We start from the raw sequence: 278,441 nt of genomic DNA, 5'->3' as shown, positions 1-278,441 counted from the left end.
GCCAACGCTCACGGATTCCCGCTTTTTAACCGACTTCAAAAAAAAGCAGGAGGTTCTCAATTCATTGGGATCTTTTTTTTATCTGTGGTAGAATGGTGAAACAGAAAGTTCACTCACTAAACTATATCCGATAGAAGATATTATGGGCCGGCGACATTGCGTCGGTGTAGTAAGCTATAGAAAGGCAAACGACGGACGTGGATAGAAACTCCCTTAGGGATAAGTGCTATGAGTTTATCATCCTCCCTTACAATAGGAAGGAATTTTTTCCGGGATTTACATGGATATAATATGAGCAACGCTTACACGATGCGACCCTCGCGAGAAAAGTCTTTTTACTTCGCCACACAAGGGACTTGGGGTCACTACCAAATTTGAACTTGTAGGACAAAGATAAAAGGTGTGATTTCTACCTTATCTTCTAGATATATAACAGAAAAAGGTGACTGACTGACTGATCTATCAACGGGCAGCTCAAATCGGGCGGATCGGGCTGTTTGGCATGCAGATAGCTATTATGACTGAGACATCTCCCCTACAACGTATTTCATAATGAGATCTTAAAAAGACGACGTCACGAAATATAGCTAGTTCGCACAGTTCTGAGAGCTGGTAACGGTGTACCTTTCATACTAAAAGCTATTCTGTATTATTTACGCTGGATATGATGTCACCGTATGTTATGGAACAGCGTACTTAGTGCTTAGTATGAGATTTTGCATCTCACCAACGTTGATAGAATTCGAGAGTCGAAACAAAATAACGTCAAATTAATATAAACCTAAAGTCCCTTTATTTAAAGTAAAATATTCAGTACCACCAATTTTAATTTCACGGCGTTTCCGAGTGTTGACTGTAACAAGTTTTTAATCATTTCATTCGAATCGGTTAGCGGGACCAACGGGTCTACACCATTAAAACAAAGCAGTTAAGGTACATTTTACTTTAACGCTAAAATGTTTCGATGCCCATTCGAGCATTACTGTCAACATTGGTGAGTCGAAAAATCTCATACTAAGCATACAGTCCAGCAAATTTGAATAAACCGAAGCTGCAGAGCAAGTATTCCTGTGTTGTTTGGATCCATTTGGATCGTTATTCCCTGATGGCCGACATTCTCCAATTGTTAGAGAAAATATGGATGCCATAATATTTTTGCAGAAACTTTGTCGCGTGGATTTAGGTTTTTTTAAGATCCCCTTGCTTAAAACCCTTACTTTGGCTAGAGGCTACTTAAAGGAAATAAAGGTTGTGAAAATGGGAAGGAATAGATTGGATTGGTGGATTTTTTTGTGTTCCTGGTGTTCCTCAGACGGTGTGTGTAGGACTGGCCAAAAGGTCGCTCAGGAAGGTCTACTATGCCAAGCGCCGCTGGCTGGGTCACGCAATGGAGTCGCTCCGTAACCTCGCCACAAGGCGATGCGTAGAATACCGTGAGGTTTTAGTCGAGGAATCAGACATAACCTCCGTGGGTGCGATGGTGTCTATGACGGATTTCGGTGGGACGGAAGGGTTCCTTCCGTTAAGGCGCCGTACCATCGCACAAGAAATAATACCTTTTAATTATATTTTGTGATATAACCAGTGCTATAATATTGCCTTTAATGACTCTAGGTTAAAGGGAAGGAAGTACCCTACAGGTTTTCATTCTCTTGACGCGACAGACAGACAACGGAGTGATTCTATAAGGATAGGTGTTCTTTTTTCTCTGCAGATACGGAACCGAATAGAATATGTAGACTTTTATTCGAGTAGACTTTTAAAAGTGCTTTTGAATCGTCAAAACAAACTGATTCGGAAAGTTGTTAATATCGAGAAGAACCAACAAGAAACTCGCCGGTTGCTCTTTTCAACTGTTCAGTTTACAATAATATGCCATACTATACAAGCAATTGCAGCCCCGCGCATTGCTGGAGCGAGTCAAATCCATGCTGTTTTCCTAAAACAGGTACCGTAGAAATAGAGCGATTGTCACTATTTTGTGCGCGGTCATTCATGCTCTGCCATTCAGCGTATAATGAGGTATATCGGCTGAAGAGTGGTGGAAGGAAGCAATTTGCGGATGTCAGCGGCTATCGAGGCCAAAATGATTTATTGAGCCTCTCGAAGTTGATCCCTTAACCTCATGTTGTTTCTAAGGATAATATTAATAGGCGAATCGTGAGCGTTCGTGCCATTCGTTGATTTATCATCATAACACTATAATACTTTAGAACTTACACTACAGTTTAAAATTGATTTGTGATTTGACTGAATTTTAACCACTAGATGATGCTCGCGACTTCGTTCGCGTGGATTTGGTTTTTAAAAATCCCGTGGGAACTGTTTGATTTTCCGGAATAAAAAGTTGCCTATGACAATAACAGGGACGCAAGCTACCTCGCATACAAATCGGTTAAGTGGATGAGTTTTTGAAATCCCGTGGGAACTCTTTGATTTTCTGGGATAAAAAATTCATAAAATATCATAAAATAAATTAATCTTTTTTTTCTTTTTGTCAGCCCTAGCACAGACTACGGTCTATTTGGGCTGCAAAATTCCAAACACCAGTCTGTTTTTTATCTAGTGCTTTGGTCTATAAAAAATGGTGAAAAATGTTTCTCTTTAAATTAAGTCTATTACTAAATAAATAAAAATAAATAAAATAAATATGCCCGTCCCCGGGATATAAGCTAACACTGTACCAAATTTCGTCAGAATCGGTTAAACTGTTAGGCCGTGAAAAGGTAGCAGACAGACAGACAGACACACTTCCGCATTTATAATATTAGGATTAAAGGAGAATATTTTCTAGTTAATTCTAAATCCTCTTGAATTCAGTATGATGCCAATATATAGATATCGTAAAGTAAGAACATCCCCAATAAGCCCAGCGATTTGTTGCCAATTGATGCAAAATTCTAACGAGAATTTTGTGCTGAAAATGCTGAACGAATATTGGTATCTAAGTATATAACTCTCTAAAAAATTACGTTCCTAGCTTGCAAAATCCCTTTGACTAGATGGCGTGAAAATTGCAAAGGATTTAAATCAAATCAAATTTCTTTATTGCGAATATGCTTAAAAAGTGATGTTACAAAAATACAAGGGTACAGCCAAATTCTGCCTACAAGCATGCAATATGTTATTAACTTTTTGATTTAACTTATTGTAACTGCTGATTAGCCTGAAAACTTGAGAACATGATTCTAAGATTTCTTATGGGACCCATATTTAGCGATCATGTCTCGGTTCCATATACAGAAACTGGTAACACGCGCTGTTCGAAGATTTTGGTCTTCAGTCTTCAAGCACTAAAGAACTTTGGACGAGAAGACTTCTTGAAGCGTCCTGAATTTTTATTTAGTAGTAGGTAGGTACTATAGAATTTACTACACATTTAACACGGTTGCAAAATATAATAAGCGTGGATACTGGATAGTTGTTTTTTATTATATTTCGGTTATTCGTTTTTCGATAACGGTACCAAACAATAAAAATAGTATGGCGCCTATGAGAGAGCTGAATAATTCAACACCTCTCTGTAAAGGTTGAAACAAATAGAACGCGTAACTTCTTTTTCGTGGCACTAGATGTAGATATACAACAAACTATAATATTATGAAGGCATTTATTGATACGCGCGTTGAAACCGCTCCTTTGCAGTCGTGCGCTGCATTTTGGGGTCAGTATGGAACGGTCCCTTATAGCAACCGGACACAGTTCATTCCACATGTCATTACGAAAATTGAACCCTGACCTTGAACCTACACAGGTAGCGATTTAGCAATCTATTATTATTTCAACGTCATCTATCAAAATATTGTGAATGGTTTGCTAAACACGTCTCTGTTGACTGCTTTTCTCTGCTTTAGTGGACAGGTTCCCTAACTTAAATGCCGTGTAGATGGCATCGCGCCGCGCTGTATATGGTTCAGGCTTACTCGTAAGCACCAACATTACTACATTATTATTCATACGCTACCTGGCAACTTTATTTGGGTATTTGCATTTTATTGAGTGTCGGAAAAAATATTCTCAATACGCCCCGGATGTTTGATCCTTACCCAGTTATAGAGGATGTGTGAAGAACCAATCAATTGGAAACTTTTGGGGCGTTTTGTACGCAAGAATAGTTTTATTTTATTTATTTGTATCAAACTTACAAAGGATTTAATGTTGTACTTACAACCTTTACGAAAATAATAATAATAGGCAAGTATACATGGACTTCACTTCACATATACCGTGGTTTTTGAATGTAGATTAAAAAGAGGTTGATTTATTAATTATTATTATTTATTGCTCACAGACTAAGATCTGGACACCATTTGAATAAGTTCAAATATTTGATAAAAATTCCGGAACAATGGATGTTGAACACTTATTAAATTAATTGTCTCCGGTTTCGGTCTGGTAGAAATGAAATTGAGGTGGACAGACGGACCTCAAACGAGTCCAAAAAAGCCGCTCGATTCAGGCGGTGAAAGCTCGTAGCGTGTTTTAGACCCTACACGAGACCTATAATAATATAGGACCTATACAGCAGCTGACATCTATCAGTTGATGCTGATGATGAAAAGTAATAAAAAATACGTTTGAATCACCTTTATAATTATAATTTATTTCTCGAATATATTTTCGACTGCAAAATGTTTCTCAATCAATCTTTTCTACGCAATAAACGTCAGCTGGAGCCTGGAAAAGGGGTTTTGGGTCGTAATTCGTTAATCAATGGGGAAATGCAAAAAGAATCTTGATAAATTACTGTTTTGTACCTATGGGGCGAGCTCGTTAATTACCTAAGTTTAAAAAATTAGGAGCTGTTACGAGGTACTCCGACTAGCGAAAGCTTACTTGCAATAAAAATTGTAGCTTAATATATGCCGGTGACGAGAACTTAAGCAAAAGTTGTAACCATAAAGCCTAAAGAAGTTTTCAAAATATGGGGCTAAGGCTGTGGCTAAGGTCCAGCCAGTTGCATGACATGCGGTGTTAAAGTTATACTATGGTTACGTTTAAAAGTACATCGTTTAAAAAAATCACGAAGATTTATCGAAAACAAGTAATTTATCTTTAAATCTACAAGTCCAATCTCGGGTTTTCAATTTAAGCCAATCGGACAGCAATCGAAAAAAAACTACTTACACGAGTCCCGGGCATTCAATCCTGTTCTAAATAAATGTAGCGAGACAATGTTCGCTTGTTCCTTTAAATTGATAAGGATTTCTAGAAATCTCTTTTTTTATCCCTTGTTTTGCTTTCGTATTTTCAATGTTCAAGTTGAATTATTTATTGGGCAAGATAAATAGCTACTTTTATTGTGTACAAAAACACAATGGAGATCTAGGATATTCGAAAGTGTTCGAACATAAGAAATGATTTTAGTATTTTATGTGTTAAAATTTCTTATTTTTGTTTTACTGAACAGACTAAGAAAATGTGTTATTTTCTTAGTCTGTTCGCTTACTTACGGTCGCCTTTGTTTCGCGCCGCTCAGCACGTGCCGTAAATTTATCAAAGGCGCCGCCGCTACTTCTAAGGAGGCCACGTGGGGTGTACACCAGCAGGGGAATTTGGCATTTAGCCACTCATATTTTTCATGAAAATTCTCTTTGCTACTTAACTTGTGCTTATTAATTACTAGATGATACCCACGTCTTTGTCCACGTAGATATAGGTTTTTAATCCCTCGGGAACTCTTTGACTTTCAGGGATAAAATGTATATATACATATGTATTAAATCAGGGCTATCTCTATTCCAAATTTCAACCAAAACCGTCCAATAGTTTTTGTGTGAACAACAAACACACAGTTACAAACATACACACATAGACATACCTATAAACACACACACACACAAACAAAGTTTCACCTTCATAATATTAGTGTGTAAAATATACTTAGATATAAAATATAATTGAAATTGTATGTAAGGAAATTGCTCCCAATTTCCAATTTCAATCTGTACTAATCTGTCTACAATCGATTTATTGAAGTGAGCTGTCCTCGCCTCTGGCGTTCAATTATTGTGGCTCTGTACTGAAATATATAGTGACACTTGTTCACTTGTCTCTGTCTTGTAATATTGGATTATAAGGCCTTATTCACACGAAAGCTTTTTTAACGTCCGTTAAAAGCGTTCAAACAGAACAAATGCATTCCCAAGTATCTGTTTACACGTCAACGCTTTTTTGACGCGCACTTTGTATTATCAGCACGCTTTTTTAACGCTCGTGCGAATTAGGGCTTAGGCCTATTCACACGAGAGCTTTTTTGAAGTCTGTTAAAGAAGCTGAAATAGAACAAATGCATTCCCAAATATATGTTCACACGTCAACGCTTTTTTAACGCGCGCTTTGTATTTTCAGCGCAACGCCGGGTTTTAACGCAACGCTTTTTTAATGCTCATGCGAATTAGGGCTAAGGAACTGGGTGATACCCGCGACCTCATCTGCGTGGATTCAAGTTTTCCATAAAACCCCGTAGAAACTCTTTGATTTTTGGAATAATAATACCTAGGTGGTGTATTATACAACCAAAACCTTCCTGAATGTATTTTAATTTTTAAGTATGGTAGGAAAAAATATTGAAAACCGTGTAGAATTAATAATAATCGAATAAAATTACCATACTTACCACTTTCAAGTAAGCCCACTTTCATGTTAGACTGGTATCATCACTTACCACCAGTGAGGCTGCAGTCAAAGGAAATTGGTATTGGTACAGGTCTACCCTACCTTCAAGCGATTCAGCATTCAAAAACAGCGCTGCGTTGAAACTGTTTGATAAAATTAATTGAATAGAATAGAATGGATTTTTATTCAAATAAACTTTTACAAGTGCTTTTGAATCGTCAAATAATTTACTACTGGTTCGGAATGCCGTTCCTATTGAGAAGAACTAGCAAGAAACTCGGCGGTTGCTCTTTTCATTTGATCAATTTACAATAATATTCCATATATTTTGTTGATTGTGTAATTTAATTTAATTAGTGTAATTGGACTTAAAAGGTCCGTTCTAATTAAATAATTAATTAAATAAATGAATAAATATAGAATCCCGCAAAATGCACTCGACTTTTATGTGGATTTAAATAAAACTCAAGGAAATAGTGGCAGCAATTTTCAGTTTCAATCAATATCAATGTCACTATGGTCTAGAATCAAAGCGAGCTTTTAATCCCCGCTGGAATTTCATTTTGTCTCTATAAATGTACAGCGATACTTGTTGATAATTACTTCTGACTGCTGTTATCGTCGATTTTACTGAAGGTCGTGTTTTGCCGCAATGTTGGAAATAAAAGCAAGCAGGATCTTACGAGCTCTATCTAATGAGCTTAATGTAATAATCATCATACATGTCAACGAATCACCGACTCAGTATTCTGTATATCTCCTCTCATGTTGCGGCCACATTAATGTTAACGTCAATGCCCAACACCACCATAATTACTATCGGGATAATCAACGCGGTAAACTGAGTCTTGAACGTCTAATGTCAATTGAATTGGGGTTAAATTCATCTAACGCCAAATGGCATTGTGAATGCCGTTGTACGTTGACCATAGCTACATCTAAGAAAATATGATTAAGATAGTAACTTTAGTTGATTTTGCTATTTTAATGTTATAAGACCGTGCTATAATAGTAGAAATTAGAGCAAAGTGAACCTAAATTGAAGAAATAAAATGAATAAAACCATCATTATGCTTTATTACATTTATTTACTGAGCTTATTAAAAATACCCTAATTAACAGCTATTATAAAAGTAGATACATCCGAATACATAAATAAATAAATAATAGTACAGTCAAAGGTCTTTGAAAATCGGATGGGACGACATAAAGTGGACTAATAGATTAGAGATTAACTTAGTCGGTTAACTTAGATTAACTTAGTCGATAAACTTAGATAACTAAGTTCCTTAATTATCTAAATTCGCATGTGTTAAGGTCGTTTTACGCCAGAACAAAACAGTTCAACATTGAGGCATGCCATGGGGCTGCATGGTACAATGATAATTTAAAATATAGCAAGACTCATCAGCAGACTGCCGTATCGTAACATCCCAGTTCTGCAGCACAACCTTGTCTGGGTATTCAATAGATTACCGCATGCTATTAAATAAATGTTTCCATTTGTAGCATGCCGTATTGTTGCATATCTTGTTGCTCCGGCATAAAACAGCCTTTTGACGATAAATATAATAAATTAAACCAAATGACAAGAGTTTGACTCCAAAACTTTTTTGGCACCATTAATTTTATTTTATACCCTTATCTACATTTTTAAGGTTCCGTAGTAAAACAAGGAATCTTCATAGTACTGTCCAGTTTGTATGTCTGTGTGTTTTAAACAGTCATTATATAAAGTGAAAATAAACCATCGAGACTATCGTAACATGTTTCCGCTCCATAGACACATGCTTTTTGAGAAAATCAAATTTTCTAGGTTTTTTAGTTTAATCCCTTGTTGGATAGGTATATCTACGGAACCCTATTTTATGCGTGTTCTGACACGCACTTGACAATTATTATTTTCTAACAACGACGAATAAGAATATTTACCTAACAATGGAAAAATTTCGTATAACACTAGAACTACCTGATAATAAAAAAAATCACAGATTTAAAATGTTCACAGTACAAACATATTATAGTAATAATCATTTAAAAAATAATATAATTTTAATCATACAATTTCAATATTAGGAGTGTACAATATTCCACTGAACTTGTACCTAATTGTGGATTTTACGAATGCCAAATACTTTTAACTAGATATATATTTTTAAATAAATACATATTCCCTGTATTTTTTTCGTTACTTATTTAGGTATATCAAAACTCCTAAATTATGTAGAATTACACTCTAAACTTATATTATTAGTTATTTATATAGTAAAGGTCAAAAAATAAGTATTTTAATCTAACATTCGTATGTTAAAATTATTGAAATTAATCTCGTTATATTACAGTTGGTCACACTATTTGTGAAAAATTACCCATAACTACGATAGAAACTAAAAAAAACCCTCTAAAAACGCGTAAAGTAAAAGATAGTCGGCCGAATACTGATAATACTGAAACAATACACCACAAATTCATTACTTAGCAAAAAAATGAGCTTATTCAGAATTCGATACTTAACAGGTATGCAGTTTATAAAACTTAAATCGAGTATCCTCAATATCCATAAAGATATCAAAATATTGTTGACATGACGTTTCGTTATTCCTAGCGTAATAGTGTGTCCACATTCTACACATTTATTCATATACTTATTAATAACAAAACAACTTCAATAAAATCGTTAAATTACTTAAAGTAAAAAAGTATGTGATTGTACATAATATTTTAAAAATGATAAATTACTTTTCAAGCGTTCGTCGTTAGATTTTTAAGGTTGTATGAAATAATATTAATCATGTTTGCTCCGTTTGTTATTAAGTTCTTAACTATGAACACATACATCGATAACAATTATTAAATCTTAATAAAGATTACACAGAAGTGGGCAGAGCTTATTAAAAAGGATGAACAGTAGATAAGTAACATTATTTCAGATATACATTTTTACAGGTACTTGTTTTTCAATTAAAGTGAGTGTTGTTAGTTCAGAATAACTGAAGTATTTCGGCACATACCATTTATTTAATGTATCATTTGTTTCAAATTATACACTTTACTGGATTTCTGTTAAAATAAAATAGTTTCAAAGTTACTCGGGCTCAAATACTTTTTGGCTGTATCTTTTTGTTTTTGTAATAAATAATAAATACATCAAATAAAAGCTTTCAAAGTAGTTTATTTACGAAACATCAATTATTCATTGACATTGATACTGAGAAGTTCAGCAGGGCGACCATAAAACATGTTTTTTTGGTCTCCTGTAAAATTTTGTCAATCACACTTACTAGGTTTTGAAATGGGGCAGCCGATCTGCATTGTTTAACTAACCATATGCGCAATAAATTTTGAATTTAAATTTAAATTATTTACATACAAATCTTTGAGCCCGTGCACTTAGGTGCAATCAAATGCATGACACCAATGAATTTATAGATTGGAAAAATAAAGAAATAAGTAGGTATTATTTTTTATCTTAGGTTTCCTAAATTAGGTCGGATGATTTTATTCTACAGTCAAGTCACAAGCTTCAATTTACGACATCATAAACTCATTGAAACGTTTTTTAGATATCCTGAGGCAACTGATTTACGATTCTGAAGGAAGGATTTTGCTCACTCCGAGTTTAAGTACAATGAAGCAATTATGAAATTTGAATGGGCCATTCTAGACATATTACATAAGTGCCTACTAACTACTTCATCGATCACCACCATCATCATTTTAACCTGCGGATTGCTTGCTAAACATATGTTCTTTCCCAACGCGAGCTATTACAATCGTACGTAATCGAAATCCCACGGACACGTACGAAACAATCTGCTTTCTCATTTCTTTTTCGAACTGGGATTCTTATGGTTATTCTTATGGAACACTCTTCTAGTATTAGTTTTCGCTGCACTTTCAATATTGGTATCTTCACGTCAAGAGTCAATAGGCATTTTCTAGGCAAGCGCATCTTAGGCCGCATCATCACTTGCCAACGGGTCTGATTGTAGCCAAGCGCTAGTCTAAAAATGAATAAAAGTCAACCCTCTTCATCCAGCCACAACCCACCTATCTCTTTATATCATCGGTCCAACAAGCTGGAGAGATTGATTATAGCCCAAGCTTTCAGCAAGTTGGAGTGCCAATGGGCAGGGTATGTTTTTCGTAGGAGCAATGCCCGTTGGAGCCGAAAAGTTTTATAATGGAGTAGTGTGTGGCGCTCTCCAGCAAAAACTAAGCAGTGAGTCCATTCAATACCTTACTTAGCCACATAGTACTAAACACGGAAACAAAGAAATTTTGAGACTCTACTAGATGATGGTACGACTGCACGCGGATTTAGTTGATTTGATAAAAAAGTAACCATTGCAATCTTGGTTCGCAAGCGAACTCTTGTTATGCTTGGCCGTGAAAAGGAAACAGATAGATAGACACACTGTTGCATTTATATTAGTAGTAGAGACCGGATAGAAATTATTCGTCTTTCTAAAAAGATCATTCATTTCTTGGCAACCATCACTTAATTTACATTAAAAAAGTCGTATATTTGGATATTTAATAAATTGTTTTCTTGATAAGTGCTGTTCACAAAAAGGTATCGGCAGGTCTTCGGTGCGCGTCCGGATGGCAGTTGTTGTTTGTTTGCATCTGGTTCTTGGGCAGGTTCATGCGAACTTTACGCGAACTTCCGTTGTACTGGTGTAAACGCTGCCTTTGGGTCTTGACGCTGCTGTCTTTCATCTGTTAACAAAATACACAAAATAAGGCAACAGTTCGAAGAATCTATAGGCATTGGGGTTCCATATTATGCTAGAATGGCAACCTCGCAACGGGGAGTGCAGCGTTTGCAGACAAGACCAGATTTAATTTCGGGGGGGTTCATAAGGGTCAAATTTCTAACCAAGGAAAAAAATAAAAGACTGGCCAAGTGCGAGTCAGACTCCTGCACCGAGGATTCCGCACTCGGGTATTTTTTCCGACATTTTGGACGATAAAGTAAAAATTATTATGCATAAAAATAAACAAAAACTATTTTAGAATGTATATGTAAAGCCCTTTCATAATATTATGATACCCCACTTGGTATAGTTATCTTACTTTGAAAATTGAAACACATTTTAAATTTTTTAAATGATGTAGCCACAAATTCGCAGTTTTTCAGATTCATTCCTTTACTTGTGCTATAAGAGCTACCTACCTGCCAAACATGATTCTAGGTCAACGGGAAGAACCTACCCTATAGGTGTTCTTGACAGACACGACGGACGGACGGATAGACAGACAGACAGACAGATAGACAGACAGACAGACAAACAGACAGACAGACAACAAAGTGATCCTATAAGGGTTCCGTTTTTTCTTTTGAGATACGGAACCCTAAAAAATTTGAAAGAGCCCTTCTCTAGGTTAAGAATGCGGAAGGAAAACTTCTCCATGAGGATAATAACGCTAGGTGACCAGACGACTTCAAACGAGTCGCAGGTATTCTGAAGACGAGACTTATTTATGTCTATTGGTTGACGACGACGATATTAATGATAATGACGAGAGTAACGCTAATAATAGGTGGTACTTCAGTTTAATTACAGTACGTCACAACTGGAGTTAAAAGTTAGTTTTCAAGTTACGCGTATAAATCTACCAAAATTGTATGCAGATATATCAAATAAATAGGTCGAAGTTTGGTACAGTATAAATAGAGTATCCAGTATTAATAAACCTTGTAATAAACTTGAAGTTTAGGGGCGAATCTCTATTAAATAATTGTTATGCTGTATTGTAAAGTAAGTAAGTAGTAATCTCTGGTCTATTTCCAGTCCATTCTATTGTTCCGTGAAGTTTCCTCGAGTTTAGAGCTATTGTGCACTAAATTAGCGTCCGGGTAAGATTTAGGTATATATTATACCAGTGTCAGTTCAAGTAGGCACATCTGGCTTGACGCTTAGGGCCCTCTTTTGTCAAGGACAATTATAAAGGACCCTAGAACGACGACACTTGAGACTCATTCAAAACTCATTTCTACTAACTCACTCGCTGCGACTTCTTTAGGGTGGGTTTTTTGGAAAATCCTTTCTAGGCTGCTGCCTATACGATATTGAAGAACCGTCAGCAAAATCTCAAGTATCTACACCCAGTGGATCGAGCTGTATAATGCTATTTGATATTAATATGTCAGTCAGTCAGTTTCGACTTTTAAATTATACTAAATCTATACCCGTGGCTGTGCCCGCAAAAAATTTAGGGTTTTTGAAAAATCTCTAGGAATTCTTTGATGTTCATATCCGAAATGCAACCTATCTCTGTACCAAACGACGTGTCAAAATCGGTGTAGCGAATGGGTCGTAAAAAGGTAATAGATAGATAGACCGACATATTTAGACAGACAGACACATTTTCGTATTCGATTCGAGTAATAGTATGGATAAGTATAACATTACTCGCGATTATGTCTCCTTAGAATTTAATATAACCTATACATAATTTTATTCACCTAATCGTTTTTTAATGTGCATTAAAGAAGGACTCGTAAGAACTACAATTTCTATATTTTTCTTATTAAACTCCACTCCGCGAGTTCCCAAAGCCATCATAGTTGTACGCCCGTTTTCAATATTCAATCTATCTGTAATCGGCAGATAAGTTACTTAACAACGCTGTTATTTGTCAGTTTGTAAAGTTGCTAAGTAAGTTATCTCCAGATTATAGATAAATTAAATATATTTAAATATTAACAACGGACGTTAGTTTGCTTAAGTTAGCAAAAATATTTTTTCCACAATTTTATGGGCTGTATAACATGTTTATACTTTATACCTACCTAAATACTTTAACACAATAGTTGTTTATGGAGCCTACGTGTGTGCTCCAAATATAGACACCTCAATAAATTCAACCATTTGGGATTTGCGTTGAAGGATCAGTCAATCAGTTAGGGTAGCAGAAACCTTTTACAGGTATAAATATAGACATTTATTTTGAGGCTTACATTGTGTACAGTTCGAATACATGCCATACTATCACTACCCATATTATTACTAGCCATACTATAAATGCGAAAGTGTTTGTTTGGTTTGTTCTTCAATCACGTCACAACGGAGCAACGGATAGACTTGGTTTTTTACATGGGCGTAGTTAAAGACCTGGAGAGTAACATAGGCTATTTTTTATCCCGGAAAATCAAACAGTTCTCACGGGATTTACGCGGACCAAATCCACGCGGACGAAGTCGCGGGCATCAGCTACTTTTGTATAAATGAATAAAATATACCTAAAAGATATTCAGACTAAAACGAAAATCTAGTACTAGTAATATTGAGTAATGTCGATATAATGAAACGAAAACGGCCATGAATATAAAAATAGGCCCATAGTAAATATTCATTAGCGTTTGTAATTTTGGGCCTTATCCTGGCATTCTACCAACGTTTTATGGCCTCGCGGGGAAGAATGGGAGGAATTTTTTTGAATAAGAAATGTGCATGTCTACCTTCATTAGCTGTTGTAATAAAAATAAAAGATTGTTTTTTAGATTGAAGTCTTGTAACCGGCGACAGCGGCGATAGTCTAGATAGATAGGTGATTTCTCATCCGCCTCCTAATCGGGGGGTCCAGGGTTTGATCCCCGGCTCGCACCTCCATAGTACACGACATGTCGAGATGGCAATTGGGGTTGGGACGGCCCGCACACCCTCATAGCCCCCGCGCTAACCCGGTGCAGGCGCGGGCGCCGTGCGGGTGTGCAGGGCGTCCGTCCCCCGCTTCATACCCCGATTGCTATTTCGACCTGTCGCAAACTATGCATACTTTAAAGATGAAGGAATAACATCGTGGGGAAACCTGCATGCATGAGAGTTCTCCATAATGTTCTCAAAAGTGTCTGAACTCTGCACTTGGAGAGCGTAGTGAACTACGGCCAAACCCTTTTCCCGTTCGAGAAAGAGAACCGTGCTCAGTAGTGACCCAGCGATGGGCTGATCATGATGAAATCAATTAGCTTGTATGGAGTGTCGGAGATGAGGTAATATTATCATCTTCATCATCATCATTTTGGTTGCCTGGAAGAGATCGCTAGGTAGCGATAAGGCCGCCAAATTGTACCTATATTTTGTTGAGCTTTTTATGTGTTTTTCTGTACTAATTTTGTGGTGTACAATAAAAGTATATTCATTCATTCATTCATTCATTATCTATGTAATAAATATTGATCGCTGGACATAAATCTCTTGTAGGAGCTTCCACACGCCATGGTCTTGGGCCGCCTGAATCCAGCGGCTCCCTGCGACTCGTTTATTTGTCTGTCCACCTAGTGGACGTCGTCCAACGCTGCGCTTTCCGGTGTGAAGTAACAATTCTTTTTTTTTTTAAAGAATATTAGCCACGATGCTAATCATGACTAATAATCCCCTTTCCCCTCCAATTAAGCGTAAAGCTTGTGCTAGGAGTGGGTACGACAATAGTGCAACGGGTGTGGTTTAAACCGCCAACCTCTCGAAATTCAGGCCGCTCCTCAACCTCAACCGTTGAGCTATCGAGGCTATAAATTCTAACACCTTGGGTCCCCAACGTCTAACAATGTCTAGGTTTTTCGAACTGCGTGCCCGCTGTCCATTGCCACTTCAGCTTCGCAACCCGTTGAGCTTTTTGTTGAATATTCCGGCGAATCGTAAATATTACCAAAATGGAGTTACTGTCACATAAGTAGGGCTGATGAATCGTTGTGAGTTATAACTAAATTACTGTCTCTCCCCACTTTGACCTTTCCCAAACTTTCGGAGCCTTTGCGACGAAAGTTTTTCCGGTACGTGGGCTGACAAAATTATGATGCCCTCGCAATATGACTTTCCCATTCAATTATCAGTTTTAGAGTTCCGTACCCCAAGGGTGCTAACGGTATAGGAGACCTACCCTGGTCTCGGGCCGCATTTTAAAAGCAATTAAATATTACTGGCTTTAACGGTGAAGGAAAATATTGTGAGGAAACCTGCATGACGGAGAGTTTATTCGTAATGTTCTCAAATGTGTGTGAAGTCTGTTAATCTGCCCTTGGTCAGTACCCTTATCATTCCAAAAGCAGACAACTCTTGCTCAGTAATGAACCGGCTTTAAGTTGAGATGATGATGATGAAACAGCAAGCTCATTTCATTTTATACAAATGGTCCGCTGACCTTATACTTGCGCAATAGGCGTCTTATCGATATATTTGGCATTACGAAGTGTAGAACGATGGCACACCATCCATCAGTCGAAAAGAGACTCAGTGGTGGCTGTTGAGGTTCCCTCAACAGCCACCACTGAGTCCATGGGTCTATGGGTGGAGCCACCACAGAGTCTATGAATCTATGAGTCTATGGCCACCCATAGACTCATAGAACCCATCCACCACTGCATCTTGAAGGTGAAGATGGCAACGATGTGGACGATGCGACCATTACCGGACTTGACAACACTTCCGCACACGGTGGTGGGCGGCCCACCACCGTGTGCGGAAGTGTTGTCAATAGGTTGTCAAGGGTTATCAAAGTTGTGGTCACATCGTGAAGGCCCTGGACCCAACACCCGACCACGCGACCCTAAGCCAAGACGGCAGACCTTAGCCGACACAAGGCTTCCGTACCGGGGAAGCATTCTTCCCCGCACCACACCCGGGCAAGAAGGCTACGCCTCGAGGCTCATATCCTGGACTTAACCAAAGCCAAACGGAAAAGACTTTGCTGCTGCTAGGTATGGGTTAATGATGATGCGTTTACCCTTATAGTGAGTTCGTGTCTGGTGCGCCGGTGCGATGACGTCAGCATCTCTGTATGCGCTCGCGACTCGTTGGCTGCTATGCTGTCTTCCGTCTTTATGCACCACAGCCATTTGTATGGCGGAATGTTCCTATTAGACAAACAAATTACAGACATTTCAGTTTCATTTTATAGCTAAATTTACAGGTAGCAGTTTCTAATTACTCAAATCATGCCCGCGTGATTTATGTACCAAGAATCCTAGCAGCGTTTCCGCGTTTGACAGCCCGGTTGATGCTTTTCGCAAAAAATAGCTAGCCTTTCTGTCACCAGATGAGGCTCTATAATTAACCACGATGAAATATTTTATAGTACTGCTGGTCGATTGCTGAATCGCTGCGTCCTCCTTGCTATACAATTTCAATTGTTTGATTGGCTGAATGTACCTATGCTATTCTTGCTGCAACAATGCATTTCAGTCAATAGTCAGAGAATGACGGCCAGTTAGAGGCAATTGCGATTGTTAAAAACTCATGGAATGGCACGAGATACTTACCTAAATAAATAAATATTTTTTTTATTCAATTAGACTTTTACAAGTACTCAGTAGATACAATACGTGTATGTAGCACAGACCTGCTGTTAAACTATTATTTCTTGGGCGATGTTACGGAACCCTTTATGTGCGAGTCCAACTCGCACTTGTCTGGTTTTTATTTGTCAGCAAAACCTAGTCACCGAACCAGGAGTTACCGAAATTCTGTTTCAGCTTACAGATCTAATAAATTTAAAAACACTTCCTAATTATAATGATAAAGAACTATAATTCAAGTAAAAACTCGTTAATTCTTCACAAGTTAACGGTTAATCGTAAATCATTAACAGTGTACAAGCTGGAACTTCGCTGAGAGGGTAACGGGGAAGTATTGTAATTAAGAGGCATCTAGAAGATATACGGCTGTCCCACGTTGACGTGTAATTGGTTTAGTTATTAATGGCTGACGTGCTAAATTCGGCTGCTTGTTTAGTTTACGATAACATTGTGCATAATACTTGTACATGAGGTTATTGCACAAGCTTTATAGTCATGAAGGCACATAAATAAATCAAAATAACAACTAATAAGACAATCACCGCGCGCTAACCTGAACTTCTACTTATCCTGTGTAGGTATTAGTTTTAGAGAAAACAAAATACATTTAGGAGATTTTTAGCTAGCCTTCAGTTGAGACAAGGAATCGTTAAATGTTCCGTTAGATAGGCTATGTTATCACACTATCACATCACACTAATATTTTAAAGGAGAAAGTTTGTATGTGTGTGTGTGTGTGTGTGTGTGTGTGAATGTTTGTTACTCCTTCACGCAAAAACTACTGGACGGATTTGGCTGAAATTTAGAATGGAGATAGATTATACCCTGGATTAGCACATAGGCTACTTTTTATCCCGTAAAATCAAAGAGTTCCCACGGGAATTTTAAGAAACCTACATCCACGCGAACGAAGTCGCGGCATCAGCTAGTAGGTAAATAAACAAGATTCTTTTTTTTTATTCACTATAGGCAAGCGCTTGACCACAATCACACCTGATGGAAAGTGATGAGAAGAAGATTCAACATAAATGATATATCTAGGGATGACTTGTTTTACAAAATATGCTATACAATTATACATACATACATATGGTTATACAATATTAATTTCTCCCCTTCATGATGTACCTATAGATGATACTAATCAGAAGGTACCTACTTTGATTTAATGGAAACGTTTTTTCACAGAATTTAAGAAAGAATTATCTGAAAAAAATATTGTTTGGACACTTTATTTTTATCTACTTAGCTTATAATTCTGGTATGAGTACTTACCGTAGACTGATAAATATCCTGTTAGAGAAGATGAAGTATATGACAGGGTTCGCAGCGGAGTTCAAAGGTGCAAGGCTCTGTATGAGAGAGGCGATGGCTATGTTGACTTGCGTGTTGGGCACGTAGCCATAAACTTGGAGTAGGTCGAAGATCATGTAGGGCGACCAGCAGAGGACGAAAACTGTAACAAAGGTGGTGTTATTGCATAAGGAACATCAATCATAGGATTCGCCAGTGCAAGTCGAACTCGCACACGATGGGTTCCGTAGCATCATACAAGGTATTTGTGTAGAAAACTGCAAGCTAATAACGAACTGCGCTATCAATATGTATTATTTAGTAAATTAATATTTTCGTGAACACATTTTAATTTTTTTTGTGATATAACCACAAATTCACAATTTTCGGATTTTTCCCTTTACTTGTGCTATAAGACCTACCTAGCTGCCAAACATGATTCCAAGTTAACGGGAAGTAGGTACCCTATATAGGTTTTCTTGACAGACACGACAGATGGACAGACAATCAGACAGGCAGGCAACAAAGTGATCCTATAAGGATTCCATTTTTCCTTTTGAGGTACGGAACCCTAAAAACAAAACAAAAAAATCTATATATGATGAACTGATAAACGAAAATATTAGTACCCAATACAAGAAAGAGTGATACAAGTTGTGAAAGAATATGTTAGTAGTTAGCGCTTCAATTAGCTAATATCAAACATGTTATTGGATGGATTGGACCTTCAAAATTTCTATCCATAGCAAATTACATTTACGACGATAATATGGTGGTGTTACTTGCTTCCGTAGTTTGTCAAAACCGACAAACTAATAATTATCATGATGATACGATGAGTTTCACTTAGGTGAAATTAATATCTGCATTCCACACGTTAGCGGTTAGCGGTTTGTGATAATTGTGGGTGATTTAATGTTAAGAGGGCTCTCTCCGTCACTCGTTTCATACAATCGTAGTTCCAATTTCATTTGAATACTAAGCAACCAAAGTCCATGGAATTTTGCAGACATATTCTAGAAACTAATATCTATGTCTGTGGTTTTCTAGATTTCTGTTAAAATATTCGGTTTCAAAGTTACGCGGTCTTAAAAATTTTTCATACAAATCTTTGAGACCCTGTAATTTTAAACCTACATATTTTTATAAAAATCTAAAACACCACAGATACACATATTAGTTTCTAGAATATGTCTGCAAAATTTCATGGACTTTGGTTGCTTAATATTCAAATGAAATTGGAACTACTATTGTATGAAACGAGTGACGGAGAGAGCCCTGTTAATTGAGGGTAATTACATACACGCTAAAGCTTAATTTTGAATATCCTTTGATAGGTTATCACACTCACACTAATATTATAAAGGTGAAAGTTTGTGTGTATGTATGTGTGTATGTTTGTTACTCTTTCACGCAAAATCTACTGAACGGATTTGGCTGAAATTCAGAATGGAGATCGATTGTACCCTGGATTAACACACAGGCTATTTTTTATCCCGGAAAATCAAAGAATTCCTATAGGGTTTTGAAAACCTAAATCCACGCGCACGAAGTCGCCGGCGTCGACTAGTAAATTTAATATGAAAAATAAATCTAGTATAATTTATAATATATATCTTATTAGTTAAAGTTAATCAGTACCCATCAAGACGACCTGGGAGTTCATGAGGCATTTTGAATACTAAATATACGTGTGACGTGAGCAGCAAGATTCGGCCGCATAGTTTGCACTGAAGAAATACTGGTGACGTCACAGAGGTCAGCACTGCTGACCTCTGCTCATGTATATCAAGTCACGCTTGATGCTGCTAATGCCACTGGCATTTCCAGAACTGAAAAATCTTTCACACCTCCTCTAATCTTAAATTGTTCTGATTATTATATTATGTAAGAAATGTATTATTTCCGCTTCTAGGTACAAGTTTGCAACGTAAAAGCAATAACATCTTCTCTCAGACTTCATTTAGACGTGCCACAGTCCACAACCTCAACCAAACCACAATATTATGCAGTATTACGAGTACCTTCGATCACAGTTCTGTGATCGTAGAGTATTACAGAAGTTAGGATTTTTATACTTTTTTTTAATTTGCGCGAAAGGGTTGCGACGATTGAGGATTATAGTAAACAAAAGCGGTCACGACTTGATTTACTGTCTGACTGAATTTGTCAATGCAACAGCTCAAACTACTGGACAGATCGGGCTGTGGTATGCCGATTATGACGTGGACATTCGCTAAGGAAGGATTTTTGAAAATTCACCCGTTAAGGGGCCGAAATAGAGGTTTGAAAATGTTGTTTTATATTCGTTAAAGGTATATTAGCAGACAAAAAATTAAGTTAGCGGATTAATTTTTAAGTGCTTATTATGAGGGAGCTAGTGTAACTTTTAAGTTAATTAGAATTTGAATAACAATAATTGCAAAATGTACCGATCCTGTACCTGACTAACATGCATATAATATATCTTCACGATTGATATGTTAATATTTTTAGGCTAACTTACGTAGGCATCTACGTCGTATAGTTAACAATAGGTAGAAAAATTACAGTGAAGAGTCTGTCTTATGTTATTGTAAACATAATAGCTACTGTATTTTTATTTTGTAGTGTGGTCCGTCTGAATAGACCGTAAGTTTAAATACCACGCGATGTGGTTATGAGTCGAGTCACGTATCAAATTGTGAATTTATAAGATTCCGAGAGGACTGCCCCACTATGTGGGGATGTTTGTACGTGAGAGACCCAGATTATTGTAAAATGTAAAATCGTATGAGATAAGTTTAGATTTTCTTGGCTGTGTTTGCTCCAAATAGGTTTTAGAATCTTTTATTGGTTTTGAGTTACAAACTTCTTACGTGCTATCCGTATTTGTTTCAAATAGGTCATAAAAAGTACATCGTTTAATTTTTCTTTAGGCTTTCTTTACGATTTATCAAAAAGGTTGAAACTAATTTTACTGCAAAAAACTAATCAAATGTATTCTTGACTACCTTTGGTGAAGAACTGTTTAGACTACAATACCAGTTTAAACTGTTTGCTGAAATAAATCATCTTTTTACTACGGAATCCTAAAAAGATAACTATAATGGACGGTATATCTTTATAAAGTTAAAATTCTTATGGGAGCCAAAAGGCAGTGAGGGGCGTGGTTATAAGGAAAATTAAATTTTCGTTTATGCAGAGTTTTCCTCGGAAAATTAAAACCCCGAACTGCGGGAAATCCTCGTAAAAGTAATATTATCGCCGCTTCAACGTTGCGCGGTATTTTGTACAGAGGCAAGAACTATTTAAATGGAGAATGTAATAGAGAGAGAGAACCCGCGAGTGCCAGACCTTCGTTATTTTATAAAAGCTGAAAGTTTCGCTTTGTCCCCGACGCAAAGAGGAACGATCAGCGACTACGAAGTTTGGATCATGGTGACTTTGGGAGATACCAGGTAACAAAGGAGTAAAAAATCTTACGTCAAAAATTAGAGTTCATTCGTTGACGTAAGATTTTTTATACCTTTGTTATATCTGTTATCTCCCAAAGCGACCATGATCCAAATTTCATAGTCACTGATCGTTCCTCCCAGTGTTCAGGACAATACGCAGATAAACTTTCGAAATTTTCGAAAATAGCGCAGGTCTGGCCCACGCTGGCTCTTAGTCCATAAAACCTAATGGACTATTTTAATGTTCACTTTTTATGTTTTCAACAAGTTTAATATTATGGGGTAACAAGCAATACCCCACAAGTAATATTTTGCTACTTTTCAGGAGGGTTGAAAAACTATTTTTATTTTGGAAAACTTTTAATTTGGTAGCTTCTAAACCGGGAATCACATTAGGTGGATTGACGACTTGTGCGATATAATTGTCCAGTAAAATTGAGTAAATTCTGTGTTATAATTTTCTGATTTCAGGTCAGGCTGCTGATTGGTCGAAATGCTTGAATCTGATAGGTACCACAAAGGAAGACTGAAACTGCATTCAATGGCATGAATTAATATGTCAGGACCCTCAAATGATTTGATGGACTCACGCCACGGCCTCGGGGGCTACGGACTAATCAAGTTCAACCAACCCTCGATAGCGCAACTGTTGAGGAGCGGACTGAATCCCGAAAGGTCGGCGGTTCAAACCCCACCCGTTGCACTATTGTCGTACCCACTCCTGGCACAAGCTTTAAGCTTAATTTGAGGGGAAAGGGGAGCATTAGTCATGATTAGCATGGCTAATATTCAAAAAAAACCATCCCTCCCAACGCTATCATAAGACGACATCAAACGAGTCGTAGCGAGTGGCTTGGTTCAGGCCTTCAGGCGGCACAGGATCGTGGCGTGTGGAAGCCCCTACAAGAAACCCATATCCAGCAGTGGACGTCTAAATCGGTTGATAAAGATGAGGAGTATTAGAAGCACGAGTACTCTTTATCGGTTTTAAAATAAATGTTCTAAAATCGTCCGAAATAAACGTACTACGAACATGAGTGACATACATAGAAGACCATTAAAATCCTTTCCTTGAATCTCGGAAAATATGTGGACAGACGTAGCGTTTTACCTAAATTTAAAGATTATATAAATAATGTTTAAACATTTTATGTAAGAAGCTATTAGAGTGGCAGTTTTGTCCACTTAGAACATAATGGAGGGGATCATAAAAATGTTTTTATCGCCGGTTCTAGCTATCATGTAGCATGTTTCTTTCAGAAAACTCTTTTAATGTAAATTTTTCAGCATTAATTTTTCAGGTCGTTACTCTATTGAGTATGATGCGTTATTTATGTAGTAGGTACGATAAAATTGCTGTATGTGGTCAAAATGATGTAGGTATCTATGTATGAAAGTGGTTAAAATATACTTGCATTTATACACAGAACATTTTTATAGGAAGAATAAATAATTTTTGTTTTGATTTGTGTGTTTTTCTGTAGGTAATGATTGTGTGGTGTACTTTTAACTTGGGAAAGATAACGCAATACACAGTGTTGTCACAAATAGGTATAGTCTATTTTCCTACTATCACACTAATATTATAAAGGAGAAAGTTTGTATGTGTGTGTGTGTGTGTGTGTGTGTGTGTGTTGTGTGTGTGTGTGTATGTTTGTTACTCCTTCACGCAAAAACTACTGGACGGATTGGGCTGAAATTTAGAATGGAGATAGATTATACTCTGGATTAGCACATAGGCTACTTTTTATCCCGGAAAATCAAAGAGTTCCCACGGGATTTTTGAAAAACTACATCTACGCGAACGAAGTCGCGGGCATCAGCTAGTAATAATAATAATAATAATAATAAGCCTTTTATTTTCTCTCTTCATTTCACATTTGGTTATTTTACAATATAATTATATACTAGTCATTATGAACAACATCATATTAAACAATTATAACTTATCTTACAGTAGTTTATATTTTTAGATAAACAAAAAAAAAAAAAATCACACATCAGCTAGTACGTAATAATTATTGCAGGTTTTTCCACGTTAGCGGATTTGCTTATTTAAATTGCTTCTTCGGCAAAGAATCATTGAGTGGCAAAGTTGGCTAGTTTGACGGTACATAAAAGAATATTTCATTTATTCATTCATTCATATAACTGGAACAATTAAAATTGGTAGCCAGTGGGGACTGCTGACCGAAGTGAAAACTTAAAAGTAACAAAATTAGAAGCTGTTAATTAAGAAGAACACTCCAACTAACTAAGCATACTTGGCACGTCCATTAAAAATTTAACTTTAATAGCTTGTTCCTTGCATTTTAAAAGCTAATAAAACTTACATATTGGTGACCCGAGTTTGAAATTTTTACCTATCCCAAAATCGCCTGACGCGCCTAAAAATGTTTTCACTTAACTATAAACGGTAACTATGTCGATAAAAATGCTTATTCATCCAGTTAGGTAGGTACTAGGTACCGTTTTATTATGAGTAAGTAGGTACCTAGATATAAATTGAAAGTAAAAATATAAAATACATAGCATATTTAATTTATTCAATGAACACACTAAGTTTGTATCAGTTTTGATATCTTTGAGATAAAGACGTTTACAAAAAAATAAGGTCATGTTCAGTGAAGACAAAAAGTTTTAAAACTTTTAAATTTATCGGTATCAGGGAGCTACATCTTCCGAGGCGAACTTTTTAAACTTTTTCCTCGACACGTTTAATCAGTGATTATGAGGTCAGGTGAGGTTAGACTCAAAATTTCATTTTTAAGATCCCGTACCCGAAGGATGCCAATGGGCTGCTATTATTAAGCCTCCGCTATCTGTTCGTCCGTCCGTCCGTCCATCCGTCTGTCTGTCAGCGTGAACTCGTGACCATAACAGGTAAAGAGTTTTTTTTCATAGAATGTGTATTTCATTGTTTTACAAGAAAAATAATAAGAATTTAAAAATGGTCGCCATGTAAATTAAAAAAAACTGAACCGCAAGACGTCGGGTGAGTTTCCATCCTTATGTCGTTGACATTCCATCTACACGCACGAAACGTTTTGCGTCTTCATTCCTCATACGCATGGCTAAGGTTTGGAATACTCTTCCTCGATCTGTGTTTCCTACCAATTACAATCCGGGTATCTTTAAAACAAGAGTGAATAGGCACCTTCTAGGTAAACGCGTCTTCTTAGACCACATCATCACTTTCCATCAGGTGTGATTGTGGTCAAGCGCTTACCTATAGTGAATAAAAAAATTTAAAAAAAAATTAAAAAGTGTTATTTCTTGTGCGATGATTGTACGGAACCCTCCTTGTGCGATACCGACTTGCACTACACGTAATAATTATACCTATGGTTCTATGGGAATCTAGGTATAAAATTACACTCAAATTAACATCCAGCAATGCTAAATCTCGTTTTACGACCGCATCTAAATCTTTAGAGTAATAAGGTCATGCATGTATTTTAAAAAGTATAAAAATACGATCGCGTGTAAAACTATAGACGCGTAGTTGTGACCTAATAAAATGTTTACTACGCTAATAAAGTTTTCTGAACTTTGATAGTAAATTTTTGTGACTTTTTGAAAAAATTCTAACTAGATTCATAAATGTGAAACAGATCTCATTGGTCAGTTACAGTATCTAAATAAATTTTTGTGTCTTTTTGAAAAAATTCTAACTAGAATCATAAATGTGAAACAGATCTCATTGGTTAATTACAGTATCTAAGTTCAAGGTTTCAGAACTAGAAATGAATGCCTTAGGGGCAAGCTACTCGTTACAATAATTCGCATAGAGCTATTAAAATTAGTGCGAAATTGGGAACACCATTATAAACGAATTGTAAAAATCCTCACTCCTCATCGATCCCACATTTGCAAAAACATATTCAAGTCCAAAGTTCACAAAAATGAGTTTTTTGCTTTTTCCAGCTAATAGGTAAGTTTCATTATAAAAATAGGTCAGACAAAAATCGTAGATCATGCAGTTATCTGTGAATGTAGCTGGAAAATGCGAAAACACATTTTTAAAAACTTTGACCTTGAATATTATTTTTTACAAATGCGGGATCGACGGGAACTTTTAACCATTCATTTATAATGACGTTCCCAACATTCGTACCAATTTTTAGCTCTATGCAAATTATTGTAACCTTGAACATATATATTTAGTCCGGACTAAAATATCTCGATCGACAAATGCAGGAAAAATGTGCCCTCTAATTGAAAAACAAATGTGAAATATCGTGAATTTCGCATTAATTCCAATGATCAATTGGAAATTGTTTCCGTTTCATTAAACTCTTGCAGATTGTATATTGTTTTCGAGTCAATCATTCGAAATCAAAAAGTACTTAAAAGTGTTCGAAATTGGATTGTATTGTAATGATTTTAATGAAATATTTCGAATGCTTATAAACTGACTGTAAATAAAATTGCTTACTAATTAAAATACACTTAGTTAATACTGGAAGGACGTTTAATAAGAAACTCTAATTTAATAAAGTTTAAAATTGATTCAAGTTTAAATGTTTACTTCAATATTAATTCTTCTTTTGTTTTAAAGTTGTTACTCCACTCTAAGAATAAAATGTCATACTTATAGAAGTACTTTAGTGAATGTTTGTCTGTAACCCATAAAATTACATGCACATTAATTATATTACTCTAAAAATATTTGAATAAAATTAACACACTTAAGAATACGGTATCATAATATATTTACTTACGGTTTCAGTGTAGGAGTTAAGGACAAGGGTTTTTATTCGTCGATTGTTGCTGTTCAGTGTTCATGCAAGGAAAACTTGTTCGATCTTTTCTGAGAGATGACAAAATTTCTAAGAAAAAACAGTTCACTTACCGAATACGATAACGAAAGTCATCTTGACCGTTTTAATCTTCGCCTTCGGTATTATTCCTCGGCTGCTCGCTCTGCGGCTATCCAAATCATCGCTGCCTGCGAAAAAAGTTTCTTAATTTATTTTCGCACTAGCTTTTTCTCGTGGCCTTGTACACAAATTCAAAGTTGCTCAGCGAGCTATGGAGGAGCATTGTTAGGAGTTTTCCTAAGTAATAAATGAGGAGATCCGCAGGAGAACCAAGGTCACTGGCGTAGCCCAAACTATTAGCCACCTGAAGTGGCTATGGGCAGGCCACGCCTGTCGTAGAGGCGGTGGCCGTTGGAGCCGGAAAGTCCTTGAGAGGAGACCACGTATAAGCAAGCGTAGTGTGGGACGCCCTCCAGCATGATGGTCTGACGATGTAAAGCGGCTGGCGGGAAGTGGCTGGATGAGGAAGGCTGAGGACCGGGTGTGGTGGCGCTCTTTAGGGAAGGCCTGATAATGATGATGATTTTTCTTGCGGCTTATTCTGTGTGACTTTTTGTCATAAATCACTCAGAGATAATTTAAATAACCTATCTTTAAAAGGAAAGGGTGACTGACTGTGATTGGTTGGTGTTACGTAACAAAGAGAGGGTCATACTAACTTCTTTCCGTGAATAGAGCATACCACGAAATACTCACTCTGTCTAGCAGCTGCTCTCTTGCTGAGCACTCTTCGACTCTTCTGCTGTATCTTGACCAGGATGACTCCGTAGCATGCTGCTATCGTGAGCGCGGGCGCAACGAACAGCGACACGAACACCGTCGTCATCCATACCTGCCACTGCAGCTGGTTCATGCTTGACCAGCATTGAGGAGTGCCTGTTAAAGGTACAAGATAAAGTTAAACAGCACTAAACCCGACTACTACCCGCGAACTGCCGATATATAGCGATAGATATATTAAAATTGTTTTTCTGCCTCTCAGTGTATTTTAATATTGTATTATATTTATATTTATGAACTATTTTTTTTTCCTTTTTCATTTTTTTTTTTTTTTCCCATTTGAATCCCACGTCATTCATCAATGTCGGCTCAGTAGTTTAGGCGCTACGATGGAGCATCCATAAATACAAACCTACATACATACATACATACATAGACTGCTAAATTCATAACCCTTCCTTTTGGAAGAAAAATTGTTCTTACACTTATTTACCTAAAATTTTATGATCTACAATTTGTGCTATAACTATTTTACGATAGAATTTAGCTGGAAAATGCAAAACACCCGTTTTTGTGAACTTTGATTTTGAATATATAATTTTTGGAAATGTGGGATCGAAGGGGACTTTTCACAGTTCTTTTATATTCCAACATTCGTACAAACTTTTAGCTCTATGCGAATTATTGTCCTATCCTTGAATGTTTATTTTGACCGGACTAAAATATATTACATATCCCATAGTGTAAAATGAGCTCGAGAGCGAAATTTTTTTTGCCTTTTACTAGCTGTCCACTTTTATTTGATACCTATTATGGGTAGGTAGGGTAAGCGGGCGAGGATACCAAAATAAAGTGAGGTCTTCTATCTTAGAATGAAGTAGTTTGATATCTGAGCACCCGTCATATTGGATTTATGATGATAAACTTCGCGGATAAGCTTACTTCCATTTAGACTACCTAGTTTTTGTATTCTACTTAGGTACTATATCAAAAAGGACGCATTGTTTGGATCTCTTTTTAGGGTTGCGTAGCAAAAAACGAGGAACCTTTGTAATCTACCAGACCTATCTATCATACCTGACACTTCGTCCGCGTGGATTTTGGTTTTTGAAAATCCCGTGGGAACTTTTTGCTTTTCCGGGATAAGGAGCGGCGGAGAATTTTCAGGATCTTCCGGGATAAAAAGTAGTCTATGTCCGTCCCTACCATAGATATGTAGTCCCTACCTAACGGGAGCTAACTGTACCAAATTTCATCAAAATTGGTTATACTATTGGGCCGTGAAAAGCTAGAAGACAGACAGACACATTTATAACATTAGTATAGAATATGGATGTTATGATAGGTTAGCCCGGTTTCATCTCAGAATGCATTATCACTTACCTCTAAGTGAGGTTAACTTGCCTGCCCGTCCATCAACTTTTAAAACAAAACATTGGCACTTTTCTCAAACACCAATGATGAGTGTTCACGCAATAATTTACACCCCAAAGCTCTGGAGACGTAAGTAATTTGTCTGACGGAACCTTCAAACTTTAATGAAATTACTTGAATAGTTGTGCCCACAAATACGTAGACGTAAGCAGAAGGCAAAGTTCTAGGCCTCAATAGCTCAAAGGACCGAGTGAAATCCGAAAGGTCGTAGAACCTAAGGTCTCATTCGCACGAGAGCTTTTTTAACATCCGTTAAAAAAGCGTTTCAAATAGAACAAATGCATTCCCAATTATCTGTTTACACGTCAACGCTTTTTTAACGCGCACTTTGTATGTTCAGCGTAAGCGTTATCCAATTACGTTGTCGATCAATGGCGGATATTGGTCATACCTATATTTTAGCATAACCAAAATTGTACTTAAAATCAAAAATAAAATATTTTTTTTTATGATGCTGATTTTGTCCGACTGGATTCATTGTTGTTTATAGGTAGTGGTGTTTATAAATCTCGTGGAAACTCTTTAACCAGTATAAAAAGTAGTCTGCCTGTCTTTTTAAAATTTATATTAGAGCCTCGATAGCTCAACGGTTGAAGAGCGGACTGAATTCCGAAAGGTCGGCGGTTCAAACCCCACCCGTTGCACTATTGTCGTACCCACTCCTGGCACAAGCTTTACGCTTAATTGGAGGGGAAAGGGGAGTATTAGTCATGATCAGCATGGCTAATATTCTTTAAAAAAAAACATACCTACTAGCGCTTGGCTGCAATCGGACCTGGAGGTAAGCGATGATGCATCCTAAGATAAAGCGCGCTTGCCTAAATACCTAGACGAGAGTGAATAGGCATCTTCTAGGTTAGTATGTTACATCCAAGACCTTCTCATTGTTTTTGAGCTTCACTATCGTCCAGCTCAAGTCTGAAGCATGATAAAAAAAATCTGGATTGATTCTAGTGTAAAAATCTAATTAAAATCTAAGTGCTTTGTAATTTATTGCAGATCGCTAGTTCTATTTAAATACAATTAAGAAGTTGGCTAGTTCGAACGTACCTTGTATGTTGGCTTCGTCAAACAAAATTAACATCGGCATACAAAAAAGGAAGCTCAGTATCCAAGCGCCCAGTATTAGTGCGCGCGCGCGTCGCCCTGGGAACAATGACCAACAGAGTAAGAATGATTGAACTGATTGCATTAACGTGCGTTTATCTATATAAGGTAAGTAAAAAGGGAGTTCTCTACTCCCAAAAGAGGAGCCCCCTTTCGGCGTAAAGCTCCCTTGTACTCATTATTGTAAACAATTTTTAATATGGGCCCTAAAATTAAATTGTAAAAAATCACAAGTGTAATTTAAAAATTTATAACAAATGAAGGTTACAGTAACTAGAAAAGAGCTGATAGCTTTCAAACGGCTGAACCGATTTTCTTGATTAAGATGCCACAGACAGATAGGTGCACAGATACACACGTCAAACTTATGGGTCAGGGGTTAATCAACTCAAAGTCAAATTTGCACTGACGTTTTTATGTAAATGTATTACATTAAACATGCTGAAAATTATAATATGCTAATTATAATATATGAAAATATGGGTGTTATAAATTTTTAATTTACACTTGTTTACTAATCAAATACATAGATATGGAAAAAAATACTTACAACTTCCAGTGAACCGCATCGGATGTGTGATAGCGTCGCATCGGTCGACGCTCAGCGCAACCAGCACGTATGTAGAGGAATATGTAACTACACCCTAAAACAATAACACTAGGTATAAAAATACGGTTAAAGAAACTTTATTCTCATTAAGAATTAAAGAAACATGAGAAATTTAACATAAAACATTGGGTATCTTATCCATAAATAAGGTACGTACAGCAATTTTGTACAACAAAAATATTCCGACGAATTGAGAACCTCCTCCTTTTTTTGAAGTCGGTTAAAAACAAAGTGGGTGAAATAATTGTAAAGTTTGTCAGAGTAACCGAGTGCGCCGATAGCACAACAAAACATGGATTATTACGATTATAAGCTACTAGAAAATACGGCTTGGCACTTCAGAATACAGTTACTGAACAGTTAGTATTTTATTTCTTACATATAAACTTTCATCCCAGATTTAACCGCCTCGGGGATTAAATTTCCGAACACATGAAACACGTAAATATACCTTTATTTTTAACCGAAAGCATAAATACCAATTTTCATAGGATGACAGATTTTTATAAGAATTTCGAACCCCTAATTTTTGAACTTTCAAATGCATCATAATAGCTATCTGTATGCCGAATCTCAGCCCGATCCTTCCAGTGTTTTGGGACCAGACACTAACTTTATGCTATTTTTATACTCCAAATATTATTATCCTAGCTCCTAAGTGATAATAACAAAACATACTAAAAACCCTTACATATACGACCTCTCACTGAAAGTGCACATAGAATGCAGTCTTTAGTCAGCTCTTTTTAAAATATCGCAGATAACTGACGCGACCAATCAGAGGTCGCGTCTTCAGCTTTTTTCTATCCTCCAGATTGTAATCCATACTATAATTATTATAAATGCGAAAGTGTGTCTGTCTGTCTGTCTGCTACGTTTTCACGGCCCAACAGTTTAACCGATTCTGACGAAAACTACAGGGTCAGCTTATATCCTGGGGACGGACATAGGCTACTTTTTATCCCGGAAAATCAAAGCGTTCCCACGGGATTTCATACAAATCGCATAACATAATAAAACAAAATCATAAAAATGTACCTACTGAGTTTACTATGGTTGCCACTAGACAATAAAAAATATAAAATTGATGGTAAGAAAACCGGATTTTCGTGTATGTTTTCGTTCCAATTCGTGTTCTTAGATCGAAGCAATTAATTACAGTCTGGTGATTGAAAGCCCGGTAATGTATTTGACTACAAAGTTAAGCTCTCGTTAGAGAGCAGTAGGTACTTATATTACTTGAAGTTAAGTCAAAGAAACAAGGCTTTGTCTAAGTTACAACAGAGAAAACCAATAAAGGGCATTCGGGTCGATTTAGTTCAAAGCACCTGTAAATATTTCATTAATTTGCGCATCACAGTCTGAAAACCAAAAAGGTTTAGTTGTTTGTAACAAGAGAACAAAAAATTTTGCACGGTGTGACTTGTTCGGAATAAAAACTTAAAACCAAAAAATAAGTAGTAACACCACAACTTTTCACCTCACTAGCGAGAAAATAAAAAATGTCAGAAAAATATTGTTATTTACCTTGATTGAACAATATACTGCATTACATTTGACTATAATAGTGTTAAAAATCTCTTTTAGAAGATATCTTGTGAAAATACAGCTTCGTAGTGCCAAGGGTTTGGGAACTACTGGACGGATTTGGCTGACATTTGGAATGGAGATAGATAATATCCTGGATTACATAGGATACTTTTTATCCCGGAAAATCAAAGGGTTCCCACGGGATTTCGAAAAACCTAAATCCATGCGGGCGAAGTCGCGGGCATCGGCTAGTTGGCTTATATAAAAAAGTTACCTGTAAGTATTTCATCAATTTGCACATGACTGCGCCGGCGTACCATGCTATCGTTATCCGGTGGATTAGATCCGGCAGGACACTTATTAACCCCACCCATAAATCTATAAGAAAGATACGAATTTAAAACTAAATTGTATATTAATTGTTTACCAATTTAACATAGTAATATGTTTATGGAATAAGCTAATTCATGTATTGTGCAAAGGATACAATTTGCCGGATTTTTATGTGATGAGTAGATAGAGGTATGATAGTTCAATGGTTAAGATCTCGGCATTATATTCGAGAGGTCGGGAGTTCGATCCCGGGCGCGCATATCTAACTTTTCGGAGCTATGTGCGTTTGAAGCACTTAAACACGTCTTGTTTTACCCGTATAGGAAAACATCGAGAGGGAACCGGCATGCCTGAGAGTTCTCCATAATGTTATCAAAAGTCAAAGGTGTGTGAAGTCTGCCAATCAGCATTGGGACTATGGCCTAAGTGCTGCTCATTCCGAGGAGGTCCGTGCTCAGTAGTGGGCCGGTGATGGGTTGATCATGATGATGATGGGTAGAATCTGTTACCTGCTATCGCAAGATGCATGATGAAGAAGTTCATCCGGCTCTTCCTGGACTTGGTGAGGAAGAGGGCCAGCACCACCGTCGCGTTGCCAGCCACGATCGCCGCCAGCAGTACCCACAGTATTGCCAGCTGGGTACTCTGTGCCAAATTAAAAAAAAAATAAAAAAACATAATTATTACTACTAGAATCAGAACTACTTTCACATTTATATATCGCATTATAATATTAGTATGGTTGTACACCAGAGTAGGTAATTAATTAGTGCATAACTCAAAATTTAAAAAACCCCCGACACAAAACCTCTATAAGAAAACTAGAAAAGAGCTAATAACTTTCAAACGGCTGAACCGATTTTCTTCGATTATAGCTAAGAACACTCTCGATCAAGCCACCTTTCAAACAAAAAAAACTAAATTTAAATCGGTTCATTCGTTTAGGAGCTACGATGCCACAGACAGATACACAGATACACACGTCAAACTTATAACACAGGGGTGTTATATAACTAATAACTTCTTGGGTCGGGGGTTAAAAATAGTAGGTAAGTAGGTAGTATGATGGTATCTTGAGGAAGTGATAGTTGTTTTCTTTTCCCGACGCGAAGTTTCATTTCAGACAATCCATTTTTTCAGATTTCATAGTCATGCACTCTATAAACTTTCAACCACAACAAAGCTCATTTAATAGAGCGAGGTCATTCATGTTTTCATGCGATTTACAAAGAACTTAAGAGACCAGTGCCGCTAATGGGTTTCCGTTGTAAATTAAACGAGGGAAGCGCTTCGCATAAGAAATTAACCACTTTAAGATGAAAAAATAAAGCTCTAATCAAATTCTAGGAGCTTTATTATGAAAAAAATATTTTAGAGACCCGCAAGACCCACAAAACAACAAGAAGCCTAGGTTACACAAAATGCGAATGGTGTCAGTAGCATCGAGCGCCCCCAAAGAAACATAGTCTGTAATTTGCCAGATTTCCGTAAAATATCTAGTTTTAAATTTTAAAGATTTGTGTGTAAATCCTTGAACCCGTGTAACTTTGTAACTAGGTAATATACATTGATTTATCTAATATATTATGTTTTAATGCAAATCTGACAAACTACAGACTTATATTATTACTTCCTAGAAAGCATACTTATCTACAAACACTGAGCTTAATTAGTTACTATTCAATTAATGAGACCTAAATTAATACGCGACAGGTCGAGATGGTAATTGTGGTGGGGACGCCCTCGCGCTAACCCATTGCGAGATTGTACGGGTGTGCACGGCGTCCCCCCGCCACATACCCCGATGGCCATTCCGACCTAGTCGCGTACTATTATAACATTTGTATGGAGAGCACTGGGAATACAGTACGGAAACTTCTCGTGAGTAAAAGCCATATTTCCTGGTCTTCATTCGTGCTGCGACAGTCCGCAAACATCGCGAAATATCAGTGTGGATGTTTGTGGCATTCCTTATTTGCGGACAATAAAACCGACATCGGATGGAGAATGTCGGGAACCACGAACGCGCAGACGCAACGCCATACACACTATTGTAGCCCCCTCCTACCTTTGCCCACGATTCTATATCGCTAAAGTTGCAATTATTCAGAATCATGTAGATTGATGTATTAAGATACGCGCAGCTATACACTCGTAGTTAGTTCACTCTGGTATCATTATAAAAAGTCGCCGTGGGTGATGTCCCTAAAAATACCTGTCATCATACATAAATAATTCCATAAAAGGTTCCTGTAACTTAATTGCACTTTTATTTAACAATTAAATAGTGATTTAAAGCAGAATGTATGTCTAGACCAATATATCAGCAAAACGACTTTCTTCTACGACTTGGCACTAAGATCAAACGTTTAGGTTGTGCGCACATATAGCAATTAGGGTCCAAGGAATATTTTACCTGTAACAGCTTAATTAGTGCTGAGAAAGACCTCTTAATGACCTTTATTAGATACTTAGGTACGTTGTCGTTGTAAAGTGTCTAGTTCAAATTGTATGGAAGTTAAGCACATTTTTGTTAAGAGATATTTTTATGTAAATGTAAATATCTTTTGTTACAATTTTATCTTGAAAACAAGTATAAAAGTAGAAATATAAGAGATATTATATACAGCGTAATTCCGCCACAAGTACCAACGAAATTTTTATCAGATTTGTCATCTGAGCAGCATTTCGATGTTGATCAAGAAGCGCTTAGGACAATTTCCAAAATTTCTGTTGAAAGCCCGCGCCAACAGCGATTTGCTTAAGATTTAGCTATAGAATTCCACTCTAAAGTGTCGTGTTGCAATTTTTTATTTATTTATTTATTTATTGTATTTACAATTTACATAATTCTTACAACTCTTTACATTGTATTCTTAGCCTATTATTTCTGGCCCTATTCTAACACTTTGTCTCCATTTATATTCCGCTCTAAAAAGGTCGTGTTTCAGTGTCTGGCTTTCTTCTGACACTTTAGTTTTCCATATATTATATTATCGGCGTGAATAAAACGCGGAAGAAAACTTTGGCGTGCATTTTATCTCGCGTGGAATTCCGATAAAGTCAACCGCCTGATTCATTTATTTTGTGATCTTAGAAACAGTAAGAGAATATGAAATCTGAAGAGTAACGAGGAATAATAAGATAGAATATAATATATTAGTATATGAAAGTTACCATAAAAATTACTCTTCTAAGCTTTTAGAAGTTTTTTAATAAGACAAAATAGCGCGCTTCTTGCTAGTTATAAATAAGTAAGTAATGTGCGCGCATCCTTATAAAGGTTTATTTATTAAGACCATACCTACTATGTTCTAACTTCTAGTCTGTTTCGCTGCAAAATGGGTTTAGTGAGCGAAATTAATTGAAAATTGCCCCTTTCTTAACCTTCTTAGCATCCATTTACTTGACTTACGGCGCTCAATTTAGAAACTGTATTAACTTTAATATCCATTTAAACAGAATATTTATGTTAAATTCTTGTTTAAATAATTCTGTTCTTGAAACAAAAAAGCTTTAAATCTTAGCTTTTTCTCGTGCTCGTGTTGTTTAACGATTTCATAATTAACATAATTTCATTTTCACCAACACATTTTCATTCACCATCACAATTTAGAGCACGTGTTATTTAATTGCTTAAAACAGATATATCTCCAAAAAGCTAAGAGCTGGGCCTGGGCACACGGCCTGTGTGCCCAGGATCGTACGCCGAACCCCTCAAAATCTTTAACCATTAGACTATCACTGTGATTTCCACACAGTTATCTTCAAGACTTGTCTTTAAGGTTTAAGTTGTGATTAATATTTTTTAGGATGGACCATTATTTCTGTTAACAGAACCATACTTAGCTAAATAACCAACAACAAGATAATTTCCGATAGTTTCATAGTCTCTCAAAACATTAAACATAGTCCACCAGTATGCTAATTTACAATAATGAAGTATAGAAGCAGGCGTTATTTTGTGGAAGTCCATGACATACAAGGAACCAAAAGGTTAATTTGCTATAATCCGCCAAACCAAAAAAATCTGTATGGTGCAACATGCAGCATGCGACATGCACCGCCCGCCCTCCCACTGATAAACACGCAGGAAAAGCCAGACACCAAGCAAACCACACGCACCACCACCACGCAGCACCACCACGCAGCACCTCACAAATCCCAACACCACTCAACACATTTTTGGCGAATTATGCTTTTGGTTCCTAATACGTTAACAATGAAATATCCAAGTGCAAACAAAGTGAGCTAGCAATTTCTCACCTGATAAAAATAAAACTTGTTGATGCGTGTGACATTTTTGGTATCGTTCGCATACAAGGTCGCGTTCAGCTGCGAGTAGATGCCGCAGTCGTCACACGCCTCTTCCATGACGTGTGTTCACATCTTGCACTGCCTCCAGCTGTGGACAAGAGGCCCCTGTTACTTACGAATATAATTAACAAGATTCTGAGGTTCGTATGAGAATTCCAGCTACGGGGGTCAATCTCACTGATCAGACACTGTCTTTCACTATAAAATATATATACCCCGTATAGTAATTGCGACTTCCCGTCTTATAAGTTCCTCCTTATAAGATGGGGCGCGTCAATATATATATTAAGTTCCCCAGTTCTATAAGTTCTTAAGTATGGATTGCCTGGAAGAGATCACTTTAGTGATAAGGTCGCCCTTTGTTTTTTAAATGTATCCTGTATTTTTACTCTTTGTTATATTGTTAACAATAAAGATGTTTAAATAAATAAACAAATAATACAAATATAAGCGGCTCAATTCACGTTTTGTCAGAGTTATTTGTGATCATCCAAAATAATTCAGTAAAAAACATTTTTTATTTTTTATTCGCTGACAAATGGATTATAGGTATTATGGTAAAATTTTCCAATAAATCCTGACTACTGAACCGAATACTCGACCATTAGTAATTTGTTGAGTCAAGCGATTGTAGGTTACCAATACATCTCTCACGGTCTGAATAACAGCTAACTACGGATATTTTGTCTTTTGGTGAACTAAAACAACTTCGAATTAGATAAGAACCTATCTAACTAAATAAATGTTGCGCGAGACTTCGTTTGCGTGGATAGTGATAACTCTTATGGTTTTCCGGGATAAAAGTAGCCTATATCCGTATACGGGAGGCATCATCCACGCGGAATTAGGTTTTATCAAAGTTTCCATGGAAACTAGGTGGAAACTCTTTTTTTACTGGGATCAAAGTACTTAGTTCGTAATTTCGTCAAAATCGGTTAAGCGGATGGACCGTGAAAAACTAGCAGACAGACAGACTTTCCATCTGTAATAATATTAAGCGTGAATAGAAAATCTATTGATATTGTTGGTTTGTTGTTTCATATTAAATAAACAAATATTATGCTGACTCCGTAACCTTAGCTCAAATAAACATGTTATAATATTCAAATAATGTCCCGAAATAAATGGCCTACCCGATCCTGAAAACACATTAGATTCCATCAAGGGAATCTCGAATTACAAGTCGGTCGGACAGACAACCTATGCAATTTATATCTTTATCCGACCACGCTGTTCTGTACACATATATCTAACTAAACTAGATTCCTAGATTTAGGATCGCGACTTCGTCCGCTAGGATTTAGGATTGTAAGAATCCCGTTGGAACTCATTGATTTTCCGGGATAAAAAGTATATCCTTCCTCGGGATGCAACAAGCTATCTCTGTACTAAACATCAAAATCGATTGAACGGATGGGCCGTGAAAGGCTAGCAGACAGACAAATAGACTGACAGACAGAAAGGCACACTTAAGCATTTAAATTATTAAGAATGGATAAATATTATTTTCTAACATAGTCTCATTTTCATCATCATCATCATCATCATTATCAACTCGTCATCGTTTCACTTTTGAGAACAGATCTCCTGTCATTATGAGAAAAATCTACCACGCTGGTCAAGTGCTGATTGGAAGACTTCATATACCTTTGAGAATATTATTAAAACCTATGCTTGAAATATGGTACCTACATCAAAGTGTTAGGAAGGAATTATAACGCTAAACCCAAACGTGCAAAGACATAATAAGCTTTCTAGGCTGTACAATAAATCGCACAAGTAAAATAATAAAAATTTCCATATGATGTCAAAAGCAAAAACGACTGTGGATAAACCAAAAATATTTTTGCTGTACCATATTTCGAGCGTATACCATACGCAAAATATAAATCATTTCTTATAACTCGGGAGTCTTTTAAAAGAAACAGACACCTTACATGGTTTTGTTATTTCACAAAAACCTTAAATGAATTGGTGTATATTATTCATAATATTTTTCTATTATTTAAAGATATAAAAACGGCAGATACCTACTATGAGTAGTGTTATTCTGTAATATTCATATTATATTCGTCGATGAGTTCACTGTAGAAAAATATTTCGTGAGTCATGACGCTTCCGATTCTTTTAAAATCTCTTAAATTATTTTAAAAAAGTCGCTTTAAGTAATAACAAGCGTTTTGTGTCTATTCGCCTAGAATTTGTATACTCCTGTAATTTCGTGTGGTTTTCATAATCATTGAACATTTCACAAATACCAACGCGGTAAGTTTATTTGTATTGTTCTACAACTCCACCTGTATATACTTTAAAGAAGAAACGGATTGACTGACATAAATTAATATTATAAACGTTAATTAATTAAGAGCTCAAACCAATGGGTCTAGAAACGTATTGGCACGAAAGTTCTATCTCGTCAACCCTAGATTGCCCTAGATTATGAAAAATTTCGACGAGATCATTAATAGACCTGAATGACCTAAATCTGCTCATGAAGTTGCGCGAAAAGGCTAGTTTTTATCAATAAATGAATCAATTGATATTTAGTAACATAAGAATATTTTATATTGATTAAGAAAGATTTTCAACAAAGCAAGCTATTTTACCCAAATTGTATAATGTAGCTGTTAACAATTCTGTTTGTGCCACGAGATTAATTTGGGGCATAAATCTGGACCACATTGTGCCATAAAGCACTTCGCATCCGGTTTGTAATTATACCTACCAAACAATGGATAAACCACATAACTTAACAGAGATTTTAGTGCAAATAAGTGTTTGATTACAGAATATGTAGCATGTAATATTATTATGCTAAAAGCCAATTAATAAATTTCTGCATATGACTGCACTAGCTATGGCAACTGAAAAAATGCTGATCGTGAATTTATTTATGACTTACACTAAACAGCTTAAAATAAAAATTCTTTTTAAAAAACCGACTTCCAAAACCACAAAGTAAAAAAAATATTTTTTGCTCTACACGTACGAGTAGGTATATACTCGTACGTACCTACGTGTAGAAACAAAAAATTATTTTTTTCAAAAAAATTTTTCAGTCAGACGAGCAAGAAACTTGAAATCGACGCGTGATTGCTCTACCGACTTCAACGTAGATAATTGTACGTGTAGGAATAAAAATTGTTATTATTTCGGTTTTTTGAAGAATTTTTTGCTTGTGTCTCCATCCATGCCAATTCATTTTCCCAATGAAAACAATTTCCAGTTTTTTTTCTCGTATTAGGTAAATACTACCTCTTCTTTATTTTAAACAGTCTTCGAGAATAACAATAAAAATACAACCGACGGAATTAACAAATCTGCATATTTTGTAGCTTCAAAATTAAACACACGCGGTGAAATGCTACGATTTAAGCGCGTTATACAGTGTGCTCCGAAAATGTTCCTGACAAGTGATACAGTCTGAATTACACGCAAGCTAATATAGACCTTAGTGTTAAATAATAGAGTTAAATATGGTTTCATGAAATGTTTAACGCAGTTTCTTGCTTCTGATTAAATCACACCTGTCACTCTTCGTTAAAGCGGGTGTATTGCACCGCTTTCATGGACGTGAGTTATTAGCGAGTGCAGTATATGAAATTGCAACAATGAAGCTCTTAGGTTGGGAATAATGTCTAGCAGCTTCTAGCGTTGATTTTGGGGATATATTATTAGTGAGGATTATTATTTCGTTTAATTATATGCAAGAGAATGCTCACTTTGTTTGGAGTAACGAGCTTATTGTGACTTTATAATCAACTAGATTATACCTGCGACTTTTATTCTCATGGATTTAGGTTTTTGCAACTTCTGTTTGTTTTTTCGGGATCAAAGTAGCCTTCTCTGGGATGCAAGCTACATTTTTGTACCAAATTTTGTCAAGTGCCGTGAGAAGCTAGCAGAGAGATAGACTCACTTTCGCATTTATTAGGGAGTAGGCAGTTGTATGGAAGTATGGATTTTTATGAGTGCCTAATCTGCTTTCTTTTATTTAGAAAAGGAGAAACTGAGATGGTAGTCAGACATCATCGTAGATTCAGTTTGAACAGCTTAGTGTAGAATTTGGTATTTACGGAAATTCACCCAAATTAAGCCAAGGTGGGTTAGCTCGTTGGAATGAAATCAATAAAAGTTATTGATAGGCATCACCGAAAGAGCCTTTCTATTAAATTTGATGTGCCTACTGCCAATCGCTGAGCCTGAATATCTATTATTATTATATCAATAAACTTATAACAGGATCGACCAAAATTTATTACTTCTTAGTTAACAAGCTGGATATATATAGAAAAATAAAAATCCACTGCTATACTAATAAATCGCGAAGGTTTCTCTGTTTGTTAACTTTTCACGGCCGATCTGACTAACAGATTTTAACAAAAGGTACAGAAATAGCTTCATTCATTCACACATATTTATGCTATTTTTTATCACGGGAATTCAATGAGTTCCGACGGGATATCTATATACTTTAATAAATAAAATTGGAGTGGCTGTCTGTAATTTCGAAATAACTAACGCATATTAAGGTCATATGGTTATTTGAAAGATACTATAACTGAATCACACGTTTTTAAAATTTTTGTCTGTCTGTCTGTCTGTTTGAAAAGGCTAATCTTGGGAACGGCTGAACCGATTTTGACGGGATTTTCACAGACAAGTAGAGAATTGACCAGGGAGTAACATAGGCTACTTTTTTAACCGACTTTCAAAAAGGGAGTTGTGTTTTTCTACCTATGTACACCGAAATCTCCGAGATTTCTGAACCGATTTGCGTCATTTCTTTTTTAATCGATGGAGGAACTTTGCGAGATTGTTTCATAAAAAATTTGGAGTCCAACTCCTCAATCCTGATGCTGCAGGGGATCTGACCAATCCACGCGGGCGAAGCTGCGGGCATCAACTAGTTTTTAACAATATAGTCGCAAGCATCATCATAATTAACTCTACTTTTGCAAGTATTGTATTTTATGCTTTAATTATGTGTGCACGACGAACCGCGCTCCGATGCAAGACCGGTGAAATAGCTACAGGAGCGAGCAGAAAGGCGCTCTTGACCAATCAGGAGCGAGCATTCTAAGATTGAAAATTATGTGCACGACGGAGCCGCGTTCCGCTGCAAGACTGGCGAAGTAACTACATGAGCGAGCAGAAAAGCGCTCTCGACCAATCAGGAGCGAGCATTCTAGGGTGAAAATTAGTTTTAACTTATGTTTTTATCTTATAAGAATTTGGCAAATTAATAAAGAATACATTGATTTAAAGTATAAGTATAGGTAGATAACTAAGAAAACTATGTAAAACCAATAATAAATAGAATCTAGGTCTAGTATTTGCGGAAATATAACTCGATATAGTTATTAAGGAAAAATGTAAATAACTTAGAAAGTATTGAATAATTGTAAATGTTTTTTGTTTATACGAATAAAGATTAGCGCGATCCCTAATCTGGGAAAAAACAGTACACCTAGGTTTTAGGCAAAAGGCTAAAACCTAGGACTTAAGGTTGTATAATTTCTTTAATCCATTACCCGTAGATTAAATAGAAAACAGGAAAATAATATGTTGTAAACGATTCATTTGATCAAGATCTAGCCTTTTAAAACCAAAGACTGCAAATATAAGAAGTAAAGACCTAGGAAATCTAGATTCAAACACTAGAATTAATTTATGTAATTATTTAGTAAAGTAACGTATGTAGAACATTTATTATAGGTAGTCTAGATAAATCTAGACGTCTAGCATACCAAATTGTACTTGTAACATGCATACTTTCGCTGCAACCGCGTCTCGCGAAATGAATGCGGGGACCTGGCGCGGGTGATATTTATAGCCTCGGTGGTGCGGGGCAGGGTCATATAAATATGCAAAATCCGAAATTCCGCCGTTATTCGGAAAATAGATGTCGCAGAGTAAGCATGCATGATTCTAGGTATTGTAAATAAACTAGACTAAGTATTAGTTAAGGAATCAACATAATATGTAAATAGAAAATGGGAAAAATAAAGGCTTAACCACAGAGGGGGTGAGGCAGCGAATATTCTAGATAATTGGGCAAAAATATATATAAACGCGGGGGTGTCTCGACTGGACATTCCACTGATCACCGAACAAGAGTCAGCGACAAGAAAATCGGAAAACTGGGAAAATCGCTGCCTCACTACGCCTGGCTGGAGACTGCAGACCGACATAACGCATTTTCAATGCACCCGCGCACATTTTCTGGTCCTTCACTGCCGGATTAAGGAAAATTCTACAGAACCAAGTGCGGGTCATCGAAAATCAAGAAAATGCCTACAACGCGGTCTCAAGCCAACGCGTCGGAAAATATTGTTCCAGTCAGTGAGAATCATCCCGGCGGTGTGAGAAGTACCGCTTCAAGACCTACTGCCACCAGCGGTGTGAGGGACTCCGTCTCAAGACCTACTGCTGCATCAAGCCGCGACACGTCAGCGGCCACATCGGAGAGTGCAGAACGCACCACAACCTCCGAAGGTACAGATCGTACCACCACAAGTGGATCAACCACGTCCACGGAAAATTCCACGGAAAACACGACATCTTCTAACGTCACGGCAAAACCAACGAGAGACTCCGGGCGCGCCAAGCCGACGAAGTCACATCGCTCCGGGTCAAGAAAGCTGAAAGAAGCTGAATTGAAGGAAAAACTGGCCGCCCTGAAGTTAGAAGAGATCCGAGCATCTATCGCTCTCGCTCAAGCACAATTGGAAAAGCATCACGCTGCCGCTATGGACGAAGAGGACCTGGCGTCAGCATCGGAAAATGAAGATGAAGGAAAAGAGGAACGTTCTAGCCACGTTCAAGAATGGCTGGAGGGAAAATCAGAAAAGGTGAACAATGAAGGACGAGGACAGGGCGCTCGCAGTCGACACGACGACGGGAAATGCGAACACCGGGAAGAAGAAAACCGGCCTGCGCGTCAGCCACTCAACGTGGATGTTACCTCACTGGCAACAGCTCTCAGTCAAGCAGTACGGACGACGAGAGACACACCGAAGTACCTCCAGGAGCTGCCGGTGTTCAATGGGCAATCCGGTAGTTGGCTAACGTTTCGCGCTGCTTATGAAGAAACCAAGGGGTTATTTTCAAAAACGGAAAATGTATCAAGACTGCGCCGCAGCGTCAAGGGGGCGGCGCATGAAGCTATCAGCAGTCTACTCATCAGCTCACCAGATCCCAAGAATATCATGGAAGCTCTGGAAAGAAGATTTGGGAGACCTGATGCATTGGCAATAAGCGAAATACAGAAAATAAAATCGCTTGGAAAATTAAGTGATAGCCCACGTGACCTATGTATATTTGCAAACAAAGTATCGAATATAATAGCTACATTGGAAGCCTTGAAGAAAATTCAATATATGTACAATCCAGAGTTGGTGAAGGCCACGATAGAAAAATTAACGCCGATTTTACGAAAAGCGTGGTATGACTATGCTGCGAAGGAAAAGGAGGACATTCCTGATTTGAAGAAACTCGCAACATTTTTAAATGAAGAGGCGGACAAGTGCGGAGCGTACGCGCAACCTGAAGACATCTCAGGGTATAATGAGAGGTATACGAAGAAGAGGATCGAGCACACCTACTCCACGAAAGAGCAGAATACCAAGAAGGAACAATGTCCTGTTTGCAGATTAGACCACCAGTTATCCGAGTGCAAATGCTTCCGTGACGTCAACACGAACGAACGCTGGGAAATTGTAAAGAAGCATCGTATATGTTTCCAGTGTTTAAGAAGCCCGCATCGTCGGTCTACGTGCAGGGCCAAGAAGTGTGGGCACGACGGCTGCAGTATGTCGCATCATCGACTTCTCCATCACAAGAAAAGAGAGGCTTCACCGTCGCCGTCATCGCCGGTCGTCGCTGAAGTCACGTCTACGGTGGAAATCGTGAAAAACGCCAGCAATAGAAGCCGACAAGCATACTTGAAGATTGCACCGGTCACGCTGACGGGACCCACCGGTGCCCGCGTCGATACCTACGCCCTTATGGACGACGGCAGCACTATCACGTTGTTCGACGAAAACCTGGCGGAAATATTGGAGCTCGATGGGCCGCGGGATCCTATGTGGGTACAAGGCCTTAATGAAACAGTGAGGCACGAAAACAGCCGACGCGTCGACGTCAAGATACGAGGACGGTTCAATGAAGAAGAGTTTACGTTACGAAACGCCCGCACAGTACAACGCCTTATGTTTACGAAACAGAATATCGAACAAAGAGAACTAAGGGACTGCGTCCACCTACAGGAAATTGAAGATAAATTGATATACAAGAACGCGAGCCCGAAGATACTTATCGGTCAAGATAACTGGGAGTTATTGTTGGCATTGGAGATCCGTACCGGTCGTCGAGATCAACCAGTGGCTTCAAATACACGACTAGGATGGGTTCTACACGGATGTCGCACGTCATATCACGAGAATGTCGCCTTCTGTGGTCACATTATACTCAAGGAACAAGATAACAAAATGGAAAATATGAGGAAGGAGTTCTTCGACATGGAAGCTCTCGGTATCAGTCCCAGAAGACAGAAGAGTGATCCAGAAGAACGCGCGATGAAAATCCTAAAGGAAAATAGTAGAAGATTGCCCGATGGCCGCTTCGAAATTTCGTTGCTATGGAAACAAGATGACTTTGTTGTACCTAACAACTACGATGACGCCTTCAAGCGATTGAAGACTTTAGAAAAAAAGTTAGACCGCGATCCGGTTCTCAAGGAAAAATACGACGCAACGAAAAGAAAACGTACGAAACCGAATCCCATAGAAGATCCTAGCTGGACAAGGGGCCGAAAAATTGAAAAGGACTCAAGTACGAGTGTGATGAGAAGGGAAAAAAGAAAATTCGTGCATTTGGAATCAGATTACGTTCTAAAAGCGGAAAAACTATGGGTGCGAGAAGTGCAAGCACAATCATACGCGAGTGAAAGAGAACGCATCATACGGGGAAACGCCCCCGGCCCACGTGACAAGCTCGCAAGTCTGAGTGTTTACCTGGAAAATGATGGGCTAATTCGTCTACGGGGAAGAATCAAAGCGACTACAGAAATCACCATGGAAACGGTCAACCCTGCTCTGCTAGATGGAAAACATAAATATACGAAAATGTATATACAATATGTACACGAAAAAATGCATCACGGCGGCGTCGAGTTGACTGTGAACGAGTTACGACAACGATACTGGATCACGCGAATACGACCTACGGTGAAAAGTGTTATAAGGAGCTGTCCGATATGCAAATTAAGAAAAGCGAAGCCGATGACACCGTCGACGGGGGACCTACCACCGGCGCGACTCACAGCATCTGGCGGACGAGTTTTGGAGACGTTGGGTGAAGGAGTACCTTCCCCAGCTACAACAGCGGCGGGAGCCCTACCATACCGGCTCTCACCCCAAAGTCGGCGATCTAGTCATCATCTGCGATCCAAACCTACCCAGGAACGTATGGCCACGAGGACGAGTATCTCGAGTATATCCAGGGCCGGACGACGAAGTACGCGTCGTGGACGTGACGACGAGCAACGGGCACGTGCTGAAAAGACCAAGCAAGAGGATCGTCGTGCTACCAGTATTAGAGCCGCATGCTGCGACCGGCGGGAGAAATGTGCACGACGAACCGCGCTCCGATGCAAGACCGGTGAAATAGCTACAGGAGCGAGCAGAAAGGCGCTCTTGACCAATCAGGAGCGAGCATTCTAAGATTGAAAATTATGTGCACGACGGAGCCGCGTTCCGCTGCAAGACTGGCGAAGTAACTACATGAGCGAGCAGAAAAGCGCTCTCGACCAATCAGGAGCGAGCATTCTAGGGTGAAAATTAGTTTTAACTTATGTTTTTATCTTATAAGAATTTGGCAAATTAATAAAGAATACATTGATTTAAAGTATAAGTATAGGTAGATAACTAAGAAAACTATGTAAAACCAATAATAAATAGAATCTAGGTCTAGTATTTGCGGAAATATAACTCGATATAGTTATTAAGGAAAAATGTAAATAACTTAGAAAGTATTGAATAATTGTAAATGTTTTTTGTTTATACGAATAAAGATTAGCGCGATCCCTAATCTGGGAAAAAACAGTACACCTAGGTTTTAGGCAAAAGGCTAAAACCTAGGACTTAAGGTTGTATAATTTCTTTAATCCATTACCCGTAGATTAAATAGAAAACAGGAAAATAATATGTTGTAAACGATTCATTTGATCAAGATCTAGCCTTTTAAAACCAAAGACTGCAAATATAAGAAGTAAAGACCTAGGAAATCTAGATTCAAACACTAGAATTAATTTATGTAATTATTTAGTAAAGTAACGTATGTAGAACATTTATTATAGGTAGTCTAGATAAATCTAGACGTCTAGCATACCAAATTGTACTTGTAACATGCATACTTTCGCTGCAACCGCGTCTCGCGAAATGAATGCGGGGACCTGGCGCGGGTGATATTTATAGCCTCGGTGGTGCGGGGCAGGGTCATATAAATATGCAAAATCCGAAATTCCGCCGTTATTCGGAAAATAGATGTCGCAGAGTAAGCATGCATGATTCTAGGTATTGTAAATAAACTAGACTAAGTATTAGTTAAGGAATCAACATAATATGTAAATAGAAAATGGGAAAAATAAAGGCTTAACCACAGAGGGGGTGAGGCAGCGAATATTCTAGATAATTGGGCAAAAATATATATAAACGCGGGGGTGTCTCGACTGGACATTCCACTGATCACCGAACAAGAGTCAGCGACAAGAAAATCGGAAAACTGGGAAAATCGCTGCCTCACTACGCCTGGCTGGAGACTGCAGAACGACATAACGCATTTTTATTGCACCTCGGGGTTGGGGGCGAGGTTCGATACCCGGGGAAAGCTACCCCCCACATTATGTATTAAATGTAGTTGACAGAAAATACAAATATTATGCTGTAGGTATCTTCATTGCTCTCATGTAGGGTTCACGGACAAAGCGTCTCTATTTCAGGCAAACGTTCAGAGTAATAGATACGGAGTTTCCCTTCGGCGGTGTATTATGTTTTAGCACTTACGCTTGTAAGGGATTTCCTTGAACAACATGCGTATCAAAATGCCTACTAAATAATAACATCCCTCTCCGCGTGAGCGTTGATATTCTTACCAACTCGACATCCAATCTACGTACACGAAACGTTTCTATTTACTGAGTGTTTGTGAAATGCCCTTCTTAAGTCCGTGTTTCCTGCCACGCATAACCTAAACACCTTTAAAGCAAGGGTGAACAGGCATCTCCTAGACGACCCTAGAACAAAAATTAAAAATAGCCTTTAAAATAATCTTTTCGGGTATATACTTAGTTTTTTTTCGTTTGTTTCATCATAATCATCATCTTTATCATCTCAACCCACTTCTAAGCACGGCTTTAAGGTAGAAGGGGTTAGAAATAAGGTCCATCGCGTTGGCCAAGTGGGGATTGGCAGAAGGAATAATTTAAAAGGTTTTTATATAGGTACACTTACAGCATTTATGACTTCGGTCACGGCTCACAAATAATCGGTTTTATTGACATTTTAACAGGGCTCTCTCCGTCACTCGTTTCCACTCGTTTCATACAATCGTAGTTCCAATTTCATTTGAATATTAAGCAACCAAAGTCCATGAAATTTTGCAGACATATTCTAGAAACTAATATCTGTGTCTGTGGTGTTTTAGATTTTTCTAAAAATATGTAGTTTTAAAATTACAGGGGCTCAAAGATTTGTATGAAATTTTTAAGACCGCGTAACTTTGAAACCGAATATTTTAACAGAAATCTGGAAAACCACAGACATAGATGTTAGTTTCTAGAATATATGTGCAAAATTTCATGGACTTTGGTTGCTTAATATTCAAATGAAATTGGAACTACGATTGTATGAAACGAGTGGAAACGAGTGACGGAGAGAGCCCTCTTAATACATGAGCATTGTAAGGATAAAATCCAAATATAGGCACTTTGTCATATGCAAAACAGACTTTATTCACTAGAGAATTTGAGTTATTTTCCCGTGTTTTGTACAGAACAATCGCGGCCGATGTGATCCATCAATTTGACAGCTATTCAATCGGCAATTTACAAAGCGATGTTATCAGATTTCGTCCTCGAAACCCTTAATTGACAGAGCCAGTGAGGGCCAGGCTTTCGTTGTTTTATAAACGCTGTCTTTAATATTTTTTATAAACACTTTAAATAAATTGTAAAAGTTTAAGGGTGTCTTTCAAGGGGTTGCAACGATACTAAGGCTCCATCTCTACGGGAAAGGGAATCGCAAAGAATCTGCCCTACAATCGTCGGCAATAGTATCGCCCTGTATAGATTGGTATAAGAGTTGTATCGAATTTTGTGCCACAGCAAGACTATCGCCACAATTATTCTCTCGTCATAGAGATGGCGCCTTAATATCTACTAATGCGTGACGTGATTTTGAATAGGTACTATTTCGACGAAAATATAAAAAATTAGCTATACTTTATTTGGCGAAAGATTTTAAGACGAGGTTATTTGTTATCTGCCAAAGCCAGGCTGTTTCATAGTCACGTAATCGTTCCTCCCTGTGTTGGGGGCAATGCGCATAGAAACTTTCAGCTTTAATAAAACAACGAAGGTCTGGCCCTCACGGGCTCTTAGTTCATAAGTTGGGGAACAGGTGCTTACATTGCCTATGATTTATTTTAACGTTGAATTGATTAATGAAAGAATAAAAGTCGTCCTGTAATTATAAACAATTTCATTAGGTAGACTTTTTATTTTGTGGTGTTATAGATTACGTGTTTTATCCGGATTAAGTACCTACTAGTAAGGCAGCAAGGTTACAAAAATCATGTGATGTGATGACGAACGAATTTTTTTTTCCAATTAGTAGGATTCAACCTTCAAACAAAAAAGTATTTTGACGTACAAGCCGCCGAGAAAAATCTTTTTAAATTCCCCCAGACTTCATTTTCAGAAAAATGCAAGGATCATGAACTTTACATATTCCGTAAAAATTCAGTAACATTTTAAATATAGTGTAATAGCCGGCACTATCCAGTATTTTGTCCTGTCTGGTATTCTATTGCGGACAGGACTGAGTGCTGCGAGAGATGAATTTGGAACTGTCACGGACAGTATCAAACTACCCTCTTTGTTGTTGTTTTCGCTGGAACTTCGCGTACTGTCCGGCACAATACACTCACAACTACACCAAATATTAACTTTGGATATCGTGCGATGCTGTCGATTTGCCAATGACCAAATTTCTTGTCATTTAAAATTCTGTTTAAGTTTGAATTTTTAACCCCCGACCCAAAAAGAGGGGTGTTATAAGTTTGACATGTGTATCTGTGTATCTGTCTGTGGCATCGTAGCTTCTAAACTAATGAACCGATTATAATTTAGTTTTTTTTTTGTTTGAAAGGTGGCTTGATCGAGAGTGTTCTTAGCTATAATCCAAGAAAATCGGTTCAGCTGTTTGAAAGTTATCAGGTCTTTTCTAGTTTTCTTATACAGATTTGTGTGTGTGTGTGTGTGGGGGGTTATTTTCCATTCATTTTAAACATTGTCTTATTTTTAACTTTTATTTTGATTGCTAAAATTTAATTTACTTACGTAGGTACTGAAACTTCTACATATTGTGTTTTTAGGGTTCCGTACCTCAATAGGAAAAACGTAACCCTTAATGGATCACTTTGTTGTCAATCTGTCTGTCTGTCTGTTTGTCTGTCTGTCCATCTGTCGTTTCTGTCAAAAAACCTATAGGGTACTTCCCGTTGACCTAGAAACATGAAATTTGGCAGGTAATCTTTTAGAACAAAGGGTGAAAAATGGAGCTAACAATTTTTAAAAGTAATTTAAGTAAAAGTGTTGTTGTCGCACCGATTCAGGTTGGACCAATGTTTTGTAAAAGGATTAATTAGATCTTCGATAGCTGCACACAGGATATTTTTAGATTATGATGACTTATATCCCCCCTTCTACTCCAACTAAGCGCAAAGATAGCTTGTACGACAATAGTGCAACGGTGGGGTTCGAATCGCTGGCCTTCCGGATCGTAGTCCGCTCCAAACCGTTGAGCTATTGAGGCTAATTCCACACGTGTGAGCTCTTAATGACCCAATTCCATCACCTATTGGGCGAACAAATACGGCTTAGGAAACGGTATTTAGGTATAACGTAACGGTATTTGCACAGGAATAAATGCCTCGTTGTTCTAATGGTTAACATGTTCGACTGCAGATGAGGTCCTGAGTTCGATTCTCGGATCGGGCCAAAAAATTGTTAAGTATTGGATTTATCTGTTAAGAAATTCCTACTTGCTGCGAGTATGATTTAAATAATCCTTTACATTTTATCATAATATGAATGCAGTGAAAATCTGAAGCACATTATTAAATTTCTCCATTCACCACAATATGTTCTATCTACAATTAAGCCATAATTACATTTGATTCCATATTAATTAATTGCAGTATTGCCTCTTCAATTAAACGATTTATTAATTACAGTGTCCCTTATCTATTAATTAAGTTTTAAATTATGTTAGGTAGGTATTCATTAGTAATAGTAGTAGGTAAAAATATCGTAAGTTAAAACTAAATAAAATATCACCATCACTAAAAACATTAATATCTGAGTAGGTATATTAAAAAGAAAATACTAAATAACTAAATAGAAAATACTCATTAAAACCTCCATAAGAAAACTAGAAAAGAGCTGATAACTTTCAAACGGCTGAACCGATTTTTTGGATTATTGCTAAGAACACTCTCGATCAAGCCACCTTTCAAACAAAAAAAAAAAAACTAAATTAAAATCAGTTCATTAGATTAGGAGCTATGATGCCACAGACAGATACACACATCAAACTTATAACACCCCTCTTTTTGGGTCGGGGGTTAAAAATACTAAACATAAGTCAAAGTTCTAAATATAAAAATGATTTGTGCAAAGCAGACGCATAAAAGAAATGAGGTCCCCAAATTGAATTAGATCAGAGATGATTCGGGGACCAAAGTTGGGACTTATGACCTTCTTGTGGATCTCAGACATGGCTGCTTTCTTAATTTGCCGATAAAGTTCCATATTAATTTGGAACAAGTTTATTTTTATATAATATGTATAATTTAGTAGACTATCTGATGCCCGCGACTTTGTCCGAGTGGATTTAGGATTAAAAATATCTTTGAAACTCTATGATTTTCCGGGATATAAATAAGCCTATACCACTGACCATCAGAAAGTATAACTGTATTCGTGCCAAAAATTATGTGAATACGTTTTAAGGACAGACAATATGTGATGAGATTAAGGAAAAAAATAGTGCGTCAAAAACTAAAAGCAGTGATTTTAGTGAAAAAAAATATATTAGGTACTTAGCACTCTTAGCACCTTATGTATTTCTATCGGAGCTGAATTAAAATGGCGACCCCAAAGAAATATAGGTATTATTTGGTATAGGTAGGTCAAAAACTTAGAGCTTACAGCGATTTCTTACTTGTAACTATCCTAATTCAATTTGCCTTCACGGCCGTTTTGAGGCGGACTGGGCCTGATGTGGGAACTAATTGAGAGTTATTACAACTACCTTTGTGTAAATATACTCGTACCTGTATTTAACACATCCTATATTTTTATGACCTAAATTCTTTTTTTTTATTATCCAAGTTTATCATGCTGACTAATATTCCCCTTTCCTCTTCAACTAAGCGTAAAGCTTGTGCTAGAAGTAGGTACGACAATAGTGCAACGGATGGGGTTTGAACCGGCGATCTTCGGATTTCAGTCAGCTCATTTAACGGTTGAGCTATCGAGGCTTTTAGTGGGAATGGAACGGACTTTACTCTAAAAATTTTACAAATGACCGAAAAAATTTAATAACCATTTTAGTTTTTGTCTGTTGTATTATATTTAAAAAAAGGAATGAATTCTGATTTGCGATTTATTTTTAAATTACATATTTATTAATTTATAAGGCTAGCATTATTTATCAATTTTAGGCATCATTATTATATTTTCATAATTTCGATGAATCATCATCCCTTAGATAATTGAGAAAAATTCAGAGTAGCAGCTATATCTGTAAAGGAATAGTGTGATAAGTACAAAAACGCTTCTATTTTCAAAGTTAATATATTATGTTTGTTAGAATCTTAAGCTTTGCTTCCTGAATACTTGTTTCTTTAATCGAGCTGAATGTGATTAAAACTTTTACCTACGAAGTTTATAAAGAATTCGTAAATCGCAAGTCTCTAAGTTTAAGCTGTGGGTTAGATTCGTGCCTATATCCTATTTATTGCGGCTTCGAAATAAGAAGGAACAACGACAAATGTGAAATACTATGAAGAAGATTCACCTATATTATATGCTGCTAGAAAATGTCTGTAACATCCCGACAAGCTGAGATTAGGACCGATGTGTGGATGTACCAAAAAAATAATGAACTTCATAGCGTGATACCCGTGGGAGATAATATAAGGGCTTAAAGCATTTGTCTAAAATGAGACAACCCTGCAAACAGCTGATCGTAGAAAAGAACTCGTAAAAAACTTTTGTGAACTCGAAGGACCCTTTGAACGTTTGTCAAATAGCAAAGTCAGCGAAAGAATCATGGCACCAAGGCGCAATCTCACGGGCGAGAGTATCGCGGCCACAGTCTCGTCTGTCTCGCCGATCCGATACAAACTCTAGGGCCTATCTACTATCTCGGCGATACAACGAGTAACTCTGGACGAGTATTATGTAACATCGCGGACTCATGGCTCGTTACGCCACATGTTTTGAGAGGCGCGACGAGGCAATTTTTACAAACTTCAACAAAATTTCTCTACCTAGTATTGTTCTGGGGTGGTTTCAAAATCAACGATTCCATTGATAAAATGTAATTTTGTGTGCCTTTAATTTTTTATTTTACCTACATTTTAGGTAATAGTTCGTCTACGTCAGTCATCAACGTGCTTGTCTACAGTTACATAAGTATCTCTGTTATTATGAAGTAGCAATATTCACGAAATGTTTGTAATGTTCTTGGCTCCGTGGAGGGATGTTAATTTTCTCATTTAGAAAGTTAATTTATATTATTGCTGGCACTTAATGCGGTTTCTCGTGAAAACTATTTTCATATTATTACTGCGACCTTTCTAAATAGGTACCTACATGTCGCATTGTCGCTGGCTACGTAGCCATGGATGGCTACCTCCCAATATTTTATTTTTAGAATTTCAGATGCGTGGCTACGCTTCCAAACTGGCGACGTGGCCGGACCGTAGCCAAGTGAGTTAGGTAACTGTCATACATTTCAACACGAATTGCTTGGATACATTATAAGTAGCTGGTGACGTCGCCATGATGTCCCAGTGTGTTAGCGCTCTAAACCTGGGCTTCAGGGTGAAGGACGGAGTCGAAATAATGCTGTGAAAACTTTGCTCTTGATAAGAAGATTAAAAATCTGATTTAATACGACAAAGTTATCCCCAAACATAATTAACGAATGACAACTGCTGGAGTTTCGGAGAAGGGACGGGCACAAACAAAGAGAACTGTTTGTTGCGAAAACACATTCCTTTTTATTTCTATTTCAGTCAAATCGTAGCTCGTTACTCGTACTCGTATTAGCAGAGATAACGTGCATTAGATGAGCAGTTTGTTTTATTGTTTGTGCCCTTTAAGTTTGAAGACAACCGATTTTGAAAAGGGAATTTCTTTTAGAACTTAAACTACAAAACAGGTATTTAGTACTACCCAGTTATTACAGAAGCATATAGATTCTGTAGAGCCAACCTTAATTATTATTATGTATTTATGTTCGTATGTCAGTATAGTGTGCGCACATTATGCTTAAACTACTGAAGGGATTTAAATGCAACTTGAAATACTTATAGCTAATATTTGGGGTTATTTTAAATCATTTTTTTCTTTAACGATTCGGGGAAAAAAATTGCTACTGTTATTCCATAACTGATAAATCTACTAAACCGATTTTGACAATGCATGCTGATCTGATCTGATCCAATCCTGATAAAAATCGATTTGTGGACGACTGAAAAATTCATGATAGTGATCATACCCACCAATTCATCATCCATCCAGTCATCCATCCAAAAATACGCAATCAATATAATGTAAAAATTCCTCAACAGAATAAGCTCATCTCTATCATAACAGGGCTAAATAAAACAGAAGAGGGTGTGATTATCTAAAAAATGTTCAGTATCTGTTTGTATTGGACCCTTCTTTTGAAGACGGGCAGTTGTCATTGATAAATTAGATTTGGGAGCAAGTTTTTGTAATTTACGGGCTCTGTTTTATTTTTAATTTGTACAAGGAAAACTTGCAGCCATAGATAGATGATTAGTATAGATGCCGCATAAATATTATAAAGAAAATTAAAAGCTCGCGTAAAATATTGGATAAAATATACCTATACCTACACCTATTAAAGTTACCAAATATCACTCTGGTTTCGCATTCAGGTTATCTTGTGACTCTATTCTTTTCTTTATTTATACGAAAAAAATTATTCCATCGTATAATTTTGCTACTTTTACAAGACTTAATTAATTATTTTCATGTTTTATTCTTATTTACTCTTTTAAGCTTATTTCAGACTATGGAATATAATATATATTACAGTACGGTCAAATAGACACGGATACAATAATTCGCATAGAGGTAAAAATTTGTACGAATGTTGGGAAATGTCTGAAATGAGTTTTATGATCTCCGATAGAGCACTTTACATGATCTATTAATTCATTTATTTAAGTTTTTTTGCCAGTGACGTTTAGAAATACAAGGTGGCTACTGAGAATCAGCGTTGGGGTATCTGGAAGGTCCCTCAGATGTTAGCCATAGAGGTTTGTGCCTAAGGGGCCAGACAGACGTCTCAACAGTGAGTGACCTAACTATACGAGGTGTTGCATTGCTGGATAGACCATATTATTATGTTAAAATCGAATAAATATTTTTCTTTCTTTCTTCAACAATATTTAAAATAGAAAATAATTTTACTGATCCTTTTCACGGGCAAACACTAAAAATGAATTCTAAAAGTCAGTAGGTGGTAGCGTAGATGGAAAACGTTGAAAAGAGCACGTTCGAAGCGAGAAATGTTTATTTTTTTATCTGCATCGTTGGTTTCCCGCATCCATCTCCACAATTTCAAAGATAGGACAAAACTATAGGTAGGTATGACTAAAGCCGTTATTGCTTACTTAAACTGCAGTAACTGCATATTTTGTATGGCATCTAAAAAATCTAATCAACTCCCATACATGCATGATGTGACCGTTGTTGTATTGTTACAGACCGTAAGTCGACTTATTTATTACCCCCCCGACCCAAAAAGAGGGGTGTTATAAGTTTGACGTGTGTATCTGTGTATCTGTCTGTGGCATCGTAGCTCCTAAACTAATGAACCGATTTTAATTTAGTATTTTTGTTTAAAAAGGTGGCTTGATCGAAAATGTTCTTAGCTATAATCCAAGAAAATCGGTTCAGCTGTTTGAAAGTTATCAGCTGTTTTCTAGTTACTGTAATCTTCACTTGTCGGGGGTGTTATAAATTTTTAATTTACACTTGTAAGCTAATTCATCCAATTGACTTAGTCGTGGAATATTCTGATTGACAACATTTTTTTTTACAAAAGTCAAACCTGTTACTTTTAAGGATGAAATCAAAATGAGCGTATTTATAATTATTATGTTAAGTATTTACAGGACGTATGACTAAAAGTCTACTTTTTACTTAGCCTACGCTTTTCCACTGAATTGGAGTTCCGTTCGCAATCTTCGAAATCATACTTCATTATTTATAAATTATTATTTCACCTGAATTTCATACAAAACTAAACCTTCAAAACTTTTCATCAAGTGATATAATGCAGATTTAATTAATATTAATAATTTATCATAATAATTTAGGTAACAGAAACTAGTATACATAAAGTTCATTTAACGTCTATTAAGACTGACTGTTCTAAGGACCTTTATGCATGGCATTGTAGTATTCTGAACTTGTACGGAAGTTTCTTAAATTTATTATTATTAGTTTTTGCCTCAGAAATGTAACTAAATTAACCCAGCACCTTCACTAAAAACTAGTCACTAAAAATAGCAGTAAAAGTCTGTTATGTACTGAACAGAAGCAAGAATTAGCATAAGTGATAGTTGTTCTTGGTATTTATCAAATTAACCAAATACTCCTACATGTAATTAATCAACGACAAGCAGGACATTCGGAAAAAGGGACGCTGTACAAATAAAAATTCTTTGTTGATGGATCAGGCGCCTTTTTCTCTTTTATTTTACCCATGTTTGTGGGGCGTTTGGAGTTTGTTTTGATGAGGACTTTTGGTCACTCATCGTGTTACTATAGCTTCGAATGACTTGTTCGATATATTATTGAATTTAAACAAATGCAACAATGTAAAAACATGTGATGGTCTGATTGCAGCCAAGCGTTAGTCTGTAAATTAAAAAAAAATATAAGAAAAAATATTTTATTTACGTTTTTTAATGAGTAATTGAAATTATTGATGAATCAAATAATATAGCATGTTAATGCTTACATGAAGAGGTTGGTTTAGCGTAGTTGCAACAACACAATACTATAAATTATTATATGATTATTATCAATCAATTTGGATGGGTGACCGATTTTGGCCAAATTCAAATATGGCCAAAGGTCCGAATTTGTCCTTCTTCCTTTATCATAATATTATGATAGTAACCGTTAAACCTAAGAGTTTAAATCCTACCCTTAGGCGAGTCGTTTGCGAATGAATTTGAGAGCATTAGAACTGCATTATTATTTAAAAAAAACGTATAAAAACTTAAAATGAACCCTCACCAAAAAGAATGCAATTGAAGATAGAATGCGCTAGCGTTAAGTAGTTATGGCAATTGAAAAATTCTCTCGTAGGTACACGTCCCACATCATGAAGGAATGAGCATTATACATGAAAGTATTCAAGTTTACAAGAAATGTGAAAATTGGAATGAAATAAGACATGAGTGTTTGACATACCTATACTTACCTATGTATGAGAAATATTTTAGCAGTAGAAGGAAAAAGATAGGTAAGAAAATTCACCTGGTGGTTACCAGGCCTTACCCTCTCCTCTATACCACATAATTTCGTAGCTTAGCTTTGCCTTCCTCACAACACAGCTGCATAGCACATCTCTGGTGGAAAAGAAGCCTAGCTCACACCTTAGCTATATCGCACATCTTTTTTTAAAGAAAAATAGCGAGCAAACGAGCTGGTGGGTCACCGGATGTTAAGTGATTATTGCCGCCCATGGACAGTTTCAGCACCAGAGGAACCGCCAATGCACTGCCTTTCAGGAATTTGTCATCTCTGGTGGAAAGCCAGCCTTAATAGGCGCTGCGCTTCGATTTCAATTTTCTGCATGTGTGCGTCGCGCTTAACAGTTATGTTTATATCAAATTAATCATATTTTTAATACTTATATCTATTCCTATAGTCCTCTAGAGCAAAGTTTATTATTTTCTACCGTTATTTTCGGTGTTAAACTATGCGGTTTGTTTAATATTCTAGGCTATATTTCACAGGCTGCCAGTTTTGATACGGAGTGGGTGATGATTACGCAACCCTTCGGGGCCATAAACCACATTACGGTTTCAAGATTATTGTTTCTTGTAGCTCAAAGTAACCATGAAAATTTAATATTCCTCGTGCAAAATTAGAATCTAGATGAAAGGGTAAAGGCTTGGTCATATAAGCTCGACGACAACGAAGCGTGGAGCGAAAATTAGATGGATTCTACCATTGCGCATTGATGTGGGAGGAATCTACCTATTTAGATTCTACCGTCATAACCAGATACCTTACCGACACACCAACATACTTGCCGTAAACAATATAAAGTTCAAAATTAAAACACGCCTAGGTAGGTACACCTACACTTATGTAACTTAGGTATGTCACCCAGACTCATGGAAATATAAATAACTAGAGGATGCCCGCGACTTCGACCGCGTGGATTTAGGTTTTTAAAGATCCCGTGGGAACTGTTTGATATGTCAATTACAGGGACGCAAGCTACCTCGGTACCAAATTTCATACAAATCAGTTAAGCGGCTGAGTTTTTGGGAATCCCGTGGGAACTCGTTGATTATCCGGGATAAAAAGCCTATGTCCGTCCCCAGGATATAAGCTGCTAGCCCTGTACCAAATTTCGTTAGAATCGGTTAAACTGTTGGGCCGTGAAAAGGTAGCAGACTGACAGACAGACAGACAGATACACTTTCGCATTTATAATATTAGTATGGATTAGGTATATTTTGATGCCCAGATCATAAAAACGAATCAACTGATATTTCATTCATCAAAATCAGCACAGTACTTTACTTTAGGCGTAAGTTCAAAATATACATAGATTTGTAAAGTCCTAATACATCCTTTTGGCATTGCTGTAGTCTGATAAAAATGCAACTTAGCTTAACATAACTTTTACATGTTAAAATAAGAAAATTGAAATGGACTGTGGAAGGAAGGGCGAGATTAAAGTTTTTCAATTATCTTCGATCAATTTTTCTTTGAGAGACTAATAAATAACCTCAAATGATAGGGACAAACTTTTTCAATCGTTCCTTATTTATTACCAACTTAATATATTGTCTTCAATGAACTAAAAGTTTGGTACGAAGCGACGAGGAGATAAAATCAGAAATATCTATCAACCAATGACTAAGTTGAAATTACTCAGAAATTGCTTTAATTATATTTGTAAACATCGGAACTTTCAAACCCAATATCGAAAATAATTTAGTGACGATTTAGATGGACCACATAACAACCACATTACAGCGACAAAAATTTCGCTAGGCAGCTTTGAATTATTATGTACCTACTTACCTACCTTTTTCTCATTTAAGGGCAGTGATTAATTTTTATTGATAGTATTTTTACTCACTCTTACAGTGATTAATACTATTGCAATCATTACCTACCATTTTGTATTTTGTTGTATTTTACGTTATTAGCTACGATATTTATTTATGCTGTATACCTATAGCAAGTTTTCTAGGAATGCCGAAAATTGTGCTTTCTGTTCAAGGTACGCTTTCTGGATATCCACCAACTACATCCGGCAAAATTTAATTTAAAAGCTTCTGCGTAGTTTTGTACATTTTCTTGTTAACATGAAATTAATGTAAGATGAGCGAGTGAGGAAAGTTTAAGATGATAGATTACTTTTGTATAAAATTAACCCGAAAACACAAATTTTCTATACAATAGATTAACTCTCGTGTAATAAACAGGTACAAGTGTATATTAAAAATTTATAACACCCCCGACAGGTGAAGGTTACAGTAACAAGAAAAGAGCTGATAACTTTCAAACGGCTGAACCGATTTTCTTGGATTATAGCTAAGAACACTCTCGATCAAGCCACCTTTCACACAAAAAAAAAAACTAAATTAAAATCGGTTCATTAGTTTAGGAGCTACGATGCCACAGACAGATACACAGATACACACGTCAAACTTATAACACCCCTCTTTTTGGGTCGGGGGTTGAAAATAATAATTAGAATTAGAATTAATTCTATAGTACGAGTAATAGTGTTTTTAATTTAAACCAGTGTTAGATTCAACGCATTGATTTTTAAAAATTCATATTAGATTTTGTAGAAATTCTGTTTGGAGGTAGGTACGATAGACTCGCCACAAGGAATCTTCTCAAGACATAAAATTATACCAAATGTAGCAAGAATATCATATTATACTAATTGGCTTTTAGCCGAAGTCACTCTCAGTTCGGCTACTTAGGGGATAGAAGCTTATTTATTTTGTTTCCAAGTTACACTTAAGCTACTTTAATGTTATCATTTGGTATGAAATATCTCATCTTGTTCGGATAAGTTACGATGAAGATTTCAATCATTAAGGTAATTTAATCTTCAATATAAAAACTGAAATGTTACAATAAAACATAAAGCTACCTAGCCTTAAGAGGGCTCTCTCCGTCACTCGTTTCATACAATCGTAGTTCCAATTTCATTTGAATATTAAGCAACCAAAGTCCATGAAATTTTGCAGACATATTCTAGAAACTAATATCTATGTCTGTGGTTTTACAGATTTCTGTTAAAATATTCGGTTTCAAAGTTACGCGGTCTTAAAAAATTTCATACAAATCTTTGAGCCCCTGTAATTTTAAAACTACATATTTTTAGAAAAATCTAAAACACCACAGACACAGATATTAGTTTCTAGAATATATCTGCAAAATTTCATGGACTTTGGTTGCTTAGTATTCAAATGAAATTGGAACTACGATTGTATGAAACGAGTGACGGAGAGAGCCCTGTTAAGGCTCAACCGGTAAAGGAGTGGACTGAAAACCGAAAGGTCGACGGTTCAAACCCCGCCCGTTGCACTATTGTCGTACCTACTCCTAGCACAAGCCTGACGCTTAGTTGGAGAGGAAAGGGGAATATTAGTCATTTAAACATGGCTAATATTCTTTATTAAAAAAAAAAACTCTACCTTTACCACTGTTTAGATAATGGAAGGGGTTACACTACTCAGCAAAATGACGTAACAGAGAATCAGGGAACACAGCGATTGGAGTTATTTACCCAAAAATATCCATTCATTTGCCGAAATAGCCCACGCGTCATTTAGCCACACAACCCCTCTGTACCCATTTCCTGTAGCTCAAAGGCTTAGATCAAACAATCAAATATACAGATAGGTGTATTACTATTACTGTACATATTAACCTTATCTAGCTTGTTGCTTTTATGTTCTAATCCATTTCATATATTATTTTATTTCTAGTAAGAATATGACAAGGTAAGGCGTTTTTCTATACTAAGCTGGCGTATTCTAACCGGTGACAAACAAATTTTTGAAGTCGGTTTACTTAATAAAAGTAACTCACTTTAATACAAAAAGGACTAAACAGACAATATAATAGTACATATATATCAATCCCCAAATATAACGAAATATGTTTCCCAGTCCAATAATAAAGTACCTGAAAAGCCATTTATAAAGTCTTTAACCTATTTAACATGAGTATACCTACTAGTTATTACCTACTAGGTACGGAGTAGGTAAGTAAATCATAATCCTACGCTTTGATGTGCGTGAAAGATGATGAAATTATCAATACCAATTCGTATGAAAACGAGGTTCAAAAAGAAATCATAATATTACTTATTTGAGATTGAAGAAGAAACGCATGAGACATATTATTTACTAGCTAGTGCTCGCGACTTCATCCGCATGGAAATTAAAAAACGATGGATTTTATAAACTTTTGGAAATTCCAGAATAAACACGGGCTGAATTATTGAAAATCTCCGCCTTTTTACACACACACACACACACACACACACACACACACAAACACACATACACGCTTTCACTTTTATAATATAAGTGTGATGCCTAAAACCATCATAAGTATAGTACAGGCATTATTTACCTATCTACATACCTACAGGATACGAATATCGATTGTTGCCATCCTGTGTAACTTGTGTTACTTAGAGCTGGAAACTTCAATCTGTAGTATCCGGTATTACAAAAGCTTCCGTTACAAAAAGTTTACAAAATATATTACAAAGACAAACTTACTGTCGTGTTCTAGTTACATTTTATCCCTGTGATATCAATTTCGTTTAAGCGTGCTCTTCACTCGCGTGAGAATCCCGGTGCGAAATAAAAGTGTAGGTATGTGAAGCCTTGATGTTTTGTTAGAGTTCCCTTAACTGCTAAGTGGTACCGCTGTTTCGCGATCGCAGTGCATTTAGTTGCATCTGACGTAAGAAAATGTCGTTAGAGTGAGCTAGAGTGAGGAAACTCTGGGTTTGGTCCTGAAACGACATCTGTCAATTAATATAAGGCTAGGAGAGGCTAGGGTTGACGTGTAATCAAAGATACATAGACGTTTCATAGCTTACCTAGGTGAAAATCTAGGTAACATTTGACGCCTACCAATGCAAGTGAAGCCTCGACGTTTGTTATAAGTTTCAATGGTTGTGAACTGTGCTAAAAGACAAATCAGCAACTCCTTATCAAACGTCAAAACGCTCGCTTAGTATGAAAGACATAAATATCGTCGTGAGGAATTCACTCGACGTTCACCCGTCGATTGCCTGAATATGATATTATTTTTATCCCTATCCGTCTTGGTTCGTACTTTCTCAGTGGTACTAGATAACCACGTTTCCTACAATTCAAATTGTTCTGATTGGCTGAATTTATGGTGTTCTTGCTGCGACAGTGAATTTTGGCCTTTTACATCGAAAAATATAAATATTTGAGCCCGTGTAACTTTAAAACTGCATATTTTTAGAGAAATCTAGAAAACCACAGGCACAGATATTAGTTTTAAGAGTGTGTCTGCAAAATTTCAGAGATTTTGGTTACTTAATATTCAAATGAGAATAAAACTACGATTGTATGGAGCAAGTGACGGAGAGGCCCCTGTTAATTGTTGGTATATATTTCATATTATGAAACGGCGGAGTTAATTATGCGAAGCGCTTTCAAGTAGTGCCTACTCCGCAGAAATTGTAACGTATTTTGTCTCACATTAGAATGAATTCAATTTGCCAAAGGAAGCCACCTTAATGATCAAATTCTTAACTTTATGTCTAATTTCGAGTTCATCCGCCAATATATTAAAATTTTGTTTATTATTTCATATGTATTTGATATGGTTTCATAAAATATTAAATAACTTTTTGGCTTTACACATGTTACTTCAACAAATAAAATGGGTACAATCCTCAACTTTCTTGTTGTATTTTCGCATACATTCTTTATCAGAAAAATCAAGACAATTATTTCTATTGTTACCTTTGTTATTTTCTTTCATACTTCGCTTTTTTCCTAGAACTCTGTGAGTACTATATCGCAGATAACACCATGCCAAGAGCGTAACTCGTATACTTAGCTGATTCCATATTATCCAACTTTTATGTCTGTTCCGTTTAGTTTGCTTATTTGTCGTTTATTTGCATTGTCCAAAATAACAGAGTATCTAGGTACATTCTGTTTTACTAGCTTATGCCTCTGGTTCTGTTATATTCGTTTATTATAGGGATTGAGAGAAGGGCTGAGAGATAAGCTGACATGATGTAGGGTCAGTTGATTGTAGTGTGTTTCTTGGTAATAGAAAATACTGCCGGAATTTTTGGCGGGCTTTTCTTTATAGAATCTGCCTTCCGAACCAAAATTACCTACCGTCTCGATTCAAAATCACTTAAATCACCAAACACTTTTCGTTGATTGATAATAATGAATTATGAAGATTACTAATACTGAATTATTACTGAAAGAAATTCAAGAACTAGAAGGGTCGAAGAGCAACCTGTATATAAGTGGGCCTACATATACGAAAAGAAAGAACATGTCTTTTATATTACATCTATTCTTCTAAACAACTATTCTTCTATGCAGTGAGTAGTGAGCCATTATATTTTAGATTGGAAAATTGCATAGGACAATACAGAGTGAGACCAGCTAAATCTTGGGGTCGTGGGGCGTGGAAGCTAAATCCTTTTGTAGAAGTTCTGTCGTCCTGTTTCATTGAGTTTACAGGTAACCAGAAGGCAAGTTATATTGGTCAGCATAATTAGCCTAGAAATTCAAAGAGGTTACGCTTTCGATAGTCTGGGTACCTACCATGCCGCGGAGGTGAAAAAGTTATATGGCTTATTATATTTAAGTATAGATGTACGAGTATATGACTCACGGTAACTCAAAGTTAGATGAGTAATGGCATCCAATTAGTGAGTTTGTTTTTGTATTATTGATATTGTTTTGCTTTGTATACATATGTTTTCATGAGTCGTTACATTCTTCTATTCATATATGGTATATATTATATTCATTCATTCATATTCTTTTAATATTCAATTCCGTTATAAAGTCGGCTTTGAACCATAAACATCTAAACAACAGAACATTAATAGCTGTCGGAGTCAGTCGGTCCGTCGATTTGTATCCGTAATTTGCTTCAAACGGCGCGCTTCCCACTGAATGCCTAGGTCGAGGAGCCGTAAGCGACTCATTATGGGATTCCGACCCCCTGGCCTTACAAATGCACGAGACTATGAAATAGGACATTTGACGTTATTGAAAATAATAGCTGGATGAAAATGACTTCTCCCCGGCATCTGTAGGGGGAAAATGTCCACTCTACTACACCTTTATTAATTCATTGACATTACACATACACACATACATTCATAGCAAACATAAAGAAAGATAAATTAAGGAGTTTGCGAACAAAACGGTGTAATTGCGAGAAATTCAATTTTACAGAAGGACAGAAAATTTAATAAATCTGTTGAAACTTCACTGTAATTGTACCGTTTTTAAAAACCACGAACTTTGTACTCAATGTTAGCTCAGTTTTAAGCCATTTTGTTAAGATATAAGTTCGGATTTGTGTGTAGTGGGCCAAAAACGTTCAGATTAAAAGAAAACCAGTCAAGTGGAGTCGGACTCACACAAGAAGAGATCCGTGCCATCGTAGTTTTAATTTTTTTTTAATTTGAGTGGCGGCCTTTTTGAAATTTTTTGCCAGCGGAAAAATTGGAATTTTTAACAGTAAAGGTTTAGTAATAGCTCTTCAGGTAGACAAGAAACCCAAAAAAGTATTTCAATCAGAAGTAGGTACAATTACACAGTTCCATTATTAATTAATAGGCAAGCAACACAAAAACCAACAGTTTACGCACTCGAGTTGATTGGAACGTAACAAATTGGCTTCGGTGACCTTTTTGGTCACGTGTGGAGATTTTTTCACCATCCGAAACGTTTGGGAGGTTTGATTAAAAAGATTCGGTTCAGGTATTTGAAAAATCAACTTCGGCTGGCCTTTTTTCTTTGCAAGCTATTCGGACAATTTGCTTTTTTTGTTCAGTACGGTCTATCAAGTATTTATTTTTAGAGACGCAATTTTCGCGTAGTCCTCCTCCTACCCTTAAAATTTATTTCTCGATTCTTGATCTGGTATTTTTGAAGTATAGTATTACTTAGATTTCATCTGTATACCTACTGGCTATACTTTGGATCAATGCTCTGTTACCACAAGGGAATTACTTTTTAGTTAAAAGCAAATGCATGTAAAAAGATCATACGTATACCTACGTAAGGTATGGTATGCAGTACAGAACAAAGAAAAAGTCTGGTGTCTTGCAATTGAGTGATGTGGTTTATACATTTAACCTACATGTACACATAATAACCACAACAGAGCCTGTTAAAAATAATTAGGCTTCTTTTAACACTTCACATACACAAAACCAAGTAAAAAAATTTAAGCAGTATATAAATTCATGGCAATAAAGCTTCGGGATCAAAAAATCAAATTAATTAAGTATAGCTTTTAAAAAAAGTTGAGGATAAACAAAAACAGTTAAGGCATATTATACCTATTTATCTACATTTTTTTTGGAAATTATAACTAAGTATCTACATATATTAAAAAACTACAGAAAAATAATAACTGTTTTTGATTAAAAATCTTGAAATATATAAATATTGGAGCAGTTTTCGCAATTAATTTTTATCAAGAAAATTGTATCCTATCGTATTTCCATTTCATGAGAAAAGATTAAAGTCCCAAAAAGAAAAACCAGTAAGAAACTCTCAAAAGAAAACCTTAATATGTATTACATGGATACAAGGATACGATCAAAGAAGCTTTGTAATAGAGTATTTACGAGTATTGATGAGATCTGATGAACTCATTATTATTTCCGAGCAGGAAAACGTAACCAAAATAATTGTATGTACGATAAAATCTTCGTATCCCAATCTATCTAAAGGAAATTAACATAGGATAATCTTTGTTCCGTCATAAAAAAGGGGGTTTTAAAACCCCATTGTTTACTCCACCTGAAATCCTGAACCCAACCGTTAAAAACCAATTTTTCATGAACACAGAAACGGAAAAAAGTACACGGAAACACAAAACCACATGCACGAAGTTGCGTTTAAAAGTTCTTCCATACAATGTAAAAGCTGATACCATATTACTATATCGATTTACTTCCAACTCAAACTTCTTTCGCCTTCACCGTAAAATATAGCTGCCAATTAAAAAATTAAACGTAAATAATAAGAATTTTTACAATAGGTACTCGACACTCGTACAGTTTTCAATTTTGCTATTAGTATTTAATATTTTCAAACTTACCTTAGAAAAACTTTAAACTTTTAAGCACTTTTAACAGTTTTTAAGTTCATACAACTATTAATTACATTCTTAATAATTAGCACACGTTATTTTAAAATTTATATGAATAAAATTGATTTCACACACTTTTACAGTAAAAATACAACAGCACTCTTTAAATTTAAAATACTCAGTCAAATTTTCTTTTCAAATAGTTTCCTTATTAATTTTAATATGAAAGAGTTACCACACAATATACGGGAAATCTTAGTAAAAGTTTACACGAAACTATTCTTTAATACAACTCCGTAAAACTTAAATTCGCGATGTCTCTCCGACACAGTGCATGCGTGCGTCGTCTACGAAAGCTGTATTTAGAATCGCTTCACGCTGAAAACTGAAGTGAATAAGGGTTGTCACCAGGGAGAAAAACTTAAGTAATAAAGGTTGCCAATTATAGGCTAAAAGGCAGAGTTAGTGTGACTACTTTTATGCCATTCATGCCAATCAATGTTAATTATTGTAAACTACGATTTGTTTTTAACCGACTTCAAAAAGGAAGAGGTTCTCAATTCGTCGAAATATTTTTTTATTTGTCGTTGTGCGCCATTTTCTAGTAAAAAGTAAAATTAGGTTAGCATAGTTTATTTGTAATTGTAAAATTAAAAAAAAATTGCGTTTCAGCTGTAAGAAAAAGCGGCCATGGTTTTCTTTTCTTCAATCATGCCATATGAATTCCTTGAATTGACTAGTAAATTCATAATTTTTTGCTTGCCACCATATACTCGTAAAGTACACTAATGTTTTTGGTGATAATATTAAAATGAATCACGTTTCAACATATAAAAAGTAAATCGTGTTCCTTCCAAATTAAATAGTATGTATAATCATGCTTCATTTTAAAGTATAGGTGACAACCCTAACTATTTACACAGACTACGCACAGCTTCCCTTTTATTCATACTGATAACGTCTTTATGCTTGCTGATGTTAAAGTTCATAATTGTTTGCTCCGATAAGATAATAATGCTCTTAAGTAGTGCTTGAAAGTTAAAACACTTGCTTAGAGATAAACTTGGAAGTGTCGAAGTGAATCATATAAATGTGTCTATGATGTGTAAATTGTTACCGTTTGTGTTTTATAGTTTTACTGTTCTTATTAAATATATTTTGTTTTTATAAGAATTTCATCTCTAGAGCTTTCTTATAGAACAGGTACATTATTTTTATAGACGAGTACTATACCTGCCTATCCATACCTATGTTATACGATTCAGCTAGGTAAGTAGGTCCAATTTCGAGAAAGAGGCTAGCTGCCGATTCCAACTCAACAGGACAACGATCGGGGAGCTTCAATATGTGTTCTTGTCCAAAATGTCTGAAGATCAAACCTTCGAAAAGTACGTAGGTAATGCCAGTGATGACTGATGGCATGGATCCGAAACATAGTCGCTATCTATGGACCTATGGATAGATCAAAGAACCGATAATCGTTGAGATCTAGACCCCCACTAGGTCATCAGAAAATAAACCGCAGGGAACCGCTGCTGCATTGAATTCAGGCGGCGCGGCGCAAGACTATAGCATGTGGAAATTCTTATAAGAAACCTATTTCTAGCAGTATATGTCTGTGATTGATGGCAACGGCAAAATATTATATTCTTTAAGAAAATAATGATGATGTATAGGTACTACTTAGATGTTCTAGGCTTATTAAGTACATCTCCACAAGCAAAAAGCAAAACTTATATCTTTAAACGCCTTACCTGCTAACTTGTGCTCAAACAGAACAGAGAATGGTAAATAGTTTTTTCCTTTTGTAAGAAAGTGGAGCAAACAAGCAAAAATCTGACGCATAGGAATTTAGAATAATATTTGTTACAAACCTCTCTTTACTTCAGGGTTAAGAGTTCACGAGGGCCAGACCTTCGTTATTTTGTAAAAACTGGAAGTTTCTCTGCGTAGTGTCTCCAAGATAGGGTAGAGCGATCAGCGACTATGAAGTTTTGATCATGTTGGCTTTGGATGATAACATAGGTAACTGTTATCCCCCAAAGCTCCAAAAGGTTTTTTTTGATAAAAACCACCTTTTTACATCCGTTCCATTAAACCTTTAACGCACTTCTAAAATTAATATCACACTAATATTATAAAGGCGAAAGGTTGTTTGTATGTGTGTGTGTGTGTGTGTGTGTATGTGTGTGTGTGTGTGTGTATGTTTGTTACTCCTTCACGCTAAAACTACTGGACGGATTGGGCTGAAATTTAGAATGGAGATAGATTATACTCTGGATTAGCACATAGGCTACTTTTTATCTCGGAAAATCAAAGAGTTCCCACGGGATTTTAAAAAAACTACATCCACGCGAACGAAGTGGCGGGCATCAGCTAGTATTTTATAAGATTATAATACAGAGGGAAATAAATTAATAAAAGGTATGCTATTAAATTTAGCTTATTTAGAAAACCTTATTAATTTCATTAAATTATGCGTAAGCACCAAGTTAGTACGAAAATATGTTTCTGGTAAGAACTGGCTTAATGATTAAGGGGCAAAGCAATAACCATAACCCTTTAGTAAAAGGGCACATTAAAAACCCGTTAGAAGCACTTTGGAGAGTTAAACTTTTAAATACTTGGGTATCGATTTTGATCTAAAATTGAAGAGATTGTATGAAATGAGTGACGGAGAGAGCCCTCTTAATTAAGTACACTCGACTCATTTCTATTTTCTTTTGTTTGAGAAATGTCTAAAAACATTTTTGAACTCCAAATAATTTTTATTGATAATTCTGAGCTAACAATAAAGTTTCATAAAATCAGCTGTTGTTAGGGTTCGTATTATTTATTTATAAACTATGATAACTATGCATGCCTAAATATGAAAAAGACAAGTTTGATTGTCCGGCTGACTGACCCGCTGGAATATTTTAGCGTAACTACAATATTTTACATAAACTTCAAATGTCAATCTTGGAATACTTAAACGAGTTTTTTTCTTGAAAAGTTAAGTGATAAATCACTTTATATCGCTGTTTACAGCGATTTATCACAGACTAATAAAATTACCATTTCGCACTTTCTCAGAGTTCTAAATAGGGAAGTACCAAAACGCCATGAAAACAAGATCGGTCAATGCGCCAATAAACTACCAACTACCAAGACGCCACCAGTAAAACTTTCTATTACAGACAATAGTCTATAATGCCGCGGAGTTATGGAGGTGAATACCATTGAGTTAAAAACTATAGAGAAACAAATCTCATATAAGACGCAAAAAAAAGCTCTCATCTAATTTTAGATGCATTAACGATTCAAAAGTACGTCTTATAAAAGTTTACGGGAATGAAAAATCTTTCTATTTCTAAAAAGAAATATTACAAAGGTCAGAAAGCCATTATATGAATAATAGAATGGAAGCACGACTCGGCACGAAGAAATGATGTTCAGAGAATGGAATTAATAAATATTTTAAAGAAACCCTATTTAATGCTCTCCTTTATACTATAATATTACTAGCTGATCCGCCGAGATTCATTAAGTTTAGTGAAATAAGCGTGGTGATTATTACGTTGCTATAATCACAATTATTATTATTTTGGGTGTCTGAATTTATGGTATTTTTGCAGCAACTGTGCATTTTAAACGCTTGAAGTCAGCACTCACTACTGGCTACAATGTATTGTTGCAACAATAATACCATAAAGTCAATCACAACAATTCAGATTTAGATAACAATGATTGATGCAGTTTTTTCGGAATCGACCAGCACAGCTGATTGTGATCGTCATACTGTAACTCTAATACTATGGCGTTAGACCTTCTAACGCCAATCCTATTATGTGAATGTCAAAAAGTAGGGTTGGTCTTTTATCACCAGTCAGGTTGCAGCCGTTTTGTTGAACATTAGTGCCTCTAGAGCACGACATCTCTCTGATGAACATAAAAATACATAGAGTTCATCTTGTCAAACCAAGATCAACTTGTTTTATGGCCATTTTATAACTTGCAGTGGTTTACACTTTGAAACCGCAGTAGTTCTTTTTAAGTACCGTTTTTGGTAAAATGGCTGTAACTAGTGTAAAGTGAGTACTTAAAAAACGTTTGAATGGTTTAGATCAGTCAATTTAGTTCATTTTAGAGATTGTGTATTTTATATAAAATGTGTATACTATATAAATATATGTACTATCAAATTAGCATCATTAAATGATCGCTTAAAATATGGTAGGTATTACTGATGAACAATAAAAACATTTTTGTGTGCAAAACTGAAACACAATATGGACACGCTCTATTTGCATAACATTAGCAATTTTTTTTGCTAAAAATAATTTGACCAACTATAATAGTTACTAGAACAAGGAATTTAGCCTAAAAAACCATGGTGTGGGCACTGATTTTAAAGAAAATAGAAAAACGCAGAAAGATTTTTAATTAATTTGACACTGATTTTTTTAACTTGACAGGTTTTTTTTTAAGTTTGTTGTCTCTATCTACCACCTACCTACCCATTGTTCTATCATCCTATCCCCACTACTAAAGGTTAACTGAAAAAATACAATCTCTTATATTATGTGCAAATAAAACAAATGAACTTTTTTCGAAGAATTTAATAATTAATAATAATTCGATAGAGTAGGTATATACATATATTATTATCTTAACATTCTATCCTGCATAACATACTGCATATATGACAGTGAATCATAACATGATATATGTATAAATGCAATCACTTGCTAATTTCCAGGCTTGTTTACAGAGATGTCATAATATTATAGCCTGCGAAGTGAAAATACATTACTGGAATACTAATAACTTGTATTATGGTTATTTATAAGTTCGTTAGTTAACCCTGCTATGATATAACAAAGTTAATTAATCATCAACGCCAAAGAATTTAGAATAGGTATAGAAATAGTAAAGGAGTGCGATACTGTCGCAGATGAAGGCTGCAGTGCGTGTTACTGAAAAAGGTGGTGTATTTGTAAGAAATCATAATATTAAGAGTACCAAATTATAGATCCACACGGGAATAAAATCAATAAATAGAAAAAAAAAACATATTGAAATGTATTGTATGTAATGTAATGTATTTATGCATTTAGTGAGTAGCTAGACAGGAGTCTTGATACGTTGTCCCGGTATTAAAGAATAGCAGATAACTGAGATTCTTCCGCTTCCATTCAAACGGAGGTAATGTTTTTCCTTCATCGATTACTCACCGAATTTCTACCAAATTGGTAAAAGTAAAATTCTCCTCTTTTTTAAAAAAAAAACGGTTTTTGATAGAAAAATCTTAGGGAATTAAAGACTCTCAGATAATTAAATTCTGAGAAAACAACATATTTTATGTATTCAAGGAAGCAGGAATGTTACATAGCCAGTACAAAAAAAAAAGTAATTAGTCTTAAAATATTTATTTGTCTACCGACAGCAACATTTAATTCGTTCTTCTAATGAAGAAAGAAATATATTATAGCAAATAAAATGAAATAGCCTACTTACAAACTACTTATTCAAACATCAGTCATGCGAGCCACGTTTTCACAGAATAATAAAATGGCGCTAAAATGAACTTTCATTTGCTTGACCATTTTATATGCGACGGATCAGCGAACTTTCTGGAACATACTCGGCCACATCCCTTAGTACAGCGCTACAATAATTAATATGACTACAGACTGGCAAAATTCATACAGTTATTGTATTTTAAAAATTGAAGGCAAACTCTTATGGTTGTGTGTGTGTCACATTCGCGTAGTGACACAGACTACACACTACTACACAGGTATTAGCACGGGGTTTACTTACGAGTGTGCTTCAAAAAATGGCAGCTTTATGCACCTTTTGCTATTCACCAACATGCTTCAAAAAAAAAAAAAAGATTCCGACGAATTGAGAACCTCCTTCTTTTTTGGAAGTCGGTTAAAATGGCAGTCCGTTATCTGAAAAAAATCTTAATAGTTTTTTAATGGAAATGTCAGAATAAATATTTTATTCCTACCAGTTGATTTTATTATTAGTGATTGAAAAATGGACCTTAAAATGTAAATCAAGATTGGGTTATTATCAGGTCATTGAATATAATGAAATGGAATTACGCTCCCCACTCCTAAATTCTGCATAATTATTTACAACATCGTTACACAATTTACGTGTCTGAAGGTCATAGTCTTTGAAAACTGCGGGATATCAATTATGACATACAAACCCCTGGTTGCCTACTATGGGCCTCTTATGGAAGCTCAGAGTTACTCCGTGGGCGATAGAGACTAGCTATGTTTAAGTTTTTCTCGAGTCTGTAATGAAGAGAGCCGTAAAAGGACAAAGTAATCGACATACCTAGCCCAACAGGTTGCAATAGGACCTAAAGTAGCAATGGGCATAGACTAATCTATCTGGACTATCTGAATAAAAATCTGTTTTAGGATGTACAGGTAAAGCCCTGTCATACCCCACGTGGTATAGTTACCTTATTTTGAAAATTGAAACACATTTTAGTTTTTTTTTAATGATGTAACCACAAATTCACGGTTTTCAGATTTATTCCTTCCTGTACTTGTGCTATAAGACCTACCTACCTACCAAATTTCATGATTCTAGGTCAACGGGAAGTAGCCTATAGGTTTCTTGACAGACACGACGGACGGACAGACGGATAACAAAGTGATCCTATAAGGGTTCCGTTTTTCCTTTTGAGGTACGGAAACCTAAAAAAGACACGCCATAGTTAAAACTGATATAATATACGTTAGGGTCCTAAGGTGTTGGAATGGCGACATTAATCGAGTCCCAAGGAGCCGCTGGATCCAGATGGAGCAAAGACTGGTGCGTGTGGAAGTCTCTGTAAGAGAATTATGTGCGGTGGTTGTCTATCAGTTGAAGAGGACGACGCGTTAAGAGAATTTTGAATACGTATTTAAGTTTTAAATTGAAATATCTCTAAATTAAATATGGTTCATAATATAATTATTACATTTTCTGATCTTAGATCAAGGAATGCGTAATGTTTTTCACTCAATGAAAACCAACAAAGCAATGTAGTCTCAAATTCATACCGCGCAAACCAAAAGGGACTATTTCACTCAAATAACTTTCTATAGGTCCCATTTGTAACTTGTTTCTTACAGCGAGTGATTTCAAATGATTGCTTTTGTGCGAATAATATTATCAGCTGTTGCTTCTGAATTTCAGAATTCAGAATGGAGTCATTTACATTTTGAGCTTGAAGTATCATGGTTGGATTTATTGGAATGTGTAAATTGAAGGGAAAGCTAAAGGATAGGTAAATAATTTCCTTGTAATGTATATGAATAATTTTTTTATAGGTGTAATATCTATTACATAGTATAATTATCTACTTATGACCTAGATAGTATATTATAAGATTTACGCTCAGTAAGTTAGATAGGCATTAAATTCAGAGATTATTTCAACTATTTATCATAGGTTATACTTATATTGAAAATATATTTAATGAAGATACAACTTAAACCTTTGGAAAGAATTTTATATGAGATAAGGCTAACGAATAATGCACGAGGCATTCTAGAAAATTAACTATTTGTCTTTGACCGAAAAATAACTCTATCGGTCTTTTAGTTACTGATTGATCAAAGAAAATAGGAAAATATTTATTTTTATTCCATTAAACATAGATTGGTCAATTGTTATAACGGCTACTCGTGCAAAGGCAAAGGTAGTAAATAAATATTTAGTAGCTGCTAGAACAGAATTGATGATCAAACTAACTTACCTGTGAGTAATGTTCAATCAATATTTCATTCATTCTCTGTTCTCAAAAGATGGTGTAATTGCAACGCTTGACATTACCTTACCATTGACCTGATGGAAATAATTAATATTACATTAGAAAATTCTCAAAAAAAATTAAATTAATAATTTGTTTGTGGATAAATAAAAACATTCATCGGCTTTATCATCTTCATATCAACTAATCGCCGGTCCACCGAAGATGGATCTTCTTAGAATGAGTGCTAAGCCCATAGGCCAAGTGCGAATTGGCAGACTTCGCACGCTTTTGAGAACATTATAGAAAATTCTCGGGCATGCATGTTTCCTCACAACGATTTCCATAAAAGAGTGAAAGCTGTGATATTTAGTCACTTAAAACGCTCATAACTCCGATATAAATATATATAATAGTTTGGAACCTCGAACCCCCAAAAACAGGAGCCTGCAAGTGATTACTTAAAACGCACGCCTCAAAATGTTAAAGACACCTGCCCGAAATTGAACCTCGGATCCCTTGAATAAGAGGCTATAGGCTACAAAGTCATCACCGCTTCTATTATTATTAAAATATATTATTTTCTCAGTATAATAACCGAGAGATAAAAACGAACTCCATGAAAAAACCCAAGCCAGGCCAAGTAAAGCCAAGACGGCAATCTCCACTAATTCTAAGCTTATTAAAAAGGGCCGTTTCAGCTAAATAACCGGCCACGATAAGCCCCATAGGGACTCCAGAATTGCTTTCCCTGTAATAATAAGTGCGTTCACTCCAATGTTGTTCGCTCTCCTATGGGGGCTGTTACACTATCAATACTGTAAAGTTGCCTTCAAACTACGGAAATATAATGTAATATATAATAAATATCACTCACCCTACTTTTAAATGTCACTGTTCTTAGATGGAATATTATGACATCTAACGATCTACATTGCGATACTGTCAATACCATCAATATGTCAATACCTAATCACCGATATCAATTTTAGGGCTCAGTCCTTGAAAAAAATCTCTCCAAACTCAATCAACTCAAATAATTTATTAAAGTTGGGTACCATTGTACACATTTCGATTCAATCAGCCTGTTTGATTGTCAATTATTATGGAATTTGTAAGAAATGTTATGGTGATAATTAAGTAATCACGAAAAATTAAAACTAAAGTTACGAGGGTTTCAAACGCGCCCTGGTCTGAGAAGAAGCCCACAAAACCCATATAATATGTTTTAGTTTTAGCTTTAAATTATTAATAAATGAGCAATTTTTAACTACCTTTTATACTAGATTCAATAATCGTGCAGCTATCGCGCGAAAATAATTGATAGTGTGACAGGCCTCTATTGAATGTTGAACTATACCCGGGTGGAAAAGTACCTGTAGGTACTGTATCTAGGTTTAGTTTTCTGTAAGCCACTAGTCTTGAACTTTGCCCTAATAAGCTATAACTTTTATGTTCGGCTGAAATTGTCTTTATTGGCACAAAGTTTTGTGGATCATTAAACTTTTTTTTTTATTACAAGATATAATAAGTAGGTTTGCGTTTGACGATAATTATTAAGGAAAGATATGCTGAGGTCTAGGTTGGAGTACACTTAAATTAGAAGACGCCTTTTCACTCTTGCCATGTATTTAAGTTTAGGTTAAGTAGTAAGGCGCTGACGGTCGTACAAATTAATTACTCAGTAAATAAAAATTTTACTAATCATAAAACAACAAGCTCGCAGGACTTTGATCATTTTTTCAGTCAAAGATTAATTATTTTGAAAAGAAAATGTAAGTAGGTAGGTACACACAAATATCCGTAAGTACCTATACATATTATTTTACAAGTTTGAGTAACTATATAATACTTAGTACTTACTTACTAAGCGCAATTTTACGTATAATAACAATTAATATATCTAATAGGTTAATTTTGTATAAGTAACAAATTGGTATATTCCAATAATGAAGAAACCGAACCCACATGTTCCACGATGCGTTAAAATAGATACCGAAAAAAATATCTCAGACCCCAATTTCCTTTGTAACTTGCCGACAGGACATGCTATGTGGAAACATTAAGAAGGTCAGTCAAGGGCGGGGTCAGACATTATCCGTAGATAAAAGTTCCTATGTGACCATAAAGAGGCCACATAAGTATAAAAAGACCCGGGTACTGGCCATATTATAAATCGTTACAGTGGCTGGCTTTATGATGATAACTCAGATTTCGTGTTAGGTATATCTTTCTTTTTCTACCAAGCATGATGACACTAAATTAATCATTTACAGGTTATTTTTTAAGAACTAGGTACCTAAGTAAACTTAAATCTATAGTAGGTATAGTCGTTTGGAATGTGTGTTCTTGCGAGATTTTTCTATTTATACATTTATATAAGAAACTAGAAGAATGTTAAATATACATGTGGAAAGAGAAAAGAGGAGTGGAAGACCAAACAAATGGTGGATGGATCGCGTGAAAAAGAGGTGGAAAATGGGGACAGACTGACAGGCAGACAGCGAAAGCTTCCCGCTATAGGACCCATCGGCTCTTTTCGGGTGTTTTTCTTGTTTTTAATAATGGAACTCTAAATATAGGAAACACGACTGTCAGCAATGTGTAGCATGACAAAGAGAGACTTGCCTTGATATCCACTGGGTATGTGGTGAACTGAGGGCTGGCTGACTGGCGCAAAGAATCAACCTGGCTGTCCAACGCGGAAAATACAGGCAGTAAGTATTCTTGGCAACATTCCACGCGGACATGATTTGTACAATAAAATAATACACAAGTGTAAATTAAAAATTTATAACACCCCCGACAAGTGAAGGTTACAGTAATAACTAGAAAAGAGCTGATAACTTTCAAACTCGTACCCTCTCTTGGCACAAGTTTTACGCTTAATTGGAGGGGAAAGGGGAATATTAGTCTTGTTTAGCGTGGCTAATATTCTTTTAAAAAAAACAACACGAAACTGCTGAACCGATTTTCTTGGCTTATAGTTATACGTAAGAACACTCTCGATCAAGCCACCTTTCAAACAAAAAGAAACAAAACTAAAATCGGTTCATTAGTTTAGGAGCTACGATGCCACAGACAGATACACAGATACATACGTCAAACTTATAACACCCCTCTTTTTGGGTCGGGGGGGCCCTAGCTTTTAGTTTTTATTGTAACGTTTTCAATAAACTGGATGGACTATTTCAAACCCCTATTCATACTCATAGGGGTTAAATTTTCAACAAGCCTTTCTTAGTGGATGTCTATCAGCTATTCCTTTAGATTTAGATGTAGGTACTATTGCCTACTTATTCGTCAAAGAAGGAAAGATCAAACGGATCATCTTTCAGGCTTATTACTTGTATTATATTTTATATTTCATGATAGTCGCCGAAGGAAAACGAATTGGTTCACTTTGTTGTATGTATGAATAAATAAATAACACGTTATAGACTGCCAGGCTGAGACATTTGCAATCAATTGTTACTCTCAAGAGACTACGCCATTTTAGGGTTCTGTAGTCTGTACCTAGTAGGTACGACAAGGAACACTTAAGGCCTATCCGCACACAACAGTGCCGACACGTGACCGACAGTTCCGTACCGTACAGTTCCGTGACGTGCTATTCATATATGTCAGTACCGTGTCGACAGGTGCAGTAATTTTTCCCTTGTACCACAGCAGTTTCGCGTCAAAATGCCTCGATATTCAAAATCACAATTAGCAGCGATTGCTTTAATATTAGATGAAGATGAAGAAATTTACGTGAGAAGAAGGCAATGGGTTCATAAAGCGTGGAGGAAAAGAGAAGAAAAAGGAGAGTTTGTCACTCTATATAAACATAAATATTATCATAAATTGCCGGATTTACACGGACCAATTCAATCAACTTTTCGTCGTCCATCTTGGAATACTGCGACCGTGTCAGGTAAAATATTGTCCGCCAGAAATTCACGTCGGATCACGGCGAGCGTCGGCGCAGTACTGACATCACTGAACGTCACTGTCACTGACGGTACGGATAGCGTCGAACAAAATGTATGCTACAATATAATTTTTCACTGACACTGATAGATACGTTACTGATCGCCACGTGTCGGCACTGTGCCGGCACTGTTGTGTGCGGATAGACCTTTATAGTTTCGTCCAGTCCGTCTGCGTGCGTCACAAACATTTTAAAATCAGCTAAGTGCGAGTCAGACTCGCGCACTGAGTGTTCCGTACTCGGGTATTTTTTCCAACATTTTGCACGATAAATCAAAAACTATTATACCTACACAAAAATAAATTAATTAATCACTGCTGACAGAAGGGTATGCTCATTTTTGCGCAAAGGATATGCCTGGCTATCCATGTGGAAATGCAGCCAGTATTCTTAGCACCATTCCACTTGGCATGATTTGTACAGTAATTAAAATAAATAAAAAATATCATAAATTGAAATGCCTAACAATTCTGGGTACCTACCTCCTGAAAAGCGCGAGTAAAAACCTTACGAGTGTCACACGTCTTGGTTAAATAAATATTTTAAAATAATTATAGACTTCTTAGATAGTTTTTGGAAAAAAGACGTAAGTAGCTACTGAATAATAGATCCCTACACCAGATGGTAAAAGAGCTAATGCTCCTGAAAAGGCTGACCAGATTATCATCAAATACAGCTGAAATCGAACTCAATGAAATAATCCTTCAAATAAAAAAACCATAGTATCAAATCGGTCCATTCATTTGAGAGCTACGATGCCACAGACAGACACAGGCGAAATGGTCAAACTTAAAACACTCCTTCCTCTTTTTGTTTCGGAGGTTATTAACATTAAAATCACGCTAATCGCGTGACTATTGTTGTTTTCCCATTAAACATGTAATAATTTCCCTTTTTTATATCAAAGTGAGTTTAACATAAAAGTTATTATAAAAGGGCTCATTATTTTTTAATTAAAAGGAAATTAAGAAATATTTCTTACGTTTAGGGTTCACCTTGGTTTTTAATCGTCTCGGATATTACGAGCATAATGCCTCTGTTAAAAATAGAGATAAGAAAGTACCTAATGTGTTTAAAAATCATGCTCTGTCAAAAAGGTTTTACTTTTATATATTACTAGAGGACTAGAGGATGCTCGCGGCTTCGCTTGCGTGGGATTCGGTTTCTTTTAAATCTCGTAGGAACTCTTTGATTTTCCGGGATAAAAAGTAGCCTATGTCCTTCCTCGGGATTTATCCCAAGTCGGTACCAAATTTCATTAAAATCGGTTCAGCGGTTGGGCCGTGAAAACGTAGCAGACAAACAGACAGACACATTTTCGCATTTATAATATTATAGTATATAGATAATAGTTATGGGCTGTGATAAGTATTTTTATACTAGGTACATAAAATTAATAAAATTGATTCGTTAACTATGCCTTAGCTATAATTTTGATGAAATGGTAATAACACTATCATGATCTTCTCACAGGTTGTTGAGAAATCATAATAATTATTTTATAGAACCAGGCGTATCCCAGCCCGTAATAACCTGATTAGTTTCACAAAACATGCCAGAACTGAGAGGAAAATGAATTAATTTGTCCAATTATCTAGATAAACATCTAAATAATAGACGGAATCTAAAAGTATCTCAGACAAGACAACTAAGTATAATTTGTTGTTCTTGAGAAGAAAATCAAAACACGACGCGCAGGATGATTAATTTTGTCGGCTTCATTGCAGAGAGGTGCCATATTCTAGAGTCAGCAATGTCCTGAAAAATGATCCTTAATTTGACTAGTGAATAAGGTGACTGGTTGTGCTTTTTGTAATTTAGTAAATGAACACTAATGGACCGGTTTCTACTTTGTCTGTCAAGTCTAGCGTATGCTGTAATGCAGCTGGCGTAGCACAGCACAGCATAGATTTTGCAGGGCAGGGCAGTTGAGTCAGACAAAGGCCACGAGCATATGCCTCGCACAGCTGAGTGACAGAGACTCGTTCTAGTTAGTACAAAGAATATATGACTCTGATTTGACTTGCAGAAATCTATACTAATATTATGAATACGAAAGTGTGTCTGTCTCTCTGTCTGCCTGCTACCTTTTCACGGCCCAACAGTTTAACTGATTCTGACGAAAGGTACAGGGTTAGCTTATATCCCGGGGACGGACATAGGCTACTTTTTATCCCGGAAAATCAGGAGGAGTGTGAAGTCTACCAATCTGCACTTTGCCAGCGTGATAGAGTATGGTCAAACCCTTTTCATTTTGAGAGGAGTCGCGTGCTCAGTAGTGAGTCGGCAATGGGTAAGTAAGTATATGATGATGAAAAAACAAAACAAATGCTGATGTATGAGAACTGCATCTCTACGCTTCGCTGTCTAGAACTCAATGGTTCATCGTGTAAATTTACTGCGCCACATTTTGGCGGCAATCCAGCTGAACTGTGTGCTTACAACAAGGATTTACTGCAATACACCTCGTAAAGCGACTTCATTTGTCAAGCAATTTGATAACTCGTGCATTTCACGCGTAATGATTTGTATTTCGCTGTCTATGCAATTTTGTTTTCGAAAACTACTTGATATTTGCGACTTCATTTGAGAACATGTTATGATTTTCTTAGGCTTACTGCATGTGAAACACGGGCGAGCTGATCTTACACCACGTTTCGCATTCAACGTGATTAACCGTCGCATAAGTCAAGGTTATTATCATTAACATCTGATGATTACTGTAAATTATAGTCGAAATCTCGTTCTCTTAGTCAAGTTATATCCACCGACATGAAAGGATCTGGGAACCCACCCTATTATTATCCCAAGAGAACTCCTACCAATATGGTCACGATCTTCAGCAATGAGGAATTAGACAAAAGAAAAAGAAAGAAAACATCTAAAATTCCTATCCTATACTTAATATTAATAATATCCTATAGTTATATCGAATGGTGTTGCCTAAATTAACAAGGTTAACCAAACCTTTTACATATTTCACTGCTCTTTAGGCGTTACATGATAATATCATAGACTTCTGCAAAGTAACGCCCGCTGCTATGTATACTATATTTCCTGCATGCAATTATTATATTTCTTGCATGTTCAGCAGTGGGAGGGCGGGCGGTGCATATCACATACTGTATGTTGCACTATACATACTTAGTCCGTTTCAGCAGAATTTAGCAATTTTTTTTATTTAAAAAAGAATATTAGCCATGTTAAATGACTAATATTCCCCTTTCCTCTCCAACTAAGCGTCAGGCTTGTGCTAAGAGTAGGTACGACAATAGTGCAACGGGCGGGGTTCGAACCGTCGACCTTTCGGTTTTCAGTCCACTCCTTTACCGGTTGAGCTATTGAGGCTCTAATTAAGCTTTTGGTTCCTTGTATATATTGCAATCCACTAAACAAAGTCTAATAATACTTATCGAAAACTTGATACCACTTGCCACTATAGTTTGTTAGTTTAGGCCCCGTATTAGTTAAGTTTACTAATAGAAGGGCTTAAACAGGATAGTTAATGCATAACTACTTGCAATTTGACTGAAGGACAATGTGCGGCTTTTATAATATAAAGTTATCAACTCAAAGGATTATTGATTGTCGATTTCCAAATCATAATAACCAGCTTCGAGTGCAAATTGAACGCATACCTATGTGTTTTCTTTTAATAAAAAATCGTGGAATTTTGTTAGACCCTGACAGAAACAAAGCGATGAGGTATTTCATAGTTTATTTAATTTTTCCCAATTAGCCTCAATAGCTGAGGGTACTGACATTTTCCATTAATCACATAATGGTAGGTTTTCTGGGATTGCGGTGGGTTCCCAAATCCTTCCGCATACCACTCGACTTTTATGGGTCCCATTTAGTTTTCAACAGTCAGAAATATTCCTTTAAAAATACTTTTGCGAAAAAAGTTCCCTTTACTAAGTATAGCAGTTATTCATTCCTCTTTGTGCCCTAACATATTATGGAGATATTGCTATCGGAAACTGTTCTGACAACAAGGAAGGGATCCCGGAAAGCGCAAATGAAATTGCCCGTAAAAGCCCCTGGCATTGCTGGGTCTCGGAAAGTCAAGGTCGGCCAAGGTCGGAGTTGTTTTCTCGGTAGGGGAACATCCCTTATTTGTAGAGGGAACGGCGTTTTTGCATTGTGTTCAAGGTTTTACTTGATACACTGTATGTACCTATATGGTGTTCCTTTACCTACTTACCTGAAGTACAGTGTGGTTATTATAAGCACAGAAAACAACTTGAACAAATGCACAGTATCGATTTTTAAATCTCTTTGGTAGACCGATACAATGAAGGCTCCAGAAGATTTTTAGCGCGCGGAAGTACCTACTCGTAGGCAGGCAGGTATGTGATAGGTTGATAAGTCGCCCCTCGCTTCCCAAGATGCGCTAATTTCATTTGCTAGTGACTACTTTGATTTTATTTACTACTGGCTACCCGGCTTCGCACGGATCTAATTTTTTTTTTAAATAAAATGTAGCCTGTATCACTCAGGAATTTTTCTAATGGTGAAAGAATTTTCAAAATCGGTCCAGTAGTTCCAGAGATTACCCCCAACAAAACGACTTATAAAATTACCTCTTTATAATATTAGTCTGTCTGTCTGTGTGTAATATGAGAAAGTCTGGCTGCAAAGTAGGTATGTGATCTATTTTTCAGTATTGAGTGGTGATTTTTCAATTTATCAATAGAATCTGACGGGCCATAAAATGCGTAAACACTCACAAATCAGTTTAGAGACCTCGATTGTCGTTATTAGAATTGTTTCGTTACGCCCGATTCAGAAGAATCTTGCTGCTGACGTCACGCGCTTTTCAAAATCAAACATGTGTAAGTAGCATTTCTTGCAGATCTGACGCCTGTTGCGGCTCTTGTACCGCTTCTTTATACTCCAAGTTACCCTTGACTGCAATTTTTTTCTTACACTTCTTGTACCGTGTTTTTTTTTTGGAAAATATGGATACAGTTAGTGTCACGTGAAACCCTAAGGCCTTAAACCTGCACAATGGATTTATCGATCTATTTGGTGGTAGCTACAAAGCTAGTTTCGCAAGTACATAAGTATATACCCATGCGCATAGGCCGCATACGCATCCGTGTCATTGTCATGTGAGTGTGACACCTATCATAGGTAGGTACCTAGCGGGTTTATTTACCATGGTGGTGCTTGGGCTTTAATGTCTCGTAAACGGGCTATAAAAATTGTTTTTGCTGACAATTTATAGTATGTTACAGCCCAGCAATAAAAATTAATGTTTTGAAAAAAGAAGGATACTAGACAAACCAATAAACAAACAAACAAACACACTTTCGCATTTATAATATGGGTAGTGACTAGTGAGGTAGCGCTTGCTTTACTAAATCTAAACCTATCAACATTTTGTATTCAACGTAAAGGTCAAGTGCTTTTATGTCAATAAAATCTTATTTTATGACTTAATGACTCACTTATGATATAAAGTACATTAACCAATAACTATGAAGGCATAGACTCATAAAGGAGTTACTTATATTATATTAGATTGATGTCTATAGTATACCTACTACCGACGTACGGAAATATACATTTCCGTACGTCGTGTCTTCGGTAGGTTTACTAGGTAAGGTAGGTAGATTAGGTAGGTAGATTACAGCCCCATAAAAACTTTAGGCGCAGTTTAAACTGGCGTTAAACATACTGTAGGTTATATGAGAAACACAGGTTTAACGTCTGTTACTGCGTCTTAATTTTTTGTTGTAAGACAGATAACTTTATGGGTTTATTCGATGGGCTGCGATGTCATTGGTATTCTGTTGATAATACATATTAGCAACATCCTTTGAACGCAATTGCAAATTGTGGACGATACGAGGGAGTCGAACTTCGCGTTTATATACTAATTTAAGGGTTTCATACAATTTTGCGCTCAGCAACATTTTTGGCGATGTCGTGTTAGTACCTACTAAGTATATGATCAATATGAATGAAAACTAAATGAAGCGCTGGTCAATTCTAGGCTTCAAAGTTTGGAGCATTAGCGCAAAGTTCTTCGCTTTTCTACTATCGCACCGCAAGGCATCGTCAAGGTAACCCGTAAGTAATCTTTTAATTCCACGAACACGTAAAAAACGATTTGCTTCTCCGCTTGTAAATTGTACCGTTAGGGTATAAAATGTCCTTCCGGCATAAGATTTCCCCTCCATTTTTAATGTATCTAAGCACCTTCAAATTAAGAGTGAATAGGCATCTTATAGCTATTTAAGACAGCATCATCACTTGCCAGCAGGTCTGATGGCAGCCAAGTGCTAGTCTATAAATTAAAAAAAAAACACACTAAGGGGAAACTCTAAACTTGGTCATAACAATAAATCACACTCACTTTCAATTTCCCAGCAGTATTTTCTTAATTGTTATGAAAATAACGATTCATACTGTTACGTAGCTAGAGCATAAGACCAATAAAGTCAAAAACGAGATGTAAAGTCCATAAAATTGTGCGAATTACACCCAGTGCGATGAACTTCGACAATTTATTTACGAGGGAACTTTTACGACTCAATAAAAATTTATACTTTATTTCCTCGAAATTAGGCGGAAATTAACCGACGAGAATTATTTGTAGGCAGCCCGAGTGACGGCCTGGTCTTAACAAAGAGTGTGATTTCACTTTGTTGGTTTTATGGTTATACTTAAACCAAAATCATTCAGAGCATCTAGTATTCATGCGTCAAGAATATGCTCCTTACAGTAGTGCCTACCACTATAGTTGAGCCATTGCAAACATGCGAACTGACTCGTAAATCATTACGATCATAGGGTTGTGAGAATGCTGCAATAGTTGTTATCGATAAAGGGATGCCGATTGGAAGCAGATGGCTAGGGCTTTATAACTTGTTGTCGACTATCGACAAATCCTTTTTTTAGTGTGACACAAAACACCCGAGCATCATATTTCAGTTCCATGAGGTCTGTAAGAATCGGGTATACGATGTGATCGGTGCGATGCACACTGTGTGTAATTTGTACACAATTCCTGACTTAACTAAATTGGCACAACTAATATCTAATGCTATCCTTTTCTGCAAGGAGCATTTGAAAAGGATAGCTATATATTTCGACCTGTCATTATAGTTTATAGCTTACAGCCGAGATATCATAAGTGCCAAAAATAGTTCTGCGAAAAATATTGAGCAACCTTTGGGAAAAGTGTTCTTACGAAAAACTACAAATTACAAGTACTGGCCTATTGAAATAAAGTAATTTCTACTCTTGATTAAACAAACTGTGGGCCATGACAAAGTAACAGACAGACAGAGAAACAGACAGTATAATTAATTATAACCCACGTTTAACCCACGACCGTCCAGATTTTAATCCACTCCCTAAACCATTGAAATATGGAGCTTTAACTTTAACAAGTTAATTGCTGATTAATGCTACTTTGTTTACTCCGAAACTTATAACTGAGGCGAGCGAGCGTATAACTGCTATTTGACCTAATCTTAAAGGCTTGGGTAAACACAACATGTACGCTGAAATATCCGACGTAGTTTCTAGAAGTTGTACTTAATACAATGCAAGCACTTTTGTGAAGAGTTTCAGATGGAAAAACGTACGTAGGTATAGAGTCGTGCTGATAGTTTTCCACTATCTCCCTGTTACACGTTACAATGACGGACAGTACTTACCTACCTGACAGGAAAGATTACACGTCAAACTTTAGAAAAAAAATCACAGCTTTGGCTTCGTGGGGTATCGTCTCTGCCACTCATTAGCACACATATATATGAAGATTTATCTATCTAAACGACAGAATTAATGCTTTACGTAAAGCAAGCTGTCGATTTTATCTCTTTCTAAAGTTTGATGTGTTATCTTTTTGCCGGTACTATACCTATCTTACGTTGAAAGAACTAAGTACACCACGGGATACATAAAAGTCAGGTTTGACACCTGTTTGCAAAAATATGTCCCCTTTTTTCATTACTTCTTTGCTTTGTATTTGAAATATAATTTTCACGTCCTGTCGTATAATTTCCGTCGAACATTTTATATGTCCAGCCCTTTACGAATATTTTGTTTACGCAATTAGGTCAAAACAACCTCAAGTGGGTCCCAAAGCATTTAAGAGGGCTCTCTCCGTCACTCGTTTCATACCATTTCATACAATCGTAGTTCCAATTTCATTTGAATATTAAGCAACCAAAGTCCATGAAATTTTGCAGACATATTCTAGAAACTAATATCTATGTCTGTGGTTTTCCAGATTTCTGTTAAAATATTCGGTTTCAAAGTTACGTGGTCTTAAAATTTTCATACAAATTTTTGAGCCCCTGTAATTTTAAAACTACATATTTTTAGAAAAATCTAAAACACCACAGACACAGATATTAGTTTCTAGAATATGTCTGCAAAATTTCATGGACTTTGGTTGCTTAGTATTCAAATGAAATTGGAACTACGATTGTATGAAATGGTGTGAAACGAGTGACGGAGAGAGCCCTGTTAAGACATCGAGTGATATAATCCTAATATCCCCAATGTGACAACAACTCGTTCACAGCGGACTTTCCAGTTATTTCATGTCACATTACTTCCTTTATATCCGGCTTTAACCGCTTGAAAATGTGCCAATTTTTCTACAATATCCTTCTGCAGTTTCGTTTATGATGCCTCAGATTAGGGAAATATTTTTCATACATTTCTAATATCGAATTTGAAATAGGTAAGCTATTCATTGTGTTACTCTCTTACCTTTTTACGGCCCAAGCGCTAAACTGATTTTGATAAAATTTGGTAGGTACTTGCACTGATAGCTTGCACCTTGGAGACAGAGATATCCCGGAAAATTAGTCTCCCCACGGAATTTTCAAAAACCTGACAAAATCGCGGGTATCAGAATATTATTATATATTTCTAGTTTTAAATACAATCAGGTGACTCAGGTACACAACATGGTAACATGGAAATATGTTATATACCATATATATATACACCTAAATACTTTACTATAGGTATAGGTACTGAACGTTAAAAAATACCTTTTAATTTTCCATTTATTGGCGCCGTACCGAAGTTGACCTGTCTGTAGGTAGTACAACTCATCAATTACATTCTTTTAAACAATCACTCTTTCTGACGTGAACGTTAAAAGCTTCTGCATTCGAATGCATTTTAGTCAACATCTGTTTATTTAAAAAATCAATTTCTCTTTTGTGCTAAATAAACATTTTTGTGTATTTATCAATCACACGTATTTGGGAACGCAGCCTAATTTAATATCAGTGCAAAAGCCAAAAATTGTCACTTGCCTTTTTATGACTTGCTATCTGCTGACGCCCGCGGTTTCGTCGGTATGGATTTTCTCAAGTTTCTAGAACTATATAGTCTATATAATATAGTATAGTAGTTTGAGTTGTCAATCAATCAGTTTCTCCTATTGTATGAATAATTATAATAATCCAAACTAATACTTGTTATAAACTGTCGTAAAACTTGTATGTAAACTTTATCGTAGTCTGGTCGTAATCTTATTGCTGTTTTGTCGTAGACTTGTCGTACTCTTGTCGTTCTCTTTTTTAATTATAAAGGCATGCGCTTGACTGCATTCACACCAAATAGTAAGTGATTAAGTCTTATTCGTTGTCTTGTTTGTGAATAAGTCTTATTCGTTGTCTTGTTGTAAACTTGTCCTAAGTCTTGCTGTAGTCTTGTGGTATTGTTGTCGAAAAATGTAAAATATTCCGAATCTCATAAACTGTTAAAGTCATAATATTTTAACACTGAGAATTTCTGCATTTAAATCATCTATGAAAATGTAGGTATGTTGCCTCAGTTGACCTTGTAGTTTTTGTATAGTGTCTGTAGAGTTTTTTTGGCGCCCCTAATACTGTAACTAAAATGCTGACCTGTGACTCCAAAGCCCAAACTACTGTATGATAGTGCAAGGATAGCGACCCTAAAAAAAAGCTATCACAACGGAAATTGGCGAGATTTCAGAACTGGCAACATACCAAGATCTTAAACTTCCGAAGTATGAAGGAAGTTAGCCAAATTCAGTTCCTTCCTTGAATAAGGCCGACAAATCTTGTCACAATGCACTCTTGAGACTACATTCTGAACTATTTTACGTTAAATTTATATTCACATGCATGTGTTTACACTTTAACTAAGTATTCTGATTTACGCCATGGCATGATTAGTTTCTTACGGTAGTAAATAAAACTAAATAAAAACAAAAATCATTTATTTCGACAACTCAAAACTAATGTTATTAATCTTAAAACTATATTATATCTAATCCTAAAACTATATCTAAGACAGGCCTGATAAGTTAGCACATGCACCATATGACAATGGTTCAGATACTCACAATCAAACCTGTCAGAGAATGCCCTCAGGATGCAATTGGAACTAGCCCATACCTTGCGCAAAAGAGATGTGCATCGTTTACGCATGGTACTGTGGGAATAATCCACATAATCCGCCAACATACCCGACGCGCTAGAGCAACGGGGCAGAGCCATTTAGCATCCTGAATGCAAATGTAGTTGAGTGGTGAAAAAAGGATGTGATGAGTGACGCGAATTCTCAGTGATTTGTCAACTCGCGACAACTTACACCTCTCCCGCTCCGCTCCACTACCGCTCACTACCGCAGGAGCCTCCTCAGTTATGCGCTAGGTATATCTATCCATACTAATATTATAAATGCGAAAGTGTGTCTGTCTGTCTGTGTGTTACCTTTTCACGGCCCAACAGTTTAACTGATTCTGACGAAATTTGGTACAGGGTTAGCTTATATCCCGGGGACGGACATAGGCTATTTTTTATCCCGGAAAATCAAAGAGTTCCCACGGGATTCCCAAAAATCCACCCGCTTAACCGATTTGTATGAAATTTGGTACCGAGGTAGCTTGCGTCCCTGTAATTCATATAGGCACCTTTTTATCCCGAAAAATCAATCAGTTCCCACGGGATCTTTAAAAATCTAAATCCACGCGGACAAAGTCGCGGGCATTCTCTAGTAAGTAATATTTTTTTACATTTTGGTGTAACGGATTAATTACTAAAATTCCTTACTTAAGTTAAACTTAATAATACTTAACAATTCATTGATTTTCTTTTGTGCGTAGGTATTAATGGTTTTTTTCTGTCGTAATAGCCTGACCACACGCTCGTAAAATCGACCACTTGGATACAGAACTATCTCACAAACATGTTACCTAATGGCTTCTTTTAACGGCGTTGTTATACGTTTATTACCTTATTGACGCATACTAAAATATTATATTTTTTCATATTTTGTTTTGGCAACAGTTCTTTCTTCTAGTCAATTCTTGTCTACGGACTTACGGAGTAGGTACGGACGCAGTTCGACGCGATCGTTGATCGTTCATTGGAATGGGAGCGGTCTTACTGCAACAACCGATGCTGCATGAGCCACACAGCTCGCAAGTGTGGATCATCATTTACGTTATGTTCTACGGTCTACGGTACATCCTTAGCTCAACGAACATGTAAGAACCCCAATCACACAAAGTAATATTTTCATAGGAACAATAACGAATAACAAATTTACCCACTACCCACCGCAAACTATGTTTATTGTTACAATATCAGCTATCTCCATACCACAGCATTAGCATATAATTGGGCAGGATCCCCCGTAGCCATATTTTACGGAGACCATTACGGGCCATTCATACGTGCGTATTAAGAAGATCTATTACTATGAACATGTAGGCCGCAAACATAATAATTGATAGTTGTCCAACAAACAACTTCGAACGAACCCTATGGTCACACTAACGACATATTGTTAGTTGTTACAGAGCAAAAGTTACTAAAATCCTTCTCACGAAAAACGTGTACTTACTCATACTGTGTCGTGCTTGTGGTTCAAACTTGTGCTGTAAATATTCGTCCTTTAAACTTATGTGACATGTTAAACACTAGTATTATAATTTTGCGAGTTATTAACGATGTGGTCATAGGATAAAATGACGTGTCATCTGTATTATAAATGACCGACAATCTCACGTTGAAGTAGCATTAACATGTGGAGTGAAATATTGAGAGAGGATTGATTAGGTTGTTAATAATAATATAATGTTACAAAACTTACAGTTAACCTGATAGCTAGCCTTACTAAGTACCTACTGTGCATATAAATACACCCTATGTGGAATGGTGATATTTGAACACTGCTTGCATTTCACGCTGAATAGCTAGGTTGATTCTTTGCAGATAAAAAGAGTCACCATAACAACTATAAAATTACCCTGTGTATCAAATGTTGGATATTATGTCCGTTTAGAGGATTGACAGCTATTGAGATAAAGCGCGCTAAGTATATCCATTTTGAAAGTACGACCTATCCTCGTTTTATCCTAGTTTACAGTAAAAACAAAAAGTCTTCAGTACGCTCCTGTCCTAAAAAGCGTGGGTTGTATTGATATTTGTACAAACAAGCCCTAAGATTAATATTTCTTTGCCCTGATATTTATATAGGGTAAGCAGGAAGTGCTGTGGTTACTTTGCGCTTTTTTATTTAGGAAATATTGGTACTTGACCACGGGTATATTATTAGTAAAATAAGTTGAGACACGGTAACCTGGATTTAGTAAATAATATGGTTTGGCTGTAACTTGATGTATGGACCCGAGAAAAACAGTTAACTTCTGCACACATAATTTAATCATCAAAATTATCCGCTCGCTTGCTTCCATTGATATAGAATCACAATAAAAAATATACATTTTCTTAATTATTGTGAGTGAAGTGAATCTGATGCCAGCGATTTTGTCCGCGTGAGATTTGCTTTAACTGTGCCTAAGATAAAAATATGTATACTTTATTGCTAACATTTGATGCATAGTATTATAATATAGATACTGGGTACATACCACGATTTCATAATTTTGTACTATCGATATTTCGAACCAGTTGCATGAGTCGTGGTCATGATATTATACCTAATGTTTTATGCCGTTAAACCCCGAAATAAGCTTAGGGTCATCTTGATACATTCATACTTTTCATACTAATATTATAAATGCGAAAGTGTGTCTGTCTGTCTGTCTGTCTGCTACGTTTTCACGGCCCAACCGCTGAACCGATTTTGATGAAATTTGGTACAGACATGGGCTACATCCCGGGGAAGGACATAGGCTACTTTTTATCCCGGAAAATCAAAGAGTTCCTGCGGGATTTAAAAAACCGAAATCCAGGCGGGCGAAGCCGCGGGCATCCTCTAGTAATCTATAAATGGGGATATCGTGTGGTAATTCAACGTACTTCACCAAACTTCACAAACTTTTACTTATATAACGGGCGAAGTGATTTTAATATGAAGAAACCCTAACTTTTGTGCCAAAATCACTGAAACCCAGCTCCGTGCTCACAATAGACCGGTAAAATGTTCCTACTTACTTATTCAAGCTCCTAATACGGCGTTCACTTGAGATAGAATTTGTTTGTATTGTGTCATAAATTTCACCGCACCATTCTCTGGCGGCGGGCCAGAGGAACAGTGTGTTCATAACAGGATTTATTGCGAGACACCTCATAAAGAGCGATCATATTTTGTCGAGTAATTTGATACTTCATGCGTCCGTATCCAGTGAATGGTAATTTCCGTTACGTCCGTCGTATTACGACGTACAATCTATTTTCTCCTGAATATATAGATAAAATGTCTTGCCTGGCACTTTAAATAAAATATAATAAATCCTACGTATTTTTTTTTGGGACCATAACGCAAACACAACACAAAACACAGAAACATACAGGAAAAAAGATAAAGATCACAAATCATTCGGTCTCGGATTGTTTCTTGGTAGAAAACACAGATCGCGGAGAGCATACAAAATCTTAGCCACGCGTATGAGGAAAGATGACGCAAAACGTTTCATGCGTGTATCTACACGAAATAAGGATGGAAATGCCCGATGTCTTGCGGTTTGGTGGTAAAATGGTGAAGGGGGACAAGATCAAAAAGTTCCAATGCACACTCTCCTGAAAACATCGTTAAGCCGGCAACCTTACGGCGGTGATCGAGACTCTGAAGTTTCGCCAGCAAAGGACAGTCTTTGTACTTTGTTTGGAGAGGAGTACTTAGCGGATCCATCATAGAGGTGACTTCCATTCATTAAATCCATATAATATAATAACGTACATTGGGACCGACCGACCGTTTAAAGTAGACATATTCTGGAACTAAAATGTTTTATAAAGAGCAACCCTAAATTTATGTCAGTTCTGGCAAAGATAAAAAATATTTTGTGGATTTATTGGTTATTTGTTGGTCAATATAAGAAGTCCATATAATATAATTACGTTCATTGGTACCGACCGTTTAAAGTAGACATTATATTCTGGAACTAAAATGTTTTATAAAGAGCAACCCTAAATTTATGTCAGTGCTGGCAAAGATAAAAAATATTTTGTGGATTTATTAGTTTATTTGTGTGAATTACCAAATAACAGTCATATTACCAACAAGACAATTCTCAGCAGTCCTTATAACTGAATGAATTATAACTGCTCGAATAACTAACTCTTCGCGATCTTTTAGCTTTTTTATGTCTTTTTATATTATATGCTGACAATACCGTTTCAAATCTATAATATTATGTATATTGAACACTTATATTACTACTTTTGGAGTCGACCCAAAACTCTGGGTTTGCTATCGGCTGGCATCAATTCTCAAAGTTAAGCAATAAAATACACGGCGAGGATTTAAGGCTCGTTTTCACTAAACAGTCATTTTAATATTATTAAAATGTCACAGCTAATTGTCACACATTTTAAACACAAGCATCATTCGTATAATGCGCGTTTTAAATGGTAACTGTAACATAAGTTTTACCGTCCGTGATGTAATTGACCTTAATAAATTTACTAACACAACTCTATTATTTCATATTAAAAAAATATACATACCTATTGCAAAAAATTATTTGGCAGATGCAAGTTATTATTAATCTGAGACATCACACTAATATTATAAAGGCGAAAGTTTGTGTATATGTGTGTGTGTATGTTTGTTACTCCTTCACGCAAAAACTACTGGATACATTTGGCTGAAATTTGGAATGGAGATAGATAATATCCTGGATTAGCACATAGGCTACTTTTTATCCCGGAAAATCAAAGAGTTCCCAAGGGTTTTCAAAAAAATCCACGCGGGCGAAGTCGCGGGCATCGGCTAGTCTAAGATAAATGCCGTTCTAAAAGCAATGAGCAATAGAATGATCAAATTATTAGAAGGCAGGCAAGGATTATTACAAATAGTGAAAAAAAAAAAAATTGATCATTTGATACTAATTGAAGACTGGATATTGCATAAAGCGCCTTTCTTTTCATTATTTTCTGAATTTACTATACCTCTTGGAGCCGACCCCTAAGATAGTAATGGCGACCGATTCCTATTGTCACTGGGTAAAGAAAAATCTCTGAATATACGGCAAAATATCTTTCTCTATTTTCCTACTTGATTAGAATAAATTCCTTACAAATGTTTGCAGTTGTAAGTAATACTATGCAGTGGTAAAGAGATTGATTCGTATCAATTTAGTTTGCATAACAAAATCATTCTTTACTTTGTTTTTGTTTTCCTTAGTTTCTTAGGGTTCCGTACCTCAAAAGGAAAAACAGAACCATTATAGGTTCACTCTGTTGTCTGGCTATCTGTATGTCTGTCGGCCCGTCTGTCGTGTCTGTCGAGAAAACCTACCTATAGGGTAGGTACTTCCTGTTGAGGTTGGCAGGTAGGTAAGTCTTAAGCACAAGTAACGGAAAAAAAACTGGAAACCGTGACTTTGTCGTTACATCACATTTTTTTTAATGTGATGAACAAATAATTAATATTTTCAATTTTCAAAGTAAGATAACTTTACCAAGTAGGGTGTCATATGAAAGGGCTTTGCCTGTACATTCTAGATTTTAATTTATTTTTATGCATAATAGTTTTTAATTTATCGTGCTAAGTGTCGGAAAAAACACCCGTGCACGGAACCCTCGGTGCTCGAGTGTGATTTGCACTTGGCCGGTTTTTTGTCTTTAAGAGTGCCCACCATGGTCGCTTCAAGTGGAGCGTGAGAGCTTGCTAATGCAATCAACATTTACGGGCGGAATATCTCACTCAAGAGCGATATACGCGTGATGTGTTGAAAGCGCGAATCAAGATTTGGCATGTGGTTGTGAGTTGTAATGCGACTCGCGCGTTACCTATTAGGTACGTATGTGTGATGGTACCATTTCAAAAACCTTCTCGCAAGTATCAACAATCACTGTACAAAGTTTCAATACAATCAGATGAATGACGCGCGAACGTATAGGTAAGGAAACAGACAAACAGATAAACAGAATTGAACAGAACATTGGGTATAGAAAACTTAATTACTTAAGCTTTAAATTGTGCAAAAGCAAGGTTGTATTAAGTGTAAATGGGGGAAAAATAATGTGGTTAACCATTTACTGGTGCAAAATTAATTTAAATCGCATTTATCGGGCAACTGTAATTTATTTTGGTTAATCTGTTATCCTTAATTTTTTGTTGAATTTTTTTATTGCTATAGGTACATAATTTTCGCGACAGTTGTCGACATAGCAAACGGGGTAGGGAAGGGGCGCACACCCGCACTGAACTAATGGAGCCCATTCAATCAAATTCAGCACCACGTCACCACGGTCAACAACGCAAGTTGTTCCTAAAAAGCTGTCTGTAATTTCGTTTCATACCTAATCAACTGTGGTTTGTTGTTGACAGAAACGTACGAAAATTCACAAAAGCCCCAAATTCCTAAAATAGTACCTAGTTCCATTGATTAGAATAGTAGGTAGGCCTTACCATACCAAAAGGCATCGCTCAAGTGGCCAGGTTTGCACACATCAAGGCACATTATAGACATCCATGTCTTTTATTACTTAAAAAATGTAGAATAAAGTTTAGTAATAACAAAAACTTCAGTTTATCATAAACCTTAACACTCGAACATAACGAACTCGAACTTTAAATTATAATTAGTGAATTTAATGATTTCAGCCTTGGTGGTTAAGTGACACAATTTAATGCAAATAGCGGGTATGTTTGTATCTCAATTTATAATTATCATTTTTAACCCTCGACCCAAAAAGAGGAGTGTTATAAGTTTGACGTGTGTATCTGTGTATCTGTCTGTGTCTGTGGTCGTAGCTCCTAAACTAATGACCGATTTTAGTTTAGTTTTTTTTTGTTTGAAAGGTGACTTGATCGAGAGTGTTCTTAGCTATAATCCAAGAAAATCGGTTCAGCCGTTTGAAAGTTATCAGCTCTTTTCTAGTTACTGTAACTTCACTTGTCGGGGGCTTGTAAAATTTATAACAATAAATTTTTAATTTACACTTGTGAATTATCGATATTTCAACCCAGTTGCATGAGTCGGTGGGACTGGATGGGTAATCATATTAATCGTAGTAGATCATACAGCTGCTATTTACATTACTTATTAAGTATGATTAAAGGCTGATTCACACCAATTGCGTACACGTGACACGTGCGTAGTGACGCGCGTAAACCCCTAACACACCGGGTTACGCATACGTCCACGCTTTACGCAAGCGGTGTGCCATGTTTCATACAGATCCATACATTGCAACGCAATGGTACGCGCTACGTCTATGCTTACGCAGCCTGTGTGAACGAGCTATTAATCTGTTCGCTTGTTAGAAGTGTTGGAGGGAGTGTATGGGTGTGACGAGACGTTGTACCGTGGTCACGTAGGCTCTACACAGAAAGACTCTCAGAGGAACGTGGGGATTTGGCCACTTGTCCTTGTACTTAGCATTTTGCGTAGTGCTAAGAAATGAAATTGCAAGTGTAATAAAATATTCTCGCATTAAGCTAAAGAGATGAAGGTATTACCCTCGTTTAGACCTCTAAACTATATAACCATACCTACATCTATACTTAATTACTGTACCTACTCGTATTACATTCTTTAAAATCATTAACAGCTAAGCTAAACACGATAAGTAAACCACCAAAAACTCCTATATTTTACCCACATTTAAAACCGATGATTAAAATAGATTCTTTGTCATTAAGTATGGTTAAATGTGTTGAAAAATAAATGGACATATCCCCCTGACCCCTGCAGCACCAGGATTAAGGAATTGTGGAAGGAAATTGCTTCCTACTTCTCTTTAGGTCGTTTGAAATGGTCTTTCCATTGGTGTTGTCTAATTCCGTGCATAAAAGTAATAAAATATGAAGAGATTTATTTAGTTAAACGGAACACCGAAGCACCGATCTTTTTATATTTCATCTTTCAAAGAAGTTTTCAAGAATTCTTCATCCATCTAAGTTTTAATTCACTCGAATAGGTATACCTACTTCGTGAGATTTTGAAAGGAGCACTATAAATACATTTCATTAGTTTGTATTAAGTATAAGTTGTATTAAGTTAAGTATAAGTTATTGCGTAACTCAAATCCAATTCTAACATACTTGCTTGTTAGATGAACTATGTTGGAATAAGATGTACTAATTATTAGGTGGCCTTCAAAAGATACATGAGATGGGATTAAAAAAGTAAAAAAATATTAATGTAGTAAAATACAGGTTGCGTTTCACTAAAAGGCTTTTAGTATAATAGCAGATTAACCCACCAGAATAAGAAAAAGCTGTCTACGGGTTGAACTTCAAAAATAAATCATTGTACAAACAGCAAAGCTCACAATAACTTATTATTCAGTCCAACGCATTGTTTCAACGCATTGCCAATCCACTTCTGCGCATAAAGCTCTTCTCAAAATAAGAAAGACATAAGCCATAGTCCACTACACTGTCAATTGCGGATTGGCAGATTTCTCACATCTTTGAGAATATTATGGAGAACTCTTACGTATGCATTTGCTCACGATAATATCCTTCACCGTATCGGATCGATCTCCCATCTCTCCCATATTATTTTCGTATCTAATAACTTATTATCCTTTAATTAACTATATAATATTTACCAAAACCTTATATTATTTTACCTAATCATGATATTTTGAGTATAATTCTTTAAATACCAAGTCGACCGTAATTTTCTGACGAAATTTAGTGAAACAAGATGTAATCAAACGAATTCAATAATCTCTTTATGCTCTTACAGACTTATTCATCTCAATTGAAATGTACTATGTAATAGAAACTAAAATTGTACGGCTGGCTTCATCTAATTAAGTATCGTCGGTCCAATTAACACGAGTTCCAAGGCTTTATGTAGAATTTAATTCAATTATTGAGTAAAATATTATGCTTCTATAAATTTTTCACAAAATTATATAAACAAGAGGTAAACCAAATTAGGTAAATTAAATTAATCAAGTTACTATAATAATATAATCATTAGTTCTTAAAACTGCCGCGCATAGTGATGACCCAGCTAACATCGTACACAAAAAAATCAAAAATAACAAGCTTATCTTGTTTACCACCAAGACATTTTTTGTCTAACAAAACGAAAGCTCAAATTAATAAAAAAACGTACAAGGTTTTTTATGAAGAGAAAACGGGAGTTTTCCTTACTCCATTCGAATGCAGCAAGAATATTTCAAGAAACGGCGTCATATTACTTCTGCGTCATTAAAATTATAATGTAGCTACTCATAAGTCATAATAACTGAGTTTCGGATTTGAATATCAAAGGTATAGGGTATTACTATCACATTCAAGCAGCGAATGAATACAAATACATATCCTGGTTTGAATTCCAATGTAAGTATTAGTAGTAGTAGTAGAGATTATCTGAATAATCACAGCGGTTCAAATACATTTCAGGTATTCGAATTTAAGACTATATATGCACAATCTTTCTTTTTTTTTCTCCCACGTCTGGCTTTACAAAGATTAGCCAATGTCAAGTTTGTAGTTATTTGTAACAAGTTAGTTAAACTATACAAGTATGGAACCCGTCTGTGCCGGCGCTCGCCGACACACGCACGGCACGGGCCTTAGAGCGCTTTCCAGTCAGTTTTAACGAAAAAAAAAAACACTCCAAAAAGGCAGAGCACGCCCGCCAGCTAACACCAACACAGACGAAGTCCGCACAATCTTTCATCTGGTTTAATTTCCACAAGTGGCGATATCTAGAGTAAGTTGTATTTGTTTTGATGGTATTAATTAGGGCTATGTGGGGGTCATGGTTCTCATCAGTGAAAATTCCAATGCAAAGTATTCGGAATTGTAAATATACGAAAGCAACACAAATGTCCAACAACGTACATGAACAAACTTCCATCCGTATTTAAATTGGTCGCCAAACAGAACAGCTGTTTTGAGATCGGCATTTTTTACCTAGGTAGTTGTAGCCATTAAGTAGTTAGTGTCGTAATATATTGAAAACTATATTTTTTTATTTACTGTGTCTCATTTTCAAAATTACTAAATTCCAACATGACTAATTTATTTTCAATTTAGTCGAAATATGCGTGGACCACACGCACTGTTTAATAGGTTTTTTTATTTTATTTCAAAAGAAGGTATACCTTGATTATCCTGCAAAAAATAAAAATATATCCATTTTCTCTAAAATGGTAGAGTAGAGGTCATTTTTGATACTGATCTGACCTTCCCTACAATTTTTATAGGGATCGTGATGTTTTCCAGTGACCCTATACCTAATATTAAAAAATTTAAGCAGAAATTCAGAAATATAATAAAAATAAACAGGCGGTCATTAAAAATTCCCAGATATCTCAGAAGATAAAATGAAACTAATTAACTGTGATTTATAATTTTAAAATAGATTTTATGTTTACATTTTCTCTATCATAATTAATTTTTCGTGAAACATGAGCTTTCATCGGTGTTCACTGTTGAGTTTTAAATGAAACAAATTAATGAGCGGCACTGGCAATGATATAAAAAACTTTAGATACTACGTTCATCAGTTTTTCGAACTAAGTGCTTTGTCACTTCAGTTTCACAACTCAATTTGCTATATTGGTTACTCTGGATGTCCTCATTTCTGATTTTATCATGTATACAAACTCTAAGCATAGCTCTCTCCATCTTCTTTCTTCTTTGAGCGGACTGAATTCCGAAAGGTCGGCGGTTCAAACCCCACCCGTTGTACTATTGTCGTACCCACTTCTGGCACAAGCTTTACGCTTAATTGGAGGGAAAAGGGGTGTAATATTCTTTAAAAAAAAAGTACTATACCTAAAATCTTACTCTAAATTGCATCCAGGATATAAATACGTGGGTTGTTCAAAAATTTGTGAATGTGAAAAAAGTTTATTAATAGCTTTTCAAAATATTCCCCTCTAACCGTACTTAAATTGCATTGGGCTGAACTAGCTTTCAAAACATTAAAAAATGTATCTTGTCGAAAAAATAACCGCCAAAATTCTTCGACGGCCTCTTTCTACAGTGTTTTTTGCCCACAAAGCATTTTTTAACAGGTTTTAAAAATCGCATGCAGCTAAATCTGGGCTGTATGGCGGATGGGATAGTATTCTTACCCCCGAAGTATTCCGTGAATAGTCCACAGTTCTAGCAGCTGTGTAAGCGGGCGCGTTACCTTGGTGAAAAAGAATGCCACTCCTTGACCGCTCGCTATTCGACTACCCGAATATATATCCTGGACGTAGTATATCATTGTAAAGGCTTTGAAATTTATGATGCCAACCGTTATCGGTTCGTTTAACGCGAACAATGGAAACGCATTTCGCTTCTACGTGACACTAATTAACTTAAAATTATTATAATTTTCCAGACAAGAAAATATTCAACCCCTTCAAATTGGTGCTTTTATTTAATTACGAAGGGGTTGGATGATTTTTGTAATTTTTTTCCTAATTTTGGTAACTGTATTAATTATGACAAACAATATTTTGTTCGTGGCTCTGCTTGGCCAAAATTGACACAAATAATAAATAATAATTTATGTTAAAGCACCTGTGTATGACTTCGATATTAAGTACTGTCTTTTGTTAAACTCATAATATTATTTTAACCACCCGGTCCATCCCTTCGCGTAAATAACACTCTTTATTCCCAATCCCGTAGGAAATTCAAAAAATCCGAACTTATTCTTTTCCTACATATAAAGGGAACCTCAGTGCAAAATTTTAGTTTTCTAGGTTCTAGGGTTTGGGCTGGGCGTTGATGAATCAGTCAGTAAATCAGGACTCTTCTTTTTGAATGTGAAATTGGTTTTCCAAAAAGAAAATGGTTCTCAATTTTAATATGTTTTTTATACATTTAGATTATAGCTTCTACAAGTAACATTAAAACCTCATCTATATTCAAACACTAACTGCATTAGAGGACCATGCAAAGAACTAGCTAGACGCTACTTATTGTGATGGGAAAACGAATGCTTTCAAAAATCTACATCTATGGTTTTCTTGATAAATAGCGAACAAACGAGCAATTGGGTCATCTGATAATATTGGATAGAATCAGGCGTTACTTTGCGGAAGTTCATGTTTAGCAAGAAACAGTTAAAAATTATTTTGCTATAATCCGCCAACAGGATAAATCTGTATGGTCAAACATGCAGTTACAAGCTAAGCACCGCTTACCTCCCCAACCAAGCAATAAAGCCAAGTTCCCAAGCAAGCACTGCCACCACCATTCACATGCAACACCACACAAGACTTTTCCACTACTCTCGACGCACGTTTCGCCCCGACACCGGAGCATCCTCAGGAGATTTCGACTTTACAATGCTGAATTGTCAAGTCAACTTGAACGTCAAGTCGAAATCTCCTGAGGATGCTCCGGTGTCGGGGCGAAACGTGCGTCGAGAGTAGTGGAAAAGTCTTGTGTGGTGTTGCATGTGAATGGTGGTGGCAGTGCTTGCTTGGGAACTTGGCTTTATTGCTTGGTTGGGGAGGTAAGCGGTGCTTAGCTTGTAACTGCATGTTTGACCATACAGATTTATCCTGTTGGCGGATTATAGCAAAATAATTTTTAACTGTTTCTTGCTCATCTGATAATATTAAGTGATTACCGAACATTTGCAGCACTAGAGCGTCAAAGCGTTGCAAACGAATAAATTCACGGGTAGTACTTAAATACCCATTAAAAACCTCGGTTACTTTCTTGGTCCACAATACATTAGTACTAGAAGCAATAAAGTTACTCTTTTGTAATGAGCGAAGAAGTGAAATCTAAGTAGCTCGTATCTTACGAGTCATGATCGTTTTAGGATGTAACCCACAGAATTGAAATAAGGTAACAGAAATGGTATCTGTTATAGGGTTCCGTACCCGAAGACCAACGGGGCCCTATAACTAAGACTCCGCTGTCTGTACTGTACTGTACCTGTCAGCGGGCTATAATCTCGTGAACCGTAATAGAGTAAAGAGTTGAAATTTGTACAGAATATATATATTTTATATAAAAAATTCAGAATGGGCGCCAGGAAAATAAAAAAACTAAAAAATTAGTTGAAATGTACGTCGGTCTAGAACCTTCGTATGTGAGTCTAACTCGCACTTGGCTGATTTTTTAATTATTGGACAACGTATCGTTTATTTGGAGCAATTTAATATCTGTAGCATCCAAATTATACCAAAATTAGTATGCTTTTACAATAACTACTGCATGGTGATAGGCTCGCGCTTCTGTACCATTTCTATCATTGGCATCAACCGAACGGCCACTGTTAGACAATAGAGATAGGTCTTTTGTAGGGATTTGCATATGCCACGGTCTTGTGCTTTCTGAATCCAGAGGCTCTCTACTACTCATTTGATGTCATCTGTCCACATAGTGGAGCATCTGCTAATGCTGCGCTTATCGGTGAAATTAACCATTTCTAAACTTATTTCGACTTCCGTGACCTCTGGGAGCAATATATTAAGCGGTGGAAAGCGTGTCACTGCAGAGTTATTTATGTCGGTATGGGTTAAAATCTATGTTTCATTGAATGTAAAGGGGATAAAATCTTTGTTTTATTGAATGTAAAGTCACTCTATACTTGGAAAATCACGATTAATGTCATTTTTAACCCCCGACCCAAAAAGAGGGGGGTGTTATAAGTTTGACGTGTGTATCTGTGTATCTGTGTGTCTGTGTATCTGTGTATCTGTGTGTCTGTGTATCTGTGTATCTGTGTATCTGTCTGTGGCATCGTAGCGCCTAAACGAATGAACCGATTTTAATTTACTTTTTTTTTGTTTGAAAGGTGGCTTGATCTAGAGTGTTCTTAGCTATAATCCAAAAAAATTGGTTCAGCCGTTTAAGAGTTATCAGCTCTTTTCTAGTTTTCTTGTAGAAAAGAAGGTTAGATAACCGTTAGGTTCATAATATTATGTCAATTGACAAATATCAAGCTGTCAAGATGGACGTTGCCTAAATACATAATTATTTATTTGAAAATGATGTTTTGGAAAACTCAGATCGTAGGCGCGGAATAGTCCAAGAAAATCAGTTCAGCCATTTGAAAGTTATCAGGTATTTTCGGTCTTTTGTAGTTACTGTAACCTTCACTTGTCGGGGGTGTTATAAATTTTTAATTTACACTTGTATTGGAGTCAAGTTATATTTATAGAGACACATCACGACCCAAATCATAAATGAGGAAGTGTTTTTATTGGTTTGTCCTCCAATCACGTCACAACACGCAATACACAATATTCTTATGTAGTAGTATATTTAAATGAATAATTCATTTTAATAATAATTTTTTCTATTTATTATGTCGGTCACTTGCACAAAACTGTAGCAAAACAACGCAATAGTGAAAACAAAGTACAATTTCCAGTACATCGAACTATGCACACCACGCTTCGCTGCACAGATTTTTCGGTAATAAAACTACTGCACTTTCTTTGACTCTTATCTTCGTGTCTCCATAGAGATACTTAAAAAAGTAGAGCAGATATAAGTTACCGGCTGATAAAATCAAAAAGTTCCTACGGGATTTTGGTTCCTATTTAAAAAACCTAAACCCACGCGGACGAAGTCACGGGCATCATCTAGTAAGTAAGTAATAAGTGAGTAAAGACAGCCAATTGGCACTAGGCCAGCGTGGTGGGCCTACACCCTTCACCTTTTGTGAGGAGACATATCCTCAGAAGTGGGCGGGGCGAAGATGACGATGATGATAATGATAACTTACACTAGTAGATATAACAAGTGTAAATTAAAAATTTGTAACACCCCCGACAAGTGAAGGTTACAGTAACTAGAAAAGAACTGATAACTTTCAAACGGCTTAACCGATTTTCTTGGATTATAGCTAAGAACACTCTCGATCAAGCCACCTTTCAAACAAAAAAAAAACTAAATTAAAATTGGTTCATTAGTTTAGGAGCTACGATGCCACAGACAAATACACAGATACACAGATACACACGTCAGATACCCCTCTTTTTGGGTCGGGGGTTAAAAAATAGGCTCCGTCGTCATTGTCTTTCCTTCCTTTGTCCTATCTGTGACTAATATAAAGTTTACATAACTTTGTATCCCCTAGATAAAGATATTGTGACCTTTCCTTTTCTCTTGTGGAAAGAGAACATCAAGCCATTGTCCTACATTTCGTCCTTATCCTTTAAAATTGCATTTGTACAAGTCTCTTGGCAACTAGACGTAATTTTGTAGAACGTGTTTTGCACTGGGCTACGCAGCTACGGCGTAGCATGATTCAAATAAATTTAAATAGGATTTTGCACTGAAAATTCTTACGGTGTGACTCGAAAGATTACTCAAGAGTCAAGACTAGAAGTACCTAAATCAAATCTTTTTCGTAAAGTAACGTTGGTAAGTAATGGCACTTCCACCTAAAATGGCTGCTAAACCCATCAGATGTTTTAAGGCCGCCATCAAACTAAAGCAAGCACTTAGTGCCATGGATTGAAAACTCAATGTTTTTTACTTACAACATGATTTTATGAGAAAGTTTAGGTCACTTATTTTCTGAAAATGTGATTCCGCGCGCACTAATTTTTTATCCGATAACAAGTTACTTTCCATCATTATTATCACCATGATCATCAGATGCCATCTTCAAATTATAAGTTAGCGTCAGGTAGGTATGTCTTCCGATTTTGTGACATCTACTACATTTTAAAATAAAGTAGCTAGGTAGTTAACTGGATGATGGCCATAACCTTGTCCTCGAGTATTAAGGTTTTAAAAATCTCATGGAAACTCTACAATTTTCCGAGATAAAACTAACCTATGTTTGTCTCCGGTTGCAGTTAAATGAGTGGGCTGTGAAAAGGTATACAGACAGACAGACAAACTTTTGCATTTATAATATTCTAGTATAGATTCTATGTTTTAAATGCAGTCCTAGGTGTGATCCCTGCATAACTTTAATCAAAACAAACAACTGCGCGTAGCTCTCTATTAGAAGGCTTCGATATTAATCCTCACGGACTTTGCCTCGAAGCTATGAGCAATATCATCTTTCTAGGAATATTGGCATCCAGCACCCTACGGGCTTTTACAGTAACATATTGGAAAATCTATAGTCATAGATTTCAAACTGTACACGTGTAAATTAAAAATTTATAACACCCCCGACAAGTGAAGGTTACAGTAACTAGAAAAGAGCTGATAACTTTCAAACGGCTGAACCGATTTTCTTGGATTATAGCTAAGAACACTCTCGATCAAGCCACCTTTCAAGGCAAAAAAACTAAATTGAAATCGGTTCATTAGTTTAGGAGCTACGATGCTACAGACACACACGTCAAACTTATAACAACCCTCTTTTTGGGTCGGGGGTTAAAAAGGAACAATATTGAAGCAAACCTACCTGGTGTAGTGGTGAGTTCTGTGGTCCTGTCGAGGTCCTGGATTCGATTCCTGACAGGTGCAATTTGGGGATTTATAATTTTTACATTGTCTCTGGTCTGGTCTGGTGGGAGGTTTCGACCGTGACTAGTTACTACCCTACTGGAAAAGCCGTGCCCCCAAGCGTTTTAAGGTGCCCACGCACTCGAACTGAACTGCAGCTGAACTGCGCGTCCGCGTCGCGTCTGCGCCCCGCACGATATTCTCTCCAGCCGCGCTTGAACTGACTGACTGGAGAGAGTATCGTGCGGGGCGCTGACGCGACGCGCACTTCAGCTGCAATTCAGTTCAAGTGCGTGGGCACCTTTAACGTACCGATGCCGCTTATAAAAACCAATCAGCGGTAGGTACGGGTTTAATGATATTTTCATACCCCTTCCAAGCTAGCCCGCTTCCATCATAGATTGCATCATCACTTATCACCAGGTGAGATCGCAGTCAAGGATAAAAAAACACAAATGAGTAAAATCTGAGCTTAGTTTGGTACAAAAAATAAATGGGTCCGTCAGTTTTGTTGTTAAAAGAATTGAGATACAATAAGCGGATGCCAAGTTGCGAAGATGAAAAATATTTTTCATTTTGATGCCAACTTATGAAACATAATAAACTTAACTTTGTTCAAAATTAGTTTAAACTTAGGTTGAGTCCACATCTGATATTTTTGGCGATCACGATTACGTATCGCATTAAGCTCATTTTTGCTATACTGTACCGTGCGTAATTCGATTGTCTATCCATCCAATCGTGTCAATATATGAGTGTAGCGATTTTGGTATGGTATCTAAATACGTTTAATTTCTATACGTTTCAGATACGCATATCTGAAACGCAGTGATAATCGTGTTTTTATGATGTTCTACTCTTATTAGATTGGTGATCACATCAGTGTACTATGTATCACTTACCAATAATAACAAATACAAAAGTGTGTTTTTTTCTTCAGTTTGTCCTTCAATCATGCCACAACGGAGCATACAGGTCAACGCGAATTTTTGCATGGATATAGTTAATTTTGAGATACTACTTTTCATTCAAAAACTGAAGAGTTCCTACGGGTTTTTTAAACCCAAATCCAAGTGAAGTGAACCCAACAGGGATGTTTATTGCTCTAGAGATTTAGGTGAGGTGTGGACCTACCTTAATATTGCTAAAACTTGGTAAGCTGGAACACACAATAATTAGACTTATTTATAAATGCCTGCTAATTTAAAATACCTTATCTTATTATTCGATTTAACTGATTGATACTACAATGTTTAAGTAAAAAGATTTAACATTTATCTCTTGTACTGAAAACCCTTTCTTCACATTTTATTACATTGAAAGAAAAGATTTGAATCCCAACTGGCAGTAAACTCTGATTCCTTTTCGTCCTAGATTTTTGTATCGGTTTTATTTGTTGAAACGCTAAAATGAAACCGACATTTATTTTGCTATTTTCAACGACCCATTAGAATCATCTAGCTTTTCAGGGTTCCGTACCCTAAGGTTGCCAAGACCCTATTACTGAGTCTCCGCTGTCCGTCCGTCCGTCTGTCTGTCTGTCAGCGGGCTGATCTTATGAACCGTAATAGGTAGAAAGTTGAAATTTTCACAGAATATGTATTTCTGACTCGTACTTGGCCGGTTTTTTAACTAAAGAGGCGCGCTTGACTGCAATTACACCAGGTCTTGTGTTCGGTTGTGATCGCACAGTGCAACAAATGTATTTTGTTCTTTCCAAAAAATACCCTACATTGCTACATAGCTTTCAAAACTTTGCAAGTCTTTCTCATAGAACAGAACACGAATATAAATGTTCTGTGATTAAACTTTTAAGAAGTTAGACGTCGATTCACTTGGAGCCACTAAAACGGCAACTCTGAAGTTTAAATGAGAATAGTTTTGAAGTGAACCGTGCGATATTCTACGCAAGTATGATATAAATAACGGTGATACTACTAGGGTTGCCAGGCCATATAAAATATAAACCAGATCATAATATACAATAAAAGGCCGAAAATTTTGCCCTAAAACCACAGTGGGTTAACAGCCAAACATACCTTTTTCCTAGCAAACATATTTTTTAAAAGATGTCATTTTATCAACAACACTTCAGAAGAATAAACAGTTTTCGAACAGTGCGTGTTACTAGGAATGACATATGGATCCAAGACATGGTCACTAATTGTAATTTTCATAAAAAGCCCAGATTCACTCATATAGGGTGATGAAAATTTTTACAATTGGGCATTGTCAGGTCTACATCTTCTAAGTAGGTATGCTCCGGTGTCGGAGCGAAATGTGCGTCGAGTGTGTTCTGGTGGATTTGTGTGGTGGTGCGTGGTGGCACTTGGGGCTTGCTTGGTGGCTGACTTTTCCTGGATGCTTAGCAGTGGGAGGGCGAGCGGTGCATGTCGCTTGCTGCATGTCGTACCATACAGATTTACCTCTTCCAGCGGGTTATAGCAAATTAAGGTTTTTATTCCTTGGAGAACGACGATGACAATACGTTTTAAAAAATGGAAATACAGATACAGAATCTCCTGGCAACCCTTCATACGACCTTACCTGTTAAAATATGTCATAATCACGCTGCGTTCACTTTTGTAAACGTTACCGTCGCGTGCCGCTACTGTAAATATATAAAAAAAAGCTGACTCACAGAAAAACTAGACAGCACCTACTACCTATCAACAGATAGAATTTTTTTTTGTGTGGAGGAGGAAAGTCCTCATGGATACCGTCTGGCATGCCCGACTCCATTGCAGGTGTTTCGCAGTGACCTGCGGACTAAAAACCTCCTCCACTCTTCGGTGTCTCCGCTCACGGCTTCCCGGAATTGCACGAAGCATTGCGTCAGGATATATTGCGTTAGAATATAACACATAATAATTTATCAATGGATAAATCCGTCGTCTGCGCTGGTACACAACGCAACATTAAAACTGATCATCAAGATATTTGTCAAAATTTTAGGGTAAAGGTATGCCTATAATATCTTCGGCGGGGAGGGGCAACGCACGCACAACAGACGGAAACGTTTAAGTGCGGAAACCAGCCCAGAGAGAAGAAGAAGAAGAAGAAGATGCCTATAATATAATATTATATTTTTATCTAAGAGCTGGGACACACCAAACGCGTATGCAGCACGTACACGTGACCACGCGCGTAGTGACGCGCGTGAATCCATAGACATGACAGCACACATTACGTCTACGCGAACGTTCACGTCACGCAAGCGGTATGCCATATCTCATACAGTTCCATACATTAGTAGACGTAGCGCGTACCATGACGTTCATGGTACGCGCTACGTCTACGCTTACGTTCGCGCTGCATACGCGTTTGGTGTGTCCCGGCTTTAACTCGAAACTGCAAAAGTTTGACAAGTGAATTCATCGATGTCTCAAAACTTCTACTGGTAATTTGGATGACCAAATACTATGTGGAAGTGTATGAATAGAGTTATCATCAAGGCATTCAGTGTGTGACGCGGAATTGAGTTTGTTGGCAAGTTAGGTACTTTCCAATAATTTATTGGCTGCATTGGATATACGCTTGGGAATATACGGACGTCGGATAAGACTGAAAAGATTGACGAGTAACTATTAGGAATAATAAATATATTTAGATAATATATTGTTGACTAGCTTATGGCCACGACTTTGTCCGCGTAGACTTACAAATTTCAAACCTCTATTTTACCTCCTTTGGGGTTTAAAGTTAAAAAATTAAGCGTGTCTGGTAGGATAAAGTGTCTGGCAATGCATGACGTGTTTTATAATGCTATTCCGAAGAAAATATAAAAAAATTAGACTTTATTCTTTCTCTCTTTCTTCTTCTTTCTCTTTTTCTTTCTTTATTATGTTATCTCCCATAGCCACCATGATTCAAACTTCATAGTCGCTGATCATTCCTCCCTGTGTTAGGGACAATGCATTCAGGTACAGGTAAAATCTGTAGGTCTACAGATTTTTAGCTTTTATAAAATAAGCATGAGCTGGCTCTCTCTAAGGAAATAATAAAGCCACTTTTCTTAACCTGTTATTACTTGATTTATTTTATGTATTACATGCTCGTGTTAGGTTAAACAATGGTTCCCGATCACGTCACCTTACGTGATAAAAAGTGCTAAATATCACAACTGCTAACGCAAAGGTAAAACCGCTTCGTTAGAAAGTTATGAGAGTGTGTTTCAAGCTTATGCCAATTTATTGCCTACCCAATTAAAGCCTGAGTTATAAGTAGTACGCGACAGGTTGAGATTGCAATCGGAGTATGAAGCGGGGGGACGACCCGCACACTTGCACGTCACACGCGCTCACCCGCAGCGGGTTAGAGCGGGGTTACACGATGCGTTGCGGCGGCGCGGCGGTGCGGCGCCAGAGCGGTGTCGCTGCGTCGTTTTACATAAAAAACATCTCCGGCGCCGCACCGGACTTGCAACCACCGAGACGAGGCTGGGAGGGTTGAATGCGTTGCGACGTCGGAGCGGCACCGCTCAGTTGTTTACGAATACATACATATATGGTGTAAACGAACGCTGCTACGGCGCCGCTGCGACATAACAACGTTGTGGCGCCGCACCGCTCGTGTGCCCGTTGGTACGGTTAAATCTTTGCGGTGCGGTGCCGCAACGCATCGTGTGCCCCCGGCCTTAGCGCAGAGACTGTGCGGGTGTGCGGGGCGTTCCCACCCCGGTTGGATTTCAACCTGGCGCACACCCTTGGGTGCTTAGTGACATTGGAAATAAGAAGCTAAATTATCAAAATGATATTGTGCAGTAAAATTGTTTTGTAATAATACACTTACTTACCTACTTAATGTTAAGAAGATTTCAAAAAATAAAAAGATACCCATTTTTCGATGATTATTTATTAATGTTTAATTGTTCTTTGGCAATTATAATAATTATACAGTCAATAATAATATTATGTACACATTTTACAACGAAATAAATTGACAATAATATTTCACGAACAACAAATAAACAGACGATAAAAAAATAAGACATATCTCTCGAAACCCTAAAATCACCCATTACTTAATTACTTTATTTTATAAAGGACATGGTAAAATAAGAACCATTTGCGCTTTATTATTTAGTGTTCCTGGAGTACTGTTAACTGAAACATTTTCTACCTCAGATCAATAAAGTAATAATAATAATAATTATTATTATTATAACAATGAATTATGGAGACTAAAGTAAGGCGTTCACGTATAATTCTTTGACATATTATGGAAATTGTACCATACCGTACCGTGAAATTTTTTGACATAATTATTATGGAGATTGTTTAAAGCCGCAGGCATTCGTTTTCGATTTTGTACGGAAATGTTTAGGGAAATCGCGTGATTAAAATAGGACTAACTATTATGGTGATATATTAAAAGATTTAAATACAAGCTTTTTTTCTCCATATTCATATAATATGCTGGCCGTGGAGATTATTTTACTTTTGAAAAATATACCTACTTAATACATAATATTATATTAATATCTACATACAATACATAAATCTTTATTTTTATAATTTACTAAATATAATTTATTCTATATTTTGCATAAAGAGGTACCAAAGGTTTTAAGTATATTATTTCAGTTTGAAATATTTTAATTTTATAATTTCTTATACCCAAAGATAATAATTATTATTTGTACAAGATTCGTGACACTTTTGACTTTAAAAAATATACTCTCTCAAAGTTACAAAATATATTATCTTATATTTATTAAGTAGGTATTCAAACTTTCATAATATAAATTGGTGCAAATTTACAATGCATACAAAATATTTTTGGCAAGAGATCCATAACCGTAATACTAATTACCTATATTAATTATATACTGTATAATAAATACCTCACATTATTATGGAGGTAAATACATAATAAGTTATTATACTAACAGTTCTTTACACAAACTACGTAGGTATTATATTATGTAAAGAAGTCTGTATTCGTTTATTTATACAGATTCACGCTACACTTACTTTTGTAACAGTGAATTTGATCGTTGAGAAAAATACTGGTTTTTTCTTTTTTTTCTTTTATTAAAGCTAAGCGTATTGTCAATAAACCTAGATATATTTTATGTATCTTTAAATTATGTGCGCGAGTTCATTCGCGTTCATTTAGGGTTTTTAAAATCTCATGGGATCTATATGATTTTCTTGGATAAGAAGTAGTCTATGTTTATGCTATCTTTGTAGGTACCGCAAGATCTGTAACAGACAGACACATACACTTTCGTATAATATTACTTAGAATGGATTTAATATGTAGGTAGATAGGCAAGTTTGTTGCTGCTATTACAATAACAACGCCAGCAAAACGGCACCACTACCACTAGCGAGTTTTGCAATTAGAGTTAGCCTGGCTTGCATTGTAATGCTATTCACGAGTCGCCTGTGATTGTCCGTTGACGGTACTATGTCAGAAGCCTTTCAGCAAGTTCTAACAACAACTGTACTAACTAACCGTCTGAACCATTGCCAGTGACATCGAAGCTTAGTTTTATTACAAGTTCCCTAACTGTCGTGAACTACGCCGTTGGTCTCTAAGCACGGTTAAAGGTTTGAACGTTTTGCCATTCGTGAAGTGTAGCGTGCATCAGTTTACAGCATGACGTCGGACGTCAGCTCGGGCTGACGTCAGTCGCGTAGCGGCAGCGTGACGTGGTGCGTGCGGCGCGTGTCCTGTGAGCGTGATATGCTGTTGCCGCGAGTGCGGTTTAATATCTGCAAATAAAAAAAGAATTTATGAGGCTCTATAGATCTACGGTAATAAGGAGTAGACTGAAAACCGGCAGGTCGACAGCTCAAATTCACGATGCACGATTGACGTACCTACTTCCTGAGTTCCTTATTTACTTCCAAGTTCCAGATTTTTACGTTCCAAGATTACGATTAGTGAGCGGTGCTCATTGATATAACTATATGACTTATGCGAGTAGCTTTCAAAATCGTTTAGTTTGGTAAAAAATATCAATTTTGCAATAAATTAACGTATTACCAAGCGTAAATTCGTGTTGTTCACAATTACCTACGCATCCCTCTTGAGTATAATATCCTGCCCGCTAATGTTGATTGTAATAGCATGCTCTCACGCGCAACTTAGAGTGACCATGGAGAGTACGTACCTACACTTGAGGGCCTATTCTGAAATAACTAGCAAATTGTATTACCATAGCAACAGAATGCGACCGCCTCGCATGAGTGGAACTCAGGAGGTCCGAGTGTTCGGTGAAGTCGGAGTGCGACCGCGCGGTTCTCCAGATGTGTTGCTTGCGCTGTGTGCCGCACCAGAACCAGTGGTATGGACACGCAGATAGACAGACAACAAAATTATCCTATAAGGGTTCATTTTTCCTTTTGAGGTACAAAACCCTAAAAAATGACAAAAAGTATTACCATAGCAACAGAATGCGACCGCCTCGCATGAGTGGAACTCAGGAGGTCCGAGTGTCCGGTGGAGTCGGAGCGCGACCGCGCGGTTCCCCGGACGTGTCGCTTGCGCTGCGTGCCGCACCAGAACCAGCGGTACGGGGGCACTCGTCTGAAATTATTGAGGAAACCTGTTGAAAAATCTCATCCTAGAATATCCTAGAAGCTGTTCTAACGTTTAAACTATCGTGAGTGATGTCCATTATTCTAAACAAAAGCCTGACTAATTTCGGAACCCATGAATCTCATTAGAGCAGAGGCCCTTTGAAAAAGAACTCCGGATGGGTTTACGGTTGCTCTACATAGTTGAAATTCAGAAACTCGTACGAAGCCATTCGCTTGCTCATTTCTAATACGCATTGATAGAATATGGAATGCACACCCGGCTTCCGTTTTTCCCAAAAGAAACCTTCAAAAGAAGAGTTGTACATCATTCAGGCACGTCCCATCTTATGCTGTATCATCACTTACTTTTTAGTGTGATTGCAGTCAAGTGTATGCCTTTATCGTTGAAGTTAAAAAATAAGGTTTCAGTGTGGTTTCAGCACCAAATTTAAGTTGTTGCAACTTACTTTAGACTAGCATAAATGTGTGGAGAAAACATGCAGCATATCAAAGGGTTTGCAGCGGAGTTCAACGGTGCGAGGCTCTGTATGAGGGTCGCGATGGCAATATTCATCTGTGTCGTTGGTATCTGGTGATATACTTGGAGTAGGTCGAACACGATGTACGGTGACCAGCAGAGTACGAACACTGGAAATGAAAAAGAGCTTGATTAAAAATAATATTGTCAGCCTCCCTGGCGTAGTGGTGGTCTTATAAGTGGGAGGTGCCGAGTTCGATTCCCGGCAAGGCAGTTTGGTAATTTATATTTTCTAAATAGTCTCTGGTCTGGTGGGTATTTTCTAAATAGTCTCTGGTCTGGTGGGGGGCTACGGCCGTGGCTAAATACCACCCTACCAGCAAAGCCGTACCACCAAGCGATTTAGCGTTCCGGTGCGATGCCGCGTAGAAAACCAACTAGGGGTATGGGCTTTAATGAAACTGTCATAATTCTTCAGGTTAGCCCGCTACTATTTATTTACTACTTTACTATTTATATTATTTATACAAGTTAGCCCTTAACCGCAATCTCATCTGGTGGTAAGTAATGATGCAGTCTAAGATGAAAGTGGGTTAACCCGAAAGAGGTGCGGCAGTTTTTATTAAAACCATACCCGTTTGGTTTCTACACGGCATCGTACCGGAACGCTAAATCGCTTGGCGGTACGCCTTTGCTGGTAGGGTTGTAACTAGCCACGACTATAGCCTCCCACCAGACAAAATATAAAAAAATAAAGACAAGAGGAGTTTCTATGTTCAATAGAAGTTTTCATTACCGAAAATATGCAGAAGTTTCAACAAATTATGACGTGCATAGTGTTATATTAGATGAAATGTAGGTATATTACCCACTAATGATCAACAAAATATGTTATAAGGCCACGCAAAATTAGATATTTAATTAGGCTGAAATAAAATGTCGGTAATATAGCATATATACATAGATAATAATAATAAATTATTTATTATCATTATTACCACATTGGATGTGCTCCTAATTTTTTTACCGGCGTAGGCGTTGACATTAGTGAAAAGGAGAATGAGTATAATAAACATGCTGTCAAATTAGCAGATGTATTTAATGTATCGCCATGATTTAGCAATTATACAGTAGGGTAAAGAAATCCTTATTCGCCGCTTAAGTTATGAATTTCAGTGCCAGAAATATACCAGTACCACCCACATCAAGAGCAGTCGTAAAATGCGACTGTTATTATCATCCACCCATGCTTTTGAGACAATGTCATCACTCTCATTTTCTGTATTGAGTTATCACTGCCACAGTCCAGTGGTCGGCATATTCGACTGCGCATGACAAAGTCAAGGAGCAACCGCCGAGTTTCTTGCTGGTTTTTCTCGGTAGGAAAGGAATTCCGAACCAGTGGTAGATGATTTTGACGATTCAAAAGTACTTGTAAAAGTCTAATTGAATAAAAATAATTTGAATTTGAGTTTGATTGCGAAATAACGAATTTAGAACCCCGTGGAGGCGCAATAGTAGAAAAGTACTAGCCCGGTGCTAGCTACTCAAAATTCCTCATATTCATGGGATACCCAAGATGAAATTTACCATGGATGGATCTAAAGTAAGGCTACTATGGAAATATCCTTACGAGTGTACGAGAAAGATGAAGGAGGATTGCAGGCGGATAGTCAAGCCAAATGATAACAACGTCTAATCTACAATCAGTCAGCAAAAGTGTAGCGCTTAAAAACAACCCAACTGTATGATTGTTAAACTGTACTTCCAGTCAGGAAGTTGAGGTTAACGTCTACGAAATCTATAAATATGTTTGATCTTGAACCGGATTGAGGCCGGTCGTTGTGTGAAATGCTCCGCCAGAACGTTGTTCGCTGAATTCGTTACATCAGGCCGTTTGATATATCTACAGATGAAAGATTTTTATTTTTAATCTATTATTTCTTTCGTTTTAAATCTGTCATAACATGGTTAATGCTTTTCAGTTTATTTATGTTAACAATTAACATATAGAAAAGAAAGTCAAAATAGATCTGCATACTTTTCTAGAAGTAACTTTCCAATTATTTAAAGTCAAATAACATGATAATAATAATTATGTGCGTTGCCGTTTAGTAAATCTATCATGCAGTACCTACATGGTACCTACCTGTACGTAAATTACGCGACAGGTCGAGAAGACAATTGTATACGGTTGTATACGGGGTCTCCCCTAGCCACATACCCCACATGAGGCTAGGGGAGACCCCGTATACAACCGCACGTCCCCCACCTACCCCGCACCAGGTTTACGAGGAGAGGGTGTGCGGGGTGTCTACACCCAGATTGCCATCGCTGTCGCATACTATAGGTGGGTCACTTGAATGAGATGGCTCGTGGGGTAGGGCGAATATAACGGGAGAGTGCATCAACTAATTCAATGTTGAATTAGTTGATTTAAATGACAACTCCTGCAACCCAACCCTACCTAACGAGCCGTTTCAGTCAAGTTAACGAGTAATAAATAGGGTGGTCGCATCAGGTCGCATAATGTTGTAACTTGTAACCTTGCAAATTAAAGTAACGGCGCGTTCCCACTATGTTATCACCGTAATTTATTGTTGTAACGTTTCAGAAAAGAGTTGTGGACGACAGTAAATGTCGTCCTATGTATGGACATCCATTCAAATATACAAGACATAATGCTGTAAATCACACGACTATTTCTTATCGTGTTTCAACTAGGTAATTCTGTAACGACTAATTCTTGTTTCCACGACAGAGTGGAAACGCGCCCTAACTCGGCTTTCATGTTTTTAATGTGAAAACTCAAAGCACTGGTAAATGATTCAACTCTTGATGTAGGTATACAGAATACATTGTATAATAATCTTCTCAATTAACGATTCGTAAACAAGAATTTCCTACTCACCGAAAACAATAACAAAAGTCATTTTGACGCTTTTGATTTTGGCTCTCGGTATCAATCCTCTAGAACTGGCGCGCCTTGAATCTGGGTCGCATTCCACCTGCCCTGAAAAGAGAGAAAGTTTATTTTAAACGTTTTTATTGTAATTCTTCAAGTTCCTGGCATGCCGGCGTACATTCTCGTGGCTCTTTCTACTATTCGTCTATCAATCATGGGTTTGCATTAGCGGGTTGGCTGTTTATATTCGATTTCAAAAATGTATTATTATTATAAACTAACTGGTGATTTCTTCCATTTGGATTTAGGAATCATGTGGGAACTGTTTGATTTTTTGGGATAAAGTGTTGCTTATATCCCTTTTCAGGATGCGAGCTATCTGTGTACCAAATAGGTGATGCCCTTGGCTTCGTCCACGAGGATTTAGGTTTTTAAAAATCCCGTAGGATCTCTTGGATGTAAATCGCGTTCATCACCATTGCTTTGCTCTTAGTACATATTTCAGGCAGCACTATACCCGCGTAGCAAACAGCAATGTACGTGGGCAGCACTAGGCTAAGTATAGGCTGACAAAGACCTGACAAGACATGATCCAAAACACTGGAAAAGGATCAACTTACCAGCTCTCATCTTCCCTTTCTTATTGTTTATCGGCGGTTTATGACCACCTATGTGTACATGATGATATGTTTTGGAACATATAATCAGTACTATAACAGTGTAGCAAGCGACAATGGCTTGCGCGAATAACCTAGGGTAACATAAAGGGTGACAAAGACCTAACAAGACATAATCCAAAACACTGGAGAAGTCAAAGTCAAAGTCAAAATCATTTATTCAAAGTAGGTACAATTGTACTCCTTTTGATGGTCGAAATTGTTAAACTTGTACGATGTAGTGGTGATAATTAATTACGTTACTTAAAACTAAAGCTACGAGGAAGGATCAACGTACCAGCTCTCATCTTCCCTCTCTTATTGTTCATGGGCGGGCTCATAACCACCGCTTTGCTCTTGGTCCATATAGTCAGCACTATAACCGCGTAGCAGCCAGCGATGGTCAACGCGGGGAGCACGAAGATCATGATTGACACTAACGTCATCCAGATCTGCCATCCGCTCGCTGTTCCTAAGTCTATCCAGCATTGAAGCTGTCCTGAAATAAGGAGACATTTTACGTTAAAGATATGCTTGTCTTTTGGTTATGGGATATCTGTGATCTTTACTCCTATGATAAAATATTCAAATTCAAATTCAAATTATTTTTTATAAAAGGTGTTAAGTGATGTCCGATATATCCCCGCATGCTGAGGTTAGGACCGATGTGTAGATGTACCAAAAAATAGTGAGCCTCATAGCGTGATACCCGTAGGACATTGGAGGATTTAAGTTAAACTCCAATGTGACAACCCTGCAAACAGCTGATCTCGAAAATGAAGTCGTAAGAACTTCTGTGAACCCGAAGGACTGTTTGAACACATGGGTAGATAGTGGTTTGAAAGTTTCTCATATTTTCTCATGTTATGTGAATGGATTTATCAAATATGCTATGCTATGCTATACTTAAATATACACAATTTTGAAGCTCTTATCACTGCATTTCTGTTATATTTTATGAACTCCCAATAATAATAATTTGGTATTACTTCGGTAAATATTCGGTTTAGTTAGTTATGTTATTTTTTTGGGCTCAAAATTTATATCTAGATAAAAGTCAAAACTATTTAAAAATGAACGTTATTTTCGAAAATACAAAATCAAGACTATGTACGCTGAATGCTGTTTCGTAATCCTGATTGCATATCAAGGTGTATTTGCGAAAACTCGAAAAAAGGTATATAAGTACCTAGTAGATCCGATTCAACTTACCTTGTACTTCCTTTATCTCGTACAACACAAGTATCGGAATAGAGAACACCGTGCTTATAACCCAGGCTGCAACAATGAGAGCCCTCGCTCGGTTCCCTGAAAAAAAAAATAAGATTTTTATTAAATTTTTTTTTTTTATTACTGCTCTATGAGTAGACATTGACTCGACTCTGCAGGTGATTATTTATTTTATTTTTTTCGTCCTTCTATTTTTATTTATATTATCATGTATTAGTTATTATGTAACTACGCCACTATGCATCGCGGAGGCAGATTAGCTTAGTAGCTACAGTGAATTATCAGCATAGTGTCAAATGAACAAGTGTAAATTAAAAATTTATAACACCCCCGACGATCCAAAGTATTTGAGTTTTCCAAAACATCATTTTCAAATAAATAATTATGTATGTAGGCAACGTCCATCTTGACAGCTTGACATTTGTCTATTGACATAATATTATGAACCTAACGGTTATATAACCTTCTTTTCTACAAGAAAACTAGAAAAGAGCTTATAACTCTTAAACGGCTGAACCAATTTTTTTAGATTATAGCTAAGAACACTCTCGATCAAGCCACCTTTCAAACAAAAAAAAACTAAATTAAAATCGGTTCATTCGTTTAGGCGCTACGATGCCACAGACAGATACACAGATACACAGACACACAGATACACAGATACATACGTCAAACTTATAACACTCCTCTTTTTGGGTCGGGGGTTAAAAATACAGTCTGACTTCACTTTCACACTGAGGCTTACAGTGAGCCAGCTCACTCTTGAAGGAAATTCTATAAAAAAAATATTTCCTCAAAAGTAGGAAATTCATGCTCGAGAATCACCAGACGATAATTTTTGCTGCCTATTGTTCCCTTCAGGAAATTTCCACCTAACGAGTAAGAGGCTTAAAACCCACAAGGCTACTGCAATGGCTTTGTTCACATCGTATTCGGAATAAAAGCTATTCTATGTCTATTTGGGATTTGGACTACGTGAGTGAGGTTTCGTGCAGATAAGGGATTGATATGTGGCTGCAGATTAATTAAGCCTTTTGCCAACTGTTTAATGTTAGTAAATAAAATTATTGTCTATGTAAATTAGAAATTGTTTAAGATTGAGGCCACACGATGCGTTTCCTGATGTTTCGATTGATGCTGTGGATTTGAGTATTGGGTACCACACGGACATTTTGTTGCCGCTCCGGCAAAAAGTATGGCGTTGCAATACGTTGCGTTGCGTTGCGTTGTGGGAGAGGTGGTGCGCCACCCCTCCCCACTTCGTCTCTCGGGTCCCAAACTGTCCGTAGCGAGTGCGGTGCGGTGCCGTCCGACGCCGTTATAACGCATCATGTGGCACGGTATAGTGCCCGGCAAAGAACTTGGGCACTAACCCAATTGGCTGGTGAATGGCGGGTGCACGCGATTGGTTGTTCAGTCGGTGCAAGTGCACGCGATTGGTTGATATGTTGACTTTCGCTTCCCGGATTCACCAACTTTCTCGCACTACGCTGCTTCAAATCCAAGTTGTTTGCTTGGCACTAAACAGTGATTTCTATGTATGATGACGCAGCGGCACCGCTAAGGCGCCGTACCGCCAACGCAACGCATCGTGTGGCTTCACTCTAAACAGCAGTGTCGGCAAAACTGAAGATTGTTTGAAATTTCGCAGCCTCGCTTCCGACGCTAACGCAGTGACGTAATGAAACTTCATGCTATATTTTTAACATATCTATGGTGGTTTTTTACGGAAATTTTTTTCGCAACTTCGGATTAGAGTATTTATTTTGCGCTCACTGTACCTATTAAAACTTCGTTAAAGACTAAAGTACAGCTGTGTAATGATAGTTGTACTTACCCACTTGTATTTACATAAGGCAAGTAAGTACGTTAATTTACTCCAAAAGTTCTCGTCATTGTAATGATTTAAAGGACCTCGTTGTTGTTTATTACCAGCTTTATTCCTACTATTTAGAGCAAAGTCTTGTTAAAATGTCCTGATTCAAGGAAACTTTCTCTTAAAATACGGCCTTAAAAACATAGGTAGGTACTAATTTTGCGATGTTTGTGTCTTAATTAATAAAAGTTTAATGAAGTTCGCGTAATTAGAGCTTTTTCAGGCTAATATTAACGTTATCATGTAAATTATGAATAAACTAGCTTTTGCGTACGACATCGTCCTTGTGATCGATCTATAGGGACTATAAATGTGGCGATAATAACCTACCCCCCACATATACCTATACAAACTAGCAGATTAACAAAATATAGCAAGGTACTAACTACCTCTTTATTCATTTTCGGTGAAGATTGACGATGTATACTCGACGAAGGGAAAATCATCAGGTTAGCAGTCTATGTGTGTTCGTATCTTTGTTTATTCACATGTTCCCTCTAATACCCCAACTACTCATTAGATTTTGATAAATGAGGTTAAGCCACGTTTCTAAATTAATTCATTACTTTATGACAAATCCACCTAAGTATATCTTATATTATTTATTACTAGCTGATGCCCGCGACTTCGTTTCTGTGGATAAAGATTTTTAAAAATTCCGTGGGAATCCATTGATTTTCCGGGATAAAAAGTAGCCATAATCTATCCTCATTCCTTTCAGCCAAATCGGTCCAGTAGTTTTTGAAAGAGTAACAAGCAACCGTCCACACATACATACAAACATACTTTCGTGTAAAATTTATAACATTAGTAGTATTGTAATGGTAATAAACGAAAATATGCTATGATTTTTTAAAGGTATAACGAGTTTCAAAAAATCCATAGTTTAAAAATACTTACAACTTCGGGAAAAATTCATAGGGTTGGTAATGGCATCGCATCTGTCGATACTGAGGGCTACCAGCACGTAGGTCGACGCGTACATCACTACGGCCTGTGAAGAAAAGACATTAAATAAAATCCATACTACTATTATAAATGCGAAAGTGTGTCTGTGTGCCTGTCTGTCTGTCCGTCTGCTACGTTTTCACGGCTCAACCGCTGAACGGATTTTGATGTTTCGTAAAGAGTTAGCTTACATCGCAGGGACGGACATAGGCTACTTTTTATCCCGGAAAATCAGAGTTCCTACAGGATACTTAAGGGTTTATCCGTCTAACCGATTTACATGAAATTTGGTAAGAGGTAGCTTACGCCCCGGAAATTGACTTCGGCAACTTTTTATCCCGGAAAAGCAAAGAGTTCCCACGGGATTATTAATATAATCTAAATATACGCGGACGGAATCGGGGGCATCATCAAGTAATTAATAATAAAGATGACGCCCAACTTCTTGATCGCTATGAACGGCTCTGATTTATTATCTACTTACACAGTATTTTAATTATAATCATTTAATTTAAGAGTCAATATTGTGTGAACGTATCCCACGTAAAACTTACCCATTATGTGATAAATGGATAGGTGTCATGGTCCTCAAAAAAGACGTATACGACGAAAAGGGAGATAAGAAGCTGAGTGTCTCACTTTTTAGAACCATCCATTTTTATCTCCAGAGAAAAACACCGACCAAGTGCGAGTCAGACACCGAGAGTTCCGTACTTGGGTTTTTTTCCGATATTTTGCACGATAAATCAAAATCTATTAAGCATAATAATAAATAAACATCTGTTTTAGAATGTACAGATAAAACCCTTTCATATGATACCCCACTTGTTATAGTTCCGTTTTTCCTTTTTAGGTACGGAACCCTACATAGGGACCCTTATAATACACTGCGTTGTCTGTTGGGTCTGTCAAGACCCGTCAATGGAATAAAAACCTATAAGGTACTTTCCGTTGACCCAGTATCATAAAGGCAAGCAAACTCTTATAGCACAAGTGAAGGGGAAAATCCGAAGACCATTAACATAACTTCACAAAAGAAAATTAAAAAGTGTTATATATTATACAATGGTACGGAACCCTTCGTGTGTTAGTCTGACTCGCACTTCATCGGTTTTTCTTTGCATATAGGATACCAAAATAATTTTGTCTAACGACCGTATCTGTGGTTCAATTAGTAAGATGAGGATGACAAAGTATGGCATCATTCATCTTGTTGTTGTACCTGTAGGAATTTGATGAATTTGCACAGGAACTCGCCCACCAGCCACGCAATGGTGATCTTCTGTACTATGTCCACGAACACGTATATTAGGCCGACAAATAAATCTGAAAGAAAAAAATCTATATATATAGCTGAAAGAGGTGAATGATTGACTGATACTGATTGATCTATCAACGCACAACACAAACTTAGTGGATTGGGTATGGAGATAGTAATCATGAATCATGAAGTAGACATGTGCTAAGAAAGGATTTTTAAAAGTTCATCCCCGTGGGTAAAATAGGGGTTTGAAATTTGTGTATAATCTACGCGGACAAATTTGCGAGCATAAGCTAGTTAAAATATTACCTATCACCATCAACATGATCAACACATTGCCGTTCACTACTGCGCACAGGTGTTCTCTCAGGGTTTAGGTCATAGTCCATCAAGATGGTCAAGTGTGGATTAATATGACCAATTACATAATATTATTAATGTAAGTATAGTGATAATATTAAATATTGACAATATTATAGAGACTCTGAGGTAGAATAAAACGCACGTATAACTCTGACAACACGTCTAAAGTGCGTGCCCGGATCAAACTCATTCTCTTTCTGAGAAGAGATACCTTCATGATCTATAGTTGGCTAGTATACATATATGTTGGTTAGTATATATGTATAAGTATTTATAAGTGGGAAGGTATAATAAGCGGATTTTCAAGCGAATATTTTTATTTTTTTTAAGGCTCACTTACAGCTACTTACACTAATACATTAAAAATAACATTTTGTCTAAAAGAATAGGCCGCTTTAGTGGACGTCAGGCCTAAGCTTGAGACTATTTCCGCACAGCTATAATTATTAACTCAACCCACGCGTGTGGTATGGTGTAACGGTGTAACCTTTCAATTTTATTTTCCGATACATTTTTGTTTGTGTTTACGCTAAACCTTTTGTGCCTTTTGGTAATAATTAGGTAGGTATAAAGGTAATAATTATGGGTCTTTATTACGACACTGACAGAGCGAACTAGAGTGAGGGAACTCTCGGTTTGATCCTGAATCGACATATGTCGAAATATTAAGTAATGATGATGTGAAATCAAAGAAAATAAGGCTATCTTAGGGCTACCTACGTCAAAATAGGTATACAATAATATTTGACACCTGCCCTATATACCCTGGATTAACACATAGGCTACGTTTTATCAAGGAAAATCAAAGAGGTCCCATAGAATTTAAAAAACCTATAAGTAGGTATCTACGCGAACGAAGTCGCGGCTTCAGCTAGTACCTATTATATATTTTGAAAACTTCTTTAAAAAGATACGTTTCTATTCCGTGAATAATAAAAATGGCCGCGCCGTACTGACAGACATTACTCTAAACAAATCATTTCTGAATTTCATGTCTAGACTGAAAAATTCTGTAATTTCTTTACATTATTTTGATTGAGCATTCCACCTTTCAATTGTCAATTTTCCCAAAAAAACTCCGTAATTAGGTCAAACAAAAAATGTTTTTCTGTATTACAAAAATAAATCATAAATTCTATTTTCACGAAGCACCTATAAAATACTTAAAATATATACTAGTTACATGAAAATAGTTTTTCGTGACACTTTTCATACATATTCTAGCTAGTTGACTCTTACAAATAGTTTATTTGATGGGGCATGATGGGGTTTAATATTTCTTCCGGTCATGTTTTAAGAGGGGTCTCTCCGTCACTCTCTCCATACGAACGTAGTTCGTCTCTCATTGGAATACTAACCAATCATACTAAATGGAATTTTGTATAAACGCTCCGGGAACTAATATCTACGCCTGTGGTTTTCCAAATTTCCGTTAAAATATTCGGTTTCAAAGTTACGCGGTCTTAAAAATTCACATACAAATCTTTGAGCCCCTGTAATTTTAAAACTACATATTTTAGGAAAATCTTCACCACCACAGGCACAGATATTAGTTTCTAGAATATGTCTGCAAAATTTCATAGACTTTGGTTGCTTATTATTCAAATGAAATTGGGGCTACGATTGTATGGAGCAAGTGACGGAGAGAGCCCTGTTAAAACGTATTGAGAATGATCAAAACAAATCACATCACACTATCACACTTCACATCACATCACACTAATATTATAAACGAGAAAGTTTGTATGTGTGTGTGTGTGTGTGTGTGTGTGTGTGTGTGTGTGTGTGTGTGTGTGTGTGTGTGTGTGTGTGTGTGTATGTTTGTTACTCCTTCACGCAAAAACTACTGGACGGATTGGGCTGAAATTTAGATTGAAGATAGATTATACCCTGGATTCACATAGGCTACATTTCCTTATAACGGAAAATCAAAGAGTTCCCACGGGAATTTTAAAAAACCTTCATCCACGCGAACGAAGTCGCAGGTATCAGCTAGTAAATCATAAGTACTACCACGCAGTGACTATCCTGAGTTCCTTACAAAGTACGTTGAATAGATTTAAACACAAAGCATGTTTTCATTAAGTAAGAGCTATAAATGGAAACCATCAGCACAGGGATCAAAATAAATCGTGCATGCGTACATCGATAGTGAATCGCGTAAACCCATGTTGTTTACAATCTACTCGTAACAAGAGGTTTTTGTACGGAAAATATGGATAGCAATATGTTATTCTGTAAGCCTTATTACAGTGTAATAATAACCAGATTTGCGCGAAGTTAGGTACAAGAAAGGCCGGCTTGTTTTTGTTTAGTTTATTATATGCGCTGCTTTGATTCAACGCGTGACTAGAAAAGTAACACATAAACTAGATAGTTTTTTGGCAATATTTTGAAAAGTATTATAAGTAGAATTTTAGAATTACAGTAACACATAAACGGGATAGTTTTTTGAAATTATTTAAATGCAATTTTGTAGCGGCTATGTTGCTGTTTTTTACTGTGAATCATTGATAAAAATCATTGAAGTTTTATTGCTAGGCTATCAAATAGCTGTTGGCAGAGTTTGAGGCAATTTTTATAGCCCGTTTACTTGTACTTTAACGAAGTGATGGAAAATTTATAAAACTCTGAACCGGAACATAGAATGATGTTTATTTGACTTTTAGAAAGAAGAGTGTGAACCGGAACATAACATGATGTTTATTTGTCTTTTAGAAAGAAGAGGAGAAAAACAGGGATTTAATTTAGTTTATTTCCTTGTGTTGCACATGGCGCTTACGCGTTAATTACAGGCGTTTATCAGCGCACCTTTTCGGCTGATCTTACTCGCATTTTTAGTACCTACAGGAACTGTTCACTGTTGATATTTAATTGTTATAACAAGTGTAAATTAAAAATTTATAACACCCCCGACGATCCAAAGTATTTGAGTTTTCCAAAACATCATTTTCAAATGAATAATTATGTATTTAGGCAACGTCCACCTTGACAGCTTGACATTTGTCAATTGACATAATATTATGAACCTAACGGTTATCTAACCTTCTTTCCTACAAGAAAACTAGAAAAGAGCTGATAACTCTTAAACGGCTGAACCAATTTTTTTAGATTATAGCTAAGAACACTCTCGATCAAGCCACCTTTCAAACAAAAAAAACTAAATTAAAATCGGTTCATTCGTTTAGGCGCTACGATGCCACAGACAGATACACAGATACACAGATACACAGATACACACGTCAAACTTATAACACCCCTCTTTTTGGGTCGGGGGTTAAAAATAATAATAATAATAATAATAATAATTATAATTGCCGTGTGGCACCGGCAGAGTAGAATGTTGCCACCCCCTCTCATCCCGTGGGTGTCGTAAGAGGCGACTAAGGGAACTGGGGAACTGATCAACATCCAAGTTCCCCAAAGCTCGGCGCGCTGGCCGCAAACAGCCTCCTCGGGAACCTGAGTGGACCCCGAGTGATGTAGCCACCACTCACCCCCCCCCCCCCCCCCCTTTTATATGATGGATAACAAAACAAGGAATGAGCGAATAGGGCCGCTGCCTGGGGGTCGCCAGGGCGCGCCTGGAGCTGGCGCTGGGCGTGGCAGCATGCGGGCCGCCAGTGCCACCAGTCGACCGGCGCTGCCACCTAGCCGGTCGACATATCCATCATCCCCACCAGATGGCTTGGCTCCGACAGGGTCCACCAGGGCCCAATCTTCGGCGCCCGCCGCTGGTGGTGTACGCCGCATGCGCTGGACTTCTCTCATGAACGAGAATGTCATGCGTGCGTACTACAGGGCGACAGGAGGGGAAACCGGACGGACTGGCTACCGAGCGGCAATGTACCGCGAGTTCCTGCTGCTCGAGCCGAACTTAACTGTCACGGAACAAAACCTGGCAGACCGGGCTCGGTATATTCAGCGTTCTAACATCTTCAACGCTACCGAGCTCGAACGATTACGACGTGAGGCTGTTCCGGAAGTCTCAGCACCTACCGCAGAGCAAATCGTCTCCCAGGCGGCGCCTGTCCGCGAGGAGACAATTACCACGTCACAAGATTTGCCTGTGGAGGAAGACACTGAGGGAACAGTCTCCCTTGATATAGAGCGGATGAGAGGGATTCTAGAAGAGGCGATTTCTGAAATCCGGAGCGCTCCTCTAGAGAATCGTCCGCGGCTCTCCCGACTTACACTAAATGTAGCGACGCGGGATGTCATTGAGGCCATAAACAAAATGCTGCCACAACATCTGGAGAGCAGCACTGGCCTGGGTGATACGGCTTCTATTATCTTCGGTGCGGCGCTAGCCGTGCACCGATTCATCGGTGCCAAGACTCCGGGACCGGGGCGTGCTGCTGCCACAAGGCGCAGCGCGGAACCGGCCTGGAAGAAGAGAATAGAACACCGTATCACTCTTGCCAGAGTCCTCATTGGCAGACTGCAAAGCTTCAGGGCGGGCAACACTAGGCCAAGGATTGTGCGATCTGTTAGAGTTGCGTGTAACGGGTGTGGGGTCAGGTTGGACCAGCCCGATATTGCGCAAAAGCTAACAGAGCGCATCGACGACCTGAAGCAGAAAATCGCTGCATGGGGGAACCGCATCCGACGATACTCGGCAAGAGTCGAGCGATTTCAGCAAAATCGTCTCTTCTCGAGTGATCAGAAAAGGTTCTACAAAAGACTGGAGTGCCCAGCAGTCTGCTCTACCTCTCAGCGACCGGACCCGGCCGACCTAGTCGCTTTCTGGCGGGGGGTGTGGTCGAGAGAGGCGGAGCATGAGGAGGGCCCTTGGATTGCGGCGGTAGAGGAAGCATGTGCCAGAATAGAACCGATGAACCCGGTAGCCATCTCTGCGGAGGATGTAGCTGGTGCAGTAAGGCGGGCTCCGAACTGGAAAAGCCCGGGACCCGACGGACTGCATCACTACTGGCTGAAAGGTTTTTCGGTTTGCCATGCGACCTTGGCTCGACAATTCCAAGAGGCTCTCGAGCAGAGGGCACTCCCGAGCCTTTTCACTACCGGGATCACTCACCTAGCTCCAAAGTCCACCGATGCCATCGACCCGGCTAAGTATCGTCCCATTACGTGTCTTACTACCATCTATAAGACACTGACATCCGTTCTGAGCCTCAAGATCTCCCGTCACATAGACGAGAATAACATCATGTCTGGGGCTCAGAACGGATGTCGGGGCGGTAGTCGTGGTACTAAGGAGCTCCTTCTCATCGACTCCGTTGCGGGCCAACTGGTCAAACGCAACCGTCGGAATTTCTCCGCCGCCTGGATCGACTACAAAAAGGCATTCGACTCGGTGCCCCATTCATGGCTCTTGAGGGTCCTTGAGCTGTACAAAGTTGACAGTACAGTTCGAGACTTCCCTGAGGCATGCATGGGGCAGTGGAGCACGATCCTGTGTCTCCATGGTGAGCGGTTGGCGGCTGCTGATGACCGGATAAGGATAGGACGGGGTATCTTCCAGGGTGATTGTCTGAGCCCGCTATGGTTTTGCCTGTCTCTGAACCCACTTAGCACCCTGCTGGAGGGCTCGGGGACAGGCTTTCAGTTTCGGAGAGGAGGGACAAAAGTACCTCACCTTCTGTACATGGATGACCTCAAACTGCTGGCACCCAATGCCACCCGCCTGAGGGAGCTGCTGAACATCACCACTGAGTTCAGCAATTCCATCAGAATGGAGCTTGGACTGGACAAGTGTGCGGTCATACATGTGGAGAGGGGACAGGTTACTCATTCGGCCGAGATTAGTCTCGAGCCATCCAACATTAAGACCCTCTCTGAGGCTGAGTCATACCGGTATCTGGGCATGTCACAATCCCTAGGTGTAAAAGAGGCGGACATGAAACAGTCTGTTTGCGAGGCCTTTTTTGGCCGTCTGACAAAAATCTGTAAAAGTTATTTGTCAGGCGCCAATAAGGTCCGAGCTTATAACGGCTGGGTTATGCCCGTCCTCATGTACACCTTTGGCGTGCTCAGTTGGACTCAGACCGAACTTGACGCCCTGGACAGAAAAGTCCGCACGACTATGACTCTCTATCGCATGCACCATCCAAAATCGTCTGTGATGAGATTGTATATCCCCCGGAAGTGTGGAGGTCGAGGCGTATTAAGCGTCAAGACCATGCATAACCGGGAGATATCCAATCTCAGAACCTACTTTGAGACGATGAGGGGGTCCCCCATGCATAGAGAGGTCATAGAATGTGATAAAGGACTCACTCCACTATCCTTAGCCAAAACCGAGTGGCAGAAACCGGTGGTACTTAGCACCTCTGACCGGGAGACCGTATGGAAGGAGAAGGAGTTGCACGGACGCTTTTTTAAAGCTCTTAATGAGCCACACGTAGATAAAAAAGCGTCCGTGCAATGGCTGCGCTTTGGTGACCTCTTCGGGGAAACCGAAGGGTTTGTCTGTGCGATACAAGATCAGGTGGTTAAGACGCGGAACTACCGAAAGTGCATTCTGAAGGATGGCACTCACGACATCTGTCGAGCTTGTCGCCATCCCGGCGAGTCACTCAGACATGTGCTTTCGGGATGTTCGGCGCTTGCCAACACTGAGTATCTGCACAGACACAACCAAGCAGCCAAAATCCTTCACCAAGAGCTTGCTCTGAAGTACGGTCTCCTGGATGAGAGGTTGCCGTATTACAGGTACACACCGGTGCCGGTACTCGAGCGCGACGGAGTCCGGCTCTATTGGGACCGGTCCATCATCACGGACAGGACTATTCTAGCGAATAAGCCTGACATCGTGGTGGTGGACCGGGCACAGTCGAGGGTGTTTTTGGTGGACATCACCATTCCATATGACGAGAACCTCGTGAGAGCTGAGACGGAGAAAAAACGCAAGTATCTTGATCTGGCTCACGAGGTTTCCGACATGTGGCATGTGGAGTCCATCGAAATCATCCCAATCGTCATATCTGCAAACGGGTTGATCCCAGTCAGCCTCGCTCACCATCTGAGGCGACTGGGGTTCCGTGGCAGTTCGCTCGCAGCCAGGATGCAAAAAGCGGTCTTGCTAGACTCGGCTAGGATAGTCCGCCGCTTTCTCAACCTGTCGCCCTGACCCCCGGCCGTTTGGTCTCCCCTGCCGGGGTGCAATCCTCCGCCCGGTACAAATATGTATTTATGTAAATGTGTATGTAGGTTTATTTATTTTTATGTATGTAAGTATATTATATTCCCTTTGGCTTTTATATATATCTATTTTGTAACCGGGCGTGAGAGTGAGTTATATACATAATAATAATTTTATTTGATACTTATACATGGGTTACATATCAAGATTGAGATTCCTACCTTCTGCACTAGGAAATACCTGTATTGCAGAAGGTAGGAGTACAAAGATATAAAAATATAGATGGTGAAGAAAATATTATAATTAAAAGTTTTAGAGATGTTTTCCTGGGATCGGATCCCAGATGTACCGAATACGAAGCCGACATCTTAACCCCTAGGCTTTCACTAATTAAATAAGGTTAGGTACTATCATAGATATGGGTACTATGGTATGGCATGGTATGGTATGGTAATTTTCCTTAAAAACATAAAGATTACTTGACAAAAAGCCAGTAGCTACACAATATAAATGATGACTTTATCTCGTTAATTAGAGCGTTCTCTTGACTAAAATATTAGCGTGGTTTTAGCTCAAACAGTCCCGCCACGCGTCCCGCAGGGATATTACAGGATTTCACTGTTGAATGTTTGTATAAAAGGGCAAACAATTACGTTGTTCTTTTATCTAAATGGTCGGTAAAAAAGTTTATAAGAAAAATTTACCAGACAAAGTATTTTAGACCTAATATTATCAAGTTTTCAGAGAAACATTATTTTTAACCGACTTCCAAAAAAGGAGGAGGTTCTCAATTCGTCGGGATCTTTTTTTTTTTTTTTTTTTTTTTTTTATTTTTTATGTATGTTCCCCGATTACTCAAAGACCCCTGGACCGATTTGGAAAATTTTTTTTTTGTTTGAAAGGGTATACTGTGCAGGTGGTCCCATATAAATTTGGTGAAGATCTGATGAATATCTTCGGAGATGGAGAACAGAACTCCTCAATGGATAGGAGCAAATTGCTCGCGATCAGTGTAATAGCTTAGTAAACAGTAGCGTTTTAACTGGGCACAGCATATTATAGTACAGTGGGGCCACTAAAAATTGTGAAATAAAAAATTTTCAAAAGAAAAATAAAACCGACTTCAAAAACGACAAACACTAAAAAGTAAAAAATAACTTTTGTTTAGCTACACGTGTAATGCACCTAGGTATGAAGTCGGGCGAGCTTCACTCTTGGATTTCTAATTTTGTTTTAATATGCTCGCTCGACTTCATACCTAGGTGCATTACACGTGTAGCTAAACAAAAGTTATTTTTTACTTTTTAGTGTTTGTCGTTTTTGAAGTCGGTTTTATTTTTCTTTTGAAAATTTTAACACCCTGAAAACAGATTTCCCCTAACATTGCTAACGTAACGCAGACTTTGGGGTCCCAAGGTGCTGGAATGGTGACCTTGTAATGGAGCGCGCAGCGTTAACAGACCCAGTCCCACTAGCCACCTAGTGGGACTGGGTGGGGTAGATAATACCAACCGAGTCGCATGAAGCCACTGGATTCAGGTGGCGTAAGATTGGGCGTGTGGAAGACCCTACAAGGGACCTATTTCGAGCAGAGCCTGCAATGTGATGAAATCCTCTGTAATTAGTTGTATAGAACACATTACAAACTTTCTACTACGTAGGTGTTATGTCATTACCCGGTGAAAGTCATCGCATATTACAAAGTGGGAAGTAAGAGCCGCAAGAGCAAATGCTATGCATTTTTAATACTGAAAATGAGAAAGCCTACAATGTGATGAAAACACTCTGTAATGAGTTGTATAAACACATTGCAAACTTTCTGCTACGTGGGTGTTATGTCATTAACCAGTTAAGGTGATCGCATATTACAAACGGCCAGTAAGAGCCACAAGAGCCGCGCTCGTCCTCTGTGTTTTGAATATATACGAATTTCAACGGAATGTAAAAGTACATAAAGTTGAATTTTGATAGTCAACAAAAAGATTTTACTCCACTCCATCTACTTGCGCTGACCCTTAAGCATCACTTTTTTGCATCACAAGTTAACCTTCGAATGTGATCTCACTTGGTGATCTCCCGCTTATAAAACCACAGCGCTCACTCCTACTACGCGAAGTCGTCAAGATCTCTGCGGCTCTTGCGCCACTGTGCGATCAACTTTAGTTATAAAGTGATTGTGCGTATAATTAATGAGCAAGGCCACCGGAAGGGTCAGGCCTGTTCCACCATTGAATGAGATGACAAAGGGTAAGTTATCGGGTGTCATTTTCATGTCCGGTAATATTTGACCGTTGAGGGGTATCGTGATAAATGGCCTCAACTTTTTTGTTCGCGTTTATTCGTCCATTTTAAAGGGGATTTATGGATATTTAAAACAAGCAGTAAATTTCATTCACTTTATGAACCTACTACATTCATTATCATCGTCTCAACCCATCGCCAGCCTACTACTGAGAACGTCTCATAGATCGCCGCGCTGGCTAAGACGTGCAGATTAGCTCCTACAGACTATAATTACGTTGTTATTATGGGATTTGAAAGGCAACCGCAATGCTGCAAACGCAAAGCTTCGATTTCAACGCTGACGCAGCGATGACGAGTGGAACAAGGTGCGATACCATGTTAAGTCAGGTCTTCAATCGATACAAATTGCGGCTATTTTACCCGTGTACCTATGATTTGCGTGTAAACCCTACGCGTTTTATACAACTACTTAGGTACGTACATAATAATATGTACTACACTCATAACTTTTCAAACCCTAGGCCAAGAAAGTTAAAATTTTGCAAAGCTTTTCCCTTTTAAATACATAATAAATTATATCAATTTACATATTATAATTATAGCAGTCAAGCGTTAAGATATTCTCACCTGCTATCGCCAAATGCATGATGAAGAAGTTCATCCGACTCTTTCTCGCATTGGTGCAGAGTAGAGCGGCGATCACTGACGCGTTGAGGACCACGATCAGAATGAATAGCACCCACATAACTGTGAACTGGATCGACTGAAAATAAGAAAAAAAAATTAATATTCCATGACAACGTTAATGGTAGTGGTGAGTGAGGAGTGTTGTGGTCTTAAAAGTAAGAGGTTTAAAAATTTAAGGGTGTCTGGCAGGGGATTGCTACGATGCATGACGTGATTTTTAGAGCTATTCCGAGGAAAATATAAAAAAAATACACTTTATTTTTTGACGTAAGATTTTCACACTTTTTTCAACTGTTATCTCCCAAATCCACTATGATCCAAAAGACATAGTCGCTGATCGGCCTTCCTTTTGTTGGGGACAATACGTAAGAGAAACTTTCAGCTTTATAAAATAACGAAGGTTTGGCCCTCGCTGGCTCTTCGTCCATTACTAAAATAAAGTCGTTGTGCTTTTTAACCCCCGACCCAAAAAGAGGGGTGTTATAAGTTTGACGTGTGTATCTGTGTATCTGTGTGTCTGTGTATCTGTGTATCTGTGTATCTGTGTATCTGTGTATCTGTGTATCTGTCTGTGGCATCGTAGCGCCTAAACGAATGAACCGATTTTAATTTAGTTTTTTTTGTTTGAAAGGTGGCTTGATCGAGAGTGTTCTTAGCTATAATCCAAAAAAATTGGTTCAGCCGTTTAAGAGTTATCAGCTCTTTTCTAGTTTTCTTGTAGAAAAGAAGCTTAGATAACCGTTAGGTTCTTAATATTATGTCAATTGACAAATGTCAAGCTGTCAAGATGGACGTTGCCTAAATACATAATTATTTATTTGAAAATGATGTTTTGGAAAACTCAAATACTTTGGATCGTCGGGGGTGTTATAAATTTTTAATTTACACTTGTAAATCAATGTCAAAACTTTGATTGTTATTTTAGGTATTAGTTCAATATTTATGAATTGGAATAAATCATAAAGTTCAAGTACCTAGTAAGTAAGTAAGTTCTTGTAACAAGCTGAGAATAGTTGATTTTGCTTTTCAATTTATAAAATTTTCTTGAATAATTTTTCATTTTTCATTAATTGCTCAGTCTTGCTGCAAATTCGTGTTCATGAGGTCATCCACATTTCTTTTCAAAGAAATTTACGTAAATTCCTTGTCCATAATCTTATTGAAGACAAAAGAGTCCCAGGTCGCCAAAGACGCAAAAGGTTGGACGATATAAAGGGGCGGACAAGGCTTAGATGACCAAAGTTAAAAGAGGCGGCTTAGGTAGAGAATCTTTCATAATTTTATTTTGAAGACCGCCAAATTTCGCTTCGAAGAAGATAAATTAGCTAAGTTACGCAAATAACGATTCGCTACGCATTCGCAATGTATGCGGTCGCATAAATTGAACCGTATTGATAGTCCCTCACGCTTCGCCGGCCCAAATCGAAAACTGTGCGAATCGACTTGATAAATGACAAAATATATGAGCCAGTAAGCCCTAATTCGCACGAGCGTTAAAAAAGCGTTGCGTTAAAACCCGGCGTTGCGCTGAAAATACAAAGTGCGCGTTAAAAAAGCGTTGACGTGTGAACAGATACTTGGGAATGCATTTGTTCTATTTGAACGCTTTTTTAACGGACGTTAAAAAAGCTCTCGTGCGAATGAGGCCTCACTGAGCAAACAGAATCTAAAAATTAGTGATGTACTTATATATGACATAATAGGTACTCAGAGCGAGGACGGCTTTCTTTTGGGAAAGACAGACACTGTATTAACTCTATCTTGTGTGATGTTGTCGTGGATCAAGACGTAAACCTTTTACAAAACATTGGTCCAACCTGCATCAGTTTTCAGATTAGTTTTTAAAATTGTTAGTTGCATTTATAAATGTATTTTTTATTTTCCATTCATCTTAAACATTTTTTTTAACTTTTATTTTTATTGCAAAAATTTAATTTACCTTCTGTTCTACTACATTTTTTTTCTTATGATTTGTAATTTTATTGCCTGAAATAAAATTCATTTATTTATTTATTGCTAATTTAAAATAATAATGAAACAAATAAAAATGATTAACATTTTCATTTTAATTAATTTAATCTGGGGAAATTTCACCAAATGAAAATGATTAAAATTTTTATTTGGTGAAATTAACATTTTTCTTCACAGTGATTTCACAGGCGATTATTCACGTAAAGTGATATTTTAATTTAACTAGGAATTATTATCAAGATCAACAGCGCTGATATTTCACAGGTTTTTTTCACAGGTTTTCATGGAAAGTGAATTTTCGCACTAATAAAGTAAGTGCCAAAATTTTCTATTCTTGTAACGTAGCAAATGATTAAACTACGAGTACATAATATATAAGTATGTTTTTCTCTTTTTAAAATGCAGCGATACGAGTTTTCTCGTTCGCGCGCTCTTTAGCTTGGGTCAACGGTCTGCGCGCGGTTAAACAATAAGGAAACTTTGTAAAATTTTGCTTCATGATTTTTCACTGGCTACTTAAGTAAGGTAGCAGGTGTTACATTTTGAAAGACCATGAATTTACACATGCTATCTGTGAAATGGTCCATCTCTACTTAAAACCGCTAAAAATACTAGGACGCGGCGACATTATCGCGTTGCGTCGCGTGGGGTGGGTTGCTGCAAATGACTGTGTTCTTGATCTTATTGTTGTTGCCAATGATACTATGCCATAGACATGTTATGTTCATATTAAAGAGATCGCTCACCGCGACTTTTTGCTGTGATACCTACAGTACAGTTACTGCATACCGGTAAGCGCAGTGTGGGACGACCTCCAGCATGCTGGATCGATGACCTGAAGAAGGTGGCGGGTGGGTGAGGAAGGTGGAGGGCCGTGTTGGCAGCGCGCTCTTGGAATGCCCTATATCCAGCAGTGGACGCATACAGGCTGATGGAATGGAATGGAGTGGAAACAGTACAGTAGTAAAAATTTAGCGATGCGTTGCTGGTCCGTGTACCTTTGCCCACGATTTTGTATCGCTACTGTTGTGGTTTAAAATCGCGTTCAAGACACGTGCGGCCGTATAGCTGAGACGACGTTGATGATGAAGAGATGTTACCGAGGGTAACATCTCTTCATCATCAACGTCACGATCAACCCATCACCGGCCCACTACTGAGCACGGATTTTCTCTCAGAACGAGAAAGGTATGACCATAGTCTACAAAGTTGGCCAAGTGCGGATTGGCAGACCTCACACGTCTTTGCATGTCATTATAAAGAACTCTCCGGCATGCAGGTTTCCTAACGATTTTTCCTTCACTGTCAAAGTAACTTATACTCGTAAGTACCTACCCAGGATCGAACCCCCGACCGTGATATCCTAGTGGTTAAGGCGGACGTCGGCTATCATAAGCGAAAGTCTTTTACATAGCGTAGGATATATACCTAATTCATGCTTGGTAATGAGTAAAACATAAAATACAAAATGAACGAAAATAGATCTTGTATGCGACCCAAGTAGTCCTGACTACATAATATTATGTGGGTGTACCTACCTATCTAGTTCTTTTTTACAAAATAATATCATTGGTTGTTACGGTTTTAATTTTACGCTCGCGATGATTGTTTTAAACATCGTCCTTTGTAAGATTCTGTGTCAGTACAGAATTAACGGCTTAGCGTTGCCACAACTGTTGGCAATAATGTGTTTCATTTTGTGGCATCTACATCGCTTTGTTAACTTCTTTATCGAGTTAGCGCATATAAAGGAGGAAACATACTATGAGTCCGCGTTCGTAAGCCGTGAAGTGCGGGTGGGCAGGGCGTCCCCCCGCCTCACACCCCAATTGCCATCTCGACCTGTCGTGTACAATAGGATTGGGAATTTCACTTTTAAAAGTTGGTTAAGAAACAAGACATTTATTAGGTAGGTACCTACTTTATAACCGGTGTTTCAAATCTGGATCATAATCAATCATATACCTCTAATCAATTATCGAAAAAGCGCGAAGTCACGGAATGTAAGCTTTTACATTTCACTAATTAAAATAATCCTTATCTCTTCACTATACAGCAGTATAGTACAGTACTAAAAGCCTGCTTTCGGTTGTGAGTGGGCTTGCGATAAGCTATCGTACGTCCGTCATTACCACAAACACGTCCATTATGAGATTGAAACCTTTCAGGTGATATTATGGAGCCTAGTAAACGTGTAGGCAGATGATTTAGTGAAGCGTGAATAGGTATCTTCTAGGCAAGCGCGCTAGAGCTCATCATTGCTTTTTAAGCACGATTGTCGTCAAGCGCAAGCCTATCAAGCTATAAGAAAAACTAGTTTCCTGCGATTTTTTCCATGACAAATCATACAATAAACAACTGATGGTAAGATAATAGCGGTTAGGAGGATAAAAGACTGATCCTGGACAGGATATGAAATTAAGGCCCTAGCGAACAAAACGGCATAGGTAGGTACTCACACTTCTGATCAAAATAGTTTTTTCTTTAATTCCAAAATTTAGAGGTGCATGCCAAAGATCGAACCCCCGACCTCCGATTAGGAGGTGGGCGTCCTAACCACTAGGCTATCACAGCTTGACAGAGAGACATATAGAAAGTTTCTATTTGACTTTGCTCACTAGAGTTGGAACTACGTTAGATACGTACAGTAAACCAAAGTTTCCCAGAATGTTAAATGCATGAGGGCGAACTATGTCCTAGTTGAGATATTGTAATGTAGGTAAGGTAGATCGATACCTATCTACTCAATATAATTGATTGCATTGCAATGTTCCCCAAGGCGGTATCTGTATGGATGACTGAATGTTAGAGGCCCTGTACATTATAATTAATCTCATGTCTCGGGTAGGTTCTCCAATATCAACTTGTTGATAGCACTATTTCGGAAGTCCTAATATTATTTTTAATGCTAAAACGTTTATCAGCCCAAGTAATATGTTTCTCCGTTCTTACTCATTGTCTCAATGCTAAAAATCTACTTCTGGTTGACACATCATTATGGCACAACGTCTCCTTCTCTCCTTCGCTTCGCTTCGAGAATCCTTCAATACAAGTTCTAAGTTATAGTACTCGTCAATAAATACCTAAATGTTTGAACTTACGTCATAAAAGTAGTAAACATTGATGTTTTGCGTTCCGTTTGTCAAAAAAGGTGACGTTGTCGTGGCTTCTGCCAGCTCTTCCAGCGTGATGTCGGGATCCATGGTTCTGTGAAAAGAAAAAATAATTTATTTTAAAAATGATGTTAGAATATAATGTTCATTAAACATGATTGTTTTAAGGTAAGGTTGTGTAACAAAATTTCTAGGAAATCATACCATGTCGAAAAAAAGGGGTCTGTATGTTTAACGTGAAAGTCTGTTACCGCCCTTATGTTCCAAAAAACTCTAGAGGTATCTCAATGCAATTTCTTGCAACCACCTCAAAGCAAGTGTTAAGATTACTGCAACGGCGCAGCCGTGAGTTTTTGTAATGTTACCCTTCATTTCCACACGGATCAGATGAAAGTTATTTGACGATTGAAATAATTTCAGGCATGATCTTTCGTCTTTCTGGATAGGTTTCAGTGCTTGAACGATTCCGTCTTTTATGCGTGCAGTGCCTCCCCACTGAAGTCGTCCAACCACTCCACTCCAGCCATCCAAGCTCGCTCCACTAGCCAAGTAGACCGCCCAGGTTGCCAAGGGCTTAACGGAGCGAGGCTTGGGATCTCAGATAGTTCTCCCGATGTGCGTCGGTGATTCATCTACCACTATGCAGGCCCTGCACAGAGGACGTCGGTGACACTTTGCCATGATATTTTTGTCTCAAAATCTTTTAAAATTATGTTCCTGATGAAAACATATTATACAATCGAAGATTATTAAATCATTAAAGAGCGTGGATTTGACCTGTAGCTCGCTTCAGCAATGTGCAGCGGGACTTCAATTACAATATAATATGGCATAATATTGTATATCAAATCTTTGAAAAGAGCAACCGCCGAGTTTCTTGCTAGTTCTTCTCGGTCGAAAAGGCATTCCGCACAAGTGGTAGATGCATTTGACGATTCAAAAGTACTAGTATATAATATTATATTATGTTATATTAAGTATTTAATTTAATAAAAATATATTGAAGTTTCAATTTTCAATTTTTATTTTATAAGTTATTTTAACCTCTTTTACATCAAACAAAACATACACAAGTGTGTTTGTTTATTCACTCTGTATTTAATGTATTAAATACTATAAATAATACTTTTATTGCAACATAGATAAAAATATGATTCTTGAAGTAAAGTAATGTTGCATCATAATATCCTACGTTTTTATTGCACGCTATAAAAATATTGTAATAAAAAAAATGAACATTCATAGAAAGGTATTCTATTACAAAACAACATCTTTACAGCCCACGTTAATGTTTGAGGATGAAAGTAACAAATTTTGACCTAGGCTAGTACCTATTTTTACTAGATTTTCATTTACCAACCTATTTAAAGAAAACTATTGCGTACTTAACTTCTTGTCAAATGAGTCTATTTTTTTAACCCCCGACCCAAAAAGAGGGGTGTTATAAGTTTGACGTGTGTATCTGTGTGTCTGTGTATCTGTGTATCTGTCTGTGGCACCGTAGCGCCTAAACTAATGAACCGATTTTAATTTAGTTTTTTTTTTGTTTGAAAGGTGGCTTGATCGAGAGTGTTCTTAGCTATAATTCAAGAAAATCGGTTCAGCCGTTTGAAAGTTATCAGCTCTTTTCTAGTTACTGTAACCTTCACTTGTCGGGGGTGTTATAAATTTTTAATTTACACTTGTTAATCCAACTTATCGATTTCAATCACTACCCATCACCACCCATATTATAAATGCAAAAGGGTGTTCGTTTGATGGTTTGTTCTTCAATCAAGTCGCAACGGAGCAATGGATCGACGTGAATTTTTGCATGGGTAGGCGTAGTTAAAGAACTGGAGAGTGACATAGGCTACTCTTTATCGAAATGCTGAAAATCCTCTCTTAGTATAGCTAAGAGAGGATTTTCAGAATTTCAATCCCAGCGCAGTTGCAGTGGACCAGCTAGTTCAATTATATTTAAAAAATATTCATTGCGTCAGTCAAGAGTTGCATAATATTATGCATCGACTGGTTTTTTTTTTTTTTTAATTATATAGACTAGCGCTTGGCTGCAATCAGACCTGCTAGCAAGTGATGATGCAGCCTAAGATGGAGCGCGCTTGCCTAGAAGTTGCCTATTCACTCTTGACTTGAAGGTACCCATATTATAGGTGGAAGGGAAAACTGACGCCGGAAGGGCGTTCCATATCCTAGCGGTTCGAATTAGGAAAGAGGAAGCAAATCGTTTCGTACGTGTTCGAGGAATTTCGACTACGTACGGATGCAGACCAAATCTCATCATTTTCTCCGGTTTTTTGAAGTTGGTTAGTAAAAATTTTACATTCCTTGCATGTGCGTGGCACAAATTACCTACTTACCTACCTACTTTTAATATTTGCCAGATTTCAGCGCGCACTACTGAAAAATAAATCTTGTTAAAACAATTCGGGTTTACGATTATATTTAAATAAGCTTTTTACCACCTTCCAGGTTAACGCACTTCAATTTTATACTACATCTACACTTAGGTTACCCCGTCCTAGATAAAAATAGTAAATTTTCCTAATCTCAGGATATCGTATAAAGCGAAGTCATTAATCATTGAAAGGCCTATGTACAAAATCGGCTTATTTTAATACACCAAAGGCTAAACAATTTATGCGTAAACTCGTGTTTTAGTATAAACAATGAAAGATTTATATAAAGTTCTCGTCAGATCGTAAAATAAATTTTTACGAGGCCGGAACTTTGGTGTGAAATATATTAAAAACTGCTCAAGAGAGTTTATATTTTCTAAGTATCTGTTATGTAGCTGTTTGTACTTTGAATATTATGATAATATTACTGTTGTGGAAAAATTTCTAGGCGTATGTTTTGAAAATGCCCTTTACACACCTCTATGCAAATTCACATGCTAGATATATTAAAAAAATGTTCTGACCTACTTACCAACTGAGTCATAAACACCCAGCATACTTTAACCCTAGGACCTAGGAAAATGAAATTTTACACAGAGGCTCCCTTTACAATGTTGATAAGGACCAAGGTCGGATTTTATGAAATTCATACGGGGGCTGCGCTTAGATTGCTTATCTTAAGAGGGCTGTCTCCGTCACTCGTTTCATACAAACGTAGTTCCAATTTCATTTGAATATTGAGCAACCAAAGTCCATGAAATTTTGCAGATATATTCTAGAAACTAATATCTATGTCTGTGGTTTTCCAGATTTCTGTTAAAATATTCGGTTTCAAAGTTACGCGGTCTTAAAAATTTACATACAAATCTTTGAGCCCCTGTAATTTTAAAACTACATATTTTTAGAAAAATCTAAAACACCACAGACACAGATATCAGTTTCTAGAATATGTCTGCAAAATTTCATGGACTTTGGTTGCTTAATATTCAAATGAAATTGGAACTACGATTGTATGAAACGAGTGACGGAGAGATAAAAAGAAAATCTGACTGACCGACTCGACTGACTGATTGATTTATCAACATACAGCTCAAACTGCTGGACGGATTGGGCTGAAATTTGGTATGCAGACAGCTATTATGACGTAGACATCCGCTAAGAATTTTTAAAAATTCGACCCCTAAGGGACTTAACAGGGCTCTCTCCGTCACTCGTTTCCACTCGTTTCATACAGTCGTAGTTCCAATTTCATTTCAATATTAAGCAACCAAAGTCCATGAAATTTTGCAGACATATTCTAGAAACTAATATCTGTGTCTGTGGTGTTTTAGATTTTTCTAAAAATATGTAGTTTTAAAATTACAGGGGCTCAAAGATTTGTATGTAAATTTTTAAGACCGCGTCTCTTAAATAGGAGACCGAAATTTTTGTAATCCGCGCGGATGAAGTCGTGGGCATAAGCCAGTTTATATATAAAAAGTTTAGGTTAGATTACAATAATGGCCCCGCTTTCCTGCATAATATTCTTGTCTACTTTGCCCAATCTTGTAGCATTCGATTTATAAAATTTATTTACACTGGTCACGATTTTGTTTCATCGTTTCATCATTGTCAGTAAACGCATAAACCTAAAACGGTTTTAAAAAAATGAGGAAATGAACCAAACCTAGATCTGAAGCAATCTTCGCAGCAATAATTGTGTGGGTTGCTGTGAGTGAGGTTTTAATGAAATTCCTATCGATTCAGCTATTTTTATACAAAACGAAAACCTGGAAGAATATTCTCAATTTATTTACAAGTTTAATTAAATAAAAACTATACCCGACTTTTTGTAATAAAATACATGTAAGTATACAAAACCATTACAAAACAATCACAAACAGAATGACAGGAAATTATGTAGAAGTATTTTAAGATAATAATCGAAGTTGTCTACAGAAGTAAAGAGTCAGTTATTGACAAGTGATTGAAAAGTAGGTTAAGAGGGTACTTAGAGAAAATTATTACAGCGAGCGCCACCGACGTCCTTTTAACTAAAATCGCTAAGCTTAAAATGTTTGGACGAACTTTTTCAATTTTGAATTCGAGACGAAAATATTGGATAGTCAAGTTTAATTTGTTTTCTTCGAGATAAATACTAAGAGATGATTACGATAATAAGATAGCAAAATTACGGAATAAGTTGGAAGCTAGTCGGCGTACATTATTTACCACTGAAATATTATTTCTATCGTATCTTATATTTTACATATTTTTTCTTGTTTATTTTTTATTGAAATGGAAATAGAAACTCTTTTATTGATTACACAAAATATTTTCGCAGTACAGAGATATTTGCACAGGTGAATAAATTCTCGAAAAATTCTTTCACACAGCATAAATCAGAATAATATCATAATCCATAAACCGCTCTCACCATCTCCTTAATCGATTTTGACAATAGTAAATAATGTCATGGGATTTTCAAAAACCTAAATCCACACGTACAAACATTGCGGGCATCATCTTGTAAAATATAAATCAATAAATTTTTTTGTCGCTATGTAGTGGTACAAAGTACTTTTGCGATCATTTTCTTATTCAAAACATGTAATATTACCATTCATTGACTTTGAAAGAAAATATCGCAGTCAGCAATTCAAAAGTCCAATTATTATTTTCTTTTTGTCACGTTATTCGACCCTTTTCCCCATATGGGACCCAACTCGGATTTGAGAAATCGTAAAAACTTTTCCCATATATTTCGCGCAAAGAGAATACATTTTTCGGATTTTAATAATAAATAGGATCAATTGACGCCGTGAAAAGAAAACGTGAGGCTGACTTCTCCATACGAAATATGGGAGAAGTTATTTGTGATTTTTGCTAAAGTACCATAATATTCCAACCAGGAAGTTTTTGTTCCTGCGGGCTATGAAAATTCAAATTTTAGTTATAAACTTTGCCTATAATATATACAGCAATAAACAATAAACAAAGTATCCTACTCTTGCTAGTAATTTATGAGTATAAATATAATTAGTATAACTAACTGATGTCCGCGACGTCATCCGTGTGGATTTACTTAACAAGAAAATCAAAGAGTTCCCACGGGATTTGGAAAACGTACGTTTTATTCCGTTGGAATTTCTCCAAATCCTTTCTTTTTATAGAAAACAATTTTTTAAGTCTTTAGATCCACTTTCTTAGGCTGTACGTTCTGTATCAGTAAGTCACAGCATTTTAATTATATAAAAAAATACTTATTTTATCCCGCAGTCATGTCAAAATATAAAACCGATCTTCTATCAACGCTTGGGACAAACATATTATCTATTTTCGTAAATAGTGTTATTCTAAGGAATCATAAATCTTCTAAGCAATCAGAGAACAGAGATAAAAATAGCTGCAATCCATCTTGCGATCTCTTCATATCTTTCACAGCAGTTAAGCCTTGGTCGGATATAACGCGTATAGGCAGCAACGGTTGAGCTACTAACAAGGCGCGCTAATTGCTGTCGCCACAAAGACAATGAGATTTCAACTACAGTTTACATCAGTTATGAAACTTGTAACAAAACGTCGAGCTTCATACACTGGCAGGCGTCAAATGAAGACAGGCTCTGAACGAATAGGTATCTTTGATTTCATGCCACCCTTAGCCTAATATTAAACAGACAGGATCAAACCGAGAGTTTGCCCACTCTTGTTCACTTTGCTTAAACCCCTAGAAATTTTAACAGTAAAAACTCTACAAGTACAAAACACATCGCACTACTGAGCCATTGGCGTCACGGGTGGCATATTTTCTCTATTGAACACAGGTTTGAAGATATATATAACTTGAAATTATTTGCGCGTTTGTACGCTCCACAGAATCTGCACTGAAGAAGCAAACTGAAAAATACAGACGGGATAGAAGCAACAGTAGCGCTGATTCATAGTGTGACATACTATAGAATATTTTTAGAAGCAGTCGCGTATCGCGTCGCTGCCGTTACGCGATCTATCTGACCACGGCTTTAGCCGTTTCTAATACGAATTGTGGGATATTGCAAGCGAAATAATATGGGTCATGAGACAAAAACTAACATTTGCCACCCTACGATCCTGATCCTTCGGATTTCTTTGATAATGGCAATATGTGAGTAAGAGCGTTGACAGACGGACACTTTCAGAACTTTTGCAATTCTATAATTAAATTCAGAGTTATTTAGGATTCGTATCTGAAGGGTGCCAACTGGATCTCATTACATACTAAGCCTCTACTGACCGTCCGTCTGTCTGTCAGCGGGTGGTATCTCTTGAACCTGTTTTGTTTACGGTTTACTAATTACAGTTCATGAAATACAGCCATAATAAATAAATAAACGATTTGTTTTTATTTTCATGGCGGCAATTTTGATTTTTTTTGTAGGTATTTGTTGTTATAGCGGCAATGGAAATACACATTCTGTGAAGAAAGCGAGGTTGAAATATAGAAACATTTACAAAATTATTCTATGATACATGACTTTCAGAATTTTAGACTTTTGTTGGCTTAGGACCTTATTACTCGGCTTTCAATCTTAGTTAACTATCTACTATCAAAGTTATGCAAAGGGCTGGTTTAGCGTACGACCAATTTGCGAATCTATCGCTGATGAAATTAAGTTCAAACTTCAACGTTATGATTTTGTTATTCAGGCGAAGCGTACCTTGATTTCGTTTGTAGAAGAGATCTTGCGGGCTCGTAACTATCTTGACATCCTAATCTATTGTATAGATAATCCATTTAAAGGGAAATCTGTATACCCTTCGTTTACATGAATTGGCCAGAACAGATAATTATGATTGGAAGCTTTTGACAAGTTCTATTAGTACCTATTCAATTCTACAATTCAAACAAGTCGATAATGTCAATTTAGGTGTTTTATTCGATACACTGAGATCTCCTCTGGTATAAATTATGTTGCAGTCGTATGGAGGTAGGCTAGCTTGTAAAGAAAGAAAGAAAGGTAGGAAGGAAGAGAGAGAGAAAGAAAGAAAAACCTCTACTTGAGGCAACTTAATAGTAAGTATTGTAAAATTAAATATTTTGAACAACAGTACAACGCAAAGTCTCAAATAGGGCCACTCAGCTTGTTGGGAACATGAGCCTCTCAAATATGAAACTTCATGGCACTCATGAATCTTTGGTAAGTACCAGGTGCCCCCACTGGGTATGACAGTATAATCACAGCCAAGGGTATAATCAGTATCTCCGCAGCTCGTACCGGAATACCCATTTCGCTTGGTGGCACGTTTTCCGCTACGCCAGCACGATGGTACGTAGCCAAGGCCAAAGCCTCCCACCACATCAGATCAGAGGTATTTCAGAATTTATAAAATATAATTTGCCCCTGGGAATCGACCCCAAAACTGACCAAGTGTGGGTTTAATAAAAAACTGCCATATCCCAGGTTAGCCCGCTTCCATCTTAGACTGCGTAATCACTTACCACCAGGTAAGATTGCACTCAAGAGCTAACTTGTAATTGAAAAAAATAATCTTCCAACAGTATAGTTATAACCGCGCACAAAAGAGGTTGACATAGCTGATTAACGAAATGTAATCCACACTTAAATGCTTCTGCATCACAGAGATAAAGATTAACTTCGTATAAATGGCTCATTTTATAACACAAGAGAAGCACTGCACTATTTCTGGAACACAATGTGTATTTTTCAGATGTTTTAAAAGATTAGCATAAATGTCGGACCATAAAAACTTGCTCACGGATTCCGCTACAATTGCACGCTTTAACTGCATACATGCTGTAAAAAAACTACGTCTGGAGCAGACGGCGTATGGAAATAGAATTGTAAGAGCTTGCTTGGAGCCGTTTAAATGATCGTAATAATAGAAAGAGAGCCTGTGTGGGCCAGACCTTCGTTACTTTATAAAAGGTGAAAGTTTATCTGCGTATTGTCCCCAACACAGATAGGAACGATCAGCGACTATGAAGTTTGAATGATGGTGGCTTTGACTCAGGTGTAACAAAGGTGTATAAAATCTTACGTCAAAGCATAAAATATAATATTTTTATATTTTCTTGGGAATATCATTAGAAATCACGTCATAATGCATGATTTCTAATACTTACACTAGCGGCACGCTATGATGGCCGGTTTGACACATTACAATAGTGATGTGGAATGTCAATTTATTCTCGAACAAAAAACAATTAAGTTTTGTTTTTGTACCTGATTAAATAGGTTTAATAAAACAAAAATGTATATGTTTATTTAATTTATTTGAACGAACTGAATATTTGAACGAAAATGAATATACATACTTTATATGCACACAAGAAACATATGAATACAAAAGATACCAAAAAAGGTGCCACAAAAGGCCATAATTAATCAGATTCGTCCATACTACTATTTTCACTGTCGTCACTGCTATCATCACATACATTAATAATTATATGTTCGTTTTCTATAATATTATCTATTTTCACATCTCTTTCATAATCTTCCCTTATTAATTTAACAGTTCTATTCACAACCTTTTCCCAGTCTCCTTTAGTCACATGTTCACAAGCTTCTTCTAATAATTTTAGCATTTTTTTTGTGGTAAATGGGGGTTCTGTATTGTGTCTTGCAGCATATCCCTTAATTTGAGCCCACACCAACTCAATCGCATTATACTCACAATGGTAAGGCGGTAACCGTATAACTCTGTGCCCATGTTCTAATGCTATTTCGTCAATGACGTATCGGATCTTGGTTGGTTTGTTTTCTTTTAAAAGACGTACTAATTCCGCTTTTAACATATTCATGTTTGCATCTACGCCATTTTTACGAAGCCATGCGACGATATCAGCTTTCTTTTGGGATTGGGCAGGTGGCTTGTCAATTTGCATCGAGTGGTATGGGGCGTTGTCCATAATTATAATAGATGGTTCAGGGAGGCTACACAACATTGAGGTAAACCATTCAGTAAACTTTTCTCCATTCATGTCTTCATGATAGTCTCCAGTGGTTTTTGACGCAAAAGCCATGAGAGAACCTTCGACAAACCCGTTGATGGTTCCGGCGTGACAAATTATAAGTCGCGATCCTTTTCCTACAGGAACTTTGGAAGTAGATGCTGCTGTGTCATTGTTCCAAGAACGGCCTACAGTATGGTTAGCATTAAGCCATGTTTCATCCAAGAACACAACATTTTGCCAATTTTTGATTTCTTTCACTTGCCGTAAAAAAGTATACCTTGCCATCGCTATATCAAATCTTTCCATCAATATTTTGCGTTTGTTACATTTTTTGTATCGAAATCCAATGGTCTTCAAAATCTTCGTTAAAGAACTTTCCCCACCGAAGAATAATCCAGCTTCCTTCAGTGAATGCACCAACTTTTTTCTTGTTGGATACTCCTTCTGTAAATAGTAGCCGTAAACATGTCTTCGGATAGCATCGGCATCAAAGCTATCGATGCCTACGACTGGTTTTGCTCGTTTTCTCTTTTTTGGTGTGTGAAGTTTATTTTCTTCTGTGCCAGTCTCGCCATATTTTTTTTTAGTTATCCGTCTAACAGTTCGTTGTCCAATATTAAGCGCATCAGCTACGCGTTCAACCACTGACGTTATAGGTAAAATTGGCCCTCCATTTTGAGCTTCACGATCGAAATAGTTACGAAGGCGTATTACGAACTCACGTGTCTGACTATTTAGAACAGTTCTCTGCGTACGTTCGGTCATATCGACGAAATCCACAACAAAGGGCTTGAACAGAGTCCAAATTAACGAGCAAGGGTCAACAGTAATGCAGTATCAATATTTGAAATCCAAAGCCAGGTCAAAACTATATCACAATCGCATTGCACTGACAGTTTATACTTTTCGAAGCAACGTCAATTCGAAACTGCTTTGTTTTGCATTGAGCATTGACGCGAGTTTGCCGGAGGTAGTAGTTGTGCTAGCCAGCGATCCTATGTGACGATCGTATTAGATTCCATTTTTAAAAATTTATTGAAATTTTTTTGCGATTTCAGAGGTTTGTCCACATAGTGAAAATTGTTCATATTCACAAGTACATTCACCCCTTAAATGGTGCAAACTGATTTTTCTACACTTGTATACATTTAAGAAATCAATTTAATAAATAAATTTTGAGTCCTAAACCTAAAACTACATTCGATAAAATTTATGAATCTCTGCACATCACTATCGTCAATAAAGTAATACAATTATTTCCTTCAAAGTCGTTATCAATTAATACGGAACTTCATGAGCGGACAAACGTCAAACCGGCCATCATAGCGTGCCGCTAGTTTAGTATCGTGGCAAACCCATGCCAGACACCCTTAAACTTTAATGCTCCCAACACTACCATCTGCTAAAGCCGCCATGATCCAAACTTTATAGTCGCTGATCTTTTCTCCCTGTGTTGGGAACAGTAGGTAGGTACGCTCAGAAACTTTCAGTTTTTATAAAATAACGAAAATCTGGCCCTAGTCATTAACGAGGTAGAGTGGTAGAGTTATTTCTGAATTAGAATTAAGTAAGTACTTTTTACATAATGTGTTGAGAAATTAAAATTATTTCGATTCATTACAAAAATGTCTAAAATTATGATAGAGAAGGAAGTATTAGTAGTAGTTATGATAGGGAAGGAAGTATATTAACTATAAGGAAACTAGGTATATTCATCGCTTAACTTCGTCTATTGTAACATTTGAAATCCAAGCAGTCAGGAGACATAATAATATAATATCGTAGAGGAGTAATATTAATATAATATTTAGAAGGAACCAAAAGCAAACGAAAGCTATAATCCTCTGAAAAAGGCAAATCTAACGGTACAACATGCTGCATGTGACATATATTTTTTTTTTTTTTTTAAATATACAACATTAAATATTGTATATTTGCTATACAATATTTAATGTTGATATACCTAGTAATTACTAGCGTCGCGCCTTGTAAGGACATCTTTGCGATTGGTATGTAACACCCGTTGCAAGCGTGTTTCCGTCACCCCGTTTGAAAAGGACCTTAGGATTTCATATTTCACTATACCTAATAGAGGGTATTTTTGTCTGTTGTCATGATCTTTAAAAAACTACATCACTAGCTAACGCCTGCGACTTCGGCCGCGTGGATTTAGATTCTTTGATTTTCCGGGATAAAAGTAGCCTATGTGTTAATCCAGGGTATAATTTATCTCCTATCTGAATTTCAGTTAAATCCTTTTAGTAGGTATTGCGTGAAAGAGTAACAAACATAAACATTCGCCTTTAAAATGTTAGTGTGATCATTTACCACCAGATTTGATCTTTTAAAGAGTGAGCCAAAACTTTTTTAATACGTAAGTGTATCTGAGCTTGAATGGAAACCAATAATCCTAAGTTGCTAAGTTAAATTTTATTTCTGCTGTAACTTAGAACAAACTTAAGTACAATTCTCCAATATCAGATGAAGTTTGTTCTCAAGTTAAGTTACTAAGAAGTTATCCTCAGAGGAACAATAATGTTATTGGAAAGGATAAATTCTCAGTTAGAGCGTACTTATTGCTTACATTAGATTACTTACATACCTAAAAACCTACCTACTTAATAACATACCTACTTAAAAAGTTCAAATTAATAAAACTATCTATAAAATAATTTAATGAAATTATGATTTCATTGCAAACTAGCATCGCCAGCGGCTTTGCTTAGTGATAATATAAATCGTCTTTATTTCCTATCTCTTAGTATTCAGCTATAGTCACTATTAAGATTCGGGCTGAAGAACATTATAGCTGACGAACAATAGGTACCTACATATTATTTATTATTATAAATGCTTATAATATCTCTCTTTATATTGAAAGGTTTATTTGAAGAAGGTCTGACAAATATGTCTCTGCCTCTATTGAACAGCCGTCTACGGAATACGACTCATAAGTCCGTGTAAGCAAAAAGTGAATCAAAATATTGTATAGAAATCTTCTCTCCTATTAGCTATATCATAATAATGTAATATAGATTTGTTTGTACTTGTTATTACGTAAAACCTACAGAACTCATCGTTTGAGTATACAGACCTACATTAAGCCTCTAATGTATAGCAATATAATAATAGGTATGTCGTCCTTTCATATCTTCTATCAGTTTAGGCTGTATGTTGCCTATCAGTCAGTCAGTCATGGCACTATTTTAATTATAAGATGTATAATTAGATTGTATGATGTTTTTTTTTTTTTTTTGACAAAATGTAATGTTGTTCAGTAACTTTGACAGGTCACATATCACAGATAAATTGATTTATTATCAACTATGTAGATGTTGCTCGCAACTTCGTCCCATCCGCATGGAATCGGGTTTTTAAAAATCCCAAGGAAACTTTGATAACCAAGGACAAAAAGTAGCCTATATCCTTCCCCGAATGCGAGCTGTCTTCGTACCAATTTTCTTCAATTTGGTTAAATGGATGGGCCATGAAAAGCTAGCAGACACATAGACAAACGCATGTAATACAATATCAGTAGGTACAGCGGTCACCCCTTGTGTGTGTTCAGGCCTTTAGTTCAGGCAGGTTCAAAGTCAGACCGCTGCGATTTATAGACATTCCGCGATGCTATTCTGAATTTTTATTGTTCATTTTATTTGTATACATAGACACTAGACGATAAAGCATGTGATAAAGCTACGTTTTGAATACATTTTATTTTAAACTAGATTGTTTGTGGAATCGTGTTAACTAAGTGAGACCAAGAATTTATAGGCCAAGCACACATCCGCGAATCCGAATCACACTTGGCCGGTTTTTATACCTATACCTATGGGCTACATCAGAAGACTCGCTCCGTCCAACCTTCTAGATATTTATTTATTATTTATAGACTTGCTTTCAATTCATGTGTTTCTTTTTAGTTTGAATAAGTAGATAATATGGGTATTGTTGATACCCAATGGATACCCATCTATCAATTGTTACAATAACCTTTCCACAATACATCTCTATTCTGTATCGGTATGCTCTACAAAAAACCGGCCAAGTGCGAGTCAGACTCGCGCACTGAGGGTTCCGTACTCGGGTATTTTTTCCAACATTTTGCACGATAAAACAAAAACTATTACATATACTATATACATAAAAATAAATAAAAATCTGTTTTAGAATGTACAGGTAAGTACTTTCATAATATGATACCTCACTATTTACTTGGTATAGTTATCTTACTTTGAAAATTAAAACACATTTTAATATTCTTTTTAATTATTTAACCTCAAATTCGGGGTTTTCAGATTTATTCATGTACTTGTGCTATTAGACCCACCTACATGATTCTAGGTCAACGGGAAGTACCCTACAGGTTTCTTGACAGACAGACAGACATAACAAAGTGATCCTATAAGGGTTCCGTTTTTCCTTTTGAGGTACGGAACCCTAAAAATACCTACTGCTTTCCCGACCAATCGGCCTAAGTGTGTCATTCATTATAGACACAGGAGACTTTTTAGTTCTGTAGATTAGTATTTATCTACGGCTGGATTTTTTATGCCCCCTCCATTTTTGTTGCCTAATTAATGCCCTTGTGATGTATTGCTGAAGTACTTTCTCAAGCTAATGTAGCAGGCAATAGCTGTGTATTTTAGTTGGGGAGTCGAATCACGTTTTTCTTAATGGACTAGGTATAGTCTATACCTATTCATCAAAGGTAATCCCATTTTCGCAATTTCTTTAAGTTCCAAACTGAGTTTATCAGAAAATCCATTCTTACGTAATATTCTTATGAATTATTTTTGTATATTATGTATATATATTATATAAATATAATACATTATTGCATCCCGCATTCCCACGTGATCTCTTTTCAGAGAATATTAGTATAAATAAGTTTCAGCTTAAGTATTAGATTATCGTATTTTATATTGCACTGCATTATTATGTAGAGCAATGCATTAAGTAGTATACAATGTGACATAGATTAAAATAAAGTATTATTTCTCACATATTTTCATAATATCACCATTCCTCTCACATCGCGAGATTCATTCTTTTGATAGAAGATTATCTTGGACAGTGTCCACGTCCGTTGTATCAACTAGAAAGACGCTAGAAGCCGGTGAAATAGGATTAGGTAGGTACCTACATTGAATTCATTTTAAGCCCGCCGAGTCTCTCTGTGAAAGCGCTATAATCTCAAAATTGCTAAACGGATTATATTAACTTCGAACCAATAGATAGCAAGTTTATAAAATAAGTTTTGTGAAGTGGAGATACTAAAAAGAATACCTAGCTGAGTTTGTTGTGGGCTCTTCTCAGACCTGGGCGCGTTTGGAACCCTCGTAGCTTTAGTTGTAGTCTGTGGCATTGTAGCTCCTAAACTAATGAACCGATTTTAATTTAATTTTTATTTGTTTGAAAGGTGGCTTGATCGAGAGTGTCCTTAGCTCCAGCTTAATCCAAGAAAATTGATTCAGCCGTTTGAAAGTTGTCAGCTCTTTTCTAGTTACTCCAACCTTCACTTATTGGGGGTGCTATAAATTTTTAATTTACACGATATTAATGAACTCAGAATTTTCTTCTTTTTTATGTGGTATCCCACTTAATAACAAACAAACAAAATATTCAGAGACCCCTCTCACTTTTTTGGCATACGCCATATTGATTTTGTTCATGTAAAATTTTACCCGGACTATGATAACGAATCGATTGACAACTCACTCATCAAACATACGTTCTTACATACATTTGGCTTTATCATAGTCGGGTAAAAAGAACGCAGCAAAATGAGGCTTCTTAGTGCCATCTCGCTTTATCTCAAGAACAATAATTCAACTTCAATCACGATAGTACAAGTGTAAATTAAAAATTTATAACACCCTCGACAAGTGAAGGTTACAGTAACTAGAAAAGAGCTGACAACTTTTAAACGGCTAAACCGATTTTCTTGTATTATAGCTAAGAACACTCTCGATCAACCTTTCAAACAAAAAACAACTAAACTAAAATCGGTCCATTAGTTTAGGAGCTACGATGCCACAGACAGATACACAGATACACAAGTTAACCTTATAACACCTCTCTTTTTGGATCGAGAGTTAAAAAGGAGCCAAAATTCTCAAAATAAAGCTCGTAACAGATTCAAAAGTCACGCATATTTAGGTTAGTGAGCTAATGCATCGATCACTCCCTTTACAAACAATTTAAATTGCCGTGAGCAATGTGAGAGTCTCGTTTATCCGTCAACGCGGTAATCCCGACATCACTTACCAATTCAAAGGATTACCGGAAATTACCCGTTATTACCCGTTATTCCCGCAGTCCGCGAACAAAATGGAGACGTAAAGAAGCGTTTCTTTCACTTAAATTTATCGCATTTGAGAGACTCATTTGTAAAACTCGTTTGTTCTTTTGTATGAAAATATTGCAGGAGCCATGAGGTTAATTTTAATTCACGATGGCGTTATAAAAATATGAGACTAACAACATACTAAATAAAAAAACGGCCAAGTGCGTGTCAGACTCGCGCAGGGTTCCGTACTCGGGTATTTTTTCCAACATTTTGCACGATAAATCAAAAACTATCATACATAAAAATAAATAAAAATCTGTTTTAGAATGTATACGCAAAGCCCTTTCATATGATACCCCACTTGGTATAGTTATCTTACTTTGAAAATTGAAACACATTTTAATTTTTTTAATGGTGTACCATTAATACATCACAAATTCGCGGTTTTCAGATTTATTCCTGTACTTGTGCTATAAGACCTACCTACCTGGCAAATTTCATGATTCTAGGTCAACGGGAAGTACCCTATAGGTTTCTTGACAGACACGACGGACGGACAGACAGACAACAAAGTGATCCTGTAAGGGTTTCGTTTTTCCTTTTGTACGGAACCCCAAAAATAAATTCATAGCAACCGTAAAAATAAGTCAAAGTTTTTAACAACAAAATAATAGCGAACATATTATTATTTACAACGTCGAAAGTATCCAACTTATGTCACGCCAAAGCGCCATGCCCTCCATAAGAACAATCGCTCTTATTACCAAAAAATTGTCTGGGAGAAAAAGTTTGTATGTACCTACTTTGCGGTCGCCCTAATATTCGTTGTAACTCTAAAGTTTTATCTTAATCCATTCCAAGAAACTACTTTACTTAGAAGTAAGGCATAATCTTATTTAACTTTTCTCATTCTTTTTTCTAGATATATACGAGAATGTGATTTCAGATGCTATAATTTCCTGTGAGATATGCCAGATATTACGAAAATATTTATGTAACTAGCCTGAAATATGGCCTGGTTTTACATTTTCAAACAAACTTGAAGTTACGGGGAGTGCATACTTAAGACACTCGAGACATTTCGTGTCAGCAAATAAGTATCTCTTCATTTTCTTCTAGTTGGCGATGTAGAAGTAAATTTCTTGACGCGCATAGCGTGTAGTGTTATGCTTGTTCTACACTTGCGCTGCAAAAACCTGCGAATGCCCCGAAACAACCTACTGAAATGTGAAATATCCGAACTTCCTCAAATAACCTCGATAGCTTAACGGTGAAAGGAGCGGACTGAAATCCGAAAGGCCGCCGGTTCAAACATTGTCGTACCTGCTCCTGGCACAAGCTTTAGGCTTAATTGGAGGGGAAGAGGGAATATTAGTCATAATGATAAACTTGGCTAATATTTTTATTTAAAAAAAATACTCATAACTGTGGTTCGATTGACATCTCCATATTAATGATAGATTTACTAGCAGTTAACGTTAACTGCGCGTAAATCAACTAACTAATGTTATGTTTCATATTTTATTATTTATAGTATTACATTATTTACATTTGATTATACAATTTATATTTATATATTTTAATATTGTGCATTAATTATATAGTTCCTTGCACCATCTACCTTTTTGTTTTGCTTTGTATGTGTTTTTCTGTATTAATTATTATTTATAGTGTACAATAAAAGTATATTCATTTATTCAATCATTAAGGTTAACTTAAAACACTACTATACTTACTATAGAGCCTTGGGACCCAGATTGACTTTTTAGAATATTTACTTAATATAATATTTTATTTCGCGGTGAGGCCAACGCTGCGATACACTCGTTCGTGGAGCCGCCGCCTTAGATTTTTCTCCTTCGGGAGATATATAACACATTTCGTTTTAATAAATCTTCACCGCAGCATTTTTATGAAAAACGGGTGAAATTTTAAGATGACACTATTCAAGATGGAAACATTTTTCTCATTTGAAAACATTTTACGAGATAGTAGGTAGCTTTTGCAGGCTGTGTTTTTATAAAACATGACCTTTGTTATAGAAAGTATCAATAATATTTTGTAATGAAAAATGTAAGTATAAGATTTCTTGGATATAATTATTACAATTCCCTTTTCAGGGTTGACCTAGAATCATGAAACTGGGCAGGTTGGTAGGTCTTATAGCACACATAAGGGGAAAATCCGAAAACCACCAATTTGTGGGCTCCACCACCGCCAAAACATGTACATTCTAGAACTGATTTTCTGTCACGAATCACTATCTTTGCACTTTGTGTCCAAGCCCTTATTTTATTATTTAAGTAAGAACGATTTCAATACAAAATTAAGACCTTCAAAACGCTAAAGCGGTGAAAATTGCTTCAGAAAATAATGATCTACCTAAATGAATACTACTAAATCAAAGTCAGTACTTAGGTAGGCTAAAATCCAGCGCAATCAGCGCCAAAGCGATTTATTATAAGTAGACAAGATTTATAAAGGTAATTTTGAGGCTTTTGTGTAACGTAATCGACCAATTATTTTATAGTGAATATAAGAATCCAGTATTATATTTAGCGTTTCTTAGCCAAGTGGTGTACTTACCTACTATCTTTGCCCATAGATATCGGAGGATACAACATCCCTGTAATCTTGCCTCTTATTTCATGGTAGAGATTATTTTATACTGGGGATGCCCGCGGCTTCGTCCGCGTGGATTTAGGTTTTTAAAGATCCCGTGGGAACTGTTTGATTTTCCAGGATAAAATGCCTATATCAATTATAGGGACGCAAGCTACCTCGGGGTACCGATTTGTATGAAATTCGGTAGAATTTCATACAAATCGGTTAAGCGGATGGGTTTTTAGGAATCCCTTGGAAACTTTTTGATTTTCCGGGATAAAATCAAAAATGGGCCTATGTCCATCCCCGGAATATAAGCTAACCATGCACCAAATTTCGTCAGAATCGGTTAAACTGTTGGGCCGTGAAAAGGTAGCAGGCAGACAGACAGACAGACAGCCAGATAGACAGCCAGACAGACAGACAGACACACTTTCGCATTTATAATATTAGTATGGATTTTTAAAGTTCTCCTTCATAAAGCTAGGTAGTAAATATTTATATTTAGATTATTTTAGTAAGCTTCTAACACGTTTTCGATGATAACCTAGTGGTCAGAATGTCCGGCTCCTAATCGGAAGTCGGGGGTTCGATCCCGGGCACGCATCCGTAACTTTTCAGTTGTGTGCGTTTTAAGCAATCAAACATCACATCATGCTTTAACGGTGAAGGAAAACATCGCGAGGAAACCTGCAAAGGTGCGTGAAGTCTGCCAATTCGCATTGGGCCAGCGTGGCAGACTATGGTCTAAACCCTTCTCACTCTGAGAAGAGACCCGTGCTCAGTAGTGAACCGGCAATGGGTTGATCATGACACCCCTTAGAGTTACATTATTATGTTAGCGGTACAAAACCCAAATTTTTGCAAAAGGCTTTTAAGTGCCTGTTCCCAGCTGCTGCTACTTTTTACTCCCAGCCTACTCCCAACAAAGTAAATAATATGGAAAATACACCCTTATCACCCTTTATTGCATACCAACCTACTAACCTGATATCACCATGTCGTCCGCGTAGAATATATGCAGTTTCCAAATATTTCTGGTTTCTCGTGGGGCAAAGTTATTTTCTCTTAGTAAACAGCGGCATCTCTACAATTTAAGATACGTCTTGTACTAATGTTTATCAAGCAGGGATAGCGCAGAGACAATACTAAAATATTCAACTTTTAATTTGTCATGGATAAATTACACGACTGCAAAAAAAGGAGTGTACCTAATGTTTCAGGGTTCATTTTGTAAGTATGTATTGTATGTGAACTTTTTTCCTACCATAACTTCTAAATGCTTGAATGTATGGGTCATCGTTATAATCCTTACATCATCCCAACTGATACTGGTTATCATTTTTGAAAAAATTGACTTTGACTGCAATCTAATCTTTACTTATCTTATTTATCTAATCAATCTTTACTTCTAGGTAAACGCGTCCCATCTTAGACCACATCGTCACTTTCCATCAGGTGTGATTGTGGTCAAGCGCATACCTATAGTGAATAAAAAAAAAATCTCGCCTGTTGGCAAATATTGATGCAATCTAAAATGACTGCGGTGAAATACTTAAAAATAATTTATTATTAACGCTAAAAAATACTCTACCTCAGTTGCAAAGTGTGATGCAAATTATTATTAATATCGAAGGTAACAATAAAAGTAATTAGCGGAAAATCACTTTGAAAAATCCTTATTTCCTCATTACAATGAAGCATAAATTAATTTTCATTCGATTGAACCTTCGTCCTTTCCTCGGAAATCGATTTACAAATTGAATAAAGGTTATTAAAGAAAAGGAAAGAATGCGAAAATAATTGTTTTTTTTTTTTTAATTTATATTTAGATGGAAGGAGGGCCTAGAAAAATTCACTTTTGACATAAGGTACCGCCTATAAGGCATTCCGAACCAGTGGTAGATGCCTTTGACGATTCAAAAGAACTTGTAAAAGTCTAATTGAATAAAAATATTTTGAATTTGAATTTGAATTTGAATTTGAATTAAAAGTGGAGGAGAAAACTGATGCCGAAAAGTTGTTCCATATATCCTAGCGGTTCGATTAGAAAGTTTACACCGTAAAAATTTCGATAGAAATGAGGAGGCAAATCCCTTCGAACGTGTCCGTGTTATTATTAGTTTTATAAACAGAAACAATCTAATAAAATTATTATATTTGAAAAGGTATCTATCATAAGAACGACATGAAAGGATGCCCTCTCCGTAAAAATAAAAAGTATAAGTAATGTCCTTACTGACTAACTGAAACCTTTCAACCTTTAAAGCTTTCCCTAGATAACAATTTTTGCACAGAGATTCCCTAAATAATAAGGTGAAGGCCAGATTTTCAAAATTCCCACGGAATAGAGAGAAAAAAAGGATTTATCTTTGGCTAAGTGAAGTCGCGGGTTGCTCGTAGAATATAGGTAGGTAAAGCGTAAAAAGATCGATAAACTTATAACTTTTTGTGCATTCATCAAAATTTCACCTAAATCCATATTATCTATACATATAATAAAATTGTAGAAAAGTGGTGTCTGTACAATGGAAATACATAAAAAAAAGTAGCAGGGGTTGTTATTATATCGATGCCGAACCCGAAATTGTAATTAATTTTTTTTTGTCTTTTTGTCTGTTTGTCTGTGTGTTTGTGCACGCTAATATCAGAAACGGCTTATTCTATTTAGATACGGTTTTCACGAAAATATTGTAATAAGCTTTACTTAATATTTAGTGTTTACTTCATGTCAATCGGTTCATAAATAAAAAAGTTATGTCAATTTAAAGAATCACGGCGAACATTTTTAAACCCCGACCCAAAAAGAGGGGTGTTATAAGTTTGACGTGTGTATCTGTGTATCTGTCTGTGGCATCGTAGCGCCAAAACGAATGAACCGATTTTAATTTAGTTTTTTTTGTTTGAAAGGTGGCGGCTTGATCGAGAGTGTTCTTAGCTATAATCTAAAAAAATTGGTTCAGCCGTTTAAGAGTTATCAGCTCTTTTCTAGTTTTCTTGTAGAAAAGAAGGTTAGATAACCGTTAGGTTCATAATATTATGTCGATAGACAAATGTCAAGCTGTCAAGATGGACGTTGCCTAAATACATAATTATTTATTTGAAAATGATGTTTTGGAAAACTCAGATACTTTGGATCGTCAGGGGGGGTGTTATAAATTTGTTAACGTACAGAGTATATGCTGCCCGAAAAGTCACTATTCCACGCGAACGAAGTCGCGGGCACAGCAAGTACCTAATATATGTACATGTACCTATACCTATCGAATAGCTCGTGAGAATTCTAGCACCTAGCAATAAGATCAAGTGTCTAATGGATTGTGTTATAGGCGATTGTCTTGTAGATAGGTAAGTACTGCTCAGATACTAGCAGGCTAGTAGGTAAGTACCTATAAAGTATACAACAAAGATGATCAATCACTTTATCACTGAGAGTGTGCTTTGATGGCCTGAGAATCCGTTGGAAAGAGGTTTTTTTATCGATGTCAAGTTAGCCCTTGTCTGTTATCTCACGCAAAATAAAGATGCTGTTTCGCTTAGGGCCGGGACACATATGGCGGAGCGCAGCGCAGAGCATTTTTCACAGTCAAAATATTATCGACATTGTCATCATTGAAATAATATCTAAAATCAATTGTGCATCCGTGCGGATACTCGCGCATCCGCGCGCAGTCCCGCGCGTGCTCGCGCATTCTCTGGTAGAAATTCGCGTAATGTGTCACGCGATTAGAAAACTTCGCAGGCATGCTCTGCGCTGCGTTCCGCCATATGTGCGCCGGCCTTTAGAGTCAAACACACTACAAGCAATCAGAGTGAACTATGACTCTAAGGACAAAAATGTTTTTGTCTGTGCAGTCCTGAGATCTACTAGCGTACTCAAAGTGCGCTCTATACATCTCAAACTAAGACGGAAGTGGGCTAACTTGAATGATACCCCTAATTGGTTTCTGCGTTACGCGGCATGGTGCATCGTACCGAAAAGTTAAATCGCTTGACTACCAAAGACAGACTTGAGAGATAATTTAGAAAGTATCAATACCAACTACCAATTACAATTAGTTCCTCTTTAAAACAAGAGTGAATAGGCATCTTCTAGGTAAACGCGTCCCATCTTCACACACTTTCCATCAGGTGTGATTGTGGAAAAGCGCGTGCCTATAACGAATAAAAAAAAGAAACTATTATTATCTAACTTTTCACCTGCCGAAAATCAAACCTAGGACTTTTTATGACTATAGCACTTGACATCATTGCGCCAGGGAGGTTGCCAGAGGTAGGTAAAGGGAATTCCCTTTTTCATTTCCTCGGATTAAGCTTTTGTTTCGCTTGATAAAATAATTATTTTTTAAACGCACACCGCGCCGGCCAAATAAAATTTTATCTTTTGTGATTTTCATACGAATAACGAATTATGTCAGCTGTCATTGTATGTTGTACAAATTAAGATTTATAAGGGAAAGCGGCCGCAGTATGTTTTAATCTTTTAATGGTTGCGTGTATTTTAATTTGCAAGTCATTTAAATGAAGGTTAATTAACGTTTATTTAAAAGCTTTTATCCATATTAATGCGGAAGTGCGTCTGTCTGTCTGTTACCTTTTTACGGCCCATTCGTTTCACTGATTTTGATGTTTGGTACAGATATAGCTTGCATCTCAAATACAGACAAAGGGTACATTTAGGTATATCCCGGAAAATCAATCAATATCTACGGGATTTTTAAAAAATCTGAATGCATGTCGTAGATATTCTTTACAAAAACCTTAATATTAATAATAGGTATTTACATAGGAACGTGATGGCTATACTAGGTTAGAATAGAATAGAATAGAAAAGAATAGATTTTTATTCAAATAAACTTTTACAAGTGCTTTTGAATCGTCAAAAAATTTACCAAAACAATGTCTAACGTAAAAAAAAATTACTGTAAGTATATTTAGTTCATTATCATATAGTATTAATTCAGCATATTTAAACATATTTTAGTAAATACAAAAAAATGTAGAAGTGGTATTTATTTTCTAAAAGTCCATAAAAATAACTCCAGGATAAAAGACAACCAAATATTTCTACTATAGAATAAATCACTAAAGAAAAGATTAGTAATTCTACTTGGTCAAGTAAAATCAACATCAAAACTACTTTCATAAAAATTCCTTGGGAGTAACAAGGTATAAAATTATTTAATAAAATCCCCGAGGAATTTTAATCAAAATTGTTGACGTTGACCAAACAAAAGTAAGCTGTTCGATAGGCTAGTATCTTATTTAATAAATAGGTACCTAATATTTTGTTGGTATATTAATATTCTTTTCTCTTAAAAAGTAGCTATAATATTTTATTCTACTCTTCACTGTTTTGTTTTCAAAGCTCAATGTTTCTTTCTTAATATAGCTCCTTTTTTATTTTTTTATATAATTAAAGACTTAAAAATAGTGCACATTTTACACCAAACTTTGTAGAACCCAAAGCACTAGATAAAACTGAGACTGGTGTTTGAAATTTGCAGCCCAAATAGACCGTAGTCTGTGCTAGGGCTGACAAAAACATTGGCCTTAAAAGACTAATTTATTTTAAGATTAAAAAAAAGAAGGTTATATGAAGTTTAAACCTATACTAACGTTTTTCCTTAATATCCTATAATATTACAAAGATATTAATATGTAATGTATTAAATAATGTTTATAATAATTCCCGCTGTCCCCGTTAACGAAGACGGGGGATAGCGGGACTAGACGGAATATTACGCAACAGTGCTTTCTACAAGTTACGTTATCGAAGAATTGATTATTTAATAACTACTATACAAAGAGTACCTTCGCTTAGTAGAATAGGTTTTTGTTTGATTCATAATAAAAATGTACTTTAGTACCTACACAAGAGCTTTGAGGGAAATATGTAGTAGCTAAATGTGAGTTAACCCATATTTGAATTATTCAGTGAAATAACGTCACAAACCAAAAATATTCTCACATTTTCTTCATTGCCTCATAAATAATGAAAATTAACATCATATCATGTACACTTGCGTGTAATAATCTGCGTTTACAGTCATAACCCAAATATTGTTAATGAAAAATTAACGACCCATCATAAATTGAGACGTGTAAAAGCAGAATTTAATGCGAATATGCTTTTACGAATGACGATATTATTGATTCACTTAAGAAATTAGGCTTTGCTACAAGTGTTTTGGATAATTATTTATTATTATTTATCAATCTACATTTTATAATTGTCTCTACCTATCCACTTCCTCAATGCTATCTACTCGTTGCCGCTAGGTATAAGCAAAAAATTTAAAATAGGTTTTTGTCTATCTGTTTCTCTGGGCTAGTTTTCCAGTAATTTTTAATTTTAGTGTAAGGTATGATGAATTTAATATTTTAAAATATGCTGTTAATTTTTACATGAATTTGAGTTTGTATCTATTTTTAATTTATCTACATTAAAAATAAGTATATAATTAATATACTTAATAGACAAGTAATTTTAAATGTCTTAAGTTGTATCCCTGTCCTGCTCTTGTCAACCTCGGAAAAATCTTAACAAACTATCAAACCTAACAAACCAGCATTACAAAATTTAATTTTAAGCATTTTGTGCAAATGGGTCTAGATATGCAAGTAAATAACCAAATGGGCCTTAGTTTCCAGAATAAAGAGTTTATTTATTTAAAATCTTCAGATTCAAAAGACCTAGCAATTTGCATAAAGAGTATCTAATTTTATACCAAAAGACTTATTTTTCGCAGCATTTACTTGATAATGCAGATTTTTATTCGTCGAATCATACTCTCTTTATTCTTGGTTTATTCAAATTAGGTATTTTGTATTCAAACAGACTTTTACAAGCCCTTTCGGTTGGTCAAAGGTTTGTCAGTTGGTAATAAATTCAACTGAATCGGAATTCTGTGTTTTCTAAGGAAAAAGTTCGTTCCTTATTTTAATTTTTTTGTCAAAATTCTTATTTTTTTCTTGTGAATGGAAATCTACGACGTTTTTTAGAATTCCATACCAAAATGGTAAAAAGAAACCCGACTAAGCAGTTCGATTGACAAGGCATTGATCTCACTGGTTTTTAGCCCCGACGAAAATCGAAGGGTCTTATTATAAGTTTAAAGTGTATATCTGTGTGTATGTGTACTTAATCTATGATCTGTGTGTCAGTGTGTCTGTATGTCTGTGTGTGGCAGAGACCGATTTTAATAAGGTTTGTAAGTTGATTAACAAACTTATAAAGGGACTAGGGTTCCAAATGACACACAGAGAGACCGAATTACACAAAATTAGAACACAAAATGTACGTTGTAAAGTGAAATCAGTACGTTGGCACGTCCAGAGTTAATTTAGCCATCGATAGTAGCTGACAGGCATAGACCTGTCAGAGCGAGAGCGGTGAAGTGACGCGACTACGTTCCGGTTTACGTTACAGGTTTCTTTAATTCGAATGTATATTTAATCGAGATGGTTTTTTTTTTTTTTTTTTAATATATAACTATTTTATCTGTTGCTATTTACAGTGCAACAACCTTAAAAACTATCACTTATAATATTAATATTGTAATATACTTAATCTAAGCTTAAACCTTTTTTTTTTTTTTTGTTAAGTTCCCAGCTCCTTATCCTCTATCGTTGCATTTCACATCATTTAATTACTTAATAGAAGTTAACTATATTATTATTACTTAACTTATTACAAAATATAATTAACTGTTTATTGTTGTTTATATTTATTGTTGTTGTTTATATAATCATATATGCTGTTTATAGAATATCAAATTATTACTTTCTTTCTAACCATTATTGTACTACAGATCTTAGATTACAGTAACATGATTAGTTTTATATGGAAGTGCTTTTATTATTTTTATTAACAGACCGAATAATTTTTAGCGCAAACTTCAAAAATATCTCTCTACATTTACTATTAGCAATTATGTTACGAAAATTTTCTTCTAATACGTCGTAACCCATCATCAGTTCCACTTTGGCTCTGTCATAAGCAAACTTTGGACATTTGCATATTACGTGTACTACCGATTCCGGGCTAACGCCGTCGCAATTACAAAAAGGATTGTCGAGATGGTTTTAAGCTATGTTAGATGAAAATCTGTTCAACCATTTGAGGATTATCAATTGTTTTCCCAGCCGGTATAAGGATCTCAGTCGTTAAATTGATAAAATATGTTACCTACTTGCACTTGTCTTATGGGCTCAATTTTAACTACAATATCATGGTAACCTTTGGTAACATATTCATTGCAAATTTTACATTATAATATCTGAGTTCTGACTTTTACGCCCCACGTGCATTATAATTTTACTCAATGGGTTTACTCTCCACACTCAAAAGTGTAACTTTTTATCTTTAAATTGTGTATGGCCCACGGAACATAAAACACGATAGTTACAACAGCGGAACTTATTGTTATGGGTAACTTGTACCTACTTGCTAGATAAACAAGTGTAAATTAAAAATTTATAACACCCCCACAAGTGAAGTTTACAGTAACTAGAAAAGAGCTGATAACTTTAACGCTGAAACGGCTGAACCGATTTTCTTGGATTATACCTAAGAACATTTTCGATCAGGCCACCTTTGAAACAAAAAAAAAACTAAATTAAAATCGGTTCATTAGTTTAGGAGCTACGATGCCACAGACAGTTACACAGATACACACGTCAAACTTATAACACCCCTCTTTTTGGGTCGGGGGTTAAAAATAGTGAAATGAAATTCCATCTACATTTTTACGTCCTTCACCGCTATCAAGCCGAACCAGTTAAGGCGCCGTCATACCTCAAACACATTGATATTTTTATGGCGAAAACGCAAGTTTATTTTACGACCCGTTTACACGCTCTTTAGCCGCGGCCGTGACACCTCGTTAGGATATAAAGATCAATTTCGATCACGTAGCACAGTATATTTTTACGTACCCTACCTATTCCCCGCTGCCACCCCATAAAAACCTTTTTTATGTAAGGAAAATAGTGAAGTAAATGCCCTACTCCCGAGACGCTCTCTAAACGAAATAGTGCGACAGTATTAACCAAATAGCTTACGTATAAAAGAGTGGACTAGAACCCGAAAGGTCAACATTTATTGGACTATTGTAGTACTTAGTCCAAGCACCGGTTTCAATAGGTAAATTGAAATGAAAAGTCATAATTTATTTCAATTTATGCCTATATGCATATAATCCACATGCTGATATTATAAATGCGAAAGCGTGTCTTTCTGTATTTTAGACTGCTAGCTTTTCCCGACTCCGTATAACTGATTTTCAAGAAATTTGTTACAGAGATATCTTGCATCGCGAAGTTATATAGGATATAGGTTTTATCAAAAGATATCCCACGGGATTTTCAAAAACCTAAATCCATATGGGTGAAGTCGTGGACGTCAACAAGTTATTTATAATCATGGCTTTCCAGTTCTCTCCATTTGAAAAAAAAAAAGCAGATAAGGGGAGGCCTAGCAAGTACATCCTTTTTGAGGTTTGTAATAAAGAAAACAAAGTCTGTAATACGTTTTAAAAATGATTATCTTTCGAAATTACTGTAGCATTTCCTCTCGTTTCCTGCGCAAAGTATTATCCAAAAACAAAGTATCAATAATAAAAAGTGTAAGAGTGCCTTAATCACAAATTCATTCGCGGCATTAATGATACCTAATTATTACAGCCTAATTTAAACATTCCATATCCAATAATAACGCAAATAAGAACTGTCATAAATGCGAAGGAAACATTTCATTTTTTATTGATCTTCCGAAATAAACTCCTATAATATACTCGATGTTATTCGTAGTATCTCAACGAAGGCTATTAAGATGACACTAAGCAGTGCCGGGCTGTCGTCGTAAAGTGGGCTAATTGGCTCGACATCTGTACGACCAATCACGACAAATTGATGAGGAGTTCTACTTTTAATAGTGATCGAGTTTTGATCATAATGACGTCATAAAACCGATCAATCTCATAAAATCGTCATAATATCGCCAGAAAAGCACACAAACAGATGATTAAGTCAGGTCGATTCCAGAAAACCTGCATCAATCCATTGAACTAATATGTACTAATCTAATGCATCAATCATTGTTATAATCTCAATTGTTGTGATTGTCTGAATTTGTGATTTCTTGTTGCAACCTTGCAACAATACATTATAGCCAATAGTGAGTGAGTGTCGGCCAATCAGAGGTGATTGAGATCATTTTACCGTAATCGAGCCACTTGTTGCAGGGTTGGTTTAAAGCGTTTAAAATATTATAATGTGATACTAAAGTTCCTTAAATCTGCCATTAGATGGATCCAAATGGAAGTCATGACGCTACTGCCTGGTCCTATAAAATAGTAGGTAGGTATAGATATGCAACGTCTGAGGTCAAATTAAATTGGATCGCAGACGCATCACATTGTTGGTAATGAACGTGTTAAAACACTTTTATTAAGTCGAGGTGAATCTTTGTCACTAACAAATTAATCTATTAATGACAAAAATGCATGCCAAGGATCGACTTCGATCGATTCTTTTTGAAAAAAAAAACTACTGAGTTTGCTGAACTATTTAAGTCAGGAGATCGATCTACATTCCGAAGTGTTGGCAGTGCCTTTAGGTGACCAATCAGAATGCTAGCGAAAACTTAGCACTATTATATAATAAATTATACTCCCTAAAATAAATCTAATACCAATATCCATTTGCATTATAGGTACTTGTAGTTTTAGTGATTTAGTTTTTTTTTGAAACCCGCAGCAACGCTCGTTGACCTCTAGCGTCAGATAAAATAATGTTTTGGTTGCAATTACATAGCGAACTTTTTAAAAATACAGGTATTTTTTTTAAATCGCCTTTTTTCTTGTAGTACCTATCTTAAATCAATGATCATCAGTAGTATCATCGTTTCAGCTAGCATTCTACATCCTGTGTATATAAGTATCAGTAATGATTATACTTACCTATTACCAAACAGACTTAACAGGGCTCTCTCCGTCACTCGTTTCATACAATCGTAGTTCCAATTTCATTTGAATATTGAGCAACCAAAGTCCATGAAATTTTGCAGACATATTTTAGAAACTAATATCTGTGTCTGTGGTGTTTTAGATTTTTCTAAAAATATGTAGTTTTAATATTACAGGGGCTCAAAGATTTGTATGAAAATTTTTAAGACCACGTAACTTTGAAACAGAATATTTAACAGAAATCTGGAAAACCACAGAGATAGATATTAGTTTCTAGAATATGTCTGCAAAATTTCATGGACTTTGGTTGCTTAATATTCAAATGAAATTGGAACTACGATTGTATGAAACGAGTGACGGAGAGAGCCCTCTTAACTTTCAAAGAGACGCCGTACGCAAAGTTCTCAATGTTGTAAAGCCACATGTAATGAACCCTATAAGTCTTTGATAACGATGTACCTACGCTACGTCCCTACATATTTTATAATAATATGTAATATTTTATTTGTACGAGACCAATCCCCCGCAGCTGTTTACGTGGAATGAAAAGAAATAATATTCACTCTTTTTCCCAATCATGTGTGGCTCTGATTTCTTTGAGTAAATATTCGTTTTTAAGAAAATATTATTTATTTGATTGTGGCAAGACATGGTCAAATTTCTCGAGAAATCAAACGTTTGTTTACATTGGCATTTTTCGTGAGCTTTGTTTTTATTATGACTGAAGATGTTTAGCTATGAAAAGTCTCTACAAAATACGATCAAAATCAGAATCATTTTACAGTAGGTTAGTATGTAGAAAAACTTTATGAAACTTAGTGGTTAGTAGAATATACAAGTCTACAAAGAAAAGTCACGGAATATAATATAATATAGTACCGCAAAAACTGATAACCTTCATTGTATGATCTATCTTCGACTATGCCTACCTTAGAATACATTGACTAGGTACACTAAGTCTTACTTTAATTTAATATGCTAAATTATCACATCACACTTCACACTAATATTATAAAGGCGAAAGATTGTGTGTATGTGTGTATGTTTGTTACTCTTTCAAGCAAAAACTACTGGATGGGTTTGGCTGAAATTCGATGGATTATCACATAGGCTACTTTTAATCCCGGAAAATTAAAAAGTTCCTACTAGGTAAAAGGATTTATAAAAAAACCATATGCACGCGAACGAAGTCGCGGGCATCATATTATTACATTAGTATTAGTGTTAGGTATACTAAGTAGAGTAAGTAGAGTAAGTTATATATTAACTTTTCTAATCCCTGGAGTAGATGTAACTAATTCCACTAATGCCTGCTTCTATAAATCGCTGAGCTGTATTTTTATACAGCCAACAAATAAGTAACATTTATTTTTGCACCCACAATAAATACTCATAGCACTTATCCAGTTACAGAAAATAACTTTTTAGGGTTTCGTACCTCAAAAGGAAAAACGGAATCCTTATAGGATCACTTTGTTGTCTGTCTGTCTGTCCGCTGCCCGTCTGCCGTGTCTGTCAAGTTCCCGTTGACTTAGAATCATGAAAGGCAGGTAGGTAGGTCTTATAGCATAAGTAAAGGAAAAAATCCGAAAACCGTTAATTTGTGGTACCATCACAAAAAAAATGTGGTCCTGAGCAAAGAATATAGTTAGTATTTTCAACTTTCAAAGTATGATTACTAGTATACCAAGAGGGGTATCATCTGAAAAGGCTTTATCTGTACATTATAAAACAGATTTTTGTTTATTTTTATACATAATCGTTTTTGATTTATCGTGCAAAATGTTAGAAAAAATATTCGAGTACCCTTGAAAGAACCCAAGGAACCCTTGGTTCGCGAGTCTGACTCGCACTTGGTCGGTTTTATTTTTACTCACGGAAATAACAAAGATTCCGACAGCGCCGCTACTTGTTCTCATTATATTGACGTTTTTCTGTTGACAGCCTCACGTGTTTGTTGGTATGTATGTTAATTACGCTGAAACTATATTAAGTGTAAAAATAAAATTTGGATGGTTCAGTTTGTTGGCCTGCATACTTAGTAGGTAAGAACATAATAACATAATATTTTATTCTTACAAAATATTGAGAGGGGTCTCTCCGTCACTCGCGCCATACAAACGTAGTTCCAATTTCACTTGAATATTAAGCAACCGAAGTCCATGAAAATTTGCAGACATATTCTAGAAACTAATATATGCCTGTGGTTTTCCAGATTTCTGTTAAAATATTCGGTTTCAAAGTTACGCGGTCTTAAAAATTCATATACAAATCTTTGAGCCCCTGTAATTTTAAAACTAGATATTTTAGAAAAATCTAAAACACCACAGGCACAGATATTAGTTTCTAGAATATGTCTGCAAAATTTCATGGACTTTGGTTGCTTAATATTATCTAGAATAGATCTATTCTAGATAATATTAAGCAACCAAAGTCCATGAAACTATCTACTATCTATATCTAGACTATCTCTAGATTTATTGCAATAGTTTAAGTCTATTCACTTTGTTCAGAATCGATCTACAATCCACAAGAACTTGAGGTGCTGTAAATAAAACTAATACTACATAATATTATCGGCGAAATATGAGAAAGATAGATTTATTTAATGTCGTAACCAAGAAAGAGACAACAATCATAAAAATTGGCCACGACAGAAACAAAAGCATACACTATGGTAATGAACAAAAAACAGAAAAATTCAGTACCGTTTCCAATAAAAATCTACCGATAAAAGTAGTACTTTTTTTTAATTTCGGACGATATTTTTGGATTTGATTCAATCGGAAAAATTGTTTACATTAATAAATACTCAAAAAGTTTATTATAATATTTGAATATCATTATCATCTATTTAATTGTAATCTTATTAGCAATGACTTCTTTCTATTACTATGTACCAATAGTCGACAAATCTTCAAATCGGCCCACATACTTGACTGAGATCCACGCGGGCGAAGCCGGCGGCAAAAGTCATAGGTACATAAATATTGATCAGCAGAGTTTATTAACAGTTATAATGCAATTAAGAGGCGGTACAAAAATAAAAATTGCGGACGCCGTGGCAGTTTAATTGGTAAACTACACGGTCAATTTATTTTTATTACCTCTCTAGGGATATCCTGTGGCTTTCCACATTCGTTAAATTCTATTTCGGTGCAAAATTTCATATTTAAAATTCTAGTTTCTGTTAATAGTTTTTAATTCAGTAGTGATATGTCCATTACCTTTATCACACTTCACACTTAATAATATTATAAAGGCGGTATGTGTGCGACTGTGTATGTGTATGTGATACTATTAATAATTAACATTTTAAATGCAACGAACAAATTGGCACCAAATAAATAATAACTAATTAATCGCAACATACGCGGCACGCTTACCTATTCATAAAATTTGAATTTAATTCAGTATCAAAATATATTGAAATTGATTTATAATTGGAGTATGTTTTAGTTACGACCTTACATTAAACCCGTAATACTCTATTTTTCAACTTGTGTATAAAGTATCTATTTTATTTTAGATAATATGTAAACATAATAATGTGTTGAATCCGCAATGTTCACGGCTCAGTTCCTATTTTTACTACTAAATAAAATGCACGGATCCAACGCGGTATAATCGGCATCATATTGTAGGTAAATTATTCGAAATTTATGCGTAAGTTAGGAAAATTATGACTTATTAAATAACTTAAGTACCATTAAAAGTTCAAAATTATGGAATAACTTTTGTTCATTAGTCCAAATGGACGAAAGTTTAGTCAGTTTAGAAACAAATATTAGATAAATTATGTGAATTAAAACCTTATCATTATTTTATCTACAAAATAATCGCGAGGTCCTGCAACACGAAAGTTGAAACTGCGAAAAAGCCCAATGTGACGATCGAAATCACCTCTGATTGGTTAACCCTCGCTCACTAAATTGGCTTTAATGCATTGTTGCAACCTGAATACCTTAAACAGCCAATCAAATCAATTGTCATTGTAATAATGACAGAGGATTACAGCTGTCCCTCTTCACACTAATATTATAAAGGTGAAAGTTTGTATGTGTGTGTGTGTGTGTGTGTGTGTGTGTGTATGTTTGTTACTCCTTCACGCAAAAACTACTGGACGGATTGGGCTGAAATTTAGAATGGAGATAGATTATACCCTGGATTTGCACATAGGCTACTTTTTATCCCGGAAAATCAAAGAGTTCCCACGGGAATTTTAAAAAACCCTACATCCACGCGAACGAAGTCGCGGGTATCAGCTAGTCATTTATAAAAGTAAAATTATTTATTATATGCCAAAGAAAATGCTCCATGGAATTCAATCAATTGCATCACAATTGATCTAGAAGTTTTGAGGAATATACAGTATACACACACACACACACACATAATTACATACATACATACATACATCCATACACACATACGTAAATAAATACGTCCTCTACATACTAACTAAGTAACTAAATATACCCTTAACTTTTACTCTTTCCGTTCTGTTTTAGATGGGTTAAATTCACTGACATAATAAAAGTACGCTGGAGCTGCGATTGCTGACCTGTTTTTGAAGCAAATTAATTTTCGCCATTTTGACGCTGATAGCAACAGTTAGCATACCTACTGAGCGTATTCGAAACTGAAGAAGTACTGGTGATAAGACAGTGTACTCGGAACTAAAATGTGATATCTGCCAATATATTGTGAACACGGAGATCATTTGATAGAAAATGTATAATATTTTAATTCCTGGTACCCTCGGTGGAGCGGCACACCTCTTCCAGCGTAAATATTTTTATAGATCTATTTCATGATTAAATTACAATTAGTTAACATTGATTGACATTTCATGTAAAGTATCAGAAGCTAACTGTACTATCGGGCTCGAATAACCATAAAACATTTTGGCGAAAGTAAAAATAGAGGCAACACTTTTCTTTCACACGCGATTGAGCACATGTGCCTAACACCCGATTCAATAAAACAAGGTTAGTGATGTTAGCACCAGATTTCCAAACTCAGTATTTCCGTTTCCTCTTTCGTTTTGTATTTCTTTACTTATGACTTGTTCGGAATGAGGTTCAAATTCAGTTTTGCTGATTGTTTGCTAGGGGCACGTGGACGTACTTTAGGGGCGTAGCTTGGGATACCATGCAACGCAAAGAGAACCAAAAAATCAGGTGAGGGATAATTCTACTAATCTGCGCTTGGCCAGCGTAGTGGACTATGGCCATACCCTTCACATTCTGAGAAGGGAGCTATAGTCGTAATGGGCCAGTAATATATTGAGATAATTTTGATGATTACCGTAGGTATAGGTACTCGCTAGTCGTCAGCATTTACTTAAAACAAATATTTGAATGAATTAAGTTTCCCTATATGGCCGGGATTTCTCTAAGAATTGCGTTTTGAATTACTTGATGATAGTAATATGGTGATCTAATAATTATAAAGATTCCAAATTTAAAAAAAAAATTAGAAATGTCAAGTGTAGCTCGAAATGTAATAAAATTACTGATACCTTTACAACTGACTCAAAAGATTTACCCCACCTGTTTCTCATTTCAAGGCTCAGGTTAAACGATGTTGGTACTTAAACTGGTACCAGCGATATTCGTTTTCGCTATCCCGTACTTTAACGGTTAAATTCAATCCCATTAGGGGACAGCATCGTGAGCCCGGTCACGCTCTTCTCTAACAACCCGTGAAGACGTTGCCTTCATCCTAAACGTAAAGCTCACCTTTAACCCTCGCCGGCCATTGATAATACGATACCTTTGGGTCTTAGTGACCGAAAAAAATACCAAATAAAATAAACTGTTATTTGATACCATTGTCTTTGAATCGGATGCTTAGATTCTTCTTATTTTATGCCTTTTACAACTCTTGAGTTTTCCATACTTTTTTATTTATTTATTCTATTTCGGCACACCAACAGCAAGTTCACAAATTATTATATTTATATTATTATTCATACTAAAATTATTATAAACTAGTTGACGCCCGCGACTCGTCCGCGTGGATTTAGGTTTTTCGGAATCCCGTGGGAACTCTTTGATTTTCCGGGATAAAAAGTAGCCTATGTGCTAATTCAGGATACTATCTATCTCCATTCCGAATTTGTGTCTATAACAGATTTTATAGTTTTGTAAGACATTGCTTTCATCTTGGAGATGGACATAGACTAGGCATCCCGAAAAACCTAATAGTTCCCATGGGATTTTTAAAAACTTAAACTTTCACGGTGTGTTATAATTTTTGATGGTCTCTGAACAAAATCAATACGACAGATCTCTCTTCCTGCTTTTACATCGTTTAGTCGATGAAAAGAAATAAACCTTGAAAAAGCTTTGCCGAAATTATTTTGCTAAGGGTGATTATGTTGTAAGAGGAATTTGCGTTGCTTTGTATCCCATATACTTAAATAACAGAGACAAAAATTTCAGTGGGCGTTCACCGTTTTGAGTCACAACCCCATAAACATGTTTTCAAAAACATTCGAAATTCATTTCGAAAACATAGTTTCATTTGTGATTGGTGTCTCAAAATGGCCATTTCTTTGTCATTTGTATGAGATTATCCAACAGAGAGAGCCCTACAGTAACTTCTTTCCGTAGATAGAGTATAGCTGCAGTGATATGAATTTAACGACGAAATCACGCGCCATCATTCACCTGTGCAATTAGCCTCTATCAATATGTCATCATCGATGTATGTGAGCCATACCTAGCGAATATCGGAACATGATTAGGCACTCTCACCCTGCGTTTACACCAAGGTCTATAAATTTTCAGAAAGGATTCGCCATCATCGCCGTTTGTCGCAGAACCGACGGCCAATGGGGCAGACGTGTTCTGGAGTGGAGACCGTGTACTGGTAAGCGCAGTGTAGGACGAGCTCCAGCACGCTGGAGCGATGACCTGAGGAAGGTGGCGGGAAGCGGATGGATAAAGATGGTGGAAGACCGTGTTGGGTCGCCATTCTAGCAGCTCAAGACTCCCATATATTATAGCGGTTCATCGAATTGTGTGTCCTGCCCAATGCCACTTTAGCTTCGCAACCTGTTGAGACAAAATATTATATTTTCACTAAGATCTACATAGTATATTAATCTCCAACTTGTTTGTAAGTGTAAACCAAGGGTAATGTGAACATTATGACTTGCCAAGCCATATGCCGTAATACGGGAAACATGTTCTAAATTGGTTATCAAATTTATACCTATGCGGTTATTGATGATGATTGATTCATAAATTAAGTAGGTATACCTAATACGAGCCGAGTTTCGAGTCTTATTAGCGTAACATCATAATTTATTATTTTATTGCTCATTTTGTCCCATCGGAAAAGTCTGATTTTCCTCTCCACTTATCTCATTATCTCGATCTATGAGTATTGGCGCCTAATGAAAGCAACGTAAATAATGTTAAAAGTATGCTCTATTATAGATCTCAGCTTTAAAGCCTCCTATTAACAGGGCTCTCTCCGTCACTCGCTTCATACAATCGTAGTTCCAATTTCATTTGAATATTAAGCAACCAAAGTCCATGAAATTTTGCAGACATATTCTAGAAACTAATATCTGTGTCTGTTTTAGACTTTTCTAAAAATATGTAGTTTTAAAATTACAGGGGCTCAAAGATTTGTGTGTAAATTTTTAAGACCGCGTAACTTTGAAACCGAATATTTTAACAGAAATCTGGAAAACCACAGACATACATATTAGTTTCTAGAATATGTCTGCAAAATTTCATGGACTTTGGTTGCTTAATATTCAAATGAAATTGGAACTAAGTTTGTATGAAGCGAGTGACGGAGAGACCCCTCTTAAGATTGTTAGAAAATAATTAACATACCTAAACGCTCATTCTATTAGCACAAAATATTTTATAGGCCTAGCTAACCTGCCCCGACTCCGCTCGGGTGAGATATCTGAAAATCGTTTCTTAGTCGTGGTACCTTACATAGAAAACTGAAAACTACTTGCACTTGGCCTAGGGATTTGAGCTATGTTTACTCTTAACCCAAGCTAATTACAAGGGGCCTGACCCAACTCAGCAAAAACCTAAACTTGGTCACTTATTTGCCTTTTGTAGGTGACCTCTCACCTACCAAAGGCAAATAAGTGAGAGCATCTTCAAAAAATTACTATTGAAATACTAAAGAAAACAATGGTCTTATGTTATACAAAAGTTATGAAGGTTGTGATAGATGCATGTCTCGTGTCATACCCAAAAAAACATTTTCTAAGCTATTCTCCGTGGCTGGTCTAAACGTTTAGACCATGATTAATGGGCCCCATATAATATTGTGTGGAAATAATTCTGAGAGGATCTGTTTAGGTACTGTCGGAAAGGATGAATTTTCTTATACCGTTGAGGCGTTTACCTTTGGATGCAGATGTAGGCCCTTTTGTGCTTTCATCGTGGTTTAACGAAATTCTATTGTAAAGCAGATGTAAGAAGTACTTAGGTACCTATCTTGCATCAATGTTTAGACAAGTCTAGACTAAGCCAACAATGATATTAAAGATAGAAGAGCGATTTTGGGAAAAATGATCCGATCTTTTAATTTTAACCATACGACCATTTTTATTTTTATGACTCTTTTTAAAATAGGTAACTATAGCTATACATTTATTAAAATAATTATTATGTCCAAAATACAAAAATATTCACAAAAAAATACTTTAAACCTAATAATACCTACTATTATTAATAATTTGAAAATATTTTAATGGATCACCATTGTAATAGTTTGAACAATTTTGCAAAAGATAAACAAAGACATTATATCAAAATTTTTATTGGTACCTAAAAGAATATTTCACGTCAATTTTTCACGTAAAAAGCCCTAAAACCATTTTTCACAAAAGCGAGGTGACGGTATAAAATATGGGTTTCATTTGTCGGGAAATTGCTAATCCGAAATTGATTCCCATCAAAATAAATCAAACCATTACCTTTACCCCATAAATAACCATAATGGTGTATTTAATGGGTCCGTTAATGTTCTATTACTGACCAATGTTCATCGCCCGAGGGCAGAGGTCACTTCCAAGGTACTATTTTGGTACGCAATCAATTTACTACAGGCTTCAAGGATGCGAGAGGGGTGCCATTTTTTAAGAGTGACAGATTAACACTAAACTAACGTATCTCCAGAGCCTTGAGAGAATGTATTTTAACTCTAAGTAGCGTACATAATTTGATTTAGTATATTTTCGAAAAAATGTATTATGATTTTGAAGTTTAGCGTGATCAAACTCGAAGAACTGTAACTCAAACTTTTATGATTAGAAAATCTGTGAGAATTTTATTTTGTAAAATTAAATACCTCTGTGATACATGAACATTGACAAAAAGTACAAATAGAATCTAAAAAGACCATAGAATTTCTTTTACCGATACTGCAGTAGCGGTGAAAAGTTTCTATGATCTTCTTAGTTCCGCAATTAATCAGTCGATACATACAAATTCATAAAATATGACGCACAGATTTTTTAAGGTTATTTTGTACGGAATCCCAAAAAGTCAGTGAAGTCGCCAGATGTCGAAGTTACGTATCCGATATCGCATACTGAAACGGAAAAGAGTAACAAACTCTACTAAATCTCAGCTGAGCTAAGCTTTTACTAATGGTAGAACATCGACAGTTCTTCGTAGATAAGGAAAATCTTACGACGGACACTTTTGGAAAGATAAAACAAAAAGTAGGAATAGACACTCTTCGATAAAACAAAAGAAAAACAGTTTAATGTTAAAGGTTCTCTCCAGCCCCGACGCGCGTACCGCGTAGCGCGTCACTGCCGCGCGTCGCGGCTGGAGAGAATATCGTGCGGGGCTGAACTTCCGCTGCAGCTGCAGTTCAGTTCAAGTGCGTGGGCACCTTTAACGTTCCTGCGGGTGATTCGCTAACTCCGTGTTTAACACTGAAGCTCATTTCACATTGGTTGGTTCTACATTGCTGCTTCACAGAGTGATATCGAAATAATTTATCGTAATAAACCTTCAATGGATTAAAATTAACTGTCAAATTTTAGACACTGAGTTAGCGAATGACCCTGCTGTACCCGCGTGAAAATGTAAAAACACGTACTTATACCCGCGTCGGTTGTTGGAACCGTGCAATAGAAATTGATTTTATTTTGATCAATTCATACGAGTAGTATTACTAACAAGTAACACGTTAATACTAAGGTATCAAAGATTATGAAAGTAATCGTCAGCCGTCGTGCCAGCTAAGTACCTATTCTACTCCCTTTACAACCTCTCGCACTGCCAAGGGTCACTGGTAGAGATCTCTTATACAGATAAGTGCTTCCCTGTCCATTTTTTCTTTCCTTTTATTTATATTGTTACAACTTTCTGGTACAAATAAATAATAATAATAATAAGTGTGGACTTGCAGACTTCAAATAACTTTGAGCGCATTGTGGAGAATTCTCAGGGGAGCAGGTTTCTTCACGATGTTTTCCTTCACCGTTAAAGCAAGTGATATTTAATTGCTCAAAATGCACATAACTCCGAAAAGTTAGAAGTGCAAGCCCGGGATCGAACCCCCGACCTCTCGATTAGGAGCCGGAGGTCTTAACCACTAGGCTTTCACGGCTTAAAAGCCGGTTTCCACGTGTAGCATACCGAATTGTCGCTTGTTATTACTATAAAGAGCTTTGATATAAACTAGTGGTGCGTTAAAACCATAAATTATTTGCTATATCGAGTGTTAATCGAAATTTGTAGAAAATTAATTAGTGGAGAAAATTGGTCAAACAAGGTCCGAAATAACGTACCTATTATATTGGAAACCGCAAGGTCACCTTCAGGTAAACCCAAGCAAGGGCTCAGGTTAAATTATTATTATTAAGTACAATGTTGATTTTATAGAATCACACTAACATTATAAAGCCGAAAATTTGTGTGTGTATGTTTGTTACTCCTTCACGCAAAAACCACTTGATGGATTTGGCTGAAAGGAAAGAAGATAGATAATATCTTGGATTAGCAGATAAGCTACTTTTTATCCCGGAAAATCAAAGATTTCCCACGGGATTGTGAGAAACTTAAATGCACGCGAAGTTATAATCAGCTTATAAATGGAAGGATAATTATTATTGTAATGTAAATAATGAAAATTCTCTTATTTCTATTAGCGGTAAATGATGTGCCTTCTACTTGTATTGTTGCAGTCCTGTCTTCTGTAGTGTCCTTTCAAGAAAAACAATCGGTGAGAGCTTTAATAAATAACTTTCTAGAAGGAAACTTCAGAAAGTTATAAACTTCGTAGAGGTATAATCTCGTGTTCTGGTCAGAGTAAATAGTAGGTCAAACATAGGTAGGTAAGACTGACAAACTTATTTTATACTTCATAAATCCCAATTGGTATACAGATTATAGCGAGATGCGCTCACACACAAATAAAAAGCAACTTTAAATTAGTTGAGAAGCTAGACGCAGAAAACTCAAATGGCTCATGCATGGCTCTCAGAGAATTTGTTGGGTATTAGTTTGAAATTTTATCTCATGAGTAGTTAGAAACGTTCCGCCAATTGGGAATTTACCTACCGCTAAAGTAAGATACTCTTTGGACTTCGTCTGTGTTGGCGTTTGCTGGCGCGCGTGCGGTGCCTTTTTGGAGTGTTTTTTTTTTTTGTTAAAAGTGGCCGGTTTTTGTGTTTCACTGGTATTTTTTGGTGGTGGAACTGACTGGGAAGCGCTCTAAGGGGGTGCCACGCCTGTGTTGGTGAGCGCCAGCACAGACGAAGTCCATACCTACTTATATAGTTTCCCTAATTTGTAAATAACTATAAACTTGATATTGGCAGATAGGATTGGCAGAAGGATCTGGCAGCCCATTGCATTATTATCAACTAAAAAGTTAAAAAAAAGAAAAGAACACGCTATAGGCTATTAAAATGAAGAGGTTTCAGATATTTGTGAACATATCATTCCTAATTAGGAATGCGAAGAATAGAAATATCCAGCATTGGTAGTTTCGGTTGAAACATCGATGACGACGAAGATGTGTTTATAAAAAGCTCAGCTTATATCAAATACTTGAGATACCACGCCGCGAAGGCGCCGATGTACTTATACACGTAATACATTGCCATGATCAAGGACATGATTTTGATGTAACAGGTATATTTATAACACTGTGTTACGTATGCGAAAATTATTTATTGGCAAAATACTTCCGCCAGTCATGGCCGAGTGAAAAAACGTTTTAACTATTTATTATTGCGAAGCAATACGAAACAGAACTGTTTAGCTTTTTTGGAACTACCTATCCATATCTATGTTATACTCCTTTGCAAAAAAACTGTATTAGCCTCCAACGTAGTGAGGGTTTTGTTCAAAACACACATCTGTTTAGTGTTTTCCTGATTTAGCCTCTGCCGACGTCAGTCTTCGTCCCATTGTTGAATCAAAGTTTAATCAAAGAAAAGTACGTTACTCCAGTTTGTTTCCGGGATACACAATTTCTGGAAAATCTCAAACGGGCAACGAGTAACTTAGATGTCCTGACTGGTCGCCGACTACATATTATGTATGTCAGCAACTACTTAGGAGTCTCCTCCTTCTCATTCATAGGCTAACTTGTGCTCTCCAAAATTTTAGGTTCTTTTTGAGGTTCATTTTCATATACTAAGGTACCTGTTCACTGCAGCCAGTCGATATGGGTAGGTTCGAATCGCTTCTTAATCTAGCGAGCGAGATACTGTATTTCGATGCAAAATTGCTGACGCGACACCAGTGAGTAGAAAATAAAGAAGCTCAACTCACCAGCCTTATCGCATGGTGTCGTTCACTGTAGCACTATATGGTGGCCCAGGGTGGTGGATTCGGGGTTTAGCCGCGCCGAAGACATGTGGCGTCCGTCAAGACTCGGGAGCGACTCAGCTAGTGAGAGGCAAGTACCTACCCTCACGGGCGATATATTTTTTATCAATCCGAAACTTCCAACGATAACTAACTATTATATTGATCTGCCGCTCAAATAAATCGATACATCCAAATACTAAAACGAAGTAAAGTAAATCATGGGTAAATGTAAACGATGGGGATTGAATCGTACAGTATACCATGGACGTATACTAACCTATGCATAAAATTTTACTGACCATTATTAATATCACAATGTTTTAACGGAAGGTTAGTTACACATTGGTGATAAATTAAACGTGTAAACTGTGCGTGATGATTTATAGACAAATCTGTTTTATTTGGCACTAGAACTCTAATAAATAAATTCACGATGAATCAAAACAAGGATTGCTAAATCCATACTAATATTATAAATGTTGTCTGCCTATTACCTTTTCGTGGGTCATCCGTTAAACCGATTTAGACGACGGACGATTTAAAAACCTAACTCCATGCGGTTGAAATCGCAGGCATCGTTTCGCATAATTGCATAATATTAGGACCTATGGAGGGATAAAAAGTATATCCACTATAAATCAAATAAAGTAAAGCTCGCCATTTCTGGACCTTGAGACTTTGGACGTCTACATCGCTTTTTCGAATTGTTTAATCCAGTATTGGACGCTTCAGCTACGCAACCCTTTGAGCTAAATCTATGGCTATATCTGGTTCTTCTACAGATTTTTTTATTCCTAATTTGATCACGTCGAGAGCTTCGAGTAATCTTTTTTTTATTTAAAAGAAAAAAAATATTTTTAATCTACATATAACTTTTTCTATCGACACTAAATCTGATTACATAAGAAACGCAATCTGGGCGTCTATTACTCTACAAAAAGTCAAACTTATTTACCTATTCCGTTCTCTACTGACTCCACAAGTTGAAGAAGACGCAGTACATTTGTACGAGTACGTACGTCTTAAATGTCGATTTATCTTTCCGGCTATTACATTTTTTTGGCACTCCATCTTCCTCAACTTCGTTTTTAATGATGGCCAAAAAATATGGACTTAACGCTAGCCTCGTTAGTAAAAACAAGAATATTTTTTCAAATTACTTACTTACTATAACTTGATTTCAAGAAAGTTTCAGTCTTGACCTTAGAACTCTAAATAAGTAATAGAAATAGTACCTGTTATATTTAATACGGGGACCATAGCCGATTTAAAGCAATTCGCCTATATAAAATAAATTGTACTAAAATAACTCAAAAGAACATAGAAAATAATAACATTATTATCTCTAGCATTCATAGCACGCTAATTCTACCATTTCCACTAGTACACCCAACTAGTTCCAGTAGTTCAACTGCATAATACGTTTTCAACTGCATATAAATCCTATTAAAAGTGGAACTACTTCGAGAAAATTCACGGAATGATACTTCTATTTATTCCTCATTCATGATTCGTGATCTCTTTCTATTAATCACATAATGGTAGGAGTTCTCTTGGTATAGTAATGCGGTGGGTTCCCAGATCCTTCTGCATACAACTCCACTAAGAGAACGAGATTTTGACTCTTTATTTTACGTGTGGTGCGGCCTTATCGATAAAATAGCTATCTCTTCCATCTTCCAGGCAACAGTAGGGCAGAAGCACAAAATATTCATATCTTATTTTGTTGCAGAGGATTCTTTAAAAGAAAGCGGAAGGGATGTACTAAAATAAGGAAAATAAATAAGTAGATGATATCATATAGACATTATATAATATAAATAATATATTTTTATTCACTATAGGCAAGCGCTTGACCACAATCACACCTGATGAAAAGTGATGATGTGATCTAAGATAGGACGCGTTTACCTAGAAGGTGCCTATTCACGGATTGTAATTGGTAGGAAACACAGATCGCGGAAAAGTATTCCAAACCTTAGCCATGCGTATGAGGAATGAAGACGCAAAACGTTTCGTGCGTGTAGATGGAATGTCGACGACATAAGGATGGAAACTCGCCCGACGTCTTGCGGTTCGGTGGTAAAATGGTGAAGGCGTAAATATTTGCGTAAATAATGAAGTTATTTAAAGAAAATCAACTCTATAAAAAAAAAGATGTTTTGCGTCTCAAGGAAAGCGAGCTAATCTGTTTCTGACAAATCTCTGTATGTAAAGAAGTTACCCTTTTCTATACCAAAATATTAGATAGTGAATAAAGACCTTCCGAGGCAACCTTCAACTTTTATGGGAGTTTTACAACCTACTTACGTTTTACTACATTATAAACTTTGATGTAATGTGAATAGCGATTTCGTTTTCATGCGAGTTGAAAAAAATCGGTCAAGTGCGAATCAAACTTACAACAAGGGTTGCGTACCAACGCATTGGTACGCAACTCTACAGACAAGAAATAAGACTTTATAACTTTTCTAATTTTCATGGTCACCATTTTGAAATTCTTATTATTTGCTTTTATGGCGGCAATATTTTTGTAAAAATTTTAACTCTTTCTCTCTACCTATTATGTTTCATGAGATATAGCTAGCTGAGAAATGGACAGACGGACCGACAGCGGAGGCTTAGTAGTAAGGTCCCATTGGCACCCTAAACTGAGAAATGAATGCAATTAAGACAAGTGTAAATTAGAATAACGCCCCCGAAAAGTGAAGGTTACAGTAACTAGAAAAGAGCTGATAACTTTCAAACGGCTGAACCAATTTTCTTGGATTACAGTTAAGAACACTCTCGATTAAGCCACCTTTCAAACAAAAAAATTAAATTAAAATCGGTTGATTAGTTAAGGAGTTACGATGCCACAGACAGATACACAGATACACACGTCAAACTTATAACACCCCTCTTTTTGGGTCGGGGGTTAATAAAATAAGATAAATAATAATCAAGTAGGTAGCAAAAGCATTTCCGAGTTCAATGACAAGGACTATAATTACTTTGTTCTCAGAACAAAATTAATTCACAATTTAGGTAGATTTGCAGTACACCCCAGTAATAACACCAAGATTTAATAAACTATACATAAAACTATAATAATTTGATATAATCACCAACAAAATACACTTTCAATGCCGAAAAACTCAAACATTTGCTAAATATATAGGCAATTCCACTCCCAATACCAATACTCATAAAATTAAAATTTAATTCACACGCTGGTGTTCTTTTAATCTGTGGGTATGGGAGCGAAATAAAAATCATTTTAAAATAGTCGCATGAGTGACTATTGACCCGATTCTGTACAGAGCCTGTTTACCAAACGCGAAATTTGGGAAAAAGCGTTCTTGCACTTTAATCATAGTTGCATATAGAATTGCATATAGAATAATTTGTGTGTATGTATGTATGCGTATACTTTATTGCACCACAAAACACATTTCGTTTTCGTTCTCCAATTTGTGGCCATAAAAAATAAAGAATTTTCAGAATCGGACCATTAGTTCTGGAGATTACCGCCTACATACTTACTCACAAACTTCATCTCTATATAATATCAGTGTAGATACATACCTACAAATCTAATACATAACATCCTTCGTTTGAAGTAGATTACAACAAAACACTCTCAGCTCTTATCATGAACTTTGTGAACCTACCTAAGTGAGGTACCTAAGGATGAAAACAAAACTCTATATACAAATATTTTCTCTATTAGACATTTCCTTCCCAAGTTCACGCACGATATTACAGTTCGTCAACTCGGAAAATTTTCCGTAGGCTTCGCGGCTTTTACATTTATTTGCCTTTATCATTAAACTCGGCTGTAGCGGGAGCAAGTAGACGAGCATTTAATATCAGTCCAGCTGTATCGCGTAGCTTTACGATGTATCCTGTCATACACTGACGTGTAGGTATAGGATACGGTGACTCTGATTCTACCAATGTTTACCGGACGCTAATTCTCACTAGTCCAAAATGAGATTTTCTATTCTTTCAATTATTATTATTGTGACATATATATTTACAAGTAACCAAAAGCTCAATTTGCTATAACAATTTGAGCTTTTGGCTCCTTATACATCATGGACTTACAAAGTAGGTACCCAATGCCTGCTTCTATACAACGTAGACATGGCCAAATTAATATACTAATACATAAACTGCTTATGTTGAAAACGTTAAAGAAATACTCTGTATGAGTTAATAGTTCCAATGATAACGCACCTTAGCTATTTCCTTCCTAAGTTCATACACGATACTACAATACATAAACTCGGAAAAGTTTCCGTAGGCTTAGTTTTCACGGCTTTTACGTTTATTTGCCTCCACCATTAGGCGAGTTCGGCTATGCCAAAATATATACTTAACCACACTTTTACCATAGTTACATAAATATATTGGTCAAAATATAAATATTGTAATACAAATTACTCATGGGTCTTATTATTTAAAGTCGGTTAAAGAAAGGCTAGTCTCTCTTTATGACACTAATGGTAACAATCATAACGCATCTTAAATACTTCCTTCCTAATTGCATACACGATACTACAATACATAGTACATACACTTGGAAAAGTTTCCGTAGGCTTAGCTTTCACGGCTTTTACGTTTATTTGCCTCCACCATTAGGCGAGTTCGGCTGCGGCGGGGGCAAATACACGAGTGTTTGTTATCAGCGCCGTATCGTGTAAGCGTCAGCCGTATGAGTGGCTATTGACCCTGATTCCGTTAAGTGCCCGTTTACCGAACGCAAATTTTCGCTATGCCAAAATATATAACCACACTTTTACCATAGTTACATAAATATATTGGTCAAAATATAAATATTGTAATACAAATTACTCACGGGTCTAATTATTTAAAGTCGGTTAAAGAAAGACTAGTCTCTCTTTATGACATTAATGGTAACAATCATAACGCCCCTTAAATACTTCCTTCCTAAGTCCATACACGATACTACAATACAATACACTCGGAAAAGTTTCCGTAGGCTTAGTTTTCACGGCTTTTACGTTTATTTGCCTCCACCATTAGGCGAGTTCGGCTGCGTCGGGGGCAAATACACGAGTGTTTGTTATCAGCGCCGTATCGTGTAAGCGTCAGCCGTATGAGTGGCTATTGACCCTGATTCCGTTAAGTGCCCGTTTACCGGACGCGAATTTTCGCCGCGCGAAAATGTGACACTCTGATTTTATCGTAGATATGGAACTAGTAGCAATTTCAGTATATATTATGATAAGATGATGCCTGCGATATCGACCACATAGATTTAGGTTTCGAAAAATTCTGTGCTAACTTTTTGACTTTACCAAAATGCAAGCCATACCACCAGAATCGGTGACAGACAGACCGATACGATTTTGTCCCAATGCTGAAGTGCTGAAAAGAGCTAAGTTAACCGGAAGCTGATGACGGTTAAAGTTGCATTTTTCGGGCAAATTCAAAGAGGATAGTTAATAGAGCTTTTTAATGTGATAAACATATTTTAATCTAATATACAAAAAAACACGTGTCAAAATATAAACTTCCTGTTTTTTGGAGGTCGGTCAAAAATACCGTTTGTCAGATATCAAAATTGTTTTATAAGGACTTAGTTAATTATATGAAAATCTAAGAGCTCTTTTACTGCGGGAAAAATCTTACCTGCTTAGGTACGTGAACAATAAAATCGACATCAAACGCTTTTATACCAGCAAAAGGCCTGGAAAAGGCTAGCTTTTTTAGCAAGGCAGGCTAGGCCATATATTCTAGAAACAATACGTACGCAATAAAAAATAATAGGGTGGATAACTTGAGCACTGCCATTATCGACGCTAAAGGTAGGTGCTTATTCTTTTTTATGGTTCATAGAGAGTGCTTGAAAAAAATTTTACCTGGTAACATCTGAAGAGTGTAGGACGAACTTTTTGCATCGTAAGTAAGTAATCGTTGAAAAAAGTACAGTAAACAATTCTTTACTTATAGCTTACAGGAATCTATAAGAAGTATATTATGGTCTTATAAAAACATATTAAATCACTCGATATTGTGCGTAAAAACAAAATTTCATCGCACGGAACCCGGTCTACGCGACTTCGATTCGCACTTGTCCGGTTTTTTGCAATTTACAACAGTTACGCACAGTTAGATACACCACAACCTCAATTAGTTCGTTTTAAAAATCGCCTTACTTGAAATTTTATACGTGATGTATCACATATTTTGATGGATGCCTTTTAAAAAGACATTTCAATCTTAGGAGTCAGTCTACCGCGCCATCGATCGTAAAAAAAAAATCAACATGCTCTTTGCTAAATTAAAACTATATCCACTGGTTTTATTCAGAGATGTAAAGTTATTAATGTGGAAAATCAACATTTACTTTGATATAGACTGAAACTACTTACGGGGATAAATAACTACGTCAATATCTACTTTAAAAAGTCTAATTTTATTTCTCGCTCTGGGTCGTTATAAAGTACAGTACTTAAATATTATTTCTAAGAGCTTATGTAAATGCTCAATCTATTTTAACTGGCTAAAAAAGAAAGCTTTCTGCTTTGAAAGGTTTAAGTGGTATCTAAATTAGTTTTTAATGTAAGCTTTTTACTGGACGCATAAAGGAAAGTAGAAAACTTTGTATTGCAGACAAATAGGAATGTACAAAATTATGCCGCAATAACAATAGGGTGTAAAGGCGGCCTTATGAAACTTGGAAACTTGCATTTCACTTTAATTTTTGGAGCACCCTCTTCAAAAATATTTAAAAAAAACTTCACATAACTGCAAAGTAACAAAATGAACACCATTAATTTTTATTAATGTTAAAATTAATAAGAGGTGTCTCAAAAATGCCCAGGTGAAATCGGACGGTTTAAGTATGGTATAGAGAAAACCTACATGGAAAAAGCTCATGTTTCTGGATCCAGCGGTATGAGATGCACGTTGAATTTAACGGCCGTATTCACAATCATTAATTACTATGAGGTCTCACAGTGCTCTCGAACGCATAGTATAGGTTCCACCAATCAGATCATTGTAAATTGACGTGATACAGTCATCTCATTGGTGGAACCTACACTGCGCGTTCGAGCCCACTATGAGACCGCATAGCAACGTTTGTGAATACGGGTGTTAGTCAGTTTCTTCTATTATTTAGAACTAGCGACCTGCCCCGGCTTTGCACGGGTAACACAGCGCACGTCATGGAAGCTCTCAGATTGGATAATTCCCAATATTAAAATAAATTAAAATAAAAAATTCTAAATTTATATTCTTTAATTTTAATTTCCGTTCGCAAAGTTTAATTTCTGTTCGCAAAGTTTGCATAAATTATAGCCTATAACCTACTTAGATAGTTTTTTTTTTCTATTGGTAAAACTTATTAAGATTAGAAATACGGGTACTTATTATGTAGTAATGAAGATGAGAATTAAAATATAATATATCAGTTGTACAAATTACAAAAACTCTAGCGGAACAAGTAGTAAATAATAAAGTAGTATAGTTCAAAACAAAAGAATGCGAAAAAACAGTGACATTGCTGATTGAAGTTGTACAATAGCGTGTGAACCAGGTCTGGGCAATTTGCGGCCGCCCTTGACGGGCCGTTCATGGGAAGAGGCGTTTCTGGTAATGGAAACAAAAATAATATAGCGTTTACCTATATTATAAATGCGAAACTGTGTTAGTTTGTCAGTTTACTGGTTTATTAATTTGTTGGTTTGTCCTTCAATCACGTTGCAACGGAGTAACGGATCGACGTTGATTTTTTGCTATCTATACTAAGGTCACTTTGATTCTGCTTGCTTTTTTTCTCTTCTCTCTCGTCTGGCTTTACAAAGATTAGCCAATGTCAAGTTTGTAGTTATTTACAAGTTAGGGAAACTATATAAGTATAGACTTGGTCTATGCCGGCGCTCGCCAACACATGCGCGGGCGCCCCTTTATAGCGCTTCTCAGTCAGTTCCACCACCAAAAACACCAGTAAAACAAAAAAAAAACACTCCAAAAAGGCAGAGCACGCGCGCCAGCAAACACCAACACAGACGAAGTCTGAAACCTGCTTTCACAAGAATTATGAATTTCATATTTTGCGTTTTCAGAATAGCGACTGAGCTGAGTCAAGGAATGTATGAGTGTACTACTTACTTGATTTGTAATCCGGTATTTCGCTATCGGCTGGCGCTTTTACGCGCCTGTCTTTTCCTGGAATCTTAACTGATTTATGGATCTGTTCTGTTTTGGCACTAGATCCGCAATAAATAAATTGAGAAGATAAATTGTAATTTATTGAAATCGGACGCGAGAATTTATAGGCGAAAATGTAAACTTTCTAATATATTTTTTTTATATTAATACCTACTAGTAAGCTAATGCCCGGCATGAGTTGTAATATGACTCACGTATCAACGCGTGTCTACGCAAGTACCTACGATGATGATAGTAGGTCAGCAAACTTCTCGCAAATGCGTGAACGCTTAGGCAATGAACATACCGACAGGTAGACAAACATTAATTTTCATATAAGTACTAGCTGCCACCCGCGACTTCGTTCGATTTAGTTTTTATTGAATATCCCGTGAAAATTTTTCGATTTTCCGGGATAAAAAGTAGCCTATGTCACCCTCCAGGTCTTTAACTATAATCATGCAAAAAATCACGTTAATCCGTTGCTTCGTTGCAGCGTGATTGAAGGACAAAACAACAAACAAACACACTGTCGCATTTAAAATAGAAGCGAACTTGTGGGTGGTATTGCAGTGTATGTTTAGGGGTATGGTATTCTCCAAATCGGTGTCTAACGCTAAATCACTTAGCGGTACTTACGCCTTGGCCTCTTGGGAGATAACCAACGAAAACCGAAGCCTTCTACCAGACCAGACTAAATACAAAAAAGATTCCTACTTATATTTACCTACTACAAAAATTGTTATTAATCTAGAGGATCAGAATAAAACGTTTCTTTTTAGAATAAAATTTATGATTTTGATATTAGTTTAATTAGGTACATTATACAGTAGCTAAACATAATCTTCAAATATAATAAAGAATTTACTTCATATTCAGATTAAAAAGTCTTGTTTCATTTTACCTTTGAATCTCTCATTTGTTTGAACAAGGTTGAACAAAGGAAGCTAAAAGTAAATTAATTATTCTCTTAAATCTCGCTGTATTTATCTTCTCAAATATGTATGTTTTCTGAGCACTTGATTTATATTTATCTAGTCATTGCACATGAACAGCTATAAAATAAAATATCCAAAACTTTGTCCGCGAGGATTTAGGTTTTTTATAAATGTCGTGAGAACTCTTTGATTTTCCGCGATAAAAAAGTCTATGTCCTTCTCCAGGATGCAAGCTTGCTTCGTAGCAAATAGATGATGTCCAGAAATTTGCCTATTTTTTAGGTGTGAGCTGAAAATCCTGTAGGGACTTTTTGATTGTCCGGGACCAAAGATAGTCTATGTCCTTCCCCGGGATGCAAGATATCTCTGTACCTTTCATGAAAATCGGTTACAGAGATGGGCTGTGATAAGCTAAGAGAGACAGACGGACAAACTTGCGCTATAATATTAGTATGGATATGGCTATGGTTGAAGATTCATTAAAAACGGCATTGATTTGGTTTTATTTGCCTTAATGGTCCCGCTGCGCCCGAGGGGTCACCTACTTTTTCTTTCATTTGCATCACACAGAAACGTCCTTGGAAAATGTTATCAATAACAAAATAACGAAAAATCCCCTTTCCATATTTGACAAAGAAATCGCTCTCGAATCTTCCGGATGCTTCAAAGGGATATGCTTATTATTCCAACCCGTATTTGACAAGCTACCAGTTTTTACATGGAGCGATTGCCATCTGACCCCCGCCTATTATTCATGAGCTAGTGGCATAAAAACCTACCAGTAGATTTTTTTTATAGGTTGCCTTATGATGCGATCAGTTGGTGAACTATGAGTAGCTTGGTTGGAGGACAAGTTGGCGTTCATTAGGTGACAACTTCCCCAGCGGGAACACTCCATGAAAACCATAATACCAAAAGATTTAAGGATTATATGCCACTATCAAAAGAAGAAGATGATTATGCACACTTTTTCCATTTAATCCATTACTCTCATTTGATTTTGCGGAAACAAAATAGAATCTAAAATAAATTAGATCAAAAATAACACCGCCACATGTGGAAGTCAATGATAACATTTATAAATATACCTGCGTGAATGAGTTCAATGGTCTGTCTAAAGACACATCAGATTTTATAATTTACTAGCTGATGCCCGCGACTTCATCCACGTGGATTCAGGTTTTTAAAAATCCCGTGGGAACTCTTTGATTTTCCGAAATAAAAAGTAGCCTATGTCACTCTTCAAATCTTTAACTTAGAGTACTTATACCCATGTCAAAAGTCACGTCGATTCGCTGCAACATGATTGAAGGACAAAACAACAAACAAACACACTTTCGCATTCATAATAAGTATGGGTAGTGATATACTTTGGCCGTACAAATTGCAGGAGCTGAAACTCCAGAAGGAAATCAGTATCACTTTGAAAGTGTTAGAACCTATATAATTTCTTTTTCTCCTTATTGATACAAATTCCTGGTACAAATTTTTAAAAAATATTACCTAGTTTTAAATAGTACTTATTCAAAATGGCGTCACACTTTTTTTAGTTTCGTTGCCGCTTTCAAAATGACTGTTAGTGAATTCATTGCATTTAAAGACACACCTGACTTTATATTTCATAGAATTTGATTATTTAAATTGAAGAGGCGCTAGTTAACTGCAGGTGAAAATATTTATCGTTTAGAACTATCAATGAATTGATAGTATTCACAAGTGTAAATTTAAAATTTATAACACCCCCGACAAGTGAAGGTTACAGTAACTAGAAAAGAGCTGATAACTTTCAAACGGCTGAACCGATTTTCTTAGATTATAGCTAAGAACACTCTCGATCAAGCCACCTTTCAAACAAAAAAAAAAACTAAATTAAAATCGGTTCATTAGTTTAGGAGCTACGATGCCACAGACAGATACACAGATAAACAGATACACACGTCGAACTTATAACACCCCTCTTTTTGGGTCGGGGGTTAAAAAACGACATTTAAATTAACCTGATATTATATTTCATAGACTTTGGGTGTATTCGAAAAGACATTAGCTAACTGAAGATGAAAATCTTTAGCGTTTTAAAACAATTAGCGAATGATAGTATTAACAAGTGTAAATTAAAAATTTATAACACCCCCGACGATCCAAAGTATTTGAGTTTTCCAAAACATCATTTTCAAATAAATAATTATGGCAACGTCCATCTTGACAGCTTGACATTTGTCTATTGACATAATATTATGAACCTAACGGTTATCTAACCTTCTTTTCTACAAGAAAACTAGAAAAGAGCTGATAACTCTTAAACGGCTGAACCAATTTTTTTAGATTATAGCTAAGAACACTCTCGATCAAGCCACCTTTCAAACAAAAAAAACTAAATTAAAATCGGTTCATTCATTTAGGCGCCACGATGCCACAGACAGATACACAGATACACAGACACACAGATACACAGATACACACGTCAAACTTATAACACCCCTCTTTTTGGGTCGGGGGTTAAAAAAAGACTTCTACTTTTCTTCTGAAGATTTTCGCTTCATAAATTTAATGAGAACCAATACTTAGTGAAAAAGGCTTGAAAGACAGCTACCTGTTTCTTATGCATACTTTCGCTTTACAAATTGAAGAGACTAGAGCACTCAAAGACTTACCTGACCTTTTCATTTCATAGACTTTGGTTATACAAATTGAAGAGACGCCTAACTGCAGCTGAAATCATTATAGTAAAAACTATTACTGAGTTTATAGTATTCAAATGTCAGCATCTTTTTTTAAAAACGATTTTTGCTTTATAAATTGAAGAGGCTAGAACTGACTCGTTTTCGCTTTTAATAAAGCTTTTAGTAAATTAATTGCATTCAAAGGCACACCTGTCTTTATATTTCACAAACTTTGGCTTTACAAATTGAAGAGACAGTAACTAAGTACAAACAAAAATCACTATCGCTTTAAAATTAGTAAAAGTTAGGACTTTGAAAGTTACACCTGCTTTTAAGTATATTTTGGAGACTTTATGGTTTATGGTTTAAGCTTCCTTCGAGACGTAGGGGGTGTATCGGGTATCTAAACAGAAGAAATTTAATATTTCATAGCAGTCATAGAGAGCTGCAATAGCTGCTAAGCAGTGGATAGATGCTTAAGCAATATTAAACAATGTATAAAGACAATGCCGTTGCATCCTGGTGGATGTCAGGGCATTGGTCAGCCAAAACTTAAGGGGTTGGATGGAGCTTACCAAGATGCCAAGCGACTTGGAATAAGCAGCTGGGAAAGAAACGGTTAATGACAGAGACAACAAGTGTAAATTAAAAATTTATAACACCCCCGACAAGTGAAGGTTACAGTAACTAGAAAAGAGCTGATAACTTTCAAACAGCTGAACCGATTTTCTTCGATTATAGCTAAGAACACTCTCGATCAAGCCACCTTTCAAACAAAAAAAACTAAATTAAAATCGCTTCATTAGTTTAGGATCTACGATGTAACAGACAGATACACAGATACACACGTCAAACTTATAACACCCCTCTTTTTGGGTCGGGGGTTAAAAGAGGAATCTTCTGGAACAGGCCCGGGTCCTCAAAGAACTGTAGCGATAATGATAATGACATGTGTTAATTGCAGCTAGCCATAACGCACATAATACAATTTTCAAAAGCAAAAAAAAAATAACCCTTTTCTCTTCCGCACGAATAGACTTTATTTCCGGTTTTGAAAGTTAGGATTGGAAGTGATTAGGGTACCTTGACGCAGCATAAAAAACTGCATTATCATACTCAAACTCTCTCGATGCCTTTCCTAACACCATTAGAAGTGCGACAATCGTCGACACTGACGAATGACGAATCGATTCACCCCTGCGTAACAAGAAAACTTTGCGTCTCTGAAAAAAAATACTTATTAGATTTGTTTTGTTTTTTTTTTTATGAAGCTAAGTACCAGAAAGACCACTTCTTTATGTAGTTACTTACCCTAAATAATATAATCAACAATATAACAACAATAAGTAACAATGATCCCAAGGAAACATAAACACAAGTTTCGTAATATATTACGTGAATATTAATTGACGAATTAAGTTAAACTATTAGTTATAACAATATCTTAACGTTGTTCAGGACCGCCCTTCGACCGAATTAGGTGTAATTCGACTTGTTGTTCAGCAATTTGAATAACTTCGAGTTAATGGTGTGGACTGTTTAATGTGTTTGACTTCCGGATGCTAGAGATAGTCCAGTTAATTCGGAAACTTTATTGTTACTTATCTATTTTTAAATATTACCTGGCATGGGTTTTAAATATATAGGTAATTTTTTTTTTAAGAAACCGGAAGTTCGAATGAAAAAACTGTACCTACTACAGGATCACTCGCGTCTCTGTCTGTCTGTCCGTCTGTCTTAGCCAATTTTTCCATATCTACTGGACCGATTAAGTTGAAACTTGGTGTACGTCATCCATCTTCATCATAACCAATCCATCGATCGCGGCTCATTACTGAGAACCCGGTTAGAATGAGAATAGTTTGGTATTAGTCTACTACGCTGGCTAATGCGGAAAAACAGACTTCACACACACACACACACACTCATCATTAAAATCGGTCAAGTAAGTAGTTTAGGCGCTATGATGGAATGCACATATTAGATGCAAACATACATACAAATAAAACATATAGACTTACATAAAATCATAACCCTTCCTTTTGGCTTTGCCGTAGTCAGGTAAAAAAGTTAGAGTCCAAAAGTATCATCAATTGGTTGGTGCACATAATATTTATTTAAGGACTCCTTAGAATTGGTGTGCAATTTTAATTTAAAATATTTCTAGATAATTTTCCTCGCTGTGAAAGTCATCGCAATGGATGCAAGTTTCATTGGAACAAATTAACAAGCTCAGAAAAGACTTGTTGGGACGACACTGTTTGATCGATATTGGTTGAGGAGCAAACAAAAGTTCTCTATTTCCTCCCTCAAAGGGACGAGGAAATGTCCTCCAGCTGATTACTTTATTGGAAAAATATTGCCCTAGTTTTATTATTATTATTTATTTAGGGTAGGTACATTAAAACTACTAATAGAACTAATAATATTAACAAAATGAAACGGACTGGGGAACTTAGTATAAAATTCTCATATAGCTTCTTTTTTCTTTTCTTTCTTTATTAAACTAGGGGCTTTTATTGCTAAGTACGTCTACATGTCAGCCCTATTATTCTAAAAAAAAAAAAGCAAGAAATTCTTAGTTTTTGCTCCATGTTTTTGCTCACGGCGTTTTGCTTAGTTTGGTTTGAAGGTCCGCAGTTTGACAACTGTGATGATCGCAATCAATTCTGATTGGCTAACACTCTTTCACTATTGCAGTAACAAGATTATCTGAAATCCAGTCAATCATAACCACAGAAATCCAAATAATACTAAAATCTATGATCGTAACAATAAGATTGTTAATATTGATGCAGCTATTTCGCAACCAGACCAGCCGATTGGAATTTGCATGATTCTACTTTCGTTATTACTCAAAAATATAAAAAACACAGATTTTAGCTTTGAAAGCTCTCACTCGTAATTACAAATTTCCATTAGCCATATTATGAATCAGTGTAACACAAGGGCATATTTTCCTTGCCATCAAGATTCAACCCACTTAAAAAGAAACCTCCTAAGACCCATTCCCTTTATTCTTCGCAAAGAGCTGTCATATACTAGAGGTTCTGATGTCCTGCAAAACCATCTCAACCTCTATAAAGTCTGATTAAGAATTTTTGATTTTCCCCAGACTTTACAGTTTTCTCTCTGCATCATATTCATTACTGAGGATTGTACCCCTTTCTACGTGTATTAGTAATGATGGTAAGGGGTTTTTGGATTAATAATGCGATGAGTTCTCAGGTTTTTCACCATTACCACTCAACTAAGAGTGCTTTAGTGCTAGCTGAATAACCGGAACCAACGGTAACATGCTCACGTATACTGTATGAAGCACAAATTAATATTTGAAACCTCTAAATTTGATCTCCCATCCAGTTACCAACGTAGATGAATGCTGCTTCACCATCGCAATTGACTAAAATGCGCTATCACAACTAGACCACCTCTTTACAGATTACTGTCCGAAAAGGCTGAGCAAAGGAACCTACGATAGCAAAGTAAGTAGTTACAATCACAGCCTAACTAATAGTTAGGCTGTGAGTCCTAAGAGGACCCCGTTAGAACTCTTTTCATCTCTGGGATGTAACCTATCCCTTTACCAAATTACGTCCAAATCGGTTAAGCGGATGGATTGGACACAAGCATGCAAACAAACAGACGATACACTTTCGCATTTATAATATTAGTATGAATTTTATTTACGGTTTGCTCTAGCGTATGGCAGTTTTCTGTTCGATCAAAGTATGAAGTTTGCACCTCTATGCCTATATCTCCATGCTAAGACCCCATTTCCTTTATTCTCCGTATAATAACCGCATTTATGGGCTCTCTCACGGCGGGCCCATCAATGTTACGCCTCGCATGCTCTCGCCATAATTTCACGGTGAAAATAATATAGATAGCCCTGAAAATACTTCAGCGGGAACACCTTGAATGATTTATGTACTTACTGGTAAGGGGGTTTTGCTGCGTTTTATGGCCTTCGTTTATGTTTAATACTGGGAAACTCGAGTCAAGTTGTACTTAGGGTCTACTTAATCGATTTTGTTAGACAATGCAGTAGGCCGGCCTAATCCTAATAATATTATAATACAAAAGTAGAAGTTTGGATGTGTTACTACTTAGCTCCATAATTACTGGACCTATTTGGCTAAAATAGTTTATACCCTGAGTTAACACATAGGATACTTTTTATTCCGGAAAATCAAACTTTCCCGCGGGATTTCTGAACAGTGGAGGGCACTGCCTACCTATTTAGTTACTAATAAATAATTAGAATTTTACACGTTTTTGGATTAGATAATATAAATAATCTGCATTCCGCAGGGGGGGGATATTACTGCGTTGATGTCTTATTCCATTGGTTAGTTTAGACTGTGAGTGAGTAATGCAAAATCTCTAAAAAATAACTCAAACAATCAACTAAATCAACAGAATTTAATCATAGTGTCAAACACCTGAAAACCCTTGAGTAAAGTTCGATGACTTGTTCAAAACGTCGTTTTGTTTTAAAGATAAGCATTTTAGAAGTAATTTAGTTTTATCCCCTTATTAATGGAGAAAATCTTAATAATCGTCTCTTCTCGGAATAATATGCTAATATCAAAGAAGTTTCATTGGGTTGTATTGAAATTGTTAACATTGTTTTGAGGCAAATTACGTTTTATATAAGCCTAAGGCTACAGCTACAAAGTCTGGTGTGTGTAACAAAAATATTTACACGTGAAAGCTCAATGAGTAATATGCGAGAAATTCGTTAATAAACCCAGGTTCATAAGACATCAACCCATTGCCGTACTGAGGCACTATAATTCTCCTCTCAGAATGAAAATGGTTTGGTCATAGTACACCACGCTGACCAAGTGCGGATTGGCCGACTTTACACATCTTTGAGAACATTATGGAGAACTCTCAAGGATGCAGGTTTCTCACGATGTTTTTCTTCACCGTGAAAGCTATAGTGATAATTAATTGCTTAAGGACGCACGTTAGAAAACACAGTACAGACTATAGAGTAGCATATAATATTATAGTATCGTGTAGTATTGTATAGAAGTTTTCATTGTAACTTAAGTTACCTTCAAAGTACAGAGTAAAGTACACATAACTCCATCCAAATATTATGATCCCGATGCCTGGCGAGCGCTGGCTTTAAAGAAGCTTCTTCTGCACAATAAATTTAAATTACTAAGCTGAAATATTATATCGGTTATAACTTAATTTACAATTCATTAGGGAAAATACTGATAAAGTGGTATTTTATGCTCGTATAATGAAAACAATATTTCACAAAGTTTTAAGGCTCGGACACACACAAAGTGACGGCAGCGAAGTGCGACGAGTGCGCTATGACGCGAGTGATCATCATTATTCATTACTAGCTGACGCCCGCGACTTCGTCCGCGTGGACTTAGGTTTTTCGAAATCCCGTTGAACTCTTTGATTTTCCGGGATAAAAAGTAGCCTTTGTGCTAATCCAGGATATTATCTATCTCCACTTCGAATTTCAGCCAAATCTGTTTAGTGGTTTTTGCGTGAAAGAGTAACAAACATACACACAAACTTTCGCCTTTATAATATTTGTGTGACTAATCCATAGCCGGCCCCTACTGGGCTTTCTATCGAAATGAAAAGGGTTTACGTCATAGTCCATCCATCTTGCAGACCAAGTGAGGATTTGACGAATTCACCCACCTAGAACTTTAATCAATCAATCAATTTATTTATTTGCTGATACAGGTTTTACAGGTGTAATTATAGAAATAGTCCAGCTGTATCACGCCAAGCTGGCAAGCAAATACATTAATTTTGTGTTCAAAATAGTGTTTATGGAGAGCGAGAATTTGTGATACATACAAGGAATTGTGTGAAGCGAAGTATGGGCGCTATAAGTACCTCAATAGCTCATTTTAGTTAAGGAGCAGGCTGAAATCCGAAAGATCGAAAGACGTCTCAAATCTCTTCCATTGCATTATTGTCGTACCAACTTCATAAAGCACTTAGTGGTAAAAAGGGAAAAATTGGCATGGTATAACAAAACGCTATCGATGTCGTGACGCATTGTGTGTGTGCAAGTCTTTACTGACTATACACAGACATACTTTATTAAAGCGCTTGTCATTTTAATAAGCGCAAATAGGATATTTTATTTTCCCACAGCTTTTATTTCATGAAAGCACGCGGAGATATTTTTCGTTTATTTACCCAAAGATTATGAGCAACAAATGGTTCCGTCGATTCCACTTTATATGAATGGTTTGGTGCAAATTTGTTTAAGCACTCCTGGATTGAGGTTCTAACTTAAACCTAGGGTAAAAACTTTTGCTTATTTATTTCCAACTGGATGATGCCCGCGACTTCGTCCGCGTGGGTTTAGATTTTAAAAAAAGTTGCCTCTGTCAAGTTCCGGACCTATGAAATCAAGTTGTAGGGTACAGTCAGAGGACTTCTCTCTTTTTAATACTGAATCCTAGAACTTGTAACTTATGACGACGGTGACCATTGCGAACTTGATCCTTTCATTCCGTCTTATCTCAAAGTTTTGCGGTTATCAGCGAGTTTGAATGCCAACTGATTGATATGGGATCGCAAGGGTTAGTGCACGGAACTTGGAATGTAGTTTTGAAGTAACCTGGCGCAGTAGTAAGCGCTGTGGTCTTATAAGTAGGAGGTCCCGGGTTCGATTCCTGGCTAGGGCAATTTAGGATAATATTTTTCTAAACTGTCCCTAGTCTGGTCTGGTGGGTTTAGACTGTGGCTAGTTACCACTCTCTACAGGCTAAGCCGTGCCACCATGCGATTTAGCATTCCAGTACGATGCCGTGTAGAAACCAATCAGAGGTAAGGGTTTAATGAAACTGTCATACCAAGTAAGCCCGCTTCTATATTAGATTGCATTATCACTTACCATCCGGTGTACTAATAATACTTTATTTGTTGACTTGACTGCGATCATGTGCATGTAACTAAATTTGATAAATAAAATTTCATTTCATTTTCATTTGATCAGATTCCTATAACAAAATACACCCCTGTTTTGCTTAGATGAAGTCACAAAAAACTACAAAATAACTTTTTCTCCTTGTTATCTGCACTTAAACGTTGTCCGTCCGTTGTACGTGAATAAAATAACTATTAAAGAAGTTTTAAAGAGCCTAAAATTGTCACTAGGTAAATGTAGAGTGGAACAGCAGTGTTCGTTTATGTATGAAACGGTCGTAGCTATCTATTTGCATAGCATTACAGTTTAATTTACATCGCTTTGGATGCTTAGAGGTGGAGGTTATTTTAAATCAAAATACGGAACTGGACTAGGCAAAATTAATTACAATCCGAGTGTATCTTTCTCTCCTTACATAATAGTAGACTAAAGTTAGAAACTTGCTACTTAAATTAAATACCTAGTAGAACTTCTCAAATATCAACGATAATTTCTGACATCAAAGGCGAATTCTAGCTTTATATTTTGTGTAGCTAGGGCAAAGGTAATACAGCCCTATCAATACTATGAAGACAATCAATTCAATCTATTTTTCAATTCAGGTGCAAGTTAGCCCTTTACTGCAATCCCACCTGGTGGTAAGTGATCATCGATAACAGTCTACTACTGGACTAAAGACCTTTTCCAATGGGAGGGTTTGCCCTTAATCACACCGCTGGGCAGACGGGTTGGTCGCAGTAGATGGCACAAAAGTGTAAAATATGGTATGATACAATAAACCCTCACTGATCAATAACTCACGCACGGAATAAAATAGAATAAAATCATCCTCATCATCATCATCAGCCTGCGGACGTCCACTGTTGGACATATGCCTTTCTTAAAGAGCGCCACCACACCCGGTCCTCAGCCTTCCTCATCCAGACACTTCCCGCCAGCCGCTTTATATCGTCGGTCATTCGTGCTGGAGGGCGTCCCACACTACGCTTGCTTAAACGCGGTTTCACTCAATGACTTTCCGACTCCAACGGCCATCGCCTCTACGACAGGCATGGCCTGCCCACTGCGACTTCAGCTTACTAATTATAATAATATGCTTGCTAGAATAAAATAAGTTAAGCAAACAAAAATATATAACTAACAAACAAAACGTCCTTGCATACGACAACCACCCACTTGTGGTTCAGCGCTGTTCACGCGCGGTTCTAACAAATTGTTAGAACATGGTTAGAACAAAGCAATAGAACTTTAGAACAAACAGGAAACAAACGCGCGGTTTTAACCACGCGTCTGCTTGTTATAAAGTTGGAAAACTTACTTATAATCATCATTTATTGCAAAGCTGTGTAAATAATTCTAGATTAATCCTGAGGTAATCCCTAAGTAATATACATTTAAACAGGAATGTAGAATGTTCTAAGAAGTAAAGAGTGGTAAGAGAAATAGAGAGCCAGCGCGTGCCAGGGCTTTGTTATTTTATAAAAGCTGAAAGTTTCTCTGCCTATCTGCCTAACTGGTTCTCAGTTCTGTGTTTCAAATATTTCATAAGTTTGGATAATACAGAAAAGTGGAACGCACAGATATTATACCCAATAACATAATATTCTCTAGTTACAATGTAGTATGATAATTTAAAGTGTCCTTTATGATATTCGTAGCAACTTCCAAAGGGCGTTTGGGCACTCATTCGTATTCAATTCTAACGTATTCATTTTCGTAAAAATACGATCCGTATTTTTACATCAAAAATCCGTCAAATACGAAACCGTGCACACGCGTTACCTACGTTTTGTATGGCGGCCACTTTGAATCGTATTCTTAAGGAAACAAATACGAATTGAATACGAATGAGTGCACAAACTCCCTAACACTGGTAATATTTGCCAATATAATTTTAATATTTATGATGTAATTTGTTTACTAGTAGATATTAGCAGATTCTGGTTTGTATCATTATTATAATGGGGATAAATTTGAATCGCTCTCAAACAAGCTGCTAATCTATAATTCCATACTAACATTATCCGTACTAATCCATACCTGAAAATATTGCATTATATGCACATAGGATACTTTAGTACCAGAAAATCAATGGTATCCACTTCCCACGAGAATTTTAATGGAGCTATAAATCAGCTTAAATTATTATTAATACAAGGTGTAACCAGAACGCTAGCAAAAAGTTAGGGTTATTATTATACTTCCCTAACACAATCCAATTGCCAATAACCATTTGCTTATTTTGTAATTATTCAAACCCGCAATGTATAGCGTGCAGAACTCGGGTCAATGCCCTACGTACGACGCGACGAGGCATTGACTTCGAGTGATCTATTCACGGAACGTTCGTTGACCTCTAGCGTCAGTCAGATGTTTTAATTGCAATATTTTGTAAATTTTTAAAAAATACAGGATTTCATAAAAAAATATAGTTTCTTTATGGTATCTTATCAGTAACAGTACTACCACCTGTCTTCGTTTTTGTTACACCGTGTAGACAGTTATCTGTGACAATTTTAATAAAAACCTTCACGCAAATGAATTCGCAGGCCTCAACTAGTGTAGTCTAATTGCAAAATTAAGTGCACTATACGGTGGAGTTCAAAACCTGAGTGACCTTAATAGTAGATATACAAAGTACATAATAACTTAATTATAAGATCTAGGAAATTATTATAAAATACAACATGTACCTACCTACCTAGATTAGATCAAGCTCTTAGTCGAGGAATTTCAGTCAAGGTCATAAAATTAATGCCTTTTACGCCACCGGAGGCATCTACATCGTCGGCTACAAATTTTACGTCGTATATAATATTATCTAAAAACTATATTTCTAAGAGAAAATCTGAAATATTCCTGTGTCTTGACACACTTAAGTTCCAATTCAATCAAAATTGTATTCAGAAATATATGCTATTGTTTGAAACTATGATAGTCTATCATTTTACTTTAGCACTATTCTATAAGCCCTGAACGGACGACAGCCGCAGCGATGAAATGGGGCATAATATCATATTTTGAAACCCATTGACATATAATCCTAGTTAGCTGTAAACGAAAGAAAAATTTTGTGTTACCCAATGAGTAGGTAATTTTATTTTTTTATTTGAATTAACTTAATCTAAATTTCTGTATTTATTCAATGGTTTATTTAAAAGTGACAATAGCAAATCAAAACTTTTAATGGTTCACAAAAAACGCCGTTTACTTTACTATAGCCAACTTTCGTAAGTCACAATCTCGTTTTCATGCAAGATCGCTAAGAACAATTTCTGAAAAATCTGTTCACGATAAAGGCCTATGTGAAACGCATAAATACTATATCTAACTTATGTGACTACCTGTGCGAACCGGAGCAAGTTATTTAGTAACTAGCTATCTTCTATATCTACATACTCCAGTATCGTGACTGACTGACAGACAAAACACAGCCTACAACGATGCATCTAGAGGTTTGAAATTTAGGCTTTCCGTAATCTTCTCCAAGGTGTGTAAGTTTTGCTATTCCGCGCTCAGCCAGAGCGCTGGCCAAGTACAGATTAGCAACTAGCAAGTGTGGTGAACTAGGGCCTAAGCCGTACTCAATAGTGGACTGGTGCTGGGCTGTGAACTTGTGATGATGATGATGACTCTCAAATGTATTTCAATGGCGAACTCAACGATGAAAATAAAATTACAAAATAATACCATAGCATGAAATAGCATAGCACCATAGCAGCTCTTTTGATAGAATCGTATCTCAGAGCAACTATTCGTATGGATTCAAGAAAATGATAATATAAAATTTATATCGGAATTTGTAGCTGGAAGTAGGTAGGTACACGGTATACGGTTACTGCAATGGTTTTGACTTTTGAACTCTAAAATGTCGTCATTGCAATAATAATTCGAATTGGTTTCTGTTTCAGAGTCGGTGCCATCTTATTCAGAATTCTAGGTATATTATTATTTTCGGAAAAATACTACAATTTCTTAGTAGGTAAGTACCTTATTACCCGACTGTGGTGAAGGTTAAAAGGAGGGTTATGTGTTTAACTTGTATGTAATGTACGTGTGTCCGTTCCTATGCCACCCATAACTACTCAACGGTTCAACCGATTTTGATAAATGATACGTCATCAGATTCGTCTTGATGGCGAGTATCACCGAAAATCAGAATGATGGATTTTGTGCGCTTTAATATGCGGACTGAAAAAGATATATTGCAAAATTAAAAAACGCAGTCGGGGTTTTTTGAAAACTTCTTAAATTACTTATCCAATTACACTATAGTGGGCTTTTCTAAAAGCCACTTTATCATATCAGGTATTATGTAAAATGTGGTTCTACTAGTTTAATTAAGTTTGTAATCAGCATTCATTAAGAAACTTAATAAATACTATTATTTATGTTCTATAGAAGCACCATTATATTTTATTTTCACAGGCAGCGTCCTTTCCGAGTAACCGGAGTAGGCGTACGTACCTAAAACTACCATATCCTATCCAAAGCTCGCTTCTATCTTAAACTTTATCATCCATTAGATCGTAGGCAATTTGTCACTGAATAAAAAAAATTCAAGGCTCTAGCATACAACAGGAGGGGCAACGCGAATTTATCGTGATGCGATAATAGCGTGTGTTATGGTGTGTTATACTCCAACATGTCAAACCCGCGTACCTCAAGTCACGAACTGACGATAAGTAAGGCGACATGCTATGCTACCACGCCTCCTGTAGAACTAAACCTTTATTAAAGCTTTATATTATCGCAGCTGAACGGTAATATTTTTATCGCACAAGTGCGGTAATTTCCTGTTTTACAGTGCAATAGTGTTGACGTAAAATTCACCTTACGACACAAAATAAAAACTGCCATACCTACCCCTTGCCATGCCCCTTCTACCTACATTATCACGTCCCACCATGCAGGAAAGATCGCAATTAAAGGCTAACTAACCTTAAACCGAAACCTAATTAAATAATAAAATATATAAGTATAAATACAAAAGGCTGTTTTTCTATCAGTCTATTTGCTACCTTTTCAAGTTCCATCCGCTCCGATTTTCACAATAGGTCCAGAAATTGCTTGCATCCCGAAAACGACATAGGCTATTTTTATCCGAAATATTAAAAAGATTCCCATGGTATTCTTAAAAACCTAAATCCAGGATGACAAAAAGATTCCGTGCCACCATATTTTTTTTTCCGATGTAACCACCAATTCACGGTTCTCAGATTTTTCCTTTACTTGTACCTTATAATTAATGATTAAACGAACTTACCTGTAAGTGAAGTTCTATCATAATTATACGAAGGCTTCGTACGAAGAGATTATATAGACTAGGTAGTATACGCGTGCATAGTGGATACCGTTCACTTTATTGAGATTTATGAAATATATTTTTTAAAATAGGGTAGGTTGATATACTATTGCCTTAACGCCCGGACGTCGCCTACTCATTTAGTTTAGAGTTTAGCTAATAATTATTATTTGTCGCCTCATATTTTACGATAAGGGTAAACGCGTAGCGTGAGGGTGGGAGGGTTATTATAATCTCTTCGTACGAAGCCTTCGTATAATTATGATAGAACTTCACTTACAGGTAAGTTCGTTTAATCATTAATTATACTTCATGCTTCGTACTCGAGATTATATAGACTAGGTAGACTTTTAGAGATAAGATTCGTAAAATATGAGAAAGCGTGTTGTAAGAAAATTTTGATTTAAATGTTACAAATTATCTACTATATTTTTAACAAATAACTATAAAGAGTATTCCTCTAATCATAAACAATAACTATTGAGTTAATATAAGAATCAATTAACAATTTATATTTCTTTTGAGTCATTTATAATAGACCTGCTAAAACAATAAATGTCTAGGCCTTAATAGGCCGAATGTAAAAGCTAGTAAGTATGGGAACTTGAGTTCCAGCCTGCAGTTTCCATAATTTGATGCACTTACTGAAAGACCTAATCTTTGCGCAGCATGTCGGAAAAAAACGTAGAAGTATCAATTCCGCTTTGGCTCAAGGAAACTTGATAAAGTTTGTGAAAAAATTGTTTTTTTTTTTTTTTTTTTTTAACTAATGAACAATAATTGTTCTGCAGTTTTCCAGAGTGATTTAGTATTTTTTTTTTTTTTTTTTAGTAAATCTAGTATGTACCGTTATTCCCGGACTAAACTGTGATTTTTCTTTAAAATGCAGGAATAACTAAGAAGGGTTGGTTTATTCCAACCATCTAGGGTTTTAATAAAATCTAGTATATTTATTTGATATCTGATAGATATACGTTACAAACTTTTATTGTTGATAAAGTTTGCACTTTTTGTGCAGTAATGAGTGCTAAAAAAGTAACAAATTTTTAAGAAATCGTTTCAAGATTTATGATTTAATTAATGTATAAGTTACCTAGGTAATTTAAGACCAATGACGTATCCCATGTGTCGTCATACTTTGGCCGCGTTGATCAAGAACGACAAACATCCTTAAAAAAATCTTTTAACATCGTCGTTCAACGCTATAGCTGACCGATATGAATTTAATGTCCCATATCGAAAGAACTAAGAAAAAAATAGTTACTAAAGCTTTAATATCGGGCATTGGTACTTCAGACATATTCAAATTATTCTGATTACAATAAAGGAGCCACTTTTTGTAGCATTCTTCATATTGTTTATAAGTGTTTTTTGACAGAGAGCTCATAACGATATCCAAAGATGGACCTGGAACACTTCTCCGAATGGATAAGACTCCTGCCACCAGGTAGAGTTGCCTACGTGGAGGCTACTGCAATCTTTGGATAAGATGGATTAATCCATTGTCAGCCATAAACATTAAAACGTTTCTAACACTAAAATATTTTTTAACAGTGGATGTCATGGCTGGGTAGGCCAGTCTATAACAATCATTATACCTTTGGAATTATCATAAATAATTTAACATGACGATTTAAAAAACCATAGTAAATGGAGGAAATGCATAAAAATAAAGATTAAACCATGAAATAGTAAAAGCTGCGTACGCACGTGGATCACTGTGCCATGAGACGTTTATTATTCAACAATCGACTTGTAAATAAATCTATATTTGGAGAATCAAGCTTAAATATAATTTAAGCTTTAAGCGTAGGTAATCTACAAGTTGCCATTCAATATTTGGATGCACACTTACGTCTAGACTCTTGGTCTGGTTTAGAGTTCTCCGAAGAGCTAATAAATGAAGTAAAAACATACAATTTTCGGTTTTCACACCATTGCCACAGCTGGTTTGTATTATTTTGTATTAACATTTGTCAAATGTGTAAACCCATTTGGATTAACGTATGAAATTGCTGTGGTTGTTATCAATTAGGAAGTGTAACCTGTGTGTAAACAGTTTTTCGGCAAATATTTTTAGACGAAGGAAGGGAGCTAAAATTTCCAAAAAATGAATATTTGCATTACATTCATTGTCATTCCATAAGTCACTAGCTCTTTGATCTCCACAGGCAAGGCCACCCAGTCGTTGAGACATCAGAAAAAAATTATCCAGGTAATTGTTTAATATTAATTTTACATACTGGCTGGCCAGTAGTACGATCCCACCATTCAAACTCATGTTTTGATGTACTTTGTATATTCATGAAATTTTCAAAATAACTTAGGTACTTACACCTATTAAAAAGTTTTGTATTAAGCCAACCGTACTGAACAGCAGAGCAAGCAGATATACCAATAAACGAAAAAACTGGCAAACACTCTAATTTACGTTTGATTTTCGAAATTTTTATAATTTCTGATTTGATTCTATTAAGTTTTGTGACTTGAAAATTTTCTATGTCTACTATATAATATCCTGAGAACTTTTAACATGGATTAAAATTACTTTTCTCATTATTTATAATGAAAAATAGACTCATAAACAAGTTTCTGGTTTGTTGTAAGTTTTGATGACGTTTCATAGTCGTATCCAATAAGACAAATATCGTCTAAGTATAAAGTAGACATGTGTTAGCATGTTTTCAATAACTACTCCCGTTTTCATAACTTGATAGAACACAAAAGGAGCAATAATATTTTAAGCCAAAAGGCCTTAAATTCATAAATAGAATCATTAAACGGGAACCTGAGATAACTTTGATTATCCTCATGTACCTTAAGTTAAAAAATACACGTCTTTTAAGTCTATTGTGCACATCAAACTATTATTTTTCATATAAATTTTAGAAAAGTTCTTAATTCTTTCAGCTTGAAATGATTCGTATCTGTTTTGTTTAATGATTTTAAATTATAAATAAAGCACCTCTATCCATTAATTATGTAGGTATTAAAAGAATGTTACCTACTGAGCTTTACATTTTGAAATAGCGCCTAAGCTATTAAATCATTTACTAATAGCATCATAAAATGTACTCTTTGTTTGCTATAATATATATACATTATACACGGTTGCTAAGAGGTACTCTTTGGACTGGTATTCGTGAAAAAGGAATTTTGTAATCCTTGATGTATGAAAGAACCACAGGGTCGTTAGTGATCATATAGACCATACCTTAAATAATTTCTTGAGTTCGTATCATCCATCAATCGTAATATCCAACCTTACCTTGATAATCCAACGGTGCATCTTAGCATGTATGTGAAATCTACGATGAGCCAAATCACCATCGAGTATTAAAAATTAATACGCTCGTAGGGTCGACGCTGTTTTCGTCGTAATTTCCTTCCTAACTTTTTGATTTTTTCTTTAATACTTTCACATTTATCACCATTATGTTTAAACTATATAAAAATGATACTTCGTTACCTTTTTTACAGTTTAAATATCACTTTAAATAACACTTTCACAGTAAGCTAGGCGAAGGCGTAGTGGAACGGTAGCGCACTAAAAAGCGAATGAGTAGGCGACGTCCGGGCGTTAAGGCAATAGTATATCAACCTACCCTATTTTAAAAAATATATTTCATAAATCTCAATAAAGTGAACGGTATCCACTATGCACGCGTATACTACCTAGTCTATATAATCTCGAGTACGAAGCATGAAGTATAATTATAAGACATTGCTACCTGGCAAACATGATTCTAGAACTACGGAAAGTAACCCTATAGGTTTGGACCCTTGACGGTCTTGACAGACACGACAGACGGACAGACCATTCTTTTTTCTCTGGAAATACGGAACCCTAAAACTAAATAAACAAAGAATACAAATGAAATTATAGTAATAAAACATGCGTCGAGATCACGGATGGGGCGGCACGTGGTTGCTTTACATAATGCGACACGTCTAGTTCTCGTTATATTATTATTTCTAAGATATAAGACATCCTATTTTTTCTCTTATATAATACTAGCTGATGCCCGCAGCTTCGCCCGCGTGGATTGGTCAGATCCCCTGCAGCATCAGGATTGAGGAGTTGGACTCCAAATTTTTTATGAAACAATGTCGCAAAGTTCCTCTATCGATTAAAAAAGAAATGACGCAAATCGGTTCAGAAATCTCGGAGATTTCGGTGTACATAGGTAGAAAAACACAACTCCCTTTTTAAAAGTCGGTTAAAAAAGTAGCCTATTTTACGCCCTGGTCAATCCTCTACTTGCCTGTGAAAGTCCCGTCAAAATCGGTTCAGCCGTTCCAAAGATTAGCCTTTTCAAACAGACAGACAGACAGACAGACAGACAGACAGACAGACAGACAGACAGACAGACAGACAGACAGACAGACAGACAGACAGACAAAAATTTTAAAAACGTGTGATTCAGTTATGGTATCGTTCAAATAACCATATGAGCTTAATATGAGGTAGTTATTTCGAAATTACAGACAGACACTCCAATTTTATTTATTAGTATAGATTATTCCTACCTAATAGATACCTACGTGCAGTACAAATAGCACAATAGTTTCTGTATTTTTTCTTAGAAACATGTACATAATTGTAGCTACCTGCCTATATTTTAGTAGTATAGATCTATAGTTATCTTACAGAATGATCTCAGGAACGATTAACGAATATATAAGTAAAATTACGACTGTTCCCCTTGCTGGCAATATTGTCGGCTAATTTGGGGCCGTCTTGAAGGCGACTAGTCACCATCCGCCCGTCTTATTGTAATTTGCGAGGTATTGTAGTGGCAGGCGTCCGTTATCTCACCCCATAAACCCAAATATCAAGTCCACATCACCCCATCCAATAGCTCTGTTAAGTAGTTTAACGTCCATTGCTTGAAGTCCCTACTGAATTATCGTTCAGTGTAACATATTGATGTACCTACTGAAGCAATGAAAGATAAGATCCAGTGGTTGTAATTCAGATCAATTTTTTCACGGTGTCTCTACGTATTGGACATATTTTTTCTAGTATAGACTGCATACTTAATACTATAGGTACTATTTTACTATTATAAATGCGAGAGTGTGTCTGTCTGTCTATTTGCTAGCTTTTCACAGCTCGTACCTTTAACCGATTTTAACGAAATTTGGCACAGAGGTTCCATCCCAAAAACGGACATAGGCTACTTTGTCAGAAAATTAAAGTACTCTCGGGGATTAATTTAAAGTGCATACTGCTTACCACAGACTACTTTGTTAATATATGTAAGAAATAAAAGGGTTCCGTTTTCCCTTTTGAGGTACGAAACCCTAAAAATTAAATTGCTTATATTGAATTCTGGAAAAGCTGTACGAATATAGTAAGGTGCATGAGACGGGTCTGCCCGCGAAATTCAAAATTAATTTGGTTTTCCGCAATTTATAAACTAATACGACAAAGTAGGCTTATGGCAATCTAATTCCGACAATGACAGTAACATCTTCACAGGATTATACATAAAAATTTTTACTTGAAAGTGTTCAGTTTAAGAATTATATCAGTATTAGTCAAAATTATATTATATTAGTCAAAATAATGAGTGTCAAACTGTTATTGTTTTATTATTGAGTTACTCACAAATTAGTCGATACTATAACTAATTTCTAAGGTCTTCACACATTCAACAAGTCTTCGATCGTTAAATAATTCATAGGCTTTCAAGTATTCTTCACGCGACTCTTCCGGAACAAAGTTTGATTCAGCGTTAGACACTGATTCCTTAAAATGACTGATGGTGTTAATTATCACTAGAATCACTCATTTTTTTATTTTTAAAACTTTTATAACAATTATCTACAAAGAGATAACTGTTCTATTAATCTACAATTAGATAGGTACCTATGTAGCGGTGTGTAGTTACAATTTTTCGTACGTTTTCCCGTACTTTTGTTTTGTCTGCGTTCGGAAATGTGTTATTCATAAAAATAAAATATATTATTTATTAATTTAATTTTCTTTTATGTTTCATGTTGTGTACTAAAACTTAAGGTCCAGACTTTGCCCTGTGAGAATACAACATTACAATAATGTTAAACATGTTAAAAGTCCTTTCTGTTTCTCTATTTAATAATTTTGATAAAGCTGTCCTAGTCTAAATAATAGGTAAGTATTATGTTGTTTTATATTTCATTTTATGATAAGTAACAAGCTAGGCTTATTACTCCAACCTAGATTATCTAATTTTTGCTTCTCAGGCATGATTGTCGTCCACCGCAAGCCTATCTCGCAATAAAATAAAATTAACATTATCGCCTGCTAGTTGATGATAGGATCTTAAAATGGCAAAAAACCAGGCAAAATATTTTTTCAAACTAACCAAATTCAGGATCGAACTGGAGATATCCACTAACAAAGTGCCAGAGACCACTGCGACCAAAACTTGAAAAATTTTACGTTAATGGTTACTCTCAGGAAATATTACAACGCATCAATCACTTCGATTGAACGAAATTTTGAGATAAAATTCATCATAAAATCGCCAATTCAAAAGTTTTTCATTATGCCAATAAAGGTGCTGTAAAGGCAAGCGCATATTATAAATTGGAATTCCGACGCAGCAAATAATCGCGTGATAAATTCTGAAAAAAAATAATATGACATATTATGCGTTGTTAGTAGCCCTTCTATGTACACAACAAGCGTGTTCTACCACACTACATTCCAGTGGAAGAAATCTGTGTCGTAGAAATAAGTTGTCCTATGTGCAAGTCTTTTTCATCGAATTTAAAATATTAGGTAGCATTCTTTTTGCATTTTACACAGTTTTTTAGGGTTCTGTATCATCCGAGTAAATACGGAATCCTATTAGTCATTTCTGGTTTCATGCGACAGTCTGCCTATCTAGCTTTCTGTTTGTTAAAACCGCCAAGGGTATCAAAACTTATAGGGTACTTCTCGATGACCTAGAATTATGAAAGACAGGTAGCATGGAAAAATCCGCAAACCGTGAACTTGTGGTTACATCACAAAAAAAATATATTATTAATTCTTGTACGATGGTACTGAAGCCTTCGTATGCGAGTCCACCTCGCACTTGCCCGGTTTTTTTTTAATTTATTTGCATACATATAAACCTGACTCAGCACCCACACACCGTACCTACAATGTGCGCGAGTCTTTATTATCTAAAACAGGTGATTTATCAACGCAACTACCTCCGGTCGTCTTGATCGATGGGTTGGTATTCACGGTGCATTATGCTTAAAGTCTCTTTTCCATTCAGTTTCAAAGCCTTCATTCCACCTTTTAGGTACCTATATTTCATCGAAGATCATTTGACTATTCAAAAGCGCTTATTAATCGCTTTGATACTTAAAATAATAATATACATAAAACTTCAAAATAAATTTTCCTTGATTTAAAAAAAATCTTTTAAAATGTTCGAGGTAGGTAAAGCCTTGTTCTAAGGTACGCAATAATTTAAATTTTAAAAACCGGTGATTTACTAATTAATGAAATAAGATAATTAATGTTTTACATAACATAGGTAGCATACAAACCCGCCATCAATTTTCAATTCCAAAGTTAAATCTAATAGATTCGTCATAATATGCAACCCTATTTCTAGCAGATATACGCCCTTGAATTTATCATTATTTTACTCTAAGCTCATTTTTCGCCTTGTCCTCAAAATTATTATGGATTCACAACGTTAACTTTCTGTAAATGATTGGAGTCCTTTTATAACTGTAAGTAAATAATATAAGTAACACATGTCCCAAACAGCTCTTTCGACTCCTTCCAAAAATACGAATTAGCATTTATATTATCCAATAATCAGTTTCTCCACATATGGTGGGTAGACTGAAATAAGTCTGCCATTATACCGCGACGTGATTCTTAATTTAAATTCCGTCAGATTAAATTTACGGCTAGTGAGACACCTTTTGGGCAAAGCGCATAGCTTTCCACCAATAGAATCGCTCCATTTTCATAGCGTAGCTCATGTTTGATCCTAGGTTTCAGCCTAACTGGACATCACCCATTAACATCCCCATCACCCATTACCATCACAACAATATCATCACCCATTATCATCGTCTACCAATAGACATCCATTGCTGGACACTTGTAAGGACTTCCACTTAAGGAGTGATCCACACGCCACGTCCACACTCCTGAATACAGCGACTCCCTAGTTCCTAGACTACTTAGTGGAGGTCTACAATGCTGTACTTTGCGATGCAAAGTCCTCAGTCTAACACCTTGGGACCCTAAGGTCTATCTAATGAGGGTAACCTGCACACCCGATCCTTACCTTTCCTCATCCGGACACTCCTACACACCCAATTTTTTGACCACGATAACATTTTTATGCTCTAGTAAAAATAGAATTAAAGGGTGTTAATGACATAACAAGTGTAAATTAAAAATTTATAACACCCCCGACTATCCAAAGTATCTGAGTTTTCTAAAACATCATTTTCAAATAAATAATTATGTATTTAGGCAACGTCCATCTTGACAGCTTGACATTTGTCTATTGATATAATATTATGAACCTAACGGTTATCTAACCTTCTTTACTACAAGAAAAGTAGAAAAGAGCTGATAACTCTTAAACGGCTGAACCAATATTTTTAGATTATAGCTAAGAACACTCTCGATCAAGCCACCTTTCAAACAAAAAAAACTAAATTAAAATCGGTTCATTCGTTTAGGCGCTACGATGCCACAGACAGATACACAGATACACACGTCAAACTTATAACACCCCTCTTTTTGGGTCGGGGGTTAAAAAAGAAAAATACTGGATATTTTTTTGGGGTAGCATCTTTACAATTGTATTCAACTAACGAGAATTAATAGATAGGTGTTGGATTTTCACTGTCTCTCAAAATTTAATTATCTGTCTAAGAACTCATGACTCTTTACCGTAAACTGACTGACTGATAGTTTTTGTTTATATTAAATCACCTGCATGAGCTTATATTACAGCTCTCTGCCATCGACCCTCGCAAGCTATTTTATTTCAGAAATTATTTTAGTAAATGCCTAAAGTCATCTATTTCCAGAACAATTCTTAGAAGTAAATAAATTATTTTACCCAAAATTACCCTCTAATAAACGAAAACTGCCCAAATAAGAACAGTTAATTATAAAACAGCACCAATTTTGCTATCAAGAATGAGTTCCTTAAATCTTTTACGCGAAAATACACAAAGTTGAAGCCAAAGTGTGCTGGTTCGAACAATGTTATTAAATTCTGCACTAGACGAAGTAATTTACGATGAATAAAATTCTATTTCAGTATATTATAAAATCGCCCCTTTTGAAGCATTTGTTTCGTAGTACCTTTGTTCGATATTATACTTTCACTCTATTTAAAACTTATTTCGAAAACGTGGACTCCCACATAGCCGACAATTTCAAAGTTACTCAGTGCACTATGGAGCGGGCTATGTACGAGCTCTGAGAAACAACCCCGGAACAAGGACATTCGTATTAGATGTTACTGACATACTCTAAAAGATTAGTAAACTAAAGTGATATAGAACATCATGTCTGTCGAAGAACCGTTGAGTGAAGATAATGCGCTGAAGTAGACATATCCAACTGTTCAGAGCGGATACTGCGTAGGCAGCGAAGGCAGACAAGCGAAGCGAGGAACTTTCAGTCCACTAAACCGACGTCTAAGAAGTAGATGAACAAGAAAGGCGGAGGACCGGTGTTGGTACTGGCTTGAAAAGGTGTTGCTACGATTGTTGAAAAGTGTAGATACGAGTAGATAGATGGGCAAACGGGCGCTCTAGCTAATTTTGCTAAGCGTAGTGACTCTTAATAAAGTATGCTTGCATGTTAGCGCGAGTTTGCACTGATTGATTTAAGTTTATTTTATATAATTTTCAGTTATTATTATTCCTAATTCTTTATTTTAAAGTCCATTAACCTAAGGCCTCTTGAAATTATTTCACTCTCCCCTAGTTAAGGTCCGATCAATACTGTTTATTTGCATGACAAATAAATATATCTTTGCAAACAAATCTAAAGTTCAGAAACCTTCCGTTCAAGAAACGAATAAGACAAAATATAGATATAAAAGTAGATACATAAAAGGAGATTCTAATTTCAGCTGTTTTATTACACGACTGCCCAAAAAAAGGAGTGTAATATTTTCAGGGTTCCTGTATGTATATATTTAATGTATGTATGTAAGTTTCTGTATTCCACCATAACTACTAAATGCCTGAACAGATTTGGATTGTTTGGGTATCGTCATATTTCTTACATCATCCCGAGTGACACTGAACATAATTAATAAAAAAATATATGGCACCATTTTCAAGTTTTTTGAAAACTTTTTGAATTACTTATATTGTGTCTTTGTGGTGGGTTTGTGTAACTCTGTGAAGCTTACTTAGGCGTTTTTTGAAAAGAAATACATAGATATACTTTTACTCAAATCAGTAATTTTTATCAGCAACTAAGTTTGATCTTTAAAAAAATTTCTTCTTTCATCGTTTTGAGTGGGACGTCAATTGAATTCAGCGTTTCTAAGAGGAATATAGTTGATAGTTTTGAACTTCACCTTGTTATACTTCTGTACAATAAAAATTAAATTAAAAATTTAAAAAACCCCCGACACATAAACCTCTAAAAAGTAAAAAAATAATAGGTAAATATGTATGGGCCCTTTAAGAATAGTATAAATAGTAAAGTTTTTATCCAAGCGCTCGTTGCGCCAGGGGACCGCTACCTATGATAAACTATGAAAGTCATCTGTTGTAGAAAGAATAGTCTTTAGCGGTCCCCCGACGCAACGAACGCTTGGATAAAAACTTTACTATTTATACTATTCTTAAAGGGCCCATACATATTTACCTATTATTTTTTTACTTTTTAGAGGTTTATGTGTCGGGGGTTTTTTAAATTTTTAATTTAATTTTTATTTCACGCTTTTTAAACTTTATTCATAAATTACCGTTTATTTGTGCAATTCTAAAACCCAATTTCTATAATAATATAAATCCAATAAGGCAGCTAATGTCTCTTCAAAAGTAACATCAATGTTATGTTAATTATACGTTTCATGAAATATTTTTGACCGAACATCACTAAATCAAGAATTATCTGAAAGACTCACATAGTTTAACACGACCAAAACGAAATATCTGTTTCTAACATGTCGTTGCTTTAAAAATGTACCCATTTTACGTAGTCGTATAACAGTTCGCTTTTCAAGATATACCTACGATTAAATTGAAATCGACTTTCACCCGATGAAATAAGGAATAAAGTGGCTTGTATTTCATTTTGTTTGTTATTGCATGTCAAATTTTTATTTGACATAACTTTCAAAAACCGGTCAAGTGCGAGTCTGCCTCACACATGAAGAGTTCCGTACAAGTTTTTTTTATGTAATGACAATTCAGTTGTCGGATTTTTCTCTTTACTTGGGCCACAGGAGTAGAGTGTTTGGGCTATAAGATATTGCTACCTACCTTTCATGATTCTGCGTAAACGGGAAGTACCCAATTTATAAGTTTTGATTCTCTTGAAAGATGACACACAGACAGACAACGAAGTGGTGAAGGAAAACACCGTCAGGAAACCTGCATGCTTGAGAGTTGGCCATAATGCTCCCTCAAAGGTGCGTGAGGTGTGCCAATACGTGCTTGGCCAGTGTGGTAGCTTCTCATTCTGAGATGAGACTAGTGCTCAGTAGTGAGCCGGCGATGGGTTGATCCTGATGATGATGAATTTTAAACGTATTTTGTCAAAGTAAATAAGCTGAGTTCAAGCAGATAAAATAAAAAGAAGGTGCGCCTAATGCATCATCCAAACCTGCGCGACAAAGCGACTACGATGCGGGAACCTCAGCCGCGCGGTCAACCTCATCGCCTCCTACGATATTTAATGGTGCCATGCACACCTACGCGACTACAACAGTCGAGGCTACCTACAACATCTTTTTTTTTTCTACAGATACCTACTGAACCCTAAAAATAGTTTGACTATGGTTTGGGTTTGGGTTGATTGTTCGTGGCCTTTGGTTGACTGTTGGATATTATAATTGAATTGATGTTTTCTCATTTAACTGTGATTATAATATTTTATAAATTAGAAACTCCGCGCCTACGATCCAAAGTATCGGAGTTTTCCAAAACATTATTTTCAAATAAATAATTATGTATCTAGGCAACGTCCATCTTGACAACTTAACATTTGCCAATTGACATAATATTATGAACCTCTGTTACAATAGTGAAAGATCCCAGGGCCACCAGCCGTCACGTATTTTCTGACGAACGAAATGTGGACGATTGAGTAGTGTTACTATGTACTAAGAACGCATGCCTACAGACCTGCTAGCTTGCTTAGACGGCCAATTTTCAGGTATCAGGTAATCAAGGTACATAAAAACATTACTTACCTCACGTAAATTCTCCAATTTTTTTAATTTTTAGCAGATTTTTTTTAATATTAATAATTAATTGACATAAGTAAACTATAAGAGAGTGAGAGAGAAGTCAATATATCCTAATACATGTCTTACTCAGTCTCATGCGCGTAGATAATGATGCCCTCGCGCTCAAACCCACAGAGGCATTAAAATTGAATTTAGGGGATGATTGGCCCTCTGGATCGGTCTGTCTTCTTGTAAAAGGTTTTAAAATAGTTGACTGGTGGTTATATATAAAAATGGAGCATCAGAATTTACGTGCAGTTAAGTAATTACTTATTTTGGGAGCTTTAAAGCGTCTGCAAAGCAATACGGCCGACGCGGGAAGTGTCTGGGAATATTGGCGACATATTTTTAAGGATATTGCCTAAAATATACGTAAAAATCAGTTTGGCGAATTTACGTGAGGTAAGTAATGTTTTTATGTACCTTGATTATCAGATACCTGAAAATTGGCCGTCTAAGCAAGCTAGCACGTAGGCTAGGCATGCTTTCTTAGTACTTACTAACACTACTCAATCGTACATATTTCCTGTGTCAGAAAATACGTAACCTCTGGTGGTCCTGGGATAAAAGTAATAAGAAAACCAGAAAAGAGCTGATAACTTCCAAACGGCTGAACCAATTTTTTTGGATTATAGCTAAGAACACTCTCGATCAAGCCACCTTTCAAACAAAAAAAACTAAATTAAAATCGGTTCATTCGTTTAGGCGCTACGAGGCCACAGACAGATACACAGATACACAGATACACAGATACACAGATACACAGATACACAGATACACAGATACACAGATACACACGTCAAACTTATAACACCCCTCTTTTTGGGTCGGGGGTTAAAAATAACCCAAGCAAATGAGAAATCAACATAAACACGTATTTATGATCTCTATAGTTGGAAATCTAGGAAATCTTTCTATAAACAGAATCGATAGAAAAAATCTTAAAAGAAGAAATCAGCTTCGAGTAGGCATTCGTATTTATAGCATCAAGTTCATCCTGTAGCAAAATTTTCCGATTTTAATTTGTTACTTCGTACAACTGTGAATAAATCTCAGTAACTTTTAGGGAATTGAATCAGTTGAGTTATTTATTGAGATCAAAGTTTACCAGATAGAATTTTGCGTAAACATTCCGTTTGTGAGTCTTTCGATAATCAAGGTTGGGTTCGTTTTGTGCGTGACTGATTTTAAAAGCTTAGCCGTGAGTGTATTTGTGTCTTTTAACAAAAAAATCTTTGTAAAGATAAATCCCACCAATATTACGTGGAGCTCCAACAAGGCACTAATTGTTTATACATCGATGTTGTCATCACATTTCTAAAATCGACATCGACTATGATTGCATTCAAATTTTTGATTGATTGGATCTTAGGTATTGTTGCTGCAATTTAATTATTAGTACCTCCATGGATGCAACCTTTGTAACTGTGCTTGGTAGCTAATAAATAGCAAGAGAGTGTCAGTCAATCAAAGGTTATTACGATTATTATTATCAACACTGAACTGTCAAACGACGCGGACAGCGCGGTGGCGGCAGGTCTGTTCCACCATGGTACTATATCCGCGGTAAAAAGTTAATATATCACTCTCTTTATTATGTGATCCCATACAGATGATAGAGACAAAAATCTCAGTGGGCGTTCATTTCAGTCAGCGACTAATCAATCACAAACATGTTTTCAAATAACGTTCGAAATTCAATTCGAAAGCGTTTTCAAAAAACATTCGAGATTTATTTATAGTTTCGTTTGTGATTGGTTGGTGACTCAAAATAGTTAGCGCCCACAGAGATTTTTGTCTCTATCATTTGTGTGGGATTTCGTAACAGAGAGAGAGCTGCTATTCTACCTTCTTTCGGCGGATAGAGTTATACTTTTGTAACGAATTTCGTTTACTCTAAAATTTCTTTTGTTCTGATAATGTTGTGTGGAGAGTGGTTTGAAATCTGCTTTATTTACGGATTAAGTAGGTAAGTACACAAAATTAAGTAAATAGGTAATAATGAAGTAGTCTAACAGCTGGCCATTGTCCCCACGGACCAAATTGTGATTGTCCCCGTTAGTTGAATGATTGAGACGCAGCATCTGCCCCGAACATTTCCATTTGGATAATTGTCTTACTCTGGCAACTCTCTGAATTAACATTTGCATTACATCAGTTAAGGGTCCAGCGTCCGCTTAAAGATTTGGACAAACGCGACACGGGACGGCAACACGGCACAACGTCACACTGAAAAGTATGCCGCCTTTGTGAAAAGATACGTAGTCACATAAAAATCTGACAGATAAAGGGTAACGCCGACTTTTTTTTTTCAAAGCAGAACAATAAGTAAAGTACGTAAGCTTAAATATTGCTTTGTAAAACTAACCTTATACTTACATATAATTTTAATGTATTAATCAACTTAATTACAAAATGTACACCTAACCGTGGTAGGGCGGAATCTTTATCCATGTGGTAGAGCTGCTGTTATTTTCACAAATACTTTTTGACATAAGCTTATGTTTTTAAGTATTTAATTTTCATCAAGTTTTGCACTGCACACCACACACTGTGAAACATGAAGCAAACAGTTTCCTATATAAAAAAACCTTGCCCATATTCGCCTAATTTACTCAGCCCATATCCTCCACGAAACACTTGGCAAAATACTATGAAAACCCACAAAAATATACATTTAGCAAATATTACACGATAAGTGTCTATTTTTGTGGATTTTTTATATAAACCTCAAAGAATCTTGGCGCAATTTTCAAACAAAAGTTACACATAGGCTAGCGCTTGCCGAAATAATTAGGCTAATATAATTATAATTTATCATACGAGAGCTCTAAAATATCTCGTTCGAGTCGTTGCCATCACGCGTTGTATCCCGCCACGCCTTTAGCCAGGACATTGTACTTAAAAGACGGCAGCATTTCGCCGGCACGTGATTTTCTCGCTAAATGATTGGACGTGACAAGATTCGTGACTTTAGCACAAGGCAGCGAAACCGGAAAAGCAGTTGGAGAGTCAATTCATCCAGATAAAATACATTTAGTTCCGAAACAAAGTAAGTGAAGAAAATTGTATGATCTCTTCGTTTCCCTTTTTAGAAGACACCTCTGGTGCAGTGTGGTGTACTTATATCTTATAAGTGCAATCCCGGGTTTAATTCCCGAGTGGACCAATTTGGAAATTTTTGATTTGAGGACCTCCTTGGCGCAGTGGTGAGCGCTGTGGTCTTATCAGTGGAAGGTCCCGGGGTCGATTCCCGGCAGGGGATTAGAAATTCATAATATTTAAATCTCTGGTCCGCAAAATTTAATTCCGCGATTTTTGTGTCAAAAAATCGGTCAATATTACATCCCTTTAAATATAATATATTATGTGAGTCGTTTTCTGCCACGTGACTGAAGGGAGTAAACAATATACTTAAACTTTTTTTCAAGAACTTTTACTGATGTGTTGCCAAAGCTACCAACCAGTGAAAGCTAGTGACTAATAAATGATAATAATAAGTTTCAGGTTATGTCGTTATCCCGACCAATGGTTCGTAAAGAAGATATTATAGATTTTTTCCTCTATGCAAGGGTTACCATTTATTCCGATACATCGGGACCTTTGTCAAAGCAGGCACCGCAAGGCATCGTCCAGGTCTGCATTCGTACGGAGCTTAAATTCCTCGGACTCGTATAAAGCGATTTGCTTCCTCGTTTCTAAACCAAAGCGTTAGGATTTGGAACGATCTTCCGGGGTCGTTCAGGATCAGTTTTAATATGGGTACCTTCAAGCCAAGAGTGAATAGGCATTTTTAGGCAACCGTGCTCCATCTACCAACAATCTATGAACTATTGCAGGATGCAGCCTAATCCTGCAATAGTTCATAGCTTGTTTACAACAGAATGTTTTACACATGTTGGAATACATATGTAACCAAGAATGAAAAACAAAAAAAAAATACTGTAAAAAAATGAAAGTTTTTGAGACTAAAACGACACGTGAGCTTTGGTAGATCTCTTTTGTATAATATTTTGTTTTATTTCACCTAGGTACCTACTAGATGATACCCCCAATTTCATCCATGTGGATTTAAGTTTTTAAAAACCCTTGGGAACTCTTTTTTCCAAAATAAAAGTATCCTACATCCGTCTCCGAGATGCCAGCTATGATAATATCCGTGAGATCGTCTATTTCAATTTAGATTTTTTTAACCCCTATGGAGGTATTTAATTTTCCGGGGAAAAAGCAGCGTCCATCTCCGGGATGGAAGGTACCTAACTCTATACCTTTCTTCAAAATGGATTAAATAGATGGGCAGTGAAAAGCTAGCAAACGCAGAGATAGACAGACACACTTTCGAATATTAGTACGGATGTATGATAAACAATATTTTTTCTTCCAGTGTCCCGATAGGGTCTCTAGAAAATATGGCGACCCTACTCTATGTGTTCAATGGGTTTGTTTTGTGTCGTTTCTGTTAATGCATTAGGGGAGGGCGACGCCAACCACTCGCATTCTTATTAAGGTCAGAAAAAGAAGGATAATAATAAATAAGGTGTACTTAGTGTTCGCTATTTATAGTGTTCTGCGGATGTATGATTTCATTTTATCACCACAGCTTTATATAAGCTTCGTCTGTAACTTCGTAACAATGGAGCTAATTTTGTTGTGCCTACAATCTAAAGACATGTCTAAATGTATTGCTTATTTCTATTCCTTACATAATGCTCCCTACGGGAAAGGAGAATATGTATGTACTAGATTTATCTACATATTTGATTTAATTTAGAGATTGTTGTAGGCCAACAAAGTGTGTAGCATCAGAAAATCACATCAGGGACCTGTAATTTACGTTGCGAAGTAATATTTAAATTAATAGAGAAACCTATAAAATCTACATAAATATAACCACTTGTTATTTATTTATTTATTGAAAAGGTACACAAAACAGGTTGTTACTAAAAATGGTCCAAACATAAAAACAAAAGATCCTAATCTAAGTGACAACCCCTAATAGGTGTACACAGCAATACTATACCTAAATAAAATATACATTACACAAGATATACACTGAATTTTTAAAATGAAGGCTTAATAGAAATTTACAATAATATTTACAATATAAAATGGTTTACTACATGATTTTAATAGAATAGAATAGAATAGATTAGAATAGAATAGAATAGATTTTTATTCAAATAAACTTTTACAAGTGCTTTTGAATCGTCAAATAATTTACCACTGGTTCGGAATGCCGTTCCTACCGAGAAGAACCAGCAAGAAACTCGGCGGTTGCTCTTTTCAATTGTGCAATTTACAATAATATTCTATACTATACAAGCAATTGCAGACCCGCGCATTGCTGGAGCGAGTCAAATCCATGCTTTTTTATCATTTACATAATCTTCGATTGTGTAATATGCTTTTGCCAGGAGCATACTTTTAATGGATTTTTTAAACTTTGGTAAAGGCAAGTCTAATATCGACTGTGGAATTTTATTATAAAATATTACACTCATTCCCACAAATGACTTTCCCACTTTTCTGAGGCGGAGCGTAGGAGTTGCGAGCTTATTACGATTTCTAGTTGGCCTGTCATGGAAATCACCGATTTTTTTGTAGCTGAGGATGTTTTGTCGTACAAAAATTATATTATTGTAAATGTATTGAGAAGCTACTGTAAGAATACCTATTTCCTTAAATTTCTCTCGTAGGGAATCGCGCGGTTTTAAATTATAAATTGCGCGTATTGCCCTTTTTTGTAAAACGAAAATTTTTCCAATATCTGCCGCTTTACCCCATAGCAAGATTCCGTAAGACATAATACTGTGAAAATAGGCAAAATATACAATTTTTGCAGTTTCCACGTCAGTTATCTGTCGAATCTTTCTAACAGCGTAAGCAGCAGAGCTGAGTTTGCCAGCAAGTGTTGATATATGGGCGTTCCATTGAAGCTTTGCATCTAAAGTTATCCCCAGGAACACGGTGGTCTCCTCTACTTTCAACATATCATTATTTATCATTAATTTTATGTTATTTGTCGTCTTGGTATTGGGCAGTGCGAATTCGACACACTTGGTTTTCTTTGCATTTAAAAGCAAATTGTTAACAGTAAACCAGTGAGTGACCTGCGATATGGCTCTATTTACATCGTCATAATTATTCTCATTTCTATCTAATTTAAAAATCAAAGACGTATCATCAGCAAATAGTACAATATCGCAAGTATTTTGGACAAAATATGGTAGATCGTTTATATATACCAAGAACATGAAGGGACCTAGGATAGAGCCTTGAGGAACACCCATTAATGAGGCTGATCCGGATGACTTAAGTATTTAAATGACAAATACAAGGTATAGATATACATATCTACTCATGTAGTATAGGTAGGCCTACTTTTCAGGCCTTCATTATTTTATAAAAGCTGAAAGTTTCGCTGCGTATTGTCCCCGACATAGGGAGGAACGGTAAGCGAAACTAAACTTAAACTTTTAAACTTTAAGGGCATCTGGCAGGGGGTTGCCACGACACTGTTTCTGGAAATGCATGATTCTAATACTATTCGGAAGAAAATACAAAAAAAATAGACTTTATACTTGGACGTAAGATTTTTTACACCTTTATTACCTGTTATCTCCCAAAGCCACCATGATCCAAACTTCTTAATCGGTGATCGTTCATCCCCTTGCTGGGGACAACAAGCAGAGAAACTTTTAGCTTTTATAAAATAACTGAAGGTTGGACACACACTGGCTCTTAGTCCATAACTTTGGTGGTGATGTAAACTCTCTCTCTCTCTATTAAGGTCGTGAAAATTTTGTTGCAGTGCGTCAAATTTACATTAGTGCTACCGCTGTTTGAAAAACCCCAGACGTACGAGAAAATCTGCAAAAAAACTGAATATTTTCTTCCGGGATTTACCTAGAATAAATTAACTTTTTCGCTATGGTTTTCCGGCAAGCCTTCGTTGGAAGCAGCGTTTGCAAATTTTACCTAACGTCAGAAAATTGCGACTCGTTAATAAAAATCTGCATATTTGCAAACACAAACTAGAACAAAACGTTAGGATGGCGCGGAATTAAAATAAGGGTAGGCCCACAACAGCTCCACACCTTGATTCACCGTGATCATGGTAGTTTGGATGCACAACTCGTGACAATCAGCGACCTGAGACGGCCCAAACAGCTGGAAGTATAGATCATCACTGATGATCGTAACTATTTCCAGATTCATCACCGCATACTTTGTCAGTTACTCGGTTCAAGATCCGTGAGTCATCATCATCATCATCATCATCACAATCAACCCGTCGCCGACTCATTACTGAGCACGGGTCTCCTTTCAGAATGAGAAGGATTTGGCTCTAGTACACGCTGGCTAAGTGCAGATTGGTAGAGTTCACACATCTTTGAACCATCTTAAACTAGTGGTTAAGTGGCTTTCACGACTCCGTTAGTAGGTCCATACTACAGTCATGACTTATAATAATAGAAATAAATAATTATTGAATACCTACTGCAGATCGCTAAAATCGATCATTGATCCGATCGGATGAACTATTGATTCTACGTTTAAAGCAAGTATTCAAGCTTGATCTACGCGTCTTTGTCACCGTAACACAAGTGTAAATAAAAAATTTATAACACCCCCGACAAGTGAAGGTTACAGTAACTAGAAAAGAACTGATAACTTTCAAACGGCTGAACCGATTTTCTTCGATTATAGCTAAGAACACTCTCGATCAAGCCACCTTTCGAATAAAAAAACTAAATTAAAATCGGTTCATTCGTTTAGGAGCTACGATGCCACAGACAGATACACAGATACACACGTCATACTTATAACACCCCTCGTTTTGGGTCGGGGGTTAAAAAGATCAAATGTGGATCCACCCTTACAATGTTGATTTTTCAGCAGGCAAACTTTTACTGTACATATTTGAATAATTTGTTGAGTTGATTTATTTACTATTTTTAACACAAATACTGGCACTGCTTAATGCTCATAGCCCAATGAATTGGTGCATTAATATTTTTCAAACGAGAGCATAATTATTTGAAAATACCAACACGCGACGAATTAAAACGTACCTATCTTTGTGACAAACGCTTGCATACGAATCATCATACGAGTATAATTATTATCAACTAGAGGATGCCAGCGACTTCGTCCGCGTGAATTTATGCCTATGTCAATTACAGGGACGGAAGCTACCTCGGTACCAAATTTCATACAAATAGGTTAAACGGATGGGTTTTTAGGAATCTGGGAACTCTTTGATTTTCCGGGATGAAAAGTAGCCTATGTCCGTCCCGGGACATAAGCTAATTCTGTACCAAATTTCGTCAGAATTGGTTACACTGCTAGGCCGTGAAAAGGTAGCAGAAAGACAGACGGACAGACCGACAGACAGACAGACACGCTTTCGCATTTATAATATTATTATGGACTGATAGATGCCCACTGTTGGACAGTTAGGTCTCTTATAGGGATTCCCACACGCCACGTCATGGTCACCGCCTCAATCCAGCGGCTCCCTACGGCTGGCTCCCTACCCTTAATGTCGTTTGTTCACCTTGTGAGGTTGTCTTCCAACGCTGCGCTTTCCTGTGCAAGATTGTCATTCAAGTTGGTACCTTGGGACACCAACGTCTCAGTATTTCGAACTATGATGATGTTTGAAGTTTAAACAAACCCTGCGTCAGTCGACGTCTAATTAACAGGGCTCTCTCCGTCACTCGTTTCATACAATCGTAGTTCCAATTTCATTTGAATATTAAGCAACCAAAGTCCATGAAATTTTGCAGACATATTTTAGAAACTAATATCTATGTCTGTGGTGTTTTAGATTTTTCTAAAAATATGTAGTTTTAAAATTACAAGGGCTCAAAGATTTGTATGAAATTTTTTAAGACCGCGTAACTTTGAAACCGAATATTTTAAAAGAAATCTGGAAAACCACAGACATAGATATTAGTTTCTAGAATATGTCTGCAAAATTTCATGGACTTTGCTTGCTTAGTATTCAAATGAAATTGGAACTACGATTGTATGAAACGAGTGACGGAGAGAGTCCTCAAGGGCTAGGGCGTCTATGAGTAATTAAAGACCCGATAGTCCGAAGTCTGTAATCAAACATCGATTGAAGCCCACTTTAATTACATACTTCCATCCTGTTTCACAAACTTACTGCTGTTAGCATCCTCAAATAATGGATGTCCACATAATTAGTAGGTACTGGCTTATTTTCTCAACTTCTTTCGCATTTTTTGTTTGAAAGGTGGCTTGATCGAGAGTGTTCTTAGCTATAATCCAAGAAAATTGGTTCAGCCGTTTGAAAGTTATCAGCTCTTTTCTAGTTATTACTGTAACCTTCACTTGTGGGGGTGCTATAAATTTTTAATTTACACTTGTTCATTTATTTGAAGCATCGTTACTTACATAATATTATAATGAGCCCTAAGATTTTTCATGTAAGTAGGTATGGTACACACAGACAGACAACAAACTGATCCTTTCCGTTCCAGTTCCGTTTATCCTTTTGAGGTACGGAACCCTAAAAACTATGCGTTTTCTAAACTTTTAGGTTCAACATGTTATTCATAATGTTTTCGCACTAACTAAAACAAAATCTGTATAGCTTATTATAAGTGGCATACCTACTTCATCTAAGCATTCGATAGTTTTAATTGTGTAAAGTTGGTCGCTGCTAGTTACGGACCACGGGGTCCTTTTTGATCATTTTGTGTTTGATTCAGCAGTATCAGTGTGGAATTTAATTAAACTTCCATTTTATTGACTCACGAATCGATTTCGGATTTGGTTATCAAAAGAGTACATCTTTGTTTATTTCACTTGAGAGTTGAACGAGACATATTTACTGTTCAGATAATGTAGATTGCTTTTATTTTATTTTTAGTGTTCGAAAAATGCAATATGGCTTTAAAAATGTATCTCTCAATTGGACTTCCAGCCCGTTGGCTGGTAATTTAAAATACGTCTGTACGATGAAATGTGCAAAAGTACATTTTTTATAGTCCCGTAAAACGTGAGAAGATGGTCAAGTGCAAATTGGAATCGCGCAGTTAGGTTCTGTAACATTATATTTATACTAGCTGACGCCCGCGACTTCGTCCGCGTGGATTTAAGTTTTCCCGTGGGAACTCTTTGATTTTCCGCGATAAAAAGTAGCCTATGTGCTAATCTTCATTTTCAACCAAATCCGTCCTGTGGTTTTTGCGTGAAGGAGTAACAAACACACACACACCACACACACACACACACACACACACAAACTTTCACCTTTATAATTTTAGTGTGATTATTATAGGTATGTAAACTCCTTTGAAATTATTTATTTCGGATTTATTCCTTAACTTGATGATACCGCGTAGACATCGATTTTTTTAATCTTGCTGGAACTATTCTCTGAGATAAAAAGTAGGCTATGTGCTAAGTCAGGGTATAAGCAATCCCTATTCCAGCCAAATCAGATCAGTCACTGTAACGTGAAGGAGGAGTAGTTTTCCTTCACCATCAAAGCGAATGATATTTAATTTCTTAAAACGAACATAACTCCGAAAGTTAGAGGTCGGGATCGAACCCCCGACTTCCCGAATAACTTGGCTATGGCTTGTGATAGCCTAGTGCTTAGTACATTATTACCTCAAGCTTATTAACAGAAAAAGGGCCTTCATGGCTACACTGATAGACTGACTGACAGGGAGTCGGACAGACACCAAAGATGATCGCATAATGGTTCCGTTATTTTCGATCATGAGGTATGGAACCCTAAAAAGCTTGTGCGTTTATTTTTAAGTAAGTCTTGTTTACTTGCTCTTTATAAATCAAAAATATCGCATTTAAGTCAGGTTTACGGGTTCTTTTTGAAAAGGTCAAGTTTCTCGCTTGATAGTATGTTCTCTTTATCACCGGAAGATGCGGTTATACTGTACCATCCACGCTAAAATGGAAAACATATGAATATATTGTATCTATCCATACCATGCTAAGCGATTTTTAACCTCCGACCCAAAAAGAAGGGTGTTATAAGTTTGACGTGTGTATCTGTCTGTGGCATCGTAGCTCCTAAACTAATGAACCGATTTTAAGTTAGTTTTTTTGTTGTTTGAAAGGTGGCTTGATCGAGAGCGTTTTTAGCTATAATCCAAGAAAATCGGTTCAGCCGTTTGAAAGTTATCAGCTCTTTTCTAGTTACTGCAACCTTCACTTGTCGGGGGTTATAAATTTTTAATTTACACTTGTTCTATATGAGTACCTACTACGTTATTAAAAGTTGGCGACATGCTGTCCCGGTATCAAAGTATTTGATTTAAAATTTCCCACTGGTTCCACCTTGTAATCGTCGAGAGTTCCTTCACTCCAAACTGTAGACGAGTATGTAGGTATGCCTGGACACAATCCAGATAGATAGGTCCAAAGTCGCTATAAGAGAACTAGCAGCGAGCTTCTATCGGTTGACAACAGTGATGATAATGATTTAGAATTCTATGATAATATATTATCTAGGTACCTACCAAATGCCTAACGTTAAAGGGTGAATTGAACTCAGAATGGCCATAGGCTCAACCGTAGTACATTTCATTATCGTATCTACTCCAACCATGACCTACTTTAAACTCAGTTGGAGGGGAAAGGGGAATACAAATTAGTCATGATTAAAATATTCTTCATAAAAATATTATCACTGGTCTTTGGACTGTACCTACAATGAGATCCGCAGATTTCAGGATGCAATAAAAATGTTAGGTATCTATCTACCTATCTACTTAAATATATCGAAATTTTTGTTACTTTTTTCCTCTTTTTAGAGTTCCGTACCCTGTCAACGGGACCCTGTTACTAAGCCACCGCTGTCCGTCCGTCCGTCTGTCTGTCAAGGGATTATAATCTCGTGAACCATAATAGCTAGGTAAAAAATTGAAGTTTTCACAAAATGCGTATTTGGTTCTATTGCCGCTATAATAATAAAATATGATAAATATTTCAAAATCGTCACCATGAAATTAATTTTTATGCATCAAGATAACTAACAAACTACGATTTTTTCAATGTGTCTGGACGCATTTGCAAATTTTTTTAATGAACAGTAGAAGTTTCCGTGGTGGTCTCATAAAAAAAATTAAAACCAAATTCGAACACAAGTTTTTTCTCAGTGTCAAACAGGCCAAAACATACCAATTGAACTTCGTTTTTGCTTCTGTTGGGGGTCTTTCTTCTTTGTGAGTCTTGTCATATCATTAACAACGCCAATTATTCATTGTTAAAAGCCGTCTCAATTAAAATTGTACAAAACTGTAGAGTTAATTGAAAATTATAAGTAAAAATAAAGAGGCCTTTAACAATAGCGACAGTAATCTTACCTAAAGAGTAGATAAAAAAAATATAGTGTCTTTTACGAAAATCAATATTATTAAAATTCCTATCTTGTTTGCAACTTTGCTATCTTTCGAACTTTCGTTCTTTTTAACATTTGACTGTGGGACCTACCCTTACCTAAAGAATATACTTACCTATAAAAATATGTCATTTACGAAAACCAATTTTACTAAAATGCCCATCCTGTTCGCAACTTTATTCGAACTTTCGTGCTTTTTAACATTTGAGTTTTGACTAAGTTTTTGGGTAGGTACCTACCTTATTTTTTTTTAATATATTTAATCTTTTAATATATTAATTAAAATAATTAATTAATATATTAAAAGTGTGTAGGTATTTAAATTTTAATGTACACCTATTTATTTGTGAAAATAAATACTTAATTTGTTTACTAATATTTTATGATTACGTGTAGCTAAAAGCTATTTGCATTTGAAATTACTATCAATATCATTACAATGATTGTTAAACTATCAAACTATTTTATAGTAAGCGTAGATAGATACCTATTCACACCAGCAATTTGCGCCAAGGAGTACAGGCCGTAAATTATTCATAATAATTAGGTGAATTACTATGCGTTGACACTTAACTGCTATTAAATGCAGATAATTACTTACAAGTCGATCTATTCTCCTTGACTCGAAAATTCGGCGACCGCCAAGAACCCACTTATCAGCTCAAATAGTCATTGTCACTACGAATATGTACACTTTTTAAATAAAAAATAATAATATATAAAAACTCTTTTCATAACAATGCTATCACGAAAAAAAAATAACAAAACTTTTTTTTTGTAATTTTACGTTTATAAACTGTTAGTTTTTTTTTAAATTAAAAATGTTAAGTCACATCACTCCCGAGAAACATCGTAACTTTTCTCGATCGTTGTGTTCTTTTTCAAACTTTTCGCGGGACGAGAATTGGCGCGAACGCGAGCGCTCGAAGCTGAGCTCAGTCGACAAGTGAAAAGAGCATGGAGCGGTCCCGCTTGTGTCCCGCAATATTAACGGCTATCCAGAATCCCGATCCAGTTTTGTTTTTGTGACAATTCGATCCGTGTCAGTCAATTAAGGAAGATTATGCTGAAATTGAACATTGGCCAATTTAAAACCGCCAGTTGGAATTGACGAATTGGCTGGCTCGCTGGCACAATGGAAATATACAAATCGATGCTAGGGTTACATGTTTGATTTCCAGCTGGGGTAATTTAATAAAATATTTTTTTATATTTCGCTTTACTTATAATAATTGTGTGGACAGAAAAGACAAAGAGAGGTGATAGCCTAGTAGTTAAGCGTCGTCCTCTTATTATTATCAGGAGGTTCGATCCCAGGCATCATCGCCCACTGCTGGAACGTATCTTGTAGGGACTTTCACACAACCACCATCATCATCATCATCATCATCATCATCATGATCAACCCTTCTCTCAGAATGAGAATGGTTTGGCCATAATCCACCACGCTGGCCAAGTGCGGATTGGCAGACTTCACACACCTTACAGAACATTATGGAGAGTTCTAAGCTATGCAATCTTCTTCACGGTGTTCTCCGTTAGAGCAAGTGATATTTAGTTGATTAAAACGCACACACCTCCGAAAAGTAAGAAGTGCGTGCTCGAGTTCGAACCCCCGACCTCTAGAATAGGAGGCGGACGTCTTAACCACTAGGCTATCACGGTCTGATTATGGATGATCATATCAGGATATTCGCGCGTGGCTGGTTAGTTCATTGAATCACCAAACTTCTACCTTTTCATCAAAATAACTAATGATATTGCAATAAAATCTGACATCAATGAAAAAATCTTGTACTTTAAAGTCAGAGCTAAGATTTAAAGCTAGGAATTAGTAGATAGGTATTACTTCTAAGCCTTACTTAAGTCCTTGGTAGTTACTGAGGATTTCGCATAACAGAAATTCTTACGGTCGGCAGCGGTTTTTCTAATTCCTAAATCCTTGCATGTCATTTGCAGGGTTGTCAACTGTTTAGAAAACTTTTTATCTCTCTGCGTCGTATTCGTCCTCATTGCTGAATGTTGTGGCACCCTTCCTATTGAAGCGGTTTTATTGGTTCATAATAATTTACGCATATACCAGCCAGCCAGCCAGCCATACTAGCCAACCAAGTTCAAGTCCAAGTTGGTAGCCAGTCCATCCTGCTTACCAACTTGGATCAAGGTTTTTTTAAAGAAAACAGTATATTAGCCATGTTAACCATGATTAATGGATCTTTCCCCCAACTAAGAGTAAAGCTTGTGCTAGGAGTGTTTACGGAACTTTGAAACACCAACCTTTTAGATTTCAGTCCGCTCTTTAACCGTTGAGCTATTGAGACTAACATTTGATATGCACTACAAGAATGATGCGACGCCATATTATGACCATTTCAGAAATCATGAACATAGGCAAAGAATAGGCCGGTAGAGAATCAACTTTAGTTTCATTACAACAGTTCTAAGAATACACAAAACGCACTAAATTGACAGAACTAAAGACATGATTTTGAATAAGTTTATGATCGTTTATTCATAAAAGATATCAAATTCACAAGTGTGTGTTAAGGTTTCAGATCAATATACTTATTGAAATAAATTGAATTGGAGTTGTCGCAACCCTAGTTTTAGTATCATCCACGCCCAGATTGACTTTTGGCCGCGAAATTTCCCCGAGATAATTCTCGCGATTACTTAGACATACCGACACTCGCCGGATTATCCAATTTTCTACTTTCTACACGCGATTCTCTGAAATCTAGTCAAACAAAATAAGATCGGCTGGTTTTATTTGGGGTTTGAGGACCTTTTTGCTACCTTGGACGAAAACTAGTTTCCTATTTCGATTTGTGTAGCAAGAGTAAATAGGCATCTTATAGGCAGGCGCGTTCCTACCTAGATCATTGCTGTCCATGAGGCATGATAGTCGACAAACGCAAGTCTTGCGAAAATAAATCTTGTTAAGTATATATCTGTCGCAGTCAATTCTAGAATTTAAATGGCATTGGCAATTCTAGAATTTTAATGGCATTTGGGATTTGCAAATGCTCGCTAGAATGCAAAATTTCAAAAGCAAACTGTCGATATGCTAGTGACATCTACAATTTGCCCAGAACGTGTTTTTGCAAAGCGTAAAATCAAAAGCTTGGGAAGGAGATCCTCAATGAATGACCCTACTAGGCTGAGGAAAGCAAAGGGAGGAGATGATGACAAGCGAAGCGAGCCGCCGACATCCGACCAGTTCTATAAATAGTCGAAGATTCATCATCGTCATCAACCCATCGTTGTCTGATCATTGGTTACTGAGCACGGGTCTTTCCTCAGAATCAAAAGAGTTCAGACCATAGTCTCACTTGCCAAGTACAAATTGGCAGACTTGATATACCTTTGATAACATTATGGCGATATCTCAGAATGCAGGTTTCCTCACGATGTTTTCCTTCACCGTTAGTTTAATTGTTTACAAGTGTAAATTAAAAGTTTATAACACACCCGACAAGTGAAGGTTACAGTAACTAGAAAAAGCTGATAACTTTTAATCGACTGAACCGATTTTCTTGGATTATAGCTAAGAACACTCTCGATCAAGCCACCTTTTATACAAAAAAAAAACTAAATTAAAATCGGTTCATTAGTTTAGGAGCTCCGATGCCACAGACAGATACACAGATACACCTCAAACTTATAACACCCCTCTTTTTGGGTCGGGGGTTAAAAACGCACATCACTCCGAAATCCGCGTAAGAGCTGCATGCCCGGGATCGAACCCCTGACCTCCCAAATAGGAGGACGTCTTAAACTCTAGACTATCAGCACTGAAGATTGCCTCCAGCAAATGGCAGATTGAGTCACAATCATATCGACAATTTAGCTCCGGCATTTTGCATCCTCACGAGCGTTTGTAAAATGCCGACGCTCGCAGTTTGTTATTGGCGGAAATGTACTATCTGGCCTGGGACATAGCCTAGACCGATTTATCAACCAATGCATATTTATAAAATATAAATCAATTACTCATATCGTAGGTACTTATAATAAACTACCGAAATCTATAAAATACTTAAAACTATTTTGAATTTTTTTTTGACGAAGCCTTATTATGTTACTGCTGATAAAGCTCGCAATTTTATATTTTTTAAAAAAAAAATCTTATCTGTCTTTGTAGACACTATGTAGACTCATGGTGTGGTAGGTAAGAAGCGTTTCATTGTAAACAAGGCACAATTTTGTCTTTAAGGTGAGATTGGAAAAGAGAAACAAATAGAATATACCTAACACTATTGAATTACTTTTCATTATTTGTCTCATACAAAAACAAATCATTCTAATTAAAAAACTTCGAGTACCTACCTACCTACACATTGTTCTCTGTAATGTGGAAGCCAGATTACAAAAACTTTTCGAATGTATCTATCTGTTCTGTTGTATGTAATGAAATTCCCGTAGTTAAGTTTTCCAGCTGACAATCCATTTATATTAGGTCTGTAATTGTTTTATCTTGCACCAGAGTTGCTCGTATTTCAGCTTTCGTCATAAGATGTTAAATGGCGGATTTATCAGTCTCTGCCCGGCTAGCATGGGCAGTAGATAAAAATTATATCCCCCGATTATATCTACTGATGTCATAGAAATCAGTGGATATAATCGGGGATATAATTTTTATATACTGCCCATGCTAGCTGGGCTGGTATCTGTAGTTTAGCTTCTGTTAAAACTCATCACCAAAGATAATTTTGAAAAGTAGTAACGCAGCACGCTGTCAAACCAAACCAGCAAACTCATTATCTCTTCCTATTTTATTACCGTACTAGCTGATGCCCGCAGCTTCGCCCGCGTGGATTGGTCAGATCCCCTGCAGCATCAGGATTGCGGAGTTGGAATCCAAATTTTTTATGAAACAATATCGCAAAGTTCCTCTATCGATTAAAAAAGAAATGACGCAAATCGGTTCAGAAATCTCGGAGATTTCGTTGTAAATAGGTAGAAAAACACAACTCCCTTTTTGAAAGTCGGTTAAAAAAGTAGCCTATGTTACTCCCTGGTCAATTCTCTACTTTTCTGTGAAAATCCCGTCAAAATCGGTTCAGCCGTTCCGAAGATTAGCCTTTTCAAACAGACAGACAGACAGACAGACAGACAGACAAAAATTTTAAAAACGTGTGATTCAGTTATAGTATCGTTAAAATAACCATATGTCCTTAATATGCGGTAGTTATTTCGAAATTACAGACAGACACTCCAATTTTATTTATATAGATATCAAAGAAACAAAGCTTTAGTTTAAGTTGTTATGAATAAAGACGCTACGCCTCGGTTCCACTCCACTCCGTAAGTATGCGTTGATTTTAATGTGATTAATGACGAATAACCTGATAAAATAATGGCATTATACGTTACCACGTGTGTGGTATTGGCCAAAATTTTGCGGGATTTCTAGGCCATCAACCAAACCAGAGAAAAGTAACACAAAAAATTCAATTAGAACAAGCTTCTTTTCACGTGTAACAAACACAAGTAAACAATGTTGGTTTTTCACGATTTCAACAATTCTCAGCCTTGAGAAGACTTCGAGTCTTTATGTGGTCGTACCATTCGGCGATAAACCGAATTCATTCCCTAATCAAAGAACAAAATGGTAACACAATGAATATAAAAACATTAGGTATACGATAATGACTTTGCTAAATTTTTTTTTTTACCTTAAATTTTCACCCCGAATTTGAATCTCGTATTATTATCAGGAAATAAGTGAATTTAGTTTCGAAAACTGTAACTGAACAATTCTGCCGTCCTAACAAAGAGTGCAATAAGTCGAGTTTTTGGGCAAATTGACTTAAGACCATATCCGTAATCAGGAAAATAAGCTCTATATTTTCGCCTTAGACGTCTTTTTTGTATCTTCAGTAGTTTCGGTTCTGTTGGTTATCAAAACTGCAATATGTAATATTACGATTTGTAAGTAGCTAATCATAACCGCGAATATCTCGAAAGTAGTCGAAACCTAGTTATTGCTCTCTTCGTTAGGACGGCAGAATTGTACCGTATACTTACCTACCTTTATGTAAAAAAAATCAAAATAAGTATTATTTTGATTTTTTTTACAGTAAGCTAGGTATTTAAATATAAAAGGAAAAGGTTACTGATTGACTGACTGACTGATCTATCAACGCACAGCAAATAGCTATTAGAATATGACGTCATTCGCTAAAACAGGATTTTTGAAAATACAATAAGGGTGTAAAGATCCACGTGGACAAAGTCGGGATAATAAACTAGTTTTTTTATATAGGTATCGGAAAAGGATAAAAATATTCCTAAATAACTGGTCTTCATTCTGCTTGTAGTAAAGTTTAATGTTAGTAAATACTTCATGAGTGACTCATGCGTCAAGATTACATAAAAACGAAAAACACCTCGTTTTAGGTATTGCGTTAATGGAGTGGTCACCATTCCACCTGTCTAGTTGAAGGTGTAAACTTGTCCCATAAAATACAGGAGAAAGCAGTTCTAATGTTCTTGTTTTTATCTCTATCGGACAATCAGCAATTATAATGTACAAAGTAGACAAAACATTGAGGTTGGTAGGTATTTCCCGAAAATATGAAATAAGTACTAGATAATGCCCGCGACTGCGTTCGCATGGATTAAGGTAGGTAGGTATATAGAAAAATCTCGTGGGAACTCTTTTATTTACCGGGAGAAAACGTAGCATTATCTCTTTTCAGGGTTCTATTATTATAATTAAACCGAAATTTATGGAAATTGCTCACGATCGTTTAAACATTAAGATAGGAAACTTTTCTCAGCTTAGCTTCTTACTTTCGCGAAACTTCGGTGGACAGGCAGCTTTATACCCAGAACCATCTCAGATAACAAGACGTAAATCTGCAATGAAAGATTACATTGACAGAGTATGTACAGACATCTGCACTAATTCAATCATATTGAGGCGCAATAATATGATTTTGGAACGTAACCCACTATCTGAGCGGATAATATGAACTGAAATGGGAACCTATTGCTGGTCCTCATGGTCCTACAATTTGAATGATCGTGGTAGAAACGTAGAAACGTTGAAACCAGGTTCCCAGGTGGTGAGGATGTGATGTATATAACTTAAAACTTTTGTAAGAAAACTAGAAAAGAGCTGATAACTTTCAAACAGCTAAGCCGATTTTCTTCGATTAATAGCTGAGAACACTCGATCAAGCCACCTTTCAAACAAAAAAAAAAAAAAAATTGAAATCGGTCCATTCGTTTAGGAACTACGATGCCACAGACAGATACACAGATACACACGTCAAACTTATAACACCCCTCTTTTTGGGTCGGGGGTTAAAAACGGTAACTGGGTTAAAAACTAGAGTTTCCTAAACTCTTTTTTTTGTTTTTCATAAATATAAAGCAACTTAAGAGCAACAAAATTTTATGCATGGTTAAAAGAAGAGGTGACACAGCTTCAATGTCTCCCATTGAATACGACACCAGCAATAAATTTGCCGTTCCGGGCATTTTTTATTCGTGCAATAAGTTTAAAAAGTCACATCAACTCATGCGTTTCTTGATTCACATTAATAAACACGGACAGAGGGGATTACATTACAAGAGTACTGACAGGCCCACTTTTGTGCAATTTATCTCTGGCGCCACATTGCCAGTCTCAAGTACAAAAGGTCTCAAATGAATCCAACATGTAACTACTAAATGCATCTCTGATGCATGCAGATTTCTTCATAAATAAACAATCAGTCAAGTGCGAGTTGGATTAGCACTCGAATGGTTCCGTACCATCGTACAGGAAAAAACACTTTTTAGGGTTCCGTACCTCAAAAGGAAAAACGGAACCCTTAGAGGATCACTTTGTTGTCTGTCTGCCTGTCTCCGTCCGTCTGTCCGTCCGTCGTGTCTGTCAAGAAAACCTACAGGGTAATTCCCGTTGGCCTAGAATCATGAAATTTGGTAGTTAGGTAGGTCTTATAGCACAAGTATAGGGAAAAATCCGAAAACCGTGAATTTGTGATTATATCATTAAAAAAAATTAAATGTGTTTCAATTTTCAAAGTAAGATAACTATACCAAGTCGGGTATCATATGAAAGGGCTTTACCTGTATATTCTAAAACAGATTTTTATTTATTTTTATGTATTAAAATATATATTAATTTTATATTACAATCATCATATATTATCAACGAAAAACGTAAAAAAACCCCCTACTTATAACTTCAAAACTTGAAACTTTCAAAGCTTGAAACTAATAATAAACTTTATAAGTTAACATTATAATATACTTGCCGATTAAATTAATTGAACACTTTTTACTGTCTTACTACCAATAAACGATCAATTACCATAACTACAATAATAATTACCATAATAATTACTATGTGTAATGAAACAAGGCAGGGCGACCAACAACTAATTTATTATCAAAATACCCTCAAGTACATTATAGTAATAATTACACTACATCTTTCTTTTTCTATACTGAAAAACAATTGATGTGTGTGTGAGACATGCATAAAAATTAATATCCTTTAATATCTCTATTCATCTCATCATATTACAAAATCTGTTACTGTATAAAACCATTCTATTACATATCCAATATAAAGTAAAAATACACAACACAAAATAACATTATTAGTAGTACTTATACTAAATTAAAATAATTCATTTCTAAAATTCATCATTGAGTAAAATAAAATAAGATAAAATAACAATGGTGTACACTAACAACCTACGCAACAACACTATTCTGAATTATTTTTATCATATAAACGGCAAGCCCTTCTCGTGCGACGAGGCAAGGCAAAATCCTGCGGTGGAACAGCGTCTTTCGACGGTGCTCCGGCTGAGCCCGCACTCATGAGATCTGTATCTGTAACCGTACCGGACTCACCTGCATTTGTACTATCTGTCTGTTGTATGTGTCTGTCTGCTCGCCCTGTCTATTTACCAGGTGTCGCCTATTGCGCCGATATTTACGCCTGGTTTGATCCTCTACAACATAAGACCTAGGTTCCGCAGACTGCTGAACCACTTTTGCGAGCTTGCGTTCCTTGCCGTCTACTATCACAACCTTATCATTCGTGTGAAGCGGTGGAAGGGTTTTCGCTGACCTATCATAGTATACCTTTTGTTTTTGTTGATGCTTCAATATAGCGCTGTAGTTTCTTTTACGATCAACCGTTTCATCAAAAAGTTTGTGATATGTCGGCAACCGCGTATTTAATCTCCTACCCATCAGAATTTGCGCGGGCGAATCGATATTTTCGCGTGGCGTGGTTCTCAAATTTAACAACCCTATATAATAATCTTCGCCTGAGTCGCAACATTTCTTTAGTAAATTTTTCACCGTACGGACACTCCGTTCGCTTTTGCCATTGCTCTGTGCATATAAGGGAGAAGATGTGACATGTTTGATGTCCCACGCACGAAGGAAGGCCTGAAATTCACTAGATACATACGCCGAAAAATTATCTGTCAGTAATTCGTTTGGAATTCCATGTCGCGCGAATTGTTCTTTCATAGCCTTTATTATAGACTTACTATTTATAGAATTTAACTCGGTAACTTCAACAAAGTTCGAAAAATAATCCACTAAAATGAGGAAGTACTTCTTTCTATACTCAAATATATCCGAGCCCAGTTTGAACCAGGGTACATCCGGAATATCGTGCGGCAACATCGGCTCGCGGCGCGGCGCCGGCGCATACCGTTCGCACGTCGCACACTCGCGCACCGCGCGTTCGATGTCGCGTGACATGCCTACCCAGAACATTACTTGACGCGCGCGCCGCTTGCACCGGTCAATACCAAGATGCCCCTCGTGGATTCTCTGTAACATATCTCCTCGTAAGGCTGCTGGAATATACAACAAATAATCCTTTAATATTAAACCATCTACATATTGAAAACTTTCCCTATAAGACCAAAAACTCTAAGATCCCCTTTTACGTCGTATTTATTTCTAGGCCATCCTTCTACTATATACTTAAGTATTTCTTGGCATTCTTTATCCTTTTCTATATGTTTTTTTATCAGCATCAACTTTTGATTGCTGAACTGTAAATTATTAATCATAAAACAAGTCTGAGCCTCTAAACTTTCATTAAATTTTTCATACATATAGTCCGATAACGGCGCACGAGATAACGTGTCCGCTATATACATATACTTTCCCGGAGTATAGGTGACCTTAAAATCATATCTTTGAATCCTTAGCAACATGCGTTGTAGCCTCGCGGGAACCGAGGAAAGCGGTTTTGCAAAAATAGCTTCGAGTGGTTTATGATCACTCTGTACCGTAACATCGCATCTTCCAAATATATATTGATGAAAACGTTCACACGCAAAGACGATGGCTAACATTTCTTTTTCTATTTGCGCGTACCGTCGCTGCGTGTCGGTGAGCGTGAGCGAGGCGAACTCGACCGGGCGGCCCCCCTGCAGCAGCACCGCGCCCAGCGCCTCCGAGCTCGCGTCCACCGACAACACCACCGGCAGCTCGCCGGAATACAACGCTAGTACCGGAGCCGTTGCGATTTTGTTTTTTAATAACTTCACCGCCTCCGAGTGCACCGAATCCCAGACCCATTCCGCGTTTTTCTTTAAAAGATGCCTAAGGACAGCTACGGACTGCGAGTAATTAGGAACGAACTTCGATAAATAATTAATCATACCTAGAAACCGCTCCAACGATTTTCTATCCTTAGGCTCAGGCATTTCCAAAATAGCTTTAACTTTATTAACGTCCGGTCTCATACCGCGTTCATCGAAAATATGGCCCAAGTACGTTATTTCTTTGACTCCGAATTTACACTTATCCTTATTAAATCTCATACCTATATCCCGTGCCCTCTCAAGTAATCGTTTTAAACGTACATCATGCTCTTCGCGAGTTCTACCCCAGACTACTATATCATCGATAAAGGAATCGACTCCTTCCAGGTCCTCCAGATGTTGTCGCACCCTCGAATGAAATAATTCTGGCGCACAGCTTATTCCGTACGGTAACCGCAGGAACTGGTATCTGCCGAATGGTGTGCTGAAGGTACACAGGTCGGCGCTAACCTCGTCCAGCTGCAGCATCCAAAACCCACAGCGAGCATCGAGTACGCTAAAGAACCGCGCCCCGCGAAGTCACGTCGCTAGATCAGTCACCGTCGGCAGAGTAAAATGCGCACGCTTAATAGCACGATTTAACGGTCGCGGGTCTAAGCATACACGTATATCTCCGTTCTTTTTCGCTGTTATCACAATCGCATTAACCCATTCAGTTGGACGCTGTACTTTACGAATCACCTCCAATTCCTCCATACGCTGCAACTCACTATAAAGTTTATCCTTAAGCCCTAGTGGAACCTTACGAGCTGGGCATATGCTCGGTTGCGCCGTTTCATCTATAGTTAATCTGTGTACTCCCGGTAATTTCCCTATGCCCTTAAATAAATCCGTATAATCCTTATCAATATCTAATGCATCTACCCGTTGTATCAAGCCTAGCTTCACACAAGCACTTAGTCCTAAAATATTTTGACATTTCATGTTACACACTACAAACTTTAGGTTATATTCTACTTGCTTATACTTAACTAATACATAACACTGTCCTATTATCGGCACAATATTACCCGTGTAAGAATGCACACGGCCACTGTAGGGACTTAAATTTTTAACATAAAGGCCTAATTCCTCATAATCGAATTTTGACAGAATATTTATCATCGATCCTGTATCTAATTTGAATTCTAATCGCTTACCAATAAAGTCCAAAAACGTAGTCCATTCCTTCGGCTTGCCCTCACCAATTACATTCACATAAATTAACTCATCATCGGATCTGTCCGATTCACTACACTCACTTATTTTGTGAACCCGTTTTCCCACTGATTTACACCTCCGGGCAAAATGGCCTCGGGATTTACACGTAAAACAAATAGCTTGAATAGCTGGGCAACGCTGCCCGTCACAAAAATCCTGGCCGCACCGATCACACGCACGGCCCTCCCGGCGCACGGGCCGCGCCGGCCGGCGCTCCTCGCCGCGCGCCCCGTCGCGCCAGGAGCCGCGCGCGCGCCTCGGCCCCGACCCGTCGCCTCGATCCCTGCCTCGTCCAGCCTCGCGACCGCTCCGACCGGCCACTCCATCCACCTGTATGCTCGTACTTGCCTCCTGTATTTGACGGCTTTCATGTCTGGATGCCTCATCAGCCTCGCAAATTTGCACCGCCTTCGCCAGATTTAGATCATCCGTCCTCAACAGGCGATCTCTCACGACATTATTAGATATACCGCATACGATCCGATCTTTTATTAAATCATCCGTGAGCTGCTCGAATTTGCAATCTTGGCTTAGTAATCTGAGGGCGGTTACATATTTACCTATAGGCTCACCTTCGCTTTGATTTCTTGTAAAAAATTTAAATCTTAACATCGTCACGTTAGCCTTTTTGGTTCCAAAAAAGTCATCAAATTTACTTTTTAAACATTTCAGGTCGTCTGCACTTTCACCCTTACTGTACGTGAATGTAGAATAAATTTCGTAACCGTCTGGCCCGATGAGGTTTACCATCAAGCTGGCCTGCACATCCTGAGTTTCCTTTATTATCCCTGATGCTTTGAGGAATATTTCAAATTGCTTCCACCATTTTGACCATGCATCGGCCCGTGCGGCCGGACTTCCTTCAATGTTAAGCTCGGGTGGCGGTCGAGCGTGCTCCATTCTTACTATTTTTTAATTATCACTTTACTATTAATACTATTATGACTTATTATTTCCATATAACATCATAATTATCCTTTATTTTATCCTTTTTCACTCTCGCACGCTGCCACCATGTAATGAAACAAGGCAGGGCGACCAACAACTAATTTATTATCAAAATACCCTCAAGTACATTATAGTAATAATTACACTACACTATGATAATTACTTATATCATATTCATTAATCCTATTTGTAAACCTACACTCAAAATTATACCCACTTGTACCTACGTTAATTGCACAAGCATATTCGATTCTCAGATGTCTTATTCATAATCTATGGAGCCTCACTTTTGACTTGCTTCTATGCAAGCAGTTCATAAAATCCATCTTAGTACGTACCTATACCTACCTAGCCAAATAGAAATCTTGAAAGCGTAGGGAGCTACTCATCTTCAATTTACCCGGATGTGGGTTGAATAAACGTAAGGATAAAGGAAACAAACCCGACTATTTTGGTCTACTGTCCTCATTGTCAATATTCCCTCGATGTTTCAGCTACCATGTTAATCTTGCTCCACAGATAATCTTAAGTATCTAAAGATATTTCTTTAAAAAATTAATGTATGGATTCTTGCAAATGATCGATAAAGTTACTATGCTTTATCGATCATTTGCAAGATTTACAGGCAAAAAAATATACCACCCACAAACGTAAGTAGTTAATTAACGTAACGTAATTATCGGACTGTATAAATATTAATGACTTTTTAAATAATATCTCTAATATTAATATAAACTTATTGTGTGTACATTTCAACATTAGATCTCTTATAAAAAATTTCGCCACGCTAGAACAGTGTATACTTACTTCGAATAAATGTATTGACGTAGTTATCCTCACCGAAGCTAATATATCTGATAAAATAAGTTGCCTTTATCATATAAATGGCTATCAAATGTTCACAGCTCTAAGAAAGTCAAGAAGGGGCGGTGGCATTATCGTTTATGTACGTAATAAAAACAAATGTAGCATAAAAAATATTAGAACAACCTACTTCGAAAATATATTATTTACAATAACCACCCCTTCTAACTACACTGCGAACATTTGTGCTATTTACCGTCCTCCTAATACAAGTAAAAACCTATTTATCGACGAACTCTTTACCACTATTGATAAATTCGCAAAAACCACAGATTTTTACTTTCTAGGAGATATTAATATAAATCTGAGACTAGACAACCCTATAAAACATAAATACAGTAACATGCTGCACAGCCTAGGCCTTATGTGCGGGATCACTGCACATACTAGGATTGAATTATGTAATGGCAAAATAAGCAAATCGTGTATAGATCACATTTATGCTCGATCCCGCACACAAGACCTGTATACGGCGGCGATCGGTACGACACTGGCTGACCACCGGGCGGTGATACTCGCTTGCCTCGGCGCTCGAACACAGGATGTTCCGAAATATAGAACTTGTCTTAACAACCAAAAGTTATTCTCATCATTAGAACAGATAGATTGGGGGCCTACAAATAACATGACGTGTCCAATATCTATATATAATTACCTAAAGACTAGACTTACGGAATGCTACAAAAAATCTGAATATAAAATAAAAATAAAACCTAACAACGTACGAAGTCAAAACATATGGATCAATAAAAAAATTATACAAGCATGTGAGTATAGGGATGATTTGTTCTTAAAATGGATAAAAAACACGAATGATCTAATCGCAAAACAAAAATACAATAAAGCCCGAAACTACGCCAATATGTTAATTCAAAAAACTAAAAATAAAACCACAAAGTCGGACATTATCGCAAACAAAAATAACCCTAAAAATCTATGGAATATATTGAATAGGCTAACTGGCAAAATGAAGTCTTCAATAGACGAAATACTGCAAAGTACTTTTGGTGGTCATTGCAAAGATATTGCAAACAATTTTGCGGATACGTTTAACAATAGTGTCAAACGGATAATTCCTAAATGCTCCGAACCATTGCTCGACAATTCAACATATAGCTCTTCAGCAAATGTCACCATGCGCTTTAAGCCTGCAGATCCCAAATCAGTAGAAAAAATAATCAAATCTCTAAACAGTAATAAAGCACCAGGAGTAGATCGAATAAGAGCTATTGACATAAAAATGCTATGTGGAAAAATTAAAGCAACCCTATCGAACCTGATAAATGCAAGCGTAATTACAGGTAAGTATCCTACTGAACTAAAAACTGGCATTGTAAGACCAATACATAAAAAAGGCAGTAGGCTCGATTGTGATAATTATAGACCGATAACGATATTACCTACGGTTGACAAAATCGTCGAAAAATACATTAGTAATCAAATACACAATTTTTATGATAGCAATGACATACTAACAAACAATCAATATGGATTCCAACCACGTAAGAACACTACTCAATTGCTTTCAGCATTCACAGATAGTGTATACAAACATATCGACAGTAAAAAGCATATTTTGGCCGTATTCATTGACTACAGCAAGGCTTTTGACACACTAAGACATAATAAACTGTTGCAAACCTTAGAGGACAGCGGAATTAGAGGTAAGCTACTCACATGGTGTGAAAACTACCTGCAAGAAAGATCTTACAGGGTTAGAGTTGGTGACGATGATAGTCTTCCAGTTCAGGTAACGGAAGGAACGGCACAGGGATCCGTACTAGGACCTTTGCACTACCTTACTTACGTAAATAGTCTGTCCAACACCATAAAGAAGTGTGAGATCTACCAATTTGCAGATGACACTTGTTTAGTTGCCGCGGCCGACAATATAGAAGAGGCGCTCACGCAACTTCAAGATGATTTCGACTCGCTGGCAAAATGGTCTCACGACGCAGGGCTGGTGCTCAATGCCAGCAAAACTAAACTGATATACATTAGCACCAGCCACAATAGAAGCTCGTACAAGCCTAAACTAATAGCGCATAATCACCATTGCCTTCATGTGAATACCGCTAAGAATCTGACACCTTGTACCTGTGATACAATCGACGTAGTTGACAAGCACACCTATCTTGGGCTTGTCATCGACAGTCGACTTAACTGGACAGACCACGTTAACCATGTGTGTGAAAGGCTTAGAGGGATATTAGCAAAATTTTCGCTAATAAAATCTAAAATACCATACAAAACTCTCTTATTACTGTACATTTCTTTGGCAGAATCGGTTATATCATATGGGTTGTCAAGCTACGGAAGAACATACAAAACTCACCTTGATAAAATATTCGCACTTCAAATACGGATCCTAAAGCAAATAGTTCCAAATAAAATCAAATTAGCTCATAAAGATGATTATCGTAAACTATTTGCTTTCTGCAAAATAATACCAGTACATGAAAAAACAGAACTGACATTATTACTTGAGCAATATTTTAATGAAAACTTAAGAAAAGTGCAGACCCCATATTCAGCCCGAAGAATTGACAACCCTAAACTCTTATTACCTAAATATAACAACTTATATGGAAAAAGAAGATTGAATTACGTCATACCTTACTTAATTAATCAGCTCCCTAAGTCATTAACCGACGTAATAAATCAAAAAAATATAAAAGTTAAATTAAAGGAATACTATCAACAAATTATAATATCGAAGTATAATAATTAAACTGTATATTCTACAGTCTAATTATTGTACCTATTTAATTTTGTAAATAACGTGCCAATAATATCGAAATATTGAATTGATAAATAAGTATCCACTTGTTACTACAACCTACACTTACTAATAATAGTAATATCTTAATTCACTAATAATACTAACAACTAAACTTACCTATAATACTTATAATAATACTAACAACTTAACTTACTACTAACATATAATAATATCAATCATATATTTAGCATCATATTTGATAGTTACATTACTTGAACTAAACATTGCACTTACACAAAACAAAATCATCCTGTACCAAAGTTATAAATCACACACGAAGTAGTGTTAGTAAGATATCATATTACATGAAGTAGTGTGAGTGAGCGTCGACTGGTTTTACCACGTCTTACGCTATTCGCACCATCCTACCTACCAACTTTTTTTTTATCTACCTACATATATTTAGAATTCTTATTGATAACCCATATTTAGCCTAATGTTGTTAGTTTATAAGTTTAGTAGTAAGTACTAGTAGAAATTGTTATACTAGATTAAATTATTGTTACGTGCACTACACATTGTCGACGACAGGTGTGCGGAAAAACTGATAAAGTTTATGAATACACCTGTTTTGTAAAATTTGTAAAAATTTGTTCTTAAATAAATAAATTATTATTATTATTATTATTATTATTAAGTAGTTAATTAAGTACGGACTGGTTTCTTTTGAATTTCAAAGCTGTTTTGCATTTCTTTATAAAAACCTAATGAGTAATATTCATTTAGTTTCTACAATTTTACCCAGAAATCGATACTAAAACATTATAACATAATTTATTATTATTCTTCACAAAACACTAGAGGTGCAGTTGAAATCTTCGCTTAGCTTAAATGAGATATTGTAATTCCTTTCTCCACTCAGTCAGAATAACACCTATACAGATTTAAGCTAATTAAGATCTTCGCACACTAAACAGACTCGACGCAGACGCTACTTTGACTCGACTGTATGTGAATGGCCAATTACTTAACGCATGGTCCACGCATAATCCACTTTTTTCAATTAAATATTTAAAACACCGAAAACACGATATATTTCCATGCTAAACTGTTATTCGAGTTGCAGTGGAGCCAACCGCAATCTAGTCTGTGTAAAGACGCAATCACAGACATATTACATGCACACACACAAACACACACATACACAAACTCGAGGTCAACTCCACTTTTAGGTCTTCGCAGACCTATAAAGTGCACCTAAATATATCAATTTGCGGTAATTTTTATTTCCGATTTTGCCAAGTACAAACGAAGGCTTGCAATCTCCATAACTCGTTTGGCGATAAAACATGCGATTTATAAATCAAAAATTAAGCCCAATTTACTATAATGGCTGTATTTTATATTTTATGGACAAGGCTGTAACACCTTGATGAATTCGATACCTAACCTGATATACTTAGGTACTTTTCTTTTTACTTTCGCAGTAAGACTGGTTTGAAATTAAGATAATAATTGCTGGTGTGATTGCGGTTAACTTGAACCATATTTAAGTTAAATACCGTTCACTTATAATTGAGGCTTTTAGTGACATTTTAGTAAAATTCAAAAGATACCTTAATTTTTTAATCGTTTACCTTGCGACCGAAAAGCTGAAAAATAACGAATTATTTACTCCATATAAGTAAATAAAAATAAATTAGAGTGTCTGTCTATGATTTTGAAATGAATACAGATTAAGTTTGGCACATTCTTTATTTTATTTACCTGGTCGTTACGAAGATTCAATCACACCTAGTTACAAATTGTTTCTATTAATTTTCAAAACGGCTGGAAAGATTTTGACAAGACATTCACATTTCACAAGCAGGTAAAGGACTGAAGGTAAGTATAAAAATCGGCCAAGTGTGAGTTGGAAGGTTTAGGTACAAGAAATAGCACTTTTTAACTTTTTTTTTAATTTTCATGGCGGTAATTTTGAAATTTTTAGTATTTGTTGTATTAGCCTAATAAATAAAATTCTATGAATATTTCAGCTTTCTACCTATTACGATTTACGTGATACAGCCCGCTGACAGACAGACGGACGGACAGCGGAGTCTTAGTAACAGGGTCCGGTTGGCACCCTCCGGGTACGGAATTCTAAAAATGATCACAGTTTCAAATTTTTTCTCAGAAGTCTAAGGGATCTAACTGTAAGAGATTTTCTTTAACCAAATCCGTCCGCGAAAAATCTCCGGCAAAAGCTAGTGTTGAAATACGAAAATTATATTAATTGTAAAAAATAATTACATAAAATAAATGCACAAAATAAACACACCAAATGGGAATATTGTATTAATTACTGTAAAAAATAATTATATTAAATAAATGCTTATTAAAATTAAAAATATTTCGTGCGCATATTGTGACCCAGTAGCTCAACAGTTTAGGATCAAACTGAAATCTCTAAGGTTCTTTAGGTAGATTTCGTAATTGAAGAGTCCTCCTAGCTAAAACCTTTTACTCCTAGTTAAAAAGTGGGTAAGGTAAAAGAAATATATTGCCTGATCCTTTCGACGCTCCGTACAGCTCTTCATATTATCTGAAACGAACGAAAAATGGTTCGCCGTGCGTGTTGATTTGATGTGAACCACATAGAATGCTAACGTTCACGAATTTGAGCCTCGATAGCTCAACGGTTGAGGAGCGGACTGAATTCCGAAAGGTCGGCGGTTCAAATCCCACCCGTTGCTTTATTGTCGTACCCACTCCTGGCACAAGCTTTACGCTTAATTGGAGGGGAAAGGGGAGTATTAGTCATGATATTAGCATGGCTAATACTCTTTAAAAAAAATTCTTGCTGTTCTGTGGTAGAAACGGTTCTAAAGCTATTTTATGCAGACTAGATAATATAGATTTTTTTTTTATAATTAGGTACCAAAACTGATAAAAATTATTACCAGCAAAGTAGTAAGTAGTTACTCAGTAGGACAAACTTTTTATAATGATGAGTTACCTAATTTAAAACTTTACTCCTTTAACTACGCGGCGAGAGTGGCATGGGAACCGCAACTTTAACTACCATATTGGAGTTAGAACACGAAGTTTCTACATGATTATACCTAATGTGTTAACGTTTATTATCAGACTTAACTAAGGTATCTAGAAATCACGAATTTTAATGTCACATTATACAATGTGTATCGTCAGCGATGACATATTTATGTCACTGCTTATGGCTTCGTAATATAGTCTGATCAGCCTGATTAAAAAGCTATGTGTCATTCTGTGTCATTGGGTGATGAACAGGGTCGCTCGGAGTAAGAAACTCTACGTGACAGCTACGTGATGATCAAATCAACAAGTGTAAATTAAAAATTTATAACACCCCCGACAGTGACGGTTACAGTAACTAGAAAAGAGGTGATAACTTTCAAATGGCTGAACCGATTTTCTCGGATTATAGCTAAGAACACTCTCGATCAAGCCACCTTTCAAACAAAAAAAAACTAAATTCATTCGGTTTCTTCATCGGTTCATTAGTTTAGAAGCTACGATGCCACAGACAGATACACAGATACACACGTCAAACTTATAACGCCGAAAGGTCGGCGGTTCAAATCCCACCCGTTGCTTTATTGTCGTACCCACTCCTGGCACAAGCTTTACGCTTAATTGGAGGGGAAAGGGGAGTATTAGTCATGATATTAGCATAGCTAATACTCTTTAAAAAAAATTCTTGCTGTTCTGTGGTAGAAACGGTTCTAAAGCTATTTTATGCAGACTAGATAATATAGATTTTTTTTTTATAATTAGGTACCAAAACTGATAAAAATTATTACCAGCAAAGTAGTAAGTAGTTACTCAGTAGGACAAACTTTTTATAATGATGAGTTACCTAATTTAAAACTTACTCCTTTAACTACGCGGCGAGAGTGGCATGGGAACCGCAACTTTAACTACCATATTGGAGTTAGAACACGAAGTTTCTACATGATTATACCTAATGTGTTAACGTTTATTATCAGACTTAACTAAGGTATCTAGAAATCACGAATTTTAATGTCACATTATACAATGTGTATCGTCAGCGATGACATATTTATGTCACTGCCTATGGCTTCGTAACATAGCCTGATCAGCCTGATTAAAAAACTTTGTGTCATTCTGTGTCACTCTGTGCCAGTGGGTGATAGACAGGGCCTCTCGGAGTAAGAATCTCTACGTGACAGCTAAGTGAATCAACAAGTGTAAATTAAAAATTTATAACACCCCCGACAAGTGAAGGTTACAGTAAATAGAAAAGAGCTGATAACTTTCAAACTGCTGAACCGATTTTCTTGGATTATAGCTAAGAACACTCTCGATCAAGCCACATTTCAAACAGAAAAACTAAAATTCGGTTTCTTCATCGGTTCATAGGAGCTACGATGCCACAGACAGATACACAGGTACACAACGCAAACTTATAACACCCCTCTTTTTGGGTCGGGAAAAGCACCCAACCAAAAAAAGGGTGGGGGTGCACCCAGTTCTCATAACGATAGACATTGGGGTACCAAGGTACTGAAATGGGGACAATACACCGGAAATCGCAGCGTTGGGACGTGGGACTAGATGTCTCCCTACTAGACGACACACAATAAATACCAAGCAAGTCACTGGACACAAGCGGTACAAGTTCGTGTTTTGTGGAAATCTTTGTTAGAAACTTTCATCCAGTCGTGATTTTTTTTTATTCAGCAGTGGACGTCTATTGGTCAGATGAAGACGAGAGAGATATCTTTCGTTATTCCTATCAACAAAAATAATACCAAGTATTTAATGCGTTCTGTGAAAATAATCCATCAGTTTAATGTCTATCTGTTGAAACATCAACAATGATTCGATCAACCTGTAAGAGCGGTTACGCACTGTTCGCATGCGAATCCGCGAAAATACGGATATAAAATTCTCGGACCGAATTCGGATATTGCTTACGCACTAATTCGATCTGTGATCAAAATCCAAGCTATTCATTGGACGTCTTTAAGATAATCTACGTCATATTATGTCCGATTTGAATCCAAGGCACAACCGAGATATTTTCAAGGATGAGGACGGAACTCGGATGACGGAATTCGGACCTAATGCGTAAGCTACCATACAAATAATTATATGACTACTTCGGAAGGTACTTTCACGGATTCTGATCGGATGAGTGCGTAACCACCGCCCTAAAGGAGTGATTAGACAAAGGTGGTTTTCACAAGTAATATCAATGTGACTCATACCAATTCCACCCAAAGTGACAAAAATTTATTCCTATAGATAATAATAAATTCTGGTGCCAAATATAAAATCAGCTTGCCAAAAAAATTCGTAATCCAATCAAAAGTATCCCGATAACCTCTTACAAATCTATTACGGAAATAACCCCATTTCCGTCGGGTCTTGTCTAAAATTTTTCCCTTCACTCAACTGAAGTACTGAGAGGGAAATTTAAATGAAATCCAAATCAGTTCTAATATTTTATTAATTTATTTATTCTATGGCGGAATTTAAAACGAATAATTGCATATTATCCTGCGATGTAGAGTCGTACCTGAAGAAGCTGAAGTGGCAATGGCAATTTTTGTTTTAACTTATCGTTAAAGCTTGTGCTTGGAGTAACTACGATAAAAGTGCAAAGGGTGGAGTTCAAACTGGCGACCTTTGAGCTTTCAGTCCACTTCTTTAACCGTTGAGTTATTGAGACATTATGCTTATGATAAAGTAAGCTTTGCCATAGTCCTCTGCACTCCTATTCAAACATATTTTGCTCAAATCCACTCAAACACGGCGAACCAAATCGAAATTGTTCCGGAATATTCAACAAATTTCGTGCTCACATAATGAATGTCGGTTATGCGGCGCGAGGAACAAATTAGAAATTTCCGTCACTTCTTGAGTCTGTTTAAACTGTTTATTTGATTTTCATATATTTTCTAATCAAGAGTTTGGGACCGGAAGTATGCGCATCCCTAATCTAATCATGGTTAAACAAGAGGTTGCATATTAATTTACTTCCGGCATTGCCCTTGCACTATGTTGAATTAAAAAAAACAGATAATTCCTGTAGATAAGTAAAATTATTTGCAATCCTATAATAAAAGAAGTCCTATTAGTGACAGATTAAATACAAGAGATGTAAACAATATCTTCTCAATATACAAGTGTAAATTAAAAATTTATAACACCCCCGACAAGTGAAGGTTACAGTAACTAGAAAAGAGCTGATAACTTTCAAACCGCTGAACTGATTTTCTTGGACTATAGCTAAGAACAAAAGCTGTGATAGCCTAGTGGTTAGAACGTCCGCCTCCTAACCGGAGGTCGGGGGTTCGATCCCGGGCACGCACCACTAACTTTTCAGTTATGTGCGTTTTAAGCAATTAAGTATCACTTGCTTTAACGGTGAAGGAAAACATCGTGAGGAAACCTGCATGCCTGAGAGTTCTCCATGTTCTCAAAGGTGTGTGAAGTCTGCCAATCCGCATTGGGCCAGCGTGGCAGACTATGGCCTAAACCCTTCTCATTCTGAGAGGAGACCCGTACTCAGTAGTGGGGCGGAAATGGGTTGATCATGATGATGATAGCTAAGAACAGTCTCGATCAAGCCACCTTTCAAACAAAACAAATTAAATTAAAATCGGTTCATTAGTTTTGGAGCTACGATGCCATATACAGATACACACGTCAAACTTATAACACCCTTATTTTTGGGTCGGGGATTAATAAAAGGAAAAGCTGACTGGCTGATCAATCAACGCGGCACAGCACAAACTACTGGGCGTTTTACAGATTTCCAATGCAAAAAACTCACAATGTCTTTGAGTTTAGTTTTTACAATTACACATTAAGTATATTATTGTAGATTGAAAAATTTTAATAAACCGGTTCCCTGTTCTGTAAAGAAAATCCGTTAGTCAAAATCGAAATTGGGAATATTTTCAAAACATGGCCCCATAATTTATGCAAATATTTTGCTGAAAATGTTTTAAGGGGTTGACATAAACGTAGACGAAGATTAAAAGCAAAGTTTATTGACAAATTGATTCGACGTCAGAACTGCTCGAGGTAAATAAGAAAAAATGTGTTTTGGCGGATGTTTGGCGGTTAAGATAATATTACGAAGCATTTTCGCGGGCAAACTTCGACAAATATTGTTTCAAAACTTTGAGTTATAAGAAGTAGAAATGCAGACCTCATACATTATTAAACGTAAAGAAATCGCGTATCCTTACCTAATAATTAATACAAAACTAATTTAGTATATTTTGTTTTAAAGTAAACGTATAACTATTTTTAATTTTTATTTATGAAGATATGCGCTTATGAGGATTATAATATATACTAATTATTACTATCCAGTCTTCCACATTTCTTCCATAATAATTACTAAATTAAAAATAATAAAAATATTATGAGGTAACTGAATCACCTAACTGAAACTGACCTAGTCGAGTTAGGCGCTGTACGGAGAATCACGGTGATAGTCTCGCCACCAAATTCGATACAATTCTTATGGGGCCTATCTCCATAGGGCGATACTATCTCGCTGATATATTATTATGACGAGTGATATAGTACGAAGATATAGTAAGTAGATCAGACTTGTTGCGATACCCTCGTCCGTGGAGATGGCGCCAGTCGTCTTGCGGTGCGTGTCCGCCTCTAGTTTCTAGTACCTCTCTAGAATTATAGGCCTGAAGTGATGTCGCGAGCTAAAAGCTTGTCAGGCATTAAGTTTTATTGGATCCATCGATCGTTTTGCTTTTAGGCAGACTTTTAATCAGCTTAGTGTAATAAAAAATTTATAACACCCCCGACAAGTGAAGGTTACGGTAACTAGAAAAGAGCTGATAACTTTCAAATGGCCGAACCGATTTTCTTGGATTATAGCTAAGAGCACTCTTGATCAAGCCACCATGCAAACAAAAAAACTAAATTAAAATCGGTTCATTAGTTTAGGAGCTACGATGCCACAAACAGATACACAGACACACATGTAAAATTTAGGTATAACACCCCTCTTTTTGGGTCGGGGGTTAAAAAGTAGGTAGGTATATCTTTATGGAGATTATGAATAGGTGTGAGGGAAGTCAACATGACAAGTACTGATAATTCTGTAATTTCCGACATTTTCAGTAGTTAATTAGGAATTTTGGGAATGACTTTACATAACATTAATAGGAATATCATGATATGAACCTTTACCAGAGATTTTAATTCAGTGGAAGTTCATTTTAAGTTTATTGCATTCCAACCTTAATTAGAAACATCCTCACAAAATGAGGCATCTATGTATGAAATAAACATCGATCGATGGAAATAAACTGACAAAGTATTATCATCATAATATTAAATAGGTACTAATTTCTATGTTTTTAGAATGAACTTTGGAAGCGTTAAGCCTTACTCCCTTTTTTATTCACATAATATCTACTCACTACTTTCATCTAGACCACTCTGATTCTTCTATCAAACCAACATCATCGTTACTTAAGAGGGCTCTCTCCGTCACTCGTTTCATAGAATCGTAGTTCCAATTTCATTTGAATATTAAGCAACCAAAGTCCATGAAATTTCGCAGACATATTCTAGAAACTAATATCTATGTCTGTGGTTTTCCAGATTTCTGTGAAAATATTCGGTTTCAAAGTTACGCGGTCTTAAAAATTTTATACAAATCTTTGAGCCCCTGTAATTTTAAAACTACATATTTTTAGAAAAATCTAAAACACTACAGACACAGATATTAGTTTCTAGACTATGTCTGCAAAATTTCATGGACATTGGTTGCTTAATATTCAAATGAAATTGGAACTACGATTGTATGAAACGAGTGACGGAGAGAGCCCTGTTAAAGTTACTCTGACAAAGCCATAAGATATTTCATTGAAAGAACTGTCTATTCAACGGCGACCGAACGTGACTAGCTTTTAAAAGTTTCTTTATGTAACTCCTCAGTGTTTTGGTTAGCTTTTAAAAGTGCCTATGTCGTTTATTTTTCTGAATGCCGATATTGCTCTGACTTCCATTTTGGGTCAGTTATGCGAACGTTTATGGTAACTCAATTCCGTTTGCAATAATAAAATTCTAAAAATCGTCCATGAAACATACAGTATAACAATGGAGCTTTTAGTGTGGACAAAGTCGATATTTAGTGTAGTGTATCTGTGTATCTGTCTGTGGCAACTAGCATCGTAGCTCCTAAACTACTGAACCGATTTTAATTTCGTTTTTTTTTTGTTTGAAAGATGGCTTGATCGAGAGTGTTCTTAGCTATAATCCAAGAAAATCGGTTCAGCCGTTTAAAAGTTATCAGCTCATTTCTAGTTACTGTAACCTTTAATTGTCGGGGGTGTATAAAATTTTTAAATTTACACTTGTATTGTTAGTAAGTATAGGCACACCAATTTCAAACATATCTTAACTCGACTTTGCTTCGCTGCTTCTAAATTTTCTCGGTAAAAAAATCTCACATGCTCTCCAAGGCTGTAGAAAAAATGCATTTACTCAACGGATTAGACTGTATAAGTCTAAGTCTAAACCGTTGGGAATTTAGTCCATCATCTCAAATTTAGAGATAAGGTTATTTATTGAGTCGTATAGTTTCAAATCACGTGTCGTAGGTCAAAAGAGAATAGGTTATTTCAGATGTAGGCACATATTTGTAAATAAGAAACGATGATTAGTATATAATATTAGGTAGGTGATATTTGTCGTGAATCGTGATGAAAGCATATTGAGTGTCATCAAATATTTTTTTTACGAGCGGAAATTGCAAATTCAGAAAGATGTCATGTACAGTTTTTAGCATAAGCATCAGAGTTTCATTATTTAACAAGATCTATAAATAAATAAAAAACATGTGTTTGTACAGAATAAGATTTGATGACTTCTCTGGCGTACTTACTACTTACCCAGATTCGACTCACAGCTGCTTCACTTTACTTTTAAAACTAACCAATTTAACTCTTTTTTTCTAACGGTAAGTAGTAGGCTTTTTTAGGGTTCCGTACCTCAAAACAAAAAACGGAACCCTTATAGGATCACATTGTTGTCTGTTTGTCTGCCTGTCTGTGTGTCCGTCCGTCCGTCCATCGTGTCTGTCAAGAAAACCTATAGGGTACTTCTCGTTGATCTAGAATCATGAAATTTGGCACGTAGGTAGGTCTTATAGCACAAGTAAAGGAATAAATCCTAAAACCGTGAATTTGTGGTTATAGCATTAAAAAAAATGTGTTTCAATTTTCAAAGTAAGATAACTATACAAAGTGAGGTATCATATTATTATGAAAGGGCTTTACCTGTACATTCAAAAACAGATTTTCATTTATTGTTATGCACAATCGTTTTTGATTTATCGCGCAAAATATCGAAAAAATTACCCGAGTACGGAACCCTCGGTGCGCGAGTCCGCCTCGCACTTGGCCGGTTTTTTTAATCCTTCGAACGAAGCCAGGATGGGTCAGCTCGAAAATAATATCACAAATAAGATTTTGCCTACAGCTTCGTCCGTGAGATATTCAGGTAAACAACTGATTACCAGGATCTGACAAATACCGACTAAGGCAAATATTTCGGATGAAGTCAATGGTAAGATCTAGTATTATTTATTATGTCTCTATGTAGGTAGGTAGTTTGGGATCACACATGCGGAAAAAGATAAGTAAACACATTGGCAGGCCGTGGCCGTGAGGCAGAAAATTGGGACCTTCACGCTAATAAAATGTTCTGGCAAAATAAGGAACATGCATGGCGGTGGAGTGTGGAAGATAGGGCGGATTGGAAAGTCCCCCCCCCCCCCAGACTTAGGCCTTAAAAGCTTCCAAACCTTGAAAACCCCTCTACAGAAGTTCCAAACATAAGTTCAGAGATGGAGGCCGTCTATGATCATACTATAGGTACATAGTAATACACAGAAAGATCGATGATCGTTTCTGTGGAATTATAGTACGACTTTACGCTCACTTCGCTCGCAACTTTATTCACTAACTGGCTCCTGAGTTTCTGTTATTTTCTGATCTTATAATTTTAGTTATAATTCTATCTTTATTTTTCTTAAAAGTCCTTCTGGTTGCCGCATCAAGACATAATTTTCTCCTTTTAATAAATAATAGTAGAAATACATAATAGAAATACATAATATTATATGGGTATGGATAGTGAAAGACCACAGTTTTACGATGTACTATAGACAGTGTTGAATTTAGTTCATGGAAATACCTGCGTGAAATCCTTTGACACGAAATTTTGACGAAAATCTAAATAGGTACCTACCAGACTACCAGTGAAATAGCTCGTTAATGCGATATTATCCTTTGTTTTGTAGAATGTCGAATATCGATTCATGATGAAATTTGTTGAGTAGATACTTACCATTTCTTTTATCTTATTAACTGTGGTGTTGGCCATAAATGGTACACAATAAACATGTTCTACGGGTGAGTTCTACCACATAACAGCGAGAAATTGTGTAGGTAGGTAGGTTGGCATCTTTATGAGGTCGACATCCAATCCACACACACGAAACGTTTTTGCTCAACGTTTCTGATACGAACTACTAAGGTGTGGAATATGCTTTCAGCATCCGGGTTTTCTGCCACGTAGGTGTATACTTAAACTAAATATATTCGAGGCAAGAGTGAATGGACATCTTCTAGGTAAGCGTCCTACGATAAACCCCATCATTGCTTTGTATTAAACATAATATTGTCGTCAAGCATAAGCCCATCTTGTAATATTACGTAGGTGAGTTACAGATGATAACTAAACTTCATTCCTAATGACTGAAGACGCATGACAGAGGCATGAGAGCGGAGGGCCTCTTGAGATTAATTAGGAAATTTTCAGCTTGTTTCAAGGAAATGAAGGAAGGAAATCATCAAAACGTATGCCTCGTACGTCCCCCGACGGTCCTTCCGTTAGAACGGTATCCGGGGAAAAAACAAATGGTTCCTCATTCCTTGAACCCTTTGCCACAGTTTAACAACCTCTACAGTTGCGGTATTCGCTCCACTTAATCATATATGTATTAGTTGATTCCCACGACCACGATTTTCAGATAAAAATATCCCTTGTTTTGTATAATACAAGTTCTTACTGTGCCACCTCAAAATTGGTTTAGTTGTTGAGCCATTTTGCTCGAAATAGGTACCTAAGTATATTACTGACTAAGTACAAGATGATGAGAGAAGTATGATTGGAGTCTCTCTACGTGATCAAATCGAGAATAAGTTAAACCATAAATCGTGAAACACGTTTTTCTTCATTACCGAAAGAACAAATACCATTTTTCATAAATGTAACTCGAAAAATGACGGACCTACACACAAACTTTTACTCTCTACCCCTTTGGGAGTGGAATTACCAAAAAATACTCTTTCAGTTATAAAAGGATAGTTACAAAAGGAATCTACCTACTGTCAAAATTTCATGTTTCTAACCGTAGTGGCGTAGTGGTTTAGGCTGTGCGTGTGTGCACGTGCAGTCAGGCCAACAGTCAGTCAGTCATGACAATCGTTTTTACATACAGGTATAAATACTAAATCTAATTAAAATATGAAAGGAAAAGCTAACTGATTGATCTATGAATCTATTGTTTAGCATGCAAATAGCTATTATGAGGTATCCGCTAAGAAAGGATTGAAAATTCAAACCCGGGGGTAAAATAGGGGTTCGAAATTTGTGTTCTCGCGGGCATTAACTAGTAATTAATATAAGGATGATGCTAGAGGCGCTGACACAGGAATAGTTCAGCAATAGACTAGAGAATTAATTTAAATCCAATCATTGAAACTGCGGATCATGGTTTGACGCATGCAGTGAGCTACAATTACTTGTATGAATCTCCAGCTTAGACGTAGCTCTTCGCAATGTGAAGTTAAATTAAATCCCTGTGAGTCATGCCATTGAGTAGGTACTGTGCTCAAATGCTTTGAACTATAAAGGGCAATACGATTTTTAGTATACACGAGACGACTACGACACAGTAATTTACGACCGTTATGAATCCTGCGCGGGGCTGTGCGGGTGTGCGGGGCTTTCCCACCCCGATTGCCGTCTCAACCTGTCGCGTATTATACCTGCTGAAGTCTGGGAGAATACAAACCTCATTCCTCATATGCTGTCAATTGAACTACAGTGAAGTGGATGCGCTGAAATATCTACTACGTGCTAAAAAAAATAAGGTTATGGGATGAATGGTATAGGCACTAGATCTATGGCTGTCTTTAGGTGCTATCTTGTATCTAGATACAGCCATCTTTCAGATAAAATGCAAAGGTGCTAAGTGAAAGATAGTACGGAGGAGGAGAGGAGGTTTTTAGTCGTTGTAGGTCGTTGGACAATATAGGAAAACAAGGTCTTAACCACCGCTCCAATGTAATATGTAGTTATCAATAAAATTTTATAAAAGAAAGGTCCTGACTCCGTGACTAAGCAGAAATTTTGCTGAAGGTTCCTTTTACAATGTCAACAAGGAGTTAGGCCGTATTTTTAAAATTACTATGGAACAGGGAATACTAAGAGGATTTGTTTTTTTGAGCGAAGCCGAGCGGGTGTAATAATCCTGTAGGTAGTTCTACATCGGCAAACAGATCACGGATCTGATTCAAAATCAAGTCGTTACAGCAGAGTCTAAACGGCTCCCTTGTGAGGAGATCGAAGGTGCACTCCGGCAATAACCGTTATTGATATCGAAAGCGGTAAAACCATTTATTCCATTTATAAACCTTAGATGGGCGAACATTTCACGTTTTCCTTTGGTTCGGAAACGTTTGACGAGGTGTTTGAATTCTACAAATAACATTAGTTAGGTACCTATAAACTATGATTTTATTTTTATTCGATTTATTATGTTTTTGTTTAAATTTGATATCGATAGTTTTCTGTTTTTTTTTTTTCTGTAGAACAGCACAAAACTTAAATGAAACTAACTTGACAATTTGACATGAACTGAAACTTCAGTAGCCTTTTTCCGTAAAATAAATCGTGGAAAAGTTGGCACTGCTTCTGATTTGTCAGTGTACTTTACAATGCCTTGGCATACCTATTTGAAATGTAATTTCAAACTTAAAAATAATTAAATTTGAAATTTCTTATTTTTACGTACCTATCGAACTCTTATATTTTTGAAAATAATTAAAACAATAACATTATAATATAATATATCGTACTAATACATTCGTGAGCTAGAGAAAGGTTAGAGACCTGTGACACGTGGACAGACAGACAGACAGCAGAGTGACATTAATAGGGCTCTGTTTTACCCTTTGAGTATGAAACCCTAAACAGCAGATCTTAAAGCAATTCCATACCGCATCAAACATTTTCAAAGTTATGACTTATGAGGTAGATGGTTCTAAACAAAATATTACCTAAAAAAAGATTAAATTAAGTAGGTACAATTTACAACTGTACTTACTTAACAAGACTCTTTTAGGTTCGGGTAGAATTTACAGTAAATCGAATTTACGGTCTTCCAAGTTTTCCCCCAATGAATAAGTCCTCAGATATATTTAAGACTTAAAAAGAAAAGAAAAAGAAGGATTCATTAAAATGTTTCTTCGCAGACTGAAATTATTTTTAAAAATTATGAGGATGAATAAAGTATCTAATGAACCTGAAATACAATTTCTCCTTTTTACGCGAAATAGGATTTTCGTAAGAATCTTGATAGATTGAATCAGTTGACTTATTGGATCTTTAAAGAAATGTTCACATTTATACGTTCTATCTATAAAATAATATGGGTAATTTTAGACTTGGGCTTTATGAAAATATTATCATCGAATCTAAAGGCAAAGAAGTTTGGCGAAAACCAAGTTTGACACTTTTTCTTTTCGGCTTTAGTTCGGAAAAACGAGAATTGTCTCTAGACAAATAGAGGGGAATGTAGAGAGACTATAGTACTTTGTTTCCACAGAATAAAATCACAAGGGTGCCAAAGTTTTCCTAAACTAAATAAAGAAAAGGAAAGAAAAACAAAATTAGAAATTACTACAAGATAATATTATTTCAGCTTCAGACTTCGGAGTAGGATTTGCAAAATCGAATATATTTTCGCGAATTTCTTGCCGAAAAATAAATTGGGTGTCATATAAACGAAGTAGAGAACAATTTATAGGACGTTCCTTGTATTTCTAGAGATATGGAATTAGAATACCTACGTGTGTTATGTAAATGTGATAGGTATATTACAGGCGCTCGTTGCTCTAGAATTTATTGCCCCTAGAGTATTGAGGCGTTATATTTTGCGATCCCATTTACAAGATCTAATTGGTTAACATTATCTGATCGTAAGTTATTGAGAACCTTAGGTAAATAGTTTTCATAAAATAGATTTTAAATACACCTCTGTCAACTTATCATTATACTAGATTATACCTGCGACTTTGTCCGCGTGGAGTTAGGATTTTAAAAATCTCGTGGGAACTCTTTGATTTTCTTTGATAAAAAATAGCTTATGTTCGGCCCCGGAACGCAAGCTATCTGTGTACCTACCAAATTTCATCAAAACCAGTTAAACGGATCGCAAGCAAACCGCTCGCGAACTTACGCAGGCTCGATCGGTCTGTAGCGAGAAAACACCGGATATGACATCAAGGACCAGTGGGTCACACCCAGCGACCCGCCTGTAGTTGCAGGCGGTGTTGCAACAACTGAAAATGGCCAACGCCTTGACCATTTACCGCGGGACCCGACAGGGTCCACAGTAGTAAGGGATTCGCCGGTTCTGCCCCAGGCCCTGGCCCCCCTCCCATGCCTCGCTGCCTCAGCCCCCTCCGTGCCTCGGTCAAGACCGAAACCTAAAAAAAAAAAAAAAAAAAAAAAAAAAAAAAAAAAAAAAAAAAAAAAAAAAAAAAAAAGGTTTTGGGGTACGCTGAATCGATTGCGCTCACTCCCGACGTCGTATCTCTAACGGTTGCAAAGTTAGCTTTTCGAAAAACTAATCCCTAGTTCGTTATCTAATTGCTTAATCACCTACTAATGACGCTCTATTGTTCGCGAGCTCGTTGCTTCGTTGTATGGGTTTTAAAGGAAAGTCGTGAATCATAACTACTCTTTATTAGTCTTCGAATATTGATTTAAATAACTCACATAAAAATATATCATTCTCTACTGTATTTCCATTGAATAAATCTAAAAAATCTGAACTTGTATAGTAACCCGTAAACATGAAATACAAATACATTATACAATATTCTCCACAAACTGATGTGTAATCATTCTGTATCCGCCTTGTATTGAATTGCCATATTCTTGTATTTCTTTCCAAGAACTGCTTATGATATTTTGGTGGTGCTCGTCCAAATGAATCAAAATATTGTCCAACACCATTTGTATCTATATATATGGCTATCCAATGCGATCCTGGTTTATAATCGGGGTCTAGATTGCTTATTAAATAGGCGGGTGTTTCAACATAAATCGGTAACCGGTTTGCGGCATACACATTGTCTTGCAGACTTGGGTGGATTCTTCTTAAATATGTCTTTATCCCTATTGTATTCATATTACTTCAATACTACTGATCTTATCGCTGCCGAGGATCATACATGAATGGGACGTAAGACCATGTTATTTCAGATATATTATAAATCATCATCATCATCATGATCAACCCATCGCCGGCTCACTACAGAGCACGGATCTCCTCTCAGAATGAGTCTACCACGCTGGCTGAGTGTGGATTGGCAGACTTCGCACACCTTTAAGAACACTGTGGAGAACTCTCAAGCATGCAGGTTCCCTCATGATGTTTTCCTTCACCATTAAAACAGTGTTATTTAATTAAGTACTTGAAACGCACAAGACTTCGAAAAGTTAGAGGTGCGTGCCTGGAAGTGCGTCTTAACCACTAGGCTATCACAGCATAGTCTTATTAAAAATAATGGTCCATAACTTAAATAAAAACAAAAAATATTTCTTGTATCAGTGTTTTATTACAAACCTTAATAATAATGTAGGTACAAATTATAACTTAATCTATTTACAGAAATTAGGTTTCTTAGCTGCTATAGTCCACGCTTACATTACGATTTTTATCAATTTCAATAACATTGTCAAACTCTGCATATACGATGCAGTTTATCGTTTCAGGAATAGCTGAATCAAAGCGAACTTCTAGCCTCACACTACCGTGCTTTATAAGATTCCAATGACTAGAGTGAGCTGATAAATCAGGAGTTAAATCGAATGCTAAGAGACAATAGCCTTTTGCATATTGTTCCCTAGATATTCCGTTCCCTTCATTTAAAAAATGGATTCCCGTGCCTGAGAATAACGTATGATAGGCTGAACTGAAAGTATTATCATCGAATGATGGTTGCAAAGCTTTTGAAGGTATTTGTTGGCCATCAATATATAAACTAAATGTATTCATATGATAATTTTCAAAGTTGAATGGATTTTTCGTAAGAGTTCCATTAAATGCTGCGTTGTTAACAAATCCGACAATACATCTTTTAGGAACTTGACCAAGAAAAATATTATCGAGTGTTTTACCCTGAACCCCTGAAGGAATTGTTAAAACTTTAACTTCCGCTCGAGTTATTGGATATTTTGCAGTAGTAGATGCTAAAACTTTTTGATGTGCAAGTAATACAGTCGGATTGATCCGCGCGCGTCGAACTATGAGGGTTGCATCCGTGATACACACTTTAAGTTTTAAATCATTTGAAGAAGCCATAAGACTGAAAGTTTCCCTTGAGCGAATTAATTTAACACACATCTCAACACCATTAATCAAAAATTTTTCCTGGTTGAATATATCACCATGTAAGTGTCCAATCATTTCTATTTCTTTACTTTCGGCTGCAAGACTCTGTCTTTTAGTAAAACCTGTATTTTTTTCATCTACTGAATCCATATTCCCCGCAGTATCTTCATACCAAAGACCGCAAGTCAGGTGAGATTCTTTTGCTGCTGGCGCATAGTTTAATAATGTCTCAATGTAAGCACGGTAAGCGTATGTATTGTTTGGAGGTGAAATGAGTTTTTGATTCAAGTATACATCCAGCTGACTGAAGACTGAATGTAACCAATTGTTAATTGGAGCTACAACTGCAGATGAACTAAGTTTTGATAAGTCTTGATTCACTATCTTAGCTTTTAAATGGATCAACGTATGAGACAAATCTATGTAGTCTTCGCTCGTTCCAGGTATTTGAAATTCTATCGGTCCATCATCAGCAAGGGATGAAATGGGTTTGTAATGAATCCATAATCCATTTTCTATACTTGTTTGCGTTGATGGCAAAGCAAACAAATCTAACTCTGATTTAATACACTCACATGAATGATTATGTAAAAAAGACATAATTAATTAGAAAATATATCTTTTATTTTATTTTGACTGAGCCTTGATTTTTTAATAGCTTTCACTTTAGCTGTCAGCGGTTGAATGAATGAAGATTGTCGTTTTCTTTTAGTTATATATCCTGAGCCAGACATATTAATTCTGTCTATCTTGTCATGAACTTTCCTTTTTAAGTTTGAACTAGCTTCCTTGAGACGAGTTTTGATAGAATCTTCCAAAGGTCGTGCGCTAACCATATCCGATAGAAGACCAACACCTGCATTTAATGCTTCTTTTCCTACAGCTCGAGCACCACTAGAGAGTAGTGGTAAAATAGACCTAAACAATCCTCCAAGAAAACTCCCAATACCATGACCACGTTGATATGGTACACCTTTATAAATTACTCCAATACCTGACCCAGCCTGATGTGAATAATATTGCTCGTAAGGACAAGTTATCTTTTGATAAGGATCCATTATAATTTTCTAAAGTGAAGTTTAATACACACAGTTCCAAACTGGAATGGGATTTTATTGCCTGTGCTTGACCTTATATCTATTTCAATAGTATCAAACTCCCGCCGCATAACAGGTAAATAGTGAGGTGGTGAGAAAATATGCATTTTATTTGCTCCATATACATATGTTGCCGTATCTAAAGGTACAATTCTGAGAAGAGGAGCCATTACATCCCCCACAATTTGCGGTTCTATTATATCACAATAAACAAACAATTGAGATGGCAACCCTAATTTTAAATTAGAAGGATAGCTCCCAATTTTATTTACTGCAAGATTTTTGTTTGGTTCAAATCCAAGTTGTAAACATAATTTGGTTGACAACTTAAGTGTGTCAATTGAGTTATCCAAAATTGATACTGATACGTGTTTGGTTATTTCATCATAATGAAATACTATTTCTTCAAAAGTATATCTATTTAAAGTTTCTATAACATGTTGAATGCTGTCATAGTTCATGGCCGGAATCCGTCCTTTATAGTGCACTAATGAATGTGTGTCATCATCAGGCATCAAAACCCATTTAGATGTGTTAATAACATTTTCATGTTCTTGAACAGTAAATACCGTACAAGGATATTGAATTTCTACAACTCCAACAAACCATTCACCTTCTAATATAAGGGATTTTGGTAACTTCGTTGAAAACATAGTTGTTTTGTTTTCCGGGAAGTATTCCATTGAACTATTACTAAGTAAAGTCAAATAAAAGTTTTCCTTTATCATATTTGATTTAAATTAGACTCTAAAACCCAACTGTTAAATTTATCAGGATAACCTTTCCACTTCACTAACACTTCTTTTCTGTTGCCGGAGTATCGAGAACTAATGATTTTATCTATTTTATAATTTGAGGAGGGGTCATAAAATACTTTTTGTAATTCTTTTTCATAAAAAGTTCCAACTATAGGTTCGTTTTGTAAATCTTTCAATGTGTAAACTACATGTGGGGATCTATCTATTATTGAAGATATAACAAATATTTCATCACTCCAGTTAGATTCATAACCTTTTTGAAAAATGTGTTTATATTTTGAAATTCTGACATTATCACCAACATGAAATGTAGGTAGTGAATTTTGTGATGATGGTTTGTTAGTTGCTTTCCTATCATATAAATTTCTCCAAACAGTCATTATATTGTTAGAACTAACATCACAAGGACACATCTTAATACTAGAATGAAAACTATGGTTATACGAATATACCAAGTCTTGTAAAATATCTATGTATTTATATGTATTTTTGTATGTAAAATAGCGCCACATTTTAGATTTCAGAGTTCTTTGAAACCTTTCTACAATACTTGCTTTTATATCAGGATTATTTGTAGTGTAATAATTTATATTTTTGCTTTTAAAATACTTTTTAACATCTTTAGAAACAAACTCAGTTCCTTTATCCGATTGTATGTGTGTAGGAGTCGCATTAGATTCATTAAATATACTTTCAAAACATTCGATTATTGTTTTAGAGTTTTTCTTTTTCATCGACCTAGCATAAGCATATTTACTAAAGACATCAATAACACACAATATATAGTTAAAACCATCATTATATTTCGAATAAGTTCTCATATCACTAAGATCAGCCTGCCATAATTCATTGAGATTTGATAATATGTATTTGTTTCGAGAAAACTTTCTGTGAACAGGTTTATGAAGAGTATAGGTTTCTTGTGATTGTAACCATTTCTTTACATCCGTTTTACTCATTTTACCTTTCATGGTCTTTGATAATTTATCAATGCTACTAAACCCAGCTGGGTGTTTTGGATTATAATATATATTATTAATTTCTAATAAGGGGTCCATTTTTCCCAATCAATTTTCTTCCTAATTTTTTTAATATATTTATCACCACTACCTTGTGGAGTATTTAAAGTTCTTTCATCAGATGTAGAGTTCCCTTCGAGTGATTTCATCTGAAGTTGATGAATAAAATCCGACCTCTTAGAATTTCCGATGTAAGTCAATGGTACTTTGATTGCATGTAATGCCTTGGCAAACTTTTCCCAACCTATTGGATCACTTTTTTTTAGTGGTCTCAACGAATCATTAATTAGATCAACAATATTACTTCCAGGGACTTTTTCATTATTAATTATCACTGTACCATCATCATCATCCCAATAAATTGTATTTTTACTCAAAGAAATCAAGTTTAATAACAGCTCACCTTTTTTCAAATATGATTTTGGTATAAGACTTAGTATTTGAGTTGTTGAGTAACGTGGTTGACTATGTTCATTCGAATTTTTATTTTCCTTCACTTCAGCTGTTGGTGACTCGAACGATACTAAGTCTTTATTTTCCATGTTGTTATTTTTATAACTCTTAGTTTCATTTATATTGTCAGTAATGATTGGCAACTCGATAGGTTGTCGTTCTCCTTCGGTAAAATGTAGGTATCTTTGTAGAATTTGTAGATATAAAATACATTTTTTCCGATCTTCGATATTACTATTTAAAATCTTTTGCATTTCTGCATCTAATCGGGACATAGGATTTTCAGTATTGGTATGCTGCTTTAGTTTTTCTATAAAACTAGGCTCAACAAGCAACATTTTTTTAGCATTTTCCATTTTAAACTATAGATGATACTAATCCACTCAAAATAGAACCCAAAATTAAAGGTAAAAATGCTCCTCCTTTTTGAATCAATATCTTTTTTCTTAGTTTATTTTTTCCCTTGCGAACCAAAGTGCGAAGTATACTTTTAAATTTTTTTAACTTTTTCTTTCGTCTATCTTCTAGTGGAACTTTACCTTGTAATACGTTGTGAATGCACTCACAAATGCAATTTATCTCTTCTTCTTCACAGGATTTTAATAATGCTTTTTGATATTTAGGTTTAAGTGTATGCAACGCTTGTAGCAGCTCTTTATGTGTCTTTAGGCTTCGATGCATTATTTGTAAATGATAGGAATTTGATGATTCTTTAAATATTTATAATCTTTTGGTGGGATATATACGACGCAACATTCATCAGAGGGAAATATTTTTGACTTAATTCGACACATGTCATTTGTATCTTGTTTCAGATCAATCATCAAATATCCATGTGCTTCTTTTGTCGCATCCTTATAGGCATCCTCAATGAATTTTGAATTTTCTGGTGACACTTGTCTTGATAGGTATCGTATTTGTGTTTTATCACGAGGATTTTTAAAATAAATAATGTAACTTGAATTCAAAGATATATCTCTTTGTCCTTTTCCCTGATGAAATAAATTTTGAGTAATATAAAAAACACTTAAGTTTCTGTGATGACTACCTTTAGTGAAAATATCTACAATACGACCATCAGATTCTCTCATAAGATCATCAATTATAACAAGGTGAGCATCTTTGCCATCAAACATTGTAAGATCAGGAATTCCTTGATGATAGTTAACATTTGATAAATTATATAGTGGTTGCATTTCATCATAACACCAAGTAATTTCAGCAAAGTCTCTACTGCAAATTTCTTTCACATATTTTATGAAATTTGTAACAAAATTTGATTTTCCACAACCACTTGGACCAGCTACGATTGCAGTAAATGGATGAATAAAACACAACATTGTAACGTGTGTTACTTGAAAGGTTTAAAAAAAGACTGAGACATTTCAGTGACAGTATAACATTTTATTTTACTTAATATACATTATATACAATGGAATAAAAGTTCTATGAAACAAAATAAAAATCAAAAAGAAATAAATCACATTAAACATTAATTTTTTTTAATCTATTTACAAAAATGAACTAGAGGAAAGTTGTAATAAAATACATATAAAGACGAAAGTTAAAATCAATTTCTTAAAACTATATAGTATTTACAAGTAAAAAAATAAAATAAAAGACACATCAAATTACAATAAAAATTCCTTAAAATATTTACAAGTAAAAAATAAATAAATTAAAGACACATCAAATTACATTAAAAATTCCTTACACTACATTTCTTAAAATACCTCATTATTACTAATTTTATAATGACCCCAAGCTAATGTGTCAATATCATTTTGTAAAATATACCGCTTGGTGTCATTATACGACAGACAAGTTTGATTAATGTTTTGTGTGAAAATCGCATGTTTGATGGATCGAAATCTTAGCATATTACAATACTGAATTTTTTTATCAAGTAGACACGATCTGTAATTTTCCATGGTCATATTTTTTGTGACACTTTTATTTACTCCTTTTGCTTTTGCAAAAGTTTTATGGTCCACATCCAGTGCATACATTTTTGATCTTAATCCTACGAATTCTCTTAAAATTTTCCCATTATTTTCATCTTTAAAGAATCCTAACTTTTTTTTATTTATTTTTGGATAGCCGTAAATATTATCTTGTGGATAATCGGATGTATCGAAATAATTAATTAGATCACATTTTATATCTTCATAAAAATTGTCTGTAAAAATTTGATAAATTAAACTATCTGTATCTGTATACAATAACTTAATATTCTTGTTAAATTTTTTTATCATATAATTATAATGGAATTCATACATTAAAGTTTTAGAAATGTCTAAAATACAAAAACCCAAATAAATTGGTTTGTTATAAGTTAATTTGGTTCTGCGCAACTGTATTGCTACCAGGTTATCGTTGAAAACGGCTAAGCTATGGAATTCAGGTTTAGCAATTAAGTCTTGTGCCCCTAAGACTTTACCACGATTTTCCCAATGCGTTAACATTTTAACATTGACTCTCTTTTCGATATTTTCCATAGTCTTGCCGAAAACGGAATTGTTCATTAATTTGTAAAAATCTTTCTCAAAATCTGAAGTAGCCAAAGTTCGCATATTCGTATTTAAATCTATATATGTTTGTAACCAAGGACTTTGGTTAAATTTTAATATTCTATGAATTTTAGTTAACTTTATACCCATACTAAGACATTGTTTTAGATTTCTATAATGAATTTTATATTTCGTTTTATTATTAAGATTGGGTACTAACTTGATATCTTTAGAATTCCCGATACGAAGATTTTCAGGGCATAAAGGTAAGTCGGAATGCAAATCATGAAGTTCATTAGGATACTCCAAATCGACTTCAAGAATAAAGCCAATATCCGATGTGTCTGATACTTTAAAGTTTGTTTCAGTGTTTACCCATTCAAACCCACCTGTTGGAAGATACTGGGACATGGCCCAACCATAAAGATTATTAGCGTCTAAATATGTTAGATACGATTTGGGTTTTTCCTTATCATAATCTTCCATAAACTGATTATTTGCTTTTGCATAACGATTGCTACATTGAGATATGCCTCCTCTGATCCCAGTTTTAATAAAAGCTATTTTATCATAGTCGGTCAATAACTCTAGCTCAATTTGAGTATATTTAAGCATGGCATCCCAACTTAAACCTGGAGCTGTGTAATAATGAGCTGGATCTAATCCGTATGTTTTGATGCAAATATCACGAAAATTTTCATATATATCCGTTAATAACAAAACATCCGTTTGCAAATACAGATTCGAATAATCTAACATGTTTTGACAAGAAAAATGACTCCAAATATCTTTTGCATGATTATAGTCATCATCGGAAACATGGGAATTAGACAGCGAATTGTAAAATTGAGGTTGAGATGGGAGTGATGATGATTTTAAACATTCAATGGAAGTCATGTATTCATACGGATAAATACCTTTTCTTCTTAAACGACTAAAGTCATCATTATGAGGAAAGTTTCTTTTTAACGATCTAAATTGATCGTCATTGAGATTTTTTGCTAATTGATCAAGACTGCACGGCAAAAATTTGAAAGAATCTATGAATCTCAAACTTATCTGTTGGTTATTAACATTTAATATTTTTGAAAACGAAATATATCTTTCTTTATTTTGAGGTATTACTTCGATTTCACCTTCCGTAAAATTTAATGAATGAACAATGAAATGTGCGTCATAATTACTAAGATTATGTAAAATTACAGGAATATGACGGGGAGCGCGATATTTTTCCACACATGATTCATGTGCTACACCTCTTAGATTTCCAGTATGCCAGTCAAAGTCCAGAATGGATTCTCCATTCAGTCTTGATTCGCATATGTGACAGTTATGAGAATTTGCAATAGTTATTTCATCATCTTTTGTTAGTGGGTTTGGGCGTTTTTGAAAACTAATTTTTCTGCATATTAGTTTTATGTCCTCATAGAGTCGTTCCATGAATACTTTAGTGCAATCTGGACCGCTGTATGTTTCATATTTTGAAAGGCTATCATCGTATGAACATTTAATATAATATCCGAAACTATACACTTCGTGTTTCTGAATATTCTCAGTAAAAGGTTTAGAGGGATCGTTTGAACATGAATTTATTGGTTTTAAAAACGCTTCAAAATCAGCATATATTACAAATGGTATTCTTAACTTTTTATTAAACTTATCAAACTTAATTTTATTGTTTGATGATGGTTGTCCAAACCAATTTTTTTTAGATAGTTCACTGTTTGGTAATTCTGTAATGATATGAACGCAATCATTTTGTTGGTGGGTTTCTAATCTCTCCTGTGTAGGAAAATGTAAAAGACACCCATCACACAAATAAATGGCATGTTCTTGGTTTGAAATTTGCTTGCTAACTAGTCGTGACATGTTTTTAATATAGCAATAATGTGAGTTTGTTTGATTTGAGATTAATAATAAATTAACATGAGTACTATTTCGAGATTTTGTAAAATAGAGGGGACCTACAATACTATGATTTTTCTTTTCTTTATTATATTCTAAGCCAAAAACATTCACACTTATATTGTTTTGCTTTTCAACTTTAGGTATATCCGTTAATTTGACTGGAAATGATATACCATCAAATTTAAGTTTATCTGAATGCATGCTGTATGACGAGACTCTATCGGTTTTGTTATTAGCAGGAGGATATAAAGCAGAAAGTAATGCCCATTTGAAACACATATAATCAGCATTTTTAACATTTATCACCGCTTTTTTTGCTCTAATATCTTGAGGTAAATCAATATAAGATGTACCACGAAGCGGGTTAAATTTATTTACATTCATATGTAAGCATTTTATGTTTGATAAACTCCAGCCACTGTCTTTTCTTTCAAAAGAACTAATTTTATTTTTAAAAGTGTCACATAATGATGACAGGAAAATATTTAGATCGTCTCCACGGAAAACTATATAGTTTGATGTTTGAAAGTCAAATGAATTTGTCAATTGTTTGGTTTGTTGTATAAAGTCTGCGTGTAAAATGAAGTTTACCTTAAAAACTGTATGTTCTTTGATCGACTCTTGAACTAGGAATAAAATATCATTTTTTATTGAGTTCAAAAATGATTCAGGGGTCTTAAAAATCGATAAATCATCATTTTTACTATTTATCATGTACGTTATTATTCTTTGTCCAAAAGCTGAATCAATTACAGAAACATTCGATAATGATGGGTGCGACTTTAAATGATTATTTTTATGTAAATTACTTTTTAAATGATTAGAAAAATACCTTTTGGTTATAAAAATATTGCAAATATCACACTTCACTTTATTACCTTCTGAATATGCAGATGGTGTAGTAGAGTTATTTTCTGAGTGTTGAATAGATGAAGTTGAGGCTCCCTCATTATATTTCACTTTTTTCGCAGAGTTGTTCACAGTGAAATCATTGGACCGCTTTAAAGCTCCACCAATTTGAAGTTTCTGTTTAGTTGGGCTAGAAATTAAAAATAGAAGCATATAAAAACAATCAATAATACACATTATATAATTTTAAAAAGAATAATGTTTAAATACTTACATGATTGAATCAATTGCTTCACATATATTATACAATTCATTGTCATATGCTGGATCCAGTAAGTCAAAATAATCTAAAGCCTCAATGAGTTCCTCATCATTAATTGAAGTGTTGAAAAATGTGCTAACACAGCTGTCAATTGTATCTTCCATTGCTAACAGTTTATAAGACTACAGAGGGAGACTTATTCATTAACAGCACCAGGTGGCTTACTGACATTACTATAGGATTTACAATGTGTTTTTATACTGCTTGTATAAGTGTTACGTCGAATTAATCTCACAAATTAAATTATGGTGAAGTATTTATGTGAGGTAGTTTACTAATGATAGATTAAGTTATTAATTATTAAATGAGTATTTTTTACAACCCTCTGTTTCTGCGATTTCTTTTGTAATATTATAAATTATCTCATTCGTGGTCGCAAAATTTCCATTAGCCTTTTCTGTATAATATTTGATTTTTACATTAGCATGTTTCCAGTGTTGAGACTGAGGTATTTTGGCTAGTTTTTTTAGGTCATACACCTCTAATTTAATGAGATGTGTGGCTGTCGCACCATCGTTGGAGTTCGTCGATATATATGATATACTGCCATCTTTGTTAGCTCGAGCTACTGTTGAACTAGTTTTATTTTTATTTTTTGGGGATGACTCGAAAAAAATGTCTATATTTTCAGATTTCCTTTTCATTTTCTTTGATGGCATTTCATGATCTATGAGCAAATTTTGTGTTTCTTCTTCTACCAAATTCACAGGAAAGTAATATTGCTTATATGTATTGTTTTCTTGACTGTTGCAAGGGGAGTACGATATATTCTGTAACAATAAAAATAAACTATCATACTGATATCATAAATATTTACATTAATTTAAAGGGAACTAAAAGAAAATAAATTACACACTCACCTCCATTGTTTATCACACGACACTTCTTAATCACACACTGCTAATAAACACTTGTATGAACACAATATAGATTTAAAGTCAAACTGTACTCTCTCAGTACTCTTCAGTAGAAACGAGGTAGTAAATATGACAGAAATTATTTATTTTGAGCTTATATAGTAAAACCAATGCCATTATCGTTAGTGAAGAATGTATTTGCACCGATAACAACTAGTTAAACAGCATATTATCGAAAAAGGTTTTGTAATCAATATTTCAAAAATGTGGTTAGTGATTGTAACAATTATTGAACAAAGCCAAAAGGAACGTGATAAGCTAACTACCTAGATAAAGATGTATTGTTGGAATTTTCTAATGACGGACCTACGGAATTTCAAATACCTGGAATGAATAATGACTAATCGACGCGCGCGGATCAATCCGACTGTATTACTTGCACATCAAAAAGTTTTAGCATCTACTACTGCAAAATATCCAATAACTCGAGCGGAAGTTAAAGTTTTAACAATTCCTTCAGGGGTTCAGGGTAAAACACTCGATAATATTTTTCTTGGTCAAGTTCCTAAAAGATGTATTGTCGGATTTGTTAACAACGCAGCATTTAATGGAACTCTTACGAAAAATCCATTCAACTTTGAAAATTATCATATGAATACATTTAGTTTATATATTGATGGCCAACAAATACCTTCAAAAGCTTTGCAACCATCATTCGATGATAATACTTTCAGTTCAGCCTATCATACGTTATTCTCAGGCACGGGAATCCATTTTTTAAATGAAGGGAACGGAATATCTAGGGAACAATATGCAAAAGGCTATTGTCTCTTAGCATTCGATTTAACTCCTGATTTATCAGCTCACTCTAGTCATTGGAATCTTATAAAGCACGGTAGTGTGAGGCTAGAAGTTCGCTTTGATTCAGCTATTCCTGAAACGATAAACTGCATCGTATATGCAGAGTTTGACAATGTTATTGAAATTGATAAAAATCGTAATGTAAGCGTGGACTATAGCAGCTAAGAAACCTAATTTCTGTAAATAGATTAAGTTATAATTTGTACCTACATTATTATTAAGGTTTGTAATAAAACACTGATACAAGAAATATTTTTTGTTTTTATTTAAGTTATGGACCATTATTTTTAATAAGACTATGCTGTGATAGCCTAGTGGTTAAGACGCACTTCCAGGCACGCACCTCTAACTTTTCGAAGTCTTGTGCGTTTCAAGTACTTAATTAAATAACACTGTTTTAATGGTGAAGGAAAACATCATGAGGGAACCTGCATGCTTGAGAGTTCTCCACAGTGTTCTTAAAGGTGTGCGAAGTCTGCCAATCCACACTCAGCCAGCGTGGTAGACTCATTCTGAGAGGAGATCCGTGCTCTGTAGTGAGCCGGCGATGGGTTGATCATGATGATGATGATGATTTATAATATATCTGAAATAACATGGTCTTACGTCCCATTCATGTATGATCCTCGGCAGCGATAAGATCAGTAGTATTGAAGTAATATGAATACAATAGGGATAAAGACATATTTAAGAAGAATCCACCCAAGTCTGCAAGACAATGTGTATGCCGCAAACCGGTTACCGATTTATGTTGAAACACCCGCCTATTTAATAAGCAATCTAGACCCCGATTATAAACCAGGATCGCATTGGATAGCCATATATATAGATACAAATGGTGTTGGACAATATTTTGATTCATTTGGACGAGCACCACCAAAATATCATAAGCAGTTCTTGGAAAGAAATACAAGAATATGGCAATTCAATACAAGGCGGATACAGAATGATTACACATCAGTTTGTGGAGAATATTGTATAATGTATTTGTATTTCATGTTTACGGGTTACTATACAAGTTCAGATTTTTTAGATTTATTCAATGGAAATACAGTAGAGAATGATATATTTTTATGTGAGTTATTTAAATCAATATTCGAAGACTAATAAAGAGTAGTTATGATTCACGACTTTCCTTTAAAACCCATACAACGAAGCAACGAGCTCGCGAACAATAGAGCGTCATTAGTAGGTGATTAAGCAATTAGATAACGAACTAGGGATTAGTTTTTCGAAAAGCTAACTTTGCAACCGTTAGAGATACGACGTCGGGAGTGAGCGCAATCGATTCAGCGTACCCCAAAACCTTTTTTTTTTTTTTTAGGTTTCGGTCTTGACCGAGGCACGGAGGGGGCTGAGGCAGCGAGGCATGGGAGGGGGGCCAGGGCCTGGGGCAGAACCGGCGAATCCCTTACTACTGTCCACGTGGAAGACCAGACCACATGGTAAAATTCTATACTAGGTACCTACTATTAGGACTAATTATTTTATTTATTCAGAGCTCTTAATCTATCACTTAAACATCAACATAGTAAAGGAAGAAATTAAAACTTATAGTTGCAACTTGCAAGTACAAAACAAGATTTGCTAACCATCCAAATCGCCTGGCAGTGTCACAGGCAGTTCGTCAACTAAAGAGAAAGCATGTACTGGTCACTGGACATTTAGGAGTTTTCCCGCTGGGGAAGTTGTCTCCTAATGAACGCCAACTTGTCCTCCAATCAATCTGCTCATAGTCCACTGACTGATGGCATGATAAGGCAACCCCTCAAAAAAAAAATTAGAGCTCTTTATAAAAGTAGGTACATTTTTCGAACATTTTTACATGTTAGAGCTACCTACGTGCGTAGGTTTTTCCACGTATTAAATTTTCCACGGCTCTTGCATCTAATAATAGCGCTTTGACATCTATTTCCTTCTAGGAGAGAGGCTAGGATATGCAGAATATAGTGGGAGTAATGCACTAAGAAGCTAGCGCGTGGTGAATTCAAATGACTTGCATATCGAAATTGTAATTAGGTACCTAAGAAGCTTTACTCGGTTGGTGCATAGCGCTCTGTAACATAGAGATGTAGACCTCGTGCTTTAAGTAAAACAAAAAAAGGCCCCTAATCAAAGTCAAAGTCAAAAGACAAAATCATTTATTCAGAGAAGGTACTATTGTACACCTTTTGTTTGTCAGATTTGTTCGATTTGAAAGATGATATAGGAGTAATTAATTACGTAACCTTAAAACTAAAGCTACGAGGGTTCCAAACGCGCTCAAGTCTGCGAAGAGCCCACAACAAACTCAGCCGGTAATTCTTTTTTTAATTGTCACCACTTTACAAAATCACTTATACTTATTAGAACTATCAAAGCTGTTTGGCAACTCATTCCCAAGCTTTCGTATTATTTAAATGATTCATAACGTTGTAATAGGATTTTTCAATTTAACAAAAAGTATCAAATGGAACTATTTTATTGACACCTTTTAGAGTTTAGACTTTAGATAGTTTTGTTATTTATTATAATACCGTGACAGTTGTGTTATTCTTATTGGCTAAAAATGTCCACAGTTGTAGCGACAATACCTATCTTCAATTCAGCCAATCGGAACAATAACTATTGTACCAATATGAAAATCACAACTTTGCATAATTTAAGTATAAGTATTTTGAAATATTAGTCACTTACGAAGTTTTTTATTTCCTTGTAGAGTAGTTCAAAGAAATTATAAATAACCTTCATGCTATCAAAAAAGTTGCAGGTCGCAATTCCTGGGCGCAAGCTGCTGCTTCTGCAATTTTTCGGTACTGTAATCCTTAAATAATTGTTTAGAAATCACAACTTTCGCACTAAGGGCCAAGAGCGTAGGTCATCTTGTTCACAAATTAGGTTGAGGCCGTTTTGCACGACCTCTCCACCTCTATAAGTATTTATGACACCTCTCTGCCTGTAAGAAGCTTAAGTTAATTTGGAGTGAGCAAGAAATTCATTTAGCCTGAAAATGTAATCGCCCTACCAATCTCCTTCGTATTTCCTTCTTCTTTAACCTGCTTATAATATAATAATAAGTCAGAACACGTTGTCTGACATAGTATACAAGGTCCCATTTCATGCGTTTTCTCGCCTACTTTACCCAATCTTGAGCATTCGTTTTTTTAAGTAAAAGTAAGTGTATTAGGCTCTCAAACCTCTGCAGGTCTGCAGTCTACACTCACTAAAAGCTAGCGCTTTCTTGGACAGCTTTTTAGGTTTCCGTACCCGAAGGGTACCAGCGACTCCTGTCTGTCCGTCCGTCCGTCCGTTCATCCGTTCGTCCGTTCGTCTGTCTGTCAGCGGACTGTATCTCGTGAACCATTATAGGTACAGAGTTGAAATTCCCACAGAATATTAATGTATTTATATTACTTATTTATAATAATAATATGTTCCTACAACAAAATATACTTAGTAAAAATCTCAAAAGGCTGCTCTTATAATATAAATTTTAAAAAATTAAAAAGGGATATTTCAAATTCAAATCAAATCAAATGGGTACGGGTACGATGGTACGGACTCGCGCTTGGCCAATTTTTCAGAGTTTTTCACAGCTCTTTTTTCATATAGGTACCTACCTATTGTAATTTTGAGGGTGACAGTTGCAGGTGGAAGCTGATTGCGTGCCGGCAGCATCTATTTATAGTACGCGACAGGTTGAGATGGCAATCGGGGTATGAGGCGGGGGAACGCCCCGTAAACCCGCACGTCACCCGCCCTCACCCGCAGCGGGTTAGCGCGGGGGTTGTGCAGGTATGCGGGGCGTCCCCACCCCGGTTGCCATTTCAAACTGTCACGCACTATTATTAATAAGGGTTCCGCTTTTTGCCATTTGGCTACGGAACCCTAAAAACTAGGTACTTATATAAAATCTGTAGGTACATACCTTTGCCATGGGTTGCAAATCCCCTATTTCGAATAATGTCGGTTGCCAAAAGTATTAGGTTAATCCTACCGTACTTCGCCTTCTTAAGCTGGAAATAATATGGGTTCAGACTTCTTATTTCAGACTTTTTGTCAGATATTTCGTTGCTGGCTTTGGGTAGATAGATACCTAAGCCAAGTGAAATTAATGCCTGAACCTTAGCCTGAGCTTCCAGACCAAAATATTGAAACGTTTTTAGGGTTCCGTAGAGGAATAACGATTCCTCTATGCTTGCCTGTCTGTCTCTGTCGTGTCTGTCAAGACAAGGGAATCAAAACCTACCGGGTAGGTACCTACTTCCTGAATCCTGCTGTTCTAGAATCTTATAGAATGAAGTTTGGCATGCAATTTTCCGCTAGATATACATATAGTATTTTGTCGTTGATTTTATAGCCCGTCCTAGTAGATGTAAGCGCTGCGGAATTCCTCTCGAATGTGTCGTACGGAAATTTTAAGGCAGTTCCATATCCACGATCAAAACGCCTTGTGAAATTTATTCGCTGAATATCGCCATTGGCCTTATATACACCTATCTCTCTGTAGATCTAAAGATATCAGAGTTCCCTTTGCTTCATGTTTGTTACTATAATAAGTCATCCAAACTTTTATCTTGTTCTTATTGTTTAGCCTAACCTACTCACTCCTTCCTACCTATCTTATGGAACTTGGTCCTGCTAGGGTAGGAGGAGCGACACAGAGAGGTTAGTAGGCATCAACTGCTATTATCAGCAGCAACTATGACTGTTGTAGATACCTAACTAGGTACCTACTGTATATTAACAATAATAATTTTCTTATTGGAATGAAACTTCTTGGAACTTGAAACTTGAATTGGAATATCGTGGGAAACTTCTAGGTTGTTTAGTTAGTAGGCATAAGTATTTTAACTGTTCATTTCATACTCTATCGAAGAATGTTACGATCATAATAATATATGACATGGCGTATAAAATTCGTACACAGTGATGCGTAAGACTGAATCACAGATGACAGACGATACACACATACAAGAGAGTTAGAGAGAAACGCACAAGTGATGATAGCCTAGCGGTTAAGACGTCAGCCTTCTAATTATCAAGGGTTCGATCCCGACCGCGCATCTCTACCCATGTGTTATAATTATGTAGTTAAGTAGTAGGTTCGTTACACACGTTATTTTATCGTATCGATGGTAAGTGCTTGCCAAATTACCCGATCCGTGGGATTCATCGGATATCGCCACAGATTAATTATAATTATTATTACTTACCTACTACATATCCTAATAGGTTACCTAAATCAAAAGCTAATAAATTGGTAGGGTAGGTACCTACTCATTCGCTGCACTTTCCGACCAAA

General features: G+C 36.3%; 3 protein-coding genes and 2 long non-coding RNA genes across 5 annotated transcripts; 2 read left to right on the top strand and 3 right to left on the bottom strand.

Annotated features, from left to right (window-relative positions):
- Positions 1-7,686: 7,686 nt before the first annotated feature.
- Positions 7,687-67,066, bottom strand: LOC123866652 (cardioacceleratory peptide receptor-like). Its single transcript, XM_045908332.1, has 11 exons — positions 66,725-67,066; positions 36,472-36,610; positions 32,715-32,850; positions 32,147-32,250; positions 30,283-30,376; positions 29,676-29,771; positions 27,168-27,347; positions 26,504-26,599; positions 18,194-18,374; positions 16,348-16,477; positions 7,687-11,340 (listed from the first exon to the last, which is right to left on the bottom strand). Exons 2-11 carry the CDS (start codon positions 36,577-36,579, stop codon positions 11,185-11,187), a joined length of 1,281 nt encoding a protein of 426 aa, XP_045764288.1. The 5' UTR covers positions 36,580-36,610; positions 66,725-67,066; the 3' UTR covers positions 7,687-11,184.
- LOC123866676 lies at positions 46,783-50,433 on the top strand. Its single transcript, XR_006796241.1, has 3 exons — positions 46,783-46,794; positions 46,857-46,860; positions 50,382-50,433. It is a non-coding gene; the product is annotated as an uncharacterized LOC123866676 (long non-coding RNA).
- A 44,627-nt stretch (positions 67,067-111,693) lies between the features above and the next one.
- On the bottom strand, positions 111,694-229,405 carry LOC123866687 (cardioacceleratory peptide receptor). Its single transcript, XM_045908366.1, has 11 exons — positions 229,056-229,405; positions 137,568-137,673; positions 132,436-132,571; positions 122,061-122,164; positions 120,791-120,884; positions 117,997-118,092; positions 117,083-117,283; positions 116,135-116,236; positions 113,213-113,393; positions 112,608-112,752; positions 111,694-111,935 (listed from the first exon to the last, which is right to left on the bottom strand). Exons 2-11 carry the CDS (start codon positions 137,667-137,669, stop codon positions 111,849-111,851), a joined length of 1,248 nt encoding a protein of 415 aa, XP_045764322.1. The 5' UTR covers positions 137,670-137,673; positions 229,056-229,405; the 3' UTR covers positions 111,694-111,848.
- Positions 213,415-226,552, top strand: LOC123866688. The gene is made up of 3 exons (XR_006796247.1): positions 213,415-213,427; positions 218,381-218,388; positions 226,470-226,552. It is a non-coding gene; the product is annotated as an uncharacterized LOC123866688 (long non-coding RNA).
- A 7,780-nt stretch (positions 229,406-237,185) lies between the features above and the next one.
- Positions 237,186-239,526, bottom strand: LOC123866765 (uncharacterized protein K02A2.6-like). Its single transcript, XM_045908445.1, has 3 exons — positions 238,785-239,526; positions 237,421-238,299; positions 237,186-237,313 (listed from the first exon to the last, which is right to left on the bottom strand). Exons 1-3 carry the CDS (start codon positions 239,524-239,526, stop codon positions 237,186-237,188), a joined length of 1,749 nt encoding a protein of 582 aa, XP_045764401.1.
- Between the last annotated feature and the right edge of the window lie 38,915 nt (positions 239,527-278,441).

The sequence above is a fragment of the Maniola jurtina genome, chromosome 7 (assembly GCF_905333055.1).
Source record: "Maniola jurtina chromosome 7, ilManJurt1.1, whole genome shotgun sequence".
Lineage (NCBI taxonomy): Eukaryota > Metazoa > Arthropoda > Insecta > Lepidoptera > Nymphalidae > Maniola > Maniola jurtina.
This window is presented reverse-complemented; position numbering and strand designations above follow the sequence as displayed.

Coding starts and splice junctions, on each gene's coding strand:
- LOC123866652 (XM_045908332.1), bottom strand. CDS start 36,579: ATGGAAGAGGCGTGTGACGACTGCGGCATCTACTCGCAGCTGAACGCG. Junction 32,851..36,471: donor ACAAGTTTTATTTTTATCAG/GTGAGAAATTGC, acceptor AATTTGGCACAG/AGTACCCAGCTGGCAATACT. Junction 32,251..32,714: donor CATGCATCTTGCGATAGCAG/GTAACAGATTCT, acceptor TCTTTCTTATAG/ATTTATGGGTGGGGTTAATA.
- LOC123866687 (XM_045908366.1), bottom strand. CDS start 137,669: ATGGATCCCGACATCACGCTGGAAGAGCTGGCAGAAGCCACGACAACG. Junction 132,572..137,567: donor ATGTTTACTACTTTTATGAC/GTAAGTTCAAAC, acceptor TCTTATTTTCAG/TCGATCCAGTTCACAGTTAT. Junction 116,237..117,082: donor GAGAGGGAAGATGAGAGCTG/GTACGTTGATCC, acceptor CTCTCTTTTCAG/GGCAGGTGGAATGCGACCCA.
- LOC123866765 (XM_045908445.1), bottom strand. CDS start 239,526: ATGCTGCAGCTGGACGAGGTTAGCGCCGACCTGTGTACCTTCAGCACA. Junction 238,300..238,784: donor GTTAGCCATCGTCTTTGCGT/GTGAACGTTTTC, acceptor TGTATATTCCAG/CAGCCTTACGAGGAGATATG. Junction 237,314..237,420: donor TGTAGAGGATCAAACCAGGC/GTAAATATCGGC, acceptor GTACGGTTACAG/ATACAGATCTCATGAGTGCG.